Raw genomic sequence first — 288,358 nt, forward strand, 5'->3', positions numbered from 1 at the left:
CTTCAATGAGTAAAACACATTTCACTCTCATGAATCCAACCCTCAAGTCAGCACCCTCAGTCCTACACGTATGAACGAGACACTCGCTCTCCCTCCCTCAGTCTACACGTGATGAACGAGACACTCGCTCCTCCCTCCCCCAGTCTACACGTATGAACAGACCACACTCGCTCTCCCTCCCCCAGTCTACACGTATGAACGAGACACTCACTCTCCCTCCCCCCAGTCTACACGTATGAACGAGACACTCGCTCTCCCTCCCCCAGTCTACACGTATGAACGAGACACTCGCTCTCCCTCCCCCAGTCTACACGTATGAAACGAGAGACACTCGCTCCTCCCTCCCCCAGTCTACACGTATGAACGAGACACTCGCTCTCCCTCCCCCAGTCTACACGTATGGAACGAGACACTCGCTCTCCCTCCCCCAGCCCTCCTCCCCGCCTCCTACACGTATGAACGAGACACTCGCTCTCCCTCCCTCAGTCTACACGTATGAACGAGACACTCGCTCTCCCTCCCTCAGTCTACACGTTATGAACGAGACACTCGCTCTCCCTCCCCCAGTCTACACGTATGAACGAGACACTCGCTCTCCCCGCCCCCAGTCTACACGTATGAACGAGACACTTCGCTCACCCTCTCCCTCCCCAGTCTACACGTATGAACGAGACACTCGCTCTCCCTCCCCTCAGTCTACACGTATGAACGAGACACTCGCTCTCCCTCCCCCAGTCTACACGTATGAACGAGACACTCGCTCTCCCTCCCCCAGTTCTACCCGTATGAACGAGACACTCGCTCTCCCTCCCTCCCCAGTCTACACGTATGAACGAGACACTCGCTCTCCCTCCCTCAGTCTACACGTATGAACGAGACACTCGCTCTCCCTCCCCAGTCTACACGTATGAACGAGACACTCGCTCTCCCTCCCTCCAGTCTACACGTATGAACGAGACACTCGCTCTCCCCTCCCCAGTCTACACGTATGAACGAGAACACTCGCTCTCCCCTCCCTCAGTCTACACGTATGAACGAGACACTCGCTCTCCCTCCCCCAGTCTACACGTATGAACGAGACACTCGCTCTCCCTCCCCCAGTCTACACGTATGAACGGAGACACTCGCTCTCCCTCCCCCCCAGTCTACACGTATGAACGAGACACTCGCTCTCCCTCCCCCAGTCTACACGTATGAACGAGACACTCGCTCTCCCTCCCCCAGTCTACACGTAATGAACGAGACACTCGCTCTCCCCTCCCCTCAGTCTACACGTATGAACGAGACACTCGCTCTCCCTCCCCCAGTCTACACGTATGAACGAGACACTCGCTCTCCCTCCCCCAGTCTACACGTTCATGAACGAGACACTCGCTCTCCCTCCCCCAGTCTACACGTATGAACGAGACACTCGCTCTCCCTCCCTCAGTCTACACGTATGAACGAGACACTCGCTCTCCCTCCCCCAGTCTACACGTATGAACGAGACACTCGCTCTCCCCTCCCCTCAGTCTACACGTATGAACGAGACACTCGCTCTCCCTCCCCCCCAGTCTACACGTATGAACGAGACACTCGCTCTCCCCCTCCCCCAGTCTACACGTATGAACGAGACACTCGCTCTCCCTCCCCCAGTCTACACGTATGAACGAGACACTCGCTCTCCCCCTCCCCCAGTCTACACGTATGAACGAGACACTCGCTCTCCACCCCCCCCCAGTCTACACGTATGAACGAGACACTCGCTCTCCCTCCCTCAGTCTACACGTATGAACGAGACACTCGCTCTCCCTCCCTCAGTCTACACGTATGAACGAGACACTCGCTCTCCCTCCCCCAGTCTACACGTATGAACGAGACACTCGCTCTCCCTCCCCTCAGTCTACACGTATGAACGAGACACTCGCTCTCCCCTCCCCCCAGTCTACACGTATGAACGAGACACTCGCTCTCCCTCCCCCCAGTCTACACGTATGAACGAGACACTCGCTCTCCCCCCCCCCCCCCAGTCTACACGTATGAACGAGACACTCGCTCTCCCTCCCTCAGTCTACACGTATGAACGAGACACTCGCTCTCCCCCCCAGTCTACACGTATGAACGAGACACTCGCTCTCCCTCCCCCAGTCTACACGTATGAACGAGACACTCGCTCTCCCTCCCTCAGTCTACACGTATGAACGAGACACTCGCTCTCCCTCCCCCAGTCTACACGTATGAACGAGACACTCGCTCTCCCCTCCCTCAGTCTACACGTATGAACGAGACACTCGCTCTCCCTCCCCCCAGTCTACACGTATGAACGAGACACTCGCTCTCCCCTCCCCTCAGTCTACACGTATGAACGAGACACTCGCTCTCCTCCCTCCCCCAGTCTACACGTATGAACGAGACACTCGCTCTCCCTCCCCCAGTCTACACGTATGAACGAGACACTCGCTCTCCCTCCCCCCCCCAGTCTACACGTATGAACGACCTCGCTCTCCCTCCCCCCCCCCAGTCTACACGTATGAACGAGACACTCGCTCTCCCCCCCCCCAGTCTACACGTATGAACGAGACACTCGCTCTCCCCTCCCTCAGTCTACACGTATGAACGAGACACTCGCTCTCCCTCCCTCAGTCTACACGTATGAACGAGACACTCGCTCTCCCTCCCCCAGTCTACACGTATGAACGAGACACTCGCTCTCCCTCCCTCAGTCTACACGTATGAACGAGACACTCGCTCTCCCTCCCCCAGTCTACACGTATGAACGAGACACTCGCTCTCCCTCCCCCAGTCTACACGTATGAACGAGACACTCGCTCTCCCCCCCCCCCCAGTCTACACGTATGAACGAGACACTCGCTCTCCCTCCCTCAGTCTACACGTATGAACGAGACACTCGCTCTCCCCCCCCCCAGTCTACACGTATGAACGAGACACTCGCTCTCCCCTCCCTCAGTCTACACGTATGAACGAGACACTCGCTCCCCCCCCCCAGTCTACACGTATGAACGAGACACTCGCTCTCCCTCCCCCAGTCTACACGTATGAACGAGACACTCGCTCTCCCTCCCCCAGTCTACACGTATGAACGAGACACTCGCTCTCCCTCCCTCAGTCTACACGTATGAACGAGACACTCGCCTCCCCCCCCCCCAGTCTACACGTATGAACGAGACACTCGCTCTCCCTCCCCCAGTCTACACGTATGAACGAGACACTCGCTCTCCCTCCCTCAGTCTACACGTATGAACGAGACACTCGCTCTCCCCCCCCCCCAGTCTACACGTATGAACGAGACACTCACTCCTCCCTCCCCCAGTCTACACGTATGAACGAGACACTCGCTCTCCCTCCCCCAGTCTACACGTATGAACGAGACACTCGCTCCTCCCCTCCCCCCAGTCTACACGTATGAACGAGACACCTCGCTCCTCCCCCCCCCCCCCCCAGTCTACACGTATGAACGAGACACTCGCTCTCCCCCCCCAGTCTACACGTATGAACGAGACACTCGCTCTCCCCTCCCTCAGTCTACACGTATGAACGAGACACTCGCTCTCCCCCCCCCCCAGTCTACACGTATGAACGAGACACTCGCTCTCCCTCCCCTCAGTCTACACGTATGAACGAGACACTCGCTCCCCCCCCCCCAGTCTACACGTATGAACGAGACACTCGCTCTCCCTCCCCCAGTCTACACGTATGAACGAGACACTCGCTCTCCCTCCCCCCAGTCTACACGTATGAACGAGACACTCACTCTCCCTCCCCCAGTCTACACGTATGAACGAGACACCTCGCTCTCCCCCCCCCCCCCCAGTCTACACGTATGAACGAGACACTCGCGCTCCTCCCTCCTCCCCCAGTCTACACGTATGAACGAGACACTCGCTCTCCCCCCCTCCCCCAGTCTACACGTATAAACGAGACACTCGCTCTCCCCCCCCCCAGTCTACACGTATGAACGAGACACTCGCTCTCCCTCCCTCAGTCTACACGTATGAACGAGGACACTCGCTCTCCCTCCCCCAGTCTACACGTATGAACGAGACACTCGCTCTCCCTCCCTCAGTCTACACGTATGAACGAGACACTCACTCTCCCTCCCCCAGTCTACACGTATGAACGAGACACTCGCTCTCCCTCCCCCAGTCTACACGTATGAACGAGGACACTCGCTCTCCCTCCCCCAGTCTACACGTATGAACGAGACACTCGCTCTCCCTCCCCCAGTCTACACGAATGAACGAGACACTCGCTCTCCCTCCCTCAGTCTACACGTATGAACGAGACACTCGCTCTCCCTCCCTCAGTCTACACGTATGAACGAGACACTCGCTCTCCCTCCCCCCAGTCTACACGTATGAACGAGACACTCGCTCTCCCTCCCCCAGTCTACACGTATGAACGAGACACTCGCTCTCCCTCCTCCCAGTCTACACGTATGAACGAGACACTCGCTCTCTCTCCCCCAGTCTACACGTATAAACGAGACACTCGCTCTCTCCTCCCCTCAGTCTACACGTATGAACGAGACACTCACACTCTCCCTCCCCCAGTCTACACGTATGAACGAGACACTCGCTCTCCCTCCCTCAGTCTACACGTATGAACGAGACACTCCCCTCTCCCTCCCCCAGTCTACACGTATGAACGAGACACTCGCTCCGCCACTGCCCGGAAACTCTTCAGCAGTGAACATGACAGTTTGTAGGGTCGCGAGAGGTTTGCACTGACCGCTTCCGATGCCGCTGACCACAGCGCCGTCGTTTACCCCGGACGTGTTGGCGTTGTTGGACGGGGCATTGTGAGGGGCCAGACTGGGCAGGAACAAACAGCTGGATGGAGGGGAGAGAGAGAGAGAGAGAGAGAGAGAGAGAGAGAGAGAGAGAGAGAGAGAGAGAGAGGAGAGAGAGAGAGAGAACAGAAGGGTGTTCACACACACAAGAGAAGGAACAGAGGGATCTTCAAGAATTTGATCTACTGTAATGAAGTTTGCGCCTGCAAAGCCAACCAGAGAAAATTCCTGACATCTCACATGGTTCCCCTGGCCTCCTGCATGGCACCACGGCAGTTTTGTGGGACCATTTCACATTTGTGGGTCTAATATCAGGCACAAGGGCCATAAAAACAAGGCAATAAACGCCCCCTCACTGCCTCACACCGCAGTCTCTGCTGGAGACCTGGTGCCTCTGAAGAGCTTGTCCTCACTAATGAAAGTGCTCACAAACAAATAACAAAAACCACATATACCCACGGCGACTGACACAACCATCGTCATAAAGAAAATAATGAAAATAAAATGAAAGAACAGTCAAGCAAATTGGTGTCACGCTCATTAAAGCTGTCAAAAATCATGTCTAGAGTTTTTAATTTACTCTAATGAACGCTTTAGATACCGTCATGGTACGTGAACAGATTCAATCACACACACATACACACAGAGGCATTACCCTAACAAAAGAACGTGTGTGTGTGTGTGTATTGGTGGTCCAGATATGCATATTAACATATGTGCTCCCCAGAGAGGCCTGTGCCAGTGTAGAAGAGCCCGGCCCAGTTGTGGTAGCTCCATTAAGCCCCTCCGTACGTCTCAACAAGGAACGAGTTAATATGAATATTTCAGAGGTAGATGAGGAGGTTCCGTTTGTTTGTGTGTGTGTGTGTGTGTGTGTGTGTGTGTGTGTGTGGAAATGTGGGGCAGCACAGGCAGCGCTGCATCTTTAATCTAAACAGCACGCCGGTTCTGCTCCGACAGTCGGCCCGCCTGAGCCAGGCAGAACAGCAGGTAGGGGTGGAGGGGTGGAGGGGTGTATGTGTGGAGGGGTGGAGGGGTGTATGTTGTGGAGGGGGTGGAGGGGTGTATGTGTGGAGGGATGTATGTGTGGAGGGGTGGAGGGGTGTATGTGTGGAGGGGTGGAGGGGTGTATGTGTGGAGGGATGTATGTGTGGAGGGGTGGAGGGGTGTATGTGTGGAGGGGTGTATGTGTGGAGGGGTGGAGGGGTGTATGTGTGGAGGGGTGTATGTGTGGAGGGGTGGAGGGGTGTATGTGTGGAGGGGTGGAGGGGTGTATGTGTGGAGGGGTGGAGGGGTGGAGGGGTGTATGTGTGGGAGGGGTGGAGGGGTGTATGTGTGGAGGGGTGGAGGGGTGGAGGGGTGTATGTGTGGAGGGGTGGAGGGGTGTATGTTGGAGGGGTGAGGGGTGTATGTGTGAGGGATGTATGTGTGGAGGGGTGGAGGGGTGTATGTGTGGAGGGGTGGAGGGGTGTATGTGTGGAGGGGTGTATGTGTGGAGGGGTGTATGTGTGGAGGGGTGTATGTGTGGAGGGGTTGGGAGGGGTGTATGTGTGGAGGGGTGTATGTGTGGAGGGGTGTATGTGTGGAGGGGTGGAGGGGTGTATGTGTGGGAGGGGTGGAGGGGTGTATGTGTGGAGGGGTGGAGGGGTGTATGTGTGGAGGGGTGGAGGGGTGTATGTGTGGAGGGGTGGAGGGTGTATTGTGGAGGGGTGGAGGGGTGTATGTTGTGGAGGGGTGGAGGGGTGTATGTGTGGAGGGGTGGAGGGGTGTATGTGTGGAGGGGTGTATGTGTGGAGGGGTGTATGTGTGGAGGGGTGGAGGGGTATATGTGTGGAGGGGTGGAGAGGGGTGGAGAGGTGTATGTGTGGAGGGGTGTATGAGTGGAGGGGTGGAGGCCGCCCTTTCATCATTTAAGGCACTGAAGGGCGGAATGACCGGCCCAAGCGTTATTGACGTTCTCCACTAAAATTCAGAGGCTGCTCTACCTGCCGTTTGCGCTGCAATATGTAGGTCACGTGAGACACACACGAGCCCGCACGTCGAAGAACAATAATGAGGTTCACTGCATTTGTTGTGCTGACGGAACTCAAGACGACTAGCGAGTGTGAAAGTTATGAGCGCGCGGCATCCTGATGGCGTTGGCTTAAGCAATCGCAGATCGCGCGTAGCTGTCGACCCTCACATGCTGGGAGATTTATCTCCAGGTATTCATCTTTCTGAAGTCTTAACGTGGGGCTGTGTGAGCCTACAGAGCAACAGCCTACACTCTGAACCCAGAGTAAACCTCGGAGGTTCTGTGCAACAGATGTGTTTGGCCCAAAAACGCCCTCAAAAAAAACTCCTCCTCATATCCATCTGCCTTTGAACTCATTCCTACGGCTGAACTCATTCCTTTGAACTCATTCCCCCCCCCCCCCCCCCCCCCCCCCCCCCCCCCCCCCCCCCCCCCCCCCCCCAACAGGACGGTTCCTCCGAAGGCCGACCCACCCGAAGCCCTCTGGCGAGGTGTCGAACTCCACGAAGGCGGGCGTGACGGCCGAGCCGTGCAGGCGGATGTCGTGGGGCGTGGTCATGGAGACCAGGCACTTGACGCGGGTGAGGGGCACAGTGCTGCCCTCCGCCGAGCGCACCAGGCTGCGACTGATGCGGTACTGCCCGTTGTCCTCGCTGGCCGCGAACACGCTGTCCGGCCCGAAGCCCTCTGTGGAGGTGGTCATGCTGTCTGCAGCGGTGGGAGAGAGAGAGAGAGACTGCAGTAAAACATCTGGTAGTTGGAGTTCTGACGTAGCCATGACTGCGTGGGTGGCCATTGCTGACCGGTGTGTGTGTGTGTGTGTGTGTGTGTGTGTGTGTGTGTGTGCGCGTGAGTGCATGTATGTTCTTAGCAGCTTTACAGGTACTAGCTGGATTACAGTCCATAACCGCCATACTCAAAATTCCTGTTTTTTTTTTTAAGGCCTAAAGGATTAGCAAGTCATAAAGTCATGTTAAAAGGTCATTCATGGAATGCAGGGGTTGAACCTGCAGTCATGTGATAAACTCCACTATCCAATCAGGAAGCAGAACGGAGTTTCCACTCTGGTGAAACTCGTCCCTACGTCCTGTTTCACTTTGCCGCCATTTCCGTTTTTAATCCAATTCAGATCTTTTAAAAGAAAGATTTTTTTTTTTGTTTAACAAAAATGAATTTGGTCCCCAAAGGAAAGGTCAAGATCATTTGCTGAGGATATGCCGTCTTACACTGGGCTAATGTGTTTAACACAGGCAGCCATGCTCAATTAAATCGACCCATTCTAGTATGAAATCATAAAACCTTTGCATTTGCAAGTGTTAAAGGATAGGCTGAGCGCGGTGAAGTACTAAAGGAAAGTTAATTGTCCAGGAATTACAGGGGCAAGGAGCCAAGTTCCAGGAAAGCCTGTTCAATTTTAATGGTGGCCAAATCCATACTCAGGACGACTGGAGAGAGAGAAACATCTGCTTTATTTGATGCCACAGGTCATTGCTGGCATAACAGTGGGGGCAGTGGGAGTGTTGAACAAACCAACACTACAGCCAGCCAATCACAGCTTTGAGGACGAGGTTATGAGGAGGTTATGAAGAGGTTATGGCAGGTCGGAGAGGAGGGATTAAGAAAGGCTGATCTTGCTTCCACTTACTTCTGGTTTCGGTGTCGTAGCTCAGCGAGCTGGGCTTATGAACCCGGTACTGCTTCAGAAGCTTCTTGTCCCAGGCGCCACAGTTCAGAGGGTTTCCCAGACGCAGAAACTCCCTGATCAACGAGAAACAATGAGAAACAACCGATCAACCGCAGAAAACACGGAGCGATACAAGTATTCCCTTAGTTTTACCAAAAACACACATTCAACTTCGTTTTGTTGTTGTGTTAGTCTGGTAGGGTTGTGAATATCTGACCGATATGTTTTGTAACCCAACCAAATTTTTTACCCAATTCATCTACTTTAAGTGAGCACTCCAGCACCGCAACCCTTGACCCCGTCATGTGAGCGTCTGGAGCACGAAGGCGCTAGTACTTTGTTCCGCATTTCTGTCTTTCAGACGGCACTGTGACGGTATTGGGGGGGGGGGGGTACACAGCAGGCCAAAATAACGCCCTGCGTCTGATATCCCCGCCACGCCCCCCCACCACGCCCGGTCAGCCGAGCGGAAAATTAGAACCGCTAATCTGGCCACGTGCCTCCGAGACGGAGCTTCACAGAGGGGCTCTGTGTCAAACGCCGGGAGCCGTCAAACGCCAGCGCGCACCGCCGTGGTTTTTACTGCTGCGGTTCTGTTTGGATAAGCGGAGACACTTTTGCTCATGGTGGGAGGATTTTTAATCATCAGGTAAATCAAATAAAGATATGATCAAATCCTCTGAGGCACTGTTGACACTGTTTGACGCATCTGGTCCTACACTAAAAGAATCAAAATGTCACAGATGTCATGAGGGTGACTAACTGCGTAAGACTGCAGATTATGGTAAATAGGTTTGTGAGGAAGAAAGTGAATTCTCCTTGTGTCTGGAATTTCAGTCAACAAAACATTACTGGGACAATTAACAAGAACGAACAGTAGTCAGTGAGCGTAATATGGGGAATGAACTGGTCATCAGCCCACTAAGCTGTAGTGCAGTGCTGGAAGTCAATTACTATTCTACGACAACCCATGAGATCATATGAGCAGAAGCCTGTCATATAAAACATTACATTTAAAAACGCTGTAATTGTTTTTTTTTAATACCTACAACACCAAAAGCCACAATGGCCGTGATATTTTCCCCATTGTGAGATGCGTTTAAAGGCAGTTGTACAGGACGGCGGGTGCTCACCGCAGCGCGGCGGGCAGCAGGGCCTGGGACGCCAGCCTCTCGAAGGTCCGCTGGAGCGGCGGGTGGAGCGGGGTGCTCCTCGTCCGCCAGGGCGCTAGCGCAGCGCTGGAGCAGACGCGAGTGCAGGCCCGCCTCGCCCAGCACCTGCTGGTTCCGCTCAGAGTGCACCAGCACCTGCACCATGTTGGCCACAGCCAGCTGCAGGTCCAACGCATGCTGGGGGGGGGGGGGGGGGGGGGGGGGGGGGGGGGTGTGTGTGTGTGTGTGTGTGTGTGTGTGTGTGTGAGAGAGAGAGAGAGAGAGAGAGAGAGAGAGAGAGAGAGAGAGAGAGAGAGAGAGAGAGAGAGAGAGAAACGTTGTGTCAAGCTGAAGTGGAACTGGAGGTTTTGCGTTTTGCAGGCCTCAAGCTTCTGGACCACAAGGAATCTTGTAATGGTAGGTGCTGCACAATGGGCTTTTAATCATTTCTGTCACTCAGGTTACCACAAAGCAGCGCAAAAAAACTGCAGCTCTGACAAACTGCAGACACCACTTTTTCCTTTATTTCTTTATGTTAAAAGCCTCCTTTTCATGTGGGAACGAACAATAAGAACGTACCCGTATTTACCGGGGGAAGAAACCGAGCGGACGGTGATGGCTCGTCTGGAGTAAACGGGCTAAAGGAGGAACCGTATCACTGGGCAGACTGGGCCCTTGGTACCACTGCCTTCCAATACCAGCCTCTCCAGTGTGCCAGTTGGCTACATACAGCCCCTATAGTCAAAGAACAAGCGCTTCTCTGGAAAGATGCCAGCTAACGTTACCCTTACCGTTTAATAATGCAAAACAGGTGGAAGGAGCCTAAATTTAGACTAGTCATCCAAAGGAGACTGCTAGCCTAATTAACGCAGGCAGAGGGACAGACTGGGCTCCTTTTCTCTGCATGGAAAACCAGGCAGTGCGGCTGTCTCTGGTTTTCTGGTATCTCTGCCTCTCCTGAACATCTGGTCTTAACTTGCTTTATAGCCTGGAGCTTATTACAAACCTGATCAGACCTGCACTTCCTTAGCTGTGAGGTATTCCAGGTGAATTAAGGTTTTAGAGTTTTGTGTCATTTTTCCTGTACATCCTTGAAGGTAAACGGTTGTTAAAGGTGACTCAACATTTTCTCGTTAGGCCTTTACAAGAACACCATTACATTAGACACTGCACTGCCTGACCCTCAAATGTAAAATGGGCTAGATGTACGGTGTGTATCATCCTGGCGTAAAGTCTGCAGGTGGAGTCGTGCTGCTCTGTGTGCTTCCACGGTTTGCTCAAGGCCGGGAGGTTCTCCTCTTTAATTAGCAAGTAAATTTGTTTTGTGTGAAGAAAAGGCACAGTGAAAGACTGCAGGAGTAGAGCTGATGAAACTGACAGGAGCCAAAGATGACCAGAACGGCCCGAGTAACAGAACCCCTCGATCCCCTGAAACGTTCTACTGTCTACTCATCAACTTTCAGTAGCACTGGCCATGTGACGTTGAGCGTGAACGCTGTTGCACTACTATACCAGACACGCTGAGGGGGAGGAAGAAGGCCGTGAACGGAGCCGCGCCATCTTGCTAACACTAGCACTCAGCTGAACAAGAAAAATGTGTTCATTTCAATGTCATGTTTAAATGAAAAAGAAAAAAAAGAAGACAACTGATGTGCTGCAAAGTAAACAAATATTGTGGCTTAAACAGCAGGTAAAAGGATTTACACTGATACACTGAGCACTTATGGACGCTTAAATTGCTAACACGGCTAAGAAGGAATGTAGTTTTAAAGCCATAAAGACAATGCATAACACTGAAGAAAGCAAAGCTTGCACAAACTAACTGCAAATAGACTTGTGAAGGCATTCAACCCTCAATAGTCACACAGCTGAGCCACTGGCTCAGGTAACATGGCAGCTAATCACGAGCACGTGGAGTGTGGAGGTGAAGGAGAGCAGAGGAGCCTCTACCTCGGGCTGGGCGTCCGAGCTGACGGAAGCTAGCAGGTCCAGCATGGCCAGGACGGCCCCTGGGTGAATGACAACAGGGTCTGAGGCGTGCAGCAGGGGGTTGGCCAGGTGCAGGTCCGTGAGAGCTCTGACCGGGGCCGAGCTGGAGGAACCCTGGTAGCCATGTCTGTTTGGACAGGGAGGAGGAGATCAGCGCACGATGCCGTTGGTCCACGAGCCTCGTGGGGAGGCATCAGTAACAGTGTATGCTACTACAGAAACAATAAATCACTCCATTACATCTGACCTGGGGTCCTGTCTGGCATCTTAGACATTTATTTTTATGTGGAACGTGTAATAATAATAATTTGTTGTCCACATTACATTTCTTCTTAATTGTAAGTGCACCCTTAGAATTCATTAGAACCAGTGATTCTGTTTCACTTAAATTAATTCAAATCCAGTCTAGGCACTTAATTCAGGGTTCCCACTCCAAGTCTGACTTTTCCCTGAGTAAAAGCCTATGATGAACGGAAAACCAGGCTGTGTGTGTTAAATGGACACAGAAAAATGAAGCAACCATAAAAAATTCTCACACAATATGGAAAACGTTTGTTTAAATGTGTAACATACTGCAACTTAAATGTAAAGATGCTCCAGACAGAACTCATATTGTATGACCCGACCCAAAATATGATCACATCCTCTGACTTTCCATGTCCTGACTTCATGACTGTTAATATTCCATGACCAGTGGGAACCCTGTTAATTACTGATCAAAACTGCCCACAGGGACACAGCGGGGGTCAGGGGCCATGACCTTAAACATGCTGATAGCAGAAGGTTGTGGGGTTGTGTGGTTGTGTGGTCCTGTGGTTGTGTGGTTGTATGGTCCTGTGGTTGTGTGGTCCTGTGGTTGTGTGGTCGTGTGGTCCTGTGGTCGTGTGGTCGTGTGGTCCTGTGGTTGTGGGGTTGTGTGGTCCTGTGGTTGTGTGGTCCTGTGGTTGTGGGGTTGTGTGGTCCTGTGTTTGTGGGGTTGTGTGGTCCTGTGTTTGTGGGGTTGTGTGGTCCTGTGGTTGTGGGGTTGTGTGGTCCTGTGGTTGTGTGGTTGTGGGGTTGTGTGGTTGTGGGGTTGTGTGGTCCTGTGGTTGTGTAGTTGTGGGGTTGTGGGATTGTGTGGTCCTGTGGTTGTGTGGTCATGTGATTGTGTAGTTCTGTGGTTGTGCTGTTATGTGGTTCTTGGTTTTGTGGTTTTACCACTGCAAGCTTTAGGCCCAGTATAACAGCTTGGCAAGGCAGATGAGATACACACATGAACACACGCACGCACACACGCACTCATGCATGCACACACACACACGCACACGCACGCACACGCACGCACACACACGCACACACACGCACACACGCACACACGCACACACGCACACACACGCACACACACGCACACACACAGGAGAAGAAAGGCAGATTACTGTTGATAACTGTTTTTCATGTGTGAGGGAGCGGGCAATATAGATAAGAGGAAGGAGAGTGCTGTGGGGAGAGAGAGAGAAAGAGGGAGGAATGGGGCAAGAAGAAGAGGGGAGGGGCAGAGTAGGCAGCGTGGGGGGGCAGACAGAGAGAAGAGGGCTAAAGCAGCGAGCGCAGTAGCTACCTCTTCCTGGCGAGTGCTGGCGTGCCCCAGGGGGAGGGGAGGGAGGTCTCGTGACTCAGGCAGGGGGGCACCTGCTCGGCACGACTGCGCAGGGCAACACACACACGCACGTGCAGCCAGGCGAGACCACGGGAGACGGGAGAGAGAGGGAGAGAGGGAGGGAGAGAGAGGAATAAAAAGAGGGAAGCGGTTAGTGTGAGCTCAAAAGACAGCTTAGAGCAAAGCACACGGGCCTTCTAATACTTCAGCGCATGCAAGTCTGACACGCGCGAGCACACGCGCAGACGCATGCAGACACGCGCAGACGCACGCAGACACGCGCAGGAAATGATTCAAGCCAGCAACAGCAACCGCGCGACATATGTCGCTTGCTAAGACACACTAACATGTACCTTCACGTATATATATAAATAAAACTTGAAAGAATGCTTCATGTTAGGAACAGGATCAACAAGTGCTAGAAATGGAGTCAAAGTGAACGAACAGGAAACAGAATTAAAGAACAAATGAAAAGAAAACCGGAAAAAACAACATAAGGTAAAACAAGGTATCCCAAAGCGAACCCCCTCGGGGCATAAACCGCACCGCTACACCTTCAGAATGATCATCCCCACCCACAAACCTGTCACTGCTTAACCACCACCTCAGCGCACGCGAGAAAACCCAAACAAAACAAACCCAAAACCTCCCGGCCGCTCCGAGCAGACGTTGGTGGCGGGCCCTGACCTGTCGAAGGAGTCGGTGGCCATCTTGTACAGGTAGATGAAGAGCTTGCTGCAGTGAAGCAGGGCGGGACACATGCCGTCTGCGCCCGCCGCCTCGTCCTCCAGCAGTCTCTGGAAGGGCTGCGCGTTGGACGGCGTGGTGGCCGCGTGGGCAGAGGACGACGCCACCAGCTTCTTGGCCTCGGAGAAGCAGCCCAGCAGGCGCACGGCGTCGGCCAGCTTCTCGTACTGGATCTCGGTGCGGAAGAAGTGCGAGTTGGCCGGCTCGTAGCGCATGGCCGCCGTCAGCGTGCAGAAGACGGTGTGCAGCAGCTCGAAGACCTGGTTGTGGTTGACGCGCTCCCAGGAGCCGGACGGCCGCGGCCCCAGCGAGCGCTCCATGGCCACCAGCAGCGAGGTGACGTAGACGAAGCCGCCCACCTTGCGGAAGACGGTGCGCGTGCGGTGGCTCTCACGCAGCACGGCCAACAGCGCCTGCGGGGGGGAAAGAGGCGTCAACGCTCTTCAAAGAACAGCTCGAGAGGAACAGCTGAAGAAGAACAGCTATTCGTGGTGAGTGTGAGGCTCAGGTGTGGGGGTCAAACGCCTAATGTCCAAAACACAAATTCACAGACACAGACGTCTGTTGCCTGTAATTATTACCTCAAATTTGAGGATACATTAGCATAAAGTCCTGGCCTGCTGTATTTTTCATGACATTCATTTTTATTTGGAATACAGGTCCTTTAATAGTTCTTGCCTTCAAATGAATTGTGATTTCCTCCATATAGGATTTGGTATTTCTTGGCTAGAGGATGTGGACTGCTAGAATATGTACTGTTATAGAGCAGAACTGTATACTGTTATAGAGCAGAACTGTATACTGTTATAGAGCAGAACTGTGTACTGTTATAGAGCAGAACTGTATACTGTTATAGAGCAGAACTGTGTACTGTTATAGAGCAGAACTGTGTACTGGTATAGAGCAGAACTGTGTACTGTTATAGAGCAGAACTGTGTACTGTTATAGAGCAGAACTGTGTACTGTTATAGAGCAGAACTGTGTACTGTTATAGAGCAGAACTGTGTACTGTTATAGAGCAGAACTGTGTACTGTTATAGAGCAGAACTGTGTACTGTTATAGAGCAGAACTGTGTACTGTTATAGAGCAGAACTGTGTACTGTTATAGAGCAGAACTGTGTACTGGTATAGAGCAGAACTGTGTACTGTTATAGAGCAGAACTGTGTACTGTTATAGAGCAGAACTGTGTACTGTTATAGAGCAGAACTGTGTACTGTTATAGAGCAGAACTGTGTACTGTTATAGAGCAGAACTGTGTACTGTTATAGAGCAGAACTGTGTACTGTTATAGAGCAGAACTGTGTACTGTTATAGAGCAGAACTGTATACTGTTATAGAGCAGAACTGTGTACTGTTATAGAGCAGAACTGTATACTGTTATAGAGCAGAACTGTGTACTGTTATAGAGCAGAACTGTGTACTGTTATAGAGCAGAACTGTATACTGTTATAGAGCAGAACTGTATACTGTTATAGAGCAGAACTGTATACTGTTATAGAGCAGAACTGTGTACTGTTATAGAGCAGAACTGTGTACTGTTATAGAGCAGAACTGTGTACTGTTATAGAGCAGAACTGTGTACTGTTATAGAGCAGAACTGTGTACTGTTATAGAGCAGAACTGTATACTGTTATAGAGCAGAACTGTGTACTGTTATAGAGCAGAACTGTGTACTGTTATAGAGCAGAACTGTGTACTGTTATAGAGCAGAACTGTGTACTGTTATAGAGCAGAACTGTGTAGTGTTATAGAGCAGAACTGTGTACTGTTATAGAGCAGAACTGTGTACTGTTATAGAGCAGAACTGTGTACTGTTATAGAGCAGAACTGTGTACTGTTATAGAGCAGAACTGTGTACTGTTATAGAGCAGAACTGTGTACTGTTATAGAGCAGAACTGTAGGGAGATCCAGGCTGTATTCCAACTGCATTCACAGTCATTAGTGACAGTCATTAGTGCTGAACATTAGTTATACAGCAAGCAGACTGTAGGACAAGGCACAAAATAAACACAAGCTATGAACATTAGCGCAGAGCTGGAACACACTTTCTAGAAATTAGTGTGACCCGGAATTATTAAAGCGCAAAGAACTTCCTGAGCGGTTTTACATGTTCTAACTTGATAATGAGTTTATTGGATCCTTTGACTTTTTTTTTTATTCAGGTCTGATTTAGCAGAGCATGGCAGAACTCAAGAATAACACATTCTCAGCTCTCAGTTACAAGGGTTTGGACCACACACACACACACACACACACAATGGCAGAACTCAAGAATAACACATTCTCAGCTCTCAGTTACAAGGGTTTGGACCACACACACACACACACACACACAATGGCATTGTCGCTTCAGTAACTAAATTATTTACTAACAAAACAGAACAAAGAAAATGTAAACTACAGTATACTGTATTCACTCGCCTTCAATCTTTTCTGTGTTTATATATAAACCTAGTGATTATACATATATCTGTGTGTTTATACATGTCTGCGCGCGCGCGTGTGTGTGTGTGTGTGCGTGCGTGTGTGCGTGTGTGTGTGCGTGCGTGTGCTCACCCGCAGGATGTCCGTTTTGAGCTGCAGTTCTGTGGAGGGTGCGGAGTGCATGAGGCCCAGCAGAGTGCCCATGTCGTCATCACCCGAGGGCGTCAGCACCAGCTGCTGGATGATCATCAGGGCGTGTTCACGACACTGGCGGTACTTCACGATGTTGTGCACGCAGCGAGCACCGCCAAACTCACGGAAGAGTCCTGACAGGGGAGCAAGAGAGTTAGGAACAGCCCTGAGAATGGGAGGAGTTAGGAACAGCCCTGAGAATGGGAGGAGTTAGGAACAGCCCTGAGAATGGGAGGAGTTAGGAACAGCCCTAAGAATGGGAGGAGTTAGGAACAGCCCAGAGAATGGGAGGAGTTAGGAACAGCCCTGAGAATGGGAGGAGTTAGGAACAGTCCTGAGAATGGGAGGAGTTAGGAACAGCCCTAAGAATGGGAGGAGTTAGGAACAGCCCAGAGAATTGGAGGAGTTAGGAACAGCCCTGAGAATGGGAGGAGTTAGGAACAGTCCTGAGAATGGGAGGACAGAGTTAGGAAGAGTCCTGAGAATGGGAGGAGTTAGGAACAGCCCTGAGAATGGGAGAACAGAGTTAGGAACAGTCCTGAGAATGGGAGGAGTTAGGAACAGTCCTGACAGGGCATTACGAGGAAGTGAGGAACAGTCCTGACAAGGTCGGGGTGAGGGAGTGTTTAAGGTGCCAACATTGCCAACTCCAATCGGAATCAGCCCCCCGAACTGACCCATCTGTGCAGTGAGAACACACACACTAGTGATCACTAGCCTAGCCCAGCCCAACGTCCAGGGAGCAGTTGGGGTTAAGTACCTTGCTCACTTCAGTCATAGCCTAGGGCCTGGGAATCAAACCCACGACCCTCCAGTCACAAGACCGGTTGCCTAACCACCAGACCAGGACTCATGGAGTGAGTGAGGAACAGTCCTGACAGGGTGGAGACGGTGAGGAACAGTCCTGACAGGGTGGAGACGGTGAGGAACAGTCCTGACAGGGTGGAGACAGTGAGGAACAGTCCTGACAGGGTGGAGACAGTGAGGAACAGTCCTGACAGGGTGGAGACAGTGAGGAACAGTCCTGACAGGGTGGAGACAGTGAAGAACAGTCCTGACAGGGTGGAGACAGTGAGGAACAGTCCTGACAGGGTGGAGACGGTGAGGAACAGTCCTGACAGGGTGGAGACGGTGAGGAACAGTCCTGACAGGGTGGAGACGGTGAGGAACAGTCCTGACAGGGTGGAGACGGTGAGGAACAGTCCTGACAGGGTGGAGACGGTGAGGAACAGTCCTGACAGGGTGGAGACGGTGAGGAACAGTCCTGACACATGTAGCTTGGCAAATACATCATGCTCCAGGGTCCTTGTTCAAGGTGTGCATTAATTGACATTAATGGGCTATCACCATTAGTGTTTAAGAGGCCCACTGATGACAACTTGTGAAAGTTAATAACCCAATTAATTCTATCACACACAAATAAAAGAAATAATATGAGAAACTAAAATATGAGAAGAGCTCTACTGGGGAGACTGGTTAGCAAATGGGGAGAAAGTATTTTCAAAACTGGAGGGTTGAAGGACCACACCAGTTGTTTTGTATATATCAGTCATGAGGATTGGGTTAAGGCCTTACATCAGTGCCTATGAGTAACCCAGCAGAACCCTAACTCAGCACCAGCAGCTCCGGGCGCTAACACTCAGAGTTATGAGACAAGCTTCACACGTAAAGCAGGCCTGAGACCAGAGGCTGCAAACGAAAAAAAAAATCAAAAGAAATGAAAGAGGAAGGGGGGGAGAAGCATGCAGAGAGTGGCGAAAGAGTGGAGGCCTAACCGCACTAACACGCCAGCCCACAAACAGCAAAACATACGAGAGAAACAGATGCAGGATGCCATCGAGCTCCAGCACCAAAAACAACAAAAATGCCTCTTCCCCCCCCAAGGGAGCCTGACATCATGCTGAGAGGAGGCGACAGCAGCGGAGGAACCAGAAGACACGGCCCGAGTCCTCAGAGCCACGGTTGGATCCCCCCCAAGACAACAGGGCGAGCGCGAGACAGCCCGCAAAAGGGGAAGAAACATGTCGACTTCGAATGGTTTGACGTGTAGCACCGGTGCGCTACTGTTTATATAACCTCAGTCCAAGCAGTCACTCCCCTGGTCTGGTTTGTTGGCAGGAGAAAAATTCACATGGGCTAATCCAAACCGAGATGCCAAGAAGTGACGTCTGAGGTTTTTGGGCTTAAACTGGCGTGGCGGTCAGGGCCGTTGGGATTTACTCTCGGAGTGGGAAGGCTGGTTAATCCCAGCGAGGAATTCCTCTGCTTCTTAGAGAACACAGCAGTAAATGTCATGACCTGAGCATGGTGTGTAAATAGTTACGTCACATGCAGAAAGACACTGTTGAAAACGAAGAGGGGGAGGGAGAAAAGCCCCATATACGTACCTGCATTGGTGTTGGAGCCCTGAAGGAGGACCGTGAGGGTCTCCATGACCAGCCAAGCTAACTGCTTCTGTTCCTCTGCCACACTGTTTTTGGAGTCTCCTGATGGGAGAACGTTGAAGAACACAGAGCTCACAGTGAAACGTCAAATCAGCACTGGTGTTTACAAACCTAGCTGGAACTAGCCAATGATACACCAGAGAATGCAGCTTTCATGCTAAAAACACCCGTTTTAATATACGGTACATCAAATTTAGAATAATAGGAGCACTTCCCTAAAAGTGTAAACACTGCTTAAAGAAGGGGAAAAAACGAAAAAAAAAGGTCGTCGAGTTAGCATCATGCATATGCGGTAATGGAAACTTTTAGCTTGCGGTGTTTTCCACACTGCTGATCGCATCTGCACTTTTGGGACACAGAAGAGAGTCCAGTATGGCGCCGTCACTGGTGCGGCTCACCTTGCTCGCTCTGGGCCTGAGTGGGGTCTTTCAGCAGGGCTGCGTACTTGTGCAGCAGGTTGACCAGCACCTCCAGCAGGCCCACCTCACGGAACACGTCGCTGAACACCGGGTGGTGGCGGCAGAGTTTCAGCAGCGTGCGGGTGGCCGTGGTACTGCACCCGTAGGAGGCGCTGGACTTCAGGAGCACGCTGACGCCAAACAGCTCCTTGCAGGGCACGTAGTTGAGGCCGAAGACCACGAACTCCAGCAGCTCGAAGTATTTGGCCTGGACCTCGGGGAGACGCGGAACGCGCTCGGCGAACTGCGAGAGAGCGTGCTGCGCCTCCAGGATGAAGTAGTTGGCGCTGTCGGCAGCGTAGATGTTGCCGATGGCCTCCAGGACCATGCGGGCCAGACGGCCAGTCTTGGCCTTTAGGAAAGCGTTCTGAAGCACGGAGAAGGCTTGGATGTTCCTAACGGTGTGACCTACAGGAAAGAGCGCACGCGCTTTTAGTGAGTCTCTGCTTAGACGAGCCTTAACCACAGAGACTTGCTCTCGGCCCCATCTGCCCAGGACAACTATGGACTCTGACTTGGGATCATTAGGACAGTGTGACATGTGCTTTTGATTAGAAATGTTTGCTTACAGTAAAAGAGGCTTGTACAAAATAAGTGTGCTGAGTAGCTAACCTCAGTCTAAACAAGTAACCACGCACCTTCAAGAACACACACACGTGCATTCAGCCGCTGGTCATCTTCCACCAAAAGTTCTATATCTCTACGCATATGCAACATGCCTCGAACATACTGAATGTCTGGGAAAACGCCTCTCGGAAAAGGCCAAGTTTTGATGCGACACAGTGCGCACACATTGCTATCTGCTGCTATTTTGCTAATTACACTACTTAAGGCATCACAGAGACGCATGTGACAGGACAAACAAACTGCTTAACCAGATCACACAGTAGGTGTCCCACGCTTGGCTAATTTGGTCCAATTAACGCCATTTACAGCCACTGAGCCCTAACGTTTTAATTCGTCCCCTCAGAATCCGCAGGCCTTCCAGTGTCCCAGAGTGTGATTCAGTTTTATCTACACTGACTGGGGAGCAAGCCACAGATGAAGAGATTAACGCAAGAAATAAGGTGAGCGAATACCGATAATCTCCCGAGAAAGGCAGACAGTTATTGACTGGAGCAATGCTAGTTTCACCGCGAGGGCTCTTAAAGACTGGGTTTGTGATAGTGGCAATCCTGCCCTTATCCTGAGGCTCTGCTCTTAATGAGACTGTCATTCTTGGCCTGAAATGACCTTAACAAACCATGTCAGCAGAAATCGATTTTTCAGTGACTTGCACCTTCTTTTTGTTATTTTCAATAAAAAAGCAGCACAAGTGTCTGGCTCCCCCAAATCAAAGCACTGGATGTCACTGTCTGCAGAGCAAGCATAGTTTAAACTATCAGAATATTTGCAGAGGCTTGCTGAATTATACCAAGACAAAAACATAATAAATTGGTGAAGTCACAGGAGAAGCAACAGCTGCCGTTTTAACGAGACACAATTAACATAATGGTGATGGTTTAACTTCTGAAATATATTGTTAACTTCTGCAAACACTGTTATCTAATGGAGATCAATCGAATGGAGCTATAACAGCATTATAGCTGTAGTATATAATGTCACCTACCATAACACAATCCATTAACTGCAGTATTTCGCACTTACTTTTAAGGTGAAAAGCCGCCTAAGGAAATTACTCAAAATATAAAAGACCGAAATAATTCTGATGGTAGTAGTGCATACTTTCCTAAATGAAGGCAGAGTTTGATGGATTGTGTAAGATCGTAAGAATAAAACTCAAAACACCCATGACAAACTCAGCCTACAGAAGTAAATGCAAGAATGATTGAATGTGGCACTGCTGTTAAAACCTAAATGCTCCATTCCAAGAGATCGACATCTCCGTGTGGGCAGCGGACCGTCTTCACGCCTCTGGGCTCACTCAGCCAGTTCTGTCCAGAGCCGCCTTCCTGTGCTTAAATCACACCACTTCCTGGAGGACTGACCTTTCCCAGAAGGCTGTGGGACAACAAAGCCGGGTAGGAGGAAGGGCGCGCCGGTGGTAAGGCCGGCTGGTTTAAGTTCGCTGACACCATACGCGGTCAAGGCGGTGACCAGGTTCACCAGGTCCTTCAGGGCATCTTTGGATTCATCCCCTTTGCCCTGCTCCAACCTGTAGGCACAGCAAGACAACGGTAATGTGCTGCCTTACACTGCAACAGAAACTTCTAAAGCTCGACAGGCTGTTGATTTAATTTAAATTATAGGCTTTAACTGTAACAGCATTACTATCAAAACAAGACTGGACAATTTGAAAATAACATGATTAAGTCTTATCGAAATCAAACATTACTAGACTCTCTACAAATATATATATATAAAGTTATATATAAAATGATATACTTGAGCATGACGTCTGTCAGGAAGGTGTAACCCTGGCACATGCGGAAATCATCTAGTAATGTCTGAGACACATCGCTGGAGTCTTTGAGGAAGCAAGACAGCCCAGCAAACATCTCCACGATCTCCAGTGGAGAGAGATCTTCTGACTGCTTCATGTTCTGGATACATGTCGACAGACACTCTTTCTCTGTGAAAAACAAGCTCACATTCACTGCGTGCCGCATCGGTGGGGATTGACAACGGAATTATTTTATGGTGCAGTTATTGTGAAAACTTTGTCATCAAGCGTTAAAGTAAATCACACCCGAAGAGAATACGTAAACAGTTATGAGGTTAAAATTCTATTAGAGTTCAGAAGAGGCGACAGTGTCAGCAGTAAAGCATCCATGCATAAGCCTCGCTGGAAACTACAGAGCAAAGGAAACAATTAGAAGGGCATAAATAAATAGAGCTCAGCCAGCCATGAAGCACTTCAAAATATATATATATATATATATATATATATATATATATATATATATATATATATATATATATATATATATATATACACACACACACAAAAAAACACACACAATATACATATATGAATATATAAATGAAAGCATGTACATGTATGTATATATATATATATATTTAAAAACTCCCTGGGAATGAGGATCAAGACTCAACAGGGAGCCCGTCCTCCATTGGGCAGCCCAGCCCAGTTTTACTGCATTGTCAGTAAAACTTCAGTGTTACACAATGCTAGCAGACGATGAATGAGAGGTAGCTGGAAGGCCAGCAGAACGTTCAACCTGCCCTGCTCGCTCTTCCTCATCCTCATCCTCGGCATGGCGGCAGTGCTCGGGTAAAGGCAGCCTGGGCCCGTCTGCAGTGGGAACCTACCGTGGATGTACTTGACGACGTTGACGCTGAGGCCGTGGCCCGAGATGGTGGTCAGCACCTCGCCGGCGCTGCGTCTCCAGGGCAGGTTGTGGGGGGGGCACCAGGAGGTGATGGCGCTGAAGAGCAGCTGCAGGTCGTCCTTCTGGGCCAGCTCCTCCGCCGGAGACACGAAGCTGCACAGTTTCACCAGGATCTGGGGGGCGGGGGGATGACATCATCCATGACATCATCGGTGGCCTGGGGAGGAGTGGGCGGGCTGGTGGGCGTTCGCTGCATAAGCCAACTCACCTGCACGAAGACCTTCTGCAGCAGGGCCCGGCGGTCCGCCAGGGGCAGCTCGGTCTGTGTGGCGGCCGGCACCTCGGGCATGTGCGGGAGGTCGAAGAACAAGTAGAGGCATTTCACCAGCGTGGAGGGCACAGACATGGTGGTCATGCAGTCCACCGTTTTCTACAGCAGCCAAAGAGACGGAGAACTGAGACCAAGGCCCCTCTCAAGACAGCCCAAACCCACTGAGAGCTGGTACCATTTCTACATTTCAGCACACGGAGTTGTTTGAAAGCACGGACATTTGAAATGTAAAAACAGAATAAACGTATTAAGATGCAAAACTGTGAATGCGAATTCAAACTATGAAAGAAGGTGGTAAATAAGCTGGTAAACAGTGATTCATCCTTTAGTCACTCTTTGAGGTTCTCAACCCTCGGGAGCCTCTGCACTTTAAGCCCTGTTGTGTGAGCCCAAGGCCCCAGATCAGCAGTGAAGTGCAACAAGGCAGAGAGGAGGGGGTGGATGGGGGGAGGGGGAGGGTGGAGAAAAGAGCCTGTCTTCCCATTTCCTCATCTCAGTTCAGCAAAGTTCAGCTGTCCTGAAAGAATAAGCTTAGTCGTTTGTGTGTGTGTGTGTGTGTGTGTTGGGGTGAGCGGGGGGGGGGGGGGGGGGGGGGAGCTATTGATTTTGCAGTGTTTTTCACATTTGGAGGTTCAGGACAGAGGGCAGTAGTAACTAGAGGTGTATTCAACTAAGGATTTTCTAATCTGATTCGTCAGATTTTCCCTTTAGGCGACTAATAGTCGAATCGGGTTTTTTTTTATATATTTTTTTTTATGTAGAGCACCTTAAACGGGATCCTGTTCTCATTCAGGATACACTCAGATAAATGAATAAACATGGTAGGTTGGCTTTATTCAGCTTTTATTTATTTACTTATTTATTTTTTTATGAAACCTGCCTGAAAATATTTAAAAAATTGCCACACAACAGCAAAAAAATTATAAGGAAAGGTTCAAGTAACGGGGTTTAAAGAGCAAACAACAACAAAAAATGTTCATAGGCGTACTTGCCGAGACGCATTGCGACAAGATGACACGACCGAAACGACAAACGGCTGAACTGTTTTTTTTTTCGCTTTACGCATTTTAAATGGTATGACATGTTGGTTGTTTTCATGCGAAATGAAAGATGTTGATGACATAACTTGCATTTTACTTTGTTTGATTCATCTTTATCTTTTTCAAAATACTTTTGAAGTTTTTTTAGTAGCCATTATAATCTCGGCAGATGCTGACTATCCTGTAGCGCGTTCAGCTCCGCTCATTTGGATTGTGCAACTGCAGGGTGTGATTTATTAATGTGTAGTAAGGAAGATGCCTATTGTAAATGCGCACACATCATTTAAAAATATTTAATTATTTAAAAAATATTTTAAAATATTTATTAACAGAAAATATTTTATTTGACAAAAGGCTATATATTACGACAATAAAGACATTTCATGTAACAACTAATTCTTAGCAGCATCCTTGGGCACCCCCATGCAGTTAGAATGGTCTAACTAGGGGGTATAGTCGACTATAGTCAAATCAGTGACTATTGCAGGTCACCCCTAGTAACCAGTGATGTCAGTAACGCGTTACTTAGTGTTACTCTAATCCTACCACTTTTTTTGGTAATGAGTAATATAACGCGCTATTTCCAGTCCAGTAATCAGATTAAAGTTACTTATCCAAGTAACTGTGCGTTACTATTTTTATTTTCCCTAGTAAAAATAGATATTTTTGCTTTCTTCTTGGCTCAGTTCTACTTTTGCGTCTGACCGTAGCGCTCGACTCCGCACGACCCTGTGAGAGCGCGAGCACATTTTACAAGTCATTTTTTGCAGTGTCCTCCCGTAATGATATGTGGTCGTATAAAGAAATACCCCTCAAAAACAGGGGAAGGAACATTTACCTGAAGAATTTTAATGTTGCATTTTGTTCCACGTTTGAAAAGTGCTGGAATTTTGACTAACGTACAGTTGTGATCAAATTTATTCAACCCCCACTGAAATAAAGTGTTTTGGCCAGTTTGACATTGATTTTGATCATTTCAGTCATCTTATTTACAATTATATCAAAGAGGCACTTATAAATTAGACAAACATAACATAATATTTATGATGGAATAACCACAAATGTCTTTACTGTGCTCACATCATTATCAGTTTTATTCAACCCCCTAGTGACATTATTTTTTAGTACAACATCCTTTTCCAGTTATGACAGCTTTCAAGCGTGAAGCATAGCTTGACACAAGTGTCTTGCAGCGACCTATGGGTATCTTAGCCCATTCTTCATGGGCAAAAGCCTCCAGTTCAGTCACATTCTTAGGCTTGCGCACTGCAACTGCCTTCTTTAGGTCCCACCAGAGGTTCTCAATTGGATTTAAGTCTGGTGATTGCGATGGCCACTCTAGAATGTTCCAGCCTTTCATGTTCAACCATGCTCTAGTGGACTTGGATGTGTGCTTCGGATCATTGTCCTGTTGGAAGGTCCAACGTCTCCCAAGCCGCAGGTTTGTGACTGACTCCATCACATTTTCCTCCAAGATCTCCTGGTACTGAAGGGAATTCATGGTACCCTGCACACGTTGAAGCTTTCCTGTACCATTAGAAGCAAAACAGCCCCAAAGCATAATTGACCCCCCGCCATGCTTCACAGTAGGCAAGGTGTTCTTTTGTTCATAAGCCTGGTTCTTCCTTCTCCAAACATAGCGCTGGTCCATTGTCCCAAACAGTTCTAATTTAGTTTCATCTGACCACAGTACACTGTTCCAAAACCTTTGTGGCTTGTCCACATGACTTTTGGCATACTGCAGTCGACTTTTCTTGTTCTTTGGAGTCAGCAAGGGGGTGCGTCTGGGCGTTCTGGCATGGAGGTCTTCGTTATGCAGTGCGCGCCTTATTGTCTGAGCTGAAACTTCAGTGCCCACATCTGACAGGTCTTTTTTCAGTTCCTTAGCAGTCACGCGGGGATTTTTCTCCACATTACGCTTCAGGTAGCGCACAGCAGTCGCGGTCAGGATCTTCTTTCTGCCACGACCAGGTAACGTTTCCACTGTGCCCTTTAACTTGAACTTGCGAATGATACTTCCGATAGTGTCTCTTGGAATATTTAACAACTTCGCAATCTTTTTATATCCATTGCCATTCTTGTGAAGAGCAATAACCTCTTCTCTTGTCTTCTGGGACCATTCTCTTGCCTTCACCATGCTTGGAAACACACCAGTAGATGTCTAGAAGGAGCTGAGTATCACAGTCCTTTTAAATCTGCCTAATTGGTGCTTATCATGCTTGATTGCTGCTCGTTGACATCCACAGATGTTTTCAATACCTGATGGAAAACACTGGAATGAACCTCTGTTCTTAGGAGTGGTAGTCGTAAAGGGGTTGAATAATTGTGTCAATGAAGAAATCACAAAAAGGCCATTTAATACTTTATGACAAAAAAAATTGATGCTATCTTAGTTGCATTTAGTTCTTTAACAAGTCCTTGTAAGATTTCATTATGAACACAATTACAAATGTGCACTGAATTCCATAAAACCCTTCGCAGCATTGGGGGTTGAATAAATTTGATCACAACTGTAGACTACTTTAAAATGCTTGAAATTGTAATGGTATTTCGTTTCACAACAAATAGCTGTCTGACTGAACAGTTCGCTTGTATTATGTTTACAAATAAATTGACAAATAATACCGCGCAGCTACACAAACGTAATGTCAGGAGTTACTGTAGCGACTACTACTCCTCACGGTGAATTCCCTAACGGACAGGCACTTGGGCACTCAAGGTGTCTTAGCCCTTTAAGTGACACTGGGGGGGGGGGGCGGAGCCTGCGCGTGCCAGGGTTGCGTTATCAATAAAGTTTCCCTCCTTGGGATTTTTGGATTAAGCAGTTTCTACCTCGGTTACCAAACCTGCTTCAATACATTGTTACTGTTAAAAGTGCACTTCCAATAAAGTGAGTATTGGAAAAATTAATTTTGCTGCTGAATGTAACTACTAAAGTAACTTGTAATCTAACATAGTTACTTTTAAAATCAAGTAATTAGTAACGTAACAAAGTTACTTTTAAAAGGAGTAATCAGTAATCGGATTACTTTTTCAAGGTAACTAAGCCATCACTGGTAGTAACACAGCACTGGTACCCAGTAGCACACCAGCACCTGTGTGTGCGGCACTTGTGTGTGCAGCAGCCGCATGCGACACCATGATCAGAAACTTCATGACAGAAGAGTGGAAGCTGCAGCATGAGCTAACCACATGGCACACGTCCCCTGTGCATCGCCCCACTCAGCCTGTGTAGTGTGCAGTGAGCCAGCTTGGCCATATTTGGGCATGGGCGATGACATCAGCCTGGCCATATTTGGGCATGGGCGATGACATCAGCCTGGGGCCTAGGTGGACACGGGAGGAGCACAAGAGGCAGCGTGTGTGAGAGGCGGAGCTACCGCCTGCATTACTCTTGCCTTTGATTGATCGGGCTAGTGGAGGGACACGGAGAAAATCAGAGCCCGAGATAGAGTCTCGCTCTTTTAGGCAGATGATTCATTCACACACACACACACACACACACACACACACACACACACACACACACACACACAAAGACGCAAGCGCGCACCTACGCAAGAACACTCGCGCACACGGTGGCCCCGCATGAAACAGCCTCAGAGATGGATGACCTGTGAGTCAGAGCAGACTTCCACACAAACACTGTGTAATCGCATTGCTTCTGAAGATGAAGTGACTATTAAGACGGTGACACAGTAACGACCGCGACCTGCCTCGCAGAACACACATTACACGGCTAACAGCTCACGCCAGCAGCGTGGCGAAAAGAAGTCGTTTGAATTGCACAGCCCTGCATTGCGATTTCAGGAAAAGAACCCCATTATGTTCGGTCGCGTAAACCCAGTCAGAATCGCCAAAAAATGCCGGATGGCTCTGGAAATGGCTTTCACCTTGATGTTTTGAATAGGGGGGAGGTAGAAAACACATATCTGGCTGCATTAGTAAGAGCTGGGTGAACACGAAATAAAGGGCCATGAGGGCGGGAGTAGGAATCACAGTTGGGTTTCCTCCAGCATGGGAAAACTTTAAAGTGGCAGACGGTCAAGGCTGGGAATAGCTCCGTGTCCTCGGGGAGTCCGCCCGAATGCCAACACACCGCTCCAAGGTCACGTGAATGCTCCAAGGTCACGTGAATGACGCCTCGCTCACCCAAAACAAGCGTTCCAGGCACGGCGACACTGCACTTGACCACCGGACGGCAAAGAGAAAGGACGAGGGCAACCTTGTTATTTACTATTGGGGGGGTTAAAGGTGAACTGGATGCACTCTGCGCATGGAGGGCATCCTTTTGGAGAAAATGTAAACCGTCTGTTACCGTAGGGTGTGATGGGGTCTCATAGCTGTCAGGAGTGCTACTGTTTCTCTGGGAATACAAACATTTGCTGCAGCTATAACTGCAATGTGACAAAACAGAGAAAAAAAGAGCTCTGCATTTCTGGACGTTCTGGGAGGGGAAACAATGTTGAGGTATTGCAAAAAGTATCAAGGCAGAATAAACAACAACAAAAAACAGTGCTAACTTGCCTGGCATTGTTAATGGTTAATTCTGGTGACTAATAATATGGGAGAAACCTGACATTCAGTCTGATTCAGAGACATGGCTCTCCAAAAAAGCATTAGTATTGGCATTACTGCTAGTAAACAGGTTGCCCAGTTGGACAAAAATAATCTAATTTGCTCAATATTCCTCAACTATTATTGCTTGTGTACATTTATTTTTCTTACACTGCAATATCAAAAACTATGGACAGAAATCTGATTATGTGCCACCAACATTTTTACACATTAAAGGACAAAGGACTATGTTGTTGCAATAGTCCCTGTTCCCATCATGCTGGCTGTGGCAGGTCACCAGCTCGGCGCTCGGGGCACTGACCTGGCCAGAGGAGGCCAGCAGGTTGATGGTGGTCAGGAGCATCCATCCACGACTCGCCTCCTCACTCTGGTTCACCTCCAGAAACTGGACGATGGCTCTGCTGGCGGCCTCTGTGGAGGAAACGCAGACACGTGAACACGCATGTGCACGCGGCCGAACACGGAGAGCACACGCGCGCACGCGCGTTCATCTGCTACGGATTCATTTTCACACACTGGTTGGTGTGTGCTTGGGTCCATCTGGGGCAGGATGGGGAGTCACTTACTAATGAAGACACACAGTCTTCATGCTATTGATCATCACTGCCTGCTTTTGGACTGGGACTGCTCTGTTCATAACCAACAGCACCGCAACTTGTGTTTAATATGTTTTGCAATGTATTAATAAAAAAAACTGACTAGGGCCTAGTAAAAAAAAGGGTATTTGGGTGAAATTGCAACTCATTTCATGTTTAGATTGCTAAATTACTAATGGATGGGGGGGGTGTTAAATTCTTAAGTAGCAGAAGTAAATTACATAAATAATATTTTTTAATTCAGTAGATTTCATATATTGTCACCACATGAGTCTCTGAGGGTCTGGACAGCATATGCTGTGGGGGCGGTTTGGTCCCTATATTGATATTTCAATTTTGTGCCAAAACAAGCTACCCATAACACTTCAGTATGTGGAATTCAAGAGCCCAATGTTTAGAGACAAGAGCTCAATCAATGTTTAGAGATAAAAACACAAAGCCAATTACATAAGTGAGTAATGAAAGATCCTTTGAGAGGAGAAATGAAGTGAGTAAGGGAAGTTCAGTTTGCTATGGTGAGAGATGTGAGGGAAGATTAAAAAACCTTGAAAAACAGCAACATAACAATTGTGAAAAGGAAGACAAAATATTCAACCATCTCAAGCCCAATAACCCAAATTAATTATTGACAAAATCAAGAAATCAGAAGATTTAGCTGTTCTATAATGGACATGATAATCTTGATTCCACATCCACACATTCTGCAAAGTCTTCTGAATCCGGTGTAATTACACATTGTAACCAAGACAATCTGCACAGTAATTACTATGAATGCCTTAATATGGCTGAAAGCCTGAATACTGATAATAAATCCAGTTTTATCTGGTCGTACATGTCCATGTGTTAAATTGTTCATTCTGTGAATCTGCACCATTTCTATTTGAACCCTGCATCGACAATATTGTAGTTTACACATCCTAAATCTCAGAACACCAAAAATAAAATCTGAATAAACTGCAATTATGAAAGATGACGTAGAACACAGGTCAGATGAGAAGTTTGGGTTACCCAGGTTATACGTGATGGTTTAGTTTGGGTGAGAGGCGTTACCTGTAGATTTATTGGACGCTCTTCGCCTGATCTCCGTCACCATCAGCCTGGACACCTGCGTGGTGAACTGCAGCAGGTCTGAGAACTTTTCGTTCATGGCGCTTGGCGGAGCGTTCCCAAACACCTGCCAGATGAAAGCCAATAGACATGCATAATGGCCAATAGGGATCAAGGTGATTTCAACCCCCCCCCCCCCCCCCCCCCCCCCCCCCCCCCACACACACACACACACACACACACACACACACACACACAAATAATAATAATATCCTGCTTTCACTTTAGTATAAAATTCATTCAGCAATTTAAAGTGGCTCATCACTGCTCTGTTATAAACATATCATCCTAAAATCCTCACGGACAGCAAGAGGATGATTTTCAGTACAGTCCGAACAGTAATGGAATATATTAGCAGAGTTTCTGTGTAATCTGTTTGCTCATTAATACCACAACACACTCAACCACGAGAGACTGTTAATTTCATAATAGCTCGTTAGCTTGCAGTGAAGACACTTGAAGGTCTATTCATTGTGTCTTCAAATTCCTTGCATTGATGCACCACACAAATGCCATCAACTTTATGATTCTAATTAAATAATAAATTAATAGTGTTTAAAATTGTTTTTAAATACTAGTACACAGAGGCCCCTTTTTCAAAGTTTTGCACATTTATCAAAGTTTAGAATTCTTGCTGTGCATTCACATTAAAGAGGATGATGTGGTGGTGCCCACATCAACCCAGAGCCCCTCCTCTACTGGTGGTGCCCACATCAACCCAGAGCCCCTCCTCTACTGGTGGTGCCCACATCAACCCAGAGCCCCTCCTCTACTGGTGGTGCCCACATCAACCCAGAGCCCCTCCTCTACTGGTGGTGCCCACATCAACCCAGAGCCCCTCCTCTACTGGTGGTGCCCACATCAACCCAGAGCCCCTCCTCTACTGGTGGTGCCCACATCAGCCCAGAGCCCCATCTCTACTGGTGGTGCCCACATCAGCCCAGAGCCCCTCCTCCACTGGTGGTGCCCACATCAGCCCAGAGCTCCTCCTCTACTGGTGGTGCCCACATCAACCCAGAGCCCCTCCTCTACTGGTGGTGCCCACATCAGCCCAGAGCCCCTCCTCTACTGGTGGTGCCCACATCAACCCAGAGCCCCTCCTCTACTGGTGGTGCCCACATCAGCCCAGAGCCCCTCCTCTACTGGTGGTGCCCACATCAGAACTGCTGGAGAAGTTCTCCCTTCACATATGCAGCCCGAGCTGGAGTCACCAGATCCAGTGTGTTAACATATGACGTGCGGTCACTTTGTGTGTAAATTCCATAACAAATGTATTCATTTGCAAATGTAAAAAGGTGGGACGATAAAATGGAGAAAAGCATGAAAACATAGTAAGAAGGTAGACACTAAGGGCGGTGGCTTTCAAGACTAAACTACTGTTTGCATGCCAGTGCTCATGAGCTCCAAATAAGTCTAGCAAATTCTATCCAGGAGGCATATTATAGCCATATGATATGAAAATTCTGTTGTTTCTAACCTAAGTTCCATCAAACACAATATAGCAAACTGTAATCACAATAGAGGGGGAATTTATCATCGCATTAAACTGTACCACAGGCAGTCTACCAGCCAAATCAAGGTTGTTAAGAATTGATTTCAGCTGTATAATAACCTAGTCTAAAAATGTCATGGTTTCAGACATTCAGGGCATTGATTAACAATTTAAGAATACAGGTTTGCAAGCAGGTTGCAGGCAAAATACATAATCATGTATTATTGATATTGGGTTTAAGAACTTGATCATAAATGTCAGAACCACATTGTTGCTATAAGCTGAAACAAAGAGTTGCACTTTCTGAGCAAAAAGGAAGGGAGGAAGGGAGGGAGGGAAAAGGAAGTAAGGAAGGGAGGAAGGGAAGGAGGAAGTAAGGAAGGGAGGAAGGGAGGGAGGGAAAAGGAAGTAAGGAAGGGAGGAAGGGAGGGAGGGAAAAGGAAGTAAGGAAGGGAGGGAGGGAAAAGGAAGTAAGGAAGGGAGGAAGGGAAGGAGGAAGTAAGGAAGGGAGGAAGGGAGGGAGGGAAAAGGAAGTAAGGAAGGGAGGAAGGGAAGGAGGAAGTAAGGAAGGGAGGGAGGGAAAAGGAAGTAAGGAAGGGAGGAAGGGAAGGAGGAAGTAAGGAAGGAACGTGAGGAGGAAGGAAGGATCTAGCCCAACAAGCATGGCCATGTGCTGCTAACTTTAGGCCAGCAATGTCCTTTTCCTCTGAGTGCTAAATAGCTGTCCTGTATGATGAAGTTACAGACATACGTGAAGTGTCAGAAGAGGTTGCAATATGACATGTACACAGAGTGAATTCTTCTTGACGTCTCAAAAATGGAGATGTTATAGTAACATTTTCCTGCTATCCAGAAGAAAGGGGCCATTTAGTCCAAACCACATATTTGGGAAGTGACTGTATGCAAACAGCGTGAGAACCACCGCTGGTGAGAACTCTACCCTATAGTTTTGGGAAGAGACTGTACACAAAATATGAGAAACACTGGGGTTAAGGACCAAAAATAATAATCAAAAGAATAAACATCTCGATGGTAATAGACCCAAGGGTGAGGTAACTGACCATAACTGAAGCAACTGACCAGCAAAGTTGTAAAAGAAGTGACATGGATGTCAGGTTAATGATTACACTCAACCCCAGATTATACGTCTGTTCTCAGGTCGGACTAGTAAAGTAACCACACCTACACCACACAGCAACCCCACTGCACCGCGAGCACCTCCTCACCCGGTTAAAGACAGGCAGCATCATGTAGAGCTTCTCCTCCTGCTCCTTCTGGGTCATGTGGCGTGGCGGGTGGCACAGCTCCGAGGACAGGCGCCGCAGATGCATGAGGCCCAGCGCGTTGTCCTGCGGGCTACACTCCTCCTGCCGCGGCCGTCCCATGATCCTTTTCACCACGTTCATCTTCAGTGGCTTCCTCAGGCCGAACCCGGCCCTGCCGACAGGGGAGATCAGGGGGAGGGGGTCAAAGGGGCTGAATTGGTGAGACGCTCATAAAAATCGATCACTGATTACAGGAGTCGACCACGAAACGTGAAGCAACGTACGGCCGTCCAGATGCAGCGGGCGGAACCCAGCTTGAATTCAGCGTGCTTATATTGTTTTATATTTCGTGTGTCAGCTTGCCTTCACCCTAGTAAGACTCTGCAGCCAGAGAGACCCAACAAGGCCACAAGCAGGACTAACGCGGAGACATCAACGGGGGTCGCACAAGGACGCAGCAATAAAGGTGGAATTACGCAGCAATAAAGGTGGAGTAACGATCGTGGCCATTCTGAACGCCATGGCCTGAATTTATCTGTGCTCAGGGCAAATGAGTCGACACAGAGACAAAATCTTACTGATGTCAGACTAGACCTGATGTTTGTTTGTTTGTTTATTTGGGGGGTGGGGGTGTAGTGAAAAGTATTACCTTTTAATTGTGACATGACAGCATTTACAGTCTTTCATGTATGTGGCACATGCTATACAAGTTATACAAGATGCACATGAGGAAACTGCAGTGACTGGTTAACTACACAGGCTCATAAAACTGGGGCGAGAACCCACTTTACCTGGTGCCCAGTGTAACACTTTACCTGGTGCCCAGTGTAACACTTTACCTGGCGCCCAGTGTAACACTTTACCTGGCGCCCAGTGTAACACTTTACCTGGTGCCCAGTGTAACACTTTACCTGGTGCCCAGTGTAACACTTTACCTGGCGCCCAGTGTAACACTTTACCTGGTGCCCAGTGTAACACTTTACCTGGTGCCCAGTGTAACACTTTACCTGGTGCCCAGTGTAACACTTTACCTGGCGCCCAGTGTAACTCAGTAGTGTGCGATCCGTCAGGCATGATGAGTGTTTCATGAGTGGCAAAAGAAACACTTCTGCCTAACGAAACGTGGACACAAGCTACTACTAAACTACCGAAAAATGAACTTCCTGTGCTCAGACAGCAGGGCCAGAACTTGCAAGCAGTAACATCCAATGGTTTAGCTCTAGAAACTAAGTGTAGCAGTTTTATTAACTGATTTTGTTTCTATATTCAACAGATTCAGAGATTTGAATACTGAATCTACTCTTTACTTACAGGATCTTTCAACTTACAGCATCGATGCAGCCAATCAAAACTGCATAGAGTCTACAGTAACCAAGCAGCCAATTGAAATCGGGGTGTAACTTTACCCATCTGAGAACACACACTAGTGATCAGTAGTGATAGACCGGAGCGGTGACAGTTGGGGTTAAGTGCCTTGCTCATGGGCACTTCAGTCATGGCCTACCCTTCAGTCACATCACTCATATAAATAAATAAATAAATCTTAATACATTTACACACACACACACACACACACACACACACACACACATATAGATAAAATTATATATATATATAAAATATAATTATATATAATATAATATTATATATCGTAATATATAATATATATATATAAAAGCAATTATTAGTAAACAAAGTGAATATCAGAACAATTATGCAGTAAACATACACGCCGTTCTGTCAAAAGCAACAACAATGAGGGTATCGACCTGTTTGGACGTGTTTAATAGATTTTGTTTTCAACCAAAAACGTGTTTGATGTGATAAGCAGTAACTGGACGTGTTTCATGTGTCTGTCGTATTCTTGATAACGCGCTGCATGACTCCATGGAAACATCTAACAGAGCAGTCTGGGAACACCACGTTCACAGCCTTGATCAAAACTAGAAATTAAACTGTTACTCATTTAAAGTTATGGTATTACAAGATTTTATTTATAGTCACATGATCACATCTTAGAAAGAAGGTGGTCAGCCTTGGCAGCAGAATCCCTTGCTGAGGAGGAGGGACACCCAACCTGATATAAGCACTAGCATCACTCCCCCAGGAGGAGGGACACCCAACCTGATATAAGCACTAGCATCACTCCCCCAGGAGGAGGGACACCCAACCTGATATAAGCACTAGCATCACTCCCCCAGGAGGAGGGACACCCAACCTGATATAAGCACTAGCATCACTCCCCCAGGAGGAGAAACACCCTACCTGATATAAGCACTAGCATCACTCCCCCAGGAGGAGAAACACCCTACCCGATATAAGCACTAGCATCACTCCCCCAGGAGGAGGGACACCCTACCCGATATAAGCACTAGCATCACTCCCCCAGGAGGAGGGACACCCTACCCGATATAAGCACTAGCATCACTCCCCCAGAAGGAGGGACACCCTACCCGATATACGCACTAGCATCACTCCCCCAGGAGGAGAAACACCCTACCCAATATACGCACTAGCATCACTCCCCCAGGAAGAGGGACACCCTACGCGATATAAGCACTAGCATCACTCCCCCAGGAGGAGAAACACCCTACCCAATATAAGCACTAGCATCACTCCCCCAGGAGGAGGGACACCCTACCCGATATAAGCACTAGCATCACTCCCCCAGGAGGAGGGACACCCTACCCGATATAAGCACTAGCATCACTCCCCCAGGAGGAGGGACACCCTACCCGATATAAGCACTAGCATCACTCCCCCAGGAGGAGGGACACCCTACCCGATATAAGCACTAGCATCACTCCCCCAGGAGGAGGGACACCCTACCCGATATAAGCACTAGCATCACTCCCCCAGGAGGAGGGACACCCAACCCGATATAAGCACTAGCATCACTCCCCCAGGAGGAGGGACACCCTACCCGATATAAGCACTAGCATCACTCCCCCAGGAGGAGGGACACCCTACCCGATATACGCACTAGCATCACTCCCCCAGGAGGAGGGACACCCTACCCAATATAAGCACTAGCATCACTCCCCCAGGAGGAGGGACACCCTACCTGATATAAGCACTAGCATCACTCCCCCAGGAGGAGGGACACCCTACCTGATATAAGCACTAGCATCACTCCCCCAGGAGGAGGGACACCCTACCCGATATACGCACTAGCATCACTCCCCCAGGAGGAGAGACACCCTACCCGATATACGCACTAGCATCACTCCCCCAGGAGGAGAAACACCCTACCTGATATAAGCACTAGCATCACTCCCCCAGGAGGAGAAACACCCTACCCGATATAATCACTAGCATCACTCCCCCAGGAGGAGTGACACCCTACCTGATATAAGCACTAGCATCACTCCCCCAGGAGGAGGGACACCCTACCTGATATAGGCACTAGCATCACTCCCCCAGGAGGAGAAACACCCTACCCCTCATATGCACTAGCATCACTCCCCCAGGAGGAGAAACACCCTACCCCTCATTAGGCCTGTGTTGAAAAAATCGATTTTCCGATTCAGAATCGATTAGCATATGATGATCTGATAATCGATTCGTACGTCCAAAGAACGATTTTTTAGTAAACTTTTACCCCCGCCTCGTAACTCAATTCACGCAGGCGTGCTCGGTCTAACTAACTGTAAAACAACATGGCATCGGACAGTGCCAGTAACGACGATAGTCAAATCGGAAATCTAAAAACAGAAAGACAGTTTATCCAGTGTCAGTGACTATTTACAGTTAGTCCATGTCACTGACAGTTTACCCAGTGTTTTTACAGTTTAAAAAAGTTTTAAATGTTCTTGTAACGTTGGGCGCAAGGCGATGGACGAGACAGAATCCTTTGCACTTTCCAAATCGTTACGTTTATTACATTTACCGAAGCGCAGACAGCGCACATAAAACACGTTTACAACGAACATGTGTGACTCAAACAACGACGAGCACAGGACGCTGCGTGAACACACAAACCCCACGTGACGAGACGAGCCACAGGTGAGACGGACTATCATAAGACGCACCCGTACCCACGGAGATCCACAGACGCAGACGAGTAGACGCAGACAACGTTAACACACGCCCAAAAGGGAGGGGTCGGGGACCGTAACATGATAGTTCTGTTCTTATATTCGCACTTTAAAGAAAAATACACGTTTACATTTTATACTTTCAGTTTATTAAGTGTGAGCACTTTTAAAATAAAAATGCATTTGGGAGCAACAGCTTTTGGGTGAATTCTTAATTATTTCAATCATAATAATAATGCACTGGTTAGTGTCCCAGTAGGAGTCCACTGTTGCAGATATAGACACCTCAAAGATGCCCTCTGTTTATTGTCCTGGATTACCTTTCTTGAAGGTAGATTTATGATGACCCTTTTCACCAGTCTTCCAGCCATCAGTAACTACCAACTACCAGTAACTATTTGCTGATTAATATCGATATAATACTAGTTTTAACATGTTGCTTCTGTACATAGTCAGGAAATAGCTCAAATACATTTTTAATAACACTAAACCCTGAATTGGATCAAATCGGATCGAATCGATTAAATCGGATTAAATCGAAATAAATCGATTCTTAATCTTCAGAATCGGATCGATTCTTGGAATTTGAATCGATACCCAGCCCTACCCCTCATATGCACTAGCATCACTCCCCCAGGAGGAGAAACACCCTACCCCTCATATGCACTAGCATCACTCCCCCAGGAGGAGAAACACCCTACCCCTCATATGCACTAGCATCCCTCCCCCAGCAGGAGAAACATCCTACCCCTCATATGCACTAGCATCACTCCCCCAGGAGGAGAAACATCCTACCCCTCATATGTACTAGCATCACTCCCCCAGGAGGAGAAACACCCTACCCCTCATATGCACTAGCATCACTCCCCCAGGAGGAGAAACACCCTACCACTCATATGCACTAGCATCACTCCCCCAGGAGGAGAAACACCCTACCCCTCATATGCACTAGCATCACTCCCCCAGGAGGAGAAACACCCTACCCCTCATATGCACTAGCATCACTCCCCCAGGAGGAGAAACACCCTACCCCTCATAAGCACTAGCATCACTCCCCTTCGGTGCAGCTGGCAACCCACAACAAAACTGAGCTCACTTTCACAGTAAAACTGAAACACCTAAAAACAAACAGCGGTCTAAAAATTGCCAAAATATGATGTGTTATTTTTGGGAGTCAGAGGCCTGAAATGTCACCGTTCTGAAGAACAGTGCAGAGACTTCATGTCAAAGGCTCGTGGACCTGTAGTCGGATCAGGCACCTTCATCCTGGCTGGGCGGGTGGTGAAAAGCTCAGGATCCAGAATTACAGTCCAACCTGAATTTTCCAAGATGGCGTCCGTGATGGTGAAGGAACCTGACAGTCTGGCAGGGAACCCAGAGAGCTGGAGCACATCCACTCTTCACATTACTGCCCTTCACAACATCTCATCTCACTGGTCTGGTCGGCTGATGGTGGGCGACTTGCTTCTCATTACGATGACGGCCATTTCTTCAAACACCCTTCTGTGCCATGACAACTAAACTACGCTTGATACAGTTGTGCCAAATTATTCTGCTGTTGTCCATTGAAGACACATACGCATCTTTGTTTCACGTGTTGAATAGCTGCCACACATGGCACCATGATTTATGTTGACTGATGTGTATAATGACACGATCCTCATCGATTTCACTAGCGAAAATAAATGCTGGACCAGAACCCTTTCTGTCTGGTCTCCATTAGTAACAATTTTGTAACAATGAGTGCTATTTTGATGGCGTTAGATTATGATAACTAATATTTAATGTAGCAGAACAAACAGCAGAGCTGTAAAATCACAGTTTATCTTAAGAAAATTAAAGTGTTTCCAAGACAAGGAGGGCATTTGGGTTTTAAGTTAAATGAAAGTGTTAATAAAGATACAAATGAAAATATCCTGCTGTATAAGCCAGACTAGTGATCCGGAAGAAGAGTGAAAGGAAAGGTCTTTATTAACCAGTCGCTATGGTACTTTAGGGTGGATAAAGTCCAAAACGAGGCTCTTCTTGTGTAAAAATGTCTGAGGTTGAACAGGCATGTATGGGAGGCACTTGTGTGTGTCCACTGGACATGTCAAAGCAGGCTGATAAACCGGGTAGGGGACAGGGTTCTCTCCACCCACTTACCACTCTCACCACATAACGCTCAGCCAACCACATGAAGCTGAGCACCGAGCATCTTAGAGGATGATCAGAAAATGCGCCAAATCCATTGGACCTGCCCAGCTGATGTAAGCTTGCTAACGTAGCTGCGCTGTACCCGGGCCCTTCGCCCCAGGCCCCTTCAACCGCTTCACTGGTGTCTTAAGAAGGCACGCGGGGCCTCCACACAACCTGGAAATAGTGTGAACTTGTCACTGCATTTGCATGACATGAATAAGTAATGGCACACAGAGAAGTGGCAAAAAGCAAGCCTAATGCATTCCAGAATAATCTTGGCAAAAAAGCTTTAAGGCCGAGAAGACATTTGCATCCACGGTCAGGCAAAGCATATTATTGCAACCTAGCTGCTAACATTATTAGCCTACTCCAAATGACCACAAAATAACAAAACCCTCTATAAAGAAATGCGGAACCTTGCCTTACTGCAAATAACACTGTTTGATGACCTTCGACCTCACAACATGTTGTCTAGTTCATCCCCATCTGCTGTCACACAGAATTTTCGAACTTGACTTCCTGTACACAGACCTAGCATGTAAATGTACCAGTGAATAAACAAACCATTATTTATGCACTCAGTAACGTGATTATTGCTACATATTGCAACTGCGGTAGGACTTGCAATATATTAAAAACACACTGGCAAAGCCTTGATGTGGTTAAACACTGGTTTCTGCAATCATTTTTTTTTATTTTTGTACATTTTCTGAATCATGTAAATGGAACATCTGAGATTAGTCATAGTAATGCTTACAACACACACACAAATTGATTTGTTAGAGGATTGATTTGCATACTGCATCCTTCTGCTCCATCAGTGCTGCACTGGGCCTTACTGAGATAATGATTACTGAGAGACTTGTTGCCCCAGTAACCGGTCCGCTAGTCTTATCCTTTGAGGTGAGTGCCATCTTGAACGTAGATGCATTTCAACAGTGACTGGACATTATCCAGCTAATCGATGGCTAGCTGTTTACAACGGATGAAACCTGTTTTTATTCCGAACATAAAATCTCATAATTCTGCGCGTCATCTCTACTCTATTGCTCTGTCCGTTTCACTCTAATCAGCTCCGCTACACCTTTTGGCTGGCAATAAACAGGCTTAAGTCAGACACAAGTTCACCTGCACGGCCTGCAAGTGGCACTGTGCCAGTCCGAAAGGACATCTCAAAGATCCTCAAAGATCTGCGAGGCCACACCAGCAGAACACCTGCCCAAGAACATGAAAGGATGACCTGAATACGTCCAGCTGTTATTAAAGCTATAGGAGCACATCCGAATGTGTCATCTCATTAGAAAACAATGTCAATAATCAAGCCATTTTGTTGTGTTAATAATTGCACGTTACCGTGTGTTATAAATTAGAAATAACACTTGCTGGGAAACTGAGAAACTCCTCACTGTCGGAACAAGCACCACCACCATGATGTTTATACGACCATCAAGGTGTTTTAAAGTGGATTTTTCTGCATGAATTACATACAAATGTGGTAGACATACTCCAGGAAGCAATAGGATGATAAACTACCTTGAGGAAACAATCTGACTATCTTTAAGTGCAAATAGCAAAAAACAACACTCGTGAACATCCAGGAATTATATATATATATTCAAGCATACAAGTATATTTATTATAGTCCTGAAGAAATAGAAACGATAATTGTGAATTTACTAAACTACTAGGCCTAATACTATCAACATTAGATATATTCCAGATTCTATGGACTCTTTGACTCTGAACTCTTCTATATTCAGCTGGCTCATTAATATACAATATTCATATATACTGACTTCTCTACCAAAAGCAGGCAGGCTAAATCATCCTTTGGGTGGCAGAGCAGAGCAAGCCAAAGTGTTTCCTTTCAGATCCGTTTCGAGACCAACACTGGATTCTAGACAGAACCATTTCAGAGGTGTTTGTTTAGTCTAGTCTACGTGTACGTCCTCTGTGTTAGGCTGGCCTGCAAAGGCTGAGCACGTGAAATAATCACATCTCCATCTTCAAATATCGCATTTCTCCTCCGAACGCCCCAGGCATCGCTCTGCTGCGAACAATGAGCTCATCGATCAAGCCTAACTTCACCGAGGAGCACACAAGCACAGCTCTCTTCTACGCCGAACAATGGGGTGATAACAGCGCCAGGCTGCGCCAGCACAAACGGACGGGGCAGACCACGCAGACGGACCCGCGCTCGGACCCGCGCAGCCATGCAGACGGACACGCGCTTGGACCGAAATATATGACTTATGCGGGGCAGCTGGAAGCATTTGTAGTGTAAGCAGCACTTTAAAGGCTTTAAACCATGACATCAGCAAAACTGACAGCAGCTGTGTCCGTCTGGCTAAAAATCTAAAAATACCCTTATCCGATGCAGATTCTTGAGGTTCTGGGTACTGTTCCAAGGAACTGTTGTTAACCAATAAGGAACACAGACGAGTGTTGGAAGAACTTTCACCCTCCTCCAGAGCCTCCTTCACCCAACCAAAATGAGTCCAGAACATTAGCACATTCTCCCAACGATTTCTAATAGCAATTCAGAGCAATTTCTTGCCCATACAATTCATTTAAATCAAACATATAGTCATCATCATACTGGATTTTTATATTGTATAATAAAATGGAACGCAGAACTAGTTACTAGTGTTATAACGTAAAGCAGTAACGGTGTACAATAACAATATACACTCAAAGGCCACTTTATTAGATACACCTGTCCAACTGCTCATTAACGCAAATGTCGAATCAGCCAATCACATGGCAGCAACTCAATGTATTTAGGCATATAGACATGACCAAGATGATCTGCTGCAGTTCAAACAGAGCATCACAAAGGGGAAGAAATGTGATTTAAGTGACATTGAATGTGGCATGGTTGATGGTGCCAGACGGGCTGGTCTGAGTATTTCAAAAACTGCTGATCTACTGGGATTTTCATGCACAACCATCTCTAGGGTTTACAGAGAATGGTCAGAGAAAGAGAAAATATCCAGCGAGTGGCAGTTCTGTGGGCGCAAATACCTTGTTGATGCCAAAGGTCAGAGGTGAACGGCCAGACTGGTTCAAGCTGATAGAACGGCAACTGTAACTCAAATATCCAGTCGTTACAACCGAAGCATGCAGAAGAGCATCTCTGAACCCACAACATGTCGCACATTGAGGCAGATGGGCTACAGCAGTAGAAGACCACACACGGAGCCACTCCTGTCAGCTAAGAACAGGAAACTTTGCACAGGCTCACCAAAATTGGAAAACAGAAGATTGGAAAAACATTGTCTGGTCTGATGAGTCTCAATTTCTGCTGCGACATTCAGATTGTGGGGTCAGAATTTAGCATCAACAACATGAAAGCATGGATCCATCCTGCCTTGTATCAACGGTTCAGGCTGGTGGTGGTGGTGCAATGGTGTGGGGGATATTTTCCTGGCAGACTTTGGGCCCATTAGTACCAACTGAGCATCATGTCAATACCACAGCCTAACTGAGTATTGTGGCTGACCATGTCCATCCCTTGGTGTACATTGTACCCATATTCTGATGGCTACTTCCAGCAGGATAACGTGACATGTCATAAAACGCAAATCATCTCAGACTGGTTCCTTGAACACGACAATGAGTTCACTGTACTCAAATGGCCTCCACAGTCACCAGATCTCAATCCAATAGAGCACCTTTGGGATGTGGTGGAACGGGAGATTCGCATCATGGATGTGCAGTCGACAAATCTGCAGCAACTGCGTGATGCTATCATGTCAATATGGACCAGACTCTGAGGAATGTTTCCAGTACCTTGTTGAATCTATGCCACGAAGGATTAAAGCAGTTCTGAAGGCAAAAGGGGGTCCAACCTGGCACTAGCAAGGTGTAAAGTGGCCGGTGAGTGTATATTCGTCTTTTTAACTTTAAGCAATATAAAGACCTGTCCTCACAAGCAGACTAAAACTGCAATTAAAAAAGGCTGATGCAAAAAGATTTTAAATGAACTAAATCCCCTGTAGACAAATGTAATCCTGGTTAACTTGAAGTCTGAAGTCCATCAATAAAACCTTGACATTTACTGCCCTTAATATTAGAATCACCTTATAGACCTAGATGTATATTAGAAATGATAGCCCATCTGAGACCATTATTACATCCCCTCTGTGGCCAGGCACAGTTTGGATTAACCTTCCTCTGCCCCTTTATCAGTGGTCAGTTTCAGACCACGCCATCGTTGGGTGGCTATTTTGGGGTGTGCGGGCCACTCTTGAATCAGCAGTGGTGCTGATGTGTGTAAAAACACTGCTGGGCCCGATACGCTTCATACATGTGTGGGACACGCTAAACACCCGCCATCACATCAGTGGCGCTGCTGTGCTGAAAATGTTCTGCCATCCGAATGACATATGGTCAGCAGTGTCCTGTGGTCAGAAGGATCCTGTAACTTTACAACTACAAAATGGCCGTTGCAGACGTTGGGGTCAGTGATCACGGGCACAAGTGTTTGGTTAGTGCACAGCAGAGGTGGACATTCCAGGTTCAGAAAGTAAAACTCCTTCCCAGGATTTTACTCATGCTCGCTGGATTTTCTAATTAGTGCAAGGCAGGTAAAATTAGTGCAATCAACACAATCTGGGAAGCCTGAGCAAAATTGTGGTGAGGACTTTTACTGTCTGAGCCTGGAAATGTCTATTTCTGGTGCAGTGTACTGATGAAATCAAAATCAACTCCTGAATGGGTACGGTCCATCCTGAATTTATTTCTGAATGAAAATAGTAACGTTACCCTTACTTCTGCTACCTGTGTCACCACTTTATTATGAGAAATGTAAAAAACGCACGAGGGGTTTCAGCCGACAATTCCCAAAACATGCGGCTTCGATAATAGGGATGCTTTTAGCAATTTAAAACGCTGTAATTAACCGAAGATATAAATTTACCAATAAAATTATTTTCGTCTTGCTCTTTGAAAAATGATACCAGAGAAGGATCGTCTAGCTTTACCTTCTCAAAAGAACAGGAAGTGGGGGCAAGCCCCCTAGTAGCCTGTAGCAGCGCAGGCTGTCTGCAGTGCAACAGGGCAGCTGACTTCTTCCTCTAACGTACCCATAACCTTGCACCATCTAAATCCTTGAGTGATAGTCCAAGAAAAAATAGCACTTACTCAAAATTAGGCCGAACAACCTTTCTACAGCCTGTTTATGTCCCAGTGGCTAAATGTAATAAATAGCATACGAGTTTTGACTGTAGTCTCCTTTTGAATATTATTTTAAAAAATGCAATGGGGGGGTAAAAACTCTTTAGACTAGAAATACCGTTCGACTTTTATTTTTACACCAGACAAAGGACCGTTACTAATTCACAAAGAAGTCTGATTAAAGAAGCAGTAAAAAGATATAGAATAAAGCAGTAAAGATGAGAACTTGCTCCAGGCTGAGATTCAGAGCAAGGCTTTCTGGGAATGAGGCAGCGGAACGTTAACTCTAATAAACTGTGCTTAAGCGTTTCATCCTGAAGTCTTCCCTTAGAGAGCTGCCAGCTCCAGTCTGACTGACAGGGCTGTCCATGTCCTGGGCAGAGGGAGGGGACAGACAGTCTGCTCAGAGGCTCCCAACGGCCCCACAGTTTGGTAGGATGTTATCACAGAAACATCACATCTCTGTCACCGCCGGTTTTGACAGAGGTAGAAAACTAAGACTCGACACTGTCAAATGGCCAGAGGCCAAGTGCTTCTAAAAAGGCCTGGGACAGAAGAAGCCGCTACAGCCTATATGCCACTTATATTCATGATGGCCTACTAGGAGAACCATCATGTTGATTCTCAAAGCTGATTAGCATTTCCTCATCTAATGTTGGAATGTCTGTGTATCAGTTTAAAACATTTAAGTACACATCGTGGTTAAACATACATTTTTGGCAAGTTACCAAGACAAAATGTCATCGTAAAAATGTTTCCCAGACGACAACCATCCAAAAAAAAAAAAAAAAAAAAGCTAAGAAAACTGGATTCTATATGTGTGTTTGTACACACACTAGGAAGAATCATACCATAGGACCCATTGCATAAAGGCTGAAGGGATTATGTAAGATCACACATACAATGGTGCAAATACTCACTATCACACACTACAAGACTAACCCATTATTTCTATTATCTAAAAAATAGATAAACAAAATATCTTACTCAATGCATATTAATTAATCCCAATATTAATTAATCGCAATGACCGAATTCCATAATGAAGAAGAGAAATGCTGTTAGAAACAATCTAAACCACATCTAGTATCTGAGGCGAGACACAGAACCTGTAGACAAAACCAGTTCTCATAATAAGCTCGTCAGCAAGAACTATTGATTCCCATTTCAGCTGTTTTAGTAAACAGTCTATAGAACTCATGCAAACAAATATTGTTCTACATCTCGCCTAACTAGCCGAAAAGAGCCACGTTGTACTTGCAGTGGTCCTTTGCCACTCATCCTGTGATGCTTCAAATGGCCTTTTGTCACAATACAACAGATAAAGCGTTAGCACGAGCTAATGTCAGAACCGCTCCCTCTGTGGTTAAACGCAGCATCTAGTGAAGGTAAGTGAGAAACACCATCAAGCTGTGAGAAGCTATTTCAAGAAAACCATCGCAGTGAATAAAACGGAGAGAGAAAAAAAGCACCAGAGGGTAAACAAACCAGCTTGTGTCCATGGCGACAAGCTGATCAAATGCGTTTTCCATACCTACTGTTCTCCCTGTGCTCGGCGAGCATTCCTTGGTTTTACAAATGGCAGTCCAAAGGCGAAAAGGTACAGATGTCCTCTCGGCTCATGCGACAGAACTCCGAAAAGGCAGTGAGAGATCAGTGTTTACCAGCCATTATGGGCACGTGTGCCAAGCCGAGCTCTTAACAGGCACTGCCAGGAGACCCGAGTGCCAAAGAGCCCTGGACTGGCACAGCTGATCCCTCCCCGTCACCAGCTGTACCATGCGGGTGGATCATAGGAGGGGTGGCCTCTGTCACACCAGCAGATACCATCTGGGCCCGACCACAGGGGGGGAGGTGGGGGTGGGAGTCTCCATCCAATACTGCACAAGGTGACACATTCAGGGCACAGTTGGCAACGCAAAGGAGCAGCTGCATTTTCTAAATTTCTTCGTCCCTCAATGACGGCGTGCATTGTTTAAAAAGAATATAAGGCAAATCAACAAAGGATCCTGTATTCTGTCCAACAAGCAAAAAAGGCTCAGGCAAATTAGCTGAGAAACCAGACAGCCACCAGAAGAATCACCAGGATGTCCATTTGAAGCGAGACTGTTGTCATTAATAAAGAAGCATCGTGGAAAGCAGCCAGCTCAAAACCAGAAGCAAGAAGTGATACTTCCCTTCTAGAACCTGAAGAACTGTACACCAAAATGAACACAAACTAAGAACACAAACTAGTATTACACAGGATGTCTGTACGACGTAAAAATGTTTTAAAACCTTAAAGTAGGTTTTTGCTACCATCAAATATCAGTTTAAGGCCTGAAGTCAAGATTATGAGCTTGGCTTTGTCCTCCAAGATAGTCATTCTACACTATTATGTAGGCCAACTCATGCAGTTGACTCACAAAAGCAGTTAAGACAAAACAGCTGTTAAAAAGCCAGAGAAAGCATCTACTGAAACTTCAAATACTCTAATGAATGGAGAAATAGAAAAGCAAATGACTCCTAAGCCTGAATTCACATTTAGTACATTTAATCATTTTAAAGCCTCAATGGTATTTTAGCCAATTTCAGGCGGTTTCTTCCAGGTCATACTGCAACAAAAATGACTGTTAAATAATAAAAAGATGTTATTAAAACGTGCAAGATATGTATACTGTGGTGCCTTTTATTAAACTCAGACCTAATCCTGTTGTATCATAATAGTGTTTCACCAATTCCTCATTGGAGCATTAACAAAACTAATTTTAGAACAATCAAGAAGTAACCCAGCTACTCAATCTGAAGATATCCATACATTGCTGGAATGTGTGATAGCCAGTAGCAGCATTTAAAATACAATGGATGCCCTTTTCACCGTCAATGTTTACCAAGCCTGCCACCTGTTTTGTGCGACAAAAATAACGGTGAATTAACCGGTAGCTAAAAGTTCACAAGAGTAATGGTTTATTCAGAGATCACTGAGGAGCAAAGACAAATCCACTTGTAGATGTTCACACCAGCACTGTTAGACACTGTTATTAAACATGCATCAAGTACAGTGGGAGCACAGGTCACAAATACAGCCAGATAACATGTTTACAGTTCCTTGGTGAGGTGCAGTTTAGGTCAAGGCACACTGTTACTGGGATGATACTGGACTACTGCCAGTGCTATGATTATAGAGTGAAAGGATGTTGGTCCAGTGACTTGCGCATAGCTGGCCAGTGTCCATGCAGCTGACAGGCTGTAGCTGGATTCATATTGTTATTTAGGTTTACACCAACAGCTGTTCGACCTTTCACCTGACTGAGGAGGGCAAGTGGAGAAGAAAATCCCGTGTATTCGTACCTTTAAAAGAACGAACAGCGAAAGGACTCGGTGTATTTGTGTTTGTATTTATTTTTCTACTCAGCCCGTGTTGTTGTGTTTGTGAAATGTCCGTCCCTCAGATAATGTGACTGACAATATTGGGCGGTTGGGGCCCAGACAGCTGCTGCACGGCTGAAAAGAGCAACATCACACTCGTGTTCATTTTAATATTTACCCAAGTAACAAAACAGGCGGTATTTGATCGGCAAATTCATATCCAATGTTTTCCAGATAACTCACTGATGTTATCAGACGGTTATCAGACGCTCTGCTCGTACAGTAGGTGGTGGCTACAACACAATTAGCTAGCTGGCTAGGCGGCGTTTACACAGGCGCGTTACTCGTTTACACAGCACATAAATCACAGTAGTCAGCCAGGTGGCTACCGCCGTCACCGGGGAAAAAACAAGAAGTGCTGGGACAAATATTCGGACACAAGAACCGAGCCCTGGCACGACCCTCAACCTTCACGCCCGCCTGTTTTCTGTTACCCAAGCGGCGACTCGAGCTAACGAGCAGTTGCGCAGGGGGGGATGTTAGCAGCTCGCTAGCGGGTTAGCCCGCTAGCTCCCGAGCCCAGTTGGCCAACACAGCGGTGTGATCCTCGTATTCCCGCACCAGCTCGTTAACCGCAGACAACACAACGACACGTTTAGGTGGATGTGTAGATTCACCAGCTTTTCAGCCGAATCAAGCCGACAAGCAGTCAGCCACCTGCCCCGATATTTGTCAGGTCTTCAGTGCCTGCATATCAATGGACAACTTACCAGTAAAGCTGTTAAGGTCGGTGAAAACCGGGCGTGTTATTGTGGGATTAAAAAATAATATATTAACGACAGTCCTCCTGCCCTCTTTCCATCCATATTTGACACATGATTCCAGGAGCTACTAAGTGGTCGCTGTTTGTGTGAGATGAGCTAGCCAGTGGCCATGTTTAATCCTCGACATCCCAACACAAGCTCCTCATCCCAGGTCCACCAGCTCACTTGGTCTCGGCGTTGAGAGGCTGCACGCTAGAACGTTTTCCAACATGTTGGTACATACACGGGAAACACTGCCATCTGCCTGCAAACTAGGAGAATGTATACATTTATTTTTGGCCAAGTTACTGTTAAAAGTAGTGCAAACTTCTCAGGACTACTGTACACGGGGTTTTGAAATGGTTAATGCACGTTTTATTTTGATAACATTTTTAACCCCAAAGGCTATTTTTAGGAAGTTGCACTTCCTAAAAAAGTAACGTTGCCAACGAGTTTATGTCTTTTAGCAAAATAACATGCTTTAAATAATTCATATGTAATTATTTTTAACTTCTTTATTACAACACAACATGCTATTTATTACACCATTATCTCTTTGTAAACAGCCAACATGGCAAACATGGTAATATTCCTGCAGAGTAATACCTTACCATCTTGTTATATGGCCTGTAAAATAAAATGGAAAAAGAATGATTTTTAAAAATGATTTTAACATGAAATTAGAACTCAGGATTAAAAAAAATAATTTGAAGGACAATTATTTAAAATAATAATTAAAAACGAATAAGAATTAATTTATCTTTAGAACATTATAGCAGGAAGCTATTTATCTACTGTTATAATTCAATGTATTATTTATATTAGAACTCAGTAAAACCAGAAAATTAAGATTTATTCCTAATCAATCCTGGCACTAATGTTGTCGAGGATACCAGAACATCATTACCAATTTATCAGAATTTGACCCAAAAGTGGTGGTATGTCAATTCAAATCCTTATTTTTTTTAGTTTTACGAAAACTACATTTCCAGTCTCATTTACAAATTACTATGTTCCCTGAGGTGACAAACCTCCAATGCCAAAACTCCCGATGCCCCCTGCTGTGACCCCCTCTGATGCCAAAACTCCCCGATGCCCCCTGCTGTGACCCCCTCTGATGCCAGAACTCCCCGATGCCCCCCTGCTGTGACCCCCTCCGATGCCCCCCGAATGCCCCCATCGCTCTGAACCCCTCTGATGCCCCCCCCCCCCACTGTGACCCCCTCTGATGCTCCCCGATGCTCCTCACCACAGTGATCCCCTCTGATGCCCCCCAACTGTGACCCCCTCCTTCACCCTTACTCCTTTGCCCTGGTCAGATGTTAATGTGCCAGATGGATTTTGAACATACCTATACCCTGCGAATTACGGCCAGGACTTAGAAAACTATGATGGGCATTCTTTGTGTTTTGTCTTATTTCAATGGTTGATTCTTAATGTTTATATGGTTATAGTACTGTCCATTGCCGACCAGAAGAAGATGGGTTCCCCCTTTGAGTTTTGGTTCCTCTCAAGGTTTCTTCCTCATGCTTTAGGGAGTTTATCATTGCCACTGTCCCCTCTGGCTTGCTCACTGGGGGCTTGGACTTGGACTCAGACACTCGGAGCTGCTTTGTGACAACAGTCGTTAAAAGCACTATATAAATACATTTTACATTTTACAAATACATTTACTTACTTACATACATAGTCCAAGAGCAAAATACCATTAACAGATAACAGATAACGTTTTTGTTCTTACTGTAGTGCTTGCAGTAGTCAATAGTTATATAGAACATGTAAGGTCTGACAAAGAAAGGTGACTGGTAAACAATATTTACAGCATGTGGGAAACAACTGGAAGATGTTAATTACTTAACAGAAGTTAAAATGATTAAAAGATAACATGTCTTAATAAAAGAAAAATCATTATGGTCTCATACACTAGCTGTATTCCTGTTTGCTACAGTCAAATACTGTAGGATAATTATACCTTTCTGGTGCCATGAGATCTATAGCAATGTATAGCAATCATCTATCAGTTATTACTATAAACAGAATACAAAATGTAATATATACACATCCATGTTAAGACAGCATTTTAAGCATTGCAATCTATACAGCTGCAGACACAGTTCCTGCATCCTACAGCACACATTACAAAAAACAGCTTGTGGGCAATGCTGCATAAACTTTGGTAGTTCAGTGTAACTAATCCAAAGCCAAGATGGGCAGTGTCATTCATGATATTGTGGGTATGGTTGCATTACAGAACTGTTTAACATTTCCAACTGTTTTTTTTTTAAGTCATGTGCCTCTCAAATGGCATGAACAGTGGCTCAGAATCTACTGGTGCAATTTGAACCTTTAATTCCTCAACCTGAAGTTTGAAAAATACCCACAATTCAATGCAAATCACTTGCATTTCCATATTATTTTATAACAGATGTTGCCACAAAGTAGCTTTATTGAAATCCAGGGCTAAGCCACAACATGGACTGATATTGTATTCCCTGTTAACAAAGGTGGTGACAAACCGTTAGCATCTCCTCGTTCAGTTTCCCAAGCTGAGCTGCAGGTGAATAGTACTCAAAGTTCTTTATGCTTTCCATGGCTTTGTGCATAGCAGAGACATATTCAATGGCTTTCACTTCATAATGCTCCATTATGTGGTAGATGCCACTCAAACCTGTAGTGAAAGGAAACAAGCTTAAAGCGGCACATGTGGAGAGTGTCACGCGCCTTCAAGTCCACACTGCTGTGAATTAACGCCATGCCATTCGGTCCAGTGGCAGCTCCTTAGCAAGATGAGTAATATAATGATGTATTTACCCATGATTCCTTTGATAGAATCTGCTATCTCTCTCTGTTTGAATGCCTCAATACACAACTCTTCCGCCTCTTGCACCAGAAACAGAGCTGTCAGTGTGCACAGGTGGGCACCTGCCGAATGGCCCATTAGCACAACATTATCCTGCATGCCACAATGAAAGGAAAAAGAGTGTTTTGTACAGCAAAGCAATTACACAATGCATTTCCTATGGTAGGAATTGTATTAGAATGTCAAGCACATTTAATTCTGGCCATGTATAGAAAGAGACATAGCATTTCCATGTTATATAAAAACTATAACAGTGCTAGTAGACAGAAAATCTACTCACTTTGACAAGATTGAATAAATGCCCATTCTCTCTCTTATGTCAGACTGTCACTTATGTCCTGAATCATGTGTAAAACCTTCCCCTAAACAGAATCACATTTTACGTTAACACAATAATAAAGAAATGTAGGGCCTAAAGTAAAGTAAATATTAGTTGGCCTACTCAATTTGCATCTATATATAGGGAGACAGAGACATATATACACTATATTGCCAAAAGTATTCGCTCACCCATCCAAATTATTGGAATCAGGTGTTCCAATCACTTCCATGACCACAGGTGTATAAAATTAAGCACCTAGGCATGCAGACTGATCTTACAAGCACTTATGAAAGAATGGGTCTCTCTCAGGAACTCAGAGAATTCCAGTGTGGAGCTGTAATAGGATGCCACCTGTGCAACAAATCCAGTCGTGAAATTTCCAGTCGTGTTTGGGAATGATAGCAACTCAGCCACGACGTGGTAGGCCACGTAAACTGGTGTAGTGGGGTCAGTGGATACTGAAGTGCATAGTGTGAAGAGGTCTGCAACTTTCTGCGGAGTCAATCACTACAGACACTCAAACTTCATGTGGCCTTCATGTGGCTCAAAAACAGTGCACAGAGAGCTTCTTGGAATGTAAAGCATGCAGCCACTGGACTTTAGAGCAGTAGATGTGCGTTTCCTGGAGTGACGAATAGCGCGTCTCCATCTGCAATTTGATGGACAAGTCTGGGTTTGGTGGTTGCCAGGAGAACGGTACTTGTCTGTCTGCATTGTGCAAAGTGTAAAGTTTGGTTGAGGGGGGATTATGGTGTGGGGTGGTTTTTCTGTATCTGGGCTTGGCCCCTTAGTTCCAGTGAAACAAACTCTGAATGCTTCAGCATACCAAGACATTTTGGACAATTCCATGCTCCCAACTTTGTGGGAAAAGTTTGGAGCTGGCCCCTTCCTCTTCCAACATGACCATAAAGGTCCATAAAGACATGAATGGCAGAGTCTGGTGTGGATGAACTTGACTGGCTTGCACAGAGTCCTGACCTCAACCGGACAGAACACCTTTGGGATGAATTAGAGTGGATACTGAGAGCCAGGCCTTCTCGTCCAACATCAGTATGTGACCTCACAAATGCGATTATGGAAGAATATATATATACACACACACACACACACACATACACACACAATGTTTCTCTCCCTGTCACTGCTTTGTTTTGGTTTGTCCATTGTTGACTTAACAACCCTGGACTGAATAAAACTCGCTCTTCTCTTCCGCCTCATTGTCACTCCACTGTCACTAACACTATCTATCAATATATATATATATATATATATATATATATATATATATATATATATATATATATAGGGTTACAGGGTTGCCAACTCTCACGCATTGAGCGTGAGACACACGCATTTGACCGTTTTCACACGCTCTCACGCCACACTTCCGATATCTCACGCCGAAAAAAATATCCAGTTTATTTACCTCAGATCCACATATATGATTCAATACGTTACTAGTTCGCTAGCTCTGGCGCCATCCACCGGCGATATAACACTGAATCTGTGTCCATTTTACGTCCCCCCCCCCCCGCTCAATAACTTTCGTTCGCTCCCCCCCCCCAACAAAACACACTCGCCACCGGCTCTAGGCAAGTATGTCTCGCTGCAGCCTGCAGGAAGGCGGAGTTGGACATCCAACCCCGCCCACATCCAACTCCACCCTCTAATGCGCTGTCGTGCGCCAACCCACTACTTCTTCATTCGAGAAGAACTGTGTGGTACTTGAAAATATGCACAATAACTCACAAGTGTTCAAGAGGCACGTCGTTGCGCTTAAATTACACATACCTCGTTTACTTTGTGTATCGTTCCACGTATGTTATTCATTATTTTTATTTATTGGGTGGCGAACGTAAAATGTTGACGGGGGGATGTAAAATGGACACAAATTAAGTATTATATCGCGATAGATCGATCGCCGGTGGTTGGCGCCAGAGCGAACTAGTAACTCATTGAATCATAGATGTAGATCAGAGGTAAATAAACTAGATTTTTTTCGGCGTGAGAAATCGGATGTGTGGCGTGAGAGCGTGTGAAGACGGTCAAATGCGTGTGTCTCATGCTCAATGCGTCAGAGTTGGCAACCCTGCTACTATAAATACACAATTAAAATGGTAATGTTTACTGTTTACTGATAATGTTGGTGATAGAGAAGGGGTATGTTGGTAATGTTGGTAATGGAGTAGGGGTGTAATCAGGGCTTAATTTGAGCCGGATCCTGCCGGAACAGGATCCGGGAACTCTTTCATTTTGAAGGGTGCGTTCCGGGAACTGTCTGCCTCGATCCGGTAACTTTCAAGCCTACTAATTATAAGTTATGAAGAAATCTGTCTGCGTTGAACCAATTGAACAAATAATTCTATAAAAGACATTTTTAAACACAAGATCCACATTCCTAAATCACATAAGAGCTCTCCTTTTTAGCGATGCCTTTCCGTGTCTCCCCTATAAAGCTAGTTATACTTTCGTGAGTGACCGTAGCGCGCGACTCCACACACATCGCGCGCGTCACATTCTTTGCAGTGTCCTCCTGAAACGATATGTGTTAGTGTAAAGAAACACCCCTCAAAAACAGGGGAAGGAACATTTACCTGACCAATTTTAATGTTGTATTGTGTTTCAGATTTGTTGTGTTGGAATTTAGGCTAAAGTACTTGAAAAAAAGTACTTCTGCACCTAAAACACTTATAAAACACACGTAAATAATTCTGGCAGTTCTGTTTACTGGGAGCAAAAACAGTCCGAGTTTCGAACGTAACATGGGCGTGGCTTCGGACTTGAGAAGAGGGTGGAGTTGGATGTGGGCGGGGTTGGATGTCCAATTCCGCCTTCCTGTAGGCTGCAGCGAGAGGCTTCTCGCTCTAGGTTAAAATCTCACTCCAAGCGAACGTCAAAAGTTGGCAACCCTGTATATATATATATATATATATATATATATATATATATATATATATATATATATATATATATATATATATATATATATATATATAGGTCGATTACATTATATGTATTTATATAAGGCTTATTACTGAATTTATTACTGAAAACACAGAACGTACTTACTTTAGGATATGTGGAATAATCAGGGCAAATCACAGACACATTAAGCTCTTTAGCTATGTGTAGAGCTAGAAGACAGTACATTGATATCTCTCCGGATCCCCATCCACGACTGGGACAAGCTCAGCTTCAGTCCAAAAGAGATGCCCTATGGAAATGAAGTGTAATGTCTGATGTTCCAGCATTGGAATTATATACAGGATAGGTTTACTGTCGATGTCCATGTAGTAAAATAATACTCATGTCTTAGCTTAAACAGAAAATAGCAACACTTATGTGACCTAAGTGCTCAATAAATAACAGGTAATTATGGCGAATTATACATTATTTTATTTTTAAGCACACGCCATTACAATGAAAAAATCCTCGTTTTCAGCTTTTCTTTGGTAGGTGTCAAAACACATGCAGTGGCTCTATGGGGTCTGTTGAGTTCCCGAGATAGACGTAGGACAGCGCTGACTTCCGGTTGCTCTTCTTCTCGCCATTGGTTCGTGTTCAAGGGCAACTGTGGACCTTTACATGTTTCATACACACAAGCACAGGTGTCATTTACTCTGGGACCATGTCTTCGTCACTTTTTAACAGTGTAGTCTGAAAATATTAATGTTTATTCTATAAGATGTCCGGAATAAATCGAGCAGTGCTGGGTTTATTTAATTCAACGCAACGTATTGTGTTTGTCAGTACAAGTAAATTTATTTTCTTTTTCTTTTAATCTAAATCAATAGATAATTGCACTACAAATAGCCATATTCTTGAAGTCAAACCATAAAGTGGATCGTTAACTCCGAAGCGTTCTTAAATTCTGTTGATCGACCGCGAAGACTTGATTTCTTAAAGGGAACGCGACTTGTTTTAGGGGAAACCGAATTGAAATGCAACGTCCAGTCCGCATTTTTGTTCCCTGCTCCATTCAAAGCGTTTTTACACACACGCACATGCACACGCACACACCACACACGCCACACGCGCACACGCACACGCACGCACACAGGACTGTAACTAGCTATGAGGAGGTCTAGAAGTCTAGAAGTGTTTTTTTCTGTCATGTATTTAACTGTGAACTTGAATGTGAACAACGACGCTGTGGTAATGTTAACGTGGAGTGTATCCTACATTAAACTCGTGACAGTTCTCAACTAACCTCAAAGCAGCTGGCAGGGCCGTGAATTTGTCTCGTACTCTTAACTGCTTCACTTGAACTACTCCAGTGGTATACAACATTACCCCTCAAAATAGCCTATTAAGTCAGACACTAAACTTGAACACTCGTCAGCGACCGTTACTTCCCCAAATATATGTGGTTTGTGTTTGTACTCACATTAAACACATTTAAGAACACCTTACGTTTCCAAATTGTTCCTTTGGTGGTTTTGATACATGACCATTAGGCTACTGAGCAGTAATGCGTAAAGGAAAATATACAGCAGGTTAGATAACGCAAGTAAAAAGTTGGCATATATGTAGCTTTCAAATATAGGTTTCATTGTATATTTTCCAATTAAACATTTTGGTAAATAGTCCTACAAAATTTCGCGTTCCACGCTTAAAACCTGAACAAGAGCAGTTTGAAGAACAGAATAAAAAGTATGTGTATATATATGAATATATATACATATATATATGAACCCTACACTTAAAAGCTACATTTTCACAGTGATTTTGTTGTTACATTTTTTTATTTTGTTTATGTCAACTAGTTTTTACTTTAGAAGTTGTAATATGAGTCAGATACATGTATCTGAATCATTATTAACAGTTAAGTTGCTGTTTTCATTAAAATTCGACTTTATTACAGATGATTATTATTTCCTGACGCAGCAGGTCCGCGCTGGGACAACTGTTCAAGCAAACTGGGGAGGAATGTAACAGCTGCAATAAGGAACCCAAATCACTTTGGAGACAACGAGCAATGGTTGTGCACTAAAATGTAGATATTAATGCTTAATGTAAGCAATTACGCTGATAACAAAAACAAATCTCACGGCACAGCCGCACGGGGGTTCATAGCACGGGGAACGCTCGAGTGGGCGGAGCCTCTGAGCCAGGCTTTCCACGGGCTGCACTCAAGTTTGCTAATGGATTTTAAAGTGAAGAGTTTTTGAGTATTTTTTCCACTAGCTCACAGACGAAATGGCACAAATCCTTCTGGGATTCAATTCCTGTCCGTAATGAAAATAACATTTTGAAACGGCTGAAAATGAAGACTCTGTTTTTATACGGACTACTGTCGCTTTTGGTCGGAATAGCTGAAGGAGGTAAGTTCTTCAAAGTTTCCTCAAATCGCTATAAAACATTTAAGGCAACACATTGCAGTAAATATAGAATCCGGTGTTTGCACTGATGAGTTAATGTATCACACTGATGTAGGGAGAAGGCTGTTTAGTGCTTATCCGAGACGCGCCGAACAATGCCATCAGAATGTGATACGCTTACCTACAGCTAACTTTGAGTGGATGTTCTGTAGGGTGTTCTGTAGCTGCATTAAGGTGAACCGAGGCCGGCCATTTCTGTTCGATCTGTCCTGGTTTCTTCAGTCACGTAGTAATCCATCTACATTCTCATAACGGAAACTCACACCATAGTAATTAATGATATAATGTCACAATTAAAATATGAAGCCTAAAACAAGCCCAAACCCCTTAAAATGATAAAGAATTATGAACGAGAGATATATAACTATATTGGATTAGTTATATTATATGTACAGTATCTTTCCCAGGATCCACAAAAAGGTGGCTTATTTAATTTATCTGTAAATGTGCCATATTTGTCAATTGTGATTTTTCACCGCTTTTACCCATCTGTGCAGTTAGAACACACACACACACACACACACAAGTGATTACTAGGGGGCTGTGGTGCACACATGCTCAGAGTGTTGGGCAGCCCTAGCCCGGAGCCGTTGGGTTTGGGGGTAGTTGGGGTTAGGTGCCTTGCTCAAGGACACCTCAGTCATGGCCTCAGGTCTGGGAATCGAACCCACGACCCTCCGGTCACAAGACCAGTTCCTACCACCAGACCATGACTGCCCCTAATGACTGTAAATGCATGGACATGCTCTCTCCTAAGAGAAACATGTGCTCAAGTCAGCCTGCTAACTTCCAACTTCCAACTTGGCTTGTGTATTTCCAAGAGCTCCCGATTAAATTAAAGAATGTTATCGATAATGTGTGTGGCCTTCTTAAACAAATCTATAAATGGTAATAATGGTTATAGGCTTGCTGTTGCTGTGTCAGTGGAGAACACTCAGGACAGGGCCAGATGGAGGAGTTTGATCTGCTGTGGCGACCCCTAAACGGGAATTGCCGAAAGAAGAAGAAGAAGAATGGTTATAGGCCTGCTGATACATTACAAATGACAAATTCTGATTTTCTTGTGGAATGCAGATTCATCCAAAAATTTCAGATGACATTTTTGCAGGTGGGCTTTATACCTATGAGTTCACCAGTGTCAGATAAATGGCTTAATTTCCTGTGTGATGACATGCCCTGTCTACTTGATGACTGGCCTGTCTTTAAGGTCTATATGACATTTTTCCAGAAACAATGTAATTACATTTCTGCCAACATAGTGGTCTCTCTTTTTCATAAACATATCAGACAGATTCATGTGACTGATCCAGCTGGGTGGAGTTTACCAGAACCAAAAGTGTTCTGATGGGTGCACACAAACTGTTTCTCATCCTGGTGTTAAAGTAGATAGTACATGAAACAAACCTAATACTCATGAGGCCCCATGAGAGTTTTAGGCACTGAGGTAACACCTTTGAAGAGGAGCAAATGAGAGTGCAGAACACATTATGGATATTACAGGGCAATGCTGAGGAACAAACCTGAAAACAGCTGCGATCGGGGGCTCCTGTGTGGACAACAGGGCTAAGGCCAAAGGGCCAGGTTAGTGTGTTATGATGAGAAGAAGTTGTCATTAGGGCTGAGCTTGTCAGAACATGCATGGCTGTATAACAGTGCCTGCTGGGAGCCAGCAGGCCTCTGCCGTAAATCAGAGTGCAAACCTCCTGCAATTTATTTTCACGGGAGTTGTCATGTCATGTGAAACTTTAGACTTTATGTTAAAAAATAAGGGAAATATTCCAACACTGAAGGCTACCACTTTCATTCAGGTTATAGTTTACATTCAGGAAATAGTTTAGTCAAAGGTTTAATGAAAGTTCAGCAAAAAAGTGGAAGTATTCAGCAAATCCGTTGTTGTTGGAGTCTTCATGAAGCCTTCAGGAGCCTAAAGTCCAAAACAGGCCCCTTAGATTTCCATTATTCTGTATTAAACAAATACTATTTGTTGAGAAACTGTAGGAGATAAAATGCACATAAAACGCACAACTAACATTTGACTGACAGTGAAGGCATTTACATTTTACATTTATTAACACTGCATTTACACCCTATAAAACAGCAGGTTATATTCTCCTTTTCTTCAGCCTCTTTCTATGGTGATGGATATGTGCATCTGAAGACGGTGGAGATATCTGGGCATAACACGCTCAGAATGCGTTTCCGCACCTCTAGCCAGAGAGGCGTGCTCTTCCTGGCTGCGGGGCAGACGGATTACCTCCTGCTAGAGCTGAGCTCTGGCCAACTACAGGCAAGTCATGTAGGCCTCAGAGCTCATAGACAGGTCCTAGGTTTTAGAGGGTAAGACTCACTGCCATGCAGCCTGTCAGATGCCTTCAGGTGATCACTGGGAGAATCAGAACAAAGCTGAAGTTTATGATGCATCCATGAATCATCCAGATCTGCTACTGAAGTGTAGAACAAAAAGAACAAAGAAAACAAAGAAAGACAGCAGCCAAAATGATGTGGTTATTTTACTGTGTCACAAAAAATGTGCCTGAAAGGTATAGCAAAACTTTATACATTATTAATCAGTTGTTATTCTGTTTAATAGATTTAAACTCACTTCAAGTCTTGTATGATGTTGTAAGGTTTAGGCTATATATGTAGTGTTTTGTTTGCACTATTTTAGTTACTAAAGAATGTCAGCTATGATGACATCATGAGAGAATAAACTACATTTAGTGCAAGATGCCAGGGTCCTCATAAAGGTTAAATCAGATTACATCGGCACATTCTGCAGATGTGTACAAATGAAATAATCAGGCCTTCAAAAAAACTTTTAGTTATGTTTATTTTAAGTGTCAGATAGGTTTATATTATTGTCTCTATGTTGGAACTTATACTTGGAAAGTGTCCAAAGGACTGTTGATTATTGCCAGGGTAGTGTTTACATCTAACTACTCCTATTCTGGGATCCTCGTCATGGATGGATCATCATGTTAATGGATGGATATGTGTGTGTAATTGAACATTTCAATTTTTGGCCATGCGTAACAGTGGTTTGATCTTCATGTATAGGTAAGGTTGGATCTTGGCTCTGGGGAGAGGATTCTGCGCTCAGACAGGCGGACCCCACTGAATGACTTTGCATGGCATACGGTTGAATTTCTCCATGACCGGCATAATGTCACCTTCACTGTGGACAAGCATTTCCAGACCACACAGAAACTACCAAGTCGACAGCAAGAACTCAGCATCAAGGATGGTCTATATGTTGGTGGGGCAGGAGGCTTGGACAAAGTCTATCTCCCTAGTGATCTTATCGGCTTTCGCGGGTGCCTTGAGGAAGTGGTGTTCAATCAACACAACCTCCTCTCCTCACTTAGGTCATACTCTGGCTTAAAGAATGTCTATGAGGTTTCCCTTGGATGCAGCCCCCAGTTCTTTGCTAATGAAGATGACCCGATCAGCTTTTTTAGTTCCAGGGCATACGTCTCTCTTCCTACTTGGTCTGCACAACATGAGTGGCTCTTTGAATGCTCTGTACATACCTCAGCTAAAGAGGGAATCATTATGTTCAGCTCTGCCCGACAGGGAGACTTTGTAACCATGGAGATTCAAGAAGGCTTGTTAGCTGCTGTGGTGGGGAGAGATGGTGTGAAAACAGAACTACGATCTCTAACTTTCATCAATGACAAAAAGTGGCACTATGTTAAACTCTACTTTACGTCCAAAACTTTGCAGCTAACTGTAGACACAGAGACTGTGAAGTCTAGTATAATTTCCAAATCAAAAGCCCTGCAGTTAAAAGGCTTTCTTTTTCTCGGGGGGGTTGACGATAGCACTCGTGCTGAAGTGAAAAAGGTCGGCTTGGCATCAGTGGCTGGGAAGCGCATTAAAGGTGGCTCCTTCAAAGGATGTTTTAGGAATGTCAAGGTCAATGGTGTCTCAACAGGACTTCCCAATGCTGTGGTAACCAAAGACATCTCCATTGGCTGTGAACCAGAGAAAGATCTTGAGATGAGCACCACTACGGGCCCAGCCACTGTGTCTGGGACCTTTCTCGGCACTGTCACTGAGTTACCCCCTATAGATATGTCCACTCTTGCGCAAGGGCTCGTCAAGAAGTATGGGCAAAATTTCGTGCAGCTTCGAGACCTTGTTGTGCCAGAGGGTGGACGTGGATCCTTGGACTCAAAACATATAAAAGTCAATTTGGATTTCAAAAAGCTCGGCATCCGCCAGTCTCAGATCACATTCAGGATTGAAGAGCAGCCAGTGCACGGCCAGCTTAGGTTTGATTTGGACCAGGAGCAAGAAGAGAACACGTTTAGCATGCTGGATCTGTGGCATAGCAGAGTGATGTACATCCATGGAGGTTCTGAAGACCCACACGATCACTTCATGTTCTCTGTGTTTTCCAGTAGCAGAAAAGAAACACCAAGCTATCTGAAGGGACATAAGTTGTACAGATTCAATATTACAGTAACACCCACTAATGACGCCCCTGAACTGAGTCTGCCTGAGGGGAATCTCTTTGTTCTTCTTGAGAACTCTAGAAAGAAGCTCAGTACCAATGTGTTGAAAGCCACAGATGTAGACAGCAGCTTTGCAGACTTGGGTTATTCTGTATTGGGAAATCTCAATGCCGATGCTGGGTTTTTGGAAACGGAAGATAACCCTGGTCAGTCTGTCAGTTCCTTCCCTCACTCTGCTCTAGTAGCTGGAAAGATTAACTATGTCCACACAGGAGTAAGGAATTCTAGAATAGCCTTGAGGGTTAGTGATGGAGAGAAAGTCAGCAACACAGTGGTGCTAAGAATTATGGCTGTTGGATTGGTGTACACCGTTGCAAACAACACTGGGCTGGAGGTGACTCAAGGAGAAATGGGTATAATAAGCACCAATCAATTAGCTGTACAAACCAATGCAGTGAGACAAGTGGTAGATGTTCGTTATGATGTTATTGATCCACCAAGGTTTGGTGAGCTGCAGAGGCTCCACTCTGATGGAGAATGGAAGTTAACTAATTATTTCTCTCAGAAAGTTTTGGAGAAAGCACGCTTGAGGTACCTTAGCACCTTTAAGGCTGTTCAGTCAGGTAACATTAATGATCACTTCAAGTGTAAAGTCACAATTGCGTCAAAATCCACTGAGCAGCTGGTGTTTACCATAAAAATAAAATGGATAAATTACACTATAGAAAGGAATGAAATGGTTGAAATGGACAAAATTAGGAGAATAACAATTGATCCACAGCATCTGTATGCAACAGCAAATGGTGTGAACGTAACTGAGGATGAGCTATATTTCAGGCTCCTCTCTTCTCCAAATAAAGGAATACTTTTACTGAATAAACAGGAGTTAGAGGAAAATTCTTCATTTAGTCAAATGGATATTACCAATATGAAAGTGGAGTATCAGCTGGTGGATAGACCAACTGAGGATACAAGTGACAACTTTGAATTCCAAGTGTTCACCAAATATGCCCACTCAACCAACCATATATTCACGATAAATATCAAGGCAGACATCAACAGCATTTTCATAAAAAACAAAGGACTTTCTCTCCTTGAAGGTGAGAGCAAACTCATCACAAAAGATGAGTTGTTTGCTGAGACACTAAGTACTAAAGAAATGTACTACACAGTTACTAAGAGTCCAAAAAATGGCAAACTAGCACGAATCAACCTATCCAATTCATCCAAGGAGTTTGACAAACTAGTCTCTTTCACGTATCAAGATATCTTAGAGGAGCGTCTTATGTATGTTCATGACAACAGTGAAACAACTCATGATCAGTTCAGTTTTATAGCCTCTACAAGTCCACTAGCCAAGATCTCTGTGAATGAAGATGAGGTTGGCTCCAAAGAAGGTTTGTTCAACATCTCTATACAGCTTCTTAATGATGAAAAGCCTGTTCGCACCGTGGACAAAGTTTTCCATGTTGTCCGAGATGGCCAAAAACTGCTGACTGTGGATGACCTGTGTTACCACGATGGTGACTCAGATTTCAGTGATGGACAGCTTATCTATACCCGCCGTGGTATACCTGTGGGAGATCTGGTGCTTGTGAACGATACTTCTCACAAGCTGTACCAGTTTCGCCAAGAAGACCTTGAACAGAAGCGTGTTTTGTTTATTCATCGTGGTGCAAGCTCAGGCCGCTTTGTGTTCTTTGTTTCCGATGGGAAGCACTATGTTTCCTCTCTGCTGGATATTAGCACCCAGGACCCATACCTGAAGGTTGCCAACAATACAGGGTTGCTGGTCCAGAAGGGGCACGCCAAGACATTCAGCAACGCCAATTTTAGTGTGATCTCAAACCTGGACATCAGAGAAGACAGTGAAATCACATTTGAGATTCATGATGGTCCAAAACATGGCGGGCTGTTTTTAAAAGACAAGAAAATAGATTTTTTCAACCAACATATGTTGAAGAATATGTTGCTGTCTTATCGCCATGATGACAGCAAGACTTTGGGTGACTTTTTCAGTGTCCTAGTGAAAGCAAAAGGGTTGCACCTGGAAGCCAAAATCAGTGTTAAAGTGTACCTGGAAAAACACCAGAGACCCCCTGCCATTTTTCACCACAAACCCTTGCTGGTAGAAGAGGGAAAGCCCGTGAAGATTGAACATACAACACTCGAGGTAATTTATTATTAAATGTTTTTCATGATTGGCTTTGGTTTAGTGTATTTTTCACTTTTGTATTTTCCTGCTTAACAGCATTGATAACTTTGCATAACATTGTGATATTTATCCATTGATTTATCCACATAGATGTCATGTGTTTGTTGGCCTTTATTTTCCAGGTCACTCATGAAGCAAATATCCCTTCAGAGATCATCTTCAGTGTCAAAGTTGCTCCAACTTATGGATACCTGCGTGTTTTTGTTGATGGTGAAGATAGATACCAGGGAACTGAGGAAAAGCCATTGGTGGCCTTTACACAACAAGACATTAATGCTGGCAACATTCAGTATGTACAGATAATGCCCAACCAAGTCAACGACTCTTTCATTCTGGAAGCCAGCAATGGAGTTGCAGAAGTCAGTGACATCATTTTGTATGTGGATATCATCCCTCACTTCATACCTGTTGAGGTCTCCAATATCACTCTGAAAGAAGGAGCAGCCAAGGCACTTACAGAAAACACCATCAGGGTCTCCAGTCAGCATTTTGCTGGCCTCCATTTTGTATACTTTGTGTCGGAGGGACCCATTCATGGTCGTATTGAAAATTCTCGTTTTCCAGGGATACCCACAACTTATTTTACCAGGAAACAGGTAAAATTTGAAAACGTTTAATGTAAAAAATCTATATTAAGACATTTAGTTATTGCCTGAAAGTAACTCTTTCTACAAAACATTAGTTTAATCAAACTGAGAGTTACAGTTGCTTATCACACAAGTCAGTCTATCACTGAAAGTGATGTATTACATTTTGAGTCAAGCATGTGTTTTCAGAAGTGATGCAACAGCCGTACTCCCAATTGCAATATAAATTCATTTGGTTTCATTTCATTTCAGTTCATTTAGTTTCAGTCATTATATAACATGTATTCATATTGTGATGCTTTTTTTTTGCTTTCATTACATTGACACAGGTGGAGCAGGAGTTTATCTACTATGTCCATGACAACTCTGAAACATTAGAGGACCACTTCACAATTACAGCCAATGACACAAACCTGAGGAAATATAGTGCGCCCCGGACAGTTTATGTCCAAGTCATACCTGTCAACGATGAGCCTCCGGTTGTCACAGCCAACAAAGTCCTCAGGGTGGGTGCACAATATCTTATTGCTTCACTTAATATACCTGATTTGGAAAGGTGTCTCAGGCTCTATTTACCATTTAGTGTAGAGTATGCTAACATAGCAAGATGCATTTGACAAAATCAAGCTTATATTTATAGCTTTTATTTGAGATGTATAGTTAAATTCTGGATTTAGTAGAGTGAAATTTCATACTGATATTTTTAAGTTAGATTTTAATTTACCCTGAGCACATCAGAGTAACACTTTTGATGAAGTGAGCAATTTTCATGTGCTCATGTACCGTCTCCAAAGGCAGGACAGACCTAATTTCAGGGGCACTAAGAGGGGATGGAAATCTCAGTCCCAGATTCTTTGGATTCCTCGTGGCATTCCATAGACAAGTTCTATGAAATTAAAGGATTAGTCTGCTGAAATATTGATTGAGTCTGCACAAAATAACACTGGCAACATGCGTTTTTCCCATGTTGAATTACTTACTAACTGGGGTATAATGTAAACCTATTTCACTCAGGAGACCACAGACTGAATTTCTATGAGGTTCTATGTCTTTTTTATATGGGTTTTGCTAATATATATAATATCCACAAGGGGGCTCTCTGCTTCTACATTTGACAACATTGTCATAAAGATAAAGTGTGCTATGCTTGTGGAAATGGTCTTGCCATACTGACACATTCACATATTCACAGGAAGTTCTGATGCATTTGTTCATACATGGATGCATACCAGTCATTTCCAGTCTCACCCTTACACTTGTTGACCTTACTCTCAAAGATTACATTTTAAAAAACCTGTTTCATCACCTAATTAATACTTAGGTTACAATCTCCACACATAATTCATATTTGGACTTTACAGAAATGACACACAGTGACAGTGCACTTACTTTGGAGTTCTTCTATAATAGAACATGAATGCATAAGCAACTGAAGTGATATGAGATTTCACAGGATGTTGTGGTTTCCTGAAAGCAAAGAAGATGACTCCGTCTCATTACTATATCACATGTAGTGAGTACTCTAACACATTTTGTAGGTCTACAGTCTGAAAATAGATTTATTTGGGATAAAGTTATGAATTCACACAACCTAGATCATTATATTAAAGTAGTGGAGGGGAATGATATAAAAAACAATTTGCAAATAGAACACACAACACATACTTTGTATAAGTATTCCCCACTGTTGCAGTGTTGATGAAACCCATATCCATTAGAAGTCCCGTAATTAGAAACTGCGACATTAAAACAATACAGTTCGTCCCTATAGTGAAGAACACCATCCCCACAGTGAAGCATGGTGGTGGAAGCATCATTTTGTCAGAATGCTTTTCATTAGCAAGGACTGAGAAACTGGAAATGGTTGAAGGCAAGATGGATAGACACAGATACAGTTCAGTCCTCGAGGAAAAGTTGTTTAATTGGGTAACAGATTGGGATGAGCATCTGCAAATTGTTGTTCAGCAACAGTCTCAGATGTGAAAACTCAGTTAGGGTCATTACTGAACAATGTTCATAACAACAATAGGGTGTTTTCACACTTTTCACACACACAACTGGAATATATGTGTGTGTGTGTGTGTGTGTGTGTGTGTGTGTGTGTGTGTGTGTGTGTGTGTGTGTGTGTGTGTGTGTGTGTGTGTGTGTATCCTCTAATGTACCTTCCAATTCAACAACATCAGAGTTTTATATATTTTAGATTTCCACTCCACCACAATAATTACATATAACAATATAAATATTAATAACAATGTATGAACTGCAGTGTAATTCCAGTAAATAATAAACACGCACTTTTTCATCAAGGTAAGGTAATAATTGTACAGTTTGCTTATTTCAGAAGGCAACTGGCACTTTATACAATAAATCTTAGAATCGGTTCTAGTCTGCTATATATTATAATTCTGCTTGTAATTTGATACTAGAGCTCACTATTATTCTTGTCCATGTGTTCAGGTTTGGGTTGGCTCTATCACACAAATCACCCAGGAAGATATGAACGCAGAGGATGAGGACAGTGAGCCAGAGGAGCTCCGATACATCACCACTCAGCCGAGTAATGGACACTTGGCACTGAAGAGCGCCCCCACCAGGCCAATCATGGACTTCACCCAGGCCGACATTGACCAGGGCCAGCTACTGTTTGTGCATAGTGGTAAGATGATCCACTATCCAGCAAGACGTTAAAAAACACAGATCATGTTCAGTTCACTTTCTCACTAAACGTAATCTTACGTGTTCTTTTGTGCCAGAAAATAAGTAATCATCAGGAAGTTATTTTAAGTTTGGTGAATCATTATATGACTAAATATGACTATATGATTATATGACTGATGGCATGATGTCAAGTATTAGGTGCTTAAGCAAGATTAGACAACATAAGACTGACAGTTGAAATGCTGTTTACTCATTGTTTTACAGGCACTGCTTAAAATCCAGCACAGTTGTCTTGCTTTTCTTTTGCTTTTGTCTACATGTCCAGGTGTTGATAGCAAATAGATTTAGCACAGCTTTTCAGTTATATCATGGTAACTTAAGAAATTGTAATTTTCCTCCATGTAAGTCAAACTACAATTACATTTTGCATTTTCTGAATAAACATCCTTTTTTAAAAATTGTGTTTTCATCTGGTGTTGTCCAGGTGCCATGGCTGGAGGCTTTCACTTCCAGGTCAATGATGGTGTGAACTTCACATCAAGACAGATATTCAGTGTCACAGCTCGTGCTCTGGTTCTTCATCTAGAAAAGAGTGGCCCCCTCAAAGTGTTTCCAGGTAAAAAAAAACTAAACAAAACTGTCAATTCATGTTAATCCTGGAGAATATAAAACAGCATACTATGTAGATGTAGATTGCACAAAGATTAGAAGGGAAGTCTGTCGTGTGTAGAGAAAGAGGGGGGCATTTGCAGAACATTCAGTACCATATGATAAACATCTTTATGTATGCTTTGGTAATGGAACACAGGACTAGCTGTTCTACTTCCCATTGGCACTATTAAGATTACATGGCAGTTCCAGACGAGGGCGTGGCATTTAGAGCCTTCCTTTAGCCGTACCAGTTCATATCCTCAGACGTGTCAAAAAAGGCTTCTTCCTTCCTCAAAGCTAAATCAGTCCCATGAGTCTGTGTTAGTCATTTGGTCTTATACCATCTAATCCTTTAACTGATTGTATAATACATGAAATCCATGCAACAACACATAGTGTAACTTTCTGAGTAGTAAACAGGTTGATGTGAAATGATTGCGGGTGTCATTTTGAAACTCTTAGTCATAGTCCAGATTTAAAATCCAGAGCTGAGAACAGCTGCCCACACATAGTATTGTCTGGGGAAATATGCATAGCAGCTGTAGGACGTCTTCTCTCTACTGTAGGATATACTGGCAGTAAGTTATGGGCACATTCAGGAGGGGGTTTCAGGCTCTGTCTGGTATCTGCTATTACACTGGGCTACATCAGATGTTGACCATACTTTACTGTGACGTGGGAAAGGGTGCAGTGTCTGCTATATTTTCACAACTTTCTGCTTAAGTGACAACCCCCCCGCTACATTCTGCCCTAGGGTAGAATGTCTGTTAAACAGCTTGCCACAATCACTTGTGTATACATTAGGCCAAACAGACAAAACTGACTAAAAAGAGAAAGAAAAGGTCAAGTTAAACATTGTGTTAGTCTTGTTTCTTCCCTTCCTTTTATTTTTGTTAATTCATTCATTATTTTTGTTAATTCATTCCTTCTGTCGTTAATGATGTAAGCGTAAATGCTTCTGGTCTACCTTTATGTCTGGCTTTTAATCTGCTGTTCCTGTGGTCATTCTGCGAGGAGTGATGTACGCGGAGCTTTGTGGCCTTGACTAAATAAATAATGTAATGGTAGTGATAACGAGGAAGTGCCTCACAAGGTTATACAGTGCTGAAGTACAGCAAAAAAAGTGTCACGTTAACCCTTAGAGTGTTTGTGTCCAGCTAGATGTTATTAAAATGTTTGCTTGTTTTATATGTTTTGCTATTAGCTATATCGGTGTCACTGCGATGTATTCATTTCGGGTATAATTATGACATAAAAACTATATATATATGTGGAAACAGGAAGACCTTCATTTAGTTCTGATGAAAGACATTTTTGTGTGTCTACGGTGGAAAGGGAAATGCTATGGCTGTATTTTAGCAGTATTCCCCTGAGTAAACCTTCAAACTGTCCCTCTACCATTACTTTAAATGTGGTAGAGAGAGCTAAAACAGAATCCTGTTTGTTCTTTCTAAATCTACTTATGTTTTGGAAGCTGTGGATATGAAGTAGGGACCCTTAATTGGCATAGAAGTTTGGCTTTTCCTGCTATCCATAGCACAGATATACGCAAGTGTATGGAAGGTAATGCCACTGATAGCTATAGCAGTCAAACATCAAACAATCCAAGCACACAACAGTGTGGTTGTGTTTATAGCATATGCCAGTCATTTGCTGTTGTTTTGTCTGCATTTTCACCAGCTGTAGTGTGTTCAGGGTAATGTTTATTCCTGCTCCCCATATAGGCTCTTTAACTTCCATTTCAAAAGAGGTCCTCAGAGCAGTAACCAACGATGATAAACGCGGCTCAAACCGCACCATTCTTTTCACTGTCATTAATCCGCCGACATTTGGAAAACTGATGAATGTGAAGGCAGCTGACCCCAAAACAGAGATTACATCCTTCACACAAAAAATGGTGAGAACTGTAAAACCTTGTGTTCTATCTATGGAATAGTGCAAGCTAATAAATTATGAATTTGTTTCCCATCTGTGATCCTCTCGCTGAAAGGGGATGTTGTCCATTCTTTGGATAGTTGCTGGGGGAAGGGTAAATCAGGAGATTGCCTGAATCTTGTAGTTCAGTCCTGCTGGGGGGGACTGTTATAGTGGTTTATGGGAAGATGGACTTAGCATAGAATCTGGAATGGAATCATAAATTGAATAGTTATTTATTTATATTACATTACAAGCTCTGAGAGTTTCTAGCATTTCATATTTTCTACCAGAGTATCTAATATCTTGCCATAAAGCCCAAAATGATATTTCACCTGTGATGTATACAATCATTCCAGGTAGACCAAGGTGAGGTGGCATATGAACAGAATGTGAACTCGGTGGAATGGGTGTTATTAGACAAGTTCACATTCACCGCGTCATCACCGCCTGCTAGCCTTGAGGATCAGACCTTTGATATTCATATCTCTTATGAAAACGCTGAACCTGAACGACAGTCAGTCCTTCTGAAAAACACAGGTACAAAACCTATAGATTCACTGTTCTCAGCTCCCTCTGACATACATTATTTACATTAGTGATGTTAAAAAAAGTAAATTCAACCATTCATTTATTATTCAGTACTAGTGGTACTAATTATTAAGTAATTAATTATTTACTTCATAGGCTATATCTGATTTCATCCAAGAAGTATTAAGAATAATGTGTTTTATGTTCCAGGGGCTGTGGTAATGGAAGGACACAACATCGTTATTGACAAAGCAATGCTGGATGCATCTAATCTCCTTACCAAGCAGCCTGAGCCACGTCGCCATTCTTACGAGGTTTGGTATCAGGTCGAGTCTTTGCCTCAACATGGTGTCATTGTTGTTGGCGAAAGGAACCTCACAAAGGAAAAATCCTTCTTCTCTCAGTTCATCTTGAACAAATATGGAATAACCTATCAGCACGACGATTCGGAAACCTTACATGACCATTTTGTCTTCAACGCTTTCCTCAACCTGAAGAGCAAGCCTGCCCAACTCCCTGCAGATGACAGGGAAGTGGTGGAGGAGGTGTTCAACATTACTATCAGCCCAGTGAATGATCAGCCACCCGTCCTGAAAACCAAGGCTCCGAGCCTCAAAGTAGTCCAAGGGGACGTTGTGGCTCTCGGACCCAGCCATTTGAACGTGGTAGACTTGGACAACCCCCCTGATCAAATTCAGTATACTGTGATCAGTAGACCTAGCAATGGTTACCTTGCTCTTGCAGGAAACTTGAATGTATCAGCTGATGCTTTTTCTCAAGCCCAGATCAACAATGGCGAGGTCGTCTTTGTCCAAGATGGCAGCCCTATGTCTGGGGTGTTCTATTTCAGTGTCACGGATGGCCAACACCGTCCAGTCTACAAACTCTTTAACTTGGAGGTGCTGGAGATCGCTATATCACTTATCAGTCATACAGAGGTGGTGTTGGAACAGGGGCAAACAACAGTGGTGCTCAACGAGTCACATCTGACTGCAGTGACCAATGGGAAAAACACCACAGTCCACTACAAAATAACATCTCCTCCAAGATATGGTAAACTCCTGTTGGACAATGAAGAGGTTTCTGCTTTTGATCAGGGGGATCTGCAAACACTCAGACTAAGTTATCACATGGTCAATCTTGTGTCCTCCCAGGATAACTTTGAGTTCACCGCCTTCACATCAGAGACAAACCTGACTGATCAAGTAGTTAATATCACTGTAAAACCTTTGATAAGGTATGGAGAAAGTGTACAGATTCCAAATGGAATCCGCAGTAAGCTCAGGGCAGATTATCTGAATGTCTCTGAACTTGCATTGATGAGTGGCAGTGATCCACTATTTGAAGTCCTGTCCCCTCCGATGTTTGGCAAGATTTTATACATAGAACCCAACAAGGGTAACGATGCCGAAGATGTGAGGGCATTTGTTTTTAGTGAACTACAGCAAGAAAAACTGGCAATTGAGGTAAAGGCAAACCTTACTGGTGTCCAGGTGGTCAATGACTCGTTCAGATTTATTGTAAAAGCTGACAATCTCCAACCTGCAAATGGGGAATTTTTCTTCACCATTGTGCCACTTGATTCTGCTCTCATGATCACGGCTCTCCCATCATACACAAGTAGTCCTGTTTCATCAGGTCTGACAACAGTGATAGGATCTGGTCTCCCTTCCACATCTTCTTTAGTTCAAATCTCACAGCAGGTGACCAAGGCTGTGCCAAAGTTTAAAGGCCGCAGTCGCTGGGGTAGCTCAAACCATGGCAACACAAATGCGAGTACTATTCCTAAAACAACTCGTGGACAGGAAATCATTCCTGTGGGGCACACTCCAGTAAGAGTTGAGTCAGCACCCCGGGGAAGCTCCACCAACCCAATGATCATTGTTCTTCCATTGCTAGCTCTTCTGCTTCTGGTAATAGTGGTAGTGCTGGTGCTGCTCTTGAGGCGAAACCAGCAGAAAAAGCAGAAACCTGTGATGGGTGCGTCTGTCACTCCAGCAAGTCCTAACAGCAGGTCCCATCAAGGCCACTCGGAGAGGAACACGAAAGTTCCTTTAGTGACCGTCACCCCTCTCAGCCCAAGCAACCCCGGTAGTCCAGCCCTGACTAAACTTCGGACAGGGAGTGGAAACACTGCTTATGGGCCATCCATGGCTCTCTGCACCTTAGACACCTTAGAGTTCTGCAGTACCACTAAACCCACCTTGCAGCACAATCAGTACTGGGTGTGATGGGCTCCTCTGCTGTTTGCCAGTCTCAGGCATGTTGTTATTTGATGGCTGTAATAATGTTAACCTCTTTGAATCTAAGACGCAACATTTTTTGTTTGATTTGTTTGTAGGTGTTATTGTTGCTCCGGTTGGGTCACTTTGTTAACATTTGATCTCTCTTTTTAAATGACCAGTATGATGTGCAGTAAAACTGCATTTGAGTTGGATATGTATAAAAAAATACTTCATTTCTTTTGAACTCAAAGTTCATCCACTCTTAAACAAACTGACTAGAATATATTTGGTCTATACACAAAACATACAAAAAATATGTATCAAGTCTTGTGTGCATGCCTACCTCCACATGCACTTTTTGCACACATACCTACTCCAAATGAAATAATACCTTTGTAGCATATCCTGAAAGACCTTCAATTTCAAACGTTCATGATGGGATTTCTGGAGGAATGTCAGTGCATTGATTTAACGTCCCATTCCACACTACCCACGTGGCTCCTCTGCTGTTTGTTTCCTGGGTTGTACGAATTTGTCACAATGTCAGAAATTGTAAATAGGACAAAAAGCTTGATGACAAGCTGATGACATTACACTGATTCAGGGTTCTGTAAAAGCCCTTAGTAAAATTGATGCTTTGACTTCTAGTCTCGGCAGCCAAGGTTGGGGCTTGTAGTCCTGACCCATCTCATTCCTGCCAAGCCAGCAAATGACCTATGCTGCAGATTATTATACACTGAAATATGTAGAAGTGCATTACGGTACTCTATGCTTTTATGCTGATGATATTTAATAACCTGAAGATATTTATTTATAAATGTAGGATTAGTTAAACACTGTAACTTTGTGATACACAAAAGAAACTTTATTTAAAACAAACTATGGTGTACATACTTCAATGACTGTTAATAATCCATTATAATTATCTACATTTTTATATTCTCAGGAATTAGAAGATTACATTAGACACTGAGCTACATTTATTCAGTTTTCTGGATATCTGTTTATCACCATAATGTCATGAAATGTTATTGGCACTGATCTTTGCATGTAAAGGAAAAACACTATTACTTGAACTGTACTCTTATGAAGTGAATATGTGTTTAATGTGGTGAGCTACTGAAGGTTATTGCATTGCAGTTGTTTTACTGGAGACATGGGTATACCTTTCTATAATGCAACATATATGGAGAAATAACCTGTGTGAAATCACTTCAGTTTAGTTTATGATTTATCTTCTGTCACATTTAATATAATGTATAAAATAAAATGGTGGATTACAAATTACACATTGTATTGGTTAATAAATAGCCGATATACTGCACTAAACTGAATTATTAGAGAGTCAACGTGCTGGTCTCTTTTTCTCTCCTTTAACCTGGTTACCTTGTTTACCTCATTGTATGTAAACGTTTTCAAACATCTTAAATGTTATGAGGCATATAGACCAAATGATTTTATTAAAACCCTATAGTGGGTCCATTGAATTGGATGACTGAACACAATATATTACTGTCCACAAATCACTGATGGTACATCTTGGCAGTTGTCCACTGCTCCCAGATTTCAACTGACTAGTAAAGGATTTGCACACAAGCCCCAAACATATGTATATATTATTCAGGGCCAGGGCGCCACGGGGGGGCGAATGGGGGCGTCGCCCCCTCAGTCGAGGTGTCCCGCCCCCTCAATGTAAAAAATAAGACCCATTTATTTTACAACAATCGCTACATGGTGCTCCCTCGGCCGCACGACAATCGTTACATTGCTCCAATGTACGTTTGTCTTTGAGGCAACACTGCACATTTAACTTCATACTCATCTCGAGTATTACACTTGAAGAGCAAAATAACAAAAGGCTCTGTTGTGTGTGTGTGTGTGTGTGTGTGAGAGTATACACTACACACAAAAAGTTAGGGATAGTTGGCTTTTGTGTGAATTTCAGGATTAACCTAAAATATATTTTAGAGGTGAACTTAATGTGACATTCTCTAAACATTTCAATGTACATGTCCAATGTTTCAGTACTTTTTACATCCATGAATTGACCAATAAATATCCAATATTACAATTGGTAAACGGTCCTCATCATGCTGTTCACATTTTGACGTCATGAGACTAAGACGACACCTAACAATGAGATCAAGAGAACTTCACCGTTGAGAGGTTTCAAACAGGATGTTCTCAGACAGAAGTGACCACTGGGCTTAAAGTGTCACAGAGTGTTATCAGCAGGTTACAACAGAGATACAGAGAGACTGGAAGAGTCACTGAAAGGCCTAGAAGTGGACGTCCTTTGGCCACGTCCCACTCTGATGACCATTGTGAACAGTGCCCTGCGGAAACGGATGATGAATGCCACACAACTCCAGGCACATTTAAGAGAGGTGAGAGGCACCCAAATGTCATGTCAGACCATTCGAAACCATTTAAATCAGAGAGGCGAGACCTGTAAAGATACTGGACCACACCACCAGACACAGGCGTCTTCATGGGCCAGGGAGCATTTACTCTGGACGAGGCACCAGTGGGCCTCAGTGCTGTTCACTGATGAAAGTCGATTCATGCTGAGCAGAAATGATAAACACCAATGACCAAAACACGAAGGATGAGAACAGAGAAAAGGTCTGTGGTCACCACCTGCAGAACCATGTTGACTGTCTGTTCCATTTGCACAACAGCAGGTGAAATTGCTTCACAATCAGTCTTGTTTCCTAACTAAACAGCTTGGTTTCATAGAAATGTGGTTGACTTGGAGTTACATTGTCTTGTTTAAGTGTTCCCTTTATTTTTTAGCAGTATGTGTACACACACACACACACACACACACACACACACACACACACACACAGCTTTTTGTGCATTTAATAGGCTGTTTTCCTTTGAAGTGCCTTTTGTTTCAGCATCTGGGATTCTTCTCTTCATTCAGCTAAAGTGTTACTGCAGGCACCATAGAGACAAGAGGAAATGAATATCCTTTCACCATCTAATTGCTATGGTATGTGTCTTCTTGTACTTAATTACTGTGGTTTCAGAAAACTGCTAAATGTGCTATCCGAACGTTGTTCCATTGAATTTAGTGAATTAACTACTCCATTTTCAAGGGAGACTGAAATGGGAGTGAATAAGTAGTGTAAGCAGTATTGGTACAGAGGAGCAAACAGTGTTGCAATGAGCGTTTGAGACGCTGCAAATAGGTGGGGAATTACTCAATCTTAACATACGAAACCTTTGCTGCAGGCAGTGCCTTAATGTTTTCTGTCGCATTACAACAGATTTAGCAGACATGGTTGTGCTATTTACTTCAGCAAATGCAAGAGAGATTTTCCGCACCTTTTATGAGGTGTGTTCTATGCCCATTGTGTGAGCCATTATCTTATATAAATTGTTAATGATCTTTGTGCTATTTGAAAAGGCTTGTGCTAAATGTAGCCTACAATACGAACCAGTATCTTAAACTGTCAGACTCCATTGAAACATCAAGAAGCGAAGGTGCACCAAATAGTTTCTATGTAAAACGAGTTATCACATCTACTTTTTAATTCCCCTTATACAATTTAAACATGACTACGACTTTTCTACATGTGTCAGTAAAGAGTGGCTTTGCTTGTTGAGTGGAGTGACCAGTTGGTTGTGTATAACTTAACCACCATGGCTTAAATAAGGAAAGAATATGTTCTCTGTCCCTGTCAGTTTAATATGTTAGCTCATGGCTGAGACGTGATTCATTATAGAAAATCCCATAAGGTACTAACTTTGCCAGTGTGACCAAAAACTGGACCTGTGCAACAGTGGAATCTCTCTCCTAGCTCCATGTCTTAATTAGATTCCATGTCATGCGGGGAGCTGAAATATTCTGAGGAAAAATGACAGTTAAGGGGAGATATTCTTTAGGTGACTCATAATGTGACAGGCAGTGTTGTGCTCTGGTGGTGGGCTAGAATCTCCATTCTCTGGTGTTAAGAGGCCAACTCATCATTCTTCCCACTTCTCATATTCACAAGACAAAATCTAATTTAGGTATCTAGTGTTCTCAACAAAGATTGATTTTGTTTTACAAAGATGAATTGATATATACTCCAGATGATACAATTTTCTCATAATGTTCCAAGAGATGGCTTACCATATTTGGTGATGTGTTATATTTTTAGACCAGAGTGAGCCTTCTTACATATGTGGTCTGGAACGTAAGAGTCAGCTAGCTAACTCGGGCAACAAACGGCTCTTGTAGAAAGTCAAGATTACCGACTTAACCTCAAGAGAGTCTGATTGTGACGTTTCATTTGCTCCATGACAGCTAGGCGAGTGCCTGAAACCTTATTGGCTGTGCCTTGTTTGCTGTGTCCATGCTGAAAAATACTTTCCATAAGGAGGGATTAAAGGAATTTTATAGCCAGAAATGATGATGGCGACTGTAGCAACAAACTGGTCATTTCACACCGTGCCTCAGCAAGTAGTCCTCATCTGAATAAAGATGATTTAAATTATTTAACGTCTGCTACAGTTGATTCACCACATGAACTGGTGGTTTTGTTAAAAATGTCAGTCACTTATTATGTATTATGCAATTTCATCTTTGGAAAATGAATCTGACATGTAACAGAGGCCTTATTATATTTTCTTATAAAGTAGCTACTTAAGGCATAATTTCTAGGCAGGCTTATTTTTGGCAGAGGGATCAGTGATATTTGTTGTCTGTTCATTGTCTGTTGTGATTATGTCATTAATAGTCAGAGATTTCTCTCACCACGATTCAAGGAAGCTCATCAACTGAGTGGGAGATTCAGGAGAATCAAAACATGCTGATGCTTGTTCATTTGCACATTCAGTATCCCTTTGGTTACTTGTAGTATCCAATCATATTGCACACTACTGTCCATTTTATGTCTTATGACAGATCAATTTAGCATCTCATCAAATAGACTGTAGATAATTTACATTGTAACTAAAATATACGAATGTTGTTTCAACTGAAAATCGGTACTTAAATTTAAAAACGAGGATGGCACAGTAGTTTTAAAATCTATGTAGCAACATGGAATAACAACCTTTTTCCCCCAGTTTACTGTTGTTGTTTTTTTTATCCTTTTTTGTGTTATTAGAACCATAAATCACTCTCTCCTCTCTGTGGAGCTACCAGCTACAACAGAGGAGTGTGTGTGTGTGTGTGTGTGTGTGTGTGTGTGTGTGTGTGTGTGTGTGTGTGGGTGAAAAACAGACCTCTTGGAGAGCAGCCAAAGGGTGGAGGAAGCAGTCAGCGTTTTTCAGACAACGTGAACGAGGCCCTGCTGGAGTGGGCTTCCTGTGCGGGGCTATAAACACAAAGGGCGAGTGAAGAATGCCCAGCTCTCCCACATTCCAGCGCTTTCCGCCAGGTACAGGCCACGCGCTCCTGTCACCTCTTGTCCCCTCCCGCCAATCAGAAATAATAGGGGAGTCTTGGCGTATCGGATATATGTAATGGTCTTTGGGAGCTTCGGAACATGACTACCATTCACTGACATGCACAACAATCTCGACCAGCATCAGTTCAAGAGGCCACTTTAAGAATTTGCATGAGTATATTTATTAAGTCTATTAACTGATGTTATCATATTAGGGGTTGTTAAATGCAAGTGGTCAGTGAGGTTAGAGATTTCCAGGCTGGTTTTTATGTGATTCACTTGAGAGTGGGCTGGTTGGGCTAATTACCCATCACACATGACTGCGATTGCCTCATGGGATATGAGTGTTAAGCAACCATGACAGAAAGTCTCAAGTCACCACTAAAAATGTTACCATCTACAAAATCATTTGGTACACAAGATAACTATTACTAATTTTTTGCTTTAAACATTGTGCCTATCGGTTTTATAAAAGAGGCTTTTAACAGAATCATTCATTGACTGAGGACGTTTTTCCTCAGATTATTACTGTCCTGTGTCCCTGGATGCTTTATCAGGGGTCGGAGCAGAGGCGTGATCTGCTGCTCCAGACACTGCTCTTTCTACGCCTACACAGGAAGGGAACAGGAAATGTTCAATGTATGTCTTAAGAAAGAAGTGGAACCAAATGATTCAGGGCACTAGCTGCACGAGGTCACACTGAAACTCAATCTTGTGACATCCTTCCCTGCTGACCACCTTTCTGAGCCTTATTTCCTCAAGGTGATGTTGAATCATCAGGAAGAAACGCAAGGTTCAGGTTTCCGTGTGAGGCGATCTTAGTCGTAAACAAGTTCAGAAACCAGTACAGATGCTACTGTGCTGGAGACCACCATAGTCCCCCCACACATTACTCTCTACTACTAACATAATCTCACTCTCAGCATTTCTTGAACAGGAAGAAAAGGTACAGATGTAACACAGTATTTTCTAGTTATGCAGAGTATTAGTTAATAACCTCTAGTAGCAGGCTGGGTGGTGTTATATTCCCCACCTTGGAGGGTTTCTAGACTCAATAGCGAGGGTGGGGCAATTGTGAACAATGGCCGTTCAGCACAAAATGTTATAGAAGGTGGAGTGCCTGGGGTTTTCCCAGAAGACATTCTGAGTAGTGTCAGTTTTATTGTGTTAACATGGCTTCAGTTTCCATCACCTCAGCAGGGTCAAGGACTCATCAAAGACCCTTAATTGGAAACAGCAAAGTTCTGGAACTTTGTGGGGGTTCTGGTAAATGTTGGTCAGTTTGGGTAAGTTTTAGAAAAAGATGAATGTTCTACAGAGTAATCACATATTGGGCAGATTAAAATAAATCACAAAAGCATATTACATAAAAAAAAAATAAGTATTCATAGACAATGTAATTTTCACTCTTTGAAGCCTGCTAAACAATTTTAAAAAGTCAAATAATTACTTAAGAAACTTGTATATCATAGTAGGCCTAACCTTTGACTTGGAGCCATATCAGAAACACGCAGATATCAAATATGTTGATTCAGAGAAGTGCTGAAGGGGAAATAACAGAGACACTGTTTGAGAATAGAAGCAACAATAAATTGAAGACACATTAAGCATATCTGATCACAACTCAGATGTGTCCTTACTGTGGATGCATGCACGGTCGCACAGACGCAGTCTACTACATTTGAGCCAAACATGCTAAATGATTTACTGAAAAAGTCATGCTATACAGCGCTGGTGTGAAATATGCACACAGAAATGTTGATTCTCATGTGGAGACGTGGGTCTGACAGCATTTAGGTGAGCACAGAGAGCCTTTCTGCAGCCATTTGGGTGGAATCTGCATGTTGTTTTCATTCTATGCCCTCTCCCTCTGACTCATGGCTGCAGTATTTAACACGAGGGTGGAACCGGAATTGGGCTTAATCTGAGAAAAAATCTTGGAACTCCAATTCAGTAGTTAGGAAAGAACAAAACGTACTGATGCCAAATTTTTAGCAGTCCACTCTATTCACCATTATGCTATAATTGTAACTCCAGTTATATATCGGACAGCATATGGTATAAGATTAAAGTAATGTATGTGTATTATTTCCTTTAAATGGCCACAGCCAGCCTCTCCACTTGGAAGCTTGTGTGTTCTATTCACGTGTGTGCTATATTTCCACCTAGCAATGGATATTAGTTCTAGTGACTTGAAATGTTCTCTTTAATGAAGAACCTCTTTGGAGTAGTCTGTAGTTTGGTCCCACATCAAGACATTTGCACAGCAGATGGGTTTGTTTTTAGTGATTCTGTAGTTGGTAACTGCATGAAAATTTAAGATTTAAATTCATTCAGAAATTGGACTTCTACTAGCGGGCCGCCCAGTGGAGGATGAGTTCCCTTTTGAGTCTTGGTCCTCCTAAGGTCTCTTTCCAATCTGCCTAGGGAGTGTTTCCTTGCAATTGTCACCCCTGACTTGCTCATTAGGGATCTGGCCCATGCAATTGTAAAGCTGCTTTGTGACAACATGTGTTGTAAAAATTTGTAAAAAAAATAATAATAAAATGCTATATGAATATATTAAAATGTTTATAAATAAGACTCATTCATGTAATTTCCATCCGAGATAAAGCACAGTTCTTATCTATTAACAAATGTATGCACATATACTCTTATAACACATACAGCACCACCGTATTCACACATTCCTTTAACATGTGCTGATTCGATCTCGTTGATTGACCACATCATTTTCCAGTCCACCAGAAAAATACCTCAAGATGGGATCCCCCCCCCCCCCCCCTCCCCCGCCCGTCACCAGGAGGCATGTTTGGCATGGAGTCCAGAGGACCATCCTGCTGAATGCTGTGTGCACTTCTGTGTTTACAAGGAGAACCGGGCACCAGGGCACTGTGCCAGGGCCCAACAGAGAAAGGGCCAGATCTGGCACACAGGCTAGATTCCCACGCCACAGTGCTGAAGAAAAAAAAAGGGGGGGGGGGGGTTTTGTCACCACTCAGGGCAGACGCTCGCCTCAGTAACACCATGTTCAGATCACCAGAGAGCCGACTCACATGCTACAAGTTATTTGGAGGTGCTGGTAAATGTGTGATCTTACAAATACATTTTTAAACTTCACACTTGTGACTATTTTTGTATGAGGCCTCCTTTCACATCCTTATTCATAAATATATACATTTTAAATAGAATATATAAAAGTCTTTCAATTGAAGCAAAGACTGGTAGTGTTGTGCAAACTTATAAGCGTCATTTCCCAAACAAGACAAAACATTATATGGTAGAGCAAATGACTGCACCGTAACATAGCACAATACTGTTGGGAGACCAGACCAGCCTGACCTTTGTTTATTATGAATTAATATCAAACAACCATTTTCAAATGAAAAAAGACATTAGGCCAAGGTATGTAGGGCTTTATTGTGGGGAAAACCAGAGATGCAACATTTTAAATAAGCAATTTCTCCCTTTAAGTTTTGTTTTTAGGAAATAAAAGAGACTTTATGTCTCAAATATGTACAAAAAGACATCATGTTTAGTATCAGTGAGGAAAATGAACAGAAATGGGGTCCTGAGTAAGTGGTGTTTTTAGTTCATTGTCATATTTTCTTGCTTTATTTAGATCCTTGTCAACAGACGTCGATCCATGCGCCATGGGAATACTTTCATGCCTTTTGTGAATGATTGAGCAATCTAGATGGGACACAACACTTTTCCTTAAATAAACTCCATTTTCTGGTCTGGACTGAAAACATTGTGGGAAAAGTCAGTTTGAGTGACCAAATAAGGGTGTCCTTCCTCTGCTAAGGCTTATCATCACATCACACAAAGAAAACGAACCCCTACTTTGTTCTTGCAGGACTTAATATATAATAAAATTATGCAGTGTAAAAAACACAGCTTAAAATAAGTATAATATATACTGCATATCGTTGCTTAAAAGAAATCATAGAAATACTACAAAGATGAGACTGAAAGGCACGACAGTGAAGCCAGCTGCTCTGTAAGGAATGTAAACATCCGGTATAATCAGACGTACAGGTCAGACAGGACGTGTTTGTTGTAAAGGTCGGCAGTGGAAAGCCACGCGACAGCTCAAGAGGAGGCAGCAACCTCCTCAAAAACGACCTTTCACTCACTACTTCGCACACAAACAGTGTTAGAAAAGTAAACGGAGTTTTAAAACATTACGTTAGTAGCGTAAGCAAAAGACTGTTTGTTGCTGTGTTAAGGTGAGCCGAACTGTGCTCGCTCTCGTCCTGGAGGAGTCTTCCTCCTCTTCAACACTGGTGTCGCAGAGCTACCGCAGGCCTCTCCAGGGGGGGCCGTCAGAAGCTGAGCCCGTCGCCAACGCCCCCATCACCCCCCACTCCCAAAACCACCCACCCATCTCTCCGACACCAGGGTTAACACCATCTCGTCACATGCTCTACACTAGCGCAGCGAGACATTCATTACGTGGGTGAAGAATTCACACAGATATCCGAGTGGGAGGGTTCTCCGTTTGGCTCTCACTCGGACGCTTCGCAATGGCGGTGATCCAGCTAACGGTCGCCTGGGAAAGGGGATGGGCGTGGCCGGGGGCGGGGCCGACGTGCCTACGCCTCGTCGTACTTGCGCAGGGCCTCCTCCAGCTTGCCCGTCACCTTCTGGAAGAAGGCGATCTGCTGCAGCAGGTAGTGCTGCATCTGGGCCTTGAAGTCGCGCACGCGGGTCTGGTGGAAGTGCTGGATCTCCGCCAGCGTGGCGAAGGAGATGATGTTGCAGCGCTCCATGATGCCGTCGGCCTGCTGCCGCTCCATCTTGCCCTCCTCCACGTGCTTCTGGCCGTCCTTCACCTTGGTCAGCGCGCCTGAGGGGGGGACACAGCGCAGGGACGGTTAGGGTGACGCTCATCCAGACTGACCTGCGTTAACTGTGGTCCGTGACGTAAAGGCAGGTGCTAGCGGTGCCGTAGGTTTCAGGGAACGGACACACATGGTCTCGCTGTTAAACAGACGCATGTAGAGCTATGATCACCTGAATTTTAGAACTAGAAGGTGAACTAGCAGCTTTCCACTTCACAGGAAATAAACATGTGCACTAGACACAAGGTCTAGGTTTGACCACAGACATCATATTTACTGTAGTTTTGTTTCCCTGTGATATTGTTTACACATGCCAGTATGTATGCTTACAAAACACAATATGCAGACCTATCTCTTATTTTAACCATAACACTGTGAATTTAAAAAACTTGAATCAGAAAACGTCTGTGTTCATGTTTTAAAGTGAAGTGTTAACCATGACGTTCACACGTCTCCTCTGAGTGGTCCATATTAGTCAGAAGCAGCTCCCTTAACCTTGAACTCTACACTCAACTGCTGAAAACCCCACAGGGCGTAAGAAACCACCGGATAAAAGACCAGCGTTTCTGCAGATCTCAGCCCACCACGAGCCTTTACGTCCGGTCTCCATGCAACGCAGTGTGGTGTCGACGCGACAACGTTCTCGTTAGCCAGAGGACAACTTCAATCAAACGTGGCCACAAAGCAAACGAGGCTCAGGAAGAGCAGAAATCTTCTAGAAAGTCATGTCACAAATCTCAAAAAGAACCAGTGAAAACTAATTAAAAATTAATTAAAAAACAACAACAAAAAAACACATCAATATTAATTCAGTCTAAGACAGTATCCCCCAGACTCTGAACATTAAAATCAGCTCATTATACATCAGCTAACTAGCGAAGCCCCTCGATGGTTGGACACAGAGTGACGGAGTGTTTTAGATGTGCAGTGCAGGAACTACGCGGGCCGCACCAGGAAACACTGCACTCACCGCTTCAGCACATCCAGCTGACACACTCCATCATCACATCTATTATTAGCTTTGATTAAAAAATGAATCTGAGGACTTAAGGAAACAAATATGCACTGGAGACCACAGACCTCCGGCAATCTCACCCTGTGCTGGCAAACCAGGAACTCTGAACACTGCATGACGTGTCGCTCTGGGAATTTTTCCTACTGACACAGCAAAAACACGCACACATCTGAGTAAGCACTGTGAGGCCTACTTCATGCCCCAGGGAATCATTTCCTTGTGCCAGTGCTGGAAAATGACACTGCACTTTAATACCCTTCCTGCTCTCAACACACCTGCTTTAACTCATAAAGTGAAACCCGAGCAGTAAATATAACGATATTACAAAAGCGTGAAGGGTGGGGGGTATTTCACATGTTGGATTTCAGAGATTGAGAGAGGAAGTCCTACAAGAGCAAAACAAGCAACAGCTGCATCCAGAGGAGGTCTAGCTACGCTACACTGGTCTCAGTCAGCGGTGAAGAACACCACAGTGCATAAGTAACGCAATTTCCGTAGCTGATGCATCCTTGTGAAGGTCGAGCAGTTAAGAACCAGCTCAGTACAGTAGACGTCTGTTGCTGTCCATGCATACCAATCGCCCCCTTCCCATGAAGCACATATGTAGCAGGAAGATCGTTTAAGGTCAGTTATCTTTTGGGCGACCACGTGTTAACAAGGACACTGTGGACAGTGTCACTGAGGTGAAGCAGCGCCTGGTTAATGAAAGAAATGGATACATCCACATCTTCTGATTCAATAGACAAATACATTTTACCTTTTACCACAGAAACTAAACCACATAATTAAACCTTCTACCACAGACTATATGAAAACCTCCAAAAACTTAAAATGTTACTCCAAATATTTCTGTACTACAAACATGACAATAAATGTCTATAGTTTTTTTTTATTATGGCTGTCCGGTGTGCCAGACCAACTTAGCTACGCAGCGGGTTCAAAAGCAGCGGTTGAGAGGAGAGTGGGAACAGTGCGTTAGTGTGTTCTTTCTCAGGCGGCTCAGAGACTTTCTTCAGGGCATTTCAGTAACATCAGCACACAAGCAGGCAACTCAATAGCCACAGTTAACCTAGTAAAGGAGCTATGCACTTCAACAACAGACCTAAACAACACAGAAGGGTCTAATTACAGGCTTGCAGATAAACATGATAAACTACGGTAGACAAACACCCCAATCCACCCCCCGCCCCCCCCCCCCCCCCCACCAGGCAAAATAATATGTTCTCTTTTAAGTTAAAGTGGAATGCTATTTACATACAATATACAGATATATACACAAGCAGGTTCTTCTCAGAGATCAGGTAGTGTGCGCAGCAGTAGTTCCGTCTGAAAGAGTGCGATTAAGTACATTATTTTATTACATGAAGAATACCAGCTGTGGGTGGAACCTTTTCCTTCGCTCAGTGAGAGAGATAATGAACCCAACAGAAACGTAAAGTCAGGAAGGTCCTGCGGGACGCACAGCCATCCATGTGCATCTCTATATGGGTGAACGTCCCACCTTCCTGGGTTGTTTGAGAGGCTTTAGCAAAACAAACCAACCAAGCAGAACACCAACATTTTCCCTTGCCGCAGTATCTCGGCTCTGGAACTGTAAACTATTCTGACGGGCCTGTGTAAAACGCAAGGTTTGCCTTTAATAGCCCACAACTGAATATTATAACGGCACACTTAGCTACCCTTATGTCTGGGCACTGCAGGGTCGAAGCTACTCTTATTTTGTGCAGCGTCATAAAGTGTAGCGCGGAAAGCAGAGAAAGACCAGATGGTGGACTTCCCGTCTCACTGAGGGGAAAACATGCGAGACATTCCTGAAATGTCCCCCCCCCCCCCCCCCCCAACCAAACACCCTGCCTTCTGGCAACAGCAGTCCTTTCTTCACAGAATCCCATAGCAAACATCTAGAATTTGATACTGCTGATTTAGAAGCAGCTTCGCCTGTCCATTTGTCTGCATTGGAATGTGGACAAACTGATCCAAGAACAGGGACATTAGCGGGGACTTTGGCATCATCCGTCGTCCAGTCTGGATTTAAGGCCTTAAACACAGGGAGTATTAAGGAGAGAGAATTGAAGGGAGTGAAGGGAGAGAGACACAAAAGACACAGTCACACCGAGTGACTAAGGTATACACTCTCTCCAACCGCACTCTTACTCCCGTGGTGCGACTGGGGAGATATCACGGCCCCATCTGAACAGGTACAGAATATCACCTGAAACGTAAAAAAAAACCCCCACAACTACCTCCTGGCCAACCAGCAAACGTGTCACTTTTGTGTAGACAGTTTTACAGTTAAAGGAACAGTCAAAGGACATTACACAACACTTACAATAAGTCCTAACATGACAAAGAACTGCAACGTGACATACTTGTGTTTTGTTTTTTACATTAAGACCTCTCCTTTCTCATGGGAGTCCCACATTTAAAAGGCCGATTGGTCTCGCTGACTCGTAGTTGCCATCAGGGGGTGAGGAGGGAGAAAGACCAGTAAAGGGGTAAAAAAAACCTGCAAGAGACTCAATTCACAAGCTCTCGGGGTGAAGAACTTTACCTGTTACGTAACTGCTATTACACAATGCTGCTACTGGTTAGGCTGAGACTAGCCTCCCTACAAACTCAGCAGTAGAAGACACAAGAGCAGGGCTAACAGAAGTGTGCTTTATTTGTGGTTGATGTATGCCACTCCAAAAAAAAAATTCACATGGGAAAGAAGATGAAGTAGAAGATCACACATGCTGATTTGAGTAGGTCTACACCAGACCTGTACGCCACAATCATCCACAGCCCGATCACTCGACTTACTATACTATGAAAACAAACATCCCATAATTAGTATTTCGTTCTCAGCTTCTCTTTTTGGATGGTGAAAGGACTTCTTTCTCATCTTTGTAGTATTTCACTTCTTTTTGTTTTGTTTTTTTACACATTACACTGAGGAAGATGCGATTACTTCCTGCGTCTTGGGGAGTGGCGTTGCTCGAAAGAGTTTTACAGAACTGGAGTGGTAGAGGAAATGCGGTCTGTACGTGCTGGTCGGATTGGATAGAAACGTGCAGTTTCAGAAGGGCAGCTGAACAATATGTTGAGGTGATTTTCTGCGCTCCAAGAGTACAGCTGTAGTGGTCATGCTTTAAATCACCACGTCCCCATAGCGATATGAGAACACAGCCGTACCCCTACCCAAAACTCAAGGTCACATTCATCCATCTATAAAAGTCGAGACTTTTCCAAGCCTAATGGACACTCTACAGATCAATACGTTTCGATCATGTACAGAAATATGTTTCGTGTGTCCCCAGTGCACAGACATGCACACACGCACGCGCACACACACACACACACAGGCACATATGCACACACACGCAGGCACGCATGCACCCTGTATCTAATCACACCCATCATGGGTGCCCAAACACGCCCCTTGAATTCCTGTCCGGTCCAAGTTATTGTAACCACCCAACAAATGGTTCACCTGATCTGCCACTATGTCACCTGGGTGAAGGCACTGTGGAAAATGTAGAACAAGCACGAACAACTAGGGCCGAGCAACAGGGAACTACAGCATTCTCATGCTTAGGTCTCTGACCAGAGGACCACTGCTGGTCTGCATATCATTGGGTGCAGTACGGTTTTCAACACTGTATTAACTGTATTGGGCGTTGAGAACCTGCAGCCGTGGAATCAGGCACAGCAGTGCGGCTGGAGTTTAACCAGGCAAATCAACAGCTGTCCTAAAGTCTCTGGTCTCGTGTCCAAGATCTTCATCAGGAAACATGACAAATATTTAAATTCGCCGATGTCCGTTATTTCCCTAAATATATAGGGAAATGCCTTGAGGTGTTCTTTGTGTCAGGATCTGCTTGCCGTTCGTCAGAGAGGGACCAATGTAAAGTGAGACAGATGGCAAGAGACTGAATTATAGATTAGCTCCAAAATGGAGCGCATCTTTCAAAATCAGGGTTACACGCAAACCCAATGGTCCTTCACTTTCTTTCCGAAATGAACTATGGTTCAAGCAAAAACAAAGTCTTTCAAACGCCTGGGCTGGGCCATCACCACCACCATTTCAGCTCACTGCCCTTATAAGACATGTGGTTGCTCTTGGGTGTGAAGTTCCGTATCAGTCATGTTGAGTGTGAAATTGTGGGCGGAATCCAGATCATTTGCAAGTCTGAGAAGTTGTTCATCGTGAAGGTTGCTGGCAACTTTGCTGTCTTTAGATTCTTGAAAAGTGTTCTATAAATCTCATGAATTATTATTAAAGTATGGAAAGCTGAAAAACAGGCTAGTTCATTTATGCAAAGGACACTGCTATCCAAGGAGATCAATTTACTTTGTACACAAGACATTTTGAATTGGTATGGCATCCTGTTGGTTAAGGTCATATCTAGAATAGAAGTGGGTAATATTTACACTGTAACATGTAATAAAATCCAAGTTACTGATAATGGAATAACTGCAGCAGCAACCTATAGAGACAGCAGAAATGCCCATTTAAGAGATTTGGTGTAGTTCTTAATGTTTTGACAGCTTGGCTAAATGACATTTTTGGTTCTCAAGATTTATATTTTTAAGAAATGCTCAAATATGTGATATGGCTTTGTCCTTAAAATACCGCAGTAGAGGACTTCCAGTACTCTGCTAGCACTTGGTCATTTCATGTGACTTGAATGTGAATTGTCTTGTGACACGTTTTTAACCACAAGCTTTTTAAACTATGTAGTCAAATATTTCTCTGGTTAGCTAAATACAACTGCTATTGCCAATTAGTGCAAAGAAAAATGTCATGTGCTCATACTGCCTGACAAACATCTTCCTATGACGCTCCTCTGTTCTTGTGCTCGCCTCACAAATCACATTTTGGTTTTGCGGTTTAACTTTTATCATGTTCGAAAAAAAAAAAAAAAAAACCCGCCAACTGTAGAGTTTCCAGGCAGCCTCTAATGGTAATTCATGGACACTTACAACCAAGTGACATAACCTGAGGGGGGGGGGGGGGGGGGGTCCTGGTTGTCAAATGTGGCTCATAGTAACAGCTGTGTTTACACTTCTAAAACATCCAGCAGAAATGTCTCCTGGATTGTCTGTGAAAGGCTGGATGATTTACAGGAGGGTCAGGGTGAAGGCATCCGTACTGTGAACACCACAGAGCAGTTCAATTTGTCCAGCACATTGTCTTCTCACAACAGACCATAGTACAGTATATCCATTGTCAGAAATATATCCGTTTGTTTTTTTGACCACCACACCTGTTAAAAACTGGACAGTGCCAATGCCAAGAATCGTCTTTTTTGTTAGTCAAATCTATAACCAAAACTCAACTCTCCATCTTTTACTTAGTGGTTTAACAAAAATTTGCTAAGATCAGACTTTATACGAATGTATATGTAACAAGTCAAAAGATGCTAATCTGTGCATATTCTCTTCAACATTTAACCACTACTCTCTGCAGTGATTGGTATCAGATGTCTATTCAGTTCAGTCAGCAGATTTAGTAGTAGAAAGGAAATCACAGTACACACTCATGGAAAGGGCACAACCTCATTTTCCTGCATTATAAAGTCATCAATAAAACCATTTATATGTTTTTATTGATTTTAACCTTAAATGGAAGTTCTCATAAGCATGTTTTGGATCACATGTTTTTTTTTTGCAAATCCGTAAAAGCTCCATCTAGGTAGGCTAGATGTCAAGTGCTGATAAAATAGTTACTGCATGATTTCACTGCCCTTTGTACATGTAGGCTATGCTAGAACAGAACACGATATTCTGATTCGCATGGCCTCACGCTGGCCACAGCCTGAGTGTCTTTACTTAAGTCTGCTCCCAGCCCACCACTCTTTCACAGTACAGAACCACACATTCATGTCTACTGCCCATGAGACCTATAATCGCAGACATAGCTGACCAGGCTAAACTACTGTACGAGCGTGCGGAGACCTGTTTTATGTTTCATGGAACAACAATATAACAGTTTTTAGATATAATATAAAGATTGCTTAAATATATCCACTTTATATTGGAGAAACCAAGGCTTGCTGATAGGTTTGTTGAAAACCTTCGAACCTTCAGAATGAAGGATTTGTTGTATTTTTTTTTTCACATATATGAATTGTATTAGTAAAACCAATCTGTTGTTATACCCTAAGGCAACATAAAAAAACAAGAAATAAACCCATCTAAAAACAGAATGATTATCTTATCCAAAGAATCCAGTCACTTAAAGGTTCACAGTGTATACAGTGTCAACAGCTTTGCGCTCTCTCTTTACCCAGTAATGGAAAAACACACATGTCGCACGTCAACAGGAGCTTGGTCCATGTGACACAGAAGTCAGGTGAAACCAGGAACACTTGTGTGCTTGTGGCTTCCAAGCAAACAAACCGTCATGCAAGCTCTCAGCTGTGGTTTAGATTGTCGTTTCTAAACCCAGCTCCCAGCACACCTGAACCAAGCCAACAGGACCACTGAACACCTGGCACAGGTGTCCTGGGAGCTGGCTTAGAGCAAAAACATGAGACCCGAGGACAAGAACCAGTGGTCTATAATACTCCTAAACATTTACGATAAAGTGCATATGGAAATGTGCAAATACCTTTCTGAACATGTATGATGTCAGGATAGTTGGCGAGGTGTCCTTGGTATAGGGCTAAGAGGTCCATCACCGGGTCCACATCTTGTCGTGGCTGCTCCACAAAGTAGTCTCCAATGGCCTCATAGGCCTCTCCAGTGTATGCAATCGCCTGATTCAAACCAACCGCATATGACTGCTGGTCCAGCTCAAAGGCCTGACTGAGGCACCTAAACGACTGTCCGACCTTCTGATATTCCTTCTTGAAACCAGCTATCTGTTTTCTTGCAAACTCGCTGAGCGTCGCGTTGACCTGGATCACACTGTCGTCCATTTTTTTGGTGAAGGCCTTGAAGCCATCGATCTTGCTCTCCACCTCCTGAAGGTCGAGCGGGGCTCCCGGAGTGCTGATGGTGAGGAAGAAGTTGGCTCCCACCATCTCGTCTTTCTCCGCCTTCCTCTTGCCCTGTTTCCATGCCTTCTCGTCTGTGCTGCTGCACGTGAGGAAATGCTGGAACACATCACACCTGGCCAGCACTGGGTGGCTGGTCATGTGATTCATCCACCAGATCAGACCTTTCCTCCTCTTCGAAATGAAGTCTTCTTCAAAGCGCCCCGTGGCCTGCTTCTCTGGGATGTGAGGAACAGAGATGACAGGGAATTTCTCCACGAGCCGAGCGTAGAGCCAGTCAAAGTGTTTATATCTCCTGTTCACTGCGCCTTGGGTATGGGTTGGGGTCAGTTTATAAGAGATGTAACTTTTCATGCCCTTGAATTTGGTCTGCTTTGTCGGATCGTCGATAGTGCAGGAGAATGGGTATGGATTTTCCTGCCACTCCGGCCCGTGCTGACCCATGACCACGCAGATCTTATCCCCATCCTTCACAAAGCCAGACGCTTCCCCAAGCACAAACGCCTCACCTCCTGACTTCACAAAAGTTGAGAACCTGTTCAGATTTCTGCTGACAGTGGCTGAACTCTTAGCCTGCTGCCCACTCCCACCCCGCGACGTGGAGGACGTGGACACCCTGTACGTGGAGGGTCCGTTCCCCTCAAAGTCATGGAGCCCCCCGCCGACACCACCCGGCTCGTCGGCCACGGTGGAGCTGTCGTCCCAGTCGTCGTCCCAGTCGTCGTCGCTACCTTGGCTCGCCGGGTACGTTTGCGCAACATTATGAGAAGGTGGTCCGGAGAAAGTTGTAAAACTCGGCGCTGGTGCCTTGTTGTAGTTCTCAACCTGATTCTGGGTTTTGTAGGAGGTTTCGAAGCCACCTGTGGGGATGTTGGAGTACCTGGAGGTTTGATAGGCGTCTCCACAAGAGCTGTTGTTGTTGAATGAAGCGGGCGCGTCGCTCCTCTGGACCTCCACGTAGGACGCGGGGAAGAGCCCCCGCTCCCCGCTGCTGTTCGCCCCCTCCAGCCAGCCCTCGATGTCCTTCTCGCTGTACAAAGTTACGGTCTCGTTCTCCTTCACCGATATCTCCCCGGGGTTTTCGGAAGTAAAGTCGTACAAAACTCTCGCTCGCAGCGCCATGATAACAACTAAAAAAAAAAAAAACAGCGGTAGACGAACGAGCGGGTTTAAACGGACCCGAACTTACTGGACCCGGTGACGGCGCGGGCACTTTCTGCTTCTCACGAGCGAGTCCATGAATTTAAAAACCTCCAGCTTCTTCTTCACGCTTGAAGACCGCGCTCTTGTGTCCTATCTCCACCCTTCGCCTTCGTCAAAACACACAGCGGTGTACACAAGTCATTTCTCCGTCCGCCGACTCCGTCGCTCAGACCGAAGTAACGTTCGCTGCTGCTGCTCCGGTCCCTGTCCGGCCGTGAACCTCCCCCCCGCTGCTGCCCGACGGGACCGTGCGTGCGCAGTCTGAGCAATCGAAGGCGGAGCCCAACAATCAATCAGGCAACGCGAGTCGTTCCGCTACTTGCACGGTGGGACGGAACGAACCTGAACTCACGCTGTAAAATGAACAGGGTGATGTAACTGTTTTATGAGGGCAAAAACAACTTATCTATTCTTAGCTCAAAGCTCACTGATTAACGTACACATAGTTATCCCTCTTTCAGAATTAGCGGAATGACTGCTGTTGTACCGTATAAAGAAACTGTTTACACCTTCATTTGGCAATGTTCTGGGAATATTTAAGGAGTGTATTACCATCTTAAGCCAGACTATTGACGGTGATTATATTGAAAACCCTGTCCATGTCTGGCTTAGTCCCAGATAAGCCTATATTAGATTTTTCATTTGTGTTCACAATAAATTATAATTGTTAAAAAAATGTTATAAATATTGGAGATAATATATTATGTAATAATAACCAATAATACCAGTGTGACAGCTCAAAATTGAAACACCATGCCAAAACTAAATCACACATTTATTATGTCCATGTTGTCATTTATGATTCATGATTACATTGTATGATTAAATGTGTATTATGTGCTATTTAATACTGATATTGTATTAACCTGTAGGTGATGGCACCGTTCACTTTTCACACAAAATTATTCGTTAAATTAATTTCACCACTCAAAACAAAACCATGCAATCACAGAACGACAAAAAACCAACAATCCACTGTGAGGAGAAGTCGAGACGACCCCTGGGTGACGTGATCGCAAACACAGTGACGTCACTAATCACTCGCTGTCCACCATCTCTCTTTGGTTTCCACCACCAGTATTCCGTCGTGACACAGCGTGGCTGTCAAGTCCCCCGCCTGCAGCTGGTGGTCGGGCAGCCGGTACTGCCGGGTGAAGTTCCGTGACACGAACCCGTGCTCATCCATCCTCAGACCGTGCTGCCCTCGGATCAGAAGCCACCCCTCAAACACCTGGATCAGAATATCCTCCGGTCTGAACTGGGCCACGTCCAGCATGGTTTGGAAGAGAGGCACCCCGGAGTCATCATCACTGTGGGCCGACTCCACCCTGGCTCCAGCCTCTACTTTAAGTGCCTGGCACGCAGGTCCAGGCAGAGCAAACACACGGTGGTCTTGTGTGAACGTGCTGAGGTCCCGTCTTTTGAAATGGTCCTGGTACCGGACCGGACAAGTGATCCAATGGGAAATGGTGACTCCCTCTCCTGCCATGACACCCGGACTTAGAAAGTGTACGTGTTACTTGCCTGAGGCAGTTTGACATTAGTACGTCAAAGCTATAATAAGACCAGCGTGTGCTTATGTTTCTGACCAGTGGGTAGGTGGGTTGCGGCTCGGTCCTGTTTTTAGAGTCACCAAAGAATGTGGCCAAAGCTACTCTCACATTTATGACTTGTGCCTAGGTGACTATGTCAAGATAAAGAGTGAGATAGTAATACAAAATGTCTAAAACTTCATCAGACTCTATTACATGCAAATAAACTCTAGCATTGTATTGGTAGGTTTTTGTTTTAACAACATATTTGTTGAATAATAAAGGCAATCTCTCAAATTCTCATAGGAAATGATACAATTCCATTTGTACGTCTTTGCTGCCACCTTGTGGTGTTTCACTTTTGCGACATCACGTCTTCATATATCAGTGCAAAAGTATAGGATGAAATACAGAAAGTCATTCTACTTTAAAGTAAAGTAGTGATTGTAATCTGTTCCAATAAGACATTCACAACAATATCTAACTTGTAAGTTTTGATCTGATCTGGCCAACATTCTTGTACCTTTAATCTAATTTAATGCAATAGAACATTTAACAGGAGCCAGATGGACTGTCAGAGTCAGTGTGTTGCCATTCTGCTGACCATCTACTGACCATGCTGCTCATTTCTGCACCAAACATGCAGAACCTGTAGGCCATGTCTTACAGTCTCATATCAACATCTACACGAACGTTACAAACAGCTCCTGGGTTTAATCACAGCTCGCTATTCAATAGCTCGAGGTGTTGTTCTGGAGCTAATGTAAGACAAACATGTTTTTCTTTGTGGAAGGAAAATAATATTTAAACTTAATGAGCTACATATTTACTAGCTCAAAACCCAGTGCAGATGTGGTGGTACTGTCTTTCATTTATTGTTGTATAGGTAAGAAAATGTGTATAATCCAGTAAATACAGGACATTTTAAAGATATTTACTCTGTCAGTAATCTCTGGAGAAAAGCTTCACACTAATTTCACACTGTGCTTCCAGTTGTTGTGCTTCACCCCACCCCCTAACCCCCCTCCACACACACACACACACACACCTACCACCACTACACACACACACACACACACACACACCTACCACCACTACACACACACACACACACACACACACACACACACACACACACACACACACACACACACACACCTACCACCACTACACACACACACACACACACACACACACACACACACACACACACACACACACACACACACACACACACACACACACACACACACAAACTCACTCTCCCTCCTCCAGATTATTTATGAATGAGAGATTAAGAGAATGGTCTGCTCCTGTCTTGCAGTCCTCAGAAGTGGCGTTCCTGCTAGTTGATATCTTGTCGGGCTGCCACAAAGTGGCTTCGTTGCTTTGGGACTACAAGATCTACTTTCACCCTGGCCTCATTCACTTGCACTTGCTTGGCTTGTTTGGTTGTCGTGGGTAACACTGTTGCTGGGGACGATGTCTGAATGCATTCAGCTCACTGTGTCGCTGTGTAGGATTGGCTTTTACACGGTAAGCCAAGCAGCTGTTCAGTTCAACCGAAAGTGTAAATGAAATATTTGCTATTGATTTGTCATCAAGTTATTGTTTGTACTGATTTGATCACTGTAGATGTTAAGTAATTTGGCCACATATACTAGCCTATATATTTCTACCACTATTTATGTAATGTTGCCCGAAGTTATGTTAAAGTCTGCATATAGCTAACATAGTACTGAATGTAAAACCAAGTCAAACCAACTGTTCAATATACAGTACTCGGTACATATAAAAGTTTGGATTCAATGCCAGTCTCATCAATGATTTTTGAAGACTGCATGAACTGTTCCTGTACTTTTCTTGGTGATGATGTGCTTGGGGGTTGTCACCTAACTAAGGCATGCAACCTTTCAGCAGACTCTTTGAGTTGTCCTTTGATAACAGTTCAGAAATCATTACACTACCGAAGGTGAACATTAGCTTATGGTCATCTCATTGTCAGTGGAGCTGTTTAGCGAGTGAAACAGGTGTTTCTGCCTGACCTGTAGGCAATATTGCACCAGTTCTGATGCTATGATACAGGCAACTTAGAGTAGACCTACAATACACCAAAACACATGACAGACAGGTGTGTAAACATGAAACTCAAACAGTGGAGCATAGTTCTGTGAATTAGAGTAATGAATTCTGTTCATTTTAAACTGTGAATTAACACACATGTTATGGAAATGTATGGAAATCAAGCGAATTGGGTCAAATCCATTCATGGGCCTGTGCTTATTTTAACCCATTCAAATTAACTCTAAAGTTAAACTACTTTTACGTAGCTTCAATGTTTACAAACTCACTCAACTAACCGAGGTAAAATGCATATGTATATGTATATACCCACACTGTATATGTACACACAGACCCATACAAAAAAAATTGAATATCATAGAAAAGTTGATTAATTTGCATAATTCTATTCAAAACATTATATGGGAGTTATGGAAGCCCAGAGCTCCTTGATGCTTGCAGTCAGCTCCTCTTTGTTGTTGGGTCTGGTGGTCCTCATTTTCCTCTTGAGAATAATCCATAGATTCTCAATGGAGTTTAGCTCTGGCGAGTTGGCTGGCCAGTCAAGCACTGTGATGCCATGGGCATCAAAACAGGCTTTAGTGTTTCTGCCGCATAGGCAGGGGCCAAGTCCATACAGACCCTCAGCAGAAGGAATCATGAAGTCCTCTAAAACATTCTGGTAGACTGTTGCAGTGCCCTTGGATGTAAGAAAGCAGAGTTTACCAACATATGCACCAGACATTACACCCCAAAATATGCTAATCTTCCTTGTTTATTGAAACCATTTTAGGGCCAACAGACTTTTTCCTGTTGTAATGTTGGCACAGCATAACTATGGATCATCAGTTCTATTTCACAACTGAAGTTGAAAGTGATAAAATAGATCAGTGGTTCTTCTAACAGTGATAAAAGAGATCAGTGGTTCTTCTACCACAGTGATAAAAGAGATCAGTGGTTCTTCTAACAGTGCCATAAATCTACAGCTGACATTGTGGAGAGCAGAAACACACCTTGATTTAGCCCTATACTTGGGGTGGCCTTCAGAAATATTCACTATTCACAACTAACCACTTTTTTGCAGGAAGAACTGAAATCCACAAATCATGGTGATTTCTGTCCTGGGAGCAGTAACAATATATTACAGATTCTCTAAAAAATCTCTAAAACAGATTCTCAGAACTCTGACCGACATGTAAAATGCATTTAACAAATGTGGAAAAAGTGTGGCTTGGCTAAAGAGTTACTGTGGTATCCAGGCAACAGCTCTCACTCCAGGGCTCAAATTATAATCGCTCCTCATTAGACCCCTGTAGTGGCTTCATTAAGGCACCAATGGAGAAGAAAACTACCACACTTTCACTGTAGTCAGGACTCTGGACTTTAACCACAGATCTGAACATCTAGCACGCGGCCACCGTCATTCTTTATTTTCCCTCCGTCTCTTTCTCTGCAAGACTGCCTGAGTGACTCTTCCTTTCTGACTGTGTATAGGCTATGGCATTTGGGTAATTATCCAATATGACATCACCATATGGTGGTATGTGACAATTGAATAGTCAAAACATACTGGACCATTTGGCTTACAGAAGAGATGAATGACATCCCATCAGTAAATGACGAACAGCCGCCCTCTTGTTGTGATGTAATGTAAATTCTTGCCGTGGTCTCTCCCTAACTGCTGTCTCGTGGCCTTTGTCCATTGTGAGACATAGTATACCCACTTGGCATACCGATGAGATGTTTTAACTGCATTTTCACAACAGCTTCTGTGCCTACTGTTTAAATCTATGGGTTTTCAGGGACATGTCTGATGAAAAACAAGGAAAGAGTGAATACAGATTCTTGTGAAAATATTTCCAAAGTCCACAGGTGGCCTGAATCCTGAATAATACATAGCTTGATTTATTCAACTTAATCAGAACCAACGTAACTGCTTACACTGGATTCTGTGTCTGTAATCCAGTGGCAGGTGTGTAGGTTGCCAAGTGTTAAAGTGTTGTTTTATTTTTGCAACATACAGGCCTCTATATTTAGCCTATGGTATGTAATTTTGAAATGGGGAAATCAATAAATTAAACAAGTCAGGGAATATCGGGACAGTTGGATTGAACTTTTAACTGAAACTACACCACATGATAGTTTACAACCATTTTAATATTTCTTGGATTTTTAAGGCTCTAAATTCTCAAATGAACAACATTTCACAAAACGATATACAACAACAGCAATAATAATAATAATGGGGCAAAATAGCTTTATAGCCAAATCAACTTAAATACTTCCACATGATAAATGACTTCTGGAAAACCAATACCAGAATCAGTTTCAAGGAGATTTCTCCATTCACTTACAGATTTATTTTCATTCAATAGTAATAAATTGAGTTTAACAGATGAATACCTGTCACAGACTTGGTAACAGAATGAGTTGTTAAAAGTTAATTGTGTTTCCCTTTTATTAGACATTCAAATTGTTTGCATGACATTATAATGAATAGTGTGTAGGTTTTGATGGATCATTTACCAGGTGTGCAGTTACACTGTTCAGCTAAACTTTATTTTCAGTGTTTAAGTCAATACTTATCTGATCACCAAGATCAAGACGGTCAGAGACGTAATTGTTGACATTTTTGAAGTGTTCGGGAATTAACCGCTTTAACCACTGTGTGGCACCATTTCACCAAATATAATATACCCAACCAAGTGTGTATGCACACATATGTACTGTATACACAAACGTGCATATAAACACAAATATTTTCTTCTTTCCAGACAATAACAAAAATAATGGACACTTTGACTTCAATTCAAATGTGTCTTTATTTTCATAATCTATCAAAATACAGGCTCGCTACTGTAACTATAAAGGCAGATTTTATTGCTTTTACTACCACTGTCAATGTATGTGAAAAGATTCACAAGGAAAGCTGTGACCTTATTGAGGTCTTCAATGCTGTGATTCTGCTGTTTCTAATGAGGTTTGTTGGTACATGTTTGTCTCCATGAAAACATTAAGACTAAATGCCAAACAGCCACTGATGTGTTGATAGAGGGATAAAATTGAGAACATTCTCGGCCTAGCATGGTATTGCTTAACCGTCTATTTTCCCAGCTGAAATACTGGAACAGTTTTAAAACTAATTTTCAGATTCTCTCAGATTCTGCTATACTGTGCTGTAGCCAATAATTGCTTGGAATGGCTTATTTTATCTTCTAAGACAAGTGATATGTTTCAGTACAAAAGAAAGATTGTTTTGAGTCCCTTGTTAATCAAGAGTTAAAGGTTTTATAGTAACAGCTATGCTGTTAGCCACAGATTACATTTACTCTATTACTATATTCAGAATAACATTAATGTAATAAAACAACTAAATATATATCAATTTCTAATTACCAGCACCACACTTCACAATGAGGGTGAAGAATCTTTTTGGAAGACCCTGACTCCTTTTATGTAACTCACCTGTGGTGTTTGTAACCAAAAATCTCTGGGTGATATATAAAAATCTCATTGCAAGGCTATATTTCTCTTATATTTTCACTATTTTCAAGCTGAGAGCAACAAAGAGATTTTTCAAAGTCTTTTTCTTCATCTTTGCCAAGGGTGCCAGCGTTTCTGCAGGGCATGGTGATCTGTGCTTGAGTGAGGTAGTGGGGAACCGTGTGGCAGATTCACTTTACACATTATGAAGCCAAAGTTCATAGCTTCTCCTAGGGCCTCTTCACACAACCTGATCTATAAATTCACTATTCATCTGCCTTGCCCACTGTTCTAGAATGACATTTGTACAATACCTTTTCACATATGACTGGTAAGCAGTTTTGACTTGCAAGCATGATAGGGCTTGTATAAGGAGACTGGTGAATATTGAGTAAAAACCCTTATATCTGAGCCAGGAAAAGGTAAATCTACACTAGCGTATTTAACATCTATATGTATCAGCATAAAGGTAAATGATTTCCATGTAAGCAACAAAGTCCTTCTTTAGCTTCCTCTGGGTAAGAGAGTTTGCCAAAAACATTGCAAGTTAATCAGTATAACAGTGAATGTATAACGCCAATGTTATGTTTGTATTGTGTTGATGAGTTTTGTCCATCAACACAATGTACTTTATGCCAAACTGGATCAAAATGTCTTGCTTTGGACTTTCAATAACAGAGCAATACAATATTGTTTTGCAGATCTAGAGCTTTATAATTACTCTAATCAGTCTTATCAGTTTGTTTATCATGTTCCATCTCTTCCACGATTCATTGTGATGAATTGCTGCAAAATGGTGCATAAAAGAGTGCTTATGTGTTTCAATTTAACACATTTACATTACTTAATCCAGTGTGCAAGTTTGAATAGATTCATTCAGAATGAGTCATATTATACCTGTAAAGCAGGGGTACTCAAATAGAAATGATGACGGGCCACATTTTATTTTATAAATCACTGAAGGGGCCGGTTGGGGGGGGGGGGGGGGTCGAACGTAAACTGCCGAACGCATTTGGGCGTTGTTTGTTGTTGCTGTAAAGGCAATCCACGGCATCGTCTTAAGATCGCGGTGCGCGATTTCAAAATAAAAGCGGATAGCGCGATTGAAAAAAAAAAAAAATTCCTAAAAAAAAAAAAAAAAAACACTTTTCTAAACAGCTCGCGGGCCACAAATAGATAGCCCGCGGGCAGCTATTTGAGTATGGGGGCTGTAAAGTGTTATAGTGCATCCAGAGGTGTCAAGGTTCAGAAAGTAAAAGTCCTCACCAGGATTTTGCTCAAGCTTGCTGGATTTTCTAATTAGTGCAACCAGGTAAAATTAGTGGAATCAACACAATCCAGGAAGCCTAAGCAAAATACTGGTGAGGACTTTTGCTTTCTGAACCTGGAATTGACACCTCTGAGTGCATCATTTGGATTTTTCGACAGTGTTGTTGTGGTCAGGTAAGACAGGTACACTGTCTGTAAACTGGCACAGCGACGCCATATGTTTTGCAAATCACTGAGTAGGTAGAATGTAAAATTTAATCAAACTCTGGCTTGTTGCTCTTATGTAATTAATAATATGCCAAACGTTCTATGGATGATATGGATCAGTTATGTCCGTACTATTGTCTGTATTGGTGTTGATGATGGGTGGTCTTGGCAGCAGAGGCATGAATCTGGTTTGAATTTACAATCCCATAAACTGAGATTTTTGAGCATTTTGAAATCAGGTTTGTATCTCAGCCAAACAGAAAAAGAAAAAAACTGAAATAACAAGCATGACACTCAAAATGTGATGTGTAAACAGCAGTAATTAGTTTATTTCAGTGCAAGACAAACTGTGCTCAAGATGCTAGAATCCAGGACAGAACTATCTCTGCCAGAAGAAACAACACAGCACTGAAAGACATATTTCAGTAACTGCTGGGATGAAACCTTGACAGAGGCTGAATATATGTGTCATAGCTACATAAAAAAATATATTACTTGAATAATCATTAATTGTAGGCACAGTTTGTCACTGGTTTACATGCATAGGCACTGCAGGGCTGTTCCCTTCAGCTCCAGGTCTGCGTTAATACAAAATTTGCATTATGAGGTGAACTTTGAACAAAGTCCTTGTAAAATATAACCACAATGTCACTCACCAGGACTAGACTGCTAAAAGTAGCATCAAACTGCCCCGCACGGCCAAACATCTACCCCACTCCATCTCCACTTTTTTCTCTTTGTCATTGTCTTTGAGTTTCAGAGTGTGACAGTGGAATACAGTGAAAGGGTAATGTCAACACTGCAGTGTGTATATGTATGTATACACAGATGAACAGTTATAATGAAATGACCAGGGTTGTCAAAAATATCAGCATTAATTTGCCTAATTAATAAACATCCTATCCTATTAGCTAGCACTACTTTTAGATGAGTAACATTCAGTATTCTAGCCCTTATATTTTAGCTTTCCTTGCTTAGGTTAGATTGTAGTTTGGATGAAGGTGATTGGTTTATGTGGCCCTCTCAGAAATAAAGTATAGAATCAGACTAGCATTAAAACTCAGCATTATGATAATCACTACTGACTTTTACTAGTCAAGGCAGCATGTCTGAGCCCTGACCACCACAAACTGGAGTAAAGTGCAATTAGCCATTACACCCAGGCAGCTAGGTGATTGAAATAGCAGGATTCCAGTGGTATTTAGCTCAGGAGACTGAATGAAAACAGAAAACATTTGAATGTTTCATTAAGGACCTCTTTTTGTGTGGATTTGAAGATACATTTGTGTGGATTTGCAGATACAAATTGATGTGTGTTCCAGAGGACGTAGGTTTAATACTAACCAGAGGCTGCTGACTGAAAAAGACAAAAAATCAGGACACAGGGAAATGAACTACCACAAAGTTATAGAACACACCTGGAGGACAGCAACAAACAGGGGCGTAGGGAAGCCTACAGCTACAAATATGGGGATTCTCCAATCGTGCAGGACCCATGACGCAGCAAACAGAAAGACAGTAACACCCAACATTCCACAGGGAAAGGCGGTTTCTCAAGAGCCAATTGCTCAAGAGCTAAAAACCGTAAACACACATGCCCTACCACTCATCAAATGTCCAATATGTACAATGAGATGTTTGAGAAAAGAGCTGGAAGCTGCTGACATTAAGGCCTGAAAACCTCAGTGCAAAATTGAAAAGGCAGGAGTGAAATACAGCACAGAGGCACTTATCACAGCGGTACAAGAACACACACTAATCTCTGGGTCAACTGAAGCAGGGCTCAATCACACCAGACCCAAGGTACAAACCATCCAAAGGACCTCCTGAGATAATCCACCACAGGACTGCAGGACACAATACGCTGGCAGGAAAAGCATACACTGAGTGACAAATCCAAATGCCAGGTGTTATAAAAAGAACATATGCAAGGCACATGAACTGGAGACCCCCAAGTCCAACCTGGAGGATCCACGGAGAGTGGTGGAAAAGGACAAATCTAAGATCCTGTAGGACCTCCAGCTCAAAACAGAGCAAGAGATGGCAAACCAACCAGACATTAGGACAGTAGGTAAGATGTACAAAACAGGCATAACAGGTCCCAAGTGACCTTCAAAGAACATAAAACATGGAGAAATACAAGGGACTAAAACATGAAACAGAGGGAATGTGAAACTTAATGCAAGCATTGTCCAAGGGGTTCTTGGGGCTGTGAGGAGGAGCTAGAGGGACATATCCCAGGAATGACACCACTGACAACAATCCTTGGTAAAAATACTGTGCCGCACCTCCAGGCCTCTCCTGTGGTAATCCCTTCAAATTGTGGATCTGCCTTCCTGGACACACTTGATCAAGAGCATGATGCATCCCACCTTCCCAGGTTCTTACACATCTTTCCACTGTTGCGTTCCCATCACTGGATTTCACCTGCATCAGAGTTGGACTGAACTGAAGGGCAAAAGATGGACTTGCCACTTCCAAAGTCACCCTGCAATGTATACAACTCATTCTGAATCACTGCACTTTAAGAGTTATACAGCTCAACGCCTTCCTGCACTAAATACATTTCCACTACCTGTCTGTACACAAAACTCTCTTGTGTCTTTAAACACAGACAAGAGGTCCACCTGTTGAAGAACAGTTAAATTATTTCTAGGCATGTCAAAGGCATTTAATTAATAATTATCCCTGTACACTCTAATTTCACTTTAATTTAAACAAGCAGTGTGTTCTTACCATGCAAAAAATAAAATTAATCAATGCTGACATATGTAAATTAATTTTGTCATTTTATTTTTACAGGTTACAGGTAATTTCACTAGTCACTCTTCCTTTATGCTTTGTGCAACTCTCCATAGAGTAGCGCAATTAAGCTGTCTGTCATTAGCCTAATTAAACCATATCTACAATCAATTCCCTACTTAATGTGCTCATCTGTTCCAACTGATTTTGAAATATCACCCTGCACGTGTCAGACATTTATCTTTTTAAGTTTCCTTTGAACATATTTTCATCCCACATATTTTGCAGGTGGCAGCAGGAAAAGTTTGGCAACCATAAAAGCAAACAAAAGGAACATGAGGCATATTCTGGCACCGATGTGGACACACACTGCTTCATAGCGTACCGGTAAACTTAGAGGCTGAAAATTGGTGACTTATCAGCAGCTGTGCTGGACGTGTTTGAGTTCCAAGACATACTATAAGTTTATTATTACAAAAAGAGTGTTGTTTCCGTGTTAGTGCATATTGGCATGACTCCCACATAGGGTGTGTGGGCCTCTTTAAAGGCAGGACATTGAGAAGAAAATTGTGTCTTCTGTAAGTCAGCATTCTAGAGTTAAAGTTGTTTTCCCTGGGTCTATGGCACTTTTTATCTAATGACCTACCATGTTCTCTACTGCTTAGATAACAGGATCACATGGCATACTCCATGTGAACACATGGGAGTTTTTTTCCTGTCTTCACAAACATGTGGTCAAAGTGTTGGTTTTAACCCTCAAGGACCTTTTGTCATGGTTCAAATCTCTGGATCTCCTAGTGTGGGGGAGTTAGTGTTTTGGAGCACACCCCATGGTGGTTACATCCAAGACCTGGACTTTTTGGTGGGGATCTTTTGGGAACTTAACATCTAAATGGACTCAGTGTGTCCTGTGGTTCAAGAGGCATTCAGGTAGAAGATTCCTTACCTACCATTACCATGGCCACTAATCTGGCCATATGCCACCCGGAAAGGACATACCGATCTTCTCTCTTGATGGTGTGAGACTGTGCTCTTGCCTTGTGATGAGAGGTATAATGTAGTAGGTAACAGTGATGCCTACTGGAGGGGTTGAATCCTCTGTCTGGGTATGTGCCCTGTGCTAAACCAATAAGAGACCTTGGGCACAATTCCTAATACTACATTTGCCTACCTCGGTAACATGATTGAAATTATAAGTTGCTCTAGTTAAGAGTGCTTGCCAAATGTAATAGGAGAATGTCAGTAGCTCCCTGGTTGCCACTTGGCATCCCATAATAAATTCAGCTGTGGGCTGACTCTGGTTACATTGTCTATCAGCTACTCTGAACACGAACATAATGCTGAGTACAACAATAAGTTGTATTGGGTTATTTCTCTGTTCAACATCAAGACCCTCTGGCATTTTTTCTTGTTTCCTAGTCAACACATGCAGCCCTCTTTTTTCTAACTTATCTAACTGACCAGAAATGTTCTTGGTTAAGTGGAAATAGCCTACACAGAATTTGTTACCATTTACTTAAACTCTGTCACATGTAGTGTCATGTTGTGCTAAAGGTGGCAGAGAAGGTTACTGGTGTAGTCATGTCCTATGAAACTATGATTGTGAGGACTGTCTTTACTGTCAATGAAACAATGACAAAATTCATTGTAATGCATTTTTGCCTAATTGACTGTTTAGGGAAGGGTGCCTTGGATGGGTTCAGGCCTCACTTTTTTGAGTACCCAGAAAGAACCTACCGGATGCTATTTGAGGAAAACAGACCATTTCAAACTTAGAGGCTACGATGGCAGTCATTTGATTCTTCCCTCTAAAATGATTTTGTATTTAAGGGAGAGGGAGATATATACAGTATGGGGTATGTGGGCTGGCCACGAAGGGGGAAAAGGCGAAAGCCTGGAACTTGACAGCATTGGAAGGGGTTATGCCAATTTGCATAATTAGCTGTTGACACAAACTCCAACTAATGAAGGCTCATTCAAGTTGTCAAACCCTGAATAATAAAGTCCCTGGGAATAAGCACCCTCTTGTGTCGCAAAGGTTAAATTGTTGTGTTTGAAAATGACAGGGTCGATTGAGTGCCTTTGAAACTTGGTGAACAAGCCATAGTGTTGTACCGCAAATTAACCTTTAGATTGTAGACCACTGGCGAGGTGGGTGTGTGGTTTACTGAAGTATGTATTTGTTTACACTAGATATATGAAGTGACACAAATTAACTTCATTTTAAGATGGTTGCTGAATCTTTCTAAGTACAAGATAATCTTACAAGACAATTGCTATATTTTAGGTTAATCATTTTTCAATTGTCATCTGAGGTCAGAGTGGAAGTTGTATAGGTTGTCTAAGCAAATATCAAGCAGTCAAAAGGCCTGCTACAGACCTTCCCTGCTTTAGGGAAAAAAAACCCCTGAAGAAACTATAGATGATTTACCTTACAATTGGTAAATAACCGATTTACATCAGTTAGTTTCACACATTATGTTGCTGGATATCCTAATATGATTTGGAGTTTTGATTAGAAGGAATTAACAATTGAATCTCTGCAATTCCTTATAAACTGTAATATGAAAATGTCCCAATTTTTTTGTATGTTTTTTTGTATGTTTGGGAACAAACATCATCTTTTATAATGTTGCATGCTTTATGAGTGGAAAGACGTCTAAAACGCTGAACGAAACTGACAACATAATTTTTCCCATTGGTTTCTACATAAAATAGTATAAGGTGCTAAATGTCAGAATTGTTTACTGTCAGCATTTATTTATTGTTATCAATTGTTGCCTGAATGATCATGTCTGCATGTTGGCTTTGGTATAAAGAAAACAAAGCACACAGACTCCATGCAAACGAAAAAGTGTTGATTGCATTTTGCTACGTCAGCCTAATTTTCAGTTGCATACAATATATAAAATTTTCAGCAAGTTCCCATCTTTTTGTCTCTATAGGGCCTATAGATGATTTAACAGGGACTTATTGGATTTGTGTAAATGTACTTATGAATCAAACTTTCCTGCACTTGGTAGGAGTATTAAGTTAAATTTATATAAAAACATGATCTTTAGATGTGTGATGTAATAGTGGGAAGTCTCTGCAATATTATGGTGCTAGGTAAACCCCCCTTTGGCTTTCATATATTAATTTCAGGGGCCTTCACAAAGGGGCCCTGAAGCTTGTATCTTTTTTTACGTTGGAACAAAAACTTTTTTTTTTGTTTTCATTGTACGGTGTTAATGAAAATTGATGCTACCTTGTGCCATTATGCCCACTCATTTATATTTTGAAATACTTGAATATGTTGCCCCCACTCGTCCCATGTCCCACTGCTCTGCTTTCTCTCCCCCTTTCACTATGGTGGTAAACTGCCACATATGAATGAATGTGACTATAGAATAAAGAACATAAAAAGCATTGTTTCTCACTCCTAACCCTGGTTTATGCACATAGCTAATGCAGTCATGAAATTAAAGTTGTCTGGGGACAGACTTCAGACAGATAAATGTTTACACTTTGTTTCACCAGGGGAATATAATGTTGTCCCTTATCTTGCCACTTGAACTGTCTGCAGGATGTGTTGTTCAGAACATTGTTTCTTATGTTACCATTTCTTTAGTGGCCAGTTATGCCGAAGGACAGGCTTACCAAACATTTGTGTGGGAATCGCTGTCATGAAAAGCATTACTGAGTAACTTAATCATCCCTAGTTTTACTGTCAGCTTGAGAAAAGATGCCAGAGTGGGAAGTAAACATTTTATTGGCAGTAGTTGTAATAATAGTGATTGTTGTAGAGAGACAAACTCTGTGTGGTAAAGGTTAAACAGAAAAATGTGGTCTGATATGACTGGAAACTGGAAAGCTTTGAAAATATGGGAGAAAGGTTTGGTGAGAGACCTACTTAAGAAATGGTGTGAACTGAACCCTGGGGAACCATGCGGTGGTTGGTGGTGTTACCATTTTCTTTGGCCTGTCTCTGACTTGCCCCGCTTGAACTCCTCTGGAAACACTCACTTTTAGAACGACACTTTCCAGTCCCTCTTCTGGCCCTCTTAGTTTCAAGAGAGTGATAATCAGCCTTATATACATTGCTGGTGTAGTTGTCTGTAGGTGACCTCTCTTCATTTACTCTCCACAAATCAGTCTTCAAAAAATACTTGTCAAAACTAAACATAAAGGTAATAAAGGTAGCGTTGCAATACCATTAATAAATGTACTGGATAGGAGAGCGGTAGAGAGAACTTACCCTTCACAATGGCAATGGAAATGGCCCACAAATGGCCCACTTTGATCAGTCTGTGAACTGTGCCGCTTGCTGCTTATTGCTATATCCAGATGGTCCTGGTGAGGGAACAAACAGTTCCCCCTGCTGTACAGTCTTTCAATAAGGCCGTCTAGACCAGCCTAAGTCCAGACAGATACAGCCTCCCATCAAATTAGCGTTTGTCAGATTTATGATAATGGTTCACAACAGCCTCCCCGTTGGTGACACCAAGATTTACAGCTGCGTCCCCACCCCCCTTTTTCGAGGGTCTGATCACCTCCCCACACATTGCCCTTTAGCAGCCTCGGGGGCTACAGCCAAAAGAAACGACCCAGTAAAAGAGCTTTCTGGATAGGCTGAGCCACCCAAGGTATACCAGAACAATGGCTGAGCAGGGTTTGATAATCCCCCATGATGAGGCTGAAATGTTTGTGGAGCTTGGGGACAGCACAGGCATGACAGTGGAAACTACTGCTCCATTGTCTGGGTGTTGCTGCCATTTTTGGGTAAAGGGGCAAGGGGGCTACATTGGGGGGCTTGAGGGGAAGTTGAAGACGCCTGTGTACGTGGATTACTAAAGCTCTTTCATGTGGCTCGGCAGAAGTAACCTGATCTAGGCATGAGGACTCGGTGGGAATCGCCTTTTGACAGATATCCTGTCCATTCTTAGTCCAAATGTTTTTTCAAGGCCACCCTTAAGCTTTGATCTTAGCTCCGTTAGATGAGGGGCCATTGCTATGATTTGAAAAAAGAGGTTACAGCCACCTATGGGTGTCAGAAAGGTTATTATAAAAAAAATGAGAAAGCTCCACAATAATCCTAATTTCACCCATTTTGAGGGTCAGATTATCTCCACCCATCTGGTCTCTCTCTCTAAGTAACACCAGATTACTGTTTACAGTTTATTGCTTGCTGATGACATATTATACAAGATTCTGGAAATCATAGATAGGAAAACTGCCATACAATGGAAAAATGTATTTGCCTTGGCATAATTGAATAAGGAGATTTTGGTACATGGACCCAACATAACATGAACTTCAAACTCCGATTTCTCCTGTTTTGTTTTTACCCACACAAGCAAAACAGGGTTGTAAAATTCACCAGTTTAAAAATCCCCAATTGTTATTTTACAGTCTTGTCTGTTTAATAGGCTACTGAAGACCTAATTCATCCACGCTTGTTATAGCTCAGGCAATATTAACATGGAACTGGATGCACAGTCGGAACCTCCAACAGTTTATTGACAAAAAAATGAACAAAAAGTGGAACAACGGACATGGTTAATGTTCATGTTTAACAGTTTCTCAAACCCATCTACACTATCGAGAAGTATTTGCTTAGTGTTTGACACTGACATGAGGGGCAGTTTACTGACAGCACAAGCTTGACATTAAGCTGTAAGTAGCTAACCACACTAATTATGTGATTGTTTCCACTTTTTCAAAGTAGACCCCATACCATCTAGACTTAAGGTTTCACAGGGGTCTAATATTTGTTGTTGTCGAGATCAGAAGCAAGCAACTAGTTTAAGTAAGATTAACAAAGGCACGTAACTACCTAAATACTACCAAGATAGCATCGCTAGCTAATGAAATCGTATGATGACCTAACTTAGACAGGTTCATTTTATTCCGTTTAGTCTCACTCAGAAAAATAGCCCATTGTCATATAAATCTACAATAGGAATAAAATATGTCTTTAGTATTTGTCAGAAAACGTCAACAAAACATAGCTTATAAACTAACCCCGCTTACCTTATTTGTCTGCTAACAGATATCCAGTATAGGTCTATAGCTAGCTAATTCACTCCTAGCTAACATTAGCTAGTGGCAGTCATTTGAAAAGACTAGTTATTTTATTAATCAGTTTAGTTTGAGAATGCAATTATCCTCCTAAGCAGGCTCAAATATATACAGATGGATGCCTAAACGCCCCATGGTTCACCTCTCACAGTTAACTAGCTACCATTTGGTTTATGTTTGAGCCTACCCGCAATTTTTGCTCAGACTAAAGTCAGAAATGTAGCTAAAGTCTTATTATTATAATAATAAGAGACCACGAAGTAAAATTAACTGATTACAAAATATAGTCTCACTTAAGATATACTCGGTTTACCAATGAAAAATGTAAGATGCAACCTGGTCTCACTACAAGTGCAATGTAGTTAACTGTAAACCATTTATTTACATCCACAGATTTGCCACCTTGTAGACAGTAGCCTATAAATTTGTGTACAATGGATTTCATTCATAGTCAGCATTTGCTTTGTCAGAGAAGAAAATAATATCAGTTAATCAGACCTTGCTTCCCTAAACTAGCTTCACTAGCCACAACATGGTCAGATTTGTTCCCCTCATACGCTCATTTTGTGTTCATTCCATTAAGTGTTTATCTTTGTGTCATCTATTCATAACAGAACTCAGGGCTCATCTCTGCACTCTTCTGGTCTTTCTCTTCTCAAGGGTTTCTGTCTTTAGATGCAACCTCTACATATTTGCTGTTGAAGTCTTCTGTAGCTAGCTATTGCCTGCAAATGATTTCAGTCTTTCTTCAGGTCTGACCATTTTTCTACAATAAACTGATTGCTGCTGATCAGTAACTTAATATTTAATATATTTATACTTAGCCAGACACACTTGACTAATACAAACCCTGAAAGCTTATTGACATAGAAATACCTAGAAATTAAAGTAACATTCTGTACTTAATTTGACCTGTATAATTTCTTAAATATTAAATCTGTTGCTTGTGTGCACAGAAGAAAATAATGACATCACTGTCAGTAAATAACCAGAGTATAGATTCTGTCTCTTGAATATGATTGTACATTCATCCTCATGAAAGAGGCCACCAAAGTATCAAGTGAAATCCTCGAGGGACTGAAGATCAATATATTTTTGGGAATAGATCTACAGTACAGTAACACCGCTGTAACAAGCTGAATCTCCACTATACTTGTTACCATTATTTGAGCAGAAACCAGCTTCACAAGATTCAAAAGGTTGCAGTATGTATAGTCATACATTGTTTGTTTACATTTTCAGAGCAGAAGAACTTCAGAAACATGTTAAACATTCGATTTTGTTCAAAGTTGTGCTCAAATGTTTCAAGCCAACTCAACTCTGGGTTTATATCTGAGTCAAATTATTTTTATTATTGATATAAAAATTAACCAATATGTGCTCAAATACTGATATTGAGAAGTGCTGGCATGTTTGGACATGTCCACAACGCATGACTGTAATTCATTCAGCAAGACATGACTGAATAATAATGTTTAAAATGTCTAACATTTCCCTTAAAAACTGCTTGAATAAGGTACTGATGCAATGGAGGCCGTAATGTAATATTTTCCCTTTCATTACTGATTTTACAGTGATTGAAATATAAACATTTGATTTCACTTACTCTTCTTTAGTGACTACAAGCAGTCAAATAAATATTTTTTTAGGAAAAAAATTCAAGTCTGAACTCAAACCTCACCCAGTTTTCATACTATGTAGGGACAACAGCAAGGCCAGATGGAGGAGTTTGATCTGCTGTGGCGACCCCTAAATGGGAATTGCCGAAAGAAGAAGAAGTAGGGACAACAGCAAGTCCATTCTTACTTGTTTGTCATCACAATGAGACAAATTGGACCAAATTAAGAAAAATTCCTTGAGGCTTGTTGTAGCAGCCTAGTTTGTAGTTGATAATATGATTGGGGTTTTGTAGGGTGAAATCTGATTTACCTGTTGGTTAAAACATTCAGAGCTGAGCTACATATTTAGAGAGGTAGCTAGGTGGTGCTGTGGTCCAGCAAAGTGTGCTTTGTGGTGTGTAGTGTTGCTGTGGCTGCCTACAGAATCAGATCTACAGAATGGCTCCACACAGCTTCATAAGTATCAAGCCTCAAAACACACACAGGGAACTGGCAGTAGTACACGGATTCTATTAGAGACAGTGGTAACTGTGGCTATATGTTCGCATGTCTTATGAGAGATCTTATAGTAAAACTTTAAAACTTTTATGGTTTTATTATAATCTATCCTTTCTTTTACATATAATGCATTCTGGTCAGGAACTCATTAAACTCATAAAATACCTTGTGGAGCTTAACAAAAATAAAGAGCACTTCCACTATATATCTGCTTTGCTTAATACCTTTCCCTAGGTTTATATTTTGATATACTAAAAGAAATATATATATTTGTCCTGCCCAGTTTATGAAGAAAAATAAGCTCAGTAAATGAGTTATTGTATTATCTATAGCCTTACCAGTGCACATTTACGTGAAATCCCCTATCATTTTATACAGAATAAAATGTGCCTTTGCAGGATTTGCACAGCAGACAGGGCTGTAGCCAGTGAGCGGTCGGTATGGTGACAGCAACGGGTGGACCCAGCAGTCTTGCCAACATTTATTTTTCATCCCCTCCAAACGTGGCATGGCACTGGCACAAACTGCACTATACCATTCCCCACCTTACTGTGTCCCCCCTCTGACACTGTCAGCCTACAAACAACATGAAGAGAGAAAAAGATGAATGAAGGGAACCCCCCAACCCCCCCTACCAATCCCCAGACACAGCAGAAGCTTCTCACTATGGATTGCTGTGGAGTCGGGGGCTGTGTTATGACTGGTGTGTGTTACACACATATAAGTTAGCACTGTTGCCGCTCCATCTGGACGACCATATAAAGGACTGTCATCCCAAAGGTCACCGGTGAGGCCTGCAGACAAGTGTTGCGAGTGTTGTTGTCGTCTGGGCAGGGAAGGGTCGTTGGCTGGAAGGAGAGTGCTCTGGGACGGAATGCCAGGCTCATGCTGGCTTGCCTGGGTCCTTCCTGCTGTCTGTGTTTGTGTTTACCGCTGCTCTCTGCTCCGTCTCTACCAACATCCACCCAACTGGCTCACACTGTAATCATCCCTGGAGGTAGCAAAAGCACAAAAGACAAAATTCTAACTGACCATGAAACACCCTGGAAGGGCATTATTATTCTAATTACCATATAAACAGCTGATGTTCATCTGACATTTGTTTTAAGTATTGATTATGTGTTTGTATTTAGGCCCATTGGTTTGCATTATAGCAAGCATTCTCCTTGGGTAGTTTCCCAGACACTCATTAAGTCTAGTCCTAGTCGAATATGTAATGCTGCTTTAGTGTAATTTATTAGGTTACTTAAAGTTTGTGAAAGTACATTCCTCATGAAAAAAAGCTTAAAGTGTTTCATAAGTGTATTAAAAATGTACTCTCACAAGTTTTCTCAGACATTCAGCAATGTGCTGTCAGTGTGTTACTTGTTTAAGGAATATTTTTATTTGTCAGATTTACTCGATGCACTAAAGTGTTAATTTATCGCATATGACACATCTGATCTTAAAAGCCATTTCAAATACCTGTTTCTGACTTAAGCTCAAAAATTGTGAAAGGTTGTTTCTCGTGTCTTTATGGCACTCTCAGGACAGTGTATGTGCAAACAGAATTAAAACCAAATCCGATCTAATTTAAACACATTATTTAACAAATTAAGGAGCTATTTTGGTGAGCCTTGTTTTTGAAATGACATAATACTGCTTTTCTCTGCTATGATCAATGAAACCCAGACATTTCAATATTTTCTGGTTATTCCTGACATAAGTTTTCATTCTAAAACAGTATAGAGCAACGAAACTCCTTTCTGCTTTATAAGCATATTCATGTATGCCACTAATGATGAAGGAGGAGACCTGACCTGCATAGATGCCAGTTCTCCACCCTGATATACAGTCCACCTTGATATACAGTTTCCAGATTTGTGAAAGACAAGCCTTTATGTGGGCTTTGAGAGATAGCTGTGTGTTGGCCAAGGCTACACAGGATTCAGCACTGCATCCCAAATGGTGGACTTTGCTCACATCTGTCTCTCAGCAACAGAAACATATTTTCCATATTGCTCTGATTAGCAAACTGTTTAATAACTTGGGGTTTTTAGTCATTGTGTATGTGTCACAACAGTACTACTAATGGGAGACATGCCTTTCACAGTCATTAGTTAAATGGATTTTTTTTCATTGTAGGACACATTACAGACGAATAAGGATGCAGATTAACATTTCAAAATTGAGTGGAACAAAATGAAGAAAACAGTGGAAAATACATTTTTTTCTAGAATATTGATATAATAGAAACTAGGCGGTGGAACCACAACAGGCACACACCATGAGAGCAGAGGCCCCAGAATGCCGCTGTCAAAGCACACACAAAACCCCAGCGACGGGCGAGATATTTGGGGGGGATGGCATCATTGCCTCCATGCAGACGCTCTAGCTCTGTTTCCGCAGTCTTGGAGGGCGAGTGAAACGCGAGCTATGTCTGCCTGCATGGTGCTTCCCTTTCCCTTGCCCCCTTGTTTATTAGCTCTAAAAATACGAGGCTGTCCTCTAAAATAGATCGTCTTATTGACAGACGGGTTGGCTGAATGAGCAATCGGTAGGCTGTTGCGTGTCTGCAGGAGAGCCCCTCCCCCCAACAATATTGCCCCTCCCCCACAGTATTGCGCTCTCTAGAATGTGGGGATTAAGCTTCTCCCTCACGCCATGCCAGCAACTTCCCCAAGTGGTCACTGTGACCATCACTGACCACTCATCTCCAGAGACAGTGTAGCGCAAACTGCATTCCTTTTCTTCTGAAGTGAAGTTGGACGCCTACTCCTCACACATCCCCTCCCTCCCTACCACCACCTTTTTATGCAGCTTGCAAAGGGCAGACTGGGTTCCCCACACTCTACTGAGGGGTCCATTCAGAAGAAGTTGGCAGGCGACTGAGTTGTTTTTGTAGCACAGCATTGTTCCATGGTGGTTCGACCAGGTCTGAGGACTCAGTCTTGTGGCATTGCTGAGTGGATTTGGCCTGACTGCCTTCCCTTGTCTGCCTCGGCGGGTTCGAGTGCTGTTAGATCTTTGTTTCACTGCCAGGGCTTGGAGCTCCGCCAGGTCTCCTAATTACATCAGCCGTTTGATGTCTTGACATCTTTTTTAAATCGAGAGTTGGGAGGGGGGGAGGGGGGTGTGGGATTGTAAGGGGCTTATCTTGCACTTTTTTACAACTCCAGCTTTTTTCTGAAATTGTTCCTCCTTTGTGTTAAGCTGATAACAGCTTTGAATATTTATACCTCAAACCTCATGTGCAAGAAATATTAGAGCTTACTTACCTTTAACAATGACTGTAAACTCAGTAACATAAGGCCTCAGTGGCAATTTTCATTGTAGAGATTAGTTTGTAAGTCTTTCTTCTTTGAAAGACTGATGCATCAAAGTAATTCTGTTAACCAAAGACCCTATTCATTAACTTTCTTGGCCTCTTTTGTCCAGATTGCATGTAGTGTGATGTGTGTGAATGCTTTTGAAATGTGTATTTGAAAATATACCATCTTACATGTCATTGATGCTACACAGCATTCAACTCCGGATTTTCCAGAGATATGATAATTATGCATCTCGTGTGAAAGACACTCTCTTTTCAAACTTCATACCTGTTTTCAGACCCATTCAAATAGGACAATGCAACAGAGTCTTGAAATGTCTTGAAAAGCATGCGGGTTGTTCTTGGCTGTTTTCGGTCAACTTCAACATTTGTTAGTGTATGGTGAGCTGCAGTTGTGTCTGTAACTTTCTGCTCTCAGAGTGCTGCAACATGGCTGAGTGGTCAGAGCTCCTGAACATCACTTGAGTGACTGCGGTAAGTTTATCAACCCCTTTTGTGCACTGCAAGTAAAGGGGGAGTTAGTGGGTGGTGGTGGTGGTGGTGGTGGTGGTGGTGGAGGGGTTTTGGGGGAGGATTGCGTGAATCGTGTGGATTCAACACTGGCATCTCCTATCACAGGACCTCCAGGTTCTTACAGAACCAGATGTCCAGGTCGCTGTGTGACAAAGCAGAAGCATGTGCTCCCGACGGACTGATCATGTGTGCCGTATTTGCTGTGTGGGCCTGTGAAAGTGATTAGTACTTTTTGGGGTGACCGAATACCAAAGGGAATTCACACATTGTTTGACTTTGTGGTTTGTTATGTTAAGAGCACTTCCACAAGCAAAGAAGAAATGTGAATTTTTAATGGAAGAAAGTTACATGATACTTGAGTTATAGAACTACAGCTATAAACAATTACCATGACTTTAAATGTGCATCTTGGTTTATGTTAATTTAAAATATGCAGATCAATCACTTCAAAACAAGCAACAACTGTTTTATAAAGGTAACAATGTAATTTTTTTGGTGTCTGGTGCGGAGCTGTAATATTGGTTTTGGCAGTGCCGACATTCGTATTACTGCTTAGCTTTGTTATCTCCACGGAAAAACGAAATCTTCCAGTGGTGGTCAAAAACGAGACCTGCCCATGGTGGCTTGGTGTCATCCTGCTAATAAAAGAGATCTCCTTTTAGTTCTGGATACTGATCTCCACACACTAGCTTTAAACATCCCATTTACGGTTCACACTGCATTTGCCTCCTAATGTCTCCCAGCAGGCCTCCAGTCAGAGACAGTGATTCATAAAGTGACAGGTCTGTCTGCTGCCATAAGGACAGAAGCTTACTTTCTTCTCAATGCCGCCCGACCCCCTTCTCTCTCTCTCTCTCTCTCTCTCTCTCTCTCTCTCTCTCTCTCTGCAGGCCATGTGTCAATGAAATTGTATTTTTAAAACTCTGTAGTGTAAGAGCTTTTTTAAGGCTGATCTCATGTTTAAATTTAAATTGGGAAATGAGGTTTGCTAAATTAACATTATTTATGATTGACTCTTTACCCCAAGAGTTTTTTTTCCAGCAGAGAAGTTAAAGGTGGCCGCCATTCTCAAATTGTCCTGCTTCTTAGTCTTGATATTGTAATAAGCAATGTTATGCTCATGAGGGAACAAACTAAAGCCTATTCAGTGCTGTTATCAGTTATCATAATAGGGACACTACTCCAATATCGTCCTACACTCAATCAGCTCAATGCTCCCATAAAGGTCCCAGCAGAGAAAAGGGTGCTGTAGTCAATTTATGTCAATTCTGCATAGAACCACATACGGTAGTGAAAACAGATGGCTGAGAGCAAGTAGGTGAATCTTGATTTTGTGCACCCAGTGACGCCTAAATCTTTTCGTTCGTTTTTACCAGACCAGCTATTGGGATAGTCTACAATGGGCATTTTTGCTCTGATTTACGACTCAGACTGTGGACATGAGTCTATCACATTGATCTAGCTAATGTTAGCTAGCAAATTGCGAGTGATACTATTGACATTTTGGTGACACCCATGTAACCTCTTTCGGGATAGCTGCGGAAACAAAACTAGGTAAAACTGTGTACGTTCATGTGGGTGTTTCACCACTCGAAACATAAGTTAAATGAAGGTGTGTTAGGATGCACTGTTGCAAGGTTGCGTTTGTAGCCACATAGCTAAATATCTGTATTTAAAGCATTTTCTGTTTCCAACGCTTAGCTTGGTACATTGATGGCTATTAGGTGACATTTCATTTATAGTTACATTTGTCTAACGTACAGTGAGGGATGTCTGTGCTATTGGATATTTTCAGGCGCCAACTAATTCACATGGTCGATTTGCGTGTGCGTGCAGCGTTTGAGCGCAACTGCCGCGAGTGCGGCGTCACGAGAGCGTTCGGGGCACGAGCGTCCAACGTTCGTTCCTCTTTAACGGCACTAGAGTGTAACATTAGTCCGGAATCACGTAAAGTTAGCCAGTTTACACTTTCTATTGGCTCGAAAAGAAATCTTTTATTATTGAATGTTTGAAAACTGTCGTAGTAGGGTTACGTCCACGAACAGTAAAATACTTACCTAAAAATACTTACCTAAAAAGACCTACCTAAAAACATTACCTATCCTATACGTGGCTGTTTTTGAATGTCTCTCAAACCGAAACGTGTAACGTTTATGTTGCTTTTTTATCAAAATGTAGCTATGTGTCTCTCATAGTGAGGTGGGTTATCGGGAAGAGAACACCCTGTTGTGGTTAATAAACGTTACATGGAATAAAATGATAAAATCATTTGGGACTGAGCGAAACGTAGCGACAAATCCCGAAGGCTCACCCCTTACTACTTCTCTAGTAGTACCTCTAAAAATAATGTGCTACACACAAAGCAGCTAGCAGTGAAGACAGCAGCTGACACGTTGTTGCCTGTAAAGATTTGTCATTGTTCTCTATGAATCACACAATTACGCAGGAATATGGGAGAATTACATTCACTGTTAGCTGGAGGTGTGGATGGAAATAGATTAACGTCCTTAGTTGCTGGCCTGTGGGTGGGATATTCATGATGACTGTAATGGTGATGAGACTACTGTATTATTCAATCGTGTTCCAGGCTGAGTGTGAAACAAACAAGCAAAACCAAGTAACAATGGATTTTGCTGTTCAGGACATGAAAGCAAAGCATAATTGAACAGCATTTAAAACCCTAGGTGTGAAAGAAATCACAATAAGATTATATATGTAGGCTAACTTGGCTTTAACAGGTTTATGTATATTGTAATTGTTAATATGTTTACATGAAGTTTTTGTTCTGCTTGTCTCTTTCTTCTTCTTAGTGTCTCCGAACACTGTGCTGCAAGAGTTCTCCGACTCCTAGACCAGAGTATGACGTGGTGTGTATTGGACTGAGTGGTGCTGGCAAAACCAGTCTACTTTCTTGGCTCTGTAGTGAAGGCATTGATGACATTGTACCAACCACAGGTAATGTGTATATCTTTTCTTAGCTGTCAGACTGTGCTAAGAGTATAGTGTGAATGTCTACACGTTTCTTGACAAAAGGAGAATATGTGATAGCATTGTCATAATTAGATTTATTTCATGTTTAGTTAGAATAAATAAAATGGAATTTAATTATCACCACACAATTTCTACACAGTTGCTAAACAGTTCAGCAAGTTTAAACTGACAAGAGACAAACAAGAACTCTCTGTAAGCCCTGACATGTAAATGTTTCTAAACACTAAATGCACTAAACACACACCAACACAAAAGCAAAAAAGGACCACAGATCACAGCTTTCCCATGTCTCCATGTTGTAATTTATACCAAACACTACCTCTCTCTACATCCCAGCATCCCAAACACTTTCAGTGAACTAAGACATCACAGAGACCCCCATGGCTGTAGTGCACTGAGCCAGCTTTTCAAGCTTCATCTATGGAGTCTAGCACTTTTAGTGCACTACACTAGTGTCTAGTGCACTTTTCCAGGACTGCAGAGAGCTCGACATTGTCACCATGTGTTTCGCAACCTGCTGCCAGTACAGAAAGCTGGTTCATATTGCTGCCGCCTGTAGCAAGCCTGCAGCACGCTGGCGTGTATCGCTTGAATCGCACGGTCACGAGGATCTTCAGTACACACACAGGACCCCCTATGTGTGCATGTGTGAGTTCTGGCATGTCTGCTTTTTGCCACATGTGTTTTCTCATCAATGTTACGATTACCCTTCCCCAGGAGTCATGGTTCCCACGGCGACGCTTAGCCATGTGCTCCTCTGTTTTGATTCTGTTTTGTTTCCACCCCTTGTTCCGGTTTTCACCGCTCTTGATTTGTCTCACCTGTTTCTCTTTTACTTTGATTAGCTTGTGTATTTCAACCTCTTGTTCCTGTGTCTTCTCGGTTTGCATTTTGTCTTCTCCTTTGCATTGGAGTTCTACCGTGTGTTCTCACCCTGCCTTTTAATTCTTCTATATTGATCTCAATTGTTGTGTTCTTAATATCTTTGTTTTCGTTGTAATCTCTCTGTCTTTTGCCCCTCCTGCGTAGCCTAGCTTTATTCTAGCGTTATTTCTCGTTTATCATGAATTCCCATACCGTGGCCTCCTTGGATTATGTTTCTGCTCCTCCTTCAAATAAATGAAGTTTGACATTGCACTTACTTCTCCTTGTCTCATCATCACATAAAAACTCACCAACAGAAGATGCACTGAGTCGAACATTCCCACTCAAGGACACGTGTCTCTTCTATGAAAACTTATACTCTGCCACCCAGGATGGTGTCGCATTTCTTTGGCAGTCACCCCATGTGCTTACTCTAGGGAGCACTTGTTATTTCGAATGTCTGGCCTGTACTGATCTTTCAGACTCCAGACTGTGAAAATGTAGTTTTTTAAACACTTCCTTTGGGGTAAGGCTCTGTAATGGTCAGACCTAGTCCTGAGATATAGGGCTAAGGAAACAAAGACATTGTCTTTTTTTTTGCTTAATGCTGGCCAAGTTTACTAAACTGCCTTCTCCTGTGCTTGGGACACTTTCCAAAACACCCACTCTTTTGAATGCCTTGCCTAAGCCCACAGTTCACATCAGGACAGCAAATTGCGGGACCTCTGTTGAAGCCTATGTTTGGACCTATGACCAGGCCTGCAGTCACAGTCCCCCTCTGCCTTGCTGCCTGTGCAGTTCAAGCAAAGGCGGCTTTCATCTGTTTTCTGTGGTGGGCAATATGTTCTTGGTTGTGGCTCCTTCATGGTCCACCAGCTCTTCTCAGTACCTCATGTGGGAAGGACTGTAGGTTTGAGTGAGTGCCTGTGTGCTCTCCAGCCTCCTGTCCTTGGCTTGGAAGATGCTGCCCAGACTCCTGTCCCCTGCACGGAAGGCATCATGCAGCCCGCACCCAGTGTGCTCCTCCTGTATCTGTCTCCCCAGAGGGTGCTGGTTCTGAGATCTTGGCCTCTACCTGCAGGAGGCTGCCGTTTCAGGTACGCTCTACCCACAGGGAGTGCTGTCTCTACCACGCCTGCTACCCAGAACACTGCTACCGTGCCTTTAGTTTTATTGGACCCACCAGCAGACACCACTGTGCCTCTAGACCACTGTCTGCGACTGCTGCGCTGATCCACTGGTGACCACGTCCTGCGGCTGTCCTGTGTCCTCTGGTGGCTGCCCTGTCAGCTTCACAGCCTCCCATGACTCCTGTCTTTGATCAGTGCTCTTGTCCATGGTCCTCCTATTCCTTGTCCAGTCCTCTGTCATGCAATATCCTGTCTTGTCTCCATTTCCTATGTACAGGTCCTGTTATAGTCCTGTTGCTCCTGCTACCGTGTCTCACTTCATTCCTGCTGTCTTTGCCCCAGCTCCTGTCCCAGCTCCTTGTCTCACCTTAGCTCTTATACCTGCTGTCGTCTCTGTCTAGTCTTGTCTTTGTTCCTGTTTTCGGTTTTGTTTCACGGGAGCCACGCATTTGGGGGGGGGGGGGGAGGGGGGGAGTTCTGTATTGTTTTTCTGTATTCTTCTCTGTTCTCATGTTCTTAATCTCTCTTTGTTTTCTTAGTTGCCGCTCCGTCCCTTCCTAGCATTGTTTATCATTTATCATGAATTCTTGTACCCTGCCCTTGGATTATGTTTCTGTTCCACCTTCAAATAAACAAAGTTTGAAAACGCAACTGCGTCTGCCTGTCTCATCATCACAATGACAAGAGAAGTTGATTACATTAATGCTCCAGGTGATGGGATGGTATATTATTGTCTCATCACCACCTGTAATTTTGAGAAATTACTTATATCAAGACATTAGATGACATAAAAAAAATATTTTTCTCATAAAATTGTACTAAATACTTAATGCCAGATAGCATTCTCTGTACATGACTTTACTTAATATATGTAAAATTATACAGCTCTACATAAATGCATGGATCCTGATTTGAACTTTAATATAGCATACAAGACCTTTCACCTTCACAAAGGGGTGTTTTAATCAGACCGTTGTTGAACTGTGACTTCTGTAAGACATAAACTAGGAGTAAAACCAAATCTGGATCAATCTGGAACTTAGTAACAATCATACACAACAAGAACAAAACAATAAGTATTACTATTTTCATTATCTAATTAGATAACACGACAAAGCCAAAAATTTAATATTACTTAAAAAAACCTGTCTGCTGCTAAACCCCTAAAGTTGTTTGTGGCTTAAAGATAGACATCTATTGTGACATCTTGGTGAAACCTTCCTTATAATCGCCACAGAAAATTAAAAGGTAAAACCCTTGATCTCGTATGTTCTGTACTGCATTAATCAGTACCAAATGTGTGCCCTCTGTGTCTCTGCATGTGTTGTTGTGAAACGAATATGAGGGAAGTGATATCACTCAGGGATTCGACCCTGAGCTCACAGTACTCCAGTGTCAGTGTCACACTGCTTTTCTTCATCTCGTTTTTGTAGCTATTGGGTCCTCTGCACAAACACTGGCAGTAATCCAAACAAACATGGGGTTTCCTTCACTGAGAGGTTTCATAATCTAAATATTATCCTATTATTTCTTTTAGGTTTCAGCATCAAGGCAGTGTCTTTTCCAAATGCAGTACTGAATGTGAAGGAACTTGGAGGTAATGTGACCGTGTACAGAATCATATTCCTGATTTGTTATTCTATTGACACACGCTTGAGAAAAAGTCTATTGCAATGCTTTTCTAATTTCCCTGTCATTACTGTAGTAATCTCCTCCCTCTCCTGAACTGCATAAAGGGTTTGTCGAGTGTAAGTCTTCTGGACACATTAAGGTCTGTCTTATGTGGAGCATCTTCATAAGAGTACACTTAATCTGTGTCTAGCAAACTACAACTTGGTCAAGCTTAGCGGGTGTTTAGTCCACTAATACATAATTGTGTTTTGTACTTTTGTAAGACACAAGCAGATGGCACCTATGTTTTGTAATCATCCAGGGAGAGAGCAAACAGATGGAATTTTTGTCTATAGTACCACGAGTTCTATATTATACATGTAATAATTGCAACACCAATTATGCCAATTATGTTGATTATTTAGAAAAATAGATATTATTATTATACATATAACCATTATTATAAATTATTATTGTTCAGGTATAAAATACAACAAGATGCAACAAAATGATTCCATATCTATAACATATAATTTCATCCTGGTATATGCACATAATATCTAATTTTATGTAAAAAAAAAAAAAAAAAACAAAAATAGTCAATTATAAAAGTTACCATCAGTATCAATATTAATCACTGATCCTATGGTCTAGAGGTTTTTGTGAGCTTCATTTGTACAACAGTTTCCAGCTCAGAAGACACTGGGGTAAAGAAATGGGAGATACTTATTTTGATGCTTCAAAGAGCTGGACAGGGAGCTGAAGAGAGATGTAAATCTCTGTGCTGAGCCACTGCGAGTTGCCAAACCCAGCCATTTATGAGAATGTTAGAAGTGGGGGCAGCATCTGGGTAATTTATGTTTTGTAGGATGCGGGGGACAGAACAGGTGCATTGTGTATCTTTAGTAGAGGCCCGACTAAACGCAACGAAACATCAGTCCCCCAGAACAAAAACAACAGGAAAAAAGGACACGGGACCACCAAGGGGAGGCTTGACCAAATTTGGTCACAGGGTGAGATGTATGTGGAGGAACATGATATAAAGGTCCTCGAGCAGGCCAGGTCAAAGTCCCCAAGGGATGTTTTTATACGGACTGAGGCCTCAAGCCTGTGATGAGGCTGATTTATTGCTAGCTGCCTGTCACAGCAGCTCCAGCTGATGGAACTCTCTCCAGCTCCAGAGGGAGATGCAACAATGGAGAAGTCTTTACGGTCAGTAAAAGCATGTGATATTTTATGCCTGCCCTCACTTGTAGTTTTTCCCTTTTGGACTTAAATGACTTAAGACACTTTTCGTTCAGTCTTGGTTCAGCATGTTTTAAGTGCTTCAATTGTAGAAAAACATTCAAAAAAGAAAGGGAGTTCTGATTTAGTGATTTGCATTAGTGGATTAGCAGATGTGTCCTCTAGGGCCTATGAAGTCTCATTCCCTGAGCCAGGATGAGCTACAAACCAATTAAATCCAGGCCACTGGTGCTGAAGGTTGGCAAAACGGTAGGCAAGTTATTTTTCTTAGAAGGCCCTGCAGGTCTGTCCTCGATGGAGAAACCTGTCAAGAATCTAGGCAAAGTCTTCGACTGCTGTCTCAGGGAAGCAACTGACATCTACCATTAAGGGTCTCAAGACTTGCCTCTCCAGTGTGAAGGTTTACCTGGCAAGTTCAAGGCTGGGATCTGCCAACATGGCATCCTCCCTCAAATTCTCTGGCTGCTATTGGTGTATGAGTTGTATGAGGGGAAGATCACTACCTTTGCAAGTGGCTGCAAGTTCACACAAGTTAGTGACTGATTGACCTCAGCTGGGTCACCTGAGTGAGGATGTCTGATGTTCAAAGACATGAAACACCTGATGGCCCTTAGGGAACTTAACTGATGATGTGTCCTTGTGCTTCATAAGGATGTATCTAAGCAGGGGAAAATGCATTTTATGCCAAGGATCAAATAGGATCACATTTGCAACAATGAAAGTCCAGTTATGGGCATGTGAAATAAGTCAGCATATTTATTTTGGATGTTTTATTACGTAGGCCTATCCTTTTTTCATTATGCTGTAAAATGAGGTACTTCATGGAGGTTTCTGGATTCAACACTTTTGTGTTCCCTGTGCCGCTGCTGAGAAATCTCTGTTATGCTTATTTATATCCAATCTTGTCATTTTATGTTTGTGTATTCAATACATATATTTTTAGGAAATTATTGCTACTTCGCTATGTAGTTTTAAGACTCACAGATTATTTCTGACAAAATGTATTCCCCATCTTAGTTTATGAAACAAAATACCCCTATATATAACATTACATCCCTATAGCAGTAGTTTAGCATGCATAATGTAAATATGCTGATATAAAGAGCTCTAATAAAATGTTTAATTCTTAAGAACTTAATGGCATGGAGTGCTGTTAAACCAGCCTGAGGGACATGCCCATTAACACACACACACACACACACACACACACACACACACACACACACACACACACACACACACACACACACACACACACTGCACCCACCTGCTCCCAGTCACCTGAGTACTGATCCCTTTCACTGTGCCTTGTTTACCTCTTGTTTCTCCATCTATTTAAAGCCCACAGGAGAAGTCCAGTACTTCTCATCTCCCGTGTTTGACACCCTTAGTGTGTTCTGCTGTCAGCCTTTGCTGAGCGTTGCCAGCCACCTGCATCCACACACCTCCAGTCTTTATGCCAGTGCTTTCTTTTACTTTAATTTACATTCATTTTAAATGTGCCAGCTCGCCACTCAGTTTTTTATTACTGTCATGGAGAATAAAGAACCGCCCTGACTGTCTTGCTTCCTCCCCACCGCTGTCACAGAACTCCTCACTTAAGACACTTGGTTTGTGTTGTGTCAGCAGTCTAAGGTGACTCGAGTAGCAGAAGTCCTTCATGGGTTGTGAGACCCCATGTGTTTGGATGTGATTATGTCAAGTCAGTCTCACAGATGCTACTGGGAACCGACAAGCTACAGTATATCAGTAGAAAACCAGCATTATTGAAGAATTTTTAAGCACTCATTGTCATATATTGCTGTCTATACCCTGAAATTAGGTGGAAAAGATAAGATATTCCTCTTTGTTCTGTCAGTGGAAGCAATGTACCAGACTGTCCACACATCTAGCAAATTTGTACAGAGTCAGACAATTAGTGTTCTTTTATGTAAACGGATTTCTTTTATGAATGGTCGCGGGAGAAAACGTGCACATTTGTCAGGGTTTGGTTTTTTTTTGTTGCAATGTGCTGGGGAGATACATGGATGTCACATCTACCAACCACCCTCCTGTAACACTCCACCAGCCATGCCCACCTTATTAATTATTTCTTGAGTTATATTGTCTGTGCCTAAGCTAAGCATGCTTAGCAGTTTTTAGTTCCCCACCTGCGGTGGTTTACTCTCCTTTTTGCTTCTGTAACCAGTGTAACTGTGTAACCACTCGTTGGCCTGCTGCTTTTTTGTTCAATTACCCTGCTTGTTTTGGTCATTCGAGCTGTGCCTGTAGTTCCCTTTGGATCCGCCGTATTACTGCTTTCTATTTAAAATATGCTGACGCCTAGTGTTTGCATCAGTGGAAACTAACACAGACAGAAAGAAATACAGAAATTAAAATATAAGAAACTGACCTCTCAAAAGTCTGTCTGTCGGTAATCTGCAGGCGAAGGAATAGCATAACTATGTTTATTCTTAATATAAGTATTAGCAGAAAAGGAAATGAGAGAATGAACAGGTATGTTGTTGCTAACATGTCCTCTCCAGTGACCACAATGTAAAGGGACAGACAGGACTAAACACGCTTTATGTGGGTGGGAAAAGCAATAATCAGGTTCACTGTGAAAGTTAAACGAACATTCACTTTTTCTCCTGTAAATTCTTGCTCTGTCAAGTGTGAAGTGGGAGTTCTTGTTTTCCAGCCTCAGGAAGGAACAAGCTGAGGTATCAAATCATTTGTTTATTTTTAAGTCATATACACTCATAGGCCACTTTATTAGGTACACCTGTTCAACTGCTCATTAACGCAAATGTCGAATCAGCCAATCACATGGCAGCAATTCAATGTATTTAGGCATGTAGACATGACCAAGACGATCTGCTGCCGTTCAAACCGAGCATCAGAATGGGAAAGAAAGGTGATTTGTTCGTGCCAGATGGGCTAGTTTGAGTACTTCAGAAACTGCTTATCTACTGAGATTTTCACGCACAGCCATCTCTAGGATTTACAGAGAAAATATCCAGTGAGCGGCAGTTCTGTGGGCGCAAATGCCTTGTTGATGCCAAAGGTCAGTGGAGACTGGTTTGAGCTGATAGAACGGCAACAGTAACTCAAATAACCGTTGCAACCGAGGCAAGCAGAAGAGCATCTCTGAACACACAACATGTCACACATTGAGGCAGATGGGCTACAGCAGTAGAAGACCACACACGGGTGCCACTCCTGTCAGCTAAGAACAGGAAACTGATGCTACAATTCGCACTGGCAACAGCTTGATGCTATCATGTCAATATGGACCAGACTCTCTGAGAAATGTTTCCAGTACCTTGTTGAATGTATGCCACGAAGGTAGTTCTGAAGGCAAAAGGTGGTCCAACCCGGTACTAGCAAGGTGTACCTAATAAAGTGGCCAGTGAGTGTAGGTTATGAAATATTTAATTATATTAACCAGAGACAGGATATCTGAGATCATCATCAAAGAGCACAATATGTTTTTAAGTTTATTTTAATAAAACATTTATGTAGTACTTTTGCAAGACGGGCGCACTTTTGTGAATTTGGAGCCCTTAGAAACTCTTTTCCAATGAATGCTTTCTATCAAGTTTATTATACAATGATTACTTAAGCTGCAGAAAGATGAGATATCAATCTCAGTGTCTTGTTCGTACTGATTTATTATCAGTCATCACTTCTCCCAAAACACATTGTAAGCAGATGGTAGTGCATGTTAATGATGCAGAAAATAGCTGAGATATAGAGTCTGTCTATACAGTAAAGGCTCTATCATGCATGCCATTTGTCTCTTGATGGAGAAATAGCTAGACCTTGTAACACAAAAACAAAAAGAGCAACCCATTATTCAGCTTCAATGAACTTCCATATTTGCTTATTGAAGAACACTCAAATGTGCATTTTAACCAAGCACAGATCACTCCAATCATGTTTGCTGCTTTGCCACCTTTTGAGGACTCTGTTTGCTGTCTGCTATCCACCCTGAACCAGTCACCTCCTGCCTAACCAGTTATGATGAAGGATCAACCCACAGGTCTTGCCCCTCTCACCACCCCAAATTACCCCCTGCTATTGCTGTATCTCTACAGCTCTGGACCTCTATTACTGACCATCAGGAAGTTTAGGATTCTAAAGAATAAAAATCACATAGAGAACACATGTACATGAATACACACAAAGATTAGAATTATTTATCATTCCCATCACTTCTTTGTTTATGTATCTCTATAATTATTGTTGTCATGGTGACCGGTGTCGGCCGGTGGAGTCTTGGTTCCTCTCAAGGTCTCTTTTCATGCTCTTAGTGAGTTTTTCCTTTCCACTGTCACCCTTGGCTTGCTCACTGGGGGCTTGGACTCAGACACTTGTAAAGCTGCTTTGTGACAACAACTGTAAAAAAGTGCTATATAAATAAATTGATTTATTGATTAGATTTTTTGGACACTTAGAAACGTCAGTTCATAAACACTAAAAATGTAGATCACATTGCAGTAGGTACAAGGTATAGTATGGAAATCAGAGAGAGTCATAGTCTTAGGCAGATTTATTTCTGGTCAACTTGTCAGCCAGATAATTAAAACTATAGAGGTTAATTTCTCAGACTGCAAGTTTTCATTCTGTGTTTTCAAAAATATTTTTTCTTCTGAGCTCCAACCCAAATGCACTTGGTTGCATGTTTGCCCTGACCTCTAACCCACAATGAAAGAAACAGACACAACATAAAAACAGCTTGTGCAGCTTATAACTCACGTAACTGTTCGAATGTCTACACCTGGCAGCCCCAGTGTAGTCAGTGTTAAATGATCAGAGTGCACTTTACTTTTCCTTTATTTATTTCTTTAACAGGGGTAACACACATTAATCAACATCATTATGTCATGATGTAATTGTGCCAGATGTAGACAAAAGGCTAATTTTCATAAGCAGTCTCTAGGCAAGTTGATTTTGAAAAGTACCATAAGTATGGAGACTGAAAAACAGGAATTTGGACAGGGTAGGGGGTCTTCATTTTTTTTTGTTTTTTACCTACTATGTATTCATTGCACTATTTTTACCTTTCATTGTTGAATAGCAGTGAACTGGCCAACAGTATGATCACATGATTAATAAAACTGGTGATTTTCACAGATAGGATCAATACACATGCTAGGCAGATGCAGTACATGCTCTCTTAGTCTGGCTTTACCTAATTCTACTTTCATCCGTTGCCTTGTAATGCATACCCTATGATTAAAAAGTCATTTTCTGGACCTATGTTTACCAGAAAATAGGTTTTTAGGTCACATGAGTTCAGCTGACAAAAGTCATTTAATGAATTGATTGACATTCCATGAAGCCGTCAACATGACTCTTCTCAGATTGTTAACAAATTAAATGACATTACTCTGAAAGTAGTCTAAGACCATTTTCTGATTCCACCCTCTACTTCTCTAGTTAGCTGTTAGCTTGAGCAAATCAACTGTATTTCCAATAAATGGGAATGTCTGGGATCTTGTATCTCAGAATCCTTTAGGCATTAACATCTCCCCCAGGCTGACAAAACTACTACCCATTATTCTCATAACTGAAATAAAGAGCAATGGACACAACAACAGCAAAGAAACAACAACAATGTTCCTTTACACTGCACTAATAGAGCCTCCTGATATTGGACTATTTGCATGATGTTCAGGGCATGTCCCCCTGACAGGTCAGAGACAGAAATCCAGCTCCCACCCCCCTTATGAACCATAAGCATGCAAGCACGAATATACTTTGTCACACACTCATATATCCTTGCCTGAAATTAGAATCAAGGAAATATGACCAGCTATGTTTAGAAGTTCAACTCTAATTATTATAATCAATAATAATAACAACAACAACAACAACACTAATAATATATTATAATATTATATTGTTATGGATTTGTTATTAGCCTTAATTTATTTCTCGTCATTTCCTTTGATAAATGTCTGCCCTATCATCTCAATAGCCGCTGTGTTGGTTTATAATAATAATAATAATAAGACATGTAAACTCTCCCACAGTATTTTGTGAAATGTCTTTGCTCTGTCTGTGTACACAAAAGTTTTTTTTATTTCTTCATATTCTATATAGTGGTTTTGGTGTACCAGGCTCATCTGTTTTCTTGTTGGTTGGTCTGTGTCTAGTGTTGGGATGCCCAACCCTGGATCTGGACTTCACCTTACACCTACTTTGTGAATTAGTGTATTAGGTGTGTTTGAGAAGCACAGTTACCAAGCTGTGCAAAACTGGGTAGGATTGAAATGAAATTTCAAGCCTCTGTATGTTCTGCATGTTTGAGAATAAAAATAAACTTTGACTTTGACTTGACTGGCCATCAGGACCAGAGTTAGGTACCTATGGAATGGGCTTGATGTGCGTTTATGATGACATTTGTGCCTATGTTTCTACAAGATCAAGTTGGTGTGGTGCAGTCCATTTTATTTTGTAACGTGTAAACCTTAACTTAGGAATCACATAATTACTAGCTTACATTTGAGCTTATATAACTGGCATCTCTGCTGAAGCCTCTTGTATTCTGTTTTCCTTTGATGTTATCCTGTCACATGTTAATATGTTCTTGAGTAAAGATTGTCTTGTCTTGTCACCCTGTGTGATTTGTTACATACTAGAAGTTGCATGTTGCATGTTCAATTAAATGAATAAGTAGCAGAAGGTGATGGTCATACTAGAAAAAATGTCAGAATTGTAGTTTGGACAGTTTCTTTTGCAAAATACAAAGTTCTCAGAAAAATTGAACTTTGACCTAAGACCACTGATGCCTCTGAGTAAATCATCTTTCTGCAGAGATTCAAAGTGCTAAAGAGTCATGGTGACCTATGACTACTCAACAGTAGTTTTGTTTGTGTGAAGGAAGTCAAAGCTTTAAAAATCACTAGAGCCTGTAATGAGGCTGACTCTGTAAATCCCCCCCAATTCATATAAGGGACTTGAAAATAGCTGTGCTCCAAATTCACTCACTGTGTTCAAACACAATAGATGTCTCTTCAGTAGGAGAGTAAGGACCTGTAAGGACCTGTGTGTTGACTCTGGTCTATTATGTTGAACATAGTGAGTGAGTTTCAGCGCTCACTCGTCCTCCCGTGGGCTACAGCCTCAGCGGCTGTGGTTGGCACGCAAAAATTAAGTCTACAAAAGTCACCCTGCATAGCTCTCTCTTTCCCCCTTCAACATCATAGAAAAGTTGAAATGAGGGGAAGTTTGGTGGATGACATCTAAATATAAATTCCAGATCCTCTTAAATGGAAATGTTGAAATTAAACAGACACTGAGCTGTTCATTCTCAGTGGAACATGGCTCTAAATATCAACCAGATAAACCTAACTGGGGCACATTTGTCTCTTCAGTATTTTTAATGGCACAGTAATAAATTTCACTTAACAAAACATGGTTTTAGATACTTACATGTTGTTTGTTTTGTCAGCAAACGTTTCTTTCTTGGTATTTGAAGAACATAATGTAATCTGTAACCTACTGGTCATAATTGCCTCTTTAATTACCATTTCTTATTTATATTTCAATGAGAGATGGCAGGACCAAATTACTAGTGGACTGGAGCCAAAAAGGTGAAAGCAATAGAGCACACTTAGAGTGTTAACATTGTCACTCCCCTCTCCCTAGCAGATGTGTGCTCTTCTTTTCCACTAGTCTACTCTGGCAGAAAGAAGTCTTAAATCCAGATACACTCTTTTCCCAGGCCAAGGACCTATGTATGTATACTGTAAATATAAAAGACCTTTTTTTATACAAGAGCATTTTAGATAGACCTATATGCTTTCAGAATTTTATATTTCATCAAACTTGCATCACTATCACTACATTAAGAACTTTAGCACTTTAACCTCCCTAACTTTTGGTACAGTGGTCATTTGACAGTTTTCAAACTTAAGTAATACTCATATTTCATTCTGTATAATGTTAATTATACTAAACTTCAGTGCTTATGGGACAAAGTCATGAAGATGTCTAGACACAGTTAAGCTGATTAACTCCAATGTCAATGGGGATTAGCATTGCCCTTAATGTCTTTTAAAGCTTCTGAAAGTATAAAAGTTGCAATACAAACATATTCATTATATAAAAGAAAGTTTGGGCATTTATTATTATTTGAAAGATCAAGGGAATACTGTCACAATGTCACAATTATTGCCTAACCTGTAACCCTTATGTTTTCCTGTAAAACTGTAGGATTAATGCCAACCTTTCACCCAAGTGCCCATATTGATTTACAAAAGCTTTAGTAAAATTTGAATTGAATTAGCGTTCGAAAAAGAGTAGTGCTTAATAGATTCAGAAGGAGAATAAATGTATTTCTCTAAATCTGTTTATGCTTTAGATAGGCCTCGAGAATCTAGATATCTGTAGAAAAGCACACAACACATGGTCACTGGATTACAACATGCATCACTTTTTGATGACAGGAGCAGACAATATCAAGAAGTACTGGAGTCGCTACTACCAGGGCTCCCAGGGGGTGGTGTTCGTTCTCGACAGCAGTGTTTCCGATGAGGAACTGGAGGCCTGCCGGGGTGAGCTCCATTTGGCCCTGCAGCACCCACAGCTCTGCACGCTTCCTTTCCTCATCCTTGCCAACCACCAGGACTCACCAGCTGCCCGCTCTGTCGCCGAGGTACTGTAACTTTCCATACCAAATATAGCACTTAGGGACCTTCCTGGGACTTAGCACCCTTCTCTTCCCTGAATCTCCTCCACCAAGAGTTGCTGGCTTCCAGATGTACACACTCGCTGAAGTGTTTGGACTGAGCAATGGGGAGTGTGTGTTTCGCAGGCTGTGCTGAGCTGTTGCCACGCAAAGAGAACTGATGTTAACAGCCTTAGAGGTGCCTCTCCCCCTCTCCCTCAGTCCTTCCCAAAGCTAGAGCTGATGGCGTAAACATGGCATGAGGTGGCCTGTCTGAGTAACGGTCTGTGTACATACGGTGGAAACCTTAGAAAGGGTCTCTTAGAATTGCTAGATGTATTAGGACAGAGAGAATGGAGTGTAGGCAAGGCTGCATGGCATCCATAGTGATAATGAAAGCAAGAGTTTGTGAACATGAGAAAACCAAACATCCAACCAAACACAACAACACAACAGTTCTAAGGCTTCTGATACTGTTGTATTTTCAGTGACAGATTTGCAGATATTGTTATATGCCAGTGTATATTCTTTTAATGTGACTGTGATGAGAATTGAATAATGTCACAATGTTTTCCCTTACACTTTAATTCAGTGTGTTAAAGGGTACCAGAAAGCAACTTTTTAATGACTAGTGTAAAAAAAAATTAGTTCACGTTTGTGGTAGAAATTGATCTATTGTTTATTACCTACTAATAAGAAAGATTAGCACTGCATATGCACTTATCTTGTCATTTCATCAGCATCTTCATTAATATGCCATTGAGTGTTAGGCTTCCTCATACCAAATATGAATAATTTGTGTGAAAACACAATGTCTGAATGTTTTGTGAAATGTAATTAGGTCCCAGGTTTGTTAATGAGGGATTCCACTTACTACAAAACTGTTATTCTCCTTAAATCAGCTATTTTTATTAGAATTAGAAATAGAAATTTAATTAATGTTTTTTGTTGTAAAAGATAAAACCCAGTTTAATAGGCACACTTGTTATAGCATAGCTATGCTCAAGTTATTCAGTTAAAATTTGAATAACAGTCTACATCAGACTTTTCAACAGTCTGTATTCTAGCCAGGCAAAACAATATGAACAAATTATATTTACATTCATGGCCTGGCAAGTGCCATAATACTGGTGTAGGGAAAGATAAAAGGGGGGGGGGGTGATTTAAGTAATTGGATTAGACAACAAAAGACAATTTATCCATCAGAAGTAAAACATATTTACCTAATGTCCATCAGTAGTCATCCAGTTTTGGTCTTCTCTGTAATAGCCAACTGAAATGACAAAGGATGTATTGGATTTACAGGGACCTTTATCTCTGTGATGTAAAGGGAAGACAGTGCCTTTCCAATCAAAATTCTTGCTATGAAAATGTGTATTGTCACATTGTAATCATACACGGGATATGGTGTCAAATATCCTATGGCAAACCATTAGAGCTTCACATAGGGGTGAGCCCAAGGTCTTCTTAGGGGTTACAAGGTAGGCACCTCCCTTCATTGGTGTTTTGCTGAATTAAGCCTCTACTGCAGGTGGCTCAACAGTTAGGTCTGGTGCCCTAGCCCCTCCAAGCTTAAATATAAACCTAAACTTACCCAGCCCCACTGACACAGTTAAAGCACCAGTAGTGAACTGTGACCATTAAACCTGGAAAAAGTTTCCTCTCCTCAACAAACTATCTAGCGTTTGCGTAGCCACAGTGGGCGGAAATTATCATACAGTTAAGCCCACCCACTAAGAGGGAAGATATGATTGGTGAATTTTACTGTCATTTGAAATGGGTATTGCGCTGAATTATAACTGCCTGGCCCTCTATAAATGAACAGCGGGACGACCAATCACCAACATTCTACGGAGGCATCACAATCCTGATAGGGGGAGACACAGGCTCACAGGCTTCCACTTAACTTAACCCCTCATGTTCCAACACAGATTGAATAGACACAGTTGAGTAATTTATTTGCTTATATTTTTGTAATTGCTTAGATGTCGATTGTCAAACTGTAAGTAGATAAGATAAAATTGGATTATATATATATATATATATATATATATATATATATATATATATATATATATATATATATATAATATGTAATATATATAATATATTATATAATATATTATATTGTATATAATATGTAATATTGTTGCGGTGACAGTGCCGGACCCTTCCCTGTGGGCTACGTTGTCTGCGTGTCGTTATGTCCATGTATGTACTTCCGTGGGTGTGGGTTGTTCGTGAGCGTGTTCGTAGTCTCACCTGTGCCTTGTCTCGAGATCACGAGGGTCTGTGTTAATCACCTATTTAATGTGCGTTCGCGCAGTGTCTTGTGCTCGTCTTTGTCTGAAGCTTCGTGTCTGCGTGAGTGTCGGATATTCGTGCTCATCCTCCGCACGGAGTTTACGTCATTGTGTATTAAACGTTTCATGTTCACCGTATGATGCTCGTCGTGTCTCCTCCTTCGAGCGCGTTACATTAATTATATAGTTACATTATATATATATATATATATATATATATATATATATATATATATATATATATATATATATATATATATATATATATTATATTATATAGATTAATATAAATTAATCTCTCTCTCTCTCTCTCTCTCTCTCTCTCTATATATATATATATATATATATATATATATATATATATATATATATATATATATATATATATATATATATATATATATATATATATATAAGGGGTGGGCATAGATTAATTTTTTTCATCTAGATTCATCTCACTGAAATCTTGAAATTAAAAAATGGCTCATTCAGAATATGCGTGCTACCCAAGTAATGACTAAAAGTCAGTTTCTGAGATAGGGTTTCTTAATACAGAGGGTGCATTAGACCAGGGGCTCATCTCCTGTTTCCAAAATGCATCAATGACTGCTTGAGAAAGCTGTTCTACTTTGATACTTGAAGAAAAAAACATGCTCAATAAAATGTACTTGTGTTCAACGGTTTATTCAGTTAAACATGAAAATAGTACTGTATGCCTACATACTTTAAGAGGGCATATTCAGTCAAACATGAATTTGTAAGCCTACATACTGTACATTAGAAGGAGTTATTCAGCTAAACATGAAATTTGAAATGTAAGCCAAAACATTTAGTACATTTAACCTGTTTTCGGCGGCGGCGACTCTTCCCCTGGGCTGCATCAGTGCTTGTCCCAGCGTCAGCAGCATTAGCAAACGGGTGCTTTGTGTTTAAATGGTACTTCAGACTGGTAGAACTCCTACAATAAACTAATTCCGCATTGCATAAGGTGCAAACAACTTTAGTCTTGTCAATTTCTCCATTAGGAAGCATCCATGTAAGCACACGTGCGATTTGTTGTGGGTGGTATTTCACAGGTTTGAAAACTCGTTCTCGCCCCCTACTGTGCAATTTGGTTAGGAATACAACCGAGCTAAATTATCAAGGTGAATGTCATCAGTTTGCTTACCTATTTTGACCCAGTTCCCAACCCAACTTTAAGAATAGATTAACGATGATATTTTTTATATCGCCCGATAAGAGTATCACATTATCGCCGATAACGGCCCACCACTTATATATAGTTATTCTTATATTACTCAATATTACAGTTTATTTCAGGATTAAATAAGTCACTTTTTAAATAAGTGATGTCTTGGCTGTTTACAATAATTTTAAGCACCTTAAGCACTTTACCTGAGTAATTTGTTTACTTTTTTTAACCAGTGTTAAAATTGCACACATTAAAATCTGTTCAAAAAGTTGATTTAGCCAAAATTGTTTATTCTTTTAGTGCTTTTATTTAAAAATTTGGAGATTAGTTTCGTTGTACAAAAAAACCCCTGAAATGAATTGTGATAAAATCGTAATCGTGATCCTGAAAAAAAAAAAAATCGTGAGATGATATTTTTGCCATATCACCCACCCATAATTAGTTTCATAACTTTCAATTTTCACAATTTAAACATGATGTTTGTAAGGCTGTTATTTCTCTAATGCAAAAAGAAGAATAAACATAATGAAATACATGTAGCAAAGCAGACTCTTTAGAAGAAAATGCAAGTAATTAATTTCAGATTGTTGGGCTGTTGGGTCTGTTAAATTTGGTTGTAATTCCTGTCTGTCGGACTACCAATATCAATGTCACCCAAATCAAATGATTTTCAGTTAAAATCTAATTAAAAGCCCACTTTTATGTAAGGTAAAAGTGAAGATGATGAACTAACTTCCTGTTATGGCATAGGTGCAGATTTTGAGGAGTCCAGAATTTTCAAGGTTTTTCTTTCTGTAAAACATTGTTATTTCTATATAAAAAAAACAAACAAACATTTTTTTACTAAATGTAGCTAATCATGTAAAGCTTGTGAGGGCTACACCACAGATGCAAGATCATTAAGCCTTATACAAGAGCACTTTTGTGCATTATGGGATCAGGACATTTAAACTGTCAGTAATTCTAGTCAGTGCCTGAAAAAACACTTTTTGAAGGAGTTTGTTTAACTTGGTTAATTTATTTTCTTCCATCATTCTTTGAAGGGACATGCTGGGCCAAATCGGAGACATTAAGATTACAGAAGACAGGTGTCTGCTATCTTTGAAAACAGCCCTTATTTGTTATTGACTTACAGTACTCAAGATTGTAAGATCAAACAGATTTTATTAACATTTGGCACTTAATGTGCATTTATTTTTGTCTTATTTCAGAGGTTTAACTTGCAAGCTAGCATTAGTTGGTTCTCACTAACTACATTAGCTAGCTAACTAGTGCGCTAAAATCTGATTGCGTGTCATAGTTCACAGGCACACTGAACAATAAACCAGAATTATTAGCTAAGCATTGTGCATGACAAGCTGCACATCCTTAGTGTTTACTGTCATTCACAAACCATAAGCATGTGCGCTTGGCATATTTCTTCCAGCTAAAACGCTCTTTCATGGTGTGACCACACTAGTTGTTGTTACTGCAACCACAGTAACAGCTGTTAAGAAGGTTGGAGTCGTCAAACCTTTGCCCTCCTTGTTGTTGACAGTCTGAAAAATAGCTTATTTTGGTCTTTCTTGAACTAAAAGACATATTTTAATCATTAGTTTGGCTATGAGTTTTGGATTTATAGGTCTTTCGTCATTCAACTAGATAGGAGTCTGGTCTTGTATGACTGGAAATAGCTCCCTGGGGCATTGCAAACATGGCCGCTGAGTGGACAGGCTTTCCTTTGAGGACTTTGGCAAACACAGTATTACAAAATGTGACTTCTCATTCATGAGGCCGAGTCACAAAGTTCACGCTAAACATCTTCCGCCAACCTTGTGTCTGACCACTTTTGTTGCTGTGAACAGGAGCTGTCGTTCCGGGGTGCCGCACAGGAACTCAGTGCTGACGTTTTCTCATGGTACTAGTTATGTCATTGGCTAATAAACATGAGTCACTGGAGGGGGAGGAGGGGGGGGGGGGTGAGTCCAGCCATTGTGGCTGCATGTGAAAGTGACACCCGCCCTCCTCCAGTGTGGTTTTGCTCAGAACAGAGAGGCTCCATGTGGGATGTTTTGGCTAGCAGACTCCACGCACTACTTGCTCATGTTTCACAGCTAGGCCTCTCCAGCTGAGGAGGCACATATTGCGGTCGCGGTGAGAATCAAATGGGCAGCAAGAGAGCGAAGTACTAAAGTATTTCAGACAAGCCTCGTGCCAGCTGAAAGGAAATATGAAAACGTTTCCTATTTCTTTCAGACTGAGGATTATATAAAAAAAAACTATTTAGACATTGTTCTAGCAAGGCATTGTGTCACAGAAATTATTCACCAAAGCGATTATTTGATCTCTGAAAGGGCATTTGGAGTGCATGTACCATAATAACACTGGATTCAGGCAGTGATACACTCTTTTATTGATCTTGACTGTCTGTAAACCTACAGGGTTGTGTGCCGACAGTATGGTTGACATAGTGATATCTACCAGTGGGACATGTGAAAAGCTGCGTGTGAACCCTTGCACGTTTAAAAGCCAGCCTTTACTGTTCTCAGGCTAGCCGCTCAAATATCTTGGCAGCCACTTGAGAGTGACCACACAGATCCTTGTTTTGCCTATTAGGATGGACAGTTGATCTGCATAAAACCACAATAGCCAGACGCAGCCTATATTTTCTCTGGGCTGATTTTAGCAGTGGACATTATGGTGTCATAGTGATTGTCTTCCATTGCCATGAATTTCCCACTAGCCTTTTATTTGATTGCAGTTTCTTACACTCATTCAAGTTGAATCATTCTACAGTGAGGGTTTGAACATTCTTATCTGTCAGTCCTTATCTAATGTTATCCCTGACCCATGCATATTGAGAACTAAAAAAGCAGCCAGCCTGTAGTCTCATTTGTGGGTGAAGTGGTAGGTCTGGCCACTCCAAGTGAGAGGCCACAGGAAAGATTTTTGTCACCGTAAGGTAAGACAGTATTTTCAGCATTAAAAAGGGAGACAGCGTTCTTATGAGTATCACAGTTTGTGTGAATGCCTTGTCTGTGTGTCACATGTGTAAGGGAGGCAAGTGTGAGGTGAGCTCATCATGGCAGACATGGTGACCAGCAGTGGGGCATGCCTGAGACAGGGCTCACCTCCAAGAGACAGCACAGCGGCTTTCTTCCTCTCTCTTCAGCTCTCCCTCTTCTAAGCTCTTCTTCCATATGGAGAGAAAACATTTAAACATTCACATCCTTTTCCGTACTGCGCTCATCCATCAAGCAGAGGACGTTTAGTGCGGTACCTTCCTTGGTACATTAAACACGTACTCTGTGTAAATGTACATTTCTGTTCACTGTGAGAAGTGTGCATCAGTCCTTGATGTTACATTTAGCGTTCATAGTGTTTTCATAGATGTACACACAAAAGGGATACACTCAAGTTATATCCAATTATAAACTAATGTTTCAAAATACCTAAATACCTCTAATGAGACTACGTAAGTTACTGAATAAAGTTGATGCCATGATTTAGGTTTTGCTTAGATGTTGCTTTGAGCTGAAATACTTAGCACCTTGCCTGAGGCTCTTTAGTCATATGGATGACTCTCTGAATCATGGGTCAGGTGTGAGTAGTAGGGACAAAGAAAAAAAAATAGGAGATGTTTACCAAAGGGAAGATTTAGTCACCTGCCAGCACAGAAACGGAAACTCTTGAGTGTCCCACGCCTACTGGAATGCAGTGTGTCATCACGCATAATCAGCCAGGTCATCACTGCCCACTGACATAACTATCACAAAATGTTTCCTCAAAGTGTTGTCATCATGTGCGTTAGCACTGACTTTGTCTTGATCTTTCAGCAAATATTGAAAAGTGTTGGTGTATTCAAATATTATATTTTACATGCTCACCAAGCACTTAAAACATAACATTCATATCACCAAAGATGCTATATAGTGGTTTTCAGGTGTTCTTATGTCAGAATTGACATTAAAACATGACACGCCTACAGCGTTTCCTAGACTCCTCCCAGTACCAACTGGAGTGCAAGTCCTTCCCTAGTGCAGCAGAGCCTTGTGATGATGGAAAAACAGGCTCAAGGGCTTAACATGCCCCCGATTACAAGCTAGTTACTCGAAATGTTCAATGCTAGTTTATGGCACAATGTTAGTGACTCGGTGTTTGTGCATCATGCGTGCGGTTTATAAGACCTGGCGGGCCTCTGCAGCCCTCACTGGGCCCCTGTGTGCGGCTTGTTTTCAAGAGGGAAACATACATGGGGCGGAATTCCTTGTTGACACCAGTCCCCTGCTGTTGGGGCCCAAAGAGGAAGTGAGTTGAGAGAGGGGAGTCATATGTTGATACAACACCTCAACAAAGCAGGCTGTGTGGGTCCATTGCCCTGATGGACTGCTGCTTATTTTATAAATGTAGCCTGCACATGGGCTAAGGAACTATACTGCTGATTAAGTACCTATCCAAGATCTGGAGCTCTGAACTCATTCTCACAACAGGCTACACGGAACCCTTTTAATTAAGGCATTAGCAAAACATTTGGCCATATACTGACCCTAAAAATACTTAACAGCAGAGTAAACAAACTCAACTTCTCAGTATACTTGGCAAATAGGAAATCTTAGCTTCCAGCGTGCACCTGAATTTGCTGGCTTGTGTTAACATAATAGAGAGGGCCACCTTAGATTTGGCTTGAGTACATTTGTGCATGGAATGTAGTACTTAATTGAAAGCAGTTTCAGTCTGTCTCTGGTTGTAGTATACCTCTGGACTGAGTCTGAGCGTGGCGCACATACACAACACAGCAGTGAATATTTGAGCATTGTAGCTTTAAATATCAATGACTGCCCCCTTAGCACCCTATGGCATGAAAGCATGTATGGTAGCGATGACTTATCTGATGACATCACTCCTTAGGTTTCACAGTGACTAGAAACAGTGCTGTTCTCTGACCAGCCCAACTGACAGCTGCCTTTAGCTTCACTCCTCTGTGAGGAAAACAATGTCTGCCATGAGTCCATTTAAATCTGGTTTCAGTATACCAAAACTTAAAACTGATGTTGCTCATTCATTAAGACAAAGCAACAGCACCCATACAATTAAGCTAGTGTATGTCATTCAGTAATATAGCAGTGAACAGCTTTTGTCTCCAATAATTACATTTTTTCATCATCACCATAATTCATTATAATATTCAAAAATCAACGGTGTACTAAACTCCATACCCAGTGTGTCATATATCTTTGCTGTTTGACACTCTCTTGGTTCCCATAACAATCAGGGTTGTTTGGGTCATTTGTTTTTCAATAAAAAAAAATTTTCATTTGTATTTTTATGCATGCATTTCTCATTCAAAGTTTCTCTTTTTTTCTGGAAAATTGGATTTAAAAATATCTTTATTTTCCATGGGATATAGTTGACAAGTGTTGACAAAACTGGATTCCAAGCCCTGAACATCCCTTCATTTGTTGCTTGAATATGGATAAACATGCTGTTTGATTTGGCACCAGCAAAGGAAACTTAATTTCCAGGACATTTTCCTTCTACTTTAACCTTCCCAAACCTTGATACCTCTTGTGCCTGACAATGAAACTCTATCGAGGGGGAGAGAATGGATTGAGAGGGCCCTTCAAGGAAAACTGGGCAGCTGTGTGTGTTGTAGCTCTCCTGACTTATCTTATGGTATATGTGAGTGTGTGCCTGCGTGGTTCAGTGTGTTGTAGGGCGTGTGGTCCTGGGTGTTGGTGTTGAAGTGTTCAAGGGAAACTGCTTATGTACTCTGAAATGAAATCACTCTTGGCACTGAGCCCTGTGGTTCAGCCCACTATGTTAAAAAAGAACTATTCAAAAAAGCCAAAGCTTTTCATCATTTACTAGACTGATGAGTTGCTCACAGATTCATCTAGTGCACTCCAACATTTACTTAACAGTTTTTATTTGTTGTCTTTTTGGTGTATTATAACTGTCATTTCATTGTCTGTAGTTGATTATATTAATCTTTCCTGTTCTGCAAAATCCTTTGAGTGCAACTTAATAATGCACTTGTGCTATGCAGCCACAGTATATGTTTGGCTTTATAAAGTTTTTGTTTCTAAATCCCATAAGTGGTGATAAAGATCTCAAGTTTTATATACATTTCCACATGCACATAAGTCCAGTTTCTGACCATGGGACCATACTGATTGAACATTATTTGGATAGTGAGCCATGCTGAACATAGCACTGACTCTAATATGGTAGTTTTCTGTGTAGATATTGTGTTGAAAGTGACGTAGCAGTGTGACTGGGGTATCAATGTATCAGTGTTACTGTGGGTTGAAATATATACACACATACATGCAATACAGTGCAGTATACATACAAAGGCACAAAAAGTCAGTGAGATGAACTAAACGAAGATACCAGAGTTTAAAGATATGAAAGAATATTTACAAGAGTATAAATTAAGTGAGTAGTTCTCTGATTAACACATAGAGGAACATTTCTATGTGGAGTGTATGTCTCTGGATATTAATGAAAGAAAATGTCATAGAGTTGCTATAATTTTTTTCAAAGTACAAAGGCAGAGGTTTTTGGTGTGGTAAAGTACTGACCAATTAAAAAATTGTAGATTTTAGAGATGATTGCAGCAACCCACACAGTGTTAGAACCTGTATGATGGGTGGCATACTGATAAAACAATACTGTTGAACATGAAGACACAACAGCATACACAACAGCAAAATACTGAATGCATAAAACACACTCTTACCTTTCTAGCTAATGTGCCTGCCATTTTGACAGAGACCAGTGGTTTTTGATCTATAAGAATATGTGCTTTGGTAACAAACCTACACTGATACATTTGTAAGCATCTTGGAGGGAGGAAAAAAAACACATTTCAAACATTATAGCTTCATTTAGGCTTCAAGCATTTGTTGTCAGCTCTTTCCCTTCATTCTCACCCATTCTTCTCACTTCTCATTTGTTTCTTTAGCTCAGAGGGTGGGCTAGAGGAGGACCCTAGAGGACAATCCAATGGTTCAGCATTTTGCCTCTATTATCAGGTCCTGTTAAAAAGGGTGGATTTTGTCTCCACACAGGGGCTCTCCCTTCTTATAATCATTGATCTTTTGACCTCATTTTCAGTTTTTTTTTTTATTTAAATCCGTCTCTTGACTTGAATTGATTTGGCAGTAGGACACTCCTGAAGGAACTTTCTGTTGTTCCTCTTGAGCAGAGTGAGGGCTGGGAGTAATGAGGGTGTGGTGGGTTAGATCTAGCTGGACCAGCACAGACAAAGGTGATGACAACAGGGATATTCTTCCTTGACCTGCATCACTATGTGTTACTATGTAGTGGTTGTACCAGATTCTAAGTTTGAGAAAGATTTGGTTGCTTTCTTCATGGGTAATAAGGATAGAAATTCAACACAGCTCATTTGTTGTCACTTAATTATGATTCCAAATCCTTTTTCTCATCACAGCAAAACCATTTCTAGTCTTTTAACATGCCTTGGCAATTTTGTCAACAGTTTCTAAATCTCCACGCTGTGACTCGAAACGGGGAGTTTGATTGTTGCGGTTTCCCCAGTGGTGTAAGATAAAGGTAGATTAGTAATCATGTACACTGAAGCCTACAAATGTTATGACATTAAATAATTTAACTGTCAATTATCTTTTTTCTGTGGATTAATTCATCACAGTCAGATAACAAAAAGTTTACAAAGACTGATGCTTTTATTAAGGACATGGAGCAGCCATCACCTGGACCTCTCTCTCTCTCACTAGTGTAAGTCTACTTCTTATATATAAGAATAGAAACTAAAATATATACTTCTTATATATAAATATAAAGATTTGCAGGATGTGGTTTTATATCCCAGTTGAGATGTTTATCACTGGTCAAACACAGAAATCCAATCAAGAGTAGCCCAAAATTCAAATATGTGCATCTATGTAGTAGCCTACATCGAAAATGCTGTTGCCTTGCAAGTTTATATAGTTAAGGTGTGTAATTTTATCCTAAATAAGAAATAACTTGGTGGTTGATGGAGCAGGTAATGGAGCAGATCATTTCTTATAATCAAACATCCTTATGTTAGAAAGCCTTTTATTCTGTAATGACGGACCATTAGCAAACCGTGTATGCAGTATGATCTTTCTCTGGTGCAAGTCAGAGAGCCGCGGGAGCCGTCATTCAAACGAAGGACTGAAGAAAAGCCGTGAAACAAACACTCTTGGCATCGGAGCTGCAATATTTTACCAGAGGCTATTAACAATTGCAAAAACATATGTGGAATATCCTGACAGGGCCAGTACTACATTTGTGACCGTAGAGAGACCTCTGTGAAGTTTCATTTGAAATTACTCCAAAGGGGTTGTATAGGCGCTGAACAACTTTGAAGTGATTTGGAAGGAGACATTTCTAGAGGGAGAATAGCTTTTGCTTCACACCTTGCAACCTCTTTGATGTTGATGCATTAATTAAAATATTTTGATTGGTCAGACTGTTTACTGTTAAGAGTCGTGTCTTCATCAAGGGAGTGTGACAATAAAGCAAATGCATTGGTGGTTGTGAAGAGCTTTATGGTAGTAGCCTGGTTCATGCTTCACCTGGTTCAAGTTCCACCAGTTGACTTTATCAGGTTCCAAGAGTCTGAGTCCAAGAAGTAAAGAAGTTACCAAGAAATAAAGAATTTGGCACTGAGATTTTCAGCACTCAGGAGGACCATTTGGCCATGAATTGCTTCACTAAGCTGCTACAAACAGCTGGAAAATATTTTTCAACAGCACTAGAAATAGCAATGATGAGGCATAAAGGATTGTACTGGGTGAGTCAGTATCAGGTGTTAGTCCATAATAGATGACAACAAAATAATGCTGGATTTAGAACATACAGGTTTTAAACACTTGTATAAATTGTATGGCATTATGACAATTAAAACAAATTAAGTGAGTGTGAACACAAAATTCAAATGTTTTTGTTTCAACAAACAAATAAAACATTCAATTGTGTTCGAATCTTCAAAGGTTTTAAATAATTTAATCCTGTAGAATAGATATTAGTTAAATGTGATATGTTGTAAAAGCAGTTGTTAGACATGCATGCAGGATTTTTAACCTTATTCTATTGTAATTTTGGCTACAAAAGTCTTAAAGAAAATTTTATTGTCTCAGTGTTCCTGGTCTAACCCAGTTACCTAGATGTGAAATAAATGTGATTTAAAGTTGTCAAAAGTTTTAAGGGTTATATCTGTGTACATCACAGAGCACTAGACTTGGAAAAGCCAAGTCTAAGATGAATGACAATTCGTAAATTACTGCACTCTTAATCATGCCCCAAAGCTAACCCTCTTCAAACCACTACTGTGCACAATCTGTTTAAGATCAATTCAAAGTTTGTGACTTTATTAAGGGAAGTTCTCATTCTTACCTTAACATCAAGCAGACTTTAGGTTGGTGGCCTGTCTTTTAGGTATGCTTTTCCATTGCAATTAGCTAAGTGATGATAAGATATTTCACCGCGTTCTTTTTTTGAATTCTTTCACATTGGGTATGCAACAGTCCTTCTATACCTTACAATATTCCCAACACATAAGGCAGATGCCACAGGATGGGGAACCACAGGGGAGACAATTAAAAGCTTCTTTTAAGTAGCTTTTCTGATCAGGGATTAATAGTTAAATCTCCCCTCTGCCTTTCTCTGCTTTCTAGAAGCCATCCAGATGTAGGAGACGAGGTGTGTCGTTCTGACATGCCCAACCCAAGCCAGCTGCGTCTAGACATAGTAACCAAACAAACGCGTGTCTAGCGTCAACAAAGCTGGGTCATTTTGCTGCGCACTGGGGCTGTGTGTTATGAAAACCGTTCTAGCGTCTTTGGAATGAAATAGCACAGATTGTACTGAGATCACTGACTTACGCAAACGCAAACATATGCATTAACACCCAGCCCTTTAGACCAGCAGGGGTCAACTCTTTTTTTTGTTTGTTTATTGTTGCAAGTAAGTGCTCATTTCATGTTCAGGAAATTTACAAGGATGTAGAGTGTGTGATGTGTGTACTTATTTGATGCCATGTGTGCCCAAAAGCAGGTAACCAAGATACACATGTTTGTCAAATTAGAATGACATATTCCTAGCACCAGTATAAGGAAGTAAAATAAGTAGATGAAATTGCAGGATGAATGTTGTGTAAATGGGAAGAACACAGCAGGCCAAGCGAAGCAGTGTGATGATAGAGGAAACACTTCTGGGTCTCTATTCTGTGACTCATGCTGTCAGGGGTCATTTTGGTCATCTCCTGAGACTGACCCTCACAGAGGCAACTCGGTTAACTACTCAGAGGCTTTAAAACATAAAAATAAAATAAATGAAAGCCAAGCCAAAGTAAAGTCTGTCATGTCGCAGCACAATGCAAATTTCCAGACTTCCTCCTTCTGTTATCTTTTATTACAGAGGGAGAAGTGATTGCACCTATCAGAGCAGTGATTGCATCTTTGCTTGACTTTAGGCATGTCTGATTTTACTGTGAAAGGTGATACATATTGAATAGAGAACTTATCCTGTCTCATCACTAAGGGGTGCTGTTGATAGACATCTCATGAATCCAACACTAATTTTTATAGTTATATTGTGTCCTTTGGGAAAGCAAACAGCAAATGTATGCTCTATTTGCTCATGGAGAAAGACAAAAAAACAAATCCCTGGAAGGATTTCAAAAGACATCCTTTGTCATCCTGTGTCAGAATTGTTTGTGCAAGTGCCTATTTACTTACCTATTTTACTTACATTGCATTAATCTCCTATTAGCTGAATATTATTATGGTCTACATTCAAAGAGTTTGCTTGCTGCATTCTGTCATGCCACAGTTCTCTCCAGATGCTGACATTTTAATTGACTGTAGATGTTCCACTCTACCTGAGAAACCAAACAACGCCATGCTTGGGATGCATTTTTTTGCTGATGCTTTTCATCTTTGAGAGATTATGGTAGTGGGCACTGACAAATCATTACAGTAACTCAATTCCTAACCACAGTGTTATTGCAAAGTTATTCAGATATTATTCAGCAATCTGTATTGAGAAATATTCAGGCACCTGCACAGATGATGTGAGACCCTTATTACACATAAGAGGTTGTTTACTTTTTGCATGTTCTCTGATGAAACAGCTCTGGAAATAGTGTATTTGAGAGCTTTTTGCAAAGTTCATGGTGGTCTCCTCCATACCTCCTGTGTGACCATTACTGATTCAAGATGCTGTCAGGTAGCATCAATGCAAAGTAAGCACCATGTGATGTGTCAGGGCAGCTTAGCAGAAGCTAATTTGACTGATCTGTGCTAATTGGGGAGTGTGAATCCGATAACAATGCTTCAGGAAGGAACCACCAACTCAGATGAAAGCACCCGATTTTGTAATCAGTGTATCCACTGACCCGGGCCAAACAGAGTCACCCTTTCTAGACTCACTAACGTTCCCGTACACCAAACCTTTCCCCTCAGACCTTATCTTCTATTTTTATCTCACCAGGCATCCAACTTGACTGGATGCTATTTAAAAGAATGCATTCAATCACATGTTGGTTAATAAAACTTTTTAGAAGCTAAAAATTATGTGTACAGTTTTAAAGGACAAGTTAATTCTTTAAATATTAGTTCTAAAGAAAACTGAAGTACATACAATAGGCAAATATTTAAAATGATATGAATTTAAAATGATGTGAATGGAATTCATGGAAAGGTTAAGGTATGTACTTGTTATTCCTATGCGTACCTTATTAAGGTTCTGGTTTCCCATAATATTTGCTTATATCTACCTACCTGATAGGGCTATCATTTACAAAGTTCCCTGCTTCCCTGCTGTTTCTCACTTCCATGCACATTACAATGGGGTGATAATTTAAGCTTGATGAATCTTCTTTTTGAAAATAGTAAACTCACACTGTACTGTACTGTACTGTACTGTACAGTATACTGTAATTGCGCCTGTTTTGGTGCACTTTGTTCAGAATATGTTGTGTATAACATCATGACATTATGTTAGATTTTCCCCCTTCATCTCAGTCTTCTGCACAAAGTCTGTAAAGTCTGATAGAGGAAATAGTATGGAAGGTTTCATAGCCAAGCTTATAAGATGTGGTAAGTTTCTAACTACTACAGCTACCAATTGTATTGTCTCTGTCTCTGTCAGTACTCACAGTCACAGTGAAAGAACAAATGAGTAGGACAGATTGGATATGTAAAAGCAGCTCAGTGGCTATCATGAAATATATACAGCACTAATACATAGTGCTCTTTGCAAAATTACCAAAGATACGAAAAATCAAACGGAATAAGCTATGGGTTGAAAAAGACAGACCTGCATTAGACCAACACTAGACATTTTTAGGCCTGTTTGGTGAACCTTAGCACAGACTATTCATTAAATACTATTCACGCTATTTTCCATGACAACGCTGGGCAGGGCCATCTTGGTTGACTTTGTGTTAGAACTTCCGGTGCTACGGATACGCTGATACCGATTACAAGCAAAACGACAACAAACACAAAATGACTAGCATAATATGTTCAGTTAGAGCAGAGGTGGCCAACCCGTCAGAGACCAAGAGGGGTGGCGAGTGTAAATTATTAGCGGGGGGGATATAAAATGGACACAAATTAAGTAAAAAAACGAACACAAACTTCGATATAAACATAAGGCGTGATGTGCTTCAGGACTTTGTCACATTTGGAGCACACTACGAGCTCTGTTATGTACGCAACAGTTGTTTTCTAGGTAAAAAGTGGATAAACTCTTATCAACACTCGTTACAACGCCACTGAGTCTCCCGTTTTCCACTACGCAGGTTTTAAAAGAGCGGACCGGCTGGGGAGACCCATGAAACAAATTATTAGAGGGTGTCACAATAAATGGAAGAAGAGGAAAACTTGGCTTGACCAACAGTGTTACGAACACAGCTCGAAAAGATCTGAGTGTTGTGGGGCACCTTATAACTTATATCCACCGCCTTCCAAAGACGAGGACCTGCGTCTAAGGCTGAAGGCGCTAAATTTAAAATATCCACCCAAACGTCCATTAGTCTGCTCTTATCATTTTGTGGAGGGGAAACCAACACCAGATCATCCTTATCCCGAGAAATGGCTCGGTTATGAAGCTCCGATTAAGCAAACGCGTCGGGTGCTTGTGAGGCTATCAGATAAGTAACTATATTATAATCAGTGGCCACATCTTTTCCTTGCATTCATTTTGTAATTTTAAGTAATTAAGTAAAGAAGTAAATAGACAAGAATGCCTATTTTATGAAAAAAAATCATTAAAATGTAGTAGTGTACACTAATGCGAAAATAGCTGACCGGAAGTTCTAACACAAAGGCGGAAGAAACACACTTGAAAGTGGGCGTGGCGAAATACGGTGAATAACATTAATTGCATACACATTATGATTTCATAAATCTGCTCGAGTAGCTCCTCAGCTGTTGTAATAAAATATTCCATTTGTAATGGGTTTGCATTTTGAATATGAAATGCCATTTGTAACATGTTTTCATTAGCAGATGAATTGTGACATTGCTCACAGTGTTAAATGTGCATGCCAGCTGACCTCTTCTCTATGCCTGTGGCCAGAAAGTCCTAGAAGAGTTCTCCTTTCAGACACTAGAAGGGGAAGACCTGGGCTGAAGTCAGCACAGTGGACTTTTACTAAAGAGCTAAAGAGAAGTTTGACCAACTGTAGAACTACTTTATTGTAGAAACATTTGTTATATATTTTGAAAATTCTTTAAATCCTGCTAGCAAACAAAAAAAATCTCATGGCCTGAAAACTTGTCCAATCATCTGATTCAGACTGAATTAAATGATTGGCTGGCTTTGTTGCCTGTCAACCTACCTGCCTCACGATCAGTCCATAAGTATGTGCTCTGCAGTCTGCACATGTATTTATTTGTGAATGTTCAGAGTCCTTCACATGGCTCTACACACACAGCAGAAAGCTAACAAGCTAGGTGTGTAAGAATCACAGAAAAAGTTTCATGGATATCTACAACAGTTTGCACCTCCAAAAGAAAGACAAGTAGAAGCTAGTTAGGTACTGCAGCTGTTTCATCAGCAAACATGAAATTTGCTGAAAAAAAAACTAACATTGTATTCTCACTTACCTTGTTGATGTTTTAAACTACACATAATGTCTTATATTACCACAGCTATCCAGCAGTGAGTTACTTTAGTAATTATAATTTTCAATACTAAAATATGGACTTAATAGATTTGTGTATTAACAATAGTAATTTTTATTGGTTTACATCCGTTATGCTAATGGTTGGTGCTTGATAACATGTGAGTGAGACATGAGGTACAGTGATAAAAACAATGCTCCTGTCTCCAACACACTTGTGGACCCCTCCAGCTGTAGACAGGCAGTGTGCATTCATGTGTTTTAGGGGAGTAGCTGTGGAAGGATGCCTGAAGGTAGAGGATGGGATATTTTCAAAAACTAGCTTATACTTGCTGGTTTCTGCAAAACTACTTACTCCACCTCTAATGGGTGGCTCTAATCTAGACGTGGGTGGCTGGCCAAGAGAACTACTAGGACAGAGGTGTGATCTTATAGATCATCTTGGTCTTCATGGGTAGGCATCATTTTAGTCCATCTTTCTGGCTTATCAAGCCATTACTACACTGTGAAAGAATGATTGGAAACTGTTTTGACAAACGGTATTTGTAGGCCGGGGTCTGTTCAAAAAGAGTGAATGGGTTAACTGTTGTATGTAAGATAATAATGAATCCACAAATTCTTGGCAACCCCCGGTTCCCTCACTAGGGCGTAGCTACATGTAAACTGTCTGAGTTTTGCAGACATGGCTGCAGGGCAGAGGGAATTACACTGTCATGCAGAGGATATGGAGCTGCCGAGATATCCCTTCTGTCACATATTTGAAACGCTTCCAGGTGGAAATTGGTATGCTAGGTGAGAGATGGCGATAGTTCTTGCCTCAGAATACAGGATTTAAATATAAATAGTTTCATCTATGGATTTTTGCTTTTTGTACATAAAAGAACATTGTGGGTGACTGGTTTTGATGTTTCAGGACTAAAAACAAATCATCAGATTCAACACTCCTATAAATGTTTTTATTGTTTTATGATACCATATATTCTGAATCATATATATTTCAAGGGAAAATTGGTAAGTTTGAAAAATAAATATATAAAGTACAAAGTACATGTAGTATAAAGTATAAAGTATATGTAGTTACATTTTAAATGATGTTACCTACTGAATTGCTTTGATGTCATGGTATTTAAGATAGCGAGCCTGAATGTTGCCTAGCAAATAATAAACAGACTATCAACAAATTTTACATAGTATATTTGTGCCAAAATACCTATGCTTTAATCTGCAAAAAATTTAGATTAATCTCACATGTAGTCTTTCTGTTCTTAGTGATATAGGGCTCATAACATTTTCAGTATGATTCACAATTTCCAAACATGGACATCTGAACATATGCATATATCTAGAACTACTCTCAGTATGTCAGATTCTGACAGTTTTACTGTCTTGGCAAATTCTGCCTGATAGCAATGATTAGTCCCTTGGTAACTACATTATCTAAATATTAGTATAATGTAATATCTTCTGAATACCCATTTATAATAAAGAAAACATTAAAAAATATTATAATAATGACAACAACAAGTAAAGTTGTTTGATTTAAATACTTAAATAATTCACTAATTTTATAAATAATATGATGTCTACAATTTCTGTGTAATAGTAAAAATAACATGGACCACTTTAAAATGTAAAAATTTGCATCCAATACACAGGAGACATTGGAGTACAGAACAGTGGTGTCTAGAGCATATTTCACTTAATTTCACAAAGAAGCATTACTATGACTCTAATTCTGTAGATGCATGCAATCAAGCTAACTCAGCTACAGTTGTTTAATTTTATTGTTTTTGGTCTGTATTCTAGAAAATTGGATTTGAAAGGTAATGATGAGGACATTTGAAGTGCAGATTATGTGTTTTAATTTGAAGTCCTCTATTAGGGGAGTTGTACATAGGTAATTGTACAACTGATGGTTCAGTTGCATTTCTGGCCAGCTGTGTGTCATTGTATTATTACTGGCTCATGCATGGGGGCCTAAGAAAAGGGCTCCAATTGATTCTTTATGTGGCATTTGCATCTGGAGGCTGTTGCTGTCGTTTCTTCACATGGAGACCAAAGAAATGTCAGTGCCACGAATGCAGGCCACCACGAGGATGAAAACTCAGAAAATATAATTTTGAGACAAATTGCCAAAATACCACCAGATGTCAAAATCAGCTGTCTAGTGTATTGTTAAACATGAAGAATGTGCAAGCTAAAAAATAGGTCATGAGGAAAATATCTTGAACAGATCAACAACACTATTCAGGATGTAGGTATTGAAGATTAGCATGAAGAGGTAAATACACCGTCATGACCTTAAAGAGATTACTACAAAATGCAAACCAACTGTAAGCTGGTTTAACAGAAGGCTGCTAGAACAAAAAGCCTGTTGAGTTGTGGGTCAGAGTCTTTTGGACAGATGAGTTGAAAACTAACATGCTCCAGACTGAGGAAGAACTGAAAACATACCACCTCATCAATCAAAAATGGTGACATGATCATGTGTGGCTGCTCACTTGTCTTTATTAATGGAGGTCATTGCCAAGGGCAGCAGGATGAATTGTAATATATTAATTATTCACATCCAATCCAGTTCCTCAAAATTCAGTAGAACATACTTCTCTTTGAAAAGGACACTTACTTGATGTTAAGGAAACTGACAGTTTTCAAGCCATGGCAGTTTTTTGTTGTTTGGAACTAGATACATCAGCCACCTGATCTGAATATCTTTAGTTTATTGAAGACAAAGGTAGACAAAAGGTAGATAATGCAAAGGATTTTCATCAAGTAAAACAATGTAATATAATTATTTAAGATTACTGGTCTAATTTCTTATGGTATACTGAAATAGGAAGCATTGTATAACAATTTTATATTCCAGTCTCATGGTAACTTGTCCAAATCCAGTGTGCTGACACAACAAAATGTGTCAATATTCAAGTACGTACAGACTGCACTATATAACCTGATGGTCATTATTTGTCTACTGTACGTCTTAAAATCTGCAAGCAGGTATAAAAGCATTAAACATATAATTAAAAGTCACATTTAATTTCACACATCTTTTTTGGGAAATTGATTTTGAGAAAAAGTCACTTTCACCATGGACCACCATACTTGTACATTCTCACTCATAAAACCTGAATACTTGTTAGTATAAAAATGGTTCTGCAACTTGGATTAGGTTCTATATCCAAGCTTTGCTGTACTTTTCAGTCATGTGCAATACTGAAACAGTACATCAACTAATGTATCTCTCTGTGAGGCCATGCGCTGGCACACAATTCTTCTATAAGGGAGAACCTAGAGAGAGTGTAGGAAGTGGCATAGCATGAGGTATAGGCATTTAGAATGGCATCAAGTTTAATAGTACTGGAGTGAGGTTTACTATCTAGATAAAGAATATGCTAAAGTGATAAGACTTTAAACAAGAACTTCCTAGTTTTTCACTAGGGGGTTTATCATACAGACTTCTATACAGCACATCTGGAAATTCCCTTTGTAAGTTTCTCGTTGCATGCCATGGACAAGCATCATTAGGTGCAGGAGAATCCAAAGGACTCCGAATGCTTTACGTGTGGAAATGTTTATGTGGAAATGGGCACTGGTGTGTATCTATCACTGGTAAAATGACAGCATTAATGAGTCTAGGGAAGCTTTTATTGGGCACTTATGAGTAAAATGGTAAGGATTACATACTGTATTAGAAGGATTTTGTAAACCTGGATCATGTCAGAAGTTATAAAATCGTTTTCTGTTTTTCAACAGTTCACCAGTTTACTTTCAACATTTCACGAGACAGTATATTACTTGCACAACGGACATCTTGATAATGTCTTGTACCATAGAACATCATCATCTTCCTTTCAGTAATGCTGTTCCACACCCCAGCGCCTCTCTTGTTGACAGTGTAGACATTGTCATGCTGGGTTAACTCACCATGGCCTTGCTGAAGAGTCATCGAAAATCAGAAACCTCAGCTGGGGCTGACTTTCCTTAAGAGGCCATTACATACTCTTCTGATGTTGCTTTACAAGAGAAACCCATACTGTGTATGTCTATAAAGAGCATGTTAGTGGATTCTGCTCAACGGAGCTAAGCAGTCCATATGCTGGTCATTATGGGCCCATTTCACAGTGGTCCTTGTGCATGAAGAAAGACAGAGCATGTGTAAATAGTTATTTCAGATAGTAACCCCATTAAGCTCTGAGTAACTGTCAGTAGGCTTATACACATTTTTGGATGGGTTGATATTACAGGGAAACTGAGTGTTGTAAAATGTTGTAAAAACAGGAATATTAATGATGGAGTAAAATCAAAATGGAGTAGCAATTGTAAAACAAATCATGTATCACTATATATATGATATTCATTAGCTGATTTAATTGCTTAGCTTTAACATATTTCTTAGTTTGTTATTGATACTGAATTTTAATAAGTAATTAGTCTGTATTGAGTAATTAAGTAATATATAGACTTTTTCCAGCTTTCTGTTTGGATCACATGAAATTATTTCTTTTTTCAATGTATGAACTGTATGAAATAGTCTTTAAGGGTAAAACACTCTTTATATGTAATAAATAGCGATTAAAAATGTAAAATAAACTGAGGGCAATAAATAGGCACAATATAAGCAAAAATTATATACTTGTTGCATTGTGTTACAGAAGCTTTGGGACTAGATCAGTATATTATGTTTATAAAAGATTATGTTGAGCAGTAACACCAAAACTGTCAACTAGCCTACTACTATGTAGAATAAGGCAGCAGAGTCATGCATAAACAGAAAGATATTATGGTGATTTATAAGGCAAGAGTTCAACTTTCTCTTTTTTCATCTTTTTCTTCCTTTTGACTGAAGCATTGTTGTCCAAAGCTGTAGTTCGTAGTCTGGTAAGAGAGTTGGGAGAACATACAAGGCATGGGATGCTTCAGGCAAGCGGAGAGCATTAAAGTAAGTAATCTGTGCTGTGGTACATTAGCTCTGAATGAGGCCCGTGGGAGTCTGGGGCATGTGGAGGATGCACTCTGCCCCCCGGGGACACCACAGGCCGACACGGTCAGAAACTTCTGCACTTAAAACACCCAGCACCTTCTCACTCTCTTACCACTTTTTTCTTTCCCACCAAAGGAGGGAGCAAGTTGCACTTGAACCCCCTGACTCCTGCCTGTTGGTCTGTGGGGATCAAACTGCGGGGTTAGCCGATGTTCTTCTGAAATAATTTGGTCTTACACCATTATCTTACAACATGTTGGTCTTATATTTTGCAAAAATTTTATAACATATTGTAAAATATTTTGTATTACAGCATTGTGTCTTTGATCATTTGTTCTTAGCTTTATTTTCATATACATGGCATGAGCATAATGAAATTGCTTTATAGTGTTAGAATGGCTAAATTTGTAGGGTGTATATAAAGTACTATAAAGGATAGAAAAATTTATAGAATGGACACATGGCTGCAATAAAAATGGGCAAATTATGTGTGCATACAGGGATGTAGAAATAATATATGGAGGTTTCAAGCAGTTGTCAAGTTTGAGTCTCACAGTTGTGTTTATAATCTTACATTAATAAAGCTTTGCTCCGTTCTATCCACTCCACTATATCACCTTCACTTTGTATATATATATATATGAATACCGTGACAACATAGACATGAAGCATAGGTTATAACTAATGTGGAGTATCAAATTAAAATAATGCTAATACACAACTGTTAGGGAAAATGTCACAATCTGTTTAACACAGTCTTTTATTCTGGTTTCAGCCATTTTTTTGTGATGTGTAAATTCCTGATTCTTCTCAACAAAAAACAAGAATCCATCCACAGCATCCTGGTCTCTCAAATAATTCCTTAAAGTTGTCATTGGTACAAGAGCTAAGTACTACACACTAGTAATGGCTCCCCCTCCCTTCAAGTGGTGTCTGTCACCCTCTCAGTAACCCCTTAAGTTCCTGTTCATGTCACTGGGTTAACACCATGAATAACACCATGGCTATGTAATGTGAGCAGTTCTCTACTTTTAGAATTCAGCTGCACTACTCTAGGATGGCATTGCCCAAGGGATGTGTTTGGGCTTGCTTTGATGACAAGAAGCTTTTCTGTCCCTGTAAGGAGTGGTAAAAAGCCACCACCTGTAGAACCTTCCAAGAAAGATTTCAGATATCAACTTCCTAACACATCTTTAACATATACCCAGTGAGTTATTCTTCTATGTTTATAGGGCAATTTTTGTTTGTTAAAAATGTGCATGTGTTTGCTAGATATTTTTGTGCTGGATTTCTTTTCAAGGTGTGTCATTCCTTGTGTTTTAACTGCTTCACTTAACCTATTTTGCATTAGTGAAATTCTGCTTTCAGAATACGCCACCACAACAATCCTTCGTAAACATAAACAACTGTTAGCTACATCTTGGAAAGTAACATTTGTAACATGTATTTTAAATTATCCGTCAAGACTATGTTGGTACCATAGTTGTACACCAATCACACACACCCACACACACCCACACACATACCCACACGTGTATGATTGTGTGGCTAATAAAAAAAAGGTTTTAACAACCTCTAGACAGCACAAGCACATTTGTTTGAAAAATTTAATCAAACCAATAAGGGTTTATGCTACTTACAGTTTTCCCCAGTCGATTTGGTTCATTTCTCACATCATGCTTTACATTGGCATCACAACTAGTGCATTTCTCAAAACAGTTAGTGCAAACAGCAAAACTCAATGAAATACCTGCAAAAGTAGATACTTCACTCAAAATTCTTTGTATTTGCCCCAAAAGCAAATATTTAGGTCACTCAATTTGTCAGAGCCATCAGAATATCTAGTCTGTGTGCCATTGCCTATGAACAAGGCAGATATACTTAGTCAAAATACTTAGTCATGTTGTCAGTGCAACTATAAGTCACAGTCAGTGCAGACTGTATATTCTGATGGAAACTAGCTAAGCTTTTGATTTCAAGAACGCTGCACATTCTGTGGTATATCAAATACATGGTACACACATACACACTTAGACGGAACACAGTTACACATGACTGTATGTGGGAGACTGATAGCAAGAAATTGAACTGGAATCAAATTTGTACAGCAATATTGTTTGACGGTATTGTTCACACTGCAATATGTTGACAAAAACACTGACTGAAATTCAGAAAAGACAGACAACTGACTGGAAAAACTGCAAAATTAGAAATTTATTCTACACATTCAAAACAACTTGAGCACATACAGCCTCCTCTTGCTGTGTGAAAATGGAACCTCTGCTAACACTATGAGCTTGTCTTGATATCCTATATGGTATAAGAATGCAAAAATGCTGTATTTCACTGTTTTGTCCCCTCAGCCTTACACCACACAGTCTTACTCATCTACACCATATAGTTGTACCCCTCTACACCACAGTCTTACTTCTCCTAATGACTGTTCACCCTATACATGGCCTTGTCTTTCCATTATGGGACTTTGTGATACTGCCGTGTTTAGCGTCTATAAATGTTTGCCAATTACAGTAAAGGTTCATGAGACGCACCTCTGACCTGTGGTTGAGACCATTTGTTGATCTAAGCCTTCACCAATTCCCTTTCTTACTGTAACTGAATGTTCACTTGCAAACATTTTAATCAAATTAGGATAAATTACCAAAATGTAACAAAAAAACTAACTAAATAAATGTAAAATGATGCCTTAGAGATTATGACAACATGTTCAGCACTTTTGCATATAATGACCTAGGCGATGACCTAAAGACTAAATGTTTGGGAGGGTAAGACAATTCAACAGCCAATCCATACAACACATTTTGATAAACATGACTTAAGCAACACATAATGTAAAAAACAACAGACAACTGTCCATGTCCATTTGCAATATGTACAAAAGCATTTGGAAAATGTTAAACACAAGGAGAAATTCAATTATGATGTGCACAAGTGACAAGGAGATGTGGAGACTGAAGGAACAGTTTTGAGAATTTCAATTCTGATCTGAAAAATGAACCGAATCGACTGAGAAAAACTGTATGTGAAAATGGAACCTCTGCCCCCCCTATGAGCTAGTCTTGATACCCTAAATCAGGTGTACTCAACTAAATTTGTCCGCGGTCCAATTTGGCAGATACCTGTGACCTGAGGTCCGGAGCAGTGGGGGTGGCGAACGTAAGTTGTTGAGCGGCGGGGGGGGTGGTGAACGTAAGTTGTTGAGCGGGGGTGGCGAACGTAACACTCGTGACGGAGTGTTTTTTCAATAGCCCTGAAATAAATGCTACGGTTTTGTTTTGGTCCGTATCCAGTTAATCAGGAATGAGATTGGGTCCGGACAGGTCTGCGTTCGGGTCCGTATCCAGACCGCGGTCCGCCAGTTGAGTACCCCTGCCCTAAATGGTACACCACACAGTCTTACGCCTCTTCTTGGCTGTTCACCCTATACATGGCCTTGTCTTTCCATTATGAGACTTTGTTATACTGCAATGTTTAGCATCTGTAAATGTTTGCCAATTACAGTAAAGGTTCATGAGACGCACCTCTGACCTATGGTTGAGACCATTGGTTGATCTAAACCTTCACCAATTTCCTTTCTTACTGTAACTGAATGTTCACTTGCAAACATTTTAATCAAATTAGGATAAATTACCAAAATGTAACAAAAAAACTAACTAAATAAATGTAAAATGATGCCTTAGAGATTATGACAACATGTTCAGCACTTTTGCATATAATGACCTAGGCGATGACCTAAAGACTAAATGTTTGGGAGGGTAAGACAATTCAACAGACAATTCGTACAACACGTTTTGATAAACATGACCTAAGCAACTGATAATGTAAAAAACAACAGACAACTGTCCATGTCCATTTACAAAATGTACAAAAGCATTTGCAAAATGTTAAACACAAGGAGAAATGCAATTATGATGTGCACAAGTGACAAAGAGATGTGGAGACTGAATGAACAGTTTTGAGAATTTCAATTCTGATCTGAGAAATGAACCAAATCGACTGAGAAAAAGTGCATTTCACTAAAATTCTGATTCCTGATTCACTAAAAAGACTATGAATTAATGTTTGCATGTAAAGTGGCAAAAGTTTTACATCCTCTTCTGAACTACACAGAATACATTATCTTTGGATCTATCTGCGTATGACTAATTCAGATTATTTGGGATGAACAATTCAATGTCTAAAGAGGTTTTATTTCCATTAAGTATTTTAATAAGAAGAAAATTACCACAGGCCCCTCTCACAGATGGCCACAGAGTGCAGTCTGGAAATCATACTTGAATGTCAAAATGTTTTGAATCAAATGTTAATAAAACAATATGATTAATTCAAAAGGTAAAGGTGAAGATCTAGGTGCCTCTCAAATCCACTATTCATTGCAAAAACATGACGTTCAAAAACAAAACAGAATTAAGACATGATGCATGATCAGGTTTAGACAGTGGTATATCACTTTTTTACTCTGATATTTGAATTATAATATAACAAGTTAGTTTTTCAGCATTATAGTTCTTGGCAAACTAAGCCATGACAATGATCATTTGTCTGTCTCTGCTATCTTCCAAAAGTCTGATGCACCAGGCTATCCAGAATGTTAATGTTCAGCATGTTGTGCATTTATACACATTAGTCTTCCATCTTTAATCATTTCCTGTAATATTTGTGGTTTCAATGCTTCTTCTGCCAGTTTTTCCCCTAGCACTGTAACATGTTTTGGGCCAACAGATCATGCTGCTTCCCGGTTTCATTACAGCATTTGCTGCATCTTTTGTGGAACATTTGTGCAAACTCTCTTCCAAAAGAAAGTATCTCATCGTAGAGTTAACAGTGATAAGAATTCAGTTTGTTGTTTTTCTTCATGAGGACCAATGTCGCTGTACTACTCTGTATATCTCAACATAGTGTTAGCATATAGAAATTAGTGGCATGTTTGGTAGACAATGCCTGATGGTCTACCCCAGAACACCGAACACCAGCAACCCACATTAGCACAATCATTGCACTCTACTGCACCTTTAAAGACTGTGAACCATAAAAGGCCTGTAATCCACCAGAGACAATGTCTGAGTCTGAGTCCACTTTTATTGCCTCTTTTTTCCCCTCCTGACTTAGTGACTGCATTACATTAGCACATGCCATCCCACTTCTGAAATACCTAGTACTGCTCTTTCATTGCCTGGTATCCAAAGCAGATGTCGGTAAACAGGCATCATCAGTAAACCTGGCTTGCAGCAGGTACCAGATTACGCGACTGAATGGAGCAGCCTTTTTAGCAGGATAAAGAGGTGCCTGGGGGCATGCACCTGAACTGTGGCATGGTGCCTTACACAAACAGAACTTCCTTGTTGACAAAAGAGATGCTACTAAACCTCTTCAGTGTATACACTGAAATATCAATTTGTTTTCTTCAGATCATTCAAGGACACAGGGATGACTGCTGGGCTGGTGCTTGCGTAATGTGTTGGCAGGTTCTTTTGGTGGTGTGGTAAAAGACCAGAAATTTGGGTCCCAATAGGCTCACTCCTTTAAGTGGAGTAAACTGTTTTTGCTTGATGCTTGATACTATTAACAGTATTTACTTATTTTTATGTTTTTTATTTGCTAATACAAAGGAATTAGCATGCTGCTGTACAGTTAGGACATTAGGACACATGTTACCAACTGCATAAAAAAAATCTTCATTCTCACTGGGAGGTGAGATCTTTTTTGTCAGGTTTTGGGTGATTGCATAACTGTAGTCTGTGTATCAGTGTATAGCCAGATCCACATCTGTTTCTCATACATGGTTTAACTTCTCAGTTTCTCCACTAATTTCTTTTTATTTGTCTGTTTTTCTATAGCAGATGTTATTGGTTGTTATCAGCTATGCTGATTGTTGCACTTAAAATGTAAATGAAACCAGCAAAACATATCCATAACCTCCTGGGTACTCCAGTGACTTGCTACTTTTGTAGTACACTATAAGCAATGAGCACTTTGCCTTAAAACTAGACTTCATTCTTAGTTATAGAGCTTACACTGAACGTATGTTGCTATGCTGCTTAAGTGTTCATACACCATTCTTCTTATCCTATGAAACTCTAGATGACAACCTTTATAGTCAGTGTAACATTATTAGGATGAAACAGAGATGCCATGTGCTGTTCCTGGAGATGAGATCTCAAACAAGAGAGCTGAGGACCCCTGGGGTGACGTCTATGTGCATAATGTACAGTAGATGATTTAGTAGAAAAAAAACTAAAAAAAAACATAATTACCATTTAACAAAGCACATAACTGAATATGTACATACCTAATCACACATCACACACACACACACACACACACACACACACACACACACACACACACACGCACACACACACACACACACACACACACACACATAAAAATCCACAAAGACTATATGTCTATATAAGACAAAGTAATAATATGTGGTCTTGAATCATACCAGAGCGACTTAGCTCTTTGCCCAAGATGCTGAATTGTTGAAGTCTGGTATACTTAGTTATTCTTTAATTCATATATATATATATATATATATATATATATATATATATATATATATATATATATATATATATATATATATATATATATATATATATATATATATATATTCCACTGTGTCCACTGTGAGGGACATAAAAAAAATAATAATAATAATCCAGAAATCACAATGTATGATTTTTTAATAATTGATTTGTGTTACTGCTGCAGATACGTATTTGAACACCTGTGAAAATCAATGTTAATTGCCTTTGTTTGCATTTACAAAGGTCAAACGTTTCCTGTAGTTTTTCACCAGGTATGCACACACTGCAGCAGGGATTATGGCCTATTCCTCCACACAGATCTTCTCCAGATCAGCCAGGTTTCTTGTGGAGGTCTACAATTTTGTCTCTGGTATCTTTGGACAGCTCTATGGTCTAAGCCATGTTAGTAATAAAATGAAATGTGCCATATTTTGTCAATTGTGATTTTTACACCCCAATCGAAATTTGTCCTCCGCTTTTAACCCATCTGTGCAGTCAGAACACACACACACACACACACACACACACAATAGTGGTTACTAGGGGGCTGTGTATCACACGTGCCCAGAGCGGTGGGCAGCCCTAGCCCTGGCGCCCGGGGAGCAGTTGGGGTTAGGTGCCTTGCTCAAGGGCACCTCAGTCATGGCCTGTCTGGGAATCGAACCCACAAACGTCCGGTCACAAGACCAGTTCCCTAACCGCCAGGCCATGACTGCCCCTGTAGTAAGTAGTTGGATTCTTACTGATTGTGTGGGGTGGACAGGTGTCTTTATGCAGCTAATGACCTCAAACAGGTGCTTGTAATTTAGAATAATAAGTGGAATGGAGGTGGACTTGTTAGAGGTGGACTAACAGGTCTTTGAGGGCCAGAATCTTTGCTGATTGGCAGGTGTTCAAATACTTATTTGCAGCCGTAATTGTGATTTCTGGATTTTTTAAATTATGTGTCTCACAGTGGACATGCACCTAAGATGAAAATTTCAGACCCCTCCATGATTTCTAACTGGGAGAACTTGCAAAGTCGCAGGGTGTTCAAATACTTATTTTCCTCACTACAAAAGTATACTCGTATACAATTGAATACATAAGATGCATTGTCAGTTTCCAGTCAACGTAAGGTACTGGGCACTAACATACTGATTTTAGTCATATTTTTATGATTACAAAATCTATGTCAGCAAATAAAACCTCGTGTCTTCATAGCTAAGGCTTAGACCAGGGTGCCCAATATGCCGATCACGATCGACCAGTAGGAAGTGAGGGTAGATTGCACGACATTAAACAGTAGGGGATGAATGACAGTCTTTTGATTGACATACATGTCTTTTGAATGACATCTGTCAGTGTGTCATCGCTATTCCAAAGAAGGGAAATATGGAGCGGCATTTCGGACTGTTCATAAAAACTGTGACATTGACTTTCTTCCGAAAAGCGAGCTGAGAAGGAGAAAGGTGAAAGAATTAAAATCCCAGTTGTCTGGACAGCAGTCACCAAAGCATCATTTCAGGTGTTACTTAATTTTTAAGCACAAGTCCTTCCAAGACGGAGAGTTGATAAAAGAGGCATTTGTTGAAGCTGCTGATTCCTTGTTCCAAGACTTTAAAAACAAATCTGAAATATTATCTTCAGTCAAGCTCTCCAGCTATCGAGGAATATTCACACGACGCTCTGAAGAATACTGCAGACTGCAAGTGTTTCTCGCTACAATTAGCGATACTTTAAAATACTTTATAAATATGAATACTTTATTTATCCTAAAAGGAAAAAAGGAAAGAAAGAATACACAATATGAAATAGTAATAATAATAACAACTTAAATAATGATAATATAGAAGAAATAAATTTGTTTTGCATTTTTATTGTAGGTAGATCATTTTGACTTGGACATCTTATAAGTAGCTTGCAATCTGAAAAGGTGTGGGCACCCCTGGCCTAGACCATGGGCACCAACTAATCACATTAGGGAAAGCAAATTAAAAGAAAATATGTCTCTTATTGGATGCATAATGGTTTGTGAATCTTTAGATGAGTCTTTAGATTGATATGTCAACTTCAAGTGTCAACTTCTAGCTGAGATGAAACCACAGGAATAATGTTAAGATATATGAGGGAGAGACTGAAAGAATATCAGTGAGGATGCAGAAGAAAGTATTATAGAGATTATAATGTGAATGTGAAAGGTGCTCTGGGGATCCCAGAGGCATGATTTGTTATGGGAGCTTCATAGGCTCTTGATGCACATAGCTGCCTAGGCTGCTAATAAGGTTTCAAGTCACGTGTAAGATAGAAATAACTTAACAACCAACTCACAACCTAATCATGTTGTAGATTTTCCCCATGCAAGATTCTACAACTAAGAAATACCTGATTAAGGCCCCATGGATGCTATAAGTTTGGGTACTTTGTATACAAATTTTACAAAATTAGTATTTGTGATTGTTAAGCAATAAATGAATAAAATGTTGATTTACTTTTATATCTTTAGTGACCAAAATCAAACTGAATTGGCATTTATATACTTATTTTGTTGGAAAATCTTTGGATAAACTCACTAGTTTTCCACCAGATATATTCAGGGAATAATATGACAGTAGCTTTTGCTGTAATTGTAGGTTTGAGAGGATAAATACCTGTGCCACAGATGAAAATGCATTCTCACTATGGTCTCTGTTTTGGGAAGAAAAAAAATAGAAGAATCATGTGGGATCTGAATAAGCTCATCGAGTCTCCATGGGGCTAATGGCGATGTGTTAAAGGTCCCCAGTGATGCAAGTTGACAAGATTGATCCTGCTTGGCTGATTTTAGATTCTACTCAAGGAACAGTGAGTATACCTAATGCTTTCACCCAGAGACATGTCAGACTGGCTGTCCAGACACAATGCTGATGTCCCCTTTCAAAGAAAAGTGTGTTTCATCAGATTAGTTCTGGCCAGTTATAGTCTGGAAATGTATCTAATCACTCAGTGTTTGAACGAAGCAGTTCCATAGCCCATAGAGAGTGGGTGCATTTATCCATTGTGTTCCTTGTAATGTGCGCACACAAATAAATGATTAGTATAAAATGCAGACTAAAATGGAATTAGGCTAAAATTTGTTTTCCTTATTTGCATGATATTAAGTAAAGATTAAACTAAATTTTCTGTAAACACCATATGCAAATCCTCGTGTTTAGACAGACAATTGTGAGTAAATGGTGTAAAAGTCAAATTTCCTTTCCATGACAGCTTATGTAATTTTATACATCCTGGTAATTGCCTGTTTTGCGGAAATATTTAGATGTTATGATGGTTTGTAATTTAGACCCCGTGGAAGCAATGCAACAGTGAAGAAAGCTGCTATTGTGAACTAAAGGGCCTTCAAAAGTTGTGCCCTGAAGGTGTGATTGTTTGAATCTAGAAAATCTATCCAACAGCTATTCCCACACACCTTCGCTAGCAGTGTGTAAGTGTGGGCTCCTACAATACGCAGCGCCTACTGAAGTGAGCTAGAGTATCACAGCTGTCACTCCACCCTCTTTTTTTCACATTCTTATCATTATAACTGGGACACAGAACCCTTTTAATCCTATCCTGCAATTAAATCAGCCTCAACATGTCTGAAAAGAACGGAAGAAAATGTTCAGGACAAGGCATCTCGTCTGTGCCAAGTCTTGGGGAGTATTTCAATTTACACCCCTTTACTTAAGTATTGTAATCTAAATTTTGTTATGTTGGCTGAAGTGCGCTAATGAAATCCTAATGGCGTGTGCTTCCCCCAGGTAATACCTTTACCCTCTTCAGACCATTCCTCTGTAATAACCACCTGATTTTGAACAATGCTCAAAAGTGTATACTCATGTTTCCAAGATGACATGTTCACTTCAGTGGCACATTCATGTCTTTCAAGGCTAAAACATGTAAAGATCTTGATATGATATAACAGGTGATTGGACACTGTACTGATATTGGATTTATTTAAGTATTAATAGCAGCAAAGTGACAATGTGTTGCTTCATTAATTATGTGCTTTCTATTGAAATGCAAGTTTATATAATTGTGTGCTGCATTTGTTCCTGGGTGTACATGTTGGAGATCTTTTGCAGTTGTCAGATGTCAGTCATGACAAGACCATTGTAGAATGCATGGTCCCGGATTAGTTGCTTTTAGCCACTAATACATCTCCTATACAGAATTTGAATATTTCTGTTTGAATCTCGTTGAAGTGACTGGACACATTTCTGTTCCGAGGGGTTAAATCCTGCTCCCCAGCTTCCTGCACATTCATATGCACCCAGTGGGGGACACGGAGAGCAGCATGTATCCGGGCCTCAGGGTTTTTCTTTTTCTTGCAGCCACCACAATGTTCCTTTTTTTAAGTTTCAATGATCATCTTCAGGAAGGGAAAAGACCTTTTTGCGCTGAATGCAGCCCAATCAGATGGCTTTGTTCGGCCTGTGTCGCGGTGGCCTCCGGCTCTCCCAGGTTATCATTTTCTCATCCCAGGCCAGCGTAAACAGGCCCTTTTGTTGGGCATATTTGGAGGAGGATTGAGTGGCAGGCAGCTTTAGTAGTCCCAGCATGAATCAGAGTCTTCGCTTGTTTTCCTTCCCTAATAGGTTTCCCTCTCTGTCCTCAGCGCCTCTCCGTCTGTTAAAGGAGAGCGCAGCCACAAAGGCCGTCTGACTCACAGGTGGCTCTTAGGCTTAATTTCAGCCTAATTTCACCTCTCTTTAATGCTGACAGTGATGAATGGATGGTGCCTCATAGCAGTTACACATGTAGTTGTTTACACTATTGCATATCCTAAGTGTAGATTTGAATCCTAGAGACTCCTAATGCTCTTGAGTGTTGATATAGTACAACATAAATTGGAAAATGTGTTGTATAAAATAAGATAATAAATCCATTTTTCATGAAAAAATTTTATTATGTTTTAAGAAACATTTTTAATTTCAATTTTAACCATAACAGTAAAAAAAAATACAAAATATGTTACCTCAAACTGCCATCAGTAATTTTTTAGAGATTAATATTTAATCATATAAATGTTGTCATGCATCAAACTGTAAAGACGATATTGTCTGGTCATTCCAAGAAAGCATTACAGTAAAAACAAGTTCCACAGAGGGTAGAGTTACTAACTTTTTAATTGTATAACATATTTTGCCTCAAGACAACTGATTGCTGAATTCACTAAAACTCAACTCATTGATTCTCATGCTGATTGTTAATGAATGTCCTGTTTCAGCTTGGCACATTCTGAACTTTCAAGCATGAGGAAGTGATAAAACAATTACTCATCCCACAGTGAAATTCCAAAAAAAAAAGTAAGTTCCGTCAGTTGTCTGGCACATTGTGTGTCATTGTCAGCTCTGACGCTGGTGGACGTCACTGACTCTAACACACACCTCCTATCCTAGGAGACAGGTACGATGAAGTAAAGACAGCTCCAGCTTTCAAAAGTTCAGAAAGGTTTTTCCTCCAGTGTTAAGCAAACTAAAAGAAGGGAATTTGTGACACTGCTCAGTAGGTAGATTTTTGGTTTTTATGTGAGTGCACTGAAATGTATTTATTTGGTTTTCATTTTTATTTCATGACTCCCTTACTGTTATAGATTTTACAACTATAAATATAATTTGACATTCAGTGATCCATCAACATGGGGAAAATCAGAGAAATACAGAAGATATGAGACAAAATACCATGAAGTCGACAAGCCTCTAGTAATAACATCGTAATTGAAAATCCTCCCCTATTAGATCAATAATTAAGATGTTTCAAACAACCAGTTTGAAATTATGTCCAAATTATATATAATTGAAATTAAATTAATGCTTTAAAAGGTCAGAGCTTTTCTAAGGGTCACATTTGGAAAATTGCAGAAGGTGGTGGCATCATAGGGTCACTAAGTCTCCAAAACTACTACAAATACGCACCACCTTCATGGCCACAAACTGTTAGAAAGGCCTGCAGACTGACAGCTTCTGGAGTTCAGGAATCATCTCTAGACCTTTGACTGCAGCTTGCTTCTGTGGGGAGATGGGGCAAAATTTGTGCTTTTGGTAACAGACACCAGTTGTGGGTTTGGCGTAAAAAGAATGAAGATTGAGAAAATAAAATCTTTGGTGTTATGAAGCTGTTCTTGCCCAAAGCCCTGAGATTCTTGATCAGGCAGTAGGCTAAGACAGGGTCATGCTTGAATCTTGCTAAAGGAATATAATCCCGAACATTCTTCCAAACAAGAACTTCACTGACCATAGAATCAAGCTTTTTGCCATGGCCACACCTGTTATCTGGAAAGACAGGTGGTTACCTGAAGATTTTTCTCCCTTGACATTTTAAGAGTCTCAGTGCTGTTGACAAAGTACTGTATCTAGAGACGCCAGTCAATTTGATGTATTTTGTTACTTTTGCAAAGATAAAAATTTTTTAACTGAATTATTTTCCTGAAGATCTTGAATCATGAAGAGCACTAATGCTAGATATAATAAGAAACGCTCTATTGTAAGTTTAAATACATAGATTTATTGGCTTATCCTTCAAATGATAGTGATATATTTAGTTAATTTTCCTTGAGTAATTGCAATTCCCTAAATAGAGTAATCTATTTTAGAGTTTGAAGGAAATTTCTTTCTTTGACTTTTGACCATATGGTTTTCTTCTAATTGATGATACATGACTCACCAGAGGAAAATATGGACAATCTTCCTTTTTTTTTTTGAAAATCCATTTATAGTTGTGATCCATGATGGATATGGCACTAATAAATTTGTCAAGTAACTTATTGGGTATTGCTCAGAACTGATGCTTGACTGGAACATGGGCCCATGTGTGTGGCGTTGACTAATGGCTGTTCTTCTGTGCGCTGACAGATGGAGTTGCTCGCAAACAAATACAAAGAAAACTTACTTGTACAGTCTGTGTGTGTGTGTGCAGTTTTGTGTCCATCAGCTCAGTGTCATCTTTGTGTGTGAGTGTATGAGAGCTGAGGAGAGAAATACGTCAGTTCTCATAAGAACACCTTGCTTTGGATGTTTGTCACAAAGCCGCAGCAATGCAGGGTGGGATACATTTTTTGTATCATCTCCTCTGATTATTAAGTTTGCACAGACTGTTCTTGGGGAAGGAAAGTGCAGTGATCTTTAAGGGGGAGTTAGAAGAAACAGCTGTCCAGCTTTAATGCTCCATAAACACTGAAATGGGTGACCTGCTGTTTGACACCAGTGACATTTTACTGATTTTGATTAAACCTTTTGTTTTACACATACATTAATGTCTGAATAACCCTTCATGAAGCAAGAATGAAGAGCATATCATTTTTTATGAAGGCTGAATTCAGGTTATTTAGCCAATGTTATAGATTATAGCATAGTTTCAGAGGCTGCAGCTCACTGCCAAATTCCATCAAGTAATTCAGCAGATGTCAATGTGCTGTGGTGAAGTGCCTTGCACTATGAGACTGCATTGAGTTGTGCGCTTAGATGAGCCTGTGGCCAAGTCAGTCGCTCTCTGTAATTAAGATATTTTCCAAAAAGGTCTTTTGGCAGCCATTTTCGAATGAGGTCATTGTTCAATAACAAAATACTCTTGCATGCGGAGGGCAACAGCCAATGGGAATTCAGGAAACAATCCAGTCAATCATGTCTATCATGGAATTACTTAGAAGTCTCCCTGATTTCACATTAAAAGGGATGTGTAATACTATTGGCAACCACTGCCAACGGTGCTGTAATGAGACTGATTGAATGTCCAAGTCTTATTTTGCTTTATGGTTTTATCACATTTAAGAGATTGCTTTTTCATTATCAGCCCTAGTAGCAAGGTAGGTTTCCCCTTAGTACTCCAGCTAAGGGGTTATGAACTAAAGGGTTAGTATAAGGGCAGGAGACATGATGTAATATTATGCTATGATTCTTGAATTAATTTAGACACTTAAGTTTGATGGGCATTAAGTTTTGATTTGAGGCTTTTAAAAATATATATCAAATAAAAACTTTCTCAGACTACATCACTTTCCTCTTCTGTTTATCATTATGCAATTGCCTTGCAACTTTTTACACCCAAACTTTAATTTCCGGCATAAATTACATGTCAGTTTTTGAGTACCACAAGCCTTCAGACTTTTGACACTGAGTGCAGCATCGCACGACCTATCAAGTAACGCACGCCTCGGTCCGGGCTAAAAGCACCGCCTCTCACAAACTCTACCTCACCCAGGCTTTTTTCCACCCCCACAGGACTAGAAAACGAATGATATATCGAACGGTCTGTGCTGAGGCCAAGCCTCGCAAGTTGCTGGTGACAGTGGAAAAAGGAGGTGTATGTGACATGGTTGGATGATGGCCTGTTTGCAAATAGCTCGAGCATTGCATGTCGACTGCATGCCACCCTGTGGGTTAACATGACTTATGAGCGATTCTCTTATTAGATGACATTTACGCATCTGTTTAGCCAAGTACTTTGTTACACATCACTCACTGAGTTGGATGGCATTATGAGCTCTTTTACTATGTGCATCTTCCTTAGGGATGTAAATCAAATCTCAATAAAATCCAACAGTTCTTGGGTTGCCACTTTAAATTGTACACTAACACAAATCTTGCATTATATACCATGAACCTCTGGACACCCAGTTGGTATTTTTCTCCACAAGCTTACAATGCTTCCATATTTTAACAAAGTGCTGGGGTCTGTTATTGTAGTTATTCAAAATATTTGGTGCCAACATCACCTTTCTAAGGTAGCACAGAACCGCTGCTCTTTTGATGTTGCATTTTATAAGTGTTTTACATTTTGCTGTTTTGACACTTCATAGTAATGTAATGTAATGCTGGCTTCCTGCATTCTGTTCTTGTTTCAGAATTGCTTTAAAGCTGTCATCATTTTGGCCTTCAAATAGACAATATGTCTGACCTACAGGGTGAATCCAGTGCTGCCTGTTGTGCTCTGGTCCTGCGGTGTCCATCGTCATGTTCACACCTCACTTCATGTTAAGCAGCACTTGATGAAGGGGAGCCAAGGGCTTTAACATGTGTACAGGTATATAAATAGAATCAAATGGTGCTGACAGTCCGGCTCTTATATGTAAACATTTCCATTTACCCTTATTTGTACCTTAAGCAAATTTTCTTTATTGGGTATTTTCATTAGAAAAAAGAATGATCACAAATTCCCATGTTACTGTATAAATAAAGATATAAAAACATAAGTCAAATCGTAGATCAGAAGTGTACCTGTATTCTGGGGCTATATATTCTTCATACATGTCACAAAATGTCTTCTCCCTTACACCCTTATAGAGGACATACAGACCTTGCTTGAGCATGACAGGAGTCCTAGACTTGGTTGAGATAACATGCATTTTGCATGTGGATTGATGTGTCTGTGCTTTGTCCGGCTATCACGTTCCTCTTTGGAAGGACTTCAAAAAGGGAAGTGATAGAAGAAGTTCCATTGTAACACCGGCAAACCCGGAAAGCCCTTGGCTCTTGTGTTCCTGAGTTGCCAGTTATCACGCAGGGAGGCGGTGATGGGAGCCCAGGGGAGCAGGGGAGCCTTGTCTTGGCAGCCTGGCACATGGCCATGTGCAGCACAGGCCAAGTCTTCTGCCAGCCCATAGTGAAGTGACACACAGGCCCAGTCTCTGAGGCCCTAGTTTGTGTTTTGTTTTTAGTGACATTCTATGACTAGGTGTAGCCTGGCTCATATGAACGTTTTTGGACCAGACTCCCTTTTATTAGCTTTTATTTATTTATTTTTTTGGTACCACGTTTAGATGAAATAAGTTATTTTTGGCACCTTTTGTGTCTTTTTTGTCCTTTTTGTACAAAGTATTTTTAGCTCTTTTTGAAGTACCATTTTAAAATTTAATCTATTATGTCCTTTTCAGGAAGGTGCAAGGCGGTCAACCGGTATGTATCGATTGCTCTTTGGACATCTGAAAGCATGATATGTGAAGTTACTCCAACGTCTTTGTTATTCTTTGTCCTTTTTGTGGGTCTCCTCCTTTGCAAGTGATGTCCCCACCCTTTGTCACGGAGGGCCACTGGCTGGTTGGCCTTAGGGTTAGCTCAACTTGGGTGAGGGGCAGTGGGCAAGCTGTGTGGGCATCCCTCCTAGCTTTTCCCACACGTCTCTGTCAGATGGAGGTGAACCTTGACCCTTACGAGTCCTCGCCACGGCGGGATGAGACACCATTCAGTCGGCACTTTCTATTCAGGGCCGCGCCTCCATTTAGAAACCCAGCGCACATTGTGGCCAGCCTTCCTATTGTCTAGCCAGCAGGCGAGGTCAGGAGACTGGCTGCTACAGGCCAGGGCGAGACTTCCGAAAGCTCATTCACATCTGACCTGACCCCCAGTTTCCACTGCTGAGTCATTGGGATCAAATGCTGGGAATGTGGGCTCTCTCCCCTCTTTAGGCTGTCTTCAAACGGAGAAGGTCCAATAGAATAAAGTGACAAATTATATTCTTAAGGGCAGTGTTTGTCTCAGTCATGTGGATGAGGTTGTTTTAAATGCAAATTTCTGCTGAGTGTCAGTTATTTTAGATTTCAAAAGATCAAAGTTGTATTTGTTTCATTATACATTACTAAAAATGCCTAAAATTTTAAATGCCTGCATCAACTAAATTTCATCACAATATTTAATTGAAAATGTAACATGCAATATTGCAGGACACATTGTTATTGCTTGTTTTGGAATTTTTTAATGAGTTTTTCACATAAATTTTGAAAAACATGATCAAAAACCTGCAATAGCATTAAAAAAAAATGTGGAAAACCATATTCGTTTGATCTATCCAGTATTTCAGTTTTCATGAACTAAGAAAAGAATGTCTCGGCAGTTACTATTTGTATGCTGCAGCACAACTGGGTATCATAAAGGGAAGGCCAAACTAGAGGTTCTTAGATCGTTTAACTAACCCCCCTCCCAATCCCATCTCTATTCAAAAATGTTCTTGGCAGGTTTCTTTGTAAGTTTTTATGGTTGATTTTTAGCAACTACACAATTTTTATTTATATTTTTATGAGATAAATCATCACATCTGTTGACGTCTTTTTTTTCTTGAAAAATGAAACTTTGTCAGCATGAGTTGTGTGCTAAAGACTTTAGTTGTGTTCTGGGCACAAAGAGAAGAACCACTTCAAAGGTTAAATTTATTACTAAAGTTCTTTCTGAAGTTTTGATTTATTTTTACAGCATTATGTTTATGACAGAACAAGTGATACCGAAAGCATTGTACCATAAGAAGCTTAAGATGGCAAAGGAATTATCACTTTAAATACTCATATAGTAAAAACTATAATGCTTTTAGAATCTGAAGCAAGCTTGTGTAGACTTGTTTTAAGGAATTGTTTGGTAAATCCTTCTGATTGTACTTTAATTCCCTGCTCTATCAACATGCATGTGCTGGAACGTCAATGTCTCTGTTTTCAATTTACTCTCTCTCTCTCTCTCTCTCTCTCTCTCTCTCTCTCTCTCTCTCTCTGTTTTCTTCCCTCGCTCTGCCTCTCTCTCAATTTTGTCATGCCCAAAATGTTTTCAACAAGGGCACGCAAACAGAAATAACACATAGCATTGTTTTGAAGGCGCACGGATTTCAGTCAGGGGGTCCCAGGATGGCGAATACAGGAAAGGGGTGGGGCCACATGTCTTAAATCTTCTGTGGAGGGTCTCTTTGATTCGCGGTGTGCCGTGTGTGCCGAAGCCCGCGGAGCTACGCCTCTGTCCCATGGATCACCTGTCAGAGCTGCTGGGAGAGCAGAAATTGGGGGGCCTGGTTTGGGAGTGCGGAGGGGGATTTTCCCTCCCTTGCCAGACTCCCAGACCCCGGGCCCCACTGTGTGGCCTGCCTCACCACCACCATCCCCACCACAGGCAGGCCTCCTCCTCCCACAGACGAGGGCTGATCCAGAGAAGGTGCTTGCGCATTGGTCCCTGAGTGTGGTGGAGCAGGCAGACTGCCAGCTCACCCAACTCAAACAGCTTGGGCCAGATGTTTGCTGTCAGGAAACCCTTGGCGGCTCTTAATAAATCGAGTTACTGTAAATCCGTAATATGGTCAGACAAACAGAGTTTCCCCTGTGCATGCCCGCAAGCCACTGAGAGGTCACTTCTGCGCAGGGGTCGTGACCTACCCATTGACCCCATTGAGACTCTGAGTGGATTGATGAAGGATTTCTCTCCACCTACTCACAACTACATAATTACATATCTGATCAGTCACCATGTTTGTGATATATTAAACTATTTCAGAACTACAGGTGTGAAGATTTGTGTTGGAAATATATGTGCCTTGGTGACGTTGTGTTAAGCCACTTCCACACAAAGCTACATGTGATAACTACACAGTGTTTTTTGCTCTTTTCATTCAGGACTGTGTACACACTTCCAGCTTGCTCATCTTTTCCTGGCTGGTTCAGTCTACCTGACACACTCCTAATTTTTCAGCTCCTTTCAACCATTTGCATGGTGTGGCCTCAGCTGTATTTATAGAGCCAGTGAAATCCGTTAGCAGTCAGTGGCTCATTCAATCTTGCCAAAAAAGAGAAGAAAGATGAATAAAAACCTTAGGGGTTGTAAAAATAAAGAAAGAGAGGTCAAGATCCTCACTGTCCAAGTGGGAATATCTTCAGGACATCTTTTATACGCATTTGTCCTGTCTATATGGAAAGTACATTATCACAGTCCTCTAGCCTTAAGTGCAATAGCATTGTTCTCAAGGCTTGGAAGGGCCTCTATGAGCATCCCTCTGCCTCCTGGATTAGATTTATGGTTCTCTGGAGGATGACTCTGATCTGGCACTGGTCAGCTAACTTTGAGCAAAGAGAGAGTGGAGAGACGGAGCTCTTTGAACCACTTCTCTGGGCCGCCCTTTTTGAGGAGCTGCTCAGCCGTTGGGGCAGCGCAGGACAGTAAATCTCCGGCCAGCGTCTTCATTCGCTGCCCAGGGAGACTCTGGCCGGTCTCCAGAAGGGCTCCGGGGTCTTGTTGATCTTGGCTGTGTCTGCTCGCACTCCTCACAGGGCTGTTGGGAACTTACCTGAAGACGCAGCCAGACTCAGATCCACTCTTCCACTCATTCTTTTTTTTCCCCCTCTCCTTAACCAACTCTTGCTGTGCCTCCAGCTTAGGGACTCTTAGGCCACTGTTCCTTTTGTTATTCTTACTTTATTGCTTATTCTTTTCATCCTAATCCCTATTTTTCTGTTTCTGACCCTCATACCTTAATTGAAGCAATATGTAATTGCATTGGCACCTACCACTTTGCATGCAGTGTTTATTTGCAGTGCACCAACTGCAGTGGGAGTCATTAATAATCACTAAGGTAAGGGCTCAGTGATGCGTGCTGCCACTATCACAGTTCACATGCCACTTATGGATAGGTTCTAGGTGAAAGGCACAGCAACTTCAATCCTTTTAAAGCCCTTGAATGTTCGTGGGGCTCAAGTCAGACCAGTCCCCAGCATGGCCGCATATGTTGTCAAAAAAAGCAAAAGTTATCACCAAGCTACGTGTGACTTTTTTAGACAGTGGGGGTCCTGCCAAGCACATGAAGCCAAGCCCTTTAGCCCTGGTGCAAACGAATAAGACCAGCTCAGTTTCATGGTAAGTGCATGTGGTGTTATCAAGACATTCTCTTCCAGTGCATACCACTTCGCAGGTCACTGATATCTTTGCAGGGGGGGTCAGCTGGAGTAATTGGCTGTCTCTCTGATATTTGAGTACGTCCCTTTTATACCCAAAGTGAACCTCCGTGCGGCTCTTTGGAAAGGGGCTTCCTGTCTACAGTAACAAGTGCAGAGTGCTGTGTGACCACAGACAAGTACCACAAACTGGCATGCTTGTCTTTCTCTATCAAAGCCATAGCAGGCTCTTAGTGGTCCAATTATAAGGAAGACATCATACAGACATACCAAGAACACTGAGGATTTGTTAAGCTTTCTTTTTTACTTTAATGGAATTTGAAATAAAAAACTCAATTTATAAGCAATGAAACCGACTTAGATCAAATAGCATCATTAGATGACCCCAAATGTAATTATCTTTATAAAAGGGTGCTTAGTTTGCATGTGAGCATGGGTATTTTGTCCTGCCAACTTGGCAGAATCTTTTAGCCCAAGGCTGACAAGCAGATTATTGGTTTTCATGTTTTGGATAGACTGGTTTTAATATTTAGCAGATATTTATTTTCATTTGGCAAGGCTGTTATCCAAGTCTCTTCATTCAAAACTTCATAAAAACTTGGAGTAATTCAAACACATGGTAATAGGAACCCATTTATACTCGTTTAGCTCTGGTGCTGTGGAATAAACAAACACTCTTTGCCTGGGCAGGTAACCAGCGTGGGTTGTTTGGGGTTTTTTTTTTTTGCTTTTGTTTTTTTGTTTTTTTTTGTCTTCAAATCTATATGGAATTTCACCATGGCACGCATGAGAATACCCTGTAACCTTCTCAAGGATGGGTTTCCACAAAGTACCTGTGTGTTTAGTGTGTAAAATAATGTGACGGTGTGCACGTGCTTTCAAGAGCAGTGGGTCCAGAAGGATTTACTGTAGCTCTCTTGGCCAGATGGGAATCGTACTGCGGTTGCTGGCCCACTGCCCACTGGTGCAGCTTTGCTTCATTCAGCTCATGTCACGGTCAGCCCTTCGCAGACGGCCAGTCAAACTACATAACCCATGCATTCACAGGTTGTGGATTATACAGTATTGCCTGCAAAGTTCAAACAGATCCATATTTTCCAACATGGATATGCTGTCACTGCTTTGTTCATTAAGCATCTTTACCCTAACCCAAAATCAAAGCTTATGTTTATATTTCCTGATGATGTCAGCAGCATTCCCAGACTATTTAGAAAGCCTGGGAGTAAGTCAGGCAACTAGGGTTGATCCTGTGAGGTCTGAAAGTTATCCTATTGACCTCTACTGACCCCACAGGCCCTACTCTGTAAACCATCAGATGTAATAGTAATCTCTGCAGGCCAAAGAGCAGCTGGACACCTTCTGCTGTCAGTGGCCAAAGAGCAGGACTGTCTTAAGATAAGCCCGCCACCCTTATATGCCTGGTAAACCTGCGTTTTGTTGCGTCAGCTGGCCAAAGAGAGCAAGCCATGACCACTCAGGCCAATCGAGCCTATCTCATCTGACATCTGGGATCAGGAATTCTCCACCTCTCCCTCACATACATTCGTTGTCTCCCATCCACCGCAGCCAGGCTCTCTCTGGCCTGCTCAGTGTCATTCGAGTGAGGCCACCATTGCAATGTTTGCTTGTGAGAGGGAGATAAAATAGGTGATAGGAGAGATGTAGAGAGTTAAATGAACTTAGATGTAGAGAGGGGGCGGAAGTGTTGTATGCCTGTTGTTATCCTAACTGTTATCATGCATACCTCGTTACCTTGTTTCACTCATGAAAATTGTGATGCGTCCATTTACACAAAGACGTTGAAGAAAAAGTAACTGAAATGTGAATGCTGTTTCTCCAGTAACACTATAAACATGCAGAGTTGGTTGACTGACGCTGGATAACAACCACTGCATCCATGTGAAAACATTCATTCCAAGTCACTTCCAAATGTTGATTGTCAGATTGTTCTCATGTATAAAACTATCCTCCTGAGTTTTCATATTTATTTATTACGCGAAGACTGAGAGGCAAGCAAATGTATTTGTGATTTGTTCCTGTTTTACCTCCTAACACACTACTTCTACCACTATGCTGATATGTCCCTGGAGCCAGAGGATGTTCTCGGCACAGCAGGGTCTTGGGCCCACTTAAGCTGCTTCCACTGCTCACCTGGACCACAGATCAGTCCCTGTGACCTAGAGGAGACTAGACTGGATGACCTAGTGGTCATCCCAACAGCCATCTGCCAGGCTGCCTGTGTGGCTTACCATGGCTATGATCTCACTGAAACAGGGGTGTCTTCAGGAACTAAACCAACAGGAAGTATCTACTACTTTTAAATGCTTTTAGAATAATACTGTAAATGCAGATTTTACTAGTTTGAGATATATCCTTGAAGAAGGTGATAAACTGTCGTTGTCACTCACGCAAAATCCAGTTGCATGTGAATCATCGATGATGTTTGAAAGGGTTGCTGTGAGAAGAAATATGTTGTTTACAATTTTATGCTTTTTTGCATGAGCGCAAGGATGGCAGACTGTTTAGAAAGTGTTTCCACAGTGTCAGTGCAGACCCTGTATCCTCCAGAAGAGGGCCTGCTATAGACAGACAGACTGACTGGCATGAAGGCAGGCAGCCTGTCTCAGAGCTGCCCAGGGAAGCTTCTGTTACCGAGACGGATTTGTTAACACTGTTTGGGTCGGCCAGGCCCCAGGGCTAACGCCCGCTGAAGTGACTTAATCTGTCATTAAACTCCTGTTACACTACGATCGAGCCACAGCTCAATGGCCCCTAAAGACTCTCCAGGAGGAAAGACGAAACGCAATCTTCCGAGTCTGTGCAGTGGACCCTCATGAAAGAGGCAGACACTAATAAATCCCAGCATGGCACAGATACGTAGCTGTACTGAACTGGGAAAGTCTAGGCAACAGAGTTTATATAGCACTCACATTTAGTATTGCTATTTATGTTCACACTGACTGGGCATATAGTGATACAGGGAGTCATTATTCAGTTATTTATTAAAAATATCTTATGCTGCGTTTTATGTTAGCTTGTTGCTAACAAATTCAAATTCTTTTAAATTCTTTTAATTCTTTAGTCACAGTTTTAATCTGAGTCATGTAGGTTTTGCGATTTGTGAAATGCTCTGCAAAACACTGATAATAGCGATGGGGCCCAATGATACAAAACAAATGAATCCAACCCTTATCTTGGAACACTCATGAGGAACATTCTTTAGAAGATTATCTCATTTGGTTGAGGACGTATGATTCTATCCATCTGTTCATTCTGCATAGATGATAGGAATCATCATCATCTCTCAGTGTATCTAATGCCTGGGGTTCTACCTCCCATATTTTAAGGTTGAATCAAATGACATTTTTCTTGTCGAAAAACTGTTTAGATCTAGATTATCGCCAATTATACAGCTCAGAGAAAGTGCCGCAAGTGTGTTACATGAACTATATAATAGATAGGTGCTTCAGAGCATATCTAATGGCTTTGATTATGGGTGCTATGTAAGTAGGCAATAGTCTCATTGTATTATTGTTGGAACAGTCTTGCTCATTTTAGGGTGGAATGGACCAAAATATTCTCTCTTACATGTATTCTGTGTAACAGATGGTTTGGGTTTATTCATTGTGTAATGAAGTGCTGACATATAAAAGTAAATCAAGTATCGAATACCAAGCAAACACAATCCTCATAATAGAATGTTATTCACAGTATTGACAATGCCAAGTGTCCATATTAACCAAATGTGCATAGTTTCATTGCATACAAGGTGTGTGCAGCCCTGGAATGATACCTGTCAGATTTTACATCTCTGTCACTCACCCTGAAGTTTTCCTAATGGTCTCCTGACAGCTGTTTTTCCTTTGCTCTATAAAATTGAAGATTGTCTATAGACCATGGAAAGGTAACTGAGGAGGTGCAACACAGAGTGGCCATTTTTTCTGAGTAGTTTGGACTTCTCAGTGTTCAGGAAATTTTATTTCCCCCGTAGAAGATCTATCATTGGGCTGTCACACCGAACATTACATTTCCCCGAATAAACGGTCATGGAGAATGTGGTAGTGGTCGATCGATGTTATTTTTGACAGACTAACCTTAAGGCTACATTACATTATCAAAACACAGCCATGAGTGAATGAGTGTCTCTCTTTTCATCCAGATAAAGAAGTACTTTGAATTGGAGCTGCTAGCAAAAGGGAAGAGATGGATCATGGAGGGCAGCACAATAAAAGACATAGAGGCAGTGAGGAAGCGCTTCAGTCTTCTCATCAGCCTTCTGGAGGACAAGGAGCTGCGGCCTGGCAGGCTGTGATTCAGCCTAACTTGAAAGTGGAGCGCAAGGATGATAAATAAAATGGTCAATCCTGACGTGGGTGTGGGAGAGCGCTGTGGGCTTTTTGCCTTTCTCCGAAAGCTCGTTTTATTTCACTGAAGAGGAAAGATGGACGTTAGCTGTAAACAACATGTAGAGAGAGGCATGTCAGGGGTCAGCTCTGAGTAGTATAAAACATAACATTTTAAACTGGAAAAAGGTGCCAAAATATAAAAAGTGTCAGTTTTACTTTGTCAGCAATTAGCACGTTTTTGTTTTTTGTGAAATTAGAACTACACAGTAGTTATATACTATAAAGCATCACATTATCATTTGTATGTGTAACGTTTCCCATCTTCAGAAACCCTTAGCTACTTTATTATTTAGGTCCTTCCTCAAGAAATAGTTTGACCATTCATAATATGAAATATTTAAATATGAAGATAACATGATGAAATATGCATTAAAAATCATTTAACTTTTTCCTGTTATCTATATATGCATTACATTATGCTTTCTTACATGTTATTGGTTTAATAAATTATTACATTTGTCAGTGCATCAAACCTGGGCATGCAAACATGTGGTATAATGTTCTCTTAGTTGACTGTAGACTTCTTGTGTTTCGCTGTTAATTTTGTTGTTTCAAAAGACGACACACCCCTTTACTAGGGATCGCCCGGCTGTTTCAGGTTCAGGCTGAAATACAAACTCTATCAATCAAGTGGCCACAACAGCTGCATTTGACAAGTCCCTGTCCACTCATCCTAATGCCTTCCAACTGTCTATGGAGACCCCTCCCTGTCTGCCTCCTCATTGGCTGGCCCGCTGCTCTCCGCGCCACTGATGCTTCCCGCCAATATTATCCAAATTCCTCCCTGCAAATTTAGATTCCGGACTCTGTACCTCTCCGATGTGAGATGTTTTATGTCTCACAGGTGTCCTGCAGAACCCCTTTATAGACTTGTATATGTTGAGACTTGCATATCTTCATTTGAACACAGACACACTGCCTGCCAAGATATTAATAGAGCTAACTACGCTTTATGTCATCCAAGTAAATTGCTGCTCACTTATTCATTTTGAAAATCACATTTGTTGTACTGGCATTACTGAGACATATATTTTTATCTTTACGGAATTTGGCGCATTATATTTTGCTGATAAAGGATATCTTCCCTCTCTTCCACAGGCTAGTTTAAATTAAAAGTCACTTTAAATAAATTATTAAAATCTATTTACAGTGACTGTGATGCATTACAGCGACATTTCTATTGAACTTCATCAGTTGGGTAAACAATGAAATAATATGATTATCATGGTCATTGTATCATCGCAGGCTGATGGAAAACACGTGTCTGCAAAATTAGATTTCTTTCACTGAATAACTGTACTTCCCTGAAGGGAATTGTGAAAACAATACACAAACAATGTCATTTCAGTACAAAACATTCTAAAAAGCTGTTTTTAAGTGTATGATTCCTTACATGTGATGGGCAATACAGCGTTCCATTTCTTAAAAAGTTATTTAGTCAGCTAGTGAAATAATACAGATAGTGTAAGCCAGCTAGCCACATTATAAACTGAAACTAAAACCATGTATATATAAAACACACACAATCTCCTTCGAAATAACGGAGTATTGGTGAAGGTAACATAATATTTTTTAAACAAAAAGCTAAAGGTTTAAAACTTAACTTGAACATTTGGATGAGAACAGCCCAGTAGACAAGTTCAGTATTGGAGGAGCAGATACACATTTCTGATGGATGCCTCTTACATCTTACGTACATACTTGTTAAATACATTACATGATTTTTAATAGCCACAGCTATGGATAGTTGGAGAGGCGTGCCCACATCTAAATTGTTAAAGGTAGAGATGTATATTTTTCATTGAGTGATGATGTGTTTAACACATTTGAACTAACTGAACTGCACAGCCACTTAAGAAGCAGTAGTTTTAGACTGAAAGGACACGAGACAATTTGACAGTAGTATCTTGCCTTCCTGTCCAGCATGACGGCCCTTATCGACCGTCATGGCATTTTTGTCTCAAAGTGCCACTGTGCCATTCAGAAATCATTTAGACATCTTTGTGTCATCGCTTTGCCATCTAATCTGTGTCAAACACAAATAGTTTGAAGCCCAGTATTTAGCATAGATAATGATAAGAACACAGGAAGTGCGAAGGCTGTGGGCTGCAGCCCGATGGCCAGCACCTCTGCAGCTCGTCTCCTCTCTCTCCTCCCTCCCTTTCAAATTACCCGTGTTGCTTTGGTACAATGTGTGTCACGCAGGTTGCCCTGGTGACTCTTTGATCCGGTGTTCCACCCTCCCTCCGTCTGTGGCTGACGTGCCTCTCCAGTCTGCTGCGCTCTTGTCTGGACGCTGCCTGAGAAAGACCTGTGCCCCTTCTGTCTCGCCCTGTCTCCCTCTCTCTCTCTCTTTCTCTCTCTCTCTCTCTCTCTCTCTCTCTCTCTCTCTCTCTCTCTCTCTCTCCCTCTCTCTTCCTCTCTCTCCCTCCATCTCCCTCCCTCGCTCTGCTTCCCTTTGGTCACGCCAAAGGAGCCCACCCTCAGAGCGGAGGCGGTGTATCTAACGGCTTCGACCTGTCGGCAAGAACAGACGAGGGCCCGTCTCTTACCCCCGTGAGGCACGGCGTGGCCTTCAAACAGGATCCAGAGGCCCCAAGACCACCATCTTAGGTCTCTCTGGCTTACTAAAATGTCTCTCCCTCCTACTTTCATTAACATTAAGAAAAGTAACTACTTTTACATGATGTTTTGCACAAAGTAGGACAGACCTGCATTGTTACCTGCAATCCTGCATGCAGAAGCTGTAAACTTTTACAGATGATAGCAACATTGTACTACGCTTTACACCCAAGGTCTATAGTATTCATATTTTAGCCAAAGCATACACCCGTTATGTCACTGCTCTGCAATGTCTGCATAATCTGGAAGTTATTATAACAGGGATGCTGGTTTTCATCTCCTATTAGCTTCCATTGTATAGACAACACTTAAAATGTTAGCATGGGCTTCAGAACATCTGACATAGCTGTTCCCAATGAATTCCTCTGGTGATTATTAGCTTCCTTTGGTTATTTTATGTGAGTCATCTAACGATAAGTGCACATAGAGAGATGAGGTAATAATAACAGCTACAAGAAAAGATTATTCATCAGACATTTCAACATTCATTGATGCATTTTATACAAAACAAACTGATCCAAACTGCAATTACAAACTACCCAGAGATTGTAAAATCTGGAGAACATGTCTACGTATTCCAATTAAGCAATGGCGTTGATAGGTGTTGAGTTTTGGTGTGCTATGGTGGTACAATATGACATGAAGGCCAGACATCTGCAGTGAAAAGTTACCATGAAATTGGCCCTTCAAAGTCAAAAGCAACATTTGTTTTAACTGTATTTGCATGTCTCTTTATCACTTGGCTCAGATTAGCGCCAGCTTTGTCTAGACTGAAATTATTTTTAGAAGTTACTTTGCATCCTGTAACTTTGCATTTCTGTTCGGCAGCCCTGATTTTTGTCCTATTCAGATCTAAGGCATATTGCTTTGATGCTCACTAAAAGCCTTGGGGTCTTTTCCCAGTTATGTTTACGCAAAGGCAAGGTTGCTCACTCTTAGTTGTGGCTATCTGAAAGAGTAACATATTACTCTTCAGGGAATCTTTCTTTGTTTACAAGCAAAACAAAAGCAGCTCCTTTATGAAATGGTGAATGTTTTTGCTCTCCCTCCTTCGGTCCGTGGTGCAATCTCCAGCTTTCACAACCTGTTGATGGGGCTCTCTCCCCTGTGGAAATGCAACAGATGTTCCCCTGACATCCATCTGGTCCTTGTGATCCTCCGTACTCTGTGCTGCAGAGCAGAGCCCCCCCCCCCCCCCCCCCTCTTTTTTAACAGTTTCAGGCTGGCTTCCTGTCAGGGGTCCGACCTCCTGTGATGCTCAGCCTTACTGAGACACTAACCCCTCACGAGCATACAGTGAGTGTTCTTCAAACCCTGGAATTAAAAATAAACACCCTAGGTCTTCTCACCCATAGCTGAGCTTGACAGGGTGTCTCAGGACAAAGGCCAGCCAGCAAGACCTTGTTTGTGTTCTCTTATTTTTGTTGTTTGTGGGAGATTGTTTACACGTGACTAGGATTCGTTCAAAGACATTTTCCTATGCATGCCTAACCCTACCCAGCATGCCCCCCAGGTTAAACAAATAACATTTGTGATGTATCAGCTGTGTTGGGAAACATCCATAGGGTGCAACAACATCAACTATGGAAAGCCAAAGCATTCAACTGTAGGCAATGTGTATGTGCAGTCGTGATAATAATGGTGATATTGGTTGATTAAGATGTCTCTACATCACACTGAGGCCACACTGTGTAGCTTTATGCATGAGGATCATTGTACATCTCATATAAATTATGGCATGGTAGATTGTAAACCCAGGTAAAAGGCTTGTCCTAATGAAGTCCTACTAATTAGCTTGTTGCATTTCTTTTTCTCCTTATAGTTCTCTATTTGAACAATTTGAATTTTGCTCTTAATTTTACATTGTGCCGATTTATGGTAATTGCCAGAAGATTTGGTCCCATTATAAAGTATTCTTAAGTGATCTAGCCAGCCGAGCTTGTGTTTGCTTTGCCACTGTTTTGTAGCTCTGTGTCTTCTCTGCTCTCCTCTTCCTGTCTCTGTTCTCTCAGCTTTTGACGAGGTGATGGAAAAGGACATCCCAGGTGGCCTTCTTATCAAAACACAAGAGATCTGACTTCTTAATTCAAGCAAACATCACTCACTCTATTTGTTTTCCAGAGGTGAGTATGTGACACGGGTTTTGTCCCAAGAGAACTGATCTTATCCCAGTCCCTGGTCTTCACCTCCTACTGTTAAAGAGAACCATCCGTCAAGAGGGCATGTGGTCTGTTGAAAACGACTGCTCAGTGGTCATCATTCTGAGCACTGCAAAGATAACTCACTGTAGTCAGATGACCCTGCTCTAGTTCAGACATAGGAGAGAGGGAACCCTTTCCCGTCCTTTTAAATATGACCTGTATGTATGTGACTGTCTGTCCTACCTGTTACTTATAGCCTCTGTTTTCATTATTGATGGCAAGGAACCCTTTTAATTTTTGCATAATTGTAATGGCTTGATTAATAATTTAGCATACAGTTCTGTAATAGTCCAAAGTATGATATGGATATAAACCACAAATGCAATGAGAGGTCACTTTTAAACTGACTCTGCAGTATGTATATAAGATATGTATGTGAAAAAATGCAATAATACAGTAACATACACAAAAGTACTCAGGATCCTGTTGTCTGAGGTCATCGCTCTCATGTATTCCTGACAAATGAATGTGCGTATATGTACATTTTGGTATTTGTTTGCCAATATTATGTGGCTGTGTGAGATGAAAACTTGTGTTTTGTCAGCATGTTTGTCACATCCCAAGTCACATTACATGCTATGGCAATATAATATTTTTCCAGAATAATTCAGCTCTTCATTGTCTAATTAGACCTAAAATATAACTACAAAAGTATAGTGGACAGCGCCATGGTTCTGAAATTGAGCACTTCACTTTGAATATGAGTCAAATTACAATATATATTACTGAATGGTCTGAAGCTTTGGGGCTTCACCAAAGATGGTAACAGTGATGTTACTGCTCCCCTGTCACTCTTGCCATTGCATTCCAAAAGCAGCACCGGTTTGGGTACTGAACTACCAGACTACCTCATGTTCTCTCTGTTAAACCTCATTTTCACAGTCTATAAGAGATACCTTATTAGAAAAAGTGCCAAAAGTGCTACAGGCACAGACAGCTTTGCAATCAAAAGCTATTTTGTCTTGTATACAATACTAAAACCATTCAAACTTTTTACTTTTTATATCATAAATACTTCCACATCCACAAGAAGGCTTGTATTTTAAAGGATATCCCAGAATGATTGTGAATGACTGTCTACTTCCTTGAGCAACATATGAAGCACTGAACATCGTACAACTAGGTACAGAGTGTGGACTGTACTATGGGACACTTAATTAATCAGTTGTTTTAGTATTCTAAATATTTGATCACCCTCCTGAAATTGTCTGTTTGAGGTCTCATAGGGCCCCATTCCAAGACCTGTAGGTGGATTATTTAATTAAACCCAAACAGTTTACACTGGAAAGCAACCTCACTTACAACACTGTGGGGAGCTTGCTGCTCACAAAGCAAATGTAGCACATGGCAAGGAAATCCTGGCACATGTAGCCAACTTTTTCTTCGTCACTGTCCAGTAAACATAAAATCCACCGGGAAAGAAAACACCTGTGCTTAACAAAAACCTCCACACGGTCAAAATGGCTGCAAATGATTGGATGCTGTCTGATTTGTGATCAATTTAAATAAACTGAAGCGTGACAGTGGAAACTAGAGTCAGCCAAAACAAAATCTTCAACTGCAAAATGAGAAAGGGTCATGAGGCTGAAGGGAGCTTCGCTGTGAATATGCGGAGAGGGTGTCTGCCCCCGAGAACAGCAGGATTATGCTCACCAGCTGCCTAGAGAAATACAGTCAAGGTTTACCATCTCAGCCACGAGATGAGGGGTTAGAGAAGAGGCTTAGGGAGACAGAAAGAGGTTTTAAGGGGGTGAAGATTAGGGTTAAAAGTTACAAAGGTCAAGCAAGGAAGCATTTTGGATCCATTGTTTTGATGGGATGAATTGAGAAACACTAAGTGAAAGAATGGCTTAAGGAAAGTGCTTTGCTTTATCACCATTGCATTAACCCATCTGTCTGCATTAGCCATGAGTACTGCATCTCTTTACAGCATGTGGAAATTACTACAAGCTGACCAAAGAACAAAACAGACAGTCAGCTCAGATGTGATACAGAGACCAGCCAGTGTCACGACAATCCTGACAGAAGTGAAGAATAAAACAAAAGGTGTGTGTGTGTGTGTGTGTGTGTGGGGGGGGGGGGGGGGGGGGTTCCTCGCATAAGCAATACATGACTCTCAAATTCACCTTTTAAGCCATCTGATTTGTTGGACACTGTACCCCTGACATACAGTTATCGCTTTCTGCCAATTCCAGTTCATTGTTGTGGCAGGATTTACCCAGGCTGTCAAAGTCAGACAGCCTGGCAGACAAGTGCTGTGGAGTGTTGAGCTTCTCAGAGCAGTAATCTGTCTGGGAATCTCTCTGCTTAGCTGTTACATTACTTTTAGGGACCAGTGCCAAAACATTAGATTAAGATTAGCAAATAAAGAAATTGCCAAAGTAATTAATACAGTAATTTATTAATAATAAAACAGTAATTGTCCCAAATACACAAGCAACAGAGCAAAATCAAATATGATTTATGTATAGCACATGCCTAAAACAAATGAGCAATTATGGGATTGTCATTTTGGTGTTAATAATATTAAAGCAGGCCTTCCTATAAAGGGTCTTTGGAACCATCTCTCATCTCTCTACAGAAGTGGATGGGCCCTGAGTTCTTCAAGCATGTCAGGCTGTTTCACATACACAAGATTAAGTAGCAAAAGTGACATCCAAGACCAATCAGGCCACCCAGGAGAACGGCAACCAGCGGAAAGGCTGTCAGAGCCCCCCTTTACACCATTAATCTTCAATCCTCACCCGTGCTGCCAACTCGCATCTCCTTCAAACGCCACAGGATGGGGTGGGCGGTGGGGTGGAGGAGCAGTTCTGTTTTTCTCTTTTCGCGCACCCCTAGATTAACTCTTTCAAGTTAAGGACAATGTGTTACCAACTACCAACTTTGTTTTGAGCATATTAGTGCAGAGACTCATAGTATGACATAAATGAAAAATCGCATATTATCAAGATGTTTCTTTTCAAATGGCATGGATTATTTTGAGTAAATGGCAAAATACATCAATCTGAAAGTTGGTGTGAATTATTTAGTTTCCCACCTCAAAAGCACATGACAGAAAACTGATTCATTACTGCAGTTTCACATTTGATATAACTGTACATGTCAATAAATTAGATGTACAAATTCCATGTTAACATTACAGCCTTGGGACATCCTAAATCTGCATTTTCAGTTTGTACTTTTCGACAAAACTACACATGCATTTCCATTTGCACCATTGTCAAATGTTGGAAATTAACAATAAATGCATTTACTTCCAAGAGACTGAGAGACTAGTCAATTACACCCTCACTTCCTCCATGGGTAAGTGTAGATGAATGGGTCTCATTAAAACTAAATTGAGATTCCGGCAACTGGAGTGTGGGGAAGGCCCTTAGACCTTTCAGCCCTTTCACTGATCAATAGAAACTTTGATCTCATCCTCCAGCTCTTTTAGGGGCCAGACACATACAACCTTATTTCAATGAATGGTAAAATGGGAAGAGAAGAATCCAGGGGACTGATAAATAGCGGAAAATGAGTGTGTTATGACATGGCATGCCTTAGGTCCCAAGAGAGGGCTTTCTTGCTTCACTCTAGCCCTGAGAACTGAGAAGGAAGCCGACCATCTTAAAGTGAGCCCTTTGAAGAGACCTGAACTCAAATTAAGCGGCATGCCATGGATGCTTTCTACTTTTTTTTTTCTTTGCAAGCACCCCCCGGTCACTCCCACCCCCCTGTTTTAGGGGGTAAGGGGGGGGCCATATATTTGTCAAGCCAAGGCGCCACACCAACAATAGTAATTTGACACATCACGGGCCGCATTAAACTGAACAACATGGAGGGGTTTGTAAATAGCCTGTTTCTTAACTAACTTCCTGAAGGAGGCACAGATTGGACTGGTTCAAACTCCTGGAAATGGGGCACCTTTTTTTTACACCATCTGTCTATCACAGTGTACACTGCCACAAAGTCTAATCAAGTCTATATCGGCTTTTCTTCCCAAGAGGTTGATTGGACAAAACCTCAATAGCATGCTAATTTCAGCTCTGAGAAGCTCATCGTGTCCTCAAAACTGCCCTGCGAGCTTGAAAACTAATATTTTAATGGAATCAAAACCTTCATGTCCTCAGTGATGGAACAGTAACAACCAGTGTAAGAAATTGTTGGGGAAAGCAGTTCAGACAGCCACATCAGACAGCCACATCAGACAGCCACAGGTGCACAGCAGACCAGGGTCACTGTTCTATTTACTGAGTGTGAACAGAGAACACTAAACAACTTTTGGCAACGAGTAAGTGGCATTCTACACTCATGGGATTTTGAGATCACTATGAGAAATATAATTAGGCAAAGTCCTGATAAATGACTATGCTAAGGGCCTCATTTTTAACATTTAGGCTAGTTCAAAATAGTACAGACACAATTTACTGATATGAGTCTAAAGATGTTCAGTGGTGGTTCACCTTTGTTATTACAGTTAAGGCTGACACTGAACTTAAGCCATTTCTGGACATTTGGCCCTAAAAGTCCATGATTTGTTAAAATTACTTCACTGGAAATATTGCATTATACACAATGTTTTACCAACCAGCAGAACCAGCAGTCAGGTTGGTTGCCTGTTTTTTAAACAAGTGTGAATGTTAACCTGTTTCTTTATGATGATGTCAGGAAAGTTCACTTTGGTTTGAAGCAACATATTCATTTTTGTTTTCATTAGAAAAAACGTTTTTATGCAGCCATGGCAACCTGGATTTTACTCATGAAATATAAGAAATGTCAGAAAATAACATCCAAGACTCTTTACAATTGATCACATTAAGAAATGGCCCTTGTTATGTACAAGCAGTTTACATTTCCTGTATGGACCATACTGATGTAAAATCTGGGAAACCACAAAGTGGAACCTTGTAATATAATTATAATAATAATAATAATAATAATAATAATAATAATAATAATAATAATAATAATAATAATTATTATTATTATTATTATTATTATTGTTTGTTATTGTTTTCTGAGGAGCCTTCAAATCTTGCTAAGTAGCTGGTATAAATCAGAGCTGAGTTATGAAGTAAGCATCACTGTGCTTCTTCATTATGGAGAACTCTTAATTATTGTCATGTGAACTAACATCAGTGTCAGTGCAGGAATTCGTGGGTGATCACGAATCGGAGAACTGCGTCTAAAAATGATCAAAATCAACATTACGGAAAGTAGGTTCGTAGGTTACGTGTTTTATAATAAATTCGCTTTGATTTCTTTCTTTCTTACCGAAAATAAGCCCGATAGTCAAGCTATTCAAATGTTACAGTATTACAGTAGTAGCCTACTGAACATGTTAAAAACAACCCATTGCACTGTTTTGTGTGAGTCTTACCAACACATCCCTAGTGTGTCTTTCTGTAGCCTACATCGCCCGTATTGGTCCTCGAGGTGAAGTAATCGCGATACATTTTTGGACTACGTCGCGCACCGTATTGTGTCATCCATGTCAACATGGCGTCCTCAATGTCACTCTTTGGTCTGAGCCGAGCTTGTTTTCGCAATTTAATCATAAAAGCCCCTGTAACTACATCAAGGTAACAATGAATGTCTTGCTTAATCAAACATTTTGCATATTTCTGGTGCACATTATTGGTCTGTGCATTTTAATTACATAGATAGCTCTACACAATTCCAGTGTTGTCAAATATTAACCCACAGGCTAACGGGATTGCTAACCTAGCTAGCTAGGTGACATTGCTTGTCCTTTGTTGTATGCTCTTACTTTTATATAAATTTACATATTTTATTCATATTTGGATTTTGCGTTGCTTACACCAGAATGTGTGACTGTGGTGTTGGCTAATTACGCTTACTGGATAGGTGGATAAGTAGTTCCCTGACTAGCTAGCTGGCTAATATAACGGCTGTGGTGTTTAAGGTTGCACACAACACAATGAAGTGGTGGCAGCTGCAGCTGTGGGTGCACATCACACCCTGTTCACATGAGCAGGTCACGCAGCGGCTGTTACATCGACACAGTGGCCATCGAAATGTGTGACTGTACAACAAGCAGCACACAGGTCAGTTTCTGGAGTGTGTGACCCCACTGTACCGTCGTAATAACGACCAAACTAAATGTTTTATGATTTCTGACCACGGGTTTCTACTGGCTGTGCTGATGCTTGACAGAAATACCTTCATTCAAAGTGGAGTGGATGATAACACCTCAAAACATTTTGATTGGTGTTTAATCTCTTTATAAAGGTACAGCGAGGGCTCATATTCTGATGACTGCACATAGGTACTCGGTTAGTTTACACATTGTAAAATGTGTAAAACTTTAAATGAATAGTGTATGGTTATGTAGGTAAACAGTTTAAGTACAGTTTTCAGAGTAACACTAGCCTTTACTCTGAATGATCTCTGATAACTAGTGTCGTGTGGTAACTTGCTACAGTTTTTTGTTTAATTAATCAAATCAGTTTACAGGCTAACTGTATTACTATACTCTGACATAAGTGGTGGGTATTCAGAAGTCCAATAATACAAAGGCACTGTCCAAAACCAAGCTATCTGTTGTAGAGTTTTATACTCTGAGTCTAAATGTAGGCTACCATGTAGACTTTTGTCATTATTGAAATGTTTAGATAGTGTTCCAGACACTATTTTGCTGCTAACCAATGCCAAACATTTAAAGCAAAATAATAAGTATTCATCCCCTTAAAGATAGAACTTGTAAAATGTATTTTATCCTGGCTGATTTGTATGAGGTTGTTCAGGTTGGTTAGATGATGCTAGTGGGCATTCACCTTTTTCTTGTTTGGCCTGGTGCTTGAGATCATTGTCCTGCAGAAAGGTGATCTCCAGCTTTAGCTTCTTAGCAGACCGAAGCCCGTTGCCTTGTAGTATCCCCTTGTGTTTCACATCATCCATCTTTCCTTCTGTCTAGATGCCCAGTCCTACTGCGGAACAACGTCCCAGTAGTATGATGTGGCCACTTCTCTGTTGGGATGCCGTTTGTTGAGGCAGTGTTGAACTTGGCCTCCAAACTTGTCTCATCTGACCATGTAACGTTAGCCCAACTTTTAGCTGCATCACTTGGATCCTCTGGTCAACTCCAGAATTGCTTTGTTGCATTTGTTTCTTCTTCAGTGGCTTATTTTTTAACACCTTCCCATACAGGCCAGTAGTTTGAGGAGCTCTTCTTTTTCACTGGTGCACCTTCACTCCAGTCTCTGCTTTTTGGCACATTTCTGGCTTCCCTCTCAAGTTCTCTTCTACTGTTTTGAAGGACGGCCTTGTCTAGGTATTGGGATATGGTTCCCGTTTCCTCTCACCTGCAGTTTTCACATGGATATCCATCACTAGGGTATTGCCTGTCAGCATTTTCGTGTCTTGTGCACATATACAACTTGTTGTATTTTCCTTAATTTGTTCACATAGAAATAAGGGGCTCTTTTATTTACGAAGGTAAATGGTCCACATGTATAAGGCAGTTGTAATCTGTGTAAATGTAGGGCTTCCACAGCCAAAGCACTGGGGTTGAATATTTATGCAGGACAGTGTTTGTGTGCACAGACTCACACACACACACAAACACACGCACACCTTTCAGACTTCAATTTGCATTGTAGTAAATTAAACTGGATTCATGGTAGCAGCAGTGCAAACTGTAGATGTTGGCCATTTGTGACTTCAAAATATTTGACATATGAACATATTTACCTACTTAGCTGATTAAACTGACAATGGGGTGAGGCTGGTATTTTTTATCAGGTTGACAGGAATCGCTATAGTATAGGCCAGTTAAAATGTGAAATGTATTTAATCCTAGACTGTTAAGCATTTTACAGAATCGGGTGGGAGACGTGGTGAAATGGTCTACCCAAAAATCTAGATATTTATAATTCTGTCTACTGTTGTGAGTGGTAACAGGGCAGCAGCAAATGATTATTTAATGCGTTTGTACACAGTGAGTTTGGTCTCCTGTTGCACTGCCTCCATTTACTCATGCAGTCTTGGCCCATGGCATTTTCACTCTTCATGTTATTTGACCCTAGCATGGTCATTGTGATCTAAAAACATCGTCGTCCATGGTCAGAGCTCTCATGTCCATATGAGAAAAGCACCAGGGAGCTTATTTTCCTAGCCGACCACGAAAGCCTCCAAGATACATTTTTGAGGTATCTTCTTGCGTGGCTATGCAAAATGCAGTCTGCTCAAATGTCCTGTGGTCATAATAGCTGTAGTAACTGCTGTCCTCTCAGTTAATATTCCATCAGCTATTGATTAGCTGTGGCTTATGTTGCCATAATTAGTGGGAGATTATTTACAATTGTCATATTCAGAATGGCACACGGAGCCAGATGGCTTATACCTGCATGATTTTCCAGCCAAGCAGCCATAGGGTCACTATGGGCAGTAGAGGTGCGAGACCAGGTTGTTGTTTGTGGCGAGCCGCGTTCTTGGGCCGCCCTGTCACCAGACGCTCTCATGGGGGCTCGGTCGGCCAGCGCAAAACGGCCTCTTTTGCAAACGAGCCGATGATGGCAGGCTGGAAAACCCAGCAGACGGTGCAGGAGGGCAGTGTAGAAACCTGAGCGCTACGTTGTCTCTTTGATTCACCTCGTCCACCACCCCTAAGAGGCCGTGATGTAGTAGCTTTTGCTTACTTGTAGTAGCTTTTGCTAACCCCCCCCCCCCCCCCCCCCCCCCCCCCCATTCCCCATTCTTCTTACAGGTCGGTGAGCACATCAGGATGTCTGGCAGGAAAACAAGAGCAGGACTCCCAGCTCATCACTGTGGATGATAAACTGGTAAGAGCCTGCTGGATGAGACTGGTTTGGTCTTACTGGTTTGTTAGGATCTTCAGTTGGTTTGGCATAGTTTTAATGTACGTTAGCCTTCATGTTGTGTAAGATTTATTATATACTTATATATTAAATATTATATACTTATATAGGTAAATGTTTAATTCCCCACAAATGTAGCATTTCAGCAAGGTACGTTTCATATAATCTCAAATATAAACAAATATTTGTCTGTTGTGAGCTGAACATTACCATGTTGTGAAGTGCTTGGCAGGGTAACAAATTCAGGTAAGATCCATATTGCAGTGCAGTGAAATAAAATGAATCCCTACTAACTGTCCTCTCTCTCTAAATCAGTCTGAGCATTTTCCCAGGATTCTCCCTACCCCTCCCTAGCCACTCCATCCCATTGTCAAGCAGTTTGTACCCGCTGGTCTCATCTCTCTGATGGGATTTATGTTTGTACCACAGCTCTCATACTGCTTGCAGCTCTTAAATTGGTTATAGATATTTCTAAAACACATCCATGCCACAGGTGAGTAGTTTATACAGAGAACCAAACTATTTCAAGATTGTACAATCCTGCTGTTGTGCAATATTCATTACTAGGTCTACACCTGGACCTTGGAAAAACATTTCCAAAACAAAATTGGAAAATGTACATTATTATCAGTGTAATTATCTAACAGTTTTCTCAACTGGAGCTTTATCATAGTGACTTGCATCCCTGGTAATTTTTTTTGTGTTTATTACTGGTTTAAATACATTTATTACTGGGTTAAATGTGTTTATTACTGGTTTTAATGCGTTTATTACTGGTTTTAATGCGTTTTATGGGCAGATAAGTAGATTTCCAGTATGAAGAGAGGAGAAAACATTGGTGTCTGAGATGTTTGCGTGCAGATTCTGTCCTGCATTGTGTGGGTTTCTTGCCAAGGAGCCTCTGCCTAACTGTCTCCCAGAGTCTGGGGCCGCTCCAGTGTAGAGCCGCTCAAGGGCCCCACAAAACAATGGAATGAAAAGGAAAAGAGGAGAAAGCCGAGAGCAGACAGACAGTAGCGGCTGGGTCTGGGAGGAAGAGGAGGCCCTTGTCCTCCCGGCCTCTCAGCTTTTGTTGGGAGATGAAGATGGGTTTTGCACATACAGTGAATAATGTACTGCTGGGGACATATGAATTGTCCACTTAGGCCTTTTAAATCAACGCTCAGAACACATCCAGTTTTGTTAAAGTGCGTAGTACGCTCTGACGTACATGAAACTAGATACATAACATCTTTGTGGTTGATGGTTAAATTTTGTATCTTGCGTACCGCGTCGAAGTTATTTCATGGTGTCGCAGACTCAAAGTTTTTTATTTTTATTTTTATAAACATAATTTGTTTAAAATCTGTAAAGGTCCTGCCAAGTCCTGCACTCTGGTGACATGGCTAGAGCACCTGTGCCACTGTGTAAAGCGTAAAACCCAGAGAAGTCTAGTCCTGAAAACATACTGGCTGAGAGATGCAGACGTGAGCTCTCTGTTCAACGTACCTACTGAACTCCCACTGGGCCGCTCGCCACTGTTTCACCTCATGCTTTACCCTGACCGCCACATTAACAGACTTCAAAAGGAGTTTGAAACTCTTCCCTCCTGTGTTCAGTCATACATCCCAAGGCCATGATTGAAAGTGCTTGTGGTAATGGAGATTCCTTTACAGTGAGTCTTTACACAAGCAAAACACTTCTATTAAATATATTATGCAAGTGTGAGACTAACTTCAGAATAGGTTACGCAATTTGTAATAGCAACAGGTTTTGGTATGCTTTGTATATTTAATTGTTATGGAATAAATTTTTCAATACTGCTGTGCTTTTCCGCCCAGCTCTGAGCTGTTGCTTAACAGCACCTTACTGCAACTATAAACTCACGTCTCCGATTTCCTGGAAATGGAAGCTGAAAACTTTGTTCCTAAGCTTCGGCGTCCTCGTCCGACTGCGAGGCGACGCCGGCGTTTCGGGGGCGGAACAGAACGCCCTGAGGCGAATGCCTTCAGCTCGTGCGAAAGTGCTCGCATGTGTACCCCTTTATGTGCTGTCAAATGTGTGGCATATCAAATGATGGCAATTAAAGAGCTGCGTGGTTGCGGCGGGGCTGCGGCTGCCTCTCTGCCTCCGGTGCCTGTCCTGGCCTGCGCCTTTCGGTAATTTGCTGTTTCATTAAGCCCGCTGAGTTGCGAGAACGCTGCACTGTTGGCCACTGATACACCGCTTGACATGGAAAACCCGCCACTGTTCTGGGATCACATGATAGCATCATCTTAAACCTGTCTCATTGCCAGGTAGAAGTAAACCCCCCCCCCCCCCCCCACCCTCCTCTCAAACTCCTCCCGCCCCACTTTTGACACTTTGCGTGCGAGATATTTGAAACTGAGAAAGTACAGACGTTTTTATTGCAAAACACATGCTTAATCAGAATATAGGGATTTTCAGATAGTTTGTTTCCCCCTATATTCTTTATAGTGCATGTTTGCTTGCATCTGTAACCTCCTGTAATTAGTTATATGTATGTTTGCGTCTTTGATGCTTGCTGCATGCTCACGTGAGATAAAGGGCAGCTCATCGGTGCAGACAGTGTTCTGCATGCTCACGTGAGATAAAGGGCAGCTCATCGGTGCAGACAGTGTTCTGCATGCTCACGTGAGATAAAGGGCAGCTCATTGGTGCAGACAGTGTTCTGCATGCTCACATGAGATAAAGGGCAGCTCATCGGTGCAGACAGTGTTCTGCATGCTCACGTGAGGTAAAGGGCAGCTCATCGGTGCAGACAGTGTTCTGCATGCTCACGTGAGATAAAGGGCAGCTCATTGGTGCAGACAGTGTTCTGCATGCTCACGTGAGATAAAGGGCAGCTCATTGGTGCAGACAGTGTTCTGCATGTCCTGCACTGTGACCTGGCTGGACACCTGACTGAGATTCTCTTTCCTCATTTTCTAACGGCGATTGTGGACATTTTCTATTTGCAGAATATTTATTAGAAGAAGTAAAATCTCATATACCAAAAGCCCCTTTTTTGACGCCTGTCAAAAGGAACACAAATGGAGAGAGAGCTGGGAGGAGCTCAGTGCAGTGGGTTGGTGCCAGCTCTTTGATTGGCATTCAGTGATTCAGTCTGTGTGTACCAGTACCTCTGTTTCACCATGTGGTTTCCAGTGGTTCTAGTTTGGCACTCAGTGCTGTTCTTAAGTGGAATTGTAAATTTCAAACTACCAACGCAAATGCGAGTTTGAACCGCAGCTGCGCCTGGTGCCGTCTGTGGCTGCTTCCTCATTGTGTTCAACCCCAAACATCACTGCTGGCTTCCCAAGACACGCTGGTGTCCTCCTCCTCTTCCTCGTCTTCCTCCTCCTCCTCCTCCTGACTGTACCATCCTGCCATGTGGTGCAGCGTAAGAACGCGGACGAGGGAGGATGAAATATTACCCGAGACGATTCCAGTTGAGAGGGCTGTCGAGGATGTGTGTTGCTTTAAGGACTTAATATGGCCTAAGCTTGTGTGAATTCTCTCCGCCTGGCTGGCAGCGTGCCAGAGAAGACGCGGGCTGTGAAGTGGACCTCACCCGTCTCCCAGCTAGGGCTCACAGCTCAAGTGTCTGTTTTGTCTACTCACTCCCCAGACCAGGTGCTCGTGCAGAAAAATTTCAAGGCTGGACAACTAGGTCAGAGGATATGACTCTTTGAAGAGGACCTGACAAGAGGCTTTGTGTATTAGCTGCTAAACGGTATTTCATTTACTCAGCACTCGGGAGAAAGTAAGCATTAAAGCACCCTTCAGCGCTGTTGCCTTTGTGTGGCTGAGGAATGAAACTGGCTTCAGCTGTGCCGTTGTGTCCGCTCACCTCCAACACTTGTCCTGCACAGAAACGGACAGGCCCCTCTTATACGCATCAGGAGTAAATGTGGCGAACAGGCCTGCCTGTTGTTTTGTTTGTAAAGCTTGTAAGGACGTAGTAGCCGAGGATGCCTAAGCGCTCAGTATGACTACTTGTATTGGATTGTACTTTTGGGAAAAGATGTTTGTTTTTCTCATCCTTAATGGTCTTAATTTAACGTTGCCGACTGGCCATCGCTTCATTGTGACGCATATAGGGGAAAGGGCATGTCATAAATGCTTCAGCACTCATTATGATTCATTGAAAATGTGTAATGCTTTATGCACTTTGTCATTAGTCACATACAGTTTTAGCCTAGACCCCCATCCCCTCATGAATGCCATTTTTGAATGAATGGCTCTGAATGGGGCTTCTTCCCTGTGTAAGCTGAGAGTACGACTTGTCTCTTTGCAACCAGCACAACTGTGACGTAGAAGGCTTAATTACATTTGCATAGAGAAAACAAAAATTACTATTCTGTGATTTCATGAGGAGCTCAGTAACTTTTTTTTGTCCAGGGGTTGGGTATTTTTTTATTATAATGCTTACGTGACAGTACATTTTTTTGGTCTCTTACTCATAATTTAAGCTGCCTGTACAGATTGAAGATAAGTCAAGGCAAAAAAAAACATTAGCAGAAAAGCTAAAGCACATTAGCAGAAAAACTAAGGCACATTAGCAGTGTTAAATGAGGCTCTTAGCTATGTCTCTTCTGTGTTTTGCCAGCCATTTTGGCTCACAGTGTTGTTGAAGGGAATAGCCATAGTTTGGCAACCCCTGAAGGAATATTTTTTCTTCTCTTATAAGTGTGCCTTTGCTTTTTATCCATTTGGTTGTAAACACATTTATTTAGTCACGTTAACGAAATGAAAAAAACCTTTTAATGTTTTGTGCACAGCTAAAATTGGTGTTATTCCCAGTGACACACTAATGCTATTTTCTAAATATTGACACTAATTTAGCCATTTTGCCAGCTAACGTAATGATGAATGCTCTGAATGTCCCAGAAAGACTTCTTTCAGCAAGGACATGACAGATGGCGTGTGAGTAACACTTGAAATGCACCACTGTTTTGCAGAGACACGAGCATTTCCCGCAAACGTTGCCCACAAACAAACACACAGGTGGGACGTGGCTAATGGGATGCGGAAATGCCTCTTCCCACGAGCACACGCTGTCCGACCCGCCCGGCCGCCCGGCTCGCTCTGTAACGTGAGAGCAGAGCCGACCCCGGTGCCAGCCCCCCCCCCCCCCTCGCACGGGCGGTACATGTTGTTTGTTTCTATTAGTGACCCCACATGTCAGTCTGTTATTAGCTTCGGTCCTCACACTCTCACGTTGACCAAACGGGCTGTGTTTCGCAATCGACGAAGCGGACACGACTGTTGACGTTAAGGGTGAAACGGTTTTGTTTTTTTTTATTAATTTTTTTAGTCTTTTCATTCTTAAACAAGGAAATGTGCCACGCGTGATTTAAGAATATATGATGTAGGGGCGAAGTCCTCCTGTGCAACGGAGGTGTGTGTGTGTGTGTGTGTGTGTGTGTGTGTGTGTGTGTGTGTGTGTGTGTGTGTGTGTGTGCGTGTGCGTGTGCGCGCGCACGCTCTTGTTCTCAACGTGCCTGAGCTGTGTCAGGCCTCAGGTATTAACGTCCTGATGTCAAGGGTGCTCAGAGCCCTGAGAGCAGCTGAGAGACGGGAGAGTGCGAGAAAGTCCCGCTGCTGGGGATCCTCACCGGGGTTAAATGAGTGCAGCCGCAGGACTCGGCAGCTTTTGGATGGCTGCAGCATATAACATGTGGGAACCCTCCTCTGGATTAATAATGGGCAATTACACTCCCTAAGCACCGGGAAGACCGCAGAGCTCACACGTTATTTGTATGATCTGACAGAGAGCAGAATGAATGGTAGAACCCCCTCCACAGAGTTCATCCCTTATGTGTCTCTTTGAGCCTGACAGTTATTGGTCATTTATTCACTGCTCTTTAGTAAGTGGATCTACATCTACATGCAGGGCGAGCAGACTTTGATGAATCTCCAAATGTGTTAATTTATTTTCTTTTTTTTTCTCCCTCTGCCGACTTTGATGGGTTTTAAAAAATTGTGCTTGATATTCTTTCCCGTTTTTTCCATCCGAAACTGAATTCTGTTCAAGGTGAATTTAGCTTTGGGCTTAGGCCATAAAGGCTTTTGTGTGGGAATGCCAGTGAGGTGTATTATTTATCTGAATTCCATGTCCTGGAGTGAGCACTGGATCTGATTAAATTACATGTGGACTCCAGGCCTGTGGAAATCCGTGAAAGGTTCCACCTGTATCTGATGGGAATGACTTACTATCCACTTTCTCATGTATTATTGTCAGCCTTTCAGGCCAGCTCAGAACTTACCGTGGGGTCACCCCCCAGCCCCCCCAGCCCTCCACCCCTACCCGCCCCGCTTTACAAGTTCCCAGTGCCCTCCCCACCGCCGCCTGCCAGGGGCCTGCGATTGCCATCAAACACGGCGCGGTTGTGCCGTTGCGCGTGTGTGGTTCCACAAGGGCCCCGATCCAGAGGCAGCTGTATAAACTGTACTTCACTAACTTAATGGGCAGGGGAGACATTTACCTGAGAATCGGAGCCGACCGAAGGAGCTCCTCGGGGGGTGGCGGGTGGTGGGTGGTGGGGGGGTTCCCACAGCACAGAAACACGTCCAAAACACAGGGATGATTGTTAGGTTCTTCTGAACTGCAAAACATATGCTTTGCTGAATGCATTTCTTTTTTCTTTTTTTGATGAGAGATGAGAGTGCCAGACTGTGTATATTGAGAGCATTTGTGGCTGTTAGGATCCTGATGTTTGCATAACTTCGGCACAACTGATTCCATTTAAAGTTTATTTGATCCTTTGGCAAGGATGCAACTCCTTACTGAATAAAAAATGTGAATAATTATCACTCTGCTCAATTATAGGTCATCTCATGCTTCCATGTGATATTTTATTTTATTTTTTTCCTCCCTGACCCTGAGAGCCTGGTCTGCCTCCAGCCCTGTCCCTGTCCCTGCCTCCAGCCCTGTCCCTGTCTCCAGCCCTGTCCCTGTCCCTGCCTCCAGCCCTGTCCCTGTCTCCAGCCCTGTCCCTGTCCCCGACCCTGTCTCCAGCCCTGTCCCTGCCTCCAGCCCTGTCCCTGTCCCTGCCTCCAGCCCTGTCCCCGTCTCCAGCCCTGTCCCCGTCTCCAGCCCTGTCCCTGTCTCCAGCCCTGTCCCTGTCCCCGACCCTGTCCCCAGCCCTGGCTCTGTCCCCGACCCTGTCCCCAGCCCTGTCCCCGACCCTGTCCCCAGCCCTGTCCCCGACCCTGTCCCTGGCCCTGGTCCCATCCCTGTCCGCGGCCCCCAGCCCTGTCCCTGGCCACAGTCGCTGCGCCCCTGGGCCCAACACTGCCGCCAGATCTCCCATGCTCTTCATTCAGCGGCCAGCCAGAGGTGTCAGAAATATAGACACGCTTTCACGTGACGGAGGCCTCGCCAGTATCTCCTCCCCCGCTCTTAAGCTTGGCATTCTGTCTGCATACCAGGGATTGTAGGGCCCTGTGAATAGTGTCAAACTTCATAGTCCTCATTTTGCTTCCTGTACATGGATGGAGAAACGTGCAGCGTTTCCCTTTGTGGGTTTTTTTTCCCTCACCCCTTCCCGTGCTGCTCCCCCCTCCTCTTCCCAAGAAGGACCATATTTAAGCCACCGTCGCCTGCTTTGTGTATCCGCCATTGTGCTCTCGTCTCCTGTGCAGATCACCCTCCTAGTTTTTGTTGCCGTAATGTATGCAGGAATAAAAGTCTAGACTACCCCTTTCTCTTTTCTTTCTTTCTTTTTGCTTTCTTTCTTCTTTTTTTTTTTTACATTGCATGGACAATGAAGAGCGTTTTCAATGTTTTTTGGCTCATTTATGGTCTTATAGATGCATTTCATATTCAGCTGAATACAATCTTGCAGGGTTTTTTTTATACATCAAGGGCATTTACATCCAGACTGGGAGCATTGTGTTTTACCCTGCCACTACAGTCAACAGCAGTTTATGTCATTTACAAATGCGTACTGTAGTCTGCTTTGTTAATCCCATAGAGATAATGTTTAATCCCTGTGTTTGTGCTTCCTCCTCCCTCAGCAGTGGTTGACGGGGCCTGGCAGCTTCTGACTGTCCACTGTCAAAACTCTTGGTGTTCCCACTCACAGTGTAGTTCAGGAAAAATGTATTTAGACACTGAGTGGGGTCGCGTCTGTGTACAACTCACAAGAAGAGACCATTTTAGCCATCATTGCTTTTCTTTCTTGTTTTAATCAATGTGAAGATGAACTAAAATAAGATGAAATAAGTCCATTTGGAACTGTATGATTCCATCAGTACATGTACCAAGTAATCCCAAAGGGAGAATGATGAAGACTTTCTAATAGTAGCACTAAATATAGGATACTTTTGTGGTTTCAGCTGTTTTTAATAGACTTTTCTTGTCTGTAAAATTTTGTTTAGTTTTTTTTTTTTTTTTTATAACCTGAGTTACACTCATTCATAAAACATTTATGTTAAAAACATGACAGCCTTCTTCATAACACACTGTCCTGTTGTCCAAATTAGTCCACAGTGTACAGTATATTCTATTTGGCCACCTATTATTCTGCTTGCCCAAATGTTATATGAAAACTCCCTGTGCACCAATTTGTTAGGGTTTCTTTTTTCAGAGCTCATACTAAAGCTTCTTTACAATGAATCAACGTGCAGATGACAATGATCAAAATCTGATCCTTTGAAGTTGTAATGGCTATTGAGACGTGTGAAGAAGAGCTGAAAAGCAAGCTGCTTCTGTGGCTCGAAGCCTTGGGTGGCTAGCGGCCACTTGCTGGGAGGTTTGCATGTGTGTGTGCTGCCGCCGACTTCCCAGTGTTCGGCGGCTAATTCCCTGAAGAATTGGGCCAGGCTTTCGCACAATCTTTCAGCAGAGGCCTGTCGCTGTGGACCATGGGCAGTCAACAACTGCTTTTTACCCAGACCCCCTTTTTTTTAACCCAGACACCCCCCCCCCCCTTTTTTTTTTATCCAGACCGCTCTTTTTTGAGTTCCTCGTTATTGATTGATTTTTGCAGTGAAGCTATGACATATTGGAAAATTAAAACTCAAACTGTGATGTCACAGCCCTAAAATGATAATATTGGCAAATAAATAAAAAAATTTGTTTTTTTTTTTCTTTCTTTCCATAAATCGTTCATCTATTCTAAAGCCTCATGTTTGCTAATTAGTTAAAATGTGTTGTCTTGCATTTCAATGACTTGCTTGGTTTTCAGAATCAATTAGCTTATCCTTAATACCTCCCCCACCTTGCTGTAGTCGTCATCTAATGTAAAAGTTAGGAAAGCTTTTCTCTTTGCCTTCACACCTGAAAGCCCAGGTTTCTGGCCTGTGACCGAAGCCCTGTGGTGAAAAAGAGCACAATGGCATTTTAAGCGTGTGAGAAATTAGCTTGTCTAGACAGAGTGCGCGTCGTTAGTCAAAAGGAAATATTTGGGCTTTTATGCCCTTTAGGTGTAGGAGCGTGAGGCCTGCCAAGATCTTTCATGCTCCTGCTTTTCCCCCCTTCTTGGATGCGTATCACAAGCTCCAATTTGCATTTTACACAGCGTAGGGTATTGGATATTTTCCCAGCTCGGGCACTTTTTTCATCAGCCAAAAGGTGGCTGAGCAAATTGTCGCTGTTTAAAAAAAATAACTCATCCCCACACAGTAGGGACCTAAAATAGCGGTCTTGGTTTTCATCAGGACATGACAGTGTTGACCGGGGTCCCGGAGGAGCACATCAAGACTCGCAGGGTGCGCATCTTTGTTCCCGCCCGCACGGCCATGCAGTCGGGCGTCCAGAACACCAAGAAGTGGAAGATGGACTTTGACACCCGGGAGCGATGGGAAAACCCGCTGATGGGCTGGGCCTCCACGTAAGTCCCTTCATTTGACCCTGGAACAACACACACACACACACACACACACACACACACACACACACACCCTGTTTCACCCCACACTGATACAGCACATAGACCTTGCCGCTTTTTCAACCTCATTTTGAAGTTGTTTTGTACTGCCTGCCTTCTTTAGAGCTGACCCACTGTCCAACATGACCCTTACATTCAGCACCAAAGAGGATGCTATTGCGTTTGCCGAGAAGAATGGTAAGCTGTTTAAACGAAGTGTTACTCTAAATGATCACAAGTGTTTTTCTTCACCCCTGTGCTGTCAAATCTTAGCAGGAGTTACATCCAAAATCGTTCCCAAAGGAAAAGAGTCCTGAAGGAAGGGATGTGTTGTTTGGTACTTCTTGAGATTTGCTTTGGTCTTCACCCTGACTGCTTGTGTCCTCTGTTTACTCTTCACATCAACACCAATGGGCCACTCCCAAGCTGAGGCAGTAAAATATACTTGGCCACACATTCATTGTCTTGTGTGTTTGAACAGGTTGGAGTTATGATATAACCGAGAAGAGGACGCCAAAGCCAAGAGTTAAGTCATACGGAGCAAATTTTTCCTGGGACAAAAGGACTCGAAGGTCCGCCAAGTAGATGACTTCTCACCGGTCATCTTATGCTGTTATTTGTAAAAGACTCCTAAAATATCTGTAACTATATTCAATAAAGTGTCCTGCAGTGAATCTTTAGGGCCAGTGTCTTGTCTTGTCTTGTCCTGTCTTGTGAAAACTGAGCTGGGTTGTCCTTTGATAATGTCAAGAATATTTATATTTATCTTTAGAATGTTCTTCGTTTTTGGATACCATTTACCTAAAACATCAGATCTCCACACAAGCCATGAAAATGGATCAAAAACTTAAACAAATAAGAAAACATACATTATTGGCCATTTATTTATTGAGGGATACAAAATAACAATTTTTAGTAGCAAAAGTATGAACCTCTAGGATTAGCATTTTATTTCAAGGTGAAATTATAGACAGGTGTTCAGTCAGTTAGATGACAATTGTGTGTGAGTGGGTGCATTTTATTTACACGGATCAGGTCCTTGAGCGTTTGATCTTCACAACAAAGATCATTCCAAGAGTAAGACAAGTAATAGTCTGCAAGGTCACAAAGGAATCCAACCAGAGTAACTAAGCAACTAAAGGCCTGTCTCATGTTGATCAGTGTTCTTGAATTTAAAAACTTTTTTTTTAGTCTGTAGTGTTGCAAGAAGAAAGCCTCTACTCTCTAAAAATAACATTGCTGTTCATCTTCAGTTTGCTAAAGACAACATGGTCATGTGTCCGGGGACAGATTAAACCAAAATAGGGTGTTTTAAATCAGAAGTGGTATTTTTGTAGAAAGGGGAAATGCTCTCCAGTGTAACAACATTGTCCCATCTGGGAAACATAGTGGTGGAAGTATCATGGATTGGTCATCTGGTCTGGGATGGCTTGCTATCACTTATGGAACAATGAATTCTGAATTATACCAGTGAATTCTAAAGGAAAACGCCAGGACAACTTTCCACGAACTAAACAGCAAGTTGCAAACAACATGCAGTAATACAATTGACTAAGCACACAAGTCGTTTTACCAAATTGTAAAAGAAGATGGTTGAAGAAGAATAAAGTGAATGTTTTGGAGTGGCCATGTCAAAATCCTGACATTAATCTAATAGAAATGTTGTTGAAGCATCTGGCACAAGGAGGTTTTGTGAGGCAACCCACCCAGGGTGCTTCTGCAATGGGCTACAGTTCCTCCAAGTTGATGTATAAGACTGATCATCAGTCATCATCAGAAACATTTAGCTGCTGTTATTGCTGTACATGGGGGTCATGCAAGATGCTAAATGCAAAGGTTTACACTCTTTTGTCATTCACAGATCATTTAACTATGATAAATTGCCAAGTATAATATTTTGCCTTATTTCTTAAATTAGTGTCTTTGCATCTAGTTCAGTATTATCTGATTTGAGTCATTTTCATGCTAGAAAATTCTAAAGGGTTAAAGAAATTGCATGCCCCACTACAGTCCTGCTTGTTCTTTTCATTTTCAAAGAAATGTATTCTTTTTGTCATGACAGCGCCCCCCCCCCCCCCCCCCCCCCTTCTATCCACATGGTATATTCCGCTTCAGGAGACTTAATGCTTCTCAGTTGGGAGGACATAGTAAATGTCAAGTTTTTAAAGACTGAGAACAGGTAGGTATGTTTTTATCTCATGCTGCTCTAGGGTATGGTATGGGATGAGAAAGACACCTGTTGGAAAGCGTGTTTTCATAACCCAGCCTGTTTTAGACAACTTATCATGCAGCACAGTGCTATACAAGTGCTATATTGTCATTACCAAAGCGTTCACAGACTGAACAAGTTAACACCATTGACAAATCCAAATGTCCTACTTTTTTTTTGCTAATTTGTACCTGCTGATACAAAGATAAGGTCTTGTATGTGAAGTTCACTTGCTTCAAAAATAATGCTGTTTAAAGTTTAAATATGAGTCTTAAAATTCAAATGCAATTCAGTCATTACATTTAATTTGCAAATACTGATCTTTTTATGTGATTCCTATAGCTTCTGTTTAAACGCTTTGGGTTGGCAATCTTCTGTAAGACCACCCATTCACCCATCACTGGTGTGGTACAGAACTGACTGCACTCGCTGCAAAACACATTTGTCATTAGAGCCAGTGATGGCTATGGACTGTGTTATCTTACTGACTAAAATGAGGATCCCCAAAGTAAGATAAAAACAACTGCAGAGATTTCTTTTTATTCATTTATTGTTTCACTCTTCATATCTGTACAAATACCAACAAACTTTGTATATACATGACATTTACATTAAAAAAATACAAAACTATATATTTATAACTGAATCTTGTATTTAACTTGTGACATCCGAAAATAAAAATGCATTTTGAAATCAACGTGAACAAAAGAAATGGTGATGATACTCGATCCTGTAGCATGTAAGCTTGAAGATAGCAATACTGAGCAAAACAGGCAAAACCAGCACAGATGTGTTAATGGCACATTTTCTGGCAATCAAGTATCACCCACAAAGTTCATTTCCCCACTCTGTAGTTGTATATGTGAAACTGCTAATGAATGATGGCAAGAGTGGACATTTCATGAAAACAAATGAATATCTTGATAAACGGTTGATATTGATGTAATTCCATGCTGCATCATATAGGGAAATGCTGAAGAACCATTGAGAAAATCCCTTTGGTCAGTTTAATGAATAGTAAACAGAACCAGAAACATATTATGTACATTAAAGAGTGACAGTTTTTTCCCCCAATAAATAAACACACAGGCAACATGCAGTTAAGTGTGAAATAAACATCTGTGGTATAGAATGGGTAGCAATAAGCAGATTTATACAGCATAGGGAATGCAATTTACAGCTTGCAGAAGACTTACACTTTACATGGTAGCATTTTACATCACAATAAATAACACGGCTTCTCTTTGGACAAATATAGTTCTTCATAATAAAAAAGGACAACAAAATAAATGAACACAAAACATGACAGAGATAGTAAGTCAGACATTGTAAATGTATAAATTATAAAACAAAAACACTGTATAAATAAACATCTATCAGACTGAACTATATGTATACTTCCTTTTTTCTCTGAAAAATAAATTAGCATACACATTTGTACAGTGTGGACATGTTTCCTTGCCACAGTACTGTTCCAATGGTTGATGACAGTTTATCCGTCCAGTACTGGTGATAAATGGATATAAGCCATGTAGTCCTGGTCTTCATCATCATCGTCCTCCTCCTGGTCTTCCGTAATGGCTATATGGGAGAATACATGGTAGCTGTTGTATGAATAAAGACCACAACAGCGCAGAATCTAAGTGAATGTTTGTCTCTCCCTCCCCTTGCCCCGCCCTCTTAGCCTTCTGTGAATGCCACAATCTAGCTTTGTGTTTTGGCGATCTGGCAGTCGGCAGTGTTCTCCGCCCCCCCCCCCCCCCCCCTGCCCCCCCCCCCCCCCTGCCCCCTGCCCAAACTGCCCCCGCCTCACCGCCACCCGCCCCCCTCGCCCTCCCAATTACGCAACAAGCTTCACATAAAGAAGGAAGTGGGCACGATGAAAACAGAGGGGGTGCTCGCAGGGTTCAGTGGCTCAGGTCTAATTTCGCCGAGTCCTGAAAGAGGACCAAAAAAAAAAAAACAAAAAAAAAATGCCACAGCTCTATAGGATTGGCTGTTTTTTCCTGGCTATCCCATCTAAACTCATTATTTCGGAGAAACAGTTGCTGCTATTGGGTAGGGTTGGTGTCCTGTGCCGTAGGCTGCCCCAAGGGCTGGCACAGGTCTGAGGTATATTCTTCTACACAGACATTTACATTAGGGAAAAAATAAAAAAATACACAGACAGAGCAACAAAAACAGGATGTAAGCCATTCCTCACGATACATATGAACACTTCTGTTCGGATGCTAAGACAACAAATTTGCAAGAAATCTGCAGAACACAAACTTGTTTACATGTTAGACATCTACCAGCAGATAAGGACACGAGAAAGCAAGTGTTCTACAGAGCCCTACTGCTCTTCCTACAAGCTGTAAAACGTCATCATTTATTCCATCAGGTGATCATAAAGTTGGTCCCTTGGAATTATTATTATAATTATAACTATTATTATTTACTGCACAAGGCACAGTATCATTAGGGTAAGAAGTATAGAAAACTGGGATTTATTCACAGGTTTGTTTGCCAGACATCCTTTGATGCCATGAACTGGAATGTAACTGAACTACTGAACTATTGGTGGATGACAGAAATATTGAGTGGCATGTCAATCTTTGCCTATATAAGATACTTTTAATGTACGTGTCTCTTTAGTCCGGCACCAATGTTACAATCACCTCATGTTTATTTAGGACACGGCTGTTACTGCCTTCTGACCCTCATACAGGTTGGCAGAGCTATTTATGTCATGAAGACATAGTGCATTTTGAAATGATTGGTTACAGCCAAAAGCAAAATAATCAAAATAAACAATATGAAAAAAAAAAAAACAGCAACAACTTTTACATGATTATCATGAAATTAGCAGTGTGACCATGGAATTTACAAGCTGTAGCAGTGTGATAATATACTGTAGATTCTCTAGATTAAACACTACAACAATGGAGAAAGAAACTGAAAAAAAAAAACAAAAAACTCAAAACATTAAGGCAGCCTGCTTGGGTAAATGATAGGTCACGAGAATGAAGACAAACTCAGCTAGTATAAGGTTACATGTGTCTAACTGCAAAAGTTAATTTGCTCAGTATATTCCTGTTAGTTACATGAAGTAAATTAGTATGTCTAATGACTCCAAAAATCGAGCCTTTCATACTAAATTCTTTAGCGTGTTTACATGGTTTTCATCTGTGAGCATTTTTCCCCCTTTGTTTATTTATATTGCCAAAAATGCCAAACTGAATGTCAGCCGAAGAGAACATGCAAAAGGGAACTCGAGTCCTTCGTGTGGCTTAGAGTATGGACAGGGTGGCGAAGCGGTTACGGAGAGCGAAGGAAGGAGGCTAGAGTGACGGAGGCTGACGGGGGGGGCGGGGTGGGGTGGTTGGTGCTGGTGGCTGGGACAGATGATGGTAGCATTAAATTGTCTTTTGTTGCTGTTGTTGCTGCAGCTGGGTGTTACTTACAGTTACAAGATCCCGAGTGCTTAACCTCGAGGAGTTCGCCCCTGGAGCACGCCGCCTGCTTCATGGCGCATGCGCTGGGGTACGAGGCGTTGTCGCTGGCGCAGACCGTCTCGTCCGAGCGGCTCTCGGGACACGGCTCGCCGCAGAGCGCGCACCGCCCGCGCCCCACCCGCGCGTCCCACAGGCACCGCTTCCCCGCGCCGCACTGGATATCGTCGCACGACTTGGCCTCTGTAACACAAGGGCAGGCAGCAGACCGTGAGGCCCTTTATGGCAGGAGACTGCAGTGGCGGCGTGGAGAAACAAAACAAAACAAAAACTGAGCTAAAAAACAAACAAACAAACAAACAAAAAACACGGCGTGGCTATAGAAATGGAGTGTCGAGGGCGGCTTTTGTGGAGCAGCGGCTTGGGAGGTGGAGGCTGCCCAAAGGGTTTGAAGCAACTTGCACTACTCAGTTTGTAATAAGAAACAGACTGGTGTGGCCCGCATCAGGAAGCAATTAGACACCCACGACTTTTGCAAATAATAACTACAACCATGATGGTCATGGGAGTTTGGAAGGTCAGAATTTGTTTGTAGTGTTGGCATGGTTGCGTGTGTACATAAACTATTAGTCGAAAGTAAGTCAGTGCAACACCCCCCCCCCCCCCCCACCATGACACACACACGCACAGGAAAACCTGTGTCCAATAAGCTTACTGAACATGATCTGCTCTCTAAACTTCATCATGCTCAACAGGAATCAACAAATGCGACACTGTGTTCTGATTGGCCACTCACTAATGCATTTGCCTTCATAAGCCACTCCAATGGACCTGCCCAGCAGACATGTGGCCCTCCTTAAATGGCAGGCACTGGCGTAGATGATGCCGTCATTGCCACACAGGTACTGGTCCGGCGACGTGACCTCGGGGCACACGCGGTTGCATGTCACGCAGTAAGCGTTATTGGTCTGGTCCACCACACACGTGGAACTGCCCGGGCAAAGCACATCTCGGCATGTCTCTGTGGAAAACAAAGGGCAGACACTTCAGGCTCCTGTTTCACTATCAGCTTTCCCCGCACGCCGCCTGTCTCAACACGTGAGATGTCGCCAAGCGTCATTTCTCTAATTTCACACTACTCAGCATTGCAAGCATCTTAATCAATAATAAAACCATCTGGAGAGGATGTTTTACGTATGCGTCTGCAGTTTTGATTGCAGAATGACTTTGAGCGGTAACGCTGACATTTGGACCTGTTCTTTAGGACGGGGATCTTACTTTTGCATTTGCCCTGGTACTGCACCTCCAGATCAGGCATCCCCTTGCACTGCGACTTCAGGAGGGCGCACTCGTCACGGTAGGTTTTTCCGTCTGAGCCGCACACGGGCCCCTTCCAGGTGATGTTGGAGCAGTCAGGGGCGCACACGCAACGCGGCTTGCTCCTCCTGTTCATCTTACATTTCTTTCCAGGGCCACAGTCAACATTATCACAAGTCTCTAAAATTAAAAGACAGAGGGGCATTCAGAAGCGAAACTCATTTGTGTAGTGATGAATTTTGTTCTAAATTTAACAAGAAATTTAGCTTTAAAATTCGGTTTTAAAAAGCAAAAACGAATATATTCGAAATTTCTTGTGCATTGTGCAATCCGTGGCAGTCATTTTTCAGCCTAAATAAAGACAATAACAAGTCTACCTTTACAAGGTATGCAGTTTGGTGCTCCGCCATTGAAGATGGTCCACCTGAATAGTGTGCTGTTAGGCACATCCTCCTCTGTCCAAGATGTCCCGAGTCTCCCACTCCGGCAACACTCCTCCCGGCTCATTCCTGGCATATAGAGGACCTGGCATCTCCCGTTCTTCCCTTGCTGTAGCCAGCAGTTACCAGCTGTAAACAAAAAGGAGGGGGTGAAAAAAACCCAGTCGCTTTAAAGTCTGAAGCCAGTGACCCAGACACAACACGTGCAGGCTGCATTAGCTGGAGCTGCCCCGCTCCCCCTCCCCCGCTGGATTTTGTCTGATTTTTCCCCTCACCGTAATGCGACTGTTTTACACTTACATGCCTCAACCCAGACAACTCTTGGGTTGTCAGTCGGTCTGGTGAATGGCTGTCCTGTCGCCGATTATATTTTGAGTGAGCAAAGACTTATTTTTTGAAAAAAGGTCATGGCAGACGCCTGGGATTGACAGACTCATACCTATTTAAACAACGCACAGTCTAGACTACAATTCCTCCAGCGCTCTGTGCCAACTGTCTGCGCTCATCACGTTTCACCACACTTGGACCAGACTGTTAGGCTAAAACATTAAAAAACGGCATTTTTATCAATGCATATGTATTTGATTATTATTCTTAATATAACTCAGATAGGGTGCTCTGTTTATGACAACTGAAGGTCGAGCCAAAAGAGAATTAATATCATTTATTTATTAAATTAGGTATTTTGCACCGGGCATACCACGCGCCAGACAATCCAATTAAACCATTCAGTCCTACAAGATTTATCAAACTTTTCTGTAAAGAATTTTGTCATCTGACGACAGATATGCAAAATGTTTGCAATCAACGTGTACCTGAGCATCAAATAAACAATAATAGCCATTTCTCCTAAATTATGCCCAATGACTTGCGTTTTGGATAGCCAGTCGAGGTCATTTACTATCCAGTATTTCAAAAGCAGACGCATTCGTGTAAGTGTCACAACGATGAGCAGAATTACGCTGAGTCCAGACATTCAAAGGACTATGTACCTCACGCCTGGGCTGGCTAAGTCAGAGTGATTATTATTTTCAAAAGGCACCTCCTTCCACGATCTTTTCATGCATATCAGGACATTAATGTTACAAATACGGTGTCGATGTGGTCATGTCTGTATTATAACTGACAAATATTTCTTACGTTTAGAATTATTTAATGCTGCATTTCATTTAACTTTATGTAAGCATTCATGCTTACTGCCCCCAGTCCCTTAACATAGCCTTAACAAGTCAGGATATAATGTTCCTGCAATCTCTTGACATATTCAAGGTAGACTAACAGACTACCAGACGCACCTGTCTCACCGTCACCAGTACAGAGGCTAGACATCATGAAACCAAAACTTTTGAATAGGTTAACTAAAAGCAACTCTTAGTTCAAATAATCAAAAACCCCCCTAGTTGTTGCTAAATCGTATCAGTTGACTATAACATACTGGCAACTGTAAGGAGAGACGGTAAGAGCCTGGAGAAAGAACAAATACAACTTACCTTGTACTTTTTGATCTTCAATGAAATGACAGAACCATATCAGTAGTAAAATCATCCCCGGATGGAGCTGGGAGCGCGTGAGCATCCTTCGCATAGTCAAGGCAACGTGAAGTAGAATCAGAGACAAGCAGCGCAAAAGTAATGTGCTTAGGGAGGCAGTGCTGGATGAATGTCTGTGTGTGTGTGCCACCTCTTTTTAAGTGTATAAGGGGTCTCCACTGTCTGTAGTGGGCGGTCTTTTACTCTGCGGGGGTGGGGAGAGAGAGCTCCCCCCCCTCCTAAGTTTTTTTTTTCTTCTTCTTCAATTCTAATCAGGTGACATCTAGCTCAAACTTTCTCTCGTCTCTAATCCACACTGAGGTGTACTCGATGGTCAATGCTTAATGTAAGTGATCGGGGTCATGGATTGTAATTATGCGAATAACTCACGGAGGTTAAACAAATAAGTTGCACTCCCATTTTCATGGGCCAACTGGTGATGTAGTATGTCGTCAGCTAGGAGGCTGGAGATTTATTTCACTCTCAATTTCACACGCGTCTCTCTTCAGGTCACATAAGTTGGTGTTTCACAAACAGAAAAAAAGTAGGCTAAATTAATAAGCTTACTCAAGACATGCAGCTGGATACAAAAAGCTGTACAGGACAGCAACACATTTTAAGAATCAGATCACTTGTCGTGGAGGCAGGCTTGGACGACCTAGTTTCCTATTTTGTAATAAGGTTTCAATGTTACCCTGGGGTAGTAATTTGAATATGGAAACTTGGTAAAATTGCCTATAGCAACAATAAGGTAACACATCAAAAGAATGTGATTAACATATGCTGATCGTTATGATAGATTAAGTAAAACTGGAACTTGCTTGCTTGCTGTCAGTATTAAAACATCAACTGAGACATGTGCACGTTGTAAGTTACTACTCATATATGTCCAATAAGATTTCCCAACCAAATAGGCCTTCAGACGCAGGCTGCTGTTGAAAAGACGTCCACAAATAGACGATATACATTAAAACAAAGTTAATATTATAAGTCACGGTCTTTACTCTGAAGTTTAGGGTGCATAAATAAATCCTGTTCAATTTCCGAACGGACCGTCGTGCAAATAACATAAAATTAATTTCCATATGATCGAGACAGACAACACTGCAGCCTTCCGGAGGGACAGTGACGTGAACGGAGCTGTGCGAGAGAGGCGCACGTGCGACCTCTTCTGGTCGCGAGAGCATCTGAACGGAAATGAAACCTTCATGGTAATGGGATGTCTATAACTTATAGGCTATTCTGTCAAGAAGCAATTTAAAAGTTTAAAACTCTCTCTCTCTCTCTCTCTCTCTCTCTCTCTCTCTCTCTCTCTCTCTCTCTCTCTCTCTCTCTTTCTCTCTCCTTTCCAGATTTGGAACAGATTGGATTTGAAACCAATTTACTTGCTGAAACCAATTTACTTGCTTTCAGTCCTAATTAGCCCACATAAAAGAAAAACCCCTCAGCAAACAGAGGATAAAATAATAAAGTGAAAATAATTATAAAAAGCAAAAGGCCAACCAAACCAATGCCTACCTTACGGCTTACAGTGACATATAAGTGTAAAGTTGTCTGTGGCTGTGCTACGATGACCTTAATGTAATTCCACATTAATGTCGCACTAAACTAGCCAAGTGTTTACGGTAATCACACGCACTGCAGATTACTGTGTTTTAAATACATATATTAAATGCTGGGATTGGGTACGATGTCTAACACACTGCATATCACTGCAACAAATTGTACTGAACTAAAATGCAATAACACATTTCTTCCTCTCTTTCTCTCATCCAGATTTCAGGAACGACCACGTAAACATCGAGATTACAGTAAATGTATATAATTAATAGGCTACATAATCCTTGGTATCACACTGTTCTCCTGAAAAGTTGTGTAGCTTTAGGTTATAATAACCTGAGGCCATGACTGAGGTGCCCTTGAGCAAGGCACCTAACCCCAACTGCTCCCTGGGCGCCGGGCTAGGGCTGCCCACCGCTCTGGGTGTGATCCACAGCCCCCTAGTAATCACTAGTGTGTGTGTTCCAACTGCACAGATGGGTTAAAAGCGGAGGATAAATTTCGATTGCGGTGTAAAAAATCACAATTGACAAAATATGGCACATTAAAAAAAATGGCAAAATCATCAAAACGATAATATGTACTCCAGTATGTAGCTACACTTAAAAATATAAGCAAAATACGTTCAAAAATGGTATACAGGTCGCTTTATGGTTTTTAGGCCTATAATTACAGTAGGCTGTAATTCATAGACTAATGTGTTAATTACATTACCGTTGAAAATTTGAAACACTAGGATCTATGAAATCCCGTTTACTACCTTAGGAATGTCATACCTTCTTAAATCAATCTTCTGATAAACAATATCTTTTCTCTAACGAGCTTGTTTAAATTTAAAATCTTTGATTTACATAGTTTAAAACCTGAGGTTCAGTTGTAGACCGTACACCATAATTATGTTACAATGGTGACATCTAGTGGCATTTGTATAGCATTACTTTTTCTTTCTTGTCTACAAAAAGTAGTACTATAATATTAATGCTCATATCTGCTTCTCTAATGCACCAGATTTAATTTACATAGGGCATGAACATTAATTGACGAGCTCAGTTAGCTCTCTAGCAAAAGAAAACCTTATGAAGCTCTAAGACTACTATGATTTTATTTGAAAACGAAAAGACAAAAATTCAGAATAAAAAATGTGCAAGTTACAGAGTCTAGATTTAAACATCATCTGAAATGGCACAAATCTGTCTCTGGCTCCCTTATAGTGCCCATTAGCACATGTTTTAGTAATCATGGGAACAGCACTGTTCATGAGATTATTGGTTAAATAGCATGACACAACAAATTTACAAAAACTTAATACATTATACATTACATTATAATTATGCCCCCATACTCGCTTCATCCCAGTTCACTACCTCAACGCTGGAAGATCCACATAGCTTGCTTCTCAAACCTGACAGCAAATAGACGTGTTTGTGGTGGGTTGTGGTGATAAATGAAATAATGTAGCATAAGACATTCTTCTTAGTGCCTTGTTATTTCAAAGCAATCTAGCTTTAAATCATTTTGAACTGCTGTCCACTTCGATTCCAAAAATGAAGTGACAGCACTGTGATTCAGTGCTGTTCTGTGTACTCAGTGTACACAGTGAAATGCTTTCTAATAGAAGAATAACTATCATTATTATTAATTATTTTAGTCTCCCTCTTTGTATGATGAACTATAAAGACTATTATTTTCAGTAATAGTCTTTGTAATTACCCCATAAAGAGGCAGACTGAGCAATGTCTGATGGAACTTTGTGGCACTATGATGCTGAATTATCTCACAAAAAGTTTGGGATATTTGGCTTTTGGGTGAAATTTCAGGATGAACCTAAAATGCACTCTAACCTTTACAGGTGAACTTAATGTGACCTTCTCTAATCCTTTGAATGCACATGTTCAACTATCAATGTTTAAGTATTTCTTCACAACTTGCTGTTCTCTAACAAGGAGCTTAACATCAAAATTCATAGAAGGTGTTTGATCCATGAATCGAGCAGTAAATATCCTGGTTCAATTACAATTGGTAAACAGTCCTCATTATGCTGTTCACATTTTGAAGTCATGAGACTAAGACGACACCTAACAATGAGATCAACAGAACTTCACCGTTGAGAGGTTTCAAACAGGATGTTCTCAGACAGAAGTGACCACTGGGCTTAAAGTGTCACAGAGTGTTATCAGCAGGTTACAACAGAGATACAGAGTGACTGGAAGAGTCACTGAAAGGCCTAGAAGTGGACGTCCTTTGGCCACGTCCCACTCTGATGACCATTGTGAACAGTGCCCACTTATGAAACTCACCACACCACACCACCAGACACAGGTGTCATCACCTTGCACGGGCCAGGGAGCATTTATGCTGGACGAGGCACCAGTGGGCTTCAGTGCTGTTCAATGATGAAAGTCGATCCACACTGAGCAGAAATAATGACCGCCAACGATGTTGGAGATGTCAAGGAGAGCGCTATGCATCACCTACAGTTGTAACTAGATGAGCCTTTGGTGGTGGTGGGGGTGGTGATGATGGTTCAGTGTGGGCAGGTGTGTCTAGTCAGTACAGAACTGCCCTACACTGTCAATGTTATGGTGACAAATCCATACTACTTGAATAACATTATTCTGCATGAATAACACAGGCCTAATTTAATCTTCATGGACAGTAACGTTCCATCGAGGTCGCATCATTAGTGAACAGCTGCAGGAGACTGGGGTATCTCAAATGGTTTGGCCTGCACTCTCTCCAGACCTCAATCCCATAGAAAATCTATGAGATCAGTTGTCACAGTGTAGAGGCTCATAACTCTGTACCCCAGAACCTCAATGACCTGAGTGCCACATCTCAGCAGACAATAAGTCGACTTATGAACAGCTTGAGACATCGTTGTCAAGCTGTAATTGATGCTCAAGGGCACATGACAAGTTATTGAGACGTGGACATTTTTTGTTTGGGTATACTGACTTTTGTTTCAATAAATTATTTGAGATGAGGAAATCACCATTGCATGTTTCTACTTAAATGCCCTACGTTCATGATATATCACTGTATTTTACGTTTTTCAAAAATTCCATCAAAACCAAATATCCCTGAATTTTTGTACGTAGTGTATGTGAGGTACGAAGTCTTATCAGCGAACAAAGTTTTGTACAACAGTGCCATCTTGTGCATTGCAATAGAATTACATAGAATTTGACCAACCAAGGAACATGAATGGAACATGAATGTTTCTACTTGAAAGATGCACACTCACGAAAGCACTTAGCTTGGTTTAGTACGTATATAAGTATGAATAACTGGTGCATTGTTCATAACATGTAAATTCCATTATTATTTTAATCATTTTGGTTGGGTATCCCAAATCCCCCCCATTTCTTTTATACACACACGAGCTTTCTGTTTGGTACCTCACACTTCAGCACACTGGCTGCACTCTGCCACTTCAGCATCTGATGTACAACCACAGAAGGCTTTTTACAATTTTCTTAATTCACAATTTTTTTCATTTATAAAATTAAATATGTAATTTGTGCACAATCTAATGTATGCTTATCAGAATTTGCTGAAACAGATTTCTTGTGAGTGTTGCTGACTGTACACATTTTCAGTTCATGCTTTATTCATTATTTTGTTCAGGTGTTAAAGGAACAGTGAGTCATTTTCCCAATGATTCTTCCTTATCTTATGAAACAGTCGTTATACTGACACCTAGTGGCCGAAATGTTTCAAACGTTCTATACTAAGTCTATTTAAGCCATATAGTGGTTCATATTTAAACTGTCCAAAAATGAGCACACACTGAAGACAATTAATGCAAATTTTTGTGTTCATATGGTCGGTGTGCCCTGGCTTTATGTTTATGCTAATATTAATGAAATATGCCTTCATCTTCATCTTCATCTTCGCTGCAGTTCAGTTATTTCCCTATGCTCTGGCATCTGCTGAAGTTCGCAATAACTGGTGAATCGCAATAACTGATGAGTAAATAAATCACCAAACTCCCCTGAACCTCAGGAATTCAGGACAGGAGTTTGGCACCCCTGTTATAAAGTAAACATTCGCGATTATTAATGTTGTTTTAATCTCTTCCGTCCCTCCTGTTTTCTCTGGGAGAACTTTTGTTCCGCTCCTTGCTCCATACAGATATGCTTTCAACTGAATTTGCATGCTCAGCTTATTTGCTGCCATGGAGTTCGAAGGCAGTTTTTCTGTGTGCCTACACACGCTGCTGCAGTTCACACGACACTGAACAAGTCTGCATTTATATCTCATCATCCTGGAAAATCACAATCTACACGCCACGACTTCCAGCCAAGTCCTATTACGTTTGATTTGATAGCTTGTGTAATCGACGCGCGTTCATGTTGACTGCAGCAACAGATCACGCAAAGACCTCCGCCTCATTCGCAGAGCAGCTGGCGAACAGTGGTCGGACTGAATTTGATGGGCTGATCCTGAAGAAATGACAGTGATCCTAAATGATCTACGTTTGTATTCACTCTGTTTGGTGAAATTTTTTTGTCATCTCTCCCAAACACAAAGACATTGACAAGGTCCCATGATCTCCCAGATATTTCTCAAGCTAATAGAAAACTATTCCAGAGGATCATCATTTATAATAGGCGTGTTTGTAATTTTGATCCCATCACATTGGATTTCTATTGACTTTTTAAATAAAGTACATATATAATAATAAAAGTTATTTAAAGTACATAAATAATAATAAAAGAAAATTACAAATGATTATTAACTTTCTTTTTTTATTTATTCTATACAGGCAATACCACTTTTAAAGTTAAATATATTTTCTTCAGCTGTATAATTCCCTCGCCCACTAGATGGCAGCATTCAACCATGTTTTGTAGAAACTACAACGTTAAACTTAAGAATTATTTTAGTTGGCTATTTTTTTCTGTCTAATCTAAAGGGAATTTAGGACAGTAGTTAAATGTCACAGTACACACGCACTAACTGAGTAGTCCTCATTCCTAAACTAACACAATAAAAAAAGATATTTTATCCAGATGGACCAAATTCTCCTCCTTTGTGGGAGGAATGCGAGCTGAAACCCAAAGGTTGAGGGGTGTTTGCACACTCCAAGGATCAGACACCATGTCGGCCTGATGCTCTCTGACTGGAGGGGCACCCACAGCATTGATCAGGGAGCTCGTGCATTCCCACGGTACTCCGCGCGGATCCTGTTTCACTGGAAAAGCCAGCAAAAATCAATCACCGTCAGCTGCTTGCTGGACAGGGTCAATACACGAGGAAGCGGCCACTGGAAACAACGTCTTTAGGACTTTCTCATCCTCTCGTTCATTTGTGGTGTCTCAGGTTACCCAGACAATTTCATCGCCATAAAAAGGGGAGCTAAGATGGTGATAATACGGAATGACTGTGTCGTTCTTGCTGGTATTCTGCGATGCGTTGTGTTACCTGCATCATATAAAATACTTTCCAATAATGGACTTAAACGTTCAGGGCTATTGACGGTGATTGCAAATGTCTGGGTGTGTTGTGGGACTGATTGGGACACATATCCCATTGGATGGAGGACACTTCATCATGTCGCCACAATTAATGAATGAGTTAGAAAAAGACAAATACTTCGCCTACCAAATTCTGTTGATCAAGCCACATGACTTTTCTTGTTATTAGGAAAAACTGCTAATAAAAACCTAGGCATTTGTTTTATTTAATTATGTAGCCTATTAATAATTTAATTTACTCATCACAATAACTGGTTATTTGGAATAGAAGACATATTTCGATTCCTCGCAAAACTTTCCCGGGATGCCCACATAATCATTTGAACTGGGTAAGAGATATTTACGGCTATGTCCCTACAATAAGCAGAGACGACTTTGGTCGCCCCCGAAGGTGCATGGCTAAGAAAACTTTAGCTGTCCTTTGAACAGAGACTGAGACTGATGTGCTCCGCGGGGGGTCCTCCTTCAGATATTGCAGCTAAACGTACTACTGCACTTATTCCTTGAAAATACGCGGTGCATATTTACAAGCCGTCATCTGGATTAGTGTATTTTAGTAGTGTATTTGTATCATGGCCTTGAATTTAAAGCGTTCAAAAGGAGTCGTGGAGAATGTCAAAACTCTTTTGAAATTCCGACTTTTTAGCCGCAGATAAAACGAACACACTCTGAACCAGTAACCATGCTGTATAAAATACGCGGTAGGTCAAACGTAAATATTCAGTTTCGTTCATGCCGCAAAGCCAAGACTTGCTCCGTAAAACAAACTAGGTTGGTTTAGGAAGAAGTCAAATATGTAGGAGATGAAGCCACTATTGTGTTGGCACAGCCCCCTCCTCCATCTCTTGGGTGCATTACTGGGTCAACCCAGGCTATGACTTCCAGCATTTTTTGCACTTAGGAGAATATTGACAGGAAGGTTGGGCTTGTAACATTGATTTGAATGTAGGATGTGGGGTTGGCGCAGTGGAGCGCCACTGTACAACCGTGATTAATTAAAGCGCAAACGTTTTTACCGCGGCTGGCTAACTTGCACCGTGGGGTGGAACAGTAGAGAGGGAGAAGGAGGTGGTGGTGGTGGAGGATGGGGGTGTGGGGTGTGGGGTTGAGGGGTATGTGTCAGTAAGGGTCTGGCGTGACTCTGAACGCTCACAGTTCGCTTCAAGGGGAAATGGATGAAAAACATTAGCGGTTCGTGCACTGCCGAGTTTTGACAGGCCCTGCTCGGGGGCTCCTGGATTTACGACCCATTACTCCAACGCTGCGTGGGATCTAGTTGGTGCATTATGTTCCGTGTCATCTCACATTTGTCTGGACGGGGATGATGTCCATTGAGAAAGCTGGTTCTGCTCCAGAAACCCACCCTCTCTTGGCCACTGACAGAAGTATAGATCGACCACGTTCTCCTTTTTCTTGTGCATTCAGTCCAGTTGATGTCACGTGAGGCCTTATACACGCTCGCTGCCCAGACGGAACCACAAGCTATGAGCTGCTTTAGGGCTCCTAAGGAAATACATATGCATTTCTGTACCTCTAGATATCAGAAACCTTAATAATTTAAGCACATATACACAGTCTAATGTTACAAGGATGTTCTGCTTATTTGCGTTTTGATTATACAACTTCGCAACACGAGTGTGAGGACACCAGGAACTGAAATGCACAAAGTGCCAAACCCAGTAAAACCAGGTCTTCTAGGGTGCTGCTACTTCAGAGCTAACAGAGAAAGAAATGACATCGCATCTTATATCATCATCTCATCTTAACTCTCAAGTTTTTCGGCTCTTATTATATTGTGGATCAATGACAAGTGACAGAAAATGGCTTTTATAGCAGATCACTTTTTAAATAACTGTTTAGAAAAGACCAATGTCAATGAGAGCAGTAAACGGCTGTTTTTTACTTATCTTTCAGAAAGTCAATGTATTGAGAGGCTATTGATCGTCGACGTGTGACAAAATGCTGTGATAAGCGTCGACTCGATGTTTCATTAAATAATCAATGTGGTAAACAGATTTTCTTTCTTTTTCTGGTTAAATGCCCCACAGACTTCAAAAGGTCAGTGTTTGTTAGTTCATCGGCAGAGTGATTAATCAATCAATACAGCCAGGGAAAGCTACTCTGTGACCTACAGTAAAAGACGCGTGGACGCGCACTGCTGTGAGCAGTTAGTGTCGCGCGCATGGGCCAGAGCTTCTGAGACGTCCTCATGAATAAGTCATCAGATAGAGGGAATCCCGGCTCCCGGAAAGATTCATTCTTCATTCCCGCTCTCGTCAACTGAAACACTGTGATCAGAAAGAGACTATGGTCTCAGTGGGAGGTCAAAAATGTAGTGGATATGATAGTACATGACTTGTGCAGCCACGTTTCTGATTCATAATGCATATAGTCTAATGGCTGAGTGGGACCTCCGGAGTGCTATAGAGGGCCATTACACAGGGCAAACTCTTACTAATTACCCTCCTGGAATCAGCACTGTGATATGTCATTTGCTCTCCAGCCATGTAGTGCTGCAGTGATTTCAGTGGGGTATTTAAAGGAACAGGTTCCATTGCTCTGCTAATAATACGGATAAATAATGGAGCCGCAGTTAGCGTTATGGCACTGAGAGCGTACAGACCGATAATATAGCCTAGATGAGGTTTGAGGCTTTTGGTTTGGAAATGATAGTGGGGTTGGTCATACATTTTCAGGTGAATGGGTGTGACAGAGTGACCCTTTTCCGCCCATTAGATCAGTCACGTGTTGCTGGTGCATGTTTAGAACTGCACAATGAAAACGATTACTTAATACTCTCAAGTGTTTTTATCCAAGACACATACACCGGGCACTTATAAAGTTTCTGTCAACTTTATAGTTGTATGAAGTGCATTATTTTATATAAGGAGAGTACATAAACATAGATGTGCGGAGATGCAGACACTATATCGACGAAATTAAAACCATCTCACACCAAAGCCTCTCCTTTAGTCTTAGTAACATTTGTTACACAAGTTAACATGACTGAGATAAAACCCTGCCTGTTTGTGTACATATTGTAGTCCGTGGCTTTGTTGACACTTTTCCAATAACGCTGCAGTCTACAATTAAGGCTCTACCCACTGCGAGGCGAGAACACAACGCTAATCCATAATTAGCTTGCCAGCTAAAGTGAATGCATTCTCATACAATTAAAGGAGAAAACACACACACACAAACATAGGGGCCCCCTGTGCGAGCGTCCTCATTAAGAACTCAAGCTGCTTCAGTGGTTATTATTTAATGGAATCGAAATGTTGTCTGATTGAAGTTTGCTGTTCTTGAAGCAGCAATCCACGGCGGGTGCGTCGGCGCGTGCTGAACCAAGAAAACTAATAAACTGTATAATTAAAGAAATTAAGTGTCGCGTGGCGAAAGCGGGATGGCCACTTGTCGGCGTTTGTTGAATAGTAAACGGTTCCCCTTGAACAGGGCGGAGATCAACTGGCTGCAATAACCAATGTGGCCAAAGGGTGGCAGGAGTGGCCCGTTTCTAAAAATGTCGGCGGTAGAGATGGAGGTGTTTACAGTGCACATATCCTGCACTGTACCCGAATATGTTTGAGTGGATTTCAAATATTTTCCTTGGAGGCATCTGTCTTTAGATTTTTCCAATATGGCCTCTCTGGAAAGAGGAAAAAGAGCCTTTTCTGTTGAAGAAAAGAGGGAGCTGGGGGCGTTGAACAAGACCGCCTTGTCCTGCTTGGTCTTCCTCTTAAATATAGGCCCAGTGGCAACACTAAGTAGACTGCAGGATTCTCAGCCCACAATGCAAATACAAATCTATGTTGTATTTTCACATCTTGGTGGAGACGAATGAAATTCTAAATGTCATATTTAGGTTATCTTTACTGAAGCTATAATCCACTGATGGATGTTTTACGCAGCCTTAAGTGCTAGAGGGATGGAGTGAGGGATATGCTGTTGGAAACAAGTCATTTGGGGTGGGGTAGGTATCTCCGGCTTTACTGTATTCCATGCTACTGTGGGCTATTTCAATGTATGGACACTGACCTTATAAAATGTACCTTGCTAGTGTGGTTCTGTAGTGCTGTGTGTAGGGCTTATTAACACTACACATTTGCAAAATGATGTGAATTATTCTTGCTCTATACTCCATTCACGGTGTCTAATTCAAATACATTTAACAACAAACTTATTTGTAAAAATGTGCTGAAAGAGGACCTGGTGAGACACGGACAGGAGAGAAACTAGAAGCAGTACCTGTCTGTGTAACCACAAGTCATTACCAGCATCCTGTGTGGCACTTTAAGGTCTACCTTTACTTCCTGCCTTTCCGCCATGCTATTAATGACTCGACACAAATCACAGGGAAGAGCCTGGGTGCGATATGTCCTCTGGCCATACCCTTGATGACAGGTGCTGATGGTTGACTCTGGTACACTTTTTGCAGGTGTTACTCAGACGGCATAGTTGCACAGGGGGGGAGATCGCCTGTTGGCCTCGTCAATCACAATTAATCAGACGGGAAGGTGTGTCTGCCTCGGCTCAGCGCCTCTGCACACGATCTGCTCCAAAGCCGTGCCGTGCATCCTGTGACCTGTTGCTGGAGGGAAGATCTGTATCTTGCTCATGCCCATAATTCCAAGCTTGTGCCAGGCCTCAGAGAGCATGTCCTGATTCATTTGGCCATGTGTTCGTTAGGCTGAGGGCAAACCGGAGCGAGGAAACGGAGGGTTCTCGATGGGGCAGTCGCAACGTAATGTTTCAGACCACAAAGCATGTTTGGTTGGTTTCTCAAGCCAGCGTGGGGTTGCTACTTAGGGATTAATTAGTAGGAAGAAAGAAAGCAGTCAGTTTGTGTTTGATCCTAAGTTGTTTGAAATTATAATTTAATAGATGTATGTTTGGAATCAATAATTAAAAACATCCGATAAACCAGTGGAGAGAAGGTTTTGGAAAACTGCTTATATATTAGCAAATAGCCATACTGTCACCAAGATGAAAGATCTGCCTGCTCCACCCTCATTGAGGAAATGGGTGTGTTTGTGTGCGTGCGTGCGTGTGTGTGTGTGTGTGTGTGTGTGTGTGTGTGTGTGTGTGTGTGTGTCAATAGCGGGTGATACCAGCAGATAACTGATCTTGATGTTAATAGCCAAGGATTTCTTTCCGAGAAGGGCTAATCTTTCATCAGATGCTTGTTCTTCCTTGCACGCATCGCCAGCATGACTCTATTGTACAGTAGACAGACAGATGCTGAATATGATGAGAGCTGGTGGGGTCTCAGTGAATAAAACTGCTTCTGTCTCTCTTTCTGCTGGGTTAAAGTCTCAGAACTGCTGTCACTCTGTAGAATGTAAGGGAGACTGGGGGGGGGGGGCACAGGAGAAAGGCTGTGTGTATATGTCTGTGTGTGTGTGTGTGTGTGTGTGAGAGAGAGAGAGAGAGAGAGAGAGAGAGTGAGACTGAGAGAGTGTGAGGGAGAGAGGGAGTGAGAGAGAGACTGAGAGAGAGAGAGAGAGAGAGAGAAAGAGAGAGAGAGAGAGAGCACTTACCACAAGGTCACAGGGAACACTTTGAGCACAGACGATGCTCTCTGGGCAGACCTTTACCTCAACCTGCAATCACTTTGAGATTCCACGACCCCTCCTGCCTGACTACTGGGGTGGAAATACTATTCATCTAGCAATCTCTCTCTCCCTCTCTCTCTCTCCTTCTTCACTTTCTCTTTTTTATTCTTTGTTTGGCCCATGGCCAGATGCCAACTATGTTTCAATAGCGAGAGAGAAACATAAGAAGATTTGCCATTGTGTTGCTCATACCATTGATAAGAATGAAGATCAAACGACTTAAAACACATCTGATTCATATGTTAAGATCATCCAAAAATGATGCTGTCCCTTGTCCTCACCATTGTAAAATGTTGAAAGAAATGAAAAGCTATGAGGCACAAAGCAAAAACTGCTCTGTCACTGCTCCTCTATCGCTTTATATATATAAAAAACAACACAGACCGTTTGATAATTCAGATTCACAATTTCTAAAGTGCCAAGGTACTACTACTGCCCCCCCCCCCCACACACACACACACACTGTCTGCCTCCAGCCCCCCTCCTGCACTTAATCCAACAGCTCAGCGAGGCCTTCCAGCACAGATTAGTGGTGTTAGCCTGCGCCACTTTCGGCCAGGACCTCGCCTGAAAGAAGATCCCTTGCTGTGCCCCTGACCCTGGAACTGTGACATGCATCCGCACCATATGGCTGGAGGGGGGTCCCACAGCGAAATCTGTGGCATCCAGTTCCTCGCGGACAGCTGGGCCCTCCGGCCCCTCTGGCCTCTCCAGGCGGCCATCAGCCTCTCTGGTCCAGGGCCCAGGAACATGTGCTGCAGCTAGTCTGCTGAATGGTGCACATATGGATTACTGAGTCACTGCAAAGCTGAGGACAAGCCTCAAGCAGTAGGGGGCTGGAAAGGCCAGGAACATACCAATGTCCAATTTATATTAAAAGTATAAATAAAAACACAAGTAAATATAATAATATAGTATAAGTATATTACATATATACATATACAGTATATATATATATATATATATATATATATATATATATATATATATATATATATATATATATATATATATAGTGTGATATGACAGAAACCTATAGTTTATAAACCTATATAGTGTATATATATATATATATATATATATATATATATATATATATATATATATATATATATATATATATATATATATATAGTGTTACATGACAGAAACCTGAAAATAGTTGGACACCTGTCAATTCTTATATTCAGAGATATAGACATAATATCATATAAAACAAGTTAACAAGCCAATTCCTCAATCATATTAGCACAATAAAAACAACCTGCTATTTGTCCTTTAAAACAAACCTGCCCGTAGGTGTACTGTGCTTAATGTTAATATTTAATTCAAGTACAGATATAAACACAAAACAATTTTAAGAAATAGAAATAAATGCATTCAGGTAGTGAGAATGATTACACTGACATATTAGTCTAATTCCAGTGCTGCAGACCCGAGCCATATTAGTGGGTGGGGGATTAGGATGTAACCTGAGAGCTTGCTGAGAGGCAGGGACGACACCCAGGGGTCTGTCTCCACAGCACACGCAGCAGGACACGTCTTACAGAGACTTAAAGCTATGGGAAGACCAATGAGAATTTTGGACACAAGCCTCTTAGAACATTGTAAAACCTTCCTTATACAGGCACAGACATCTCCAAGGTGACATTTGATATATGTGTTGCTTAAACCAAAAACTAAAAACGTTTTGTTTCCTGGGAGGACATTTATTTTACAATTTCTAAAATGATACTAATGTCTGCGTGTGTTTGTATGTGTGTGTTGGAGGTGGTGGGTGGGGGGTAATTCCTGTCTCTTGATATGATTGTGTCAGAGATTGCATTTCATTTTAGTTCAGATATGCTCTATAGATTGTGTCCTGGGGAGAGGTAATTTCCTAAAAGCACTCTGAATTATTTGGTTAAAAAAGAGTGATGTAACAGTTGTGGACATGATCCCGATTCCTGACTGTGAAGAAATAGGAAATCAGTGTAAAAGCACACAGCCCCTGAGCTGAGCGCCTGGCAGCCAGATGGATCAAAGGTGTCAGAAGGTGGGTCTATATGGGTCATGGAAGACCATCGTGGAGATGAATCTCAAAAACAGTGAGATGCAATAAGAGTAATAAGAAGGCCATGCCAACGAGGACGAGAACGTCCCTGCTGCACGTCTGCATGACTGGCATCTGTTGGAGATTATGGCTCTGCATAAATGGAGCTTTTACATTAAAAAAATAAAATAAGTAAATCTGGCAGATCCAATCCAATCTTATTCACACTGAATCCAATTTTTTACTGCCGATTCCACGTAGGATTAGAGTGGCAGAGTTTACATTGTGGGCCACTTGCCTGGGGACGTATGGCAGAGGAAGCAAAAGGGACGAGGTGAAAGATCAGGGGGACACCCCTCCCTGTACATCCCCACCCCTCCCTGTACATCCCCACCCCTCCCCATCCATCCCCACCCCTCCCTGTACATCCCCACCCCTCCCTGTACATCCCCACCCCTCCCCATCCATCCCCACCCCTCCCTGTACATCCCCACCCCTCCCTGTACATCCCCACCCCTCCCTGTACATCCCCACCCCTCCCTGTACATCCCCACCCCTCCCCATCCATCCCCACCCCTCCCTGTACATCCCCACCCCTCCCTGTACATCCCCACCCCTCCCCATCCATCCCCACCCCTCCCTGTACATCCCCACCCCTCCCTGTACATCCCCACCCCTCCCTGTACATCCCCACCCCTCCCTGTACATCCCCACCCCTCCCTGTACATCCCCACCCCTCCCCATCCATCCCCACCCCTCCCTGTACATCCCCACCCCTCCCTGTACATCCCCACCCCTCCCTGTACATCCCCATCCATCCCTATACATCCCCACCCCTCCCTGTACATCCCCATCCATCCCTATACATCCCCATCCATCCCCACCCCTCCCTGTACATCCCCACCCCTCCCTGTACATCCCCATCCATCCCCACCCCTCCCTGTACATCCCCACCCCTCCCTATACATCCCCACCCCTCCCTGTACATCCCCATCCATCCCCACCCCTCCCTGTACATCCCCATCTATCCCCACCCCTCCCTGTACATCCCCATCCATCCCCACCCCTCCCTGTACATCCCCATCTATCCCCACCCCTCCCTGTACATCCCCAACCCTCCCCATCACTCCCTGTACATCCCCACTCTTCTACATACATCCCCATACATCCCTATCCATCCCCATCTATCCCCATCCCTCCCTATCCATCCATATTCACTCCATGGAGGACACATAGTGTACTGTCAGCCAACAACAGCAGAAAAGCGTTTGTTGCCTTTGTAATCCCACACGTTAGTGTGAAATTAAGAGATGTATACATAGAATAGGCACGGTCATCTTAGATACAGCAGTTAGATATAGAAACACACATGCCCATCTCCTCCAAAGCAATACATTTACTTCAAATATTGATAAGTGTATGTATCTGTGTCTCATGGGCAAACTATATAAATCAACATTTTTTGTATATATGGTTCTTTTTTTTAAGTTACATTAGCATAAATTAATTAAATATGCAAAGTGAGAATGCTGAAATTTATTAAATCAAATCCAGTGGTGTGACCTTTAAGGGCCAGTTCAAGTCAGATTTACTGAGAGACAAAGGGTACCAAGCTTAAACGCTTACTAAGAAGCTTTAAGCTTCAGAGGGCCTTGGGGGTGCATCTGCAAAGTACTGACTAGAACGCTGACATTTCAGAGTGATACAGGATTACACAGTTGTTCATTTAGAGCAGATAAAGAAAGTCCTCAGAGGAAAATCTCTTATGTATTGAAAGGATGTTCTAAAAGGTAAGCACACATTATCTTCTGTTTTGTTTTTTTTCCGCAATGCATTCCTTGCTAGATATAGGCTACAGTTAATGTGTGGTAGCCTAATTACACTTTCATACGTAAAGATTAAACCTCATAACAGTGTTAAGCGTACTGCTAGTTTTATTTGGCTTTAGAAATGCCGTTTTCATCCACAGCGTTCTGCAGCCGAGCGGCAGGGCGACACCGCCGTGCACCGCTGCCTCGCATCGTGCAGGCGTGTAATATAGAGTCATTCTTCCACCTTGCAGCCTAGCCGCGCGCTGCAGGTCATCCTTAACGTGTTTACATAAGCTGTTTATGTAGCGATAAACGCATGTGATGTCAGATTTCCATACTGAGTAAATATTTGCCCACGGACAGGCAGCTGTTTGTCAGGATGCCATTAAGCGAGCAGGTCGCGCAACACCTTTATGCCGCGGGCTTTGGCATTCCCGCGTCTCGCAGCATTCACGGCTCTCCCGATGCCGCCATTACGTGTTCAAACACAGGCGAGGAGCAGGTGGGCTTTCGACGGCTGGGTGAAAGTGTGCAGGTGCAATAAAAGCTTTTGTCTCTAGGGATCGCTCCATGTAAACGCCGCATGCAGCTGGATAAAGAGAATCATACAGCATTGGTTGAGTGTTGTTGTATTATGGGCCTTCGTTATGCTGACGGTGAAGAATTCCTCAATATTTAAGAAAGTGTTAAAAGACATCACAATGTTTTTTTATATCGAGAAATCACTTGTGTTGTGCGTTATTGTGCGTTGTGACACAATTGATGTCTAATGTATTTTTATACAATAAAAGGCAAAACCATATAAGTCTACAAAATAATTTTTTTTAATCTCTTATTTTAAATCTGTATCATTTCTAAAACACATTTGATTTGAGTTGCCTACTTTGATCCTAAAATACCTATTAATACCTATTAAAGCCAATCAAAAATAAATTCTGATTAGCAGCAGGTGCATTTGGTTTATCTGATGTTTGTCTGGACAAAAAGCACAAAACAAAAAACAACAGAAAGAAAAAATCCACAGAAATTTTGCTTATTTTCCCCTTGAAATAACCAACTGGTTGACCTTTAAAAAAGCACCCGGTTTTAGCCCAGACAGTTTAGCCTTTCTATAAATGGCACATAATGTTATTGGCTTCCTGTAAGCGACGGATCATTAAGGCCCTTGCAGCCTTGGTGAGGGAACCATGCCTGCAGCACTGGGTATATCACTAGGTAGAGACATCAGAGCCCAAGTGTAAACATCATTTGGACACTGCAGTTTTTCCGCTCAGACGGGTTTGATGTTGATGAAGGGAGACCTCCTTTGAAAGTGCACCGATCTGCACTGTGCATGATCGATGCTGCCCGGGAACGGATGGTAATTATTTGTGCCACTGAGGGGAGAGATGTGGGTGTGGGTGGGGGGTGTGTGGACTATGCACCATGGGTACAGTGCATTGCACGGTTCTTTATCCTTTCCCATCCCCTGTCTCAGCCCAGGTCCTGGGTCAGCAGATCGCTGGGATTTAAAGCATGGTCAGGCAAGCCAGGACAAGAGATGATGTGGACTTTGTGGTTTTTCACTATCGCTTCAGTATTTCCTTAGAACACTGGGATATACATTAAGAAATATGTACTTTCAGTACTGAACAAAAGTGCTGACCTTAAGTTTAATTTCATTTTGGGTAGTCGCAGAGTTTTTTGTTTTTCCCTTTGAAATCGAATTCATCCAACGGTTTAATTCATTCAAAGGCAACAGTGTGTTGACAGTATTGACGGTCTTGTCTTGTGAAGGACATTTTTCAATTGTGCAGACTACATTTAGAGTGTAAACAAACCAAAGAGTTGCATGGTTAGTTGTGGCTCCCTTTATCAAATGTGCCATTTAGAAAACAATACGAAAACAACTAGCATGACACACATGAGCACAAAAATAAACACGATGACAACCATGTGAGCGTTCTTATTGTTTCGTTCTGAAAAATCTTTTCCCCTGTCGGCAGGGGAACTGAAAGCAGAATGCCCCAATGGTCAATAACGTAATGGGAAATTGGAAACTTCTGGAGAATTTATCGCTCGTTTGGCCATGCTTTGGTGTCTGTGTATGGGGGCGCACACTGAGCATCAGGTACTGTCATGTGCTGGTGACAGAGTGCTTTCTTCTGCATGAGGAGACGCTGTACTCACAGAGCTGCCTGAAGGACTCGTTTCCCACCCTCAGACTGAATGTTCCAGAGTGATGCTTTTTTTTCTCCCCAACCAGGTCACTTTATTATAAAATGTAAAAAATCTAGTCAGTTTTATTTAATCAGCTGAAAAGGCAAAGTGTTTTCCAGATCATTAATCAAGTCCTCTCTCACACAGGGGGCTTGTCGGCCAAGCAGACCTATGCTGCTTTCTGAGTCGTCAATACAAAGAGGAGGAAGGACGGGGGGAAAAAAGGAATAGAATATGGGAATTCATTGTGCCCCGGTCATTTAAGAATAGAGCATCGTTAATGAGTGAAGCCAAGCAAACTGTATGATGGAGGGCAGCGAGGATGTGTGTTTTGTGGGGGTTGTCGAATGTGAGATTTTATGCTTCTCTAAAGGCTGCAGGATTCATTTATAAAGACCTTGCATATGTTTCAGTGTACAGTGCAATCAAATGATTATAAACCTATTATATCATTTGCTAAAGTATTAGTAATTATCAAAACCATCCCACTGCACAACTAATTGGTATTTCCAAAAACGCTAAGATTTCGAAAGTTGCAATAAAGCTATTGCTTTTTTAAAAAGACCTTATTGTGCTGCCATGAGTTGACTAGCATTAAGAGGTGCTCAGTAACAGATGCAATTTGACAAGGATGCAAAAAATGGTGCGTATTGGTGTTGTTGAATATGGTATCTCCTTAGGCCATGGTTGCAAGAAAATGAAGTGCTCTGGTCACAAAAAACCTTCAAATCAAGTAACTCTTTTAAAATGACATTATTCCTTCACAACTCGTCTCATGTCCTACTGTAAACATTGATAAGCTCTGGCTGACAGAGCAGAGGTTTTAAAATGTCTTAACCTGTCTTAACCTCCAGCAGCAGATTATTTGTCTTAGCGAGCCTGAATGTGAACCTGGTGTGCGAGTGGCAAACGCACAGGAGCAACTTCAAATGGGCCAGCCGCAGCACGGAGGGAGTCTCTTTAAGTGCGGGTAATTGCGGCGCATGTGTGCCGCCAACAGCCCCGTGCCGTTAGAATAGCGGCCCGGCGGTGGGTAGGAGTCGTGGGCTGCTCTGCTCCCAGCAGTCTCTCCTCGCCGGCGCCGATTTGATCACAGCTATTAAAGGCAAGATGACAGAGATTCAACAGGGCCAACAATGAGGGACAGTTGCAGTCCAGGGTTGTCCTCCATGCCGGGGGTTGCTGCGGTGAAATGGTTGTGGCTTTATATGGTTGCTTGATTCTCTCCGTCTCTCTTTCTCTCCCCTGCTTTTGATGTGGCTGTTGGGAGCAGGTGTGCACCTGAGGTATAGATGTGCTGTTTGTGATGATCTGAGACAGTGGGGTGCCGTGGAGGGTTGCAGCCTTGGCATTGTAGACCTTGGCATATTTTAGCAATAAGGCCTCAAAATACAAATCAACATATCACTACTTTTTACTAAATATACAATTGGTTGCAATTGGTTGGAGCCAAATTAATTCTAGTTACTACCCTACAAGTAATTTTAAGGATACAGTGTACAATGCTACTACCTTTAGACTTATTAACTATTTCATATTGTGACAAAAACTACCAGTTTAAAGCACACCAACCTGCAAGTTTTCCACCTTATTGTAATGAGGACCTGCTTTTGAGAGAACCTCCTGCAGAACAAGGACATTTCTGAAGTACTTGTGTTAGACTTGCTGTCCTTACTGTAACTCGAAGCCCTAAAACAAACGGTATATACATCTACAGAACACCAGGAACAATCTGTTCTCCACTGGCTGGGCATATTATATCTCTTAATAATTACATTGACTGTATTTTGAAGCATATTACCTAATGCCAACAAACAATGTGTATATTTTTACATTATTTATATTTTTTATTTGAGACTGAGAATTGGCATTACCACTAACTCCAAACCCAGCAACTCCCAGAATGGTAAACGTATTCTGCTGTTATCTGAGTATGACTTATCACCATGTAATTGAGAAAGTCACTAGTAACATTTAACTTTATATAACAGACTCAATAGCATAGTTTTATAGATGTGAAGCCTTGCATTCCAATCACTGTGGTTAATATGTCCAACATATGTAAATCTAGATAGTTTCATAATGTGAAAGTTAGCTAATGCAAAAGTTTCTGTTCTGACGCTGCCCTATTTTTTGTCTTTCAGTGGGTGGCATGGTTGCATCCTACTGTGAAGCCACATTACTGATTACTTCCCAACTTTAAAAACAACATGGCATTAAACAGACCAATCAGGACATTTATGCATATGTAGGTGTGTATGTGTGTGTGTGTGTTGTGGTGGTGGTGGTGGGGGTGTAGAAGGGACCTTTGCGGGTTGATGGTGATAATAATAATGCCACACACACCGGACCTGGTGGATTAGAGCGGCCTTCTCCCTGCTGCTCTGAACGTATTTCCAAAATGGCTCAAGGGAATACTTCCCACTCACATTCAGGAAAAGAGCACATGTGACATTATCCCACAAAGGTAGGAGGAGAGAGTGAGAGAGAGTGAGAGAGTGGGAAAGAGAGATAGAGAGAGATGCTTAGTTCCCATTTCGTTAATAGCATATGGATGGTATGGTTATGTTATCATCCCTCTCTGTTGTGCTCTGCTTAGAAGAGCGGCCGCCATGGAAACCTCAAAGAAGCATTAACATACCTGGCTAATATTTCTGTTATTGAGCAAGGTTAAGAGCCCAAGTACCTAATGCATTACAGTGGGCCATGTCTGCTGCTGCTGCCTCTCCGCCTGGCCGTTTAGGGCTTTTAGGCTCTGCACATGACCAAAGTGGATGCTGGGAAGGGAAGGAAAAAAAAAAAAACAAAACAAAACAAAAAAACAACCCAATGGAAAATAGAGCAGAGCGCTTAGATGCAGTGCTGCTTCTCCTCCACTATGTGTGTAAGACGTGCGGTGATATTTTCATATGTCCATTAACGGGGCTCCAGAAGTCTGAGGTCCTCCTGTACCTGTTAACAGAATGAACATCATATGCATGCATCCTGGGCTTTCTGCGAGGGGGGAATTTAGGCTATTTAGAAACGGGGCAGAGCTCACATCAGCACTGATCTTCCTTAGAAACATGATTACTCTGACAAATTATGCATGCGGTACAAATTGCTTGAAAGGTGGATTGTAGGCTTGCTGCCTTACCACCAGAACCTGCACAGCAGAACTGGCGGGAGGTCTCAGGGTCCCTCGCCACACCAGTCTGTGGAGCACCCCCCCCACACCCCCATACACCCACACCTCCACATCCCCACACACACCCACATCCCTCACTCCCCGTCCCTCAGACTCCGTCGGCAGGCCCTGGCACAAGGTCACGGGCACTGAGTGTGTAATGAACAGGAGGCGGCGCGCGGACCATTAGCCCGCCCCCACCGCCGCACAGCAGAGCACTGACCTGGCATTCGAACAAATGGAGGGGAAAACTCCGTCCCTGCCGATGTGAACCCCTCCCCCGGCCCCCTCGCCAGGCGCTGACCCGAACGGAGCGGCTCCACCCAGATCGGAAATGGCGCCGGAGTGGGGGTGTCTCTGCAGAGTTGAGGAACGGGTGTGTAAAAAAGAAATGATGATTAGGGAGAATAAATGAGGTGTCACACTGGGCAAAATGCTAGCGTCAAAAAGACTTCCACAGCCTGCCTTTGATTGACAGCCAGCAATGAAGGGAAAAAAGCAAGATGCTGGCCAATGGCTGTTGCTGTCTTTCTGTGTTTGTGTGTGTGTGTGTGCTTGTGTTTGTGTGTGTGTGTATTAAAGAGAAAAAACGGATTTCCAGATGGAAATGCATTGGAAGACCTGTAAACTTAGTACTGTGTGTGTATGTGTCTGTGTATGTGAGTGTGTGTTTGCTTGTGTGTGTGCTTGTGTTTGTGTATGTATTAAAGAGAAAAATACAGATGGATTCCAAAATGCAATGGCAAAGCTGTAAACTTAGTACAGTGTGTGTGTGTGTGTGTCTGTGTGTGTTTGTTTGTGTGTATGTGTATTAAAGAGAAAAAGACGGATTCTAAAATGCTATGGCAAAGCTGTAAACTTAGAACATTATGCTCATTTAGGTGGTTGGACTTGTGTTGCTTGCTTATCATTTTTATTTGTCTGAAGTTTAACCCAATAACAGTAGGGCTGTGGATCGTGGTCCTACTGCCAATCTTAAAAGGATGATTTTTAGCACTCATGCGAGCTCAAACCCCAGAAGTAGCCTCCACCCCTAACACTCAATATGTCCATTCTTACTGACCTTCTAACATGGTGGAGCAGCCTTGTGCTCTGGGAATCGGTATAGGTGCCAAAGCTCAGCTTGTGTGAGAACAGCGAACTCGAGGGAGTCCTGAGAGCCCGGTGACATGCTTCCACACCTCTGCGGGGCCACATTTACCCTGCAGCAATTGAACTTCTTTGACCCCCCTCCGTCTCAATTTGTCTTTGTCTCGCGGTGTCATAACCCTTCACAGAAAACTCACCACAGTGTTTTGGGTCTCTGGCTATGGGATGCCATTTGGCCCAAAGGAAGACAAAGGTTCCGCCTCTATGCTCTCTTCTCTCTGCTCAGATGTTGAGGCGAAGGAATTCGCTACGTCTTCTACTGCTTATCTCAAAGAGAATTTACTTAATTTTTCTGAAATATCTTAAAAATTTAAATCTTCATTGAACTCAAAGTAACAGTTTTTAAAGATTTCTTTAGAAAACCATATTTTCAAACACTGTGTACCACAACTTGTACAATTTGACGGTGTAATACCTGGTTATGCAACGTTATCATACCCCATATTATTATTTACCTAATATTTATTTTGGGATCTACTTCATACATTGGATTATATTCTCATAACTTGATTACATTTGGATAAACACAGGTAGCCAATATTTAGCTAACCAAAAAAAAAGACAGAAGCAGTTATTGGACATTGTAAAGAATACACTGGTTCATTTAGCCATAAGAGTAAAGAGAGGTGTTATTAAGGCTAAACTGTGGGGATTTGGTTGGGCTGCAACAGGGACGGCATGCAGATGGGATTGGTTCCAAGAATGAGTGGAACTGCTTGGGTGCCCTTTTCTCGCACTGTTATTAAATCTGTCCTATAGCTGCTGGGAGAAGTGCATTAGGAGTGCATTAAAGCACATCCCCACGCTCTGGTGGCATTTGCCTCACTTATGATTCGCAGCGTTTCCGCACAGGCTGTGGTTCTGGTGTGGATGGAGTTGGAGCGGTGCCAACGGAACAGGGACTGCTCACACTGCACCATCGAAGGCTCGGCAAGGAAGCTACTGTACGCTGGCTTGAAATCATACACAGAGCAACCGTTGTGGAGTAGCTTGAATTCTACTAATGTCGAAGATATGTCTCTCTGAATTGTGTTATTCATCCCACCTCCAACACACACACACACACACACACACACACACACACACACACACACACACACACACACACACACACACACTAAAAAATATGGAAAGCACAGATGGGATGAAATGGAAAAATAAGGGCTAGCATGAGATTAGCTTTGATTGTTTGATCTCAAGATTATATGATCTGACCACAATCTAAAATAATACCATATCTGAAATGAAATAACATTGCTTTCCTGTAGCACAAGAAACAGACAGAAAGAATTAATGTAAGATCCTGTAAATCTGTCCTCTTGTCGTTTGGATGGATGGATGGATGGCTGAAAGTGAAAGATGGTTGGTGTAGTCTGTTCTCCCCCTGATATTATCGCCTGAGCAGCGTCTGTCGGGCAGTTTGGGGAGAATATCAAATAACACAACAACGCCCGACAATAGCTTGTGGCTAAGACTGACAAGGCCTTAGGGAAGTCTGATGACCTTTGTCAGTCTACGGGCCCGAGGTGGAGTCTTGGACTTCTGGAGTGTCGGGAGAAAAGGACCAGACTGGAGTTCCAACGTCCAGCACCCAGCCACTCAGCCATGAAGAAGCACAGCTGTGGATGCACAAGGACACATGCACTCTTTCTCACTAACATGGACAGCCACACAGATCGCAGTACACACTAATGCTAGCATAATCTGTTAGCATACAAAGTGCATTATGGTCTAATGCTGTAGATTTCGGTTGGCCAGATGCTGCAGGTTTGCGCTCTATATTTCACCAGTACGTTTTCGATGATATTGGAAGGACTGTTTTCATTTTTTTATCTCAGTCATTTTTTGGGATATGCACACCTGGATGCGTCTGGGTCAGCATGCTCATTATGGTGTCTTATTTGAAGGCTCAGGTCAAGGGTAATATGAAGATAAATGCAACAAAACCCAAGAGGTTTGAAGTGGAGCATTTTTTGATCTCTCTCAAAGCAATGTCTCTAATCATACAGAGGGCACCCATTGGTCCCCGGCTTCTCCGTCTCCCTATTATTGTGTAGTTTCTCTAAAGACTCTTAAAGCTTTCGGGGTATAATGAATACCTCTCGAGCGAGTCGAGATTCTCCTCCATTTACTGCTGATTGTGTCTTCGGAGCAACATATGAAGTACTGACAAATGACATGTTGTTACATATTCGTGCATGTGCCGAATCTGGCTAGACCCCCTCGGACGTGCGACGAGCTCATTTGCACAGACGAGCTCTCGTTGCGAGTTTGCTCCGGCCCGGGTGTTTCAGTGGGATTACTGTTATTAGAGCGCGGGGCGGGCGGGCCGTGATTGAGGGCTGGTCTGCTGCAGTGTTGCGGGCGCAGGGAACAAGCGTGCTGATGTTTAATCAGGAGCTGGAGGCTGCGTCGGCTGGGCTCGCGTCCGCGCCACCGAGCTCCGACGACATTTCCGAGCGGATGGATGCTCGGCGCTGGCTAACGATGACGGATGTGAAGCGTTCTTCGCGCAGGTCTTCAGCTCTTCCTGCTGAATGCGCGATCATCCGCTGTGATGTGGTCAGGCAGCCTCCCAGCAGGAAGTGCGCTCCCTAGCCTCTTGTAGCTCACCTGGTAGAGCATGTTGGGTATGCTGCTGCAGTGCCAAGGTTGTGGGTTTGGTTCCCAAAGTCAATTTTGTTTATATAGTGCTTTTTACAACACATGGGTACAGATCCCTAATGAGCAAACCAGGGGTGACAGTGGCAAGGAAAAATTCCCTAGGCGGCGATTAGGAAGAAACACTGGGAGGAGCAAGACGCAAAAGGGAACCCATCCTCCATTGGGTGGCCCATAGAGCACATGTGCTGTCCCTAGAGTGCCTGACCATATTGACCCTACTCACCCACTTTTGGGCCCTTCTTTCCTTCATGGTTAGCATAGGCATATTGGGATCATAAATGCAGCTTTGTTCAGGCTGCCTCTGTACTTAAAGCTGTGACATCTAAAGTACAGAGATCATCTGGTAGAGAATTCGTCCATGCTGAGGCATCTGGCAAGGTCTAAAACTAGAGAGCACCCGCTAACCAAAGAAGCTTCTAGAAAGTGAATGTATTATGATAAAATCAAGCATTAAGCTTATGAATTCCTTGCATTTGCTTCTCAGTGTATGCAGAACACAGAGTAAATGTAATTGACATTGTTTTTCAACGCGTATTAATAAAAAAATAAAACCAGGAGTTACTCTAAAGAGGAACCATTTTATTATTTTTTCCATCAGAAACCTTCAGTATTCAAGCATGGTGTATATTAACCTACTGTGCTACAGGTAATACACAAGGATTACTACTGTATATGCAAACCTAAATCTCTTTATCTAAACCAGGGAAATCATGAGTCAAAAGCTGGGCAGTCATGGTCTGGTGGGTAGAGAACTGGTCTTGTCACTGCAGGGTCATGTGTTCAATTCCCAGGCCTGAGGTCATCGCTGAGGTGCCCTTGAGCAAGGCACCTAACCCCAACTGCTCCCCGGGTGCCGGGCTAGTGCTGCCCACCGCTCTGGGCACGTGTCCACTACAGTCCCCTAGTGTGTGTGTGTGTGTGGCTCTGTGTTATCACTTCACAGATGGGTAAATATGGACGACAAATTTTGATTGGGGTGAAAATCACAATTGACAAATAAGGCACATTTTAAAACTCGTACAATCAATAAACCTGATTTATCTTCAGCATAATAATTTATCAGACATTACGTTTCCCCCAGCCAAAATAACCCTCCAAATGAAACCCCTAAATCCATATGAAAGCAAGTAATGTCAAATAAAGTAACAAAGTGCAATAAACCTAGTGAAGACCCATTAGTACTGCTTGTTGCACAGACGTCATAAGCTCGGAAGAGTTGCCCTGTGAGAACTGTAATACACAAAACTCTCACCAGTGTTTGCATATGTGCTTTATTCAGGTCTTTAGCTATTACTGTGCCTCCTACCATTTTCAAATAAAGCCCCACTGAGGCTTCCCAACCAGTGCCTTCCATACTCTGTGTGCAGTGTCAGTTTAGTCTACCGTAGAGTCGTTTCAAACAGGGACCGCAGGGGAAGCTCAGAGAGGTGGCAGGCATAATGTCTGACCTGAGTCTGCTGGTGGGCGGGGCAGGTCTCCATAAAACTGTAAAGCTGTAGTGAATGTGGCAGGAAGGATTGGCAGCCCTTGTTCACAGAGCATGAGCATATTCATGTCTACCTCATCAATATGTATGTTCCGGTGTTTATGCATCTGTGTTATGCCCCTCCCAGTTAGATCACGAACCTTTGATGGCATTTTCATCAGCTTTAAGCATTCTCACAAATATTACCTACTTATACCACCTACGCAAAACCAACGTTAAGTACATGAGTTCAGTTACATACTTTCATTCCTGTGTGCTATACTGTGACATTTCACTATTGCTTTAAGCTCCCAATATCCCCCTGTACATCTCAGGTGATAAGGCACCATGACCTACCATGCGACGGCCAAGCCAATGTTTTGTCTGGCCTTTCCTAAGATGCCCAGGCCGCTGTGCTGTTCTCCACGGTGTAAGGAGTGCACTCGGGTGTGTGCTGGTCAAGCATTAGAGGGTTGTGGATGACATTTCCTTGTTAGACTGCTGACCCTGACCTTACCCTACATCGGTGGACAAGATCTGCTGGACTCAAAGTGGCAGTCTCATGGGAAACACATGGGTCTTACGTAAAAATCTGTATTCTTGCTATTGTTGGGTAAAGGGAGGAAACTGTGTGCAGTGTTATATTGCTGCATGAAGGTGTTTGCTTTTATTTTTGGGTGCATTGTTACAAAAAATATGGCACATGCATCTGAACAATATACAAGACATCTTGGATGTCACAGCTCTCAAATCTCCTTTGGAGTAGGATTGTGTTTGTAATGTTACACTGTATTAGTGTCCACATATTAGTGTCCCTTGACTTTTGATAAAGTTATTTAAAGTTTTTTTACCCAAACATATTGCTTTAATTTCATATTTCCCCTTGATGTCCGCTTACAACATTTGTGTGGCATTGTAGTTTAATCTGAATTTACAAGACCATTCTCTAATCTCTCTACCCCTTTCAATTAAACACTCTGTGCAGTTATAGGTCAGTTATATAATAAATGAGCTCTGTTCTGATTGGATGTTGCATAGTGTGCCTCATTCAAAAAGCACTCCAGGCTGAAATATGTCTGGGAACGTCAATGTAAGAAAGTGAGGCTACAGTGCTGTAGGTTGAATTGGCGATGATATGTAAATGAGTTTGTTTGCATATCTGTAGCTAAGATTGTATATAAGGACATATATGGACTGCATGGACTTCGGGAGTGAACATTGTGTTTTGATACGTTTGTCCTCTGCAGTGCACCAGTCTGCATTTAGCTGTCATTGTTCTGTGAAGATGTGATGCGATCTGGCTTCCTTGCATTGATGAACCCAAGTCTTTGTGCTTCTTAAAGGATCCAGTTCCCCAGGTCTCAAAGGAAACCTCCAGGGTGCGCATACATTCAGGAAGGTAGCAAGCTAGCATAGAGGCTACTGTGTCTAGCTTATTTGCCAGCATTGAGGGAGTTAGGGTTAGTAATATCGTATGGTGGATTGTCTTGCCGTTTCCTAATAGCTTTAAGATAAGAGGACACGAAAGAGGAGCTGTCATGCTGAGGCAGGAGTCCTAACACATTTTTGCTTTCTCATTGGTCATTGAGGGCTTAATTACAATTGAGCACGTGGCCAGTTTGACCTAGGGTGTATATAAGGATGGTGCTTTGAGATGATCTGTAATACATAATTAAATCTAAGAGCTTTGACTACATTCAGATGGATCAATGCTGAGATTTTTGAACAGAATGCTTGTAAAGGACTACTCTCACTAGATACTATATGAAAGAATGTTACTATGACCTAATTACTCCAGAACGCAATATCAATTTAGTGTCATCTATAATGCTCAGGCACATAGTATTTCTGCAGCCCCGTCGACAGGGGGGGACAACCGGGTCTGTTGTCCCGGGCCCCAGGGCCAGGGGGGCCCATCAAAGAGCCCAGCAATTTATTTTTTTATTTAAAGTCTATAATTTTTAAATAATCTTGAAATCTTTCATTAATATAAAATTCTGTACTCAAAATAAACTCAATGGCTAAAATATATATGTTTTTTTTTTTACCTATCTGCATATTTTCCATTAAGTGCATACACCCCCGCATCCCACTGAAAATGGTTTGGTCCAGCACCGACCGTAACCGGCTGGTACCCGCACAACAGCGGGAAATACAGTGGTGGATAGTTAAAGTAAATACAGAAATCTGGAGCGCAGAAAAGAAAGGAAAACATTTACCTGACGAATTTTAATGTTGCATTGTGTTCCAGGTTTGAAAAGTGCTGGAATTTAGGCTAAAGTACTTGAAAATGCTTGAAATTGTAACTACTTCGTTTCACAACAAATAGCTGTCTGACTGAACAGTTCTCGTGAAGACGTTAAGATTGGGCGTTTTGAAAATAAACAACCATTAAATAATGTGATAAAAAGCGAATTATTTCGAGTATATGTATAAATATTTAACTTTATTAAGTTTAACGTGCTGGAAATTATTGAAATGGACCTTTAAAGTGAAGTACAAGTGATTTAATTCCACATTATAAAGGTGTATGAACCCTGCAAACATGACTTTGTTCATTGCGCTGAAGCACGTCGCGCGCGAAGTTACAAAAGTCAAGAGGTGCACGACCTCGCGAATGGACAGCGCGCGAGGCCCTCGCACACGGGCGGTGCCACTGCGATTACGTCATTTTCGCGCGAACCCTCGCGCCGCTCGCGACGCGTCAAATATAAACCAGTCAGCTGTCAGAAACAGCTTTGATGTGTGGCTATATTATATACTATATGACCTAACAGAAGGATTGTCAAATGACGAAATTCAAATGACGTGCGCCGGGGGAAGGGGGGGGGCACATTAAACTTTCTTGTCCCGGGCCCTAGCAAGACTGTCAACGGGCCTGTATTTCTGTAATATTTGGCATATTTCTAGCATATTTCTGGAATATTGCATACTTTATGTTGCGTCCACCCAGACACTTGAGCCCATATAAATAAGCCATTGAGCCCATAGAAAAAATGTACAGATACAATTTCTAGAAACATGGTTTTGCATCTACACCCTTCGGGTGCATGTGAAGGTGCATTTTGAGCTACCCTGCATATAAAATGAAAGTGAGGAACCATTTGAGTGTAAGAGCCACACAGGGATGGTCTCAGGGGACCTGCGAACCCCATCTATGTTTTCACTCTGCACTTCTTCCACTAAGCACAGCTCAGGAAGCCACTGTGTTCAAACTTTCAATCAGCCAGTCTCTGAATTGCAATGCCGATCATTCAAAGTGACGATAACATGTAATCAGGTGCATGCAAGTATAATTAAGGGATGTGAAGAATGTGGTGAGATCCTTTGTTCATCTTTCAAGTATCAAGCCTATTGTTAAGTTTGATTAATTATGGAATTATGGAAAGGGGATTGTCTGAAATCTTGTCTAATAAGAAAAGTATTGCCAAATGCAAACACAATGCTTATATACAAACACACTAAGCTGTGATGCCCCCCCCACACCTCTCTCTCTCTCTCTCTCTCTCTCTCTCTGGGTCAGTATCAAATAATGGACCAAGTATAAGTACACCAGAGGGCAGTCTTACTCTAGGGTGTCTACACATTCAAAAACACTACATTCTAATTTATTCTGTTTCTCATTCACATAAAATCACTCCATCTATACACTATTACACTATTATATGCAACCCACAATCACAGCTGTGAACCACAACATAAAAGTGAATAGAGAAAGTAAAGCCAAGGTTTTATCAGTGCCACTAATATTTAAAAAATCAAAATACAATTTTCTTTGTAATGTGTAAGGAAACAAATACATTCTGAACAGAATGAATATTCACTATCAGATACTGCAAAAATATATGTATCACCTAAAATGCAAAGAAATATCATGAGTCCCGTAAATATTGGAACACCACTCCCGTCCAGCAGTTGAGCTAAAGCTGTGGAACAAACCAACCAGGAGCAATTTGTCAGATTCATTAGTGCTATCTTCAGACAGTTAAGACCGCATTTCAGACACACACGGGGAGAGTGGGTGTTTCCACCTGCCTGCGACACCTCTGAAGACAGCCGCTCGGAGCAGGCGGTCGCGGTCTTTCACTGGATGGCTCTCCGCCAGCTTATCTCTCCTTTCCTCCTCCTAGAAGGAGCTTAGGGAACAATATGCCAGTGTGTCACTTCAAACCTGCGACAGAAACACGCATTTACTGTTTGTTATCATCTGTATGTAGATACAGTAATCGTTGCTACCATGGTGCCGGCCTAAATATTTCACTGTGTCGGGGGCAAGTGGTTGTGCCCTTGTGAGTGAGAATGTGTTTTGATTAGACATAAAACTAATGGGCATCCTGTTAAACAGACATTTGAAACTTGTACAATTTTCATTGCTAGGAAATAATACAAATGGTAATTTGTCATCAGAGTGAATTCAGCATGTTTGAACATATCTTTTTTAAATGCTCACAATAATGCATTACAGTAATTGCAAGTATTACAAGCTTTACATAAGAAAGTACAATAGCTTGTTCATACTTAGAGGACAACATTATTCTCATAACAGGCACATTCCTGCATTTGCCTCCTGTTTTTTAAGAACCGCTCCATTTTCAGAACTTTAATGCTTATGCTGAGTTGACCAAGAACTCAGTACTGAAATGAATTTGGAATCTGAAAATTACAGAATTAGATTCTTCATGCTTTATGACACAGTAATCAAATTCAGCTTCTGTCACAACACGTAAAGCACCTTGGCGACTAATCACTGATATAATTGTCAAGGACATCTCAAGACGGTGTATTGAAATGGATGAAAAAGAAAACTGAAGTCATATCACAAATACAAATATTGATTACCTTTGATGGTTTTGTGTTTTTGCCAATGGGCACAGCCCTGATGTCACTAGAGACATGCGCTGTGCTCTTGATCTAATTTCACTTTTGCCTTGAAATGAAAGAAAAGTGCTGTAATTTGCTCATATTTCTGTATACATGAATCTTGACGCTCTTCAAAGCACAAAAATACCATCAGATGAAGACTGGACCACAAAATAAAGCCATTTTCACACAATGAACTCATTTTGGGCCCCAGGCCTTGGGGCCGAAAAGCAGCACAATTTTCTTCCATGGAGAACAGAAGAAAAGAATATTGTTTCCTGCTCATCTCTTGTTGACTATTCAAGGCTCTGGGAGGCTTTGAGACAACACTGAAGCGCTGTTGTCCGAGTCAGGTCGCCCGCGCTGCACTTGAGGTAATTATGTTAGATGCATTTGAAGGTGGAGGTCTGACAGCTGTCTTCCCAGCATGTCTTTGATCGTCCCTGATGGCAGGGGTCATGCCTCATTGCGCTTTATTTCTCCCTGAAATATGTGATACACAGAAATCTCATATCCTTTCTGTGCCATATATATATATATATATATATATATATATATATATATATATATATATATATATATATATATATATATAAATGTGTATCATCAAAGCTTTGAGAATGTCTAAGTCAATATATATTTTGAATAAGTATTTTTTGATGACATGTCTGAGGAAAGACTGGAGTTTGATTTAAAATGTCTGTTAAACAGGCCTCCCTACAACATTGAGAGCACACTGTTTAAGTTTAATTCCGCTGAAATGAGAGGTTATTTTAAAATCAGGCTTTTTGGGGTCGGGCGAGGTCAAATGGAGGTGAGTGGACCCTGAAGGAGGTGAGTGATGAACAGGGTAGGAGGAGAAGGCTGTATCAGCAGATGCTTCATACAGAGTGGAACTGGACACCTGTAAATGTACCTATGAGGTAGACATAGCTAATAAGGCATGCTAGCGGGTGTAAGCGTAAAGCAGGGTCCGCGTAATAAAGTGAGTGTTGAGTGGAGTGCTTTAATCAGGGCCGGTTTCAGTGGCCCGCGCTGGACAATCCAACTGTCTATTTTGTTTAAGCCTGAACACAAGCCTGAATGTATACATTACACATATGACTTGTAACTTGTTTAATCTAAAAAGGCAAAAAAAAAAAGATTCTGCCTGACCTGCCAACATGATAAACTTAATCAACTGTTAAAGCTCTGTAAACTGCATTATATCTAACTTTTGCTAATCGATTTATCTACTTGTGGCTCAGGTTTAATAATAATACAAAAACATGCTGTAACCTTGAATTATGCATCTAATAACACTGCTTTAAGTGATACACTAACACATTGGTTGCTTTCAGTGCAAAATGGAAAACAAATGAAAGCTCATTTAGACCAAAACATCAATGCATTCAAGAGGAAAATGAGATAAACCATGAAGCTAATAAAACAGTTCAGGCCCATCCCTACTGCAGATTTATTAGTATATGACTGTTTTCAATCAGGGCTCGTGATTAACCCCTGCAGGAGTCTATTCTACAGCCTTCACACCCACAGGGCAGCGAGCCTATTTTCAATTACGCTCTTCAACTGCTGCTAATTAGGCATCCATTAATCAATACAACTATCAATAGTATGACGAGGTCTTTTATCCAGGCATGGGATTTATTTGAGTGGCAAATTTTACCCCATTGGACTGCAACATCAAGAGGTCATCAGAAGGGTCAGGAGCACTGGTGAGTACAGCCGTGGTGAGAGAGAGAGGTTTTAGCTTCTTACTCTAAGTGGAAGACTCTGGCTGCACTGCAGTGGTTGTGGATGTGCATCCGTCTCATTACAGTGATATTAGGTGACTTTTGGCTCATATTACACCTTGGTATTGTGAGGTTTGCAACAAAATGCATCGAGGCCCAAAATGCATATCGGCAGTTACATATCAGTATTCACATATCTGTAGTTACACACAAATCAGTTATTGACACCAAAAATGTTTTATCCCCTTAGCTAAATCTCTGGCTGCTGTGTTGATCACAATGTTGATTCACTGCTTTTTGAAAATCGCTGGCTGCATTGAAGTGTGATTGCCATGCCAGACTGTGGTCTTTCTATTCCAAGAAGACCCACCAGCTGATATGGCTGTCTGCATCCAATCTCCACCACATTCAATATCTTTGGGTTGGGTGATGCCCACTATTCCCACTGGCGAGGGAGACCCAGACACAGTTTGTGTGGCCCTGTCAGCAGAGCTTTAACTCTCCCCAGCTCAGGCGGGTGGACCGGCCTCCCGTGCCGCACGCCGCCCGGCCACAGACAGGGCTTCCATGGCTGGCTGACGAATGGCCCTTTCCCTCCTGGCTGGAGTCAGTAAACCTGCCCCCGGCTCTCTGGGGAGGCACCCCCCCTCCCCACCCCAGCCCACTCCGCCCCGCTGGGCAGACTCTAATGCGGCGGCTGGGAACTCGCATTCACGGCGCTGTAACCAGATCACGGCTCGGCTCGCGCTAAAAAGCTAACAGTCTGGACTCGGAAGGCGTCTGTGGTCAGGCTCCCCCTCCTCCCTTATCTCAGTTTCCTCTGTCGGCCAAACGGGGGAGGGGGGGTACTGCCTTTATTTAGTGAGATAAATCAGTGGTGTGGGCAGCAGTGAGACTGGACTAGGACCAGAGGTTTTTATGCTAAGTGATGTTTACAGACAAGGTACAGCAAAATGCTTTGTCTAATGTTTATGTCTATATGACAAGGATTATGAGTGACATCTGATAATGGTGAAGACAAGATTTGTGATTTCTGGTCATTTTAAGCCAAAGTAATTTGGTGCTGTCACCACCTGTCACAACATAAATGTTGCTACATCTACTTACTTTATATCTACTTACTTTAGATCTTTTTTGTGTTTCTTTGTTTAGTCATTTATATGTTGGCATAGAGATCAGCTCACTGTTCAGATGGTTAGCGAGTCAGAGTTTAGTGAGTTTCTACTTAAATTTCCAATCTTAAACTGGCTTTTCAAAATGCCTCAAAAAATGAATGTTACTATTATAAATAAACAAATGTTGAAATGTAACACCATATGTGTGGTCTACACATATGCTGTTGTTGTTTCTGGTATCCCGACTCTATGTAATTTCTCGTAATAGGCAAATAAATTGCACATAAAGCTCAATAGTTTTACACTAGAATGACCACAAATGGAGCTTTTATTGAACTCAAATTTATGCATGACATTGCAGTGTCATTGGCTTGGGGGGGTGAGGGAGTGTTTGGGGAGGGGTTGGGGAAACTGTATATGTGCCATTGTCCATTTATAGCATGGCTTGGTAGGATCAACAATGTCTGTATGCCTTTCATATATTAACATGTTTCTGTTTTTTTGCTGTCATTAAGAGACCTCACTCCCCTGGTACATGCTGGCCTATAGCCTCTAGAAAAGAAGAAGACACTCTCAGCGCAGGACACAGGCCAGATTCACAACAACGTATTGATATTCACCCCTTCCATTCTCCCGGTGAGGATACGGTTTCAGCCGTCTCCAAGGTTGGCGCCAAGCTCTGTCTTCTTGGGACCACAAACCAGAATTAATTGCAAATCAATCGAACAAAGTACAACTGATCAGTAAACCAATTAGTAATTTTAGCTGCTCACCCTGGTTTGGTTTACCTAATACTCTTTCCTGTGTTTTTTTTACAACATTTTTTTTGTCTTTAACAAAATTTCCCATTCTGGAAATAGCTATTCTTTCTTTCTACGAGATTTTTAAAAGGTTACCAAAAAAGATGCCTATAACTTAAGGATGGTATTTGCTTTTGCAGAGATGTGATACTGCCAGACGGTGGATATTCATCATATTCAAATATTCAACAGTTTAGACAAAGCAGTTGTTTCTTGTACAAAAGAAAATCAAACACAATGCTTTTTGAACTTCCCATTAACCAATACTGTTGTTAGCACAGACAAAAGAGATAAATGGCAAAATGCAGCAGCACATAATAAACAAGATTAAAGGGCTTTAATTTGGACCAAAATTATGTAGGCTTGGCAGAAAATGTGAAATTTAAAATTTTTATTAATGTTTCATTCATTCAAATATAGAACTTTTCTTTTATGAGGGAGAATCTCATTAATTATTTCGATATTAATAAAAATGTGAGGGGGAAATGGCTGTCCTGGCTAATACCATGATGCACCATCTTAAGGCACAAGATCTTTTAATGTATTCTCTGGCTGTACCTGAAAGGAGGAAAGAGGGGGTTGAATAGATCCATTAATTTAATTGAAGCAGGCCCCGACAAGAGATAAAACATCTCCCACATCTCTTCAGGCTGCTGCTGGCTTTATAGTAAACAACCAATGATCCATAAACAAAAAAAAGGAAAAGAAAGAGAGAGAGAGAGAGAGAGAGAGAGAGAGAGAGAGAGAGAGAAAAGGAGAGAGAGAGAGAGGGAGTGAGAGAAGGGACCCCACTCTATAGAGACTTCAAGGCCACAAAAATATCACACAGGCAGTGGAGAATGGATACTGAAGAGGCCCTTCTTCCCTTCTCTCCTGAGCCATACATGTGCATTCAGTTTGGATGGGGCTCATTGTACCACTGCTTTGGGATTTTGATGTTGATAATTCCCTACCTGGTCCCAGCACTGGTGGCTGTCAAAGAGAAACCTGCAAGTGTAGAAAATAACTAGTGCTACTTTTTCCTCCCCCCTGTGATACAAATGCTGTTGCCACCTCATGCAGGGCCATTTAAAGAATCCTCAACCAAGGGGCTAAACAATGGTCTCTAATGATTGAGAAATGTCCTGTGTAGATGCAGTATAGAGAAAATTGTTTTAGAAAAAAGTGCCTAAAGCCTATGAATTTAATCAGTGCTTATCCCTTAATATCCCTTTTAATGAGATAAAAAGTCAAATTATAAAACACCATATGTAATAATTTGATGACATCATCTACAGATTTTATCATAAGGGGCCTGTTTCCCAGACGTGAATTAATTAAATGATAGAACACGAGAAAGGCGAGTTATCGTGACTATCATCACAGCTGTGATTTGGTTGTAGATCATCACACCTCGAGTGTTCTGTTGCTTGTACACAGCAGTCCTACAAAATAAAGAAACAAAATAAAAAAGAAGCTCAGAACGTCTTAATTTTGTCCACTCTTTCCGCCAAAACAAATAACTTGTTGCTATGCAAGAGTAAGAATTGACTAGCACAGTTGAAAAGGCATATGGTTTCTATATAGCACAAGTAATGTTAGTTAGAAATTAAAGTGAAAGCGAAGGGAAAGTAAAGGAACATGAAAGGAAAAAACTAAACTAAACTAAATATACAATTTAATAATTAAAAGATTTTTGGTTATTTATAAAGACTATTGTGTCCTCTTTTGTATATGCACAAAAGAACTACAGGATGTGCACATAAAGCTAGATGTTACTTAGTAACGTTTTAGCAGGGTGATACAATTTTGGTGTGCAAAACCAATCCGTTATCATGGTTAGGATGCTTTTCAACCAAACAGATTAGAGGGTCGGAACTAATCATTGTGCAAGTGCTGTGTAGGCCTAACAGCAGTGCCAGTGATGAACCACCATTGGAAATTATTTGTAGTCTAGATTTAAGACTAATCTTGGTCTTGGAATTCAATATGTAGTCTAGTAATTTGAGATACACCTGCTCAGCGAGGGCCCATCGATTGAAAGTAAAAAAAACTACAATACTTCTCTAGTCTCTTGTGGTATGCCCAGAAGTTTAAGAGCCTGTAGTTGCTCAAAAGGTGAAAAATAACTATAAAAACTGTATAAAGATCCCAGACACTTTAAGAGTCATATTTACATACAGCAGGCCTACCTAAATATAGCAAAACAACACTGATTACTACAAATATACTATTGCATTAGCAATAATACCCATCAATTCATATCAGTACAGTTATGATTATTTAAGGTTCTATGTTTTTATCAATATCATTGTATTTGACGATAATATATAAAGTTATATTTCTCATGGAAAATAATTTTTTTCACTAAACAATATATAATTCTGATAATCAATGGCTCTTCATTTTTATTGCAAAGATTCAATCTGCATGCATAAATGTTTCAGTAGTCGGAAGTTCCTTTGATGATCACCCCTTTAAGACAGCGTCTCGCTGCATCACCACATCGTTTCTCATAGTATAATGAAAAAATGGCCATGGCAGCTCTGACCTCACGTACATCCAGAATGTGAAGGTTATTTGGTTTTTATTTTTGGACTAGCGCACTCTACGCTCTTCTTCAGAGGAGAGATGAACGACAGGCCTGCAGTAGGGTTCGGCGGAGCGGCTCACAGAGCCCAACGTATTCCACCGCTCATAGCGTAGCAGCATTATCGGGGCGGGATTGGGTTTCCGTGGAAGTGCTAGCCTAAGGGGAAACAGTGGTGTGTGTGAAACGGCATCATCGGCCTTTCTGCAAGAAAAGCGTAGGGAAATATGAGCTACTTTGGGCAAGGCTGTGTAACATACAGATCTAAATACTTTAGTCTGTTAATTGAGAAGAGTTTGCCATTCTGGGCAGAAAAGATGCCCAATATGAATAATGTAGGAATGTAACTTTTAACTGTTATATGAGGACACTTATGGTTCTGTGGTTGGTAAAAACTAATCCAAGATATCACTGGATATATGGGGACTACTGATTGATTAGGGATTGCCTATCCATACATATCTTTACCATGTTTCTCCTAAGAAGCTTAATGAATGCAGTTCCTCCATCACTCTCCAGATTTACAAGAGCTAAAAACACAAAGCTGAAGGAACACTGAGGCACAAGCTCATAATGCACCTGAAAAATGATATACTACAGGTACAGCTAAACAGAGAGAGCTAAAACGATATACTACAGCTACAGCTAAACAGAGAGAGCTAAAATGATATACTACAGGTACAGCTAAACAGAGAGAGCTAAAACGATATACTACAGGTACAGCTAAACAGAGAGAGCTAAAATGATATACTACAGGTACAGCTAAACAGAGAGCTAAAACGATATACTACAGCTACAGCTAAACAGAGAGAGCTAAAATGATATACTACAGGTACAGCTAAACAGAGAGAGCTAAAACGATATACTACAGCTACAGCTAAACAGAGAGAGCTAAAACGATATACCAGAGGTGGGGACTCGAGTCACATGACTTGGACTCGAGTCAGACTCGAGTCATTAATATTAAGACTTTTGACTTGACTTGAAAAAATATTCAGAGACTTAGACTTGACTTGGACTTTCACACCAATAACTTGGGACTTGAATTGGACTTGAACCTGTTTACTTGCAAAGACTTGATTTTTTTTTACCCCAAATCTAAATTTTAAAACGCAGACCGGCGTTACACCAGATTCTGTGACCGTCGAGTTTTGTGACCACAGGGGGCGCTATTTCACAGTTTCTGTTCAGAGGCACAAACGCTTTACGAATGCTACGTAAACTACGCTGATGCACTTTCTTTACTCGTTTTGTTGGTGTCCACGAGCCAAAATATGACAGATGTTTATATTTACATTTTATCGTCTCTTAATTACATAAATGTACTTAAACAAGATTTACCATCCCCTCACCATTGCAGCCAACAAAGAAATCATGAATGGGATGTACAGGTGAGCCTTTTTAACTGGGGTCACCAATTCTGACGGCAGCCATCAGAATATGTGACCCCACTGAATCTCCAGGTAACAATAGTACACCGTGACCCCACAATAACAGAAAACAATGAAAAAATAACCCTAACCTTTTATTAGTTTATATTTAAACATTTTATCCAAATGTTTAGAATAACCATTCGTAATGACAGCATCTTGCTTACAATGAAGCTTGCTATTTTCATGTAAAATGATGTAACGGAACATTCTTGTTTAAGTACATTTATGTAATTAAGAGAAGATAAAATGTAAGTGATCTGTCATGTTTTGGCTGGCGGACACCAACAAAACGAGTAAAGAAATGCATCAACGTAGCATTCGTAAAGCGTTGGTGCCTGTAAAAAAAAAAAAAAAGACTCGAAAGGACTTGAAATTCCAAGTTTCAGACTTGGGACTTGACTTGACTGTTGCTTGTCTTGACTCGAGACTTGACTTGAGTTGACTGTCTTTGCTTGAGACTTGACTCGGGACTTGAGGATAAAGACTTGGACTTACTTGAGACTTGCAAAACACTGACTTGGTCCCACCTCTGCGATATACTACAGGTACAGCTAAACAGAGAGAGCTAAAATGATATACTACAGGTTAGTGTTGCCACTTGTCCCGGTTTTCCCGGGACTGTCCCGGTTTTCACGTGCCTGTCCCGGTTCTCCTGGGCTGTCCCGGTTTGTCCCGGTTTTTCTTCTTTTTAACATTCGGTCCCGGCAAAAAAACTAGGTTAGTTCAAACCATGATTCAGACTGTTTCTGCACACTTTAAATCTGTTTTTTTCTCGCTGTGTCCATTTTAAACCCCTCCGGTAGCATTTTACGTTCGCTACCCTCCCCCTCGCTCGACAAATTACGTTTGCCACCCTGTGTCAGTATAACAGTGTCCTTGTTTTTTGTCAGAACTAGGTGGCAACCCTACTACAGGTACAGCTAAACATAGAGCTAAAACGATATACTACAGGTACAGCTAAACAGAGAGAGCTAAAATAATATAGGTACAGCTAAACATAGAGCTAAAACGATATACTACAGGTACAGCTAAACAGAGAGAGCAAAAATGATATAGGTACAGCTAAACATAGAGCTAAAACGATATACTACAGGTAGGCCTACAGCTAAACAGAGAGAACTAAATCGATATACTACAGGTACTGCTGAAAAGAGAGATATAATGATATACAACAGGTAATGTTGAAAAGAGAGATATAATGATATACAACAGGTAATGCTGAACAGAGAGATATAATAATATACAACAGGTACTGATGAACGTAGAGATATAATGATATACTACAGGTAATGCTGAACAGAGAGATATAGCGATATACTACAGGTACTGCTGAATCCTGCAGTTCTCCAGCTGCTGAAGGTGTGGTATTTTGTGATGCTTCTTCTACTTTAAATATGGTGTGGATATCCACTAATTTAACTCAAGACCTACAGTTCCTCCCCATACCACACTGAACCTTTGCTGCTCCTTTAGAGAGGAAGCCGGGACGGACATGATTTGGCGGCTTTTTTGAAATGCTTGGTTGTCATCTTCTCAGCCAGCACTTCTCAGAAATGATACTGAATTGATGAAGAAATGTACCTGTTGCATGTGCAGTGATATCACCTCCAGATCGTTTGCTCCCTCAGACTCTACTTCTATGCCTGAAAGTAACTTTAGAATATAGTGGTGAATCAATAATGAAATTATCTGTTTTCCCTGCCTATTCTTATCTTACATTATCTACAGCGCAGGGTCCTGTTTTAGGTGCAATTTGCAGGATGAATGGCTGTCCCGCAAAGAGATGTAATGGGGGAGGAGGGGGGATTAGAATGTTGTTTTAGTGGTGGATGCTAAGTAGTTCTTATATCCCTGTTAAGTGGTCTGAAAGAAGAGAGAGAGAGTTGAGGCTCTCTACCACAGGCTGTATCATCTCAGGGAACCACCCCCTCCCTCCCCGTCTGTCTCGTCTCTTGCTTTGCTCGATGACCATCTCAACTTTTTTTTTTTCTTTTTTGTTCATTTATGGGTCATAACATGCTTTTTAAGTAACACTAAAAACAGCATCGTATTAGAGTTTCACGTCCAGCGACACAAAGGCGACTGTTGTCAAACTTGAAACAGAAACCTGTCCTCTCAAGGTCATATACACTAGTAACGGTGACTACATTTCACAACACAAGTATGTTTATAATGATGCTTTTAGCATTGTTGAAGTACATACTGTAGCAACATGACAATTGTAAGAATGAATCTGTGATATAAACAGCAGCACAATATTCACCACTCTGTCACCGTGGGAATGTATTGCCTCGTAAGATCATAAAGCAGGAATTTTCTCACTTATCAATATTGGTTTAGGTAGCTACCTCAAATTCCAGAATAATAGCCCTACCTTCCAAAGATAAATAGTGGAAATTTTGATCTTGTGAACTGCTGTGGGGGTATATGTGATTACAATATTTGCTTTGCTCATATCTTGTCGATAACATTTATGGCTTAACAAAGGACAAACTGTATGCCCAGTGGTGATATTAAAACGGTTTAACATAAAAGTTGTACTTATCTGCAAGGCTTCAGAATTGTGGTTGTTTTTGTATTGAAATGGAATAACAATCTAGTTTTCCGAGGTTGGCGTCGTACCATGGACTGAGTGCCAAGTATTGCAAATACCTTTGTTAAACTTTAACGTCTGCAGGCTATACCACATAGCTGCTGCTCTGCTATTTCTATTGGTAGTATATTTCATATACTTTTCACAATAATTTGTTGACGCTCTTCTGTTACAGGATGGTGTCAAAAGAATGAAAACGCTTCATGTCAGCTTCCCAGCAACCATAAGCGCGCACAAACACACACACACACACACACACACACACACACACACACACACACACACACACACACACACACACACACAGAGAGTAATACACACATACAGTAGAATACATAGTAGTATAGTAGTGTTGTACTAAGGAAAGACAAAAGACACAGTAAACGATTGCTTCTTAACATAAAGGTATCACTGTGATCTGTGCCATTTGATATACACAGATCATGAGGATCACCGTTTCTTTATTTTTACTGCCTTTGCCATCTTTTGTCCTTGGAGATCACTGTTAAATGTCTTTCAAACTGTTGGAAACGAGAAGAAAGAACGGGCACAACACTTGATGTGGTAGAGTCAAGGTGACACTCATGATGTGGGAAATCTGAGCTCACCTTTTGGAAGGAGTTGATAATAAAGCCATGTTGTGTAAATACCCCTATTCTTTCAGTGTCTGAGATCTAATCTGATTAAGCAGTGTTATCGCCCACACCATGCCACCCTACCTGGTGTTTGATTATCTGATGAGCTACCATCATCCCCCATAGAAGGATGAAAAGGTGAAACAGAGATGTAACATTTGCGAGAGCATGCAGGACCTTTGCTTCTCCCCTGAACATCTGGGCAAACCACAAAGAGAAGGTAACAAATTAGATGTGATTCTTCGTGTGATTATATGGAGATTCGAGTAACACTATAGGACAAAGATCCACCAAAGAGGATGTTGATTCTTGTGTGTGTATGTGACATACACGGTTGCTTGCTTCACGCGCTTTGATCAGATATTTCGAAATCTCCCAGGAAGCTGCTCAGGCAGCAGAAGCTGCGGACGTTTTGAAGCTGCCAATCACGGCCTTCGCAGCAGACATGGGAGAAACTGAATTGGATCGATGTGAACAATATCAAGTGTCCATCTCTAAGATCAGCCCTATATCTGTTACATCAGAACAAGAATTATTTACATTCTTTGCAAACGCCTGAGCGCGCATACAGTAGGACTACTTGCTTACAGCGTCCATATTCCCTGCATATACTAATGCTCAATATCGAAGCCACAAAGCCAAAATAAAAATGTGATTATGTTGTTCAAACATTTACTGGAACAGAGTCCATGTGGAAATCTCATAGGAACCAGTGTGAGGATGCCGGCCCAGTCTCTCTGAAGTGCCCTCTTAAATTGTATGTTGGGATGCTTCCTTTAGACCTACCTGCAGAAACAAAAGGATCCTGAGATGCTGAGTGCACAGCCATGATTGAGAAGCAATGAAAGAGTCAAAGACTTTATGTCAGACTGTCTGACTTATTTAATCACTATGAGTGGTGGGGAAGACAGACTTTGATTAAGCACAGCTCCCCGATCAATAAAGTCCTTGAACTTGCATAAGTCACTGCCAGCTCCTGGCAATATTACTGATAGCCTATGTTTTATTCACGGTGGGGTCTGAGAGCATGTAACCCCACAATGGCATGCACACCTGAGTGATTCGCTGACTGATAAATAGAAGTGTTGACCCCTTTTTCTTCGAGGGACAGATATGTCTTAAAACGGTATGAAAGCTGTCTTTGCTGCAGCAGCAGTGCCTCATGTGCATGTGCATGGACACACATGCACACACACACGTGCACACATACACGTGCACACATACACGTGCACACACACTCTGACACACACACTCTGATACACACACACACACACATGCAAACACAAACACACACACACACACACACCCATGCACACACTGGCATGCACACACCAAGAGTCATACATTCACAGTGGCACACACACAGTAAAACACACTCAGTCTCATGTACACAGATAATCTCTCTCTCTCTATCGCTCACTCTCTCTCTCTCTCTCTCTCACACACACACACACACAAACACACACACACACATGCATAACACACTCATACACACAGACTCACCATTCAACATTTTGCTTTTGATTTCCTCGCACACCTCTCAGGTCACCTACTGGCCTGCACAGCAGTAGACCTACAGGAGTCATGTTATGTGGGGATGTTTCAAAAAAGCTTGAAGACTTGTAGTCAACAACCTAACCCCACCCCCACCTTGTTCCATGCCTTAAACAAACACAAATTTTACCTTCAACGATTAAATGTAGATTGAATGAGTAGCAGGGAAAAACTACACATCTTGTCGAGGCTGAAGCCTTTCCATAATTGTTTAACAAGCCCCGACGAATTCAATCTGCGGAGCTGTTGGAGAAGGCCGTGTGTGTCAGTCACCGTGGGTCGTGGACAAAAGGGCCAAGCCCACGCATGGCAGGATCGGAAAAAAAGTTGCAGGTCATCAAGGCCTTAGCACACAGCCGGCCGTTCTAATCATCAGAGTCGGCGTTAAAGGAAGCAGTCCGTCAGCTGGTGCACCGAATGACCCGGGATAACCATCATGAGCAGCCCCTCCCCACACTGGGCCATTGTTGCTTCTTAGGGACACGGCTTCATCCGTCTTGTCGGCGTGACCCGACAGATGGGGGCTCTCTGCTTTCATCTCGAACGGGGAGAGAAAGCGGCCCGGGTGAATTGGAGAAAGCACCTTGATTTGGTGGAAACCCTTGGACGCGGCACAGCGGAAAGCGAGCCGGGAGCCAAATGCGGGTCTTTTCCCATTCAGGGTCACAATCAAGGAGCAGTCATTCGGTGGCACCTCGCCTTCAGCCCGCAGCACCATGTGGACTGCGGTCCCACAAAAGAATGAGACCAACGCTTCTCCTGCATGGAAATTTATTAGGCTTCTGCTTTGTAGTTTTCCTCATCCAAGCCAGAGGAAACATGAGACTCTGAGCTAAGCATTGTACCTCACTTGCATGTGAGCATATTTCATATATGTATGAACCTAAGCAACATCAGATTAGTAAACTAGAATACATAAACAGTCACCTAAACCAAATCAACAGTTACCTAGACCATCTCAACAGTCACTTCAAGCAAATCATCAGTCACCTAGACCAAGTCAGCATAATTCATATATGTATGAACCTGCATGAACCTAGGCAATGTCAAATTAGTAAACTAGAATACATAAACAGTCATCTAAACCATCTCAACAATCAACTAGACCACAAACAAATAAAAATCATAATGCTGAGCAATGAGCAATCATTCTTTCTATTACTGTAAATGATCTTTTCAGACATTCAACACTACAGAAATTTCGGTAACACTTTACATAAAGTTTTGACTAACTAACGTGAAGTAATGCATTGTTTAACATGAACAACGCATGCAGTGACACATTAACAATAATCAGAGGTGGGTAGGAACTCCGTTGTTACTCTGTTACATTTACTCAAGTAGCTTTTTATACAAGTACTTGTGAGAGTAGTTTTAATATGAAATACTTTTACTTGAGTAAATATGTGGTGAGAAAAACTTTTACTCCGTTTCAATCTGATTTGCGCCGCGTTACTGTTACTTTAGTTTTATAAATAATTCGTTTTTTCTGTGAGAAGACTGATCAACGTCTTGTCATCTGAGTATGTGTGACCAATTAAATAAAGCCGGTCAGTCATGTGATCGCATATGCAAACTTTCTCCACCGGTAGCAAGAAAGTATGGTGACAGAAAAACATACCGAGCATCCCTGGCCTCACATACAGCCAATGTTTACATTACAAACGTGTAAAAAGGACAGTTATATAATGCGCTGTCAGTTGTGTCTGCCAAAACTTGTGGACATTTCAGCCTACAAGAACTCGACGTCAAATTTGAGGAAACACGTTGTGATAAGTTTGCCGTATATATATATATATATTTGACTTCCTTCTGTAATGCTATATCTCTGTTACAACTGGAGGCATAATTTTTGTATGATGTAATTATTATTTGGGCGGCTTGGTGATTAGCACGTTTGCCTCTCAGCACTGGGGTCTTGGGTTCAAGTCCCTATCTGAGTGGAGTTTCCATGTTCTCCCCGTGTTTGCGTGGGTTTCCTCCGGGATCTCTGGTTTCCTCCCACAGTCCAAAAACATGGAGGTTAGGTAAATTGGCAGTCCCTGACAAATTCTCCCTGAGTGTGTGTCCGTGTCTCTCTCTGTTCAATAAAAAAAGCAGCTGTCTGCATGAATGTGTGTGTGATTGTATGCCTAGTGGTGGATGGTGCTCTGTCACTAGGGTCCCCCTTCCTGCACCCCATTCAGTCCCCCAGGGGGCTGTGGATCCCAGTAGAGAGTACGCTGTGTGCACTTGGCTGCCGCTTCTCGCCGGTGTGTGTGATTGGTTGTCTGAGACTTGTACCTGTGTTAACAATTGTAAAGCGCCTTGGGTATCCTAAAATGCGCTATATAAATTGAACATTCATTCATTAAATGTAACGCAGTGCAATACTAAAAACCAGTTCAAACTCTGTGAGTGTACATACTAGCATTACATGATGATTAAGTTGAACCAAAGTTTGCTATAAATTGATTGAGTTGGCGTCAATATGTAACTACTCTTCTCACTTAGTGCCTTTGTGGAACACATTGAAGTTACACAGACCTAATAATTAGGAACAATCAAAAACACATATTATTTATAATAAATAATATTTATATTTATAAATTATGTTTATTTATAATAAATTATTTTCATTATCATTAAAAGTCACATGTTTTCCATTATGTAATTTACTGACACAAGACAGTACTGCATTTACTCACTACTTGATTAGCTTATAATCAAAGTACTTTTTTACTTTTACTCAAGTAAATTTTTGGATGCATACTTTTACTTTTACTTGAGTAAAATTTGGTTCAAGTAACAGTACTTTTACCTGTGTCACGGTACAGCGGGCCCCCTACTGGTCGCCCCCGTTTACAGCGGCAGCTATCTTGTCAATTGTTGCGTTATGTGCGTCCCTTGGGTGGGCGGAGCCCGTGATCCGTCTCACTTGAGGGTCGTTTGTTTGCCTATATCTGTCTTGTCTTTGTACCAGTTGACCGCTGGTTATTATATCCTTAATTTGGATCAGTTCACGGGTTTTTGGTTTGCGGTAATGTTAAGTAAACATGTAATAGTTGCATTAGTTAGTGTTTATTTGAAGTTTAGACTAATGAACACTAGGGGATGTGTTTGATTACACAATAAAGAACTACAGTACTTCATTAATAATTGTTAACCAATATTAACATTAATATTAATATTAATATTAATATTAAGTTAGTTCATGTTCTCACATGTGGCTGTGGTACAGAATGTATGAGAAACCAGTGATTCTCATACATACCCAAAAAAGCTTAATGGGCTGTAATGACACTTCAGCAGTGGTAGCTACTAACTTTTTTCATTTACTCACTTCCATTGACTGATGTAATGTTTTGTCCACTGTATTTTTAAGCGATAGCACATTTACTTCTCCCTCAGCTCCATTCAGTCATTGACGTTTTGTTGCTTGTTTTATTGTGTGATTTTACTGAGGTGGATTGGCTCCTGTTTTGGCTCTTTGTTGCTCACATCTCCCGTTTTAGGCTTTAGTGTTTTAGTTTGGAAAAAAGGGAATAAAAAACTAAAAACAGTATGGACACACTTCAGATCCTATGCTGATAGATTCTGGATATTTCCAAGTTACCCATTACTTATGTATGTGAATCAGTACAATTTAATATATACAGGGGTTGGACAATGAAACTGAAACACCTGTCATTTTAGTTTGGGAGGTTTCATGGCTAAATTAGACCAGCCTGGTGGGCAATCTTCATTAATTGCCCATTGCACCAGTAAGAGCAGTAGTGAAGGTTCAATTAGCAGAGTAAGAGCACAGCTTTGCTCAAAATATTGCAATGTACACAACATTATGGGTGACATACCAGAGTTCAAAAGAGGACAAATTGTTGGTGCCACGGACGTAGTTTTGGGGGGGACGGGGGGGACATGTCCCCCCCACTTTTTCAAAAGCCGGTTTTGGTCCCCCCCAGTTTTTACAGTTAAAACCAAATATTTAAGTAGCGACGAAGTCATGTCCCCCCCACTTTTTAACGGTTAAAAAAACAATATCCAAATAGCGACAAATCTAGCACTAGGATCATGCAGCTCCGAGCCCCCCCCCCCCCGCTCAACAATTTTTGTTCACAGCGCTCAACAATTTTCATTCAACCCCCCCCCCCCCCCCCCCCCCCCCCCCGCTCAACAGTTCGCCACCCCAGGTTGTGTCCCCCCCACTTATGAAATCAAAACTACGTCCATGGTTGGTGCACATCTTGCTGGCGCATCTGTGACCAAGATAGCAAGTCTTTGTGATGTATCAAGAGCCACAGTATCCAGGGTAATGTCGGTATACCACCAAGAAGGATGAACAACATTCTACCGAACCATTCTGGAGGACCATGTGCATCCAATGGATCAAACAGTGTATCCTGAACAGTGTTGGGAACGTTACTTTAAAAAAGTAATTAGTTATAGTTACTCACTACTTGTTCAAAGAGTTAGTATCTGAATTACTCTATAATAAAAGTAACTCGTTACCAGGGAAAGTAACTATTTGCATGACAGTAAAAAAAAAAAAGTTATATGCCAATGAATAAGGATTTTTTGAAAAAGCAGTTTTCACAGTCAGTTGAAATGAGTAGATCAGAAAGGTTTTTAACTTTTGATATTTATTGCACATCAACAGACCAGTGCAGATCACATCAACACACATCAACACATCAACAGACCAGTGCCCGCAAATGCGGAGGCTTACACAGGCACGAACTTTAGACAAAGACGAGCACAAGACAGTGCGCGAACGCACATTAAATAGGTAAATTACACAGACCCACGTGACCTCGAGACAAGGCACAGGTGATACCACGAACACACTCACAGACGACCCACGCCCACGGAAGTACAAACATGGACATAACGACACGCAGACAACGTAGCGGCACGCCCACAGGGAAGGGTCCGGAGCTGTCACCGTGACAAGACAACTGGTTTGTTCACAACAGAAGTAAACTTAACAATAAAACCTCTATTCTTAATAAAATAAATAAAATACCCAGTCTGGTAGACATTCAAGAACTTCAAGTATTTTCTTAAATAATGTTTATATCGCCACCTTGAAAATGCAAATTTTTCTTCGGCTTGCTCCTGACTCGCCATTTCTGCCTCTTCTCCGTTTGTGTCATGTCACTGGTGTGCTTCGGCACGTGTAAAAACACTGGCTCTGATTGGCTACCATAATGCTGCCTTAGCCAATCGCTTACTGACTTGTTAAGATGTTACACCGAGAACTGTGACCTATCGAGATCAGTTACTCCTCACTAGCCTGGGCAGCGGTCCGCTCGCACCGCTTTTAATGACCACTAACGTCAACGGCGTTGTAACGACAGGAAAAGTAATTAATTATATTATCCCGTTACTGATAAAATGACATCGTTACCTAACGCCGTTATTTTTAATGGCGTTATTCGCAACACTGATCCTGAAGGCAGTGTCATGTATCAGGATGACAATGCACCAATACATACACCAAGACTGGTGAAAGATTGGTTTGATGAACATGAAAGTAAAGTTGAACATCTCCCATGGCCTGCACATTCACCAGATCTAAATGTTATTGAGCCACTTTGTGGTGCTTTGGAGGAGCAAGTCATGCACTCACCTACCATTCTCCATGCTGCAGTCATGCACTCTCCTACGAGTCTTACTTCTGCTTAATTTCTGTCATGCAAATGTGTGACACTTTTAGCAAGTCATCATGCATCATAGAAGACAAAACTCATGACTATTCTCTATCCTGGTTTCAAGATGGTGGAACAATCTTCCATTTGCTCCTCTGCAGAATATCTTGCCATCTTCAAAGCAGACTGAAGACTCACCAATTTGTTAAGTACTTAAATGAGCACTAACTCAGCAGACAGCAGTTGTTGTCCTTGTTCTTAAATTGTATGTCTATCTGTCTATAGTTATTTGCTTCTTGGTACAAATTTAACTCTTGTTTAAGTGAGCCTGTTTAATCGAAATACTAGGTAATGACATTCCTGTAGTTTAGTAGTAGTCTGGTTCAAGGGTATGTTGAATCCTGGCCTATCTATGATACTATCTAGGATGAATTCTGTGAACAGATGCAAAGCACTTTGGAAGTCACTCTGGATAAGAGCAATGTCCAATTTTATTGTATTTTAGCTTATTTACTGTATTGTCAGTTCTTTGAATCTTAGTAAAAACTTTCTCAATCCAAAATTTCAAATTAATTTTTATATTACACAACTGCATGCATGAACAATTTCAACGAACAATTCCATTTTAAATTAATTTCACAATAATACAATTCAGTTTTGATCTGTGCTTAAATATCTAGTAAATTAACTTATGAAAGTGTATTGACAAGAGTATTGATATCCGAAACTAAACAGAAAACAGTTTGCAGATATCCTTCAACAGCCTTCCTAGAGGAAAGGGCCCATATTGGAAAGGGCACCTCTGTAAGCTCTCCACTCATCACTAATGATAGTAGTTCCTCTACAAAACTTTATTATCTATGATTTGATTAACATATTTGGCATTATTAATCACTGATTGTCATTAACAACAATGGAAAGAAAATGTCTTGTGACCTTAAGTTTGAGCTAACTGAAAGTATAAAACAGGGGTGCGTTTCCCAAAACGTTCGTAACTCTTAAGTACTTCGTAACCTCGTACTTACGAATATTCTTAAATTTACGAGTGTTTCCTGAAACTCTTCGTAACTTACGTCGTACTTATAGTTGTTCGTAACTTAAGAATATTCGGATCCATTCGTAACTAACAAAGTACTTCTTAACTCAAAACTCACATGCAGTTCCCCCTCAAAAAGGATAGAAGTGCTAAATTACAACATTTGCGTTTATGTGTATAAAGCCACAAAGCCATGTAGTTCACCTGAATGCAGAATTTTGCCCTTAGCCTCACGATGCAATTACTGACAGCCCTCCGATTTTATGCCACAGTTGGATTTCTGCAGACTATTGGTGATGCCCACGGACTAAACAAAGCTGGCGTATCTAAATGTGTGCATGCTGTTACTAAAGCATTGCTTCGCCATGCAGCAATACATATATATATATATATATATATATATATATATATATATATATATATATATATATATATATATATATATACTAGGGACGCATAAATTGGTTTTCATGCAATTGTAAACATTCCTGGAGTTGTTGCATTTACATTACATTTACATTTACGGCATTTAGCAGACGCTCTTATCCAGAACGACTTACAAAGTGCTTTGCATCTGATCACAGCGCACAGTGTTGGTGCAGTGGACGGCACTCTGATCCCCACACACACTCCCAGCCTCTTGAGCCCAATCTACATCTGCCGAAAGGCTTCTCTGCTTTGCATATATACAAGTAATATGCAACCACCAGGGCCTCTTTACAGACATTGTGGCCAAGTGGCCTGGGAGTGCTCATGACTCCTTCATCTGGGCCAATTCTGGAGTGTGTGAGATGGCTAGGGATGGTGCATTGATGGTGGACATGTACTTGCTGACAGTGGGTATTCACTCTGAAGCTATATACTCTTGTATCAAATCCCATGGTATCCCTTCAGTAGCTGTGGGGCCCAGTATCCCCATTGCCTTCTCCTCCTCAAGAGTAAGAGCACTTGTGGACATTTGACCTCGACCAGTCTTAACCCTTTTCTTTTCTGAGTTCTGCCCCTTTATTTTGGCTTGACTACAGAAGTCATGCTACATGCCATGCCTGATCTCTTAATTCCACTACATGCACTGATATTCTAGGCAATATCGTCCCATCTTTGTTTTGGTTTTTTTTTTCTGAATTTGAGGAACGTCATCGAGCTATTGAAAACAGTCTGCTTTTGTTTTTGGCTTAGTTCACTCAACAAAAAGTTTCATTTTTTCTGCTTGTTTGCCATGGTTTTGAATAACGCGTGAAAGGTTAATTGTGTGCCCTATTTATAGCCTTGATAAAAGCCTACAATCGGTCAGAATAGCAAAGGCAATTTTAGAGTTCTACTTATGTTCTTCTTATACTTGAAATTTCAACACTTTATAGTTCTTAGTTTTTATGATTGTAATTTTGCAAATGATACTTTTGTGTCGTAATAATGAAAAAATATATGTAAATCGGCAGAGCTTTTCCAGTGCAGATGCAGAGTCAATAAAGAACTACTTAGAACTCGTTCGTAAATTGGGAGACTAAGAAGGCTTTTGGGAAACACTTGTAAATTTGCCATTCTTAAAGTAACGTCGTTCTTAAAATGTAAAATATTTTGTCAATTGTAATTTTTTTTTCACCACAATCGAAATTTGTCCTCCGCTTTTTACCCATCTGTGCAGTTAGAACATACACACACACTAGTGATTACTAGGGGGCAGTGGATCACATGTGCCCAGAGCGGTGGCCAGCCCTAGCCCGGCACCTGGGGACCAGTTGGGGTTAGGTACTGGGAGTCATGGCCTCAGGTCTGGGAATGGAACCCACGATCCTCCGGTCACAAGACCAGTTCCCTACCACCAGGCCATGACTGCCCTTCTTAAAGTTGTTCATAACTTTCAAAGATTGTTCGTTATTGGGAAATGCACCCCAGAGCAATAATGTTATGCACACAGCGTAATATCATCATATGTCTGTACCACACTACTGTATATCAGCACGGCATTATACAGTCCCTGACACAAGTTCTGTCGCTTATCCATGTTGTGGAAACAAAAGCTTGTAACCTGACAATTAACCTGACTTAAAAATTGGTTTTAGAAATGACTCATATGAAAGCTGAAACCCTCCCAAATGAGATTTAATTTACAAAAATGAATTTGCTTTATTGCAGAAATATTGATCATTTAATGAACACAGAAGGGTTTCAGCTTTCATATGAGTAATTTCTAAAACCAATCAATGAATTTAAAGTCAGGTTATAAGCTTTTGTTTCCAACATGGATAAGCGACAGAACTTATGTCAGGGACTGTAGCTGATTTTTCATTTATCTTTTTATTGTCAAGTTATAATTAATTGACGGAATGTTCATTAGAGATGACAGTGTTTGTTTAGATTGAACAGAAGATTGAAGAGGAGAATAAAGAGAATGAAATCAAAACAAAGAAAAAAATTGTCCATATACAAATGTACAATTTTTCCATGAAGTGACTAAGCTTGGCTAAAGTAATTCACTTAAACACTGTTTATTTAGGTTTTACACAGATTTCTTTTAGAAAGTCATTGAAGTAACACATTAACAATAATTAACTAATGTTAAAGTAACAGTTGTGGCTCCTGTTCTGGATCTTTGTTGCTTGCACCTTTTTTGGTGCAACCTTAAGCTGGGCGTACACTGTACGATATTTTAAATCGTGTACTCAGCTCCAGCTCAAACTGTACGACTAAATCGCAGGGAGAGTCGGCTCGTGGAGCTGCTTCAACAGTGCGATACTCTCACGAGGAGCGATTTGAATTTCAAACATGTTTGATATTCTTGCGACGCTGCGATTTCTGATCGGGAGTTGGTTGTGAGGTGTGAATCGCTCCTCGTTTACCTGTTTACATGTACATACTGCTTTTAGCTCTTTAATCCCTTTTGCTCCAAACTAAAACACTAAAGCTCTAAAAAGGGGCGAGCAACAAAGAGCCAAAACAGGAGCCGCAACAAGTTTACTTACTGTAACATTAGTTAATTATTGTTAATGTGTTACTTTGTGTTGTTCATGTTAACTAATGCATTACTTCACGTTAGTTAGTCAACACTTACAGTAATGTAAAGTGTTACCCAATTTCTAAAAGCATCATGACTTGCTAAAAGTGTCACAGACATTTGTATGACAGAAATTAAGCAGAAGTAAGATAAAACTGTTAGGTGAGTGATTGCAGCATGGAGAATGGTATGTGCAATTCCTTCTTGCAAGACACAAAGACTAATGTCTAACATACATCACAATGTAACATATTGGTGCGACCTTAAAGGAATATATTACATTGTACTGATTTACATACATAAGTAATGGGTAACTTGGAAATATCCAGAATCTATCAGCATAGGAACTGAAGTATGTCCATACTGTTTTAAGCGTTTTATTCCCTTTTGCTCCAAACTAAAACACTACAGCTGCAAAACGGGTGGTGCGAGCAACAAAGAGTCAAAACAGGAGCCGATTCACCTCAGTAAAATCACACAATGAAACGCCAACAAGCAACAAAACATCAATGAGTGAATGGAGCTGAGGGAGAAGCAGCAGGCAGAAATAAATATGTTATCGCTTAAAAATACAGTGGACAAAACATTACATCAGTCAATGGAAGTGAGTAAATAAAACAAGTTAGTAGCTACCACTGCTTAAGTGTCATTACAGCATTTATTTATGTATGAGAATCACTCATACATTCTGTATCATACATTTTGTATCACTGCCACATGTGAGTAAAAGGCAAGAACATGAACTAATGGGGTTGCTACATGTTTACTTAATATTGGTTAATTATTGTTAATGTGTTACTGCATGTGTTGTTCATGTTAACTAATGCATTACTTCACGTTAGTTAGTCAACACAATGTAAAGTGTAACCAAAATTGTGACGTGTTTCATCTGAAAGCCAACATTACTGTAAAACAAATCTCTGAAAGAGTGTGTATGTGTGGGTGTGTATGTGTGTACGAGTGTGTGTTTATTTGTAAGCATGTGTATGTGTGTGTACATGATTGTGTGTTCATTTGTGAGAGTGTGTGTGCGTGTTTATTCGTAAGAGTGTGTACATGTGCTTGTGTGTTTATTTGTAAAAGTATGTGTATATTTGTAAAAGTCTGTACGTGTGTGTGTGTGTGTTTATTTGCAAGAGTTTGTACGTGTGTGTTTATTTGTAAGTTTGTACGTGTGTGTGTGTTTAATTGTAAGAGTGTGTATGTGTTTATTTGTAAGAGTGTGTATGTTTGTGTGTGGGTTTATTTGTAAGTATGTGTACATGTGCTTGTGTGTTTATTTGTAAGAGGGTGTATGCATGTGTGTGTTTATTTGTAAGTGTGTATGTGTGTTTTCATTTGTACAAGTGTGTAAGAGTGTGTATGTGTTTATTTGTAAGAGTGTGTATGTTTGTGTGTGGGTTTATTTGTAAGTGTGTGTACATGTGCTTGTGTGTTTATTTGTAAGAGGGTGTATGCATGTGTGTGTTTATTTGTAAGTGTGTATGTGTGTTTTCATTTGTACAAGTGTGTACGTGTGTGTCTGTTTATTTGTAAGTCTGTATGTGTGTGTTTATTTGTACACTGTAAAAGATAACACCATTGCTTAATCAAAAAACATTAGTAACCTTTACTTAATTCATAATAACCTAGTGATTTAACTCATATAATTTTAGTAAAGTCCCATTTTTTTATGAAACACCTCAGAAACTAAATACAGGTGAGTATACTCAACGCAAACCTTTAAGTTGCAGGATCCACGCATGCGCAGTGACGTCAGCAAGTCAAACGTTTTTCAGCGGAGCGCAGCGGAGATTTAACGTACCGTTTAACGGGCATGTTTCACTTTTTAAGTAAACGTTATGTTAAAATGTGAGATGAGACTGCCATGTTAATGAACCAACCGATTAGCTTAGCTGAGGCAATAATTTCCAGTTCTGGTTATTAACCTGCCTGGCAGAAGTATTAGCAAAGTAACTTATGCTAACTGGGATTAGCAATTTACGTTCAGAAATACGGAGGGTCACCATTAAAATATTAACAGTGTAGATATAATAATTTGAATGCACTTTAGATTCAAGTGTGTTTTTGGAAAGGCTTCGCCGTGTTAACGTCTTAGTTATGTAGTTTAGCTGCTGAAGTTATTGTTGTTTAGTAGGGGGCGGGGCATTCATTTACCCAGAATGCCACTTGAGTTAATCTAAGGCACCGTTACCGTGTCTAGTAGCTAGAATTTAGAGGTGAGTGAGGTTGTGCCTTATATAGGTGTTTGTAAGAGTTAAAAGTTTTTATCTCGTGCTATATTGATGCACTGCTTGTTTGAGCTGGTGTTATTGCTGCAATAAAAGAAGCAATTTTTCTTGCTTCTTCACAAAATGTTGCACAATGCTTTGATAAAACCAGCATGTAACATTTTAATGCTAGTTTTATATCAGAAGTTAATAAAAGAAATACTGTGGTATAACAGTTCTTAATTGTGCTTACTTTATTTTTCTAAGGCAATCGGTTTCCTAAATTTCCTAACAAGACTTTTTTTTATAAAGAAACATAAACTTTGGTAATATAAGTAGCACCACTTATAAATGACAAGTTAGCGTTACTATGCTATTTAGTCTGTACAACTCAACTAAACTGAGTAAATACAACTGTTTGGTACATTTAAGTAGTAGTAGACATTAAGTAAACATAACTTGAAAATAACAGTTATATTTACTTAACTTTTTAAGTGCAACCGGTTTCCTCAATTTTTTTAAGTAAGATCAACTTATCACATTTTACAGTGTAAGAGTGTGTACATGTGCTTGTGTGTTTATTTGTAAGAGTGTGTACGTATGTGTGTTTATTTGAAAGAGTGTGTATGTGTGTGTTTATTTGCAAGAGTGTGTACATGTGTGTGTTTATTTGTAAGAGTGTGTATGTATGTTTTTATTTGTAAAAGTGTGTACATGTGTGTGTATTTATTTGCAAGAGTGTGTGCGTGTGTGTTTATTTGAAAGAGTGTATCCGTGTGTGTGTTTAATTGTAAGAGTGTGTTGTGTGTGTGTTTATTTGTAAGACTGTGTATGTGTGTTTATTTGTAAAAGTGTGTACGTTTGTGTGTGGGTTTTTTTGTAAGAGTGTGTATGTGTGTGTGTGGGTTTATTTGTAAGAGTGTGTACATGTGTGTGTGTGTTTATTTGTAAGAGTGTGTACATGTGTGTGTGCTTTGCAAGCTGGATGTGTGTGCAAGGGTAACTGGTATAAGAAAAAATGTAAATAGGAAGTGCAATCCTGAAACTATATAAAGAGCTTCTATGAATGGGTCGCAGAATGACCTTTGTTATCTAATAGTGTTTTTTGTGCTTCTCAGGCTGGTTGGCAGGTGGGACCCACTAGAGTAAAATAAATAAATAAATGAAAAGAGGCTGTGTTTAGCAAGGTGAAGTATTTGAAATGAAAAAAATTACCTTGAAATTAAGTTTCAGGTAATGAATATTTAAAAAGGAATGGAAATGTGCTACATTATGCTAGAATAGTACTATACGTTTTTCTTGGCCTCGGATGAAGTATCTGATTGATATATTACATTGTAATATATAATACAAGATCTTGTCAAACTGATTACCATGAGACAATAATAATGAAATTCAGACTACATAACTTCATAAGATCATTAGAACCTCAGAGTGTCTTTTATAAGCTAAAAATTTTAACAACAGACCATCAACAGTAGTCATCACAAATGTTGATCAAAAAGCTCTAAGACAACAAGGAAAACAGAACATTAAACTCTTTAAATGATGACAGCACATCCAGAGTACTGTAACTGACATGCAGCTACATGGATTATGTTGGACATGTATTGAGATTTGAGCAAGTTAAACAAGTTGCGGACAAAAGTAAAATTCTCTTATCATGAATGTGGAAAACAGATGCTTTGCTCTTATGTTCACAATTTTGGGGGAAAAAAAATAGGTATGCCCAGGTACATCCCGATGAGAACACACACACGTACACACACACACACACACACACACACACACACACGCACACACACACACAAAATAAAGCTTGTAAAAGATTCAATGAAATCTCTTTGTGTGCTCAGCTGTGAAAGCAAACTCATTTACTCAGACACTTTTCTCTCAATTGTTCCAGCCAAGAATCCTGGGGCCTGCAGTAAGAATGGGCAGTGTCTATTGATAGCACAGTAAAGTCTTTATCTCTTCTCCTCTTTGCCTTTCAAAGGATGTATCTGTCATCCCTTGGTCGCTGTTTAACTGCTTACCTGATAAAGACAACAATTGGGGACTGGGAGACCCAAACACAGTGCATCCTTGCAGAGGATGTGCTAAACAGACCGTAGGAGCATGGCTGACTCCACCCACCCTGCCTGTCCACTGGGGCTTGATGACTGAGGAGGATGGACGTCTCCGTGAGCAGACCAGCAGAGTCTTTGGGTTAGGACACGCAGGCTTGTCTGACAGGCTCGACTGGCCGGACCTTTGAGGGTGCGTCTCTGTTAGCCCTCGGGTCAACCCAAGATGTGGGAAATCGGACACCTCTGTTTGTTTGGACACATCTCAACACTTCAAATGACCATGCAGATAAGGGCTCAGGCCCCCACCCAGTTATGAAGCACGCAGATAGATATCTAGTTCTGAAAAGGGGGGTAGATTTAAGGTGCAGAAGCAGAGAATCATCAGGGTTTGCTCTAATTTGGTCAGTTCTTGATTCATTTCTGACAAAAAAAAAATTCTGTTTCCAAGCTGTGTAATCAAATATGCCAAAATGCTGGGACAGTTTTGTTGCTAATTAGCCATGAGAGGATTGGGTAAGGCTGTGCAATGTTGTTTTACAGTAAAATCTTTCACTCTGATGGTTTCTTAAAGCAACTCTTCACCGAAGTCTGCTCATAATGAAAGATAGCACGGCCACAGCCATCTTTCAACCACTGGAAGTGTTGCTTGTTGCTTCAAATTCCCAGTTTTCCCTGTAATCTGCTGCTCCCTGTTAGTGGACTTATATTAATGCTATTTGCTAAGTGTCTGTTTATGTCCTCCATGATCTACTCTTATACTGACCCTGACTGCACTGGCAAGTGGCTACTGTGGTGAAGAAAGTGGAATCTGGCCTAATCGAATCTGGTACCAAACAGAATCCCATGATATTCTTGGCCACAAGGTCAAACTAGGAAGGATGGCCACCTGCCTAGCTCAACAGCCAGACTCTAATTGAAGTGTGATAAATTTCCTCACCAAGTTAGATGTCACATCCATCCAAAGCAAGGGTCAGTTCAGGTCTCAAGGAGGGAGCACTCTTGATCTTTATAGTGTCCACTAATTTGCGTTGAGTTGATTTGCTCATGGACTCAGTTGATCTTCCTTGGACCTTGCAGAACCAAGGGTTAATGGCCAGTGGTTCCCCTCGCAGGGCAATCCTTCATTAAACCACTTCTTTATTTTATTACCATTGGTGAAGATCAATGGAAAAAATAATTCTTTTTTTGCAGGGGAATAAGGGATCATGGGTCAGGACATAAAGGGGGTTTCAGAATGGAACCCAGCCTGCAATAAAAACAAACCCATATTCATTTTCCCAAATGCCATGCAGGCTGTCGGTCCAGTGGCTGTCAAGAGCATTCATCTCTTTGTCAACTTCAAACAGAAAGAAGAACTGCACCGCAAGTCCATTTAAAATGTCCATTTAAAATTGACATCATTCTTGTCTACTAGTTGAAATCAGGAAGTCTATAATGATATATGTTAAAAGGGACAACCAGAACTGTTGTATAACCAAATCAAGCACAGCTTTCCTAATGGTTTCCTATGCTGTTTATTTATTTAAATGAAATGGACCTTTACCGAACCCCTTGTCACTCATTATCCATTTCTGGGTGCATCATCACTGTTCAAACATCTGTTCAGCAGCAACATGTTACTATAGTCACTGCATCCATTTTGCAATAAAATTTTATCCATCTAGCAACCTAACAAACTGTTAAGTGATCCACCTACACAACACTGACGACCGCTGACATTGATAAGCTGTCCCACGCAAGCTTGTTGCCTGTGTTTGCATCACTGATTGCAACATGGACTCGTTGGTGAGGATATATTTAAAAACACTGTCCAAACTCTTTGAATTTCCTATTAAAAGCAGCCTTTGTCAGCTCCAGCATGGCTGTGGTTGTTCACGATCTCTGCTGTGTCACTGAGCTCTTCGTTGTCTTTCAAATGAGTCAGCTGCCAAGAGTCATAAAGTTGTAGATTACGCCGTTGTGTGAATAGTCACACTTGTTTGCGGTAGTTGTATGTGCATAAAGAAAGAGACACACACACGGGGCGGCAAGGCTGGTGGCCCGCTCATCAGATGGGATTGCTTGTAATTTGCTATTTAAAAGCATCTCGTCCATGTAATCTGACGGTGATGGAGCCATTATCATGCATAATGGGTGAGTAAAACTAACCTCTATTGTGACTCTGTGGTTAGCTGGTAGAAGCAAGGACAGATGTCAACTCTTCACTTCAGGTGAAGCCCGCACAGTGTCCTGCATCTTCAGAGGAGAAGAAAGACCATGAACATGTAGACACTTCATTGCTTAAATATTGACAGATACACATGTATTACTAAATACAATAAAACACAATGACATTCCATTTGATCGTTCTTAACAGTGGAACAAAATATCCTCAATGGCAAAAACACACAAACCAGTACTCTGCACACTAATCCGACTGAGCGCAGAAATCAAGGGCCTGGGGAACAAAGGGCCTAGGGGCCTAGGGAACAAAACCCCACGAGGGCGGGAATAAGAGTGCATCTGCCACTGGGGAATTAGGGCTAGGGGGAAAAGGGCTAACTACTTGAACAAAGTTCATACGGTGCAGGCGCATGTCGCATGCGAGAAGCACAATAGCATTAACAGGACCCTGGTGGCCTATATTCAGCCTCCAGCCATGTGGGCCATGAAAGGGCTCCGGGCGCCTCTCGCCGCAGCCTGGGCTCCCCCCCCCACCAGCCACACATTGTTGGCGCACAGCGAGGGATGGCCTTACTGGTGGCCTGCTTCGTGGAGGGAGAGCCCAGTCTCTCTATCAATTTGCATCCCCGGACGCGCTGGATTCATGGCCTGGGGAGGTGGCACACAGAAAGCTGTAATACGCAACAGATGGACGCACTTAAATCTGATTGGATCTAGGGGTGGCAACAGTTGCCACTGTGTGTCTACTTAGCTAGCTATAATCTATCCCATCGCTATCTCCTTTTCTATCCCCAGGCCAAACAAGCACACACATAGGTGGTCTGCAACCTACATAACCTACATTTTTCTTTCCTGGCGATGTAATTGCAGTTGCCAATTGCAATTTCTACCTTTGCAAAGAATTAAAGAAATGCAACTTTATTGGCAAAAAATAATATAGAATGAACCGGGTTGTTAAACAAATGAGAGATTTGGTGAAACAATGAACCTTTTTTCCATGTTGCATTCACAGTACTTTGCGGAAGGCGACTGAGCCAGTATTACTGTGGGTTGAAATGCAGACACAGAGTGGGTTTCTTTCTGCTCAAGCGTCGTGCAGCATGCCTTCTACAGCCCAGCTGGAGGCTAGCCCAACCATCGCTCCACCACATCCTTCTGTCAGGTCTAAGTAGAACCTGCAAATTTATTTGAATTGACCCATGGGTCAACCATTAATTTATCAAGGACAAATTTCTGGAACTAAACTCACGGTTTTGCATTTGAGAGCCTCATTTGACACCTGATTTCATGAAGAGATCTACATTCAGCAACATGTACACTGCCTGAGCCTCTGATAAACACCCATCTCAACAGCAGCCATGTCTTCTCTCTTTGTATTGCTGCTTGTTGAACATTGACAAATGGCCATCTTTGATTGAGATGGGTGAGGTGGGGCCAGAGCCCCTTTGATGAACCAGAAAATGAAATGATTACTATTGGGTCTTATTGACTGGACTGGGAGGTACATCCATGGCTACATCCCTCCTAAAGGTTAATTGGACTTGAACCCGAAAAATCAAGAGGTTAAGCAGGGTCAAAACGACAGCAGGCTCGTTCATCACCCTCCTCAAATTGGCGCTAATCAGATTTGGCAAAGGGATCTTGATGAACATTTATCATTTATACATAAATATTCTTTGCTGGATTGTGTTTTCCTTCCTTGCTACTTGAGAAGGAGACATTATTTATGCCAGACGCAATCTTCATAGACGCAATCCTACTGAAGTATATTAAGACAGTCATTTCCACTCCGGGTCATTTCCACTGAAGGATGCACTGCATTACATAACTTAGGGTGTCAAAGACACCTGACTCAAATGGACAAGCCCTTACAGAGTTTGAAATTGAATCCATCCATGTCAAAATTTCTAAGGGTAACTGATGTATTTAAACCTGCTCATAACCTAGCACAAGTACAGAAGAACATGTCTTTCTCTGTCTACTGTTTTTAAATGTACCGTAAAAGGATTTGTAGGGCCAGTGTGGACGTGGTAAAATATGTGGACCTAGTAAAATATAAGTGAACAAGCATGGGATACTGCCAAGCTCCAGGTTTAAGTCTCAGCTGTCCCATGCACTGACCAAGGGGGTGGGGAGTGGTGTGGGGGTTAGAGATCCCTCAGAATGTAATTGGCCCCATTTTCGCTGGGAGGAAAAATGGGCAGACACCCCCTCTCCCCTGTTGCTAAGTGCCCTGTCAGTCAACAGGAAATCTGCATGGCCTCACACTGAGGCTCTCATCTGCACTGGGTAACTAGTAGTTACCGTAGCTTATTTCACACGCACAGGACGATCCATGTGCAATCTTTAAGCTCCCGGAACTATGATTTTGTTTTACATACAGAAGTGCGTATTACGTATCAGTGTAGATTTGGGATCAGGGCAACAATTACCAGTATAATGTACTGTTGAAATGAATGCTTTGCTACACATAATATTTCAAGCATCTGATCACAATAAATAGAGATCATCATAATCTATGAAAAAAAAATCATTTATGAACAATTATGACAATTGCGTAGCATCGTAAACCCAATGCTGCGCAGTGCTGCGCCGTCTCTTTTGAAGTCTTGCAACGAGCAGCGGTTTTAATGAAGGCCCCATGCGGTGCGTGTTGCTGGTGAGCCCCGCTGAGTGTGACATTCTGATTTCATGCCTCCCCTCCCTTCCGAGGAGAAAACCCCTCCCCTCTCGCAGGAAGCCTCCATGAGCACCGGCAGACAAAGCTTAATTAGCATGTCATATCAAGGGTTCAGCCCCCCAGGGTCTATGGCAGTATGCCTCGCTAAATGGCCTGGCAGTGTATCATGTGATAAAGTCATCTGCTGGTCCAAAATGGAAATGTAGCTCGACATATTGGTCTGCTTATGTCACATTGTGATCTCACAAAAGGTGTTTATTGATTACATTCAGTACTGAATGTTGGCCATTCTGGTTCAAGTCTGATTCAGACTGCTTTGAAAATGTTTGAAACATTTTGGATAATTTTTTTTAGTTTTTTAATGATCAACCAGTATCATATTCAAACAAGTACACAATTTCAGATCTGTCAAACAACTTCATGTTGACTTACTTATGATTAAATAAGACATTATGACAGACAGGCCACACAGCAACAGTGAGATCCTTAAGCTTCTACAACACATAAGTGCCTCTTACTGAATGCAACAGTGACAACATAAACCCTGAACAATCCCCCACACCAGTCCGGTGTGCAGAGCGGCCACGGTGTGCACGTGTCTATTCTATTTGAATGATTTCTAAACTTTTCTTTGCTCCCCCTCTTTGCTCTAGCGCCCCCTTACCCCTCTCGCTTAACTCCGCTGTGCCCCTCTGCCCCCACCCGCACCCAACCACCCTCCCCCCTCCAGAAAGGAGGGGGCTGAGAGCCTCCTTCACACCGACAACCCTCTCTCTGTCTCCACACCATCCGGCTGTTGGCATGTCAGCTCGATACACTGGCCTCCCACGAGCGCTGCTTTCTCAGAGACGGACATCCCTCGACAGCAGACGGTCGCCCAGTCAGGCTTGTGCAGGCGAGAGTGTCACCTCAGCCTCTCCGGTGACACGTGGGGACCCCGGGGGAGTGGCCGCCTTCAAAGGGACAGGGCGGAGGGCTGAGGGGGTGGGGTCCGTTTTGTTGCTGACCTGACCCTGGGCTCAGGTCTCAGAGGGAAGGGGGGGAGAATGAGTGGAGAACAACGTCTCAGAATAAACAACTTGAGTATAAAGGGCAAAGAAATAAATAATACAAAAAAAAGAAAAAGAAGCACACTGAAGGGGCCCCCTAATCCAACGTGTCAATGCAGTAAGAGTAGCTGACCACTAGATGACACCATGATAGCATGGATTATATTGATTTATTAAAATGATCAGATGAAAGAGATCTATGGGATAAGGAGAAGTTGAGCTGCTCTGATAACGGAGCGCGCACCAGATTTGGTTTGAACAACCAGATCTGGTGGCCCAGAGAGCAATTGTGCAGGGTACAAATATTTCCTCCATCTTGCAGTATCTGTGACGCTTTCCAAGTCAAATCCGTAATTAACCGTGAGCAGGAGATTGTGTTTTAAAAATGAATTTTCAGTTCACATCATGTTTCAGATGGCAGGTAAGAGATTAGGGAGCATATGCACTCATCTTATTATTGGGTGCACTTATGTGAAGTGTTCCAAAGCATATAATTACCTTGTAGGCTTTAGGCCCTGAAGTATGTGTGGAGAGAGATGCTGTGTATTCATGAGACATGGGGACCACTCCGCTGAGCTCAAGCAGACCACTCTCACCATCCCTTCACCCTCTTTTGTGTTTTTACCCCTGTTGCCATGGGAATTAATTGAATAAAATTTCAGACATTGTTGTCCAGGTGAGAATTTTATACCACTGTCCAGCACAATCTGTTCGTACAATGCTATGGATAAAAGCTAACCCTTCCCCTGGCTGTGTGAACAATGTATTTGTTTCTGCTATTGTGTTTTGTTTGTTGGTTTGTTTTGTTTCTGTTAAAGTACAAGATATATTTTGACCTCTCAGAGACTTAGAAAATGAACAATTTGTAGGCATGCAGATTTTTAAAATCAAATTTATTTACACATTTAAAACATTTGAACAGGTATTTTTGAACAGAGCGAATTAATGAAATACAATTGTAGGTCTTTCCAGGTACAAAGGTAACCATTAAATATATCAATATACATATTATTCCCTGCTTTCTACTTTCTATACAAACTCTGTGTACAATAAGTCTCTGCCTCCTGTTATATACAGAATACCAGCCTTGGCCAGATAGTTAACACTTATAACTATCCAGCAGGCTAAATTGATATGAAGCAGATAGTATGCATACACACACACACACACATATATATATATATAATAATGTATATATATATATATATATATATATATATATATATATATATATATATATATATATATATATATATATATATATATATATATATATATATATATGCATTATTGCTGCAAACTGATTTTAGTGGGGAGATGCTAGCACTGCAGCACCAGCAGCTGTGTGCTACCTAGTGGGGGGTGAAGTGTGTGTGGGGCCTTGGATGGAGGGGTGAAGTGTGTGTGGGGCCATTCCCAAGTGCTGGGGTTTTTGTACACTAGCAGGGTGAGCAGGCACGGTGGAGAATATTGCCTACATAATGCTGCATTACCCAGTATCACCTACCGCTTCTGCCCGATAGTGACTGGTGGTTTTGAGACTCTGCAGATTGCATATAAGTGACAGCTGCTATACGATGTGAATTTAGAGGAGCTGTGAATAATTGCACTCCCTTTCTTCTCCAGTGGGAACTGTTGAGGACAGGAACAGCAGCAACAATAGGTCATATTTTGTCATGTATTGTGTGGACCTTTATGATAGTAGGGTTAATTTTCACCTCACTAACATACGGAGTCTGTAAAAGGTTAATGCTAACAAATGCATGTGGATAATTAAACTGCCGTATTTATGCAGAAAGCGTGTGCGTTCAGAATGCTTCAATGTTTAAATCCCTCCCAACACACACACACACACACACACACACACACACACACACACACACACACACACACACACACACACACACACACACACACACACACACACACACACACACACACACAATACCTTTCATTCTCTGAAGCTGCACATAAAGCAATCCATTAGTGTCAGCTTTGTTGGAGATTTTAAGTGGACACCTGTCCATTAAGACTAGCATTGTATCATGGTCATCTGAAAAATTATTTGCTAGAATTAAATTCGTAATGGAGTTCATAGTTTTAGTTAGGTTTTTAGAAATGCAATTATATATAAATGTAATTTAATGTTTTTAAGCAATGAATGAATTGTTTAATTTGTCATGATGGTGTGATATATTTACAGCACTGAAAATTTCACAAACATTTGATTGTGTGAACCTTTTGACAAACATTCTGTTTTAGCCCAAACCTTGTTTATATGTTCTGATAGAATCACTCGAATCCTCTCTACTGAAAAGTCTCGATATAGAAAGTCTCTATATATCCAGCACTGGTGTGTAGGAGAGACAAGCTATCTCTGAATTGAGGCCCTCAACTTGAGCTATAGCAGGTCAGAACAAAGTGATATGTTACTATGGTAACATAGGAACCAACAGCTAAAAATCTCAGTCTTACCCCAAGTCCATCTAAAAGTAATCTAGTCAACTCCCTTAGCCATACAGGTCAAGTGTGAAGAGCAGAGATGCATTTTCTTGTAGTCCATAGTCATGTATCCAGCATCAAACCACTGATATGGAAGCCCTGTGAAGTGACTTGGGTAATGCAACGTCTTTCTTCAACATAGGTTCAATATAGTCAGACAGTGTTATAACTCCTGCAGATGTCACTGAGGTAAAGTCACAGTGAGGTATAGTCACAGGGAGGTACAATCACAGTGAGGTAAAGTCACTGTGAGATAAAGTCACTGTGAGGTAGAATCACAGTGAGGTATTGCCACTGTGAGGTAAAGTCACAGTGAGGAAAAGTCACTGTGAGGTAGAGTCACTGTGAGGTAGAATCACAGTGAGATATTGTCACTGTGAGGTAAAGTCACAGTGAGGAAAAGTCACTGTGAGGTAGAGTCACTGTGAGGTAGAATCACAGTGAGATATTGTCACTGTGAGGTAAAGTCACAGTGAGGAAAAGTCACTGTGAGGTAGAGTCACTGTGAGGTAGAATCACAGTGAGATATTGTCACTGTGAGGTAAAGGCTCTAGAACAGGAGGAAGGGTAGCGGCTACCAAAAACACCTCAATCTATGTCTCCCTGAAATCCTCTGTCTTAGTCATGTGAAAAAGGCTGAGTATATCGAGTTAAGCAGCATTCTCATGTTTATGTGCCTGTAAAGTGGACCCCCTCCCTCTCTGCGCTGGGCAGAGGAGGTCTGAATAGGCTGGGCAGGGGTGGGAGCAGCAGCAGGGCAACAGTGGCCCCAGACCAGCTTCTCCATATTCAACAGAGGCAACAACTGCACTTCTGTGTGGCACCTTAGGTGAATCTCCTCATTTCCATTGGCTTGGGTTTAGGGTTACAGGTTGGTGTGCATGTGTGTGTGTGTGTGTGTGTGTGTGTGGGGGGGGGGGGGGTGTTGTGGGGTGGAGGTGGAGAGTGGGTGGGATCAGACTGGACAGAAGTGTCAGTGATAAGATCAAAAGAGGGGGGAGGCTCCTGGTCCCTCATTACCAGACCAGATGATGCACTCTCCCCTGGCACATTACAGCAATGAGATTTAGGCCCAAACTCCCCTCCCCGGCCAGACGTGACAAGGGGAATGAACCAGGCAACCAAGCCTCATCCCCACTCACATTCATGAGCACGCCGTGCCAGCATTTGGAAGGGTCGGAGGTAGGAGCTGGCCTGCTGGGACGAAGCCCAGGACCCGGTGTGGAGAGGCCGTGAGCAGATTAGCCAGGAATGCAGATGTGCACTCGTCGACCACAATTGCTGTGCGATTGTTGCAAAGCCAGCTTGGGTGCTTTATCAACAGGATTTCTGCTAAAAGAGTCTGTGCGTAACAACGTCCTGCATGTGAAGTAAAGGAAATGGCTGTGGTCAGTTCATTTGGGTGGCTTGCATTTGGACAGGTTGTGCTGGTCTGGTATACTGATCAGGACTCTTATCTTGTGCAAAGGAAAGACTAAAAAATGATGAGAAGGTGATGTGTTGTTTGAGTTATTTGCTTTTGAAGAGGCCCACACTGTTAGCTGTGCTAATGGCAGCCATTCAAGCTAGACATGGTCACTTTGACCGCTTTCACAGCAATCTGACAATAATGTCAATATAGAGTTATAGGACGAATATAGTCCAGTCTTTGTAACAGACACTTATATTAGCTGTTCAATTAACATTTGTTTGTCAGAAACAAGATATCTTTATACTGAGAAAATACAAGAAAATGCTGTTTGGCAGTTTTCATGAAAGCAAGAGGATGAGAGAGAGGGAGAGATAGATAGAGATAGATAGATAGATAGATAGAGAGAGAGAGAGAGAGAGAGAGAGAGAGAGAGAGAGAGAGAGAGAGAGAGAGAGAGAGGGAAAGCAGGGTGCAACCTTCCTTGTTCAGTCAGGTAAGCCAGTGACAAGTTTCAGAAGCAGAACACATTTTCTGGTTGTCCTGAGAAATAAGCCAGTCTCTCAACACTAAGAGTGTGCCCTGTCAAGGAAATAAATGCCAAATATGTCAGTACATGAGCAGCTGCTCAGCCTTTTAAAAATCTTTGTTGTGAAGAGTCCAGTGTAGTGAAAGCATGGAAGAACAGCTCCAGTGTTTGTGCTTGTTCAACGCAAGAACATATTGAAGGCTTCACCAGCTGCCGTAAGCATCAGAAGTAGCTTTGGACAATCTTTATTTGTTTATTTATTAGTGATGAAAATGTCACTCAAGTTGAAAATCCTTGCCAGTTTTGCTCTAAAGGTTTAAACCACATTTAGTTTACACAGGGAAATGTTTTACATGGTCCAAAATGTTTTATTATTTCTCAAAGAAGGGGAGCTACAATTTACTGTGCTCTTGTAAACCAGTTTCACTTTCTGTTAGTTCATATCCTCTCACATTGCTCTCCAGGTTGACTGGCAAAGTAGGCCTGCTACCTTAGAACAACATGATCAAAGACTGTGGAAAAAGAAAGCTAAGTCAATTGTGTTAGCTGTCATGGTGTTTGCGGTGAGCCCGTTTTCCTAAGTGGATGTTTTAGAAATGAATTTTGTAGAAATTTTGTCTGAATTTTTGAGAAAACTGCTTTGTTGGTAAAAAAAATCTATTCCATAAGCTACTAAATCAATCATTCACTGCCTGTACTGTCACGAGGTAGTTGCAATGAAAATGCAGCAAATCACCAGAGAGGCCCCCTCCCTTTGTACATATATTTATCATGAAAGAGAACCTCTGACATTTCACCCTCCAAGCCTAAGAATAGAGGCAGTTTGTAATGTGTGTAGAAGCGCCTTTTCTCTTCCCTTGTAGTAGTACAGAAGTGTCATGTTATGCCCAAGGCAATGGAGCCTCTCAATGACCTGCTCTGGCTGGACTTTTGTGTTTACTGTATCTTCCTCAGTAAGCACTACTGCATCCCATCTCTTATCAGTGCATAAAGTCTAACAGATTGCCGACTCAAATTCCCCCTTCCAGCCAATGTTGGTTTGTGCCTTTTGTTCTGCTTGACAATAGTTTCCACATACTCTACAGCTTGAGTTTCTGTCTTCTTTATTTGTGGGGTATCACCCTTTATGCCAGCAACTGCCATTTGCCCGACACAGGTACGGCCCAGAAGAGGCTCTTTCTGGGGGAGAGGGACCTGGGGATGCCTGGGTGCCTAAGGACTTCTCTGTTAGTGACTGCCATAGCGTTACTTGTCCAATCTGTTTGGTTTAAGAGATGGACAAAGATGCACACACACACTCACACACAAACAAACAAACACACACACACACATGCGCCCAGACAGGCAGACATGCAGCCAGGCGGACAGACAGATAAATGCATTTTTTTAATAGATAAAAATTAAATAGAATAAAAAATAAATAACCAAACTCTCCCAAACTAGCATAGCATAGCACTTGCTCCAACACGATAAACACTAGCTGTGCTCTTCCTGACACCTCTGATCACCCACATGTCCTTAGTAAATTTGAACAAGGCTACTGTCTCTCACTGTATGCTTTCAGCACAGACCTCACACTGGGGTGCCTCCATTCAGAAGAGATCCAGTAACAGAGCCACAAAGCAATACTGCCCACAAGCAGTGTGGGGTGCTACAATGTTACAGTGCTACTAGGAGTGAGTCCTAGGAGAGTTAAGGAGGTTTCTTGGACAATGAGTCTGCTTGCATTCTAGATGGGTCTTAATGCACGGACATGCATTTTTTGCTGCATCTGGACATACATAATGTGATGTTAGGTGAAATATTCAAGAGCACCTACTGAGCAGTCATTACGTACCTCCTTGCAGCAAAATCCCGTAATAGTCAGATAGATGACTGTTAAGTATGTTGAGAGTTTTAAAAGACTAAGTAAAAGAAAAGTATGCAGAACTGTGACACCTAAAAGTTGTTAAAGTACAATTTGTTGAATGGTGAAAGCTATTTCATCACACCATGTCCAGGAAAAGGAAAGGCTAAAAAGCTTAAAGGCTAAGGAAGAAGTGTCCCAATTTACATATGAATACCTCGGGATGTTCAGCATAGAAATGAAGCCACCGCAGTGTAAAATATTTTCAAATAAAATACTGTTTCAGACCTAAAAAATATCCCATATTTCAAAATTTCTACCCATGTCTGGCAGATGTATTGCATCTTTAAAAGAAAATGTATGTTTGCTTCCTCAACGTACCAATATAAATGTTTAAAGAAAAATGGCAGCCTTGTCTGAACTGAACAGTGAAGCTCGTTTTTGTTTTTGTTTGTCAAAATCAGTAAAGACAAGAGCCTGCTGGATCCTCCTGTTCTGTTCGAGCAGAAAGTAATTTTGTATGTGTTGTCTTCTGACGATGAGGAGGACGACCATGAGCTATGAAAGGTTGTAGAACATTTGCTGGAATAGCTATGACACAGTGTGATGGGGTGGTGAGGGTAGTGGTGTTCTCAGTGCTCTCCTGACTTTATGATGATTATGATGATTCTAAGGGCCTGTGACTGACAGGGTCCCTAAAACATTATTAGATTATTAGGTGGTGGAACATGATGTGATATCATTTCATGGGGCCCAAAAGCCCTGGTGGCACCTGTGGTTGAGAGGGCCTATTTGTACACACCTGATAGAAGCTGGTTGCTTATTCCCAAATACTACCAATGGTTTTGCAACACTAAGTAGGAAATGATATGTATTCATTTGACACTGCCTACAAAGGCAATTTTGTCTCTTAGGAATAGATGAAAAAGGTCACAAGAATACAATGTGAAAGGCAAATAGATTGCACATGTCTTATAGTGAAAACCCCAATCTTTAACTGTAGTTTCTTCACTGTGCACAAGCATGTTCTCTATCAGAAGCTGAAGTCAGAGCACACAGGCTGTTATAGTCACACCACAGGGTTCACTCTGGGTGGTGTGCATAAAATGTGTGATTTGACCTCAGGCCAGTGATGACTCCTTCTCTGAGGTCAAAAGGAGAGAGCCTGGCTGATACCGAAGGATAAGACACCCCAAAAAAAGACACTGTGAGTGTCAAACCAAATGATGACTGATGAGGAATGTGACTTGGCTGCAGATTCTGACTATAAAAGGATGATGGAGTCATTTTAAAGGGATCATATTTAACTCTGGGGTGCACAGCTGATACAATATGCATTTTTGTTGAGTTTAAAAATACACTGAAGATAAGCAAAAGAAAAAAAGAAAGAAAAGCATTGCCTACTAATGCACTTTTGCATGTCTTTTGAACAAACATTTCTTTTGGAAGTTTTTATATGAATATCGGGGAGCTTGGTTTGTGTCCTGCTCAATTGTGGTTGAGAACAGGAGAAACCAGACATGAGTCTGACCCCTGAGAACAATATCAGGAAGGAAGAAAGCAGCTGCCACTGACAGACGTTGCCCAGTGAGACCTGCTCATATGTGAACCCAACACAGCTGTAATTCTTAGGAAATTAATGACAATATTGACAAATGACTGAAAAGGGGGAAAAGGAAAAATCGAATATCCAGATATGCATCCATGTATATTGTACTGCTTTCCATATTTAAATGGCAGCGTATGATCTGCATCTTTGCAACGTGCAAAATGAAACACAAATTTAAAAAAATTCTCTATCATAGTCAAAACATTACCTGATAAAGGTAATTACCTGGAAGTTTCAGTCATCTCGGTCATTACAAGCTGCGGAAGTCAGAGTTAGCCATAGAAAACATGATGCCAGCCCTTTCCAAAAGATCCGGACCAGTGGAAACCCCCGTGCTCACAAGCCCCGAGTGTGAGTATGCTCATTCCATTCAAATTGATTTTAAATCATTCTACTTTTTAATTTAAAATTTGTAATTTTTTAAAATGTAAATACTATTGCCTAGTTAAGTTGCAAGGAGGACCTGGGGCACATGAAATGCTGACATCAAACACATGTGCCCTGGTTAAACTCAGGTACTGTTTAACCACTGAGTGAATGAAAGACACGTGATCCAGGTGTATGAGACTGCATTGGGTCAGTTATATCTTGTCCAGACTGCTAACACACACTAACCTGATCTCAGTAACAGGAAGCAAGCACCAAAACCAAGACTTTCATCAGGTTGCTAAAAACTTCAGAATGTCTGGACCTTACGTTTGAGCAAGATAACAGCACTGTGATATTTACTTTCAGGGCTTTAAAGCTACAATCACAAACTTTTGGAAAATAAAATTTTCCTCTTCTGTTTCTGTGGGTGATTGTTCTGACACTGAAGGATAATTAATCAGTATTCACAGGTTATACTATAAAAAAATGTTCACGTCAGGTAAAAGACCTTTTGAAAGAATGAAGTCCAGTGGAAATATCTTTATATAAATAGCTGCCATCTAATCCCACTTCAACAATGTCCCTGTCTAGGTATAGTAAAACAACTGTTTCCACATAACCACATCAGAAAAAGTAAATTATGCTAATGGCCTAGTGGCCGTCAATCATATTTAGTGGCAGATTAAGGCAAAGAAATATACATTTGTGCAGCAAGGAGCTGCATTTCTAGTTTTTATGGTTTCATTTCTTTATTTGAACTTTGGGGATGGGGGGGGGGGGGGGTAATAAAATCTTATCTCTAGCTTTCACTGTGGACATCTCGGCTTTTAACCGCTGTCTCCGGGGCACGTTAAGTGTCTGTTTGTGTCCCTGGCCTCCAAATGTGAGACCTCATTTGCTTAGCACGAGAACAAATCAATGAAAAGCAAATACTGGGAGGAAGGGCTCTGGTGACGGCAAAGATGTTGGAGACAAAAAAATACACCGGCGGTATCGAATTTGAGGTGTAAAGGAAGCTAATAAGTGTGCTAAAAGGGGAGAAAGGGCTCCATGCATGAAAATGTCATTAACTGTGATCAGGTCACGATAAGATTCACACCCTGCAGTCATCATTAAAATAAGGCAAAGCTTAGATTGGACATATTTAAACTGTCTCTTCTATGACATTAGTCAGACCACAAAGACTGGCTGTGTTAATTATCTGCTAATTTGAAAGCATCTGTGTTCCTCTACTTTGGCCTTGCTGTAATCTTTGTCATGTTTCCATGGTAGTGGGAAGGGGCCGTCTCCTGCCCAGACCAGAGTAAATGTTCCGCTATAGAGGTCACAGTCACTGCTAAGCTGGTCATTTTTACGTCGCAGTTTTATTACTCACCACTGCTAATAGATGAAATGTTGCAACTACATCCTGAAAAAAGTCATTTATGTGTTATTTGTAATTGCTGTCTGTCTGAATATTCTTGTGCCAGTTTCACAGCTAAAATGTATTGCAATTATGTAACTACCATCATAGTCATATCATACCATTAATAATAAATATTGTATTGTATGTTTTTATAGTTTTCTTTGACTTGAAATACATATTCTGTTAAATTTTGCACTCAGTTGTTTACCTACGTATTGTTCTGTACAAACTCAGCATTAGAGCTGATTAAAAATACCAAGAGGTACGAGTGTGTGTTACCTGTCATAGATCTTTCACTGGGTGATTAGCTTCCTGCCTTTTGTCTTAATCTGTTCTAATAAAGAAGGGAAATGGACTCTGGAGTTATGAGCCAGGCCCGAATGTATCTGCGTCTATGGCATTGTACGGGACAAGGTGAATTCTTCATCTAATCAGCTTACTGCTAAAATAACTAATTAGCTTGTGTGGTTCCCTAACGATGTGTTGACAAACATGTAGGATAAGGCATTCAGGCAAACAAACGTCAGGAGGTAGCCGTTTTCCCCGGCCTTATCTCATATCAAAGGACAAAGGGTAATTAGAAGCTGTTGTGTTACAGTACAGGAAACAAGTCTTGGTAAAAGAAAACATTCCCTGACAGAGAATACAACCTAGTCAAATATGGACATTGTGCATAGTGTGTGAAAACTAGTTCTTGTAATATATTCAAAGTAAAAATAACATATATGTACAGTATATATGCATTTACTATCATGCACTAGAAAAAATATAAATGATGGGGTAGATTTGAAACTTAAGTTGTTACAATTGACATTTTCTGCTAGGCTTATTGTTTATGTAATGAAATGTGGAATTTTATTGATGTAGAAATTATTTGATTAGGAGAATCTCACCTGCTGAGCCATGCTCCTTTGCTATATGAATCACGTGCACTGTGCAATTTTAGGCTATACAGAGAAATTACAAAACTGCAGAGAACACTCTAGAACCCCTTGTTAAAGAAGCATGAAGGAAGAAGCATGACTTTTTCCTGTAACCTTGGCAGATGCTGTGAATTTCTAAGACAAAATGAAGGGAACACTCATACTAATTGACTGCAGCTGGGCTCAACCACTATGGCAACATTTATCATGGAATACTGATGTGACAGTCCCACCAAATTATGTAAATTTGTTAGTTTTAACCAGTTTCATGTGTAGAAAGTGAAATAATAACTCTTGTTCTTTCGGTTGCAAGACTAAACAGCACAAAGAATAATTTGTAGTTTCTCGTAGCAAAAAAGCATTTAGCTGTCTTTGAAGCGCCCTTCAGTCATAATTCTATTATACATTGTGTCCTTGTTGACAAAAACATGAACCGGTTCTTGGCTTCAGTTCACCATGCCAAAATAATGGTATTCTTCCTGGTTTGGTGGCACCGGACCAACTAACCACAAGTCATCATCAAAGCAGGAGGAAGTGTTTCATCCCACTGAAGGCCCCATTAAGACTGAAGTGGAACCCCCCACATTTTATTGGCTTTTTAGCCCTTTTGACAGGGGCTTCCATTAACACTGATGGCACTTCAAGCTCTTCCCCTGCATGAGTACAGCACAGATCACATGGAAGTAATCAAACCATGTGGTTCAAATGGAGTCCAAAGAAGTATTAAGGAAAAGTTACCATGCACACATTGGATATATTTGGACAGAAGGACATTCGGACCCTAATATGTTGTGTTGTGCAGCCTTCAAACGTGGAAGAGGCTTTTTATCTAAAAGTATATCAAGAAGCTATATATATAGCTGTGTGTGTGTGTGTGTGTGTGTGTGTGTGTGTGTGTGTGTGTGCTTTATGAAATGCTGCAAAAATACAGTGCTGTCTGAGTCTGCATTTGTTCCAATATGTAATTATGCTACCGGTAATTAATAAATTTGTCATTTGTCAAGGTTCCTCTCTGATTGAAGACTGCAATCCAGTTTCATAGCATCACTACACAGGTGTGCAGAAATTCATATACACCACACATGTTCCAGGGTCTTAACTGTCTAGCAAATACAGTAAAGTCATTAATGAGAAAGATCTAAACTATTATTATTATACATTATAGCTAATGTTACACTTATTTCTGCACACCACAGTGTTACTGGCAAACACACCAGCTAATTTCCAGCAATCATATCTGGAATTGAGGGAGAGTAGAATCTGCTTCTGTCCCCTTCAGCCATCAAACAGATATTTGTGTAACCACATCACTCTCTGTATTGCCATTAGTAACCACAAGTCACTCCTACATATTTACCCGTTTCACTAGAAAATGATAACTTTTGTATAGGAAGTCAGAACACATGCTTTATGCTAGGGTGCTAAAGCTTTAAAAGTAATAATGAGTGTCTGTTACATCATCTTCCATCTTACTATTTTTAAAAGTATTTTCTCACACCCGGAAAATTAGCGCATGCATTTTTCAGGATTCCAGGGCATGTGGAAACATTATCTGAGCTTCTGCTGATCGAGTTGACTCTATTTTAAATAAGACCTAGACAAAACAGCTGGGAACACAGGATAAAGAGAGCCGTCGTAAGCAGTGCCGCAGGCCACTGAGAGAACACATCTCCACCGATCAGTCTGTTGTTCGAGTTGATTTATGGACGATCAATAATTCAGAAAGTTCCTTGCTACCTCTTCTGTTGGCCAGATGCCTCACACTGCCTTTGCCAGACCATGGCAGCTGCACAGTGTGTCAGACACGTTGCGCATACAGAAATGTGACATAAATATTTCACAAATATCTACGGCAAGCCCATGCCACCTAGGTAAATTGTGCGACGTCTGGACGGCACGGTGCTCTTTTATTGGCTGCCTTCTCACCGCTTATGGAGAGGAAGGCATGTATCTCCAGCTCCCTGATTGTTATCTCTTAATAAGCATGGCTGGCTGAAATCTTTTCAGAGCAAATTGTTGAAGACATCTGGCGAAGCTTTCTCTGCGATGCACGTACCAGCGAATGTCCCTCTCCGCGAGGTTGGCATG

General features: G+C 42.1%; 8 protein-coding genes and 1 long non-coding RNA gene across 11 annotated transcripts; 4 read left to right on the forward strand and 5 right to left on the reverse strand.

Annotated features, from left to right (window-relative positions):
- Positions 1 to 7,371: 7,371 nt before the first annotated feature.
- Positions 7,372 to 48,984, reverse strand: LOC143511040 (WD repeat and FYVE domain-containing protein 3-like). 3 transcript variants are annotated; one of them, XM_077001054.1, is made up of 17 exons: positions 48,745 to 48,984; positions 33,195 to 33,405; positions 30,420 to 30,543; positions 29,075 to 29,184; positions 23,093 to 23,254; positions 22,805 to 22,997; positions 21,917 to 22,103; positions 21,520 to 21,686; positions 19,472 to 19,939; positions 19,017 to 19,115; positions 16,570 to 16,763; positions 13,951 to 14,423; positions 13,225 to 13,308; positions 11,589 to 11,754; positions 9,621 to 9,836; positions 8,449 to 8,561; positions 7,372 to 7,511 (listed from the first exon to the last, which is right to left on the reverse strand). In XM_077001054.1, exons 2-16 carry the CDS (start codon positions 33,372 to 33,374, stop codon positions 8,484 to 8,486), a joined length of 2,901 nt encoding a protein of 966 aa, XP_076857169.1. In that variant the 5' UTR covers positions 33,375 to 33,405; positions 48,745 to 48,984; the 3' UTR covers positions 7,372 to 7,511; positions 8,449 to 8,483. The 3 variants fall into 3 exon arrangements, with proteins under 3 accessions (XP_076857169.1, XP_076857166.1, XP_076857170.1); XM_077001051.1 differs by lacking the exon at positions 48,745 to 48,984 and adding an exon at positions 46,161 to 46,363; XM_077001055.1 differs by lacking the exons at positions 13,225 to 13,308; positions 48,745 to 48,984 and adding an exon at positions 46,161 to 46,363.
- A 2,177-nt stretch (positions 48,985 to 51,161) lies between these two features.
- Positions 51,162 to 56,249, reverse strand: LOC143509638 (uncharacterized). The gene is given in 6 exon segments (XM_076998490.1): positions 51,162 to 51,445; positions 51,589 to 51,730; positions 51,918 to 51,954; positions 51,956 to 51,999; positions 55,029 to 55,137; positions 56,170 to 56,249. Coding segments are annotated over 6 exon segments (585 nt in total). The 3' UTR covers positions 51,162 to 51,272.
- Positions 56,250 to 57,052: 803 nt separating this feature from the next.
- On the forward strand, positions 57,053 to 73,864 carry cspg4ba (chondroitin sulfate proteoglycan 4ba). The gene is made up of 10 exons (XM_077001056.1): positions 57,053 to 57,283; positions 59,464 to 59,627; positions 60,398 to 63,970; positions 64,135 to 64,608; positions 64,929 to 65,105; positions 67,057 to 67,255; positions 67,742 to 67,873; positions 69,633 to 69,805; positions 70,182 to 70,362; positions 70,564 to 73,864. Exons 1-10 carry the CDS (start codon positions 57,226 to 57,228, stop codon positions 72,582 to 72,584), a joined length of 7,152 nt encoding a protein of 2,383 aa, XP_076857171.1. The 5' UTR covers positions 57,053 to 57,225; the 3' UTR covers positions 72,585 to 73,864.
- A 1,077-nt stretch (positions 73,865 to 74,941) lies between these two features.
- Positions 74,942 to 80,402, forward strand: LOC143509809 (uncharacterized). The gene is made up of 3 exons (XR_013129785.1): positions 74,942 to 75,576; positions 77,681 to 77,953; positions 78,484 to 80,402. It is a non-coding gene; the product is annotated as an uncharacterized LOC143509809 (long non-coding RNA).
- Positions 80,403 to 81,363: 961 nt separating this feature from the next.
- On the reverse strand, positions 81,364 to 92,324 carry snx18a (sorting nexin 18a). The gene is made up of 2 exons (XM_077001057.1): positions 90,420 to 92,324; positions 81,364 to 82,814 (listed from the first exon to the last, which is right to left on the reverse strand). Exons 1-2 carry the CDS (start codon positions 91,927 to 91,929, stop codon positions 82,561 to 82,563), a joined length of 1,764 nt encoding a protein of 587 aa, XP_076857172.1. The 5' UTR covers positions 91,930 to 92,324; the 3' UTR covers positions 81,364 to 82,560.
- Positions 92,325 to 92,772: 448 nt separating this feature from the next.
- On the reverse strand, positions 92,773 to 93,563 carry hspb3 (heat shock protein, alpha-crystallin-related, b3). Its single transcript, XM_077001059.1, has one exon. It carries the CDS (start codon positions 93,497 to 93,499, stop codon positions 93,044 to 93,046), a length of 456 nt encoding a protein of 151 aa, XP_076857174.1. The 5' UTR covers positions 93,500 to 93,563; the 3' UTR covers positions 92,773 to 93,043.
- Positions 93,564 to 94,853: 1,290 nt separating this feature from the next.
- Positions 94,854 to 180,056, forward strand: arl15a (ADP-ribosylation factor-like 15a). The gene is made up of 5 exons (XM_077001058.1): positions 94,854 to 95,078; positions 118,115 to 118,259; positions 121,827 to 121,886; positions 131,584 to 131,792; positions 178,740 to 180,056. Exons 1-5 carry the CDS (start codon positions 95,025 to 95,027, stop codon positions 178,890 to 178,892), a joined length of 621 nt encoding a protein of 206 aa, XP_076857173.1. The 5' UTR covers positions 94,854 to 95,024; the 3' UTR covers positions 178,893 to 180,056.
- A 9,165-nt stretch (positions 180,057 to 189,221) lies between these two features.
- Positions 189,222 to 203,165, forward strand: ndufs4 (NADH:ubiquinone oxidoreductase subunit S4). The gene is made up of 5 exons (XM_077001061.1): positions 189,222 to 189,376; positions 192,523 to 192,598; positions 202,283 to 202,455; positions 202,616 to 202,689; positions 202,973 to 203,165. Exons 1-5 carry the CDS (start codon positions 189,294 to 189,296, stop codon positions 203,074 to 203,076), a joined length of 510 nt encoding a protein of 169 aa, XP_076857176.1. The 5' UTR covers positions 189,222 to 189,293; the 3' UTR covers positions 203,077 to 203,165.
- A 2,067-nt stretch (positions 203,166 to 205,232) lies between these two features.
- fsta (follistatin a) lies at positions 205,233 to 211,573 on the reverse strand. The gene is made up of 6 exons (XM_077001060.1): positions 211,382 to 211,573; positions 209,829 to 210,020; positions 209,413 to 209,631; positions 208,931 to 209,155; positions 208,147 to 208,377; positions 205,233 to 206,281 (listed from the first exon to the last, which is right to left on the reverse strand). The coding sequence occupies exons 1-6, from the start codon at positions 211,473 to 211,475 to the stop codon at positions 206,193 to 206,195; spliced, it is 1,050 nt and encodes a 349-aa protein (XP_076857175.1). The 5' UTR covers positions 211,476 to 211,573; the 3' UTR covers positions 205,233 to 206,192.
- Between the last annotated feature and the right edge of the window lie 76,785 nt (positions 211,574 to 288,358).

Source organism: Brachyhypopomus gauderio, chromosome 3, assembly GCF_052324685.1.
Source record: "Brachyhypopomus gauderio isolate BG-103 chromosome 3, BGAUD_0.2, whole genome shotgun sequence".
NCBI classification, from domain to species: Eukaryota; Metazoa; Chordata; class Actinopteri; order Gymnotiformes; family Hypopomidae; genus Brachyhypopomus; species Brachyhypopomus gauderio.

Excerpts from the sequence above, each read along its gene's own strand:
- LOC143511040 (XM_077001051.1), bottom strand. The coding sequence starts at position 46,189 with ATGCTCGCCGAGCACAGGGAGAACAGTAG. Across the intron at positions 30,544-33,194 it reads TGCTGCCTGTCTTTAACCGG|GTGTTTGGGAACGCTCCGCC; the intron begins GTGAGGAGGTGC and ends TTCATCTGGCAG. Across the intron at positions 8,562-9,620 it reads CTGCTGCCCGCCGCGCTGCG|GGAGTTTCTGCGTCTGGGAA; the intron begins GTGAGCACCCGC and ends CTCGTTGATCAG.
- cspg4ba (XM_077001056.1), top strand. The coding sequence starts at position 57,226 with ATGAAGACTCTGTTTTTATACGGACTACTGTCGCTTTTGGTCGGAATA. Across the intron at positions 65,106-67,056 it reads CAGCCAACAAAGTCCTCAGG|GTTTGGGTTGGCTCTATCAC; the intron begins GTGGGTGCACAA and ends CCATGTGTTCAG. Across the intron at positions 67,874-69,632 it reads CCCCCTCAAAGTGTTTCCAG|GCTCTTTAACTTCCATTTCA; the intron begins GTAAAAAAAAAC and ends CTCCCCATATAG.
- snx18a (XM_077001057.1), bottom strand. The coding sequence starts at position 91,929 with ATGGCGCTGCGAGCGAGAGTTTTGTACGACTTTACTTCCGAAAACCCC. Across the intron at positions 82,815-90,419 it reads CATCATACATGTTCAGAAAG|GCGCGCTGACCAAGGTGAAG; the intron begins GTATTTGCACAT and ends TCCCCCCCTCAG.
- hspb3 (XM_077001059.1), bottom strand. The coding sequence starts at position 93,499 with ATGGCAGGAGAGGGAGTCACCATTTCCCATTGGATCACTTGTCCGGTC.
- arl15a (XM_077001058.1), top strand. The coding sequence starts at position 95,025 with ATGTCTGAATGCATTCAGCTCACTGTGTCGCTGTGTAGGATTGGCTTT. Across the intron at positions 121,887-131,583 it reads GAATGTGAAGGAACTTGGAG|GAGCAGACAATATCAAGAAG; the intron begins GTAATGTGACCG and ends TTTTGATGACAG. Across the intron at positions 131,793-178,739 it reads CTGCCCGCTCTGTCGCCGAG|ATAAAGAAGTACTTTGAATT; the intron begins GTACTGTAACTT and ends CTTTTCATCCAG.
- ndufs4 (XM_077001061.1), top strand. The coding sequence starts at position 189,294 with ATGGCGTCCTCAATGTCACTCTTTGGTCTGAGCCGAGCTTGTTTTCGC. Across the intron at positions 192,599-202,282 it reads TCACTGTGGATGATAAACTG|GACATGACAGTGTTGACCGG; the intron begins GTAAGAGCCTGC and ends GGTTTTCATCAG. Across the intron at positions 202,690-202,972 it reads TGCGTTTGCCGAGAAGAATG|GTTGGAGTTATGATATAACC; the intron begins GTAAGCTGTTTA and ends GTGTTTGAACAG.
- fsta (XM_077001060.1), bottom strand. The coding sequence starts at position 211,475 with ATGCGAAGGATGCTCACGCGCTCCCAGCTCCATCCGGGGATGATTTTA. Across the intron at positions 209,156-209,412 it reads GTACCAGGGCAAATGCAAAA|AGACATGCCGAGATGTGCTT; the intron begins GTAAGATCCCCG and ends TGTTTTCCACAG. Across the intron at positions 208,378-208,930 it reads TTATGAAGGCAAATGCATTA|AGGCCAAGTCGTGCGACGAT; the intron begins GTGAGTGGCCAA and ends CTTGTGTTACAG.